The sequence below is a fragment of the Lepus europaeus genome, chromosome 2, assembly GCF_033115175.1.
Source record: "Lepus europaeus isolate LE1 chromosome 2, mLepTim1.pri, whole genome shotgun sequence".
Taxonomy (NCBI): Eukaryota; Metazoa; Chordata; class Mammalia; order Lagomorpha; family Leporidae; genus Lepus; species Lepus europaeus.
In genome coordinates this window covers 20,284,579-20,572,936 of record NC_084828.1, presented here as the reverse complement: position 1 = coordinate 20,572,936, position 288,358 = coordinate 20,284,579, and the positions used below count along the sequence as shown (strand labels likewise).

Below are 288,358 nucleotides of genomic sequence, written 5' to 3'. Positions count from 1 at the left end.
CCCACTCTCCTACCCTCTTCCTCCTCCCTCTCACATTCCCAAATTGATCTGTTTTCAATTAACTTCATAAGCAAAAGACCAACTCTATACTAAGTAAATAGTTCAACAATTTGCACGGAAAAAAAAAAAAACTGTTCATCAACAGTCGAGACAAGGGCTGTTCAAAGTCATTGCATCTTTTTTTTTATTTGACAGATAGAGTTAGACAGTGAGAAAGAGAGAGACAGAGAGAAAGGTTTTCCTTCCATTGGTTCACCCGCCAAATGGCTGCTACGGACAGAGCTACACCAATCCGAAGCCAGGAGCCAGGTGCTTCTTCCTGGTCTCCCACATGGGTGCAGGTGCCCAAGCACTTGGGCCATCCTTCACTACTTTTCCCAGGCCACAGCAGAGAGCTGGACTGGAAGAGGAGCAACCAGGACTAGAATCTAGCACCCATACTGGATGCCAGTGCCGCAGGTGGAGGATTAACCCAGAGAGCCACGACGCCAGCCCAAGTCATTGCATCTTGAAGTTATTTCACTTCTTTTGTTTTAGAAACCTAATTATTGTTAAGGAAGCACCAAAGAGTGGTGTATCTTTAGCAAGTACTTAGACATAATTATAATACAACTCTTTGAGGACAGAGGTCCTCATGGGAAGTTAGTATACAGTGATTCCTGCTGTTAATTTAACAATTAACACTCTTAATGTATGACATCAGTGATCACCCAAGACTCTTGAATGGGCTGCCTAAGCTATGGAAACCTTTGTAATCCACAAACTCCATCAGTGTTTAGAAAAGGCCATAAGCGAAGTGGAAGTTCTTTCCAACCTTCAGAGAAAAGTACCTCCTTCTTTGAAGACCCTTCTTTCCACTAGGGTCTCACCCTCTGAGGTCCCTCATGTAGGACATTTTTGCCAAAGTCTCTTAGCTTTCCATGCCTGAAATGCTCTCATGGGCTTTTCAGCCAAACCAGAATGTCTTAAGGGCTGATTCTGAGGTCAGAGTGCCATTTAAAGCATTCTATGAGTTTGCTGTGTGGACTGCTTCCCATGTTGGAGCATTCATTCTTTTTTAATTGTATCTATTATTATTACCAGACCCTTAATCCTATACATATTACTAATTTAACACTTAAGATGGTATTTTTACCTTTCAGCTTAAAGGGATTTGGGGTCACATGGCAAGGTTTTAAACTGTACCCTTAGAAGTTAAGTCCATAGGAATGTATGCAGAACTATATAGCTTTACAGTTACAAACATCATACACTTCAAATTACAACTGTAGGAACATAGTGATTCTTCCCATCGTGCCCACCTTCCCTCCCATACTCCCAACCCCTATTCTTCCTGCCTCTCTTATTCACACTTTTTTTTTTACCTGAAATCTATTTTCTTTTTTTTTTCTTTTTTATGTATTTATTTGAAAGAGAGTTACAGAGAGAGGTAGAGATAGAGAGGTCTTCCATTGGCTGGTTCACTCCCCAGATGGCCGCAAAAGCCAGAGCTGCACCAATCTGAAGCCAGGAGCCAGGTGCTTCTTCCTGGTCTCCCACATGGGTGCAGGCGCCCAAGCACTTGGGCCATCCTCCACTGCTTTCCCAGGCCACAGCAGAGAGCTGGATTGGAAGAGGAGCAGCTGAGACTAGAACTGGCACCTATAAGGCATGCCAGTGCCTCAGGCCATTTTATGGGCATTTGGGTTGATTCCATGTCTTAGCTATTGTGAATTGAGCTGCAATAAACATGGGGGTGCAATAACTCTTTCATATGCTGATTTCATTTCTCTTGGATAAATTCCAAGGAGTGGGATGGCTGGGTCATATGGTAAGTCTATACTGAGATTTCTGAGATGTCTCCATACTGTCTTCCATAGTGACTTCCCAGTTTACATTCCCACCAACAGTGGATTAGGTACCATTTCCCAATATCCTCTCCAGCATTTGTTGTTTGTTGATGTCTGTATAAAAGCCATTCAAACTAGGATGAGATAAATCCTCATTGTTGTTTTAATTAGCATTTCCCTGACAGCTAGTGATCCTGAAAATTTTTTCATGTCTCTGATGGCCATTTGGATTTCCTCTTTTGAAAAATGTCTATTGAGGTCTTTGGCCCATCTCTTAAATGGGTTGTTTGTTTTGTTGTTGTGGAGTTTCTTGATCTCTTTGTAGATTCAGGTTATTAATCCTTTATCAGTTACATAGTTTGAAAATAATTTCTTCCTTCTCCAATTCTGTCAATTACCTCTTCACTTTCCTGACTATTTCTTTTGCAGCACAGAAACTTCTCAATTTGATGTAATCCCACTTGTGAATTTTGGCTTTGATTTCTTGTGCCTCTGGGGTCTTTTCCAAGAAGTCTTTGCCTGTGCCAATGTCTTGCAGGGTTTCCCCAGTGTTCTCTAATAATTTGATGGTATCAGGTCATAGAGTTAGGTATTTAATCTATCTTGAGTGGATTTTTGTGTAAGGTGTAAGGTAGGGGTCATGCTTCACGCTTCTGCACGTGGAAATTCGGTTTTTTTCAGCACCATCTGTTAAGAGACTGTCCTTGCTCTAGGTATTGCTTTTAGCTCCTTGGTCAAATACAAGTTGATTGCAGATGTTTGGATTGATTTCTGGCATTTCTATTCTGAACCATTGGTCTATCCATCTGTTTTTGTACCAGTACCAGGCTGTTTTGATTATAACTGCCCTGTAGTATGTCTTGAAATCTGGTATTGTGATGCCTCTGGCTTTGTTTTTGTTGTATAATATTGCTTTAGCTATTCGGGGTCTCCTGTGTCTCCATATGAATTTTTCAACTTCATTTTTCTTTTTTTTTTTTCTTTTCTTTCTTTCTTTTTTTTTTTTTTTTTTTTTTTTTTTGACAGGCAGAGTGGATAGTGAGAGAGAGAGAGAAAGGTCTTCCTTTTTGCCATTGGTTCACCCTCCAATGGCCACTGCGGCCGGCGCATCACGCTGATCCGAAGCCAGGAGCCAGGTGCTTCTCCTGGTCTCCCATGCAGGTGCAGGGCCCAAGGACTTGGGCCGTCCTCCACTGCCTTCCCGGGCCATAGCAGAGAGCTGGCCTGGAAGAGGGGCAACCGGGATAGAATCCGGCGCCCCAACCGGGACTAGAACCCGGTGTGCCGGCGCCGCAAGGTGGAGGATTAGCCTGTTAAGCTATGGCGCCGGCCTCAACTTCATTTTTCTATATCTGAGAAAAATGTTCTTGGTTTTGATTGGCATTGCACTGAATCTGTAAATTGCTTTTGGAAGTATGGACATTTTGATATTGAGTCTTCCAATCCATGAACATGGAAGATTTTTCCATTTCTTTGTATCTACTTCTATTTCTTTCATTAATGCTTTGTAATTCTCATCGTAGAGATCTTTCACATCCTTTGTTAAAATTATCCAAGGTATTTGATTGTTTTTGTGGTTATTATGAATGGGATTTATCTTAGCAGTTCTTTCTCACAAACAAGCCTTTGGAATCTCCAAATTTACCTCCTTTGGAATCTCCAAATTTACCATGAGAATAGTAAGGGAGCTCTTCCTTAGCAGGTCAGACAGGATGGAGAATTGTAAATGAGGTCTTTTAATGGTTTTTGTCCCTGTCTGGTAACTTAATGCCAAGCTGAATTATCAGGAGTTTTTTCTTTCTTTCTTCAGAATTGTACTTAAAGCCTACTGCCACTAGTCCCATTGGGTCTTCCTCTCTTGGAACCCCCCTCTTTGCCACTCTGGCAGGAGGTTCCCAACCTAAATACTTTAAAAAAAAAAAAAAAAGTTCTTCCTCAGCATGTGTGGCATTGTCTGTGTATACAAAGGTGTTGATTTCTGTGTATTGATTTTATATCCTGCAACTTTACCAAACTCATCTATGAGTTCCAGTAGCCTCTTAGTGGAATATTTTAGTTCCCCTATACACATAGAATCACATCATCTGCAAACAGGGATAATTTGACTTCTTCCTTCCCAATTTATATCCCTTTGATTTCTTTTTCTTACCTAATGGCTCTGGCTAAAACATCCAGGACTATATTGAATAGCAATGGTGAGAGTGGGCATCCCTGTCTGCTTCCAGATCTCAGTGTGAATGTTTCCTACTTTTCTGCATTCAATAGGATGCTGTCTGTGGGTTTGTCATAAATTGCTTTGATTGTTCTGAGAAATGTTTCTTCTATATCAATTCATTTAGAGTTTTCATTATGAAAGAGGTGTTTTTTTTTATTAAACTTTTATTTAATGAATATACATTTCCAAAGTACAGCTTATGGGTTACAATGGCTTCTCCCTCCCAAAACTTCCCTCCCACCCACAAAGAGTTGTATTTTATCAACTGCTTTCTCTGCATCTATTGAGATAATCATGTGGCTTTGGCTCTTCAGTTTGTAATGTGATGTATCACATTGATTGATTTAGGAATGTTAAACCATCCCTGCATACCAGGGATAAATCCAATTTGGTCCAGGTGAATTATCTTTCTGTTGTGGGTTGAATTTGATTGGCTCGAATTTTGTTGAAGAGTTTTGTGTCTATGTTCATCAGGGAAAATGGTCTATAGTTATCTTTCGCAGTTGCATCTTTTTCAGGTTTAGGAATTAAGGTGATACTGGCTTCATAGAAAGAATTTGGGAGGATATTCTCCCTTTCAATTGTTTTGAATAGCTTGAGAAGAATTGAAATTAATTCTTCTTGAAATGTCTGGTAGAATTCAGCAGTGAAGTCATCCGTTCCTGGGCTTTTTTGTTGTTGTTGTTGTTGGGAGGGTCTTTATTACTGATTCAATTTCTGTCTTGGTTATGTATGGGCCTGTTTAGGTTTTCTGTCTTTATGGATAAATTTAGGTAGGCTCTATGGGTCCAAGAATCTATCCATTTCTTCTAGGTTTCCTAGTTGTTGGCATATAGCCTTTGTAGTAATTTCTGATTGTTATTTTATTTCTAAAAATCCTGGATGCTCCACTTCTGATCCAGCTCCCTACTAACATGCCTGGGAAAGCAGCAGAAGATGGCTCAAGTTCTTCGACCTCTTCATGCACATGGGAGACCCAGAAGATGTTCCTGGTTTCTTGTTTTGGCCTGGCACAGCCCTGGTCACTGTGGTCATTTTAGGAAGTGAACCAGCAGATGGAAGAGTTCTGTCTCCCTATCTCTCCCTTTCTCTCTCTCTCTCTTTCTCTGACTCTCTGTCTGTCTGTCTCTCTCTCTCTCTCTGTGACTCTTTGAAATAAATATGTAAATCTTTTTTTAAAAAAAAAGACAATTGCTAGAAAAATATCAATAAAAGTTTCAAATTATTCAGTTGAGAAAACCTCTAAAAAAAGTGAGATAAAAGAAAAACCTCCCTCCAAAAGATGAGAGATTACACACAGAGAAAATTAACCCAAGAGATTCAACTTCAGACAAATATACTAGAAAAAGATCAGAGATAATAAAATGGAAATAATTATAAAGTAAAAGACAATTTATTTGAGCTGAAAAATAAATCAAATTTTCAGACTAAAATATCCCTCCATATGTCAAAAAATTTGATAAGTAAAGGCCTACCTGAGCATATTACTGTGAAATTTTAGAAAACAAGAGTTAAGCTTTTCAAATATTCCCAGTCAGACAAAAAAAAGTTCAGAGAAAGAAAATCAGTATCATACCTACTAGTAAAATAACAAACAATATTCAAAGCAAATAACAGAATTTTTATGAAAAAATGGCAAAACCAAGTTATTACTCATCAATAATGTCCTTGAACATAAATGGACTAAATTCCTCAATTAAATGATACAGATTACTATGAGAAAAAAAGATACAGACTGGCTAAAGGGATTAAAAAACAAAACTCAAACATATGCTGCCTAAATCAAACACACTTCACCAGTAAAGACACAAACAGACTGAAAGTGAAAAGATGGAAAACAATATTCCATGCAAATGGAAATCAAAAGCAAGCAGGAAGAGGTATGCTAATATCAAAGAGACAAAGGAGGTCACAATTTAATGATCAAAGGATCAATTCAACAATATGACTATTGTAAAATGTTTATGCAATTATACAAAACAAATGTTAATGGATCTAAAGGGAGACATAAGCTCCAGTACAGTAGCACTGGGGAACTTCACCAACCCACTTTCATCATTGCACAGATCAACCAGATTAAAATATCAACAAAGAAACAACAGAGCTAATCTACACTGTAGACTAAATAGACCTAACAGATACCCACAGAACATTCCATACCACAGCTGCAGAACATGCATTCTTTTCATCACTGCATGGAATATTATCTAGGACCACATACTAGGTCATAAAACAAAGTCTCAACAAATTTTTTAAAAATTGAAATTAATATCATGTATCATTCCTGACCACAATGGAATAAAACTGGAAATTTACAGCAAAAGAAACTCTAGAAATTATACAAACACATGAAAACTGAGTAATATGTTCCTAAATGAATAGTGGATCATAGAAGAAATCAAAAAGAAAATTGAAAAAGTCCTTAAAACTAATGAAAATAAAAGCATATCAAAACTTATAGGATATAGCAAAAGCAATGCTAAGAGAAAAGTTTATAGCATAGAGGATCAAAGTGTTTGTGTGGAGCAAATATGAATAAGAACAACAAAGATTAATCCAGCAGTCTAAGATTAGACTTTCCATTACCAACACTAGATGTTAGAATACAAAAAAGTGCCACTAAAGTTCTATACATAAGATGAGCAGCCTACTGCCTTTGGGTCAAATACAGCCTGCTGATATATTGGAACACAACAACGGTTACCCACTTACCTTTTATTTGTTTCTTCTTTTAAACAGATGTGGATTTATTTGAAAGGCAGAGTTACAAATAAGGAGGTCTTCCATTCTCTGATTTACTCTCCAAATGACCGCAATGGTTGGTGCTCAGCCAACTGAACCCAGGAGCCAGGAACTCCATCCAAGTCTCCCATGTAGGTGGCAGGGAACCAAGCACTTGGGTCATCTTCTCCTGCTTTCCCAGGCACATTAGCAGGGAGCTGGAGCAGAACTGGAGCAGGATGTCAATGTTACATGCAGCTGCTTAAGCCAGCGGCCCCTATTTGTGGCTTCTTTTATGGTACAATGGCACGGTTGAGTAATTGTGACAAATACTATATTCTCTACAAAGCCTAAAACACTATCAGTCTCTCCAGAAGTTTGCTGACTCTTACTCTGAAGGAAAATGATTCTCAACCTTGATTCCTACAATCTTCTCAATCATCATGTAAATTTAGGGGCAAGATGCCTGAACAAATTTTTGAGAGTTAATAAAATGAACTAATTATAATGCACTCTTATAATGCACAGTGCCAGCACTGTGGCATAGTGAGTTAAGCAGCAGCCTGCAGTGCTGGCATCCCATATAGGTGCCAGTTCAGGTCCCAGCTGCTCCACTCCTGATCCAGCTCTCTGCTATGGCCTGGGAAAGAAGAAGATATTTTTAATAATGGGGATAATAAAAAATGATTGTATATATGAAATCAGGTTTGTATATACTGAACAGTGTTTTGACTGCAACTCATCACACAAGATCAGGTGTAGAATCTTCCAGCACATGACTTGTGGTGTCATGTCAGGAATCTTTGTATTAGCTTCACCTAACAAAATGAGGTCCAACTTTGCTATCATATGTAATAGAGGGGTATAATGATAGTCAATACAGAAATCAAATATGATGATTAAACTATACTGAGGCAAAAGAAAAGATGTAGAATGTGGTGTGAACTAAAATGTATAAATCTGATACAGTGACAGTGATATAAACATATAATTTATAAATATGGTTGAAATCGTTTGTAAAAACAGGTAAAAGTGTTTAAACAAAATTAAGAAGGGAAGACATACATGCAGCTTTTATATGTGCCTATGTTTTTTTTTAATTTTTAATTAATGAATATAAATTTCCAAAGTATAGCTTATGGATTACAATGGCTTTCTCCCCCCCCCCATAACTTCCCTCCCACCTGCAACCCTCCCCTTTCCCGCTCCCTCTCCCCTTCCATTCACATCAAGATTCATTTTCAATTCTCTTTATATATAGAAGATCAGTTTAGTATATATTAAGTAAAGATTTCAACAGTTTGCACCCACATAGAAACACAAAGTGAAAAATGCTGTTGGAGTACTAGTTATAGCATTAAATCACAATGTACAGCACATTAAGGACAGAGATCCTACATGAGGAGTAAGTGCACAGTGACTCCTGTTGTTGACTTAACAAATTGACACTCTTGTTTATGGCATCAGTAATCACCCTAGGCTCTTGTCATGAGTTGTCAAGGCTATGGAAGCCTTTTGAGTTCACCGACTCTGATCATATTTAGACGAGGTTGTTGTCAAAGTGGAAGTTCTCTCCGCCCTTCAGAGAAGGGTACCTCCTTCTCTGATGACCTGTTCTTTCCACTGGGATCTTACTCACAGAGATCTTTCATTTAGGTCTTTTTTTTTTTTTTTTTTTTTTTTTTTAACAGAGCATCTTGGCTTTCCATGCCTGAAATACTCTCATGGGCTTTTCAGCTGGATCCGAATGCCTTAAGGGCTGATTCTGAGGCCAGAGTGCTGTTTAGGACATCTGCCATTCTATGAGTCTGCTGTGTATCCCGCTTCCCATGTTGGATAGTTCTCTCCCTTTTTTATTCTATCGGTTAGTATTTGCATACACTAGTCTTGTTTATGTGATTCCTTTGACTCTTAGTCCTATCATTATGATCAATTGTGAACAGAAATTGATTACTTGTGCCTATGTATTTAACATTTCCTACAATCTTCATCTTTCCTGTGAGTTACCATCTGTTATCATTGCCTCTCTTTCTGGAGCATTTCTTTGCTTCCTTTAGCATTTCTTTTTTTAAGGTTTATTTTTGTTTATTTGAAGGGTAGAGTTACAGAAAGGGGGAAATAAAAGGGAAGAGAGAGAGAGGGAGAATCTACATCTGCTGGTTTACTCCCCAGATGGTCACAATGGCCAGGGTTGGGCCAGGCCAAAGCCAGGAGCCTGGAATTTCATCTGAGTCTCCCATATATGAACACAGGGGCCCAAGAACTTGGGCTATCCTCCTCTACTTTTCTCAGGCTGTTAGCAGGAGCTGAATTAAAACTTACACAATATTATAAATGTTCTGTGTGTAATGAGTTCAGTTCTTTTTTCTACCTACTTTCAAGAATTCTCTCTATCTTTGTCTAAGATATGCCTAACTGTGATTATGTTTATACTACTGTCTTAATCCATCTGTTCTACTATAACAAATTCCTGAGATTTTATAAAAAAACAGAAATTTATTTCCTAACGGCTCTGAAGGCTGGAAAGTCCAAGATCCAGGTGTCAGTTTTCTGCAAGTCCTCTCTTCTTCAAAAATGGTACCTTACTGGTGAATCCCAGGAAGGAGAGGAATGCTGTGTCCACACGAAAAAAGAAGAGAAAAAGGTTCAAATGTTGCATGAAACCTTTCCTATAAAGGCCTTTCTGTCATTCACAAGGAGGAAGTCCTTGCGGCTTCACTATCTCTTAAAGGCCTTATTTATTTATTTGTTTAGAAAGACACACAGAGAGACAGAAAAATCCCATTCACTGATTCACTCCCCAAATCCCACAGCAGCCAGGGATGGGCCAGACTGAAGCCTGAAGCCTGGAACTCCATCCAGGTTTCTCCTGTGGGAAGCAGGGATACAAGGACATGAGCCATCACCTGCTGCCTCCCAAGATGTGCATTAGCAGGAAACTGAAATCTCTACCGTTAAGACTCTCACATTAGCCGTTAAGTTTCAACACAGAATTTCAGAAATGAAGCATTCAAACCATAGCAACTACTTAGGATTTACAGGAGGTCTTCAAAACCTTCATGGAAAATACACCTGATGGAAAAACTCTTCATGGATCTCAAATTTCATAGCACCCAATAAGTTTATCTTTTCATTCCATTTTCCCACAAGTTGCTTGAAGGACTCCCAAATTGAGATTCTTAGATGTTTAACTAAAATTTTTTCATTAAATTTGCTAAGTTTTCATCATTATTTCTTCAAATTTTTTATGCTTTTTTATCTTTCTTTGCTCTTCTACAATTCCCATTGCACATATGTTGCTATAGATTTTTTTTTAACATATGATGCATTACATCCCACTAAGGCCATCTAAAGTTGAAAACACAGTTAAGTATAAAATACATTTAACACACTTAACCTACCAAACATCATATGTCAGCAACATGGTACACTGTGAAATATGCTGTTTACCCTTGTGATCATATAGCTGAGTGGGAGCTGTGGCTCACTTCGCTGCTCAGTATCAGACTGAAAATTGACAGTCCAGGAAAAGATCAAAAATTCAAAGAACAGTTTCCATTGGATGAGTAGTATTACTTTCATGTTATTGGAAAATCGAAAAATCCTAAGTGTGACCTCATGTCATTGGAAAATCGAAAAATCCTAAGTGTGACCATCATAAGTTGGGGACGACCTGTATACTTTATATTGTTCTGAGCTTTCCTTTTTTTAATCTTTATTCTTTGTATTATTCATATTCAATTATTTCTGTCAATGTTTCTTCAAGCTCTCTTTGTTGTTCCTCTACCATCTTAAATATGCTATTGAACCTGTATAGCAAATTTTTAATTTCAGTTATTATAGTTTTCAACTTTAGAATTTGCATTTAGTTCTTTTTTATACCTTCTACTTCTCTGTTGATATTTCTGTGTATAATGAGTTGAAGGTTCCCCCCCGCCACTTTCAAGATTTTTCTCTATCTTTGGCTATTATATATTTTTTAAGATTTATTTATTTATTTAAAAGGCAGAGTTACAGAGAGGTAGAGACAGAGAGAGAGAGAGAGAGAGGTCTTCCATACTCTGGTTCACTCCCCAGAAGGCCGCAAAAGCTGGAGCTACGTCAATCCGAAGCCAGGAGCTTCTCCTGGGTCTCCCACATGGGTCTGAGGACCTGGGCCATCTTCTGCTTTCCAAGGCCATAGAAGAGAGCTGAATTAGAAGTGGAGCAGCCAGGCTTCAAACCAGCGCCCATATGGGATGCCGACACTGCAGGCAGTGGCTTTACCTGCTACACCATAGCGCCAGCCCTGGCTATTATGTTCTAAATGTGGTAAGTAATTATCATCATATTTTCCTTTCAGTTTTTGACACTACAGTTTCCTTTAACTCTCAGGAAATATTTATAATGGCCTCTCTGAAGTCGTTCTTGGGCCCCTACATCCATATATGGGATTGAATTCATCTGAATTCAATCAGGGTAGTTTACCAGATTGTCTTGTTTTACTTAGCACAGATTGTATTTTCCTATTTATTTACAGTCTGGTAGGTTTTATTTTAAAATGGACATTTTTTGATAAATATACTCTAGTATTTTCAGATTTTGTTTTATTTTTCTTAGACTTGTAGGTTTTTTCAATTTAATCAAGAGGTGAGACAGAGATACAGACAGCTAGAGAGCCTATATGCGGGTTCACTACCCAAATGCCTGCAAAGGCCAAGACTGGGTTGCACCAAAACAAGGAGATGGGAACTTAATCTGGGTCTTCCATGTGAGTGGCAGGGACCCAACCATTTGAGCCATAACCTGCAACCTCCAAAGGTCTGCATTGACAGGAAACTGAAATTGGGAGCCAGAGCTGGATATCAAATCCAGATACTCTTCTATCAGAATCAGGCATCTTAACCAGTGTTTTAAGTGCTTGGCCAAATACCTGCCCAAAGGTTGTATTTTTCAACAATTCTTTCTAATAAATTACCTGATATTAAATCAGAGAATCACGGATGTCTCTGCTCAGTTTATTAATTCTTATTTTATTCCTTAGGCTTTTTCCTAAAGGATCCCTCCCTGATGTGCATAACTTGGTGGTGATCTAATGATCTGGGCATGCTCTCTCAAAATTCCCTTGTGATTGCATGCTTTTCCAGTTCACCAAGAATGTAGAGAGATTTTCTTAGTCTTTCTATGAATCTCTCATTTCCAGGACCTCTCCATTAAATTTCTGGTTGGTCCACTACTCACCATTACCAGGACCACATTGTCAGGCTTACCAAGATACAGCTTTTCCACATTTCTTCTCAACTGTGTCCTCCTTTCCTAAACAATAAGGCTAAATATTTTCACCCCATATCTAAATTGAGCTTATCCCCTCTGGCAGAAAAGCTATTGGTTTTTGTGATCATCCTCATGCAGAAAAATCTATCGTTCTTACCAAACAACTAGGAGGGTAGAGGATGGGTACAGTTCAGTCAAAATAAAGCCATGCTTCTCCTGTTCTTACTAAGATTCTAGCCCGTTTTCAAGAAGAAATATTTCTCAAATTCTTATTCACATTTGGCAGACTTCCAGTGCACAAATTCTTCAAATAAATTTGAAGTTTTCCTTCTCAAAGAAAGTTGAGAAAAAATTATATATAAAAGTAAAAGAACAGTTATAAAATGATTCACACATAAAAAGTTATCTTTAAGTAATATAGATTATCCTTATAAAAATATTTCATAAAGTACCTGAATAAAAAGAAATCTAAACTTTAATTATCAACTAATTAGAAATAAGAAAACCCAGATAACTCATATAAAATTTAAATATTACGAATGCAATACTCAAATAGATATTTTTAACTTTATGTTTGTTTATGAGAAAGAAAGAAAAAACTTATGGAAATATAAAAGATGAAAAATAAAACAAGCAAAGAATAAAGCTAAAAGAATAAATAAAGTAATGAAATATGGAAAAGATGAATCTTAGGAGATAAATCTAAGAAATAGTTCTTTTGGAAAAGCCATATTTCAGGCAATCTAATGAAAGAAAACAGCACTAGATTGTAAGCTCCACAAAAGACTTCTTTTGATGTTATATGATAATACCATAAATATTACAAAGCAATGCATTCCCCAAAGACTAAAAGGCAGATTTAAACACATGGAAATGCACATGTATTAATCATTTATAACAGCAATAATACCATGTGACAAATAAACCAATGCCTTAAAATAATAACTATGTATTTTATACATGTAGGTCTGCATATTAAGTGAAAATCTGCTGGACTGTTTTGAGTTCCAGCTTCTAGGCTTCAGACTATAAGCTGCAAGCTCCAGGCTAAAGTAGTGATTCAGGTGTATTCCATGTAATCCTGTCTTCACTTTAGACCTCAGACGATTCAACGCACGCTGTTCTCATAGCAGATCACAGAATCACAAGCAGTCACGCCAAATTAAGCTAGCATACTTAAGGCTAGTAAATGCCTCGTGCATTAACACACCATTGCCCAAAAGAAAACACTGGGACAGATACACCATACTAATTGACTCCATGATAATATTCCAGCAGGAAGTACTAATGAATTGAGAATAACTGAACCCACAACAAAGCCCAACTTCACACATAAAATACGTAAAACAGGACACCATTGTGGTAACATTTCTTACCTATCCAATTAAGGAAAACCTCAATGTATCTTCTTGGTGAAGCTATTAGGAAACAGGAATTCTCATATACTGATATTTGGCAAGCAAAATGATACAATCCTTCTGGGAAAGAATTTGGCAACCTCTAGAAACACTGTATGTATCCTTATTTTTTGACCAGCAATTCCACTTCAAGCAATGTATCCAAAAGGTACAATGGGTGTGACAGTTCTTTGTGCCAACTAGGCTACTGTCCTCAGTCACTCAGTCAGTCACTGGTATAGGTGCTGCCTTGAAGATATTTTGTAGATGCAATTAAAGTCTGCCATCAGTTTGTGTTATCTTGGATAATTTCACAAGCCAGATGCATTGCACTGAAAGGTCTTAGGAGACTGAGGCCTCCCTGTTCTGCAGATTTCAGTTCTATACAGCTGTCCCCCAAAATTACACAAACCAATTCCTAACAATAAGTATCAAACTAGTTCTGCTTCTCTGGTGCTACCCTAACTGATAAAACTACCAAAAATACAAAAGACATCCACAACAGTATTCATTAAAGCACTATCTGTATTATTCAAAAATTAAAAGCACTCAAATTTCTATCAGTATGAAAACCAGAATATAGACTATGCATCTATAGTAATTCATGAAGAGTGTCTCTATCTTCTGCTATGGTGTGACATATGACATAAAGTAAATGCGACATGGAAAAAAATGTAGATATTATACTGACATTACAGAAAAGGGAGATGGCCACAATTAGAATGCAGGGTTGAGTCTTAGCTTCTCCACTTCTGATCCAGCTTCCTGTTAATGTGTCTGGGAAGGCAACAGATGATGGATCAAGTACTCAGGTCCCTGACACACAATGTGGGAGACGTGGATAGAATTCCTGGCTAGCCGGCACCGCGGCTCACTAGGCTAATCCTCCGTCTGCAGCGCCGGCACTCCGGGTTCTAGTCCCGGTTGGGGCGCCGGATTCTGTCTTGGTTGCTCCTCTTCCAGTCCAGCTCTGTGCTGTGGCCCGGGAAGGCAGTGGAGGATGGCCCAAGTCCTTGGGCCCTGCACACGCATGGGAGACCAGGAAGAAGCATCTGGCTCCTGGCTTTGAATCGGTGCAGTGCCGGCCGTGGCAGCCATTTGGGGGGTGAACCAACGGAAAAGGAAGACCTTTCTCTCTGTCTCTCTCTCTCACTGTCTAATTCTGCCTGTCAAAAAACAGAAAAAAAAAAAAAAAAAGAATTCCTGGCTGTGGGCTTCAATCCACCCCAGTCTTGGCTGTTGCAGACATTTGGAGAGTGCACCAGTGGATTTCTCTCCCTCTCTCTCTGTTGCTCTGACCTTCAAACAATCTTAAAAAATAACAATTGATTTCTGTGTTGATAATGTATCCTGCAAGTTTGCTAATGTTTGGTAGCTTTTTTCTGTATTATCTCTTTACATAGATGATTATGTGATCTATGAATAAAACAGTTTCACTTCTTAAAAAGAAGGAAGATGGATAAATGTATTTTATATTCATATGTCAAAAACTGAACGATAAATTATTAAAAAACATTTTAAAGGAAGGAAAGAAGAAACCAGAAAAGGAGAAAAGATGTTGTCTAATATGCCTTGCTGTATAAATTTCACCCTGAAACATTACGAATGAGTTATGAACAGAACAAACATAACTCAAAAATAAATACTTAACTGAAAGGAGCAGCAAGCACTGTGGCACAACAGGTTAATGCCCTGGCCTGAAGCGCTGGCATCCCATATGGGCACAGGTTTGAGACCTGGCAGCTCCACTTCCGATCCAGCTCTCTGCTATGGCCTAGGAGAGCAGTAAAAGATAGCCCAAATCCTTGGGCCCCTGCACCCACATGGGAGACCGGGAAGAAGCTCCTGGCTCCTAGCTTTGGATCAGCACAGCTCCAACCATCGCAGTTAATTGGGGAGTGAACCATTGGATGGAAGACCTCTCTCTCTCTCTCTCGCTCTCTCTCACTCTTCTCTCTCTGTGTAACACTTTCAAATAAATAAATAAATCTAAAAAAAAAAAACTGAAAGCAAACAAATGAACAAATCTAATGAGGTTTCACCTCACCCCGGATAGAATGGCTCACATTCAGAAATCTACCAACAACAGATGCTGGAGAGGATGTAGGGGAAAAGGGACACTAACCCACTGTTGGTGGGAATGCAAACTGGTGAAGCTGCTATAGAAGTCAGTCTGGAGATTCCTCAGAAACCTGAATATAACTCTACCATACAACCCAGCCATCCCACTCCTTGGAATTTACTCAAAGGAAATTAAATTGGCAAACAAAAAAGCTGTCTGCACCTCAATGTTTATTGCAGCTCATTTCACAATAGCTAAGACCTGGAATCACCCTAAATGCCCATCAATAGTAGACTGGATAAAGAAGTTATGGGACATGTACTCTATAGAATACTATACAGCAGTAAAAAACAATGAAATCTGGTCTTTTGCAACAAAATGGAGGAATCTAGAAAACATTATGCTGAGTAAAATAAGCCAGTCCCAAAGGGACAAATATCATATGTTCTCCCTGATTGGTGACAACAAACCGAGCACCAAAAAGGAAACCTGTTGAAGTGAAATGGACACTACAAGAAACAGTACCTTGATCAGCCCTTGCCCTGAATGTTGATGAACAACTTATGCTTTATCGCTTTTAGTATTTTTTTGTTCTACTTAATACTATTGGTTGAACTCTATAGTTAATACACAATTATTCTTAAGTGTTGAAACTTAACTGAAAAGTGGTCCCTGTTAAATATAAGAGTGGGAATAAGAGAGGTTAGAGATGTACAATTTGGACATGCTCAATCTGACTTGCCTCAAATGGTAGAGTTAGAAACGTGCCAGGGGATTCTAATTCAATCCCATCAAGGTGGCATGTACCAATGCCATCTCACTAGTCCAAGTGACATTCTAAAGACATACTACAGGGCAGTTATAATCAAAACAGCATGGTACTGGTACAGAAACAGATGTATAGACCAATGGAACAGAATAGAAACACCAGAAATCAATCCAAACATCTACAGCCAACTTATATTTGATCAAGGATCTAAAACCAATTCCTGGAGCAAGGACAGTCTATTCAATAAATGGTGCTGGGAAAACTGGATTTCCACATGCAGAAGCATGAAGCAAGAACCCTATCTTACACCTTACAGAAAAATCCACTCAACATGGATTAAAGACCTAAATATATGTCCCAACATCATCAAATTATTAGAGAACATTGGAGAAACCCTGCAAGATACAGGCACTGGCAAAGAGTTCTTGGAAAACACCCCAGAAGCACATGCAGTCAAAGCCAAAATTAACAACTGGGATTGCATCAAATTGAGAAGTTTCTGTACTTCAAAAGAAACAGTCAGGAAAGTGAAGAGGCAACCGACAGAATGGGAAAAAATATTTGCAAACTACGCAACCGATAAAGGATCAATAACCAAAATCTACAAAGAGATCAAGAAACTCCACAACAATAAAACAAACAACCCATTTAGAGATGGGCCAAGGACCTCAATAGACATTTTTCAAAAGTGGAAATCCAAACAGCCAACAAATATATGAAAAAATGTTCAGGATCACTAGCAATCAGGGAAATGCAAATCAAAACCACAATGAGGTTTCACCTCACCCCAGTGAGAATGGCTCACATTCAGAAACCTACCAACAATAGATGCTGGAGAGGATGTGGGGAGAAAGGGACACTAACCCACTGTTGGTGGGAATGCAAACTGGTAAAGCTGCTACAGAAGTCAGTCTGGAGATTCCTCAGAAACCTGAACATAACCCTACCATACAACCCAGCCATCCCACTCCTTGGAATTTACCCAAAGGAAATTAAATTGGCAAATAAAAGAGCTGTCTGCACCTCAATGTTTATTGCAGCTCAATTCACAATAGCTAAGACCTGGAATCAACCTAAATGCCCATCAACAGAAAACTGGATAAAGAAAGTATGGCATATGTACTCTATAGAATACTATACAGCAGTAAAAAAAAAAAAATGAAATCCAGTCATTTGCAACATAATGGAGAAATCTGAAAAACATCATGCTGAGTGAATTAAGCCAGTCCCAAAGGGACAAATATCATATGTTCTCCCTGATTGGTGACAACTAACTGAGCACCTAAAAGTAAACCTGTTGAAGTTAAATGGACACTATGAGAAACAATGTCTTGATCAGCCTTTGTCCTGACTGTCAAGGAACAACTTACTCTTTTATTTCTTTCAGTTTTTTTTTTGTTCTACTTAATATTATTGGTTGAACAAAAAAAAAAAAAACCTTTCAAAAGAGACAAAGCAAATAAGATGTCAATGTCGATGTGTATGACCTTAATGCCAAAAAATCCAATTTTATTGGCTCTAAGGAAAGATAGTTCCAATACAGCAATAGTGGAGAACTTAAACACACGCTTCATCAATGGGCAGATCATCCAGACAAAAGTAATCAACTCTGAAACGCCAGAGTTAAACTACACTATTGATCAAATAGATCTGACATACACTTACAGAATATTCCGTACAACTGCAGACCACACATCATTTCATCAGCACATGGAACAGTCGACTTAGACCACAAAACAAATATTAACAAACTCCAAAAAATTGGAATTATATAACGTATCTGTGTTCTGACAACAGTAGAATGAAACTAGAAATCAACAAAGGAACTGTAGAAATTATACAAATACATAGAGACTGAAAAACACGGTCTGAATGAAAAAGAGCCAATGAAGAAATCAAGGGAGGAAAATTTTTAATTTCTTGAAACCAATGAATTTGCAAAAAGTAAAAACATAGCAAAACTTACGGGACACAACCAAAGCAATACGACAAGGGAATTTTGCAGTGATAGATACCTACATTAAAAAAATACTTTCCACTTTGGTTTTATTTGACTTATTGAATACTTCAATTCCTTTTTTTCTAATGTACAAGGCAATTTTTTTTTTTATATTCACAGAGTGGTGCAAACATCACCACTATCTAATTCGAGGTAGAAGGCAAGATTTCTTTATTTGAGATCTTTCTGCTGTAACATAGGTATCTACAATTTTAATTTTTATAAGCATTGTTTTAGCTACATCCTATACGTTTTGGTATTAATTGTTTTCATTTCATTCAATTCCAATCCAAGTACTAACCAGGCCCGCCCCTGCTCAGCTTCTGAGGTCAGACAAGAACAGGCACATTCAGAGCGGTAAGGCTGTACACATTCCATCCATCTCAGGTGTTTTCTAAGTTCCCTTATGATTTCTTCCTTCACCCATTGGTGACCTAGAAGCACATCATTTGTTTTTCACATGTTTGTGAAATTTCCAGTTTTCTTGTGTTATTTATTTCTAATTTAATTCCATTGTGTTCTGAGAACATGCTTTTTATGATTTCAATACTTTCCAATTTATTGAGGTTTGTTTTGTGGCCCAACATGTCACCAATTCTGGAGAGTGTCCCATGTGTGCTTGTAAAGAATGTGTATTTTCCTGTTGGTTTATACTGTTTTTAAAGTCTTTATATTCTCCTTGATCTCCTATCTACTTTTTCTATCTGTTATTGAAGGTAGTATATTGATGTCTTTAAATCAATATTGAATTATATACTTTTCATCTCAGTTCTGCCGGCACTGTGGTGTAGCAGGTAAAGCCACTGCCTGCAGTGGCAGCATCCTATATGGGCACCTGTTCAAGACTCAGCTGCCCTACTTCCAATCCAGCCTTCTGCTATGGCCTGACAAAACAGTGGAAGCTGGCCCAAGTCCTTGGGCTCCTGCACCTACGTGAAAGGCCCAGAAGAAGCTCCTGGCTCCTGGATTCAGATCAGCCCAGTTCCAGCCATTGCAGCCAATTGGGGAGTGAACCAATGGATGGAAGACTCTTTCTCTCTCTCTCTCTCTCTTTCTCTGCCTCTCTGTAACTCTGCCTTTCAGATAAATAAATAAATCTTAAAAAAAAAAATAACTGTACAAATGAAATACATGAAATGTGTTCCCTTTATATAAATAAAAAATTTAAGCATTTTATAAAATCATAAAAGCAGAAAGAAAGCTGTATTGAAATAAGAAAATGCTAAAGGGGCCAGTATTGTGGCATAACAGGTAAAACTGCTGCCTGCAATGCTGGCATCCCCTATGGGCACCTGTTCATGTCCTTGCTGCTCTACTTCTGGTGCAGCTCCCTTCTAATGGCCTGGGAAAGCAGCAGAAGATATTTGGGTGAAGAAGTGCTTGTGTCCCTGCTCCTTGCTCCTGGCTATGCCCTGACCCAGCCCCAACCACTGCAGTCTTCTAGGGAATGAATCAATAGATAAAAGATCTCATTCTCTCTCCCCTTCTCTCTGTAACTCTGAATTTTAAATAAATAAATATTTAAAAAAGAAAATGCTAGCAGGTTGTAATTTGAATGCACAGGAACAAATGATGAAAGCAAACCCTGTTAGCATATTTTTGCTGTCCTTTATTCTCTCTACCTTTTAGTAGACAAAAAAATGAAGTAATAGGTATACTAACGTTTATTGTATTTACAATATACATTACTGTAAAATGTACAATAATAAAAAGAAAGGAGCTATAAGGGAGTAAAGTTTATATCACACTGGAATAAATTTGTATAAATATGAAGAAAATTCTGAAAGTTAAGTGTACGTTGGAATCTTGGTGATTCCTCTATATACACAAGAGGTATATAATTTAATAAATTACTAAAAGAATGAAAATATTACATGAGAAAACACTAAACTAATGCAAAAGAAGATAACACAGGAAGAATAAAGGAATTAAAAAGGACACAAAGTAAACACCTAGTAAAATACCAAAAAATAAAACCAATCATAGCAAAATACCATTGATTGTGAGTGGATTAAGCACTCCAATCAAAAGACAGAAATTTTGGCTGTCACCGCGGCTCAACAGGCTAATCCTCCGCCTGCAGCGCCAGCACACCGGGTTCTAGTCCTGGTCAGGGTGCTGGATTCTGTCCCGGTTGCCCCTCTTCCAGTCCAGCTTTCTGCTGTGGCCCAGGAGTGCAGTGGAGGATGGCCCAAGTGCTAGGGCCTTGCAACTGCATGGGAGACCAGGAGAAACACCTAGCTCTCCCGGCTTCGGATCAGCGTAGTACGCTGGCCGCAGCAGCCATTGAAGGGTGAACCAACGGCAAAAGGAAGACCTTTCTCTCTGTCTCTCTTTCTCACTGTCCACTCTGCCTGCCAAAAAAAAAAAGACAGAAATTTTAAGCCCTGATAAAAACAAAACAAACCAAGGATTCAACTACATGTTATTTATAGGAAGCATTCCTTAGATTCAAAAATACAAATAGGATGAATGTAAAAATATGGAAATATATATGGCATGCAAAGAGCAACCACAAAACAACTGAAGAGTCTGCACTAATATTGAAAAATAGACTTTGAAGCAAAAATAATTGTCTAATGTGAAGTGATGCTATAACTAGTACTGAAACAGTATTTTTATACTTTGTGTTTCTGTGTGGGTACAAACTGATGAGGTCTTTACTAATTATATACTGAATTGATCTTATGTATATAAGGATAATTGGAAATGAAAAAAAACAACCTGGTGTTAAATTGGAAATGGCATAGAAAATTAATTAATTTTAAAAAAAATATTATGTAGGATCTCTGTCTTTAATGTGCTGTACATTGTTATTTAATGCTATAATTAGTACTCCAATGGTAGTTTTTTCACTTTATGTTGCTATATAGGGCAAACTGTTGAAATCTTTACCTAATAAATACTAAACTGATCTTCTGTATATAAAGAGAATTGAAAATGAATCTTGATGTGAATGGAAGGGGAGAGGGAGTGGGAAAGGGGAGGGTTGCGGGCAGGAGGGAAGTTACGGGGGGGGGGGGGGGCCATTGTAACCCATAAGCTGTACTTTGGAAATTTATATTCATTAAATAAAAGTTAAAAAAAAGAAAAAAAAAGAGATTAAGTGGGACACTTTATGATCATAAAAGGGTTAATATATCAGGAAGATGTTACAATTATATGCATATATTTACCTAACTACAGAGTCCCCAATAATAAGAATATTTCATTTCTAATATTTCTGTCTGATTTTTCTGCAATGTCTCTATCTCTTTGGAGAATTTTTCAGCCATATCATGTAGAGGTTTCCTTATTTCATGTAACTGTTTCTCTGTGTTCTTGAGTAAAATCATTCTTTTGAATTCCTTTTTAAGCATTTCATTAATCTCCCCTTCTTGATAGTCCAATACCACTGTATTAATTTGTTCCTTTTGGGGAGTTGTATTGCCTTCCTTGTTCATATTCCTTGTCATTTCACATTGGTTTTTATGCATTTGGTAGATCATTTGTTCTTATCCCCTCTGGAGGATTGGCTTTTTTTATTTTTTTTTTGTTTTTTTGTTTTGTTTTGTTTTTTGACAGGCAGAGTGGACAGTGAGAGAGAGAGACAGAGAGAAAGGTTTTCCTTTTCCATTGGTTCACCCCCAGTGGCCACTGTGGCCGGTGTGCTGCGGCCAGCGCGCTGCAGCCAGCACACCACGCTGATCCAAAGCCAGGAGCCAGGTGCTTCTCCTGGTCTCCCATGCAGGTGCAGGGCCCAAGCACTTGGGCCATCCTCCACTGCACTCCCGGGCCACAGCCGAGAGATGGATTGGAAGAGGAGCAACCAAGACAGAATCCAACGCCCCAACCAGGACTAGAATCCGGGGTGCTGGCACGGCAGACGGAGGATTAGCCTATTGAGCCGCGGAGCCGGCACTTTTTTTATTATTATTATTAACAGCTTTATTCCTGGAAAGTGTCCTTCTTGGTTAGTGGAGTGCCTGAGCTTTGCAATGCAGTTCCAGAGGTATGTTCTGGGTGGGACCAGGGATCTCTGGCCTCCATATGTGTCTGGGGCAAGATTCCAGAGTGACACCCATGTTGGATGTGGCAATGCACCTCTGGCTACAGTTATTAGGAGAGGGGATGTTGGAGCTGGCTTGTGTATTCACAATCCCAGCCCTTCTCTGTGTAATGTTGAATCAGCTGATCTACAGCCTAGAGTGAACTCATAGTGCCTACAAACCACACCCACTCAGGCAGGAGGTGAGACCAGATTGCAGCAAACCATGGATATAGCCAGAGGGAGCCCATAGCATGAGTCTGGACTCATGCCTGGGAGCTAGCAGCTGCTAGAAGTTGTCCTCGAATGTGGGGAAAAAGGGACACTAATCCACTGTTGGTGGGAATGCAAACTGGTAAAGCCACTATGGAAGACAGTTTGGAGAGTCCTCAGAAACCTGAATATAGCCCTACCACAGGACCCAGCCATCCCACTCCTTGGAATTTACCCAAATGGAATTAAAGGGGAGAAAAAAAAAGAGCCATTTGCACCTCAATATTTGTTGCAGCTCAATTCACAATAGCCAAGACATGGAATCAACCTAAATGTCCATCAACGGATGACTGGAGAAAGAAACTATGGGATATGTACTCTATGGAACACTATACAGCAGTAAAAAACAATGAAATCCGGGCATTTACAACAAAATGGAGGAAGCTGGAAAACATCATGCTGAGTGAAATAAGCCAGTCCAAAAGGGACAAATATCATATGTTCTCCCTGATCAATGGCAACTAAACGAGCATCCAAAATGATGCCCATTGAAGTGAAATGGACACTATGAGAGACAATGACAGGATCAGCCCTTGTCTAGACTGTTGAGGAACAACTTACTATTTTATTCCTTTTAGTATTTTTGTTGTTGTTGTTGTTGTTGTTGCTCTGTTTGTTCTACATAAGACCACTGGTTGAACTCTGTAATCAATGCACAATCATTCTTAGGCATTTAAAATTAACAGAAAAGTGATCTATGTTAAACATAGGAGTGGGAATAAGAGAGGGAGGAGATATATAGGTTAGCACATGCTCACTCGGACTTACCTCCAATGGTGGAACTAGAAATGTGCCAGGGGATTTCAAATCAGTTTTACCAAGGAGGCAGGTACCAATGCCAGCGCACTTGGTAAAGTGATAAGTATAAATACACAACTGATCAAAAAGATAGGGTATGTGTCGAAGAGATTTCACAAATAAGACCAGTGTAAGCAAATAATGAAGGATAGAATTAAAAGGGAGAGAATGATCCTGCGGGGGAAGCAGGGCACACAGCAGACTCATAGAATGGCAAACGCCCAAAACAGCACTCCTGCCTCAGAATCAACCCTTGGGACATTCGGATCTGGCTAAAAGGTCCATGAGAGTCTCACAGGCATGAGACACGGTGGCAAAAAAAAAAAAAAAAAAAAAAAAACCTAAATGAAAGATCCTGGTGAACAAGACCCCAGCAGAAGGTACAGGCTATCAAGGAGAGAGGCACCTTTCTCTGAAGGGAGGAAGGAACCTTCACTGTGATACGGCCTTGACTAAACAAGTTCAGAGTCAGTGAACTCAAGGGGCTTCCATAGCCTAGACAGCTCATAGCAAGAGTCTTGGGTGATTGCTGACGTCATAAATAAGAGTGCCAATTGTTAAATCAACAACGGGAGTCACTGGGTACATGCTCCCCATGTAGGATCTCTGTCCTTAATGTGTTTTACTATGAAACTTAAAAACACTACTAGTCGAACAATACCCTGTACCTTGTGGGGTTGTGTGAGGGCAGCCTGTTGAAATCCTTGCTTAGTATATACTAAATTGATCTTCAGTATATGAAGGTAATTGAAAATGAAATTCAATGAAGGGGGGAATGGGAGAGGGAGTGGGAGAGGGGAGGGCCACGGTAGGGAGGGAGGTTGGGGGGGGAGCCACAACAATACGAAAGTTGCACTTTGTAAATTCACATTTATTAAATAAAAAAAAATAACTATATAACAAACAAAAAAAAGAACTTAAAACTTTACCCTTTTAGTATTTTTTTATGTTCTACTTAAAACTATTGGTTGAACTTTGTAATTAATACATGATTATTCTTAGGTGTTTAATTAATGCTATAACTAGTACTCATATAGTATTTTACACTTTGTGTTTCTGTGTGGGTGCAAACTATTGAAATCTTTACTTAATATATGCTAAATTGATCTTCTGTATTTAAAGATAATTGAAAATTAATCTTGATGTGAATGGAAGAGGAGAGGGGGTGGGAGAGGGGAGTGTTGTGGGTGGGAGGGAAGTTATGGGGGGGGAAGCTATTGTAATCCATAAGCTGTACTTTGGAAATTTATGTTCATTAAATAAAATTTAAAAAAATTAAGTGGGTTGTTTGCTTTGATGTTGTGCAGTTTCTTGATTTCTTTGTAGATTCTGGTTATCAACCCTTTATCTGTTGCATAATTTGCAAATATTTTTTCCCATTCTGTCGGTTGCCTCTTTACTTGCCTGTTTCTTTTGAAGTACAGAAACTTCCCAATTTGATGCAATCCCAAATGTTAATTTTGGCTTTGACTGCCTGTGCTTCCGGGGTCTTTTCCAAGAAGTCTGTACCTATATCTTGCAGGGTTTCTCCAATGTTCTCTAATAATTTGATGGTGTCGAGTCATAGATTTAAGTCTTTAATCCATGTTGAGTGGATTTTTGTGTAAGGTGAGAGGTAGGGGTCTTGCTTCATGCTTCTGCACATGGAAATCCAATTTTCCCAGCACCATTTATTGAATAGACTGTCCTTACTCCAGGAATTGGTTTTGGATCCTTGATCAAATATGAGTTGGCTGTAATGTTTGGATTGATTTCTGGTGTTTTTATTCTGTTCCATTGGTCTATCCATCTGTTTCTGTACCAGTACCATGCTGTTTTGATAACAACTGCCCTGTAGTATGCCCTGAAATCTGGTATTGTGATGCCTCCGGCTTTGTTTTTGTTGTACAAGATTGCTTTAGCTATTTGAAGTCTCCTGTGTCTCCATATGGATTTCAGTATCATTTTTTCCAGATCTGAGAAGAATGTCTTTGCTATTTTGATTGGTATCGCATTGAATCTATAAATTGCTTTTGGGAGAATAGACATTTTGATGATATTGATTTTTTCAATCCATGAGCATGGAAGATTTTTCCATTTTTTGGTATCCTCTTCTATTTCTTTCTTTAAGGCTTTGTAATTTTCATCATAGAGATCTTTAACGTCCTTGGTTAAGTTTATTCCAAGGTATTTGATTGTTTTTGTAGCTATTTTGAATGGGATTGATCTTAGAAGTTCTTTCTCAGCCATGGCATTGCCTGCGTATACAAAGGCTGTTGATTGTTGTGCATTGATTTTATATCCTGCTACTTTGCCAAACTCTTCTATGAATTCCAATAGTCTCTTAGTAGAGTTCTTTGGATCCCTTAGGTGTTTAAATTTAACTGAAATGTGATCCCTGTTAAATATAAGAGTGGGAATAAGAGAGGGAGAAGATGTACAATTTGGGACATGTTATCAAGCTGACTTGCCCCAAATGGTGGAGTTAGAAATGTACCAGGGGATTCCAATACAATCCCATCAAGGTTGCATGTACCAATGCCATCTCACTAGTCCAAGTGATCAATTTCAGTTCACAACTGATCACACTGATAGGTCTAAGAGTCAAAGGGATCACATAAACAAGACTAGTGTCAGCTAATACTAACTGATAGAATAAAAAAGGGAGAGAACGGTCCAACATGGGAAGTGGGATACACAGCAGACTGTTAGAATGGCAGATGTCCTAAATAGCATTCTGGCCTCAGAATCAGCCCTTAAGGCATTTGGATCTGGCTGAAGAGTCCATGAGAGTATTTCAGGCATGGAAAGCCAAGACACTCTGGGGAAAAAAAAAAAAAAAAAAAAAAACCTAAATGAAAGATCTCTGTGAGTGAGATCCCAGTGGAAAGAACGGGACAATCAAAGAAGGAGGTATCTTTCTCCGAAGGGAGGAGAGAACTTCCACTTTGACTATGACCCTGTCAGAATAAGATCGAAGTCGGCGAACTCAAAAGGTTTCCATAGCCTTGGCAACTCATGACTAGAGCCTAGGGAGATTACTGACACCATAAACAGAGTGTCAAATTGTTAAGTCAACAACAGGAGTCACTGTGTACTTACTTCTCATGTGGGATCTGTCCTTAATGTGTTGTCCAATGTGAAGTAATGCTATAACTAGTACTGAAACAGTATTTTACACTGTGTTTCTGTGTGGGTGCAAACTGATGAAATCTTTACTTAATATATACTAAATCTATCTTCTGTATATAAAGGTCATTGAAAATTAATCTTGATGTGAATGGAATGGGAGAGGGAGCGGGAGATGGGAGGGTTGCAGGTGGGAGGGAAGTTATGGGGGGTGGAAATCCATTGTAATCCATAAACTGTACTTTGGAAATTTATATTTAGTAAATAAAAGTTTAAAAAAAAAAGAACCTACTTAAAGTTCTGGAAGTCAGAATTCCAATAGAGCCAGCAAAGCTACTGCACTGCTCAGTTTTTCATTATTTTAATTAAAATACCCAAAAAGAGCTTTTGGGGGAAAGGAAAGCTTTATCTCAGCTTATCGTTCGGAGGTTCGCAGTTCAAGATCATGTGGCCCCATTAGGCTGAGCTGGTGGCTGGCCACAGCAGAGCATGTACAGATTAATCACATACAGGGAACAGAGGGAGACGATTGGCCAAACTTGGCTTAAATAACCACCTCTCAAGAGAATGGCCCCCAGAGGACACACTGCCAATGAACTAAAGACCTCTCCACAGACCACCTCTCAGATGCTGTAGTTAGATGAAGTCTCCACATTTCGTCCAGCAACCCTTAGCATTAAAACTTCAGAGCTTAAACATCTGCAAAAGGTTGGAGAGCCAGTTCTGCTCACGTCATTAACAACTGTGTTCTGGAAGCTCTAGTGAAGAATCTATCTTCCTGTCACTTCCAACTGCTGTAGGCTACCCACATTCATTAGGTCATAGTATTCTTGTGTTAAAAGTCAACAAGGGCCTGTAGAGTCTTTCTCACATCATTTTACTCTGAAATTAACATTTTTTCCTCCCTCTTCCACATTTTCATAACATCTGTGATCACATTAGGCTCACTCAAATAGTCCAAGATAATATTCTATTTAAGATCATCCAATTAGGGGCTGACGCTGTGGCGTAGCGGGTTAAGCTATAGCCTGCAGTGCCGGCATCCCTATGGGCACTAGTTCCAGTTCCCGCTGCTCCACTTCTGATCTGGCTCCCTGCTAATGCGTCTAGGAAAGCAGCAGAGGATGGCCCATGTCCTTGGACCCCTGCACCCATGCGGAGGATCCAGAAGAAGCTCCAAGCTCCTGGCTTCAGTGTGGCACAGCACCAGCCATTGCAGCCATTTGGGGAATGAGCCAGTGGAAAAGACATATATCTCTCTCTCCCTCCCTCCCTCTCTCTCTCTCTTTCTTTTTCTCTCTCTGTCACTCTGCCTTTCAAATTAATAAATTTCTTTTTTCAAGAAATATTATCCAATTAGAAAACTTAATTCCATGTACATCCTTTTATTAAAAAAAAGGTTTTTTTTATTATTTGAAAGGCAGAGCTACAGAGAGAGGGAGAGAGATAGAGAACGAGATATCTTTCATTCACTGGTTCACTCCCTAAATGGTTGCAACATTTGGGGCTGAGTTAGGCCAAAACCAGGCACCAGGAACTCCATCCAGGTCTTCTACATAGAAGTAGGGGCCCAAATAATTGGACTAGAGTTGGATGGGAATTGGAGTGGCTGGGACATGGACTGTGCACAAATAGAATGCTGGCATTGCAGGCAGCAACTTAACTGACTACCCCACAAAGTTGGCCCCTATCTACATCTTTAATTCTGATGTTTCATATAATAGCATGCACAGGTTCAAGGAATTAGGACATTGATATGTCCATTATTTCACCAACTAAACCACCCTACTCAGAACATGCCAGAAAAGAGGTTTATGTCTCCCAACCTGTAAAGGTTAATATGGTGAGTTCTGTAACTACCTTGTCATATCATAGAACGGCAACCATAAAACTGAGACCCTGGCCTCTGGTCACTTCCCTAATCATGAAGCATAAAAGGCTCACAGCCCAGGGCTCAGTTCACTGGTCCAGAATCTAACATCCTTCCTTATCAGATTGTTGTGACCTGCCTCAGAGTTTACACCTGCTACTGTTCTTGTGTTCATGAATTTCTCTCACTGCACACTAATCCAGAAAATTTGGTCTATTATTTGCTCCATGGAAACCAATATAGCCCAGTGTTAAAAGTGATCAATCACGGTCAACCACAATTCTTGGACTTTGTTCCATTATTTGGAGGTGAGCAAATCAAAGAACTTAATATTCTGACAAATTTAACAATCAGTTTTATTATAGCAGGCAGTAACACAGTAATGGCAGAGGAACAACAAAACAATATAAAAACCCACACTGCATCCAGAACCCATGCTCAAACAACACAGAGAGACAGGACTAGTAAAGCTGAGTGTGTGATCACCTGCATCAAAGAAGCAGACATGTAACTTCTCTCATGTCGTCATGCAACTCCTATTGTACATGGGCTTCTTAGAGAAGTAGAACCAATAGAAGATGATACAAGGGCTGGTATTGTGGGGCAGGGGGTTAAGCCACCATGAGCAAAATCCACATCCCATATCTAAGTGCCAATTCAAGTTCCTGCTTGCTCAGCTTCTTATTCAATTTCCTATGAATGTCCCTGGAAAGGCAGCAGAAGGTGACCCAAGTGCTTGTGCCCCTGCCACCCATGTTGGAGACCAGGAAGGAGTTACTGCCTCCTGGCATCAGCCAAACCTCTACTGTTGTAGCCTAGACTGGTTGTAGATTATCTTTGCTATCCGAGTAGAATATACAAAAGATAAAGTCTATATTTTTTCATGTAGATAACAGGCTATCTAAGATCACTTTGTAGTTATTAGTCTTTTCTATGATTTTGAAGCTTATTTTGTTTATTATCAGTATATACATATATATATATATGTATACACACATACACAGAGTTACAGTATAATATTACATGATAATTTTCAAAGAAATAAACTCTTGATTTAAAATATGGAACTGCATGTTAGGGAAAGGAACTAGAAGATGTCCCCTGACAATCTGGGCTCAGCCTAGTAATCCTGCCTTCACTTCTCCCCAAGACCCCAAGCAGTAGCTTTCTCCAAGAAAAAGTTTCATACTCCTGAGTATGGTTATAAGACCTTGGAGTTTCTTGATATAACTGTAGACATCATGTTTTAGCCCTTGTAGCTTTCTGGCGACCTATCATGGAAAAGACAAACATCCTAGCCATTTGCATCAAGGCCAGGCCTTCACACTCAGAACTACTTCTTGGAGAAAAGAAAACTAGGTGGTATCCAGACCAGACCCTCCTTTTCACTTAATTGTGACCTGAGAAATATTTGTCCAAAGCTAATGCCATTGACTTGTGTGCTTGTGTGGGCTTTTAAAAAGTAAGCTGTGATGTTCCTAAAGTTGTAATTATGAAATGTATGAAGGTTGTAATTGTAAAGCTATATATTTCTGCATACATTTCTAAGGACTTATTTCTAAGGGTACAGTTTATTTTTTATTTTTTTAGAAATCTTTTATTTAATAAATATAAATTTCATAGGTACAGCTTTAGGAATATAGTTCTTCCCCACATACCTGCCCTCCCTTCCCCAACTCCCATCCCACCTCCGACTCCTTCTCCCATCCCATTCTTCATTAAGAGTCATTTTTAATTATCTTTCTATACAGAATACCAACTCTGTACTAAGTAAAGATTTCAACAGTTTGCAAGGGGTACAGTTTAAAAATTTGCCATGGGACCTCAAGTCCCCTTAATCTGGGTGGTAAAAATAGCATTTTAAGTGTTAAAGTGATCATATGAATAGGATTAAGTGTTAAAGTGATCATATAAATAGGATTAAATCCCTGACAAAAATAATAGAATTATGGTGTTTGTCACATTTCAGCATACTAATAGAATGAAAATCGCTTTAAGTAGCACTCTGACCTCAGAATCAGCCCTTATGGAATTCTGGTCTGGCTGAAAAGCCCATGAGAGCATTTCAGGCATGGAAAGTCAAAACACTGTGGCAAAAAGTAGGACTACATGAAGAACCTTGGAGGGTGAGACCCCAGTGGAAAAAAGTGGTCATCAAAGAAGGATGTACTTTTGTATGAAGGAAGGAGAGAATTTCCACTTTGCTTATGGCCCTTTCTAAATACTGAAGGAGTCTGAGGATTCAAAGGCTTCCATAGCCTAGGTACCTCATGTCAAGAGGCTCAGGTGATCACTGACATCATAAATAAGAATGTTAATTTTTAAATCAACAACAGGAATCATTGTGCACTAACTTCCTATGCAGGACCTCTTTCCTCAAAGAGTTGTATTATGAGAGTTAATAGTAAAACTTGTTCTCAAGTATTTCCTTTGTTTTAACGTATTAAGTGGAGGATATCCTTATGTCTACTAAATTATAGTTATGTCTAAGTGCTTGCAAAAGATGTATCATTCTTGGGTTTTTCTTTAAAGTTAATTAAGTTTCTCAAAAAAAAAAAAAGAATGCTAAAAAAAAAAGTTAAATCAACTTCAAGATGTGATGACTTTGAACAGCCCTTGTCTTGACTGTTGAGGAAGTTTTCTTTTCATACAATTTGTTGAACTCTTAGTATAGAGTTAATCTTCTGTGTATAAAGTTAACTGAAAATAGATCTTAGAAAAAACTAAGACTGTGAATAGGAGAGAGATGAGGAAGAGGGGTGGGAATATGGGAGGGAAGGCAAGTACAGTGAGAAGAATCACTATGTTCCTAAAGTTGTATTTATGAAATGTATGAAGTTTTTTATTCTTTAAATAAAAGGTTTCTTTAGGGAAAAAAGTAGGCTGTGAATACACTTAAATATGTATGTGTGTAGCAGGAGCCCTGCTGTAAAACTAGCACTCCAATACAACATAACTACATCATACTGTGACTCCCAGAAATGAGTTTGTGAGGGGTAGCACCTTCCCCAGTGAGCTATCCTACTGTGGATTTATCTCAGGGAGGCTGTTTCATTGCCATATCAAGATATTCTGGCCTTGGAGCCAGCACTGTGGCATAGCAAATAAACCAACCATCTGATACACCGGCATCCCATATGGGAGTAGGTTCTTGGCCCAGTTGCTCCACTTATGATCCAGGCCCCTGCTAAAGGCCTGAGAAAAGCAGCAGAAAATGGTCCAAGTATTTAGGCCCCTGCCACTCACATGGGAGACCCAAATGAAGCTCCTGGCTCCTGGCTTCAGTCCAGCTCAGCCCAGGCCGTTGCAGCCATCTAGGAAGTGAACCAGTGGATGGAAGATCTGTCTCTCTCTCTCTCTCTCTCTCTCTCTAACTCTGAGTTTCAAATAAATTAATCCTTTTAAAAAAATATTTTGGCTGGCTGGCTCCCCAGCTCACTAGGCTAATCCTCTGCCTGTGGTGCCAAACCCGAGTTCTAGTCCCGGTTGGGGCGCCGGATTCTGTCCCGGTTGCTCCTTTTCCAGTCCAGCTCTCTGCTGTGGCCCAGGAGTGCAGTGGAGGATGGCCCAGGTCCTTGGGCCCTGCACCCGCATGGAGACCAGGAGGAATCACCTGGCTCCTGGCTTCAGATCGGCGCAGCACACAGGCCACAACACGCCACCCGTAGCAGCCACTTGGGGGATGAACCAACAGAAAAAGGAAGACCTTTCTCTCTGTCTCTCACTGTCTAACTCTGCCATATATTGTTGGTGTTTGTTGTAGGATTGCCAAAAACTTCTCCTATGAGAATAATCCATAATCATACATGTGGGCACAAACCCACCAAGGTAGTTCTCCCATTGCCACCTTGGGAACTCACATTTGAATTGGGAGGTGAGAAGCAATGCCTGTCTTCTGGATCCAAACTCTGTTAGTTGGCATTAAGAGAAGGCTAACATTAGATCTATCTTGCCACTACAAGGAACTATTTTGCTACTCAGAGAACTGAACACTTTGAGCAACAAACTCTGAGGAAATGGTCACTTCATGAAAGCCATATTATCCTACCTGAGGCACAGTATCTGTAAACATCAAATATATTCCCGCTGTGTAAAACATGATAATTTCTAGAATGGAATGCCGGTGTTGGGAACAGCAATGATCTGGGTCCTAAGAACTGACCACACAGCACTAGTGGTATTTGCTCACTCTGCTTTGAGGAAGAAGGAATATGTGGTAGGTCAAGATCCTGTTCTCTATCTGGCTATATTTCTCAGATTTCTCGCATTACTCATCTTTGACTCCTATCACTCTGTCCTCACGAAGAAGTCAAATTATTTGTGCAGATTCGCTAATGTGCTGACATCACCGTTTGAGAGACGTCACATGGGTTTCTTGCCCAGCTTCCCACTGGGAGCAGTTCAGTTTTAAGGGAAGTGCTCCTGTAAAGGTTTAGAGTTAGCAAAAGTGCCCATCCCACAGTTCTGTTTGCTTACTTTTGCAAAAAATTCCCTCTTACTGGCCAGAGGGCGTAAAGTCAGAAGGCGCACAATGGCCATCATACTCTAAATTCTGAAAATGGAAACAGGCTTCCTAATTTTCAGGAATAAAAAGGCCATTGTGGTTGTAAGACAGTAAGCAGGGGAAATTATGAGACAAGGTCTAAGAGGTAAGTGGAACCCAGATACCAGAAGACTTTGCAGACCAAATTACAAGTTTGAAATTTATTCTGAGTGTAATGGCAAGCTATTACCAAGTTTTAAGTAAAGATCTGACATCTGAATTAGGCCTTTAAAGACCACCACAGCTATGTGAGCATTAAGTGGTGAAAAGAAGGAATGTAAGAGAGTTGATCAAACAGAAGAGGATAGCAGCTTGGACTAGGGTAGTAGCAGGAGAGATGAACAGAAGAGGATAGAGCCAGGCCATGGTGTAGAGGTAGAGTCTATAATTCTTAATGAACTGGCTATGTGGCGAAAGAAATCAGGGCTGCTTAAGTAATAAAGTAGATGGTGGCACCATCTTCAGATGGCCAAGATAAGAGAAAAATGAAGTTTACTGTATAAATCAAGAGTTCTGGCAACTGCCAACTTAAAAATCAATTTCTATTATTCTCCAAGTAAGGGCATTCATGAGTCAGTACAATTTTTTTTTAATCAATATATGCCAAAATATACTATGTGCTAAATGTTTTATTAGCATTCATAGACTCTCAATTTGTTGAGTCAAAATTGTATATATGTTTAGATGATTTTTGAATGCATATACTTGCTATCCTTCTGCTAGTCTCCTGTCTCCAAGCAAAATTAATTCAGAATTTGCTGATTAACTACCTTCTGCTTAACATCAATTACCATGTTACATATTAGAAGGACAGCAGTTTAGTAATTAAAACATTAATCCAATTCTTAAAGATGTTATACTTTTGTGAACAAGATGGTAATACACAAAAAAAAATAAAATCAAGTCATATTAAGGGAAAAATTTAATAAAGAAAACTGACCATCAATGCTATCAGAGTTTGGATGAAAATGTTTAGACTAAAGAGACTGGAGAAATCAGGAAAAACTTTTTGAAAGAATAAATGCATAGAACTCTAATAAAAAGGTAGGATACAAATCAGTTTGACCAAAGCTCTATCCTCTAATAATTTTTAAAGATGTTGATCACTTCCACAAAAGCAAGGATTTTACACAGTCCTAGGAGGCTTGAGTGAAAATGTGGGAAAAGTGGGGAAAACTAATTCTTCATTTTGTGTTTATCTAATAATAGAACTAGCCTGAAAGCACTTTGTTATTTTAGAGATAACTGGGCCTGGAACATATTTAGATGTGTATGTTTTCTGTTAAATATGGTAATGCTAAGTCACCTCTTAGGTATGTCCATATTATTTTTACAACCCATTTGTCTACACCAATGATAACCTTGCAGCTCTAGGCTGGCTCCAATTTCCATAGTTTTATCACTATTCTTGCTACTCCCTTGGATCCACTTTTTCCCTCTTCTTAGTCCAACACTGTTTTCAATCTTAAATGACACTCAACAGAATGAACACTGGGGTGCTGTTCTTAAAACAGGCCTGCAGATAAAGAAGAAGGTTCAAAACAGCACTGTAGACATTCAAATAATCTAAAAATACAATTCTGGAAACAGGAAACTGAAATTATTTTATTTATATAAATGAATACAAGAAGAGAAACAAACACCATTGGCACAGTCAGTGAGTGTGTTCCCCTCAAAATTCCAATTTTGAAGCCCTATCCCCCAATGTGATTGTATTTGGAGATAGAATTTTAGGAGGTATTTTAAATTAAATGAAGGCTTAAGAGCGGCCTTATAACCCAACAGGATTTGTGTTCCCATAAGAAAAGGAAGAACCTCCATTACTGTGAGAAATAAATTTCTGTCGTTTAAGCGACCCAGTCTGTGGTGTTTTGTTATGACAGCCCTAGAAAACTAATAAAGTGAGCAACATCAGAATAGTACTGAGTTCTCGGGGTGGTTCCAGGCACCCAGTTTACACTCATTGGTCTTCAGGCAGAAATAGAACAGAATAGACAGTGCTGGTGCTCAGACAAATCTCCCCAGTCATTTCATGGAGGAAGGAAAGAAAGGCACTGGAGAGTGATTTACTACAAGTGACTCATCAATTCACCAACTGCAGCTGAGAACACTGAGCCAGACCAGTTAAGATAAGAACATAGCTGAGGTCTGATACTGAGTGAAATGAATGCTATGGGTGGGTTGAGAGCAGCAGAATTTTCTCTATAGGGGATGCTGATAGACATGGAAGCACAATGGTCCCTTGCCAACACTGTTCATGAATCAAAATGATTTCAGAATATTGGTCCAGGCCCCCATAACCTAAATCTTCCTCAGGTATATGAATTTTTCCAACATTCTGTGATAATCCAGCTTCCCAAAACACACAATAGAAGAAATGGGCCAAAAGTATAAAATCTGTATTGCCAGAAAGTTTAAACATTAAGTTTATGAAAGAAGTTACCTACAGAAGGCAGCATATATGCAAAAAAAAAAAAAGAGATTCTTAGAAGATGTTTGATGGCTACAACTGATTAAACAACTAGACCAGTAAACACTAGTCTCTCACGCAGACCTTGATGTCATTCCACCATTCTGTGCAATGGACTGAATGGGAAAAACAAAGTTAAAAAGTTAATTCTTTATCATTTGAAAAATTTACCTATTTGTTGGTGGGGTAGACCAACTACTCCTTTATTCTCCAAAGGGAAAGACATTCTAGCATTTAAGAGGCACATAACATCTAAACCAGTAACCCATTTACAGAGGAAATGTGGGTTTAAAAAAATCATAGACTTCAAATTTTGGCTCCCAAAATGTTATAAACAGTGAAAGGAATAAAAATTAAATTATTACAGAAAAAAACCTTCTGAAGCTTTGTTTATGAAAAATAAAAATGAAACTCTTTATTAGGTCTGAACATCTTATGAAGGCCACATTTCTAGCCTTGGGCATTAATTACAGTTGCGCCACTAATGGGGTCCAGAGGAAGCCGATTCAGTCCGCTCCATCCTGAGGGACAGAGAGCATCCTCAAGTTCACAGGATAATTAATGATCTCCATTTTATTGTCCAATAGAGTAAACAGTGAACTGAAACCTTGTGCTTCATTAAATAAGCTGGTCAGGCCTGAAATGTGGGTCTGTTTCTTCACTCACCATGTAAAACGTATTATCGACTCTGAGAAATGTCTCTCTCTTGTAGTCTTCCAAAGGTCAGGGCTTCAAGATGAGCTTAGTGTTCATCGAACCTGAGTTTTAGCACTCAGTAAACTTCCAGCAATTATTTTGATCCTCTTCCAGCACTTACATTTTTTAGGAGAGAGATTAGAGGTTAGTTCCTTCTCATTCCCCGTGATTATTGTGGTTTCTGTAGAATTTCAAGAACCTATGATGTACTTAGCAAGACTTCTTGGCATGGAGCTGTGTTAGCCGCCACAATCTATTCATCACTGTCAATATAAAGGATGGCAACAACCGCCACTCTTATCGGGGAGGTCATTGGTGTGAAGTGCTCAGCCTCTGGTGCGGAGCAGCTGTCCTGAGAAGCCATAAGAACACCAGTGGACGCAGCCTCAGGGACACACCTGTATTATGATGTTCTATTATTAATTCACTATGCTTCTGTAACAGAGCACAGCAAAGGGGTTGGCTTAAACAGCAAATACTAACTTACAGTTCTGGAAGCTATAAACCCAAGATCAAGGTGAAAGCAAATTGGCTCCTTCCGAGAGCTATGAGGGAAGGCCCCATTCCAGGTCTCTCTCTTGGGCTTGTAGATGGCCAACTTCTCCCTGTGCATCTTCACAGCACCTCCCCTCCATGTGTGCCTTTCTCATCATGTTCCTTCTAGAAGAAGCCCTTTCATGTTGGATTCAGATGCCCACTCTACTCCAATATGGTCTCATCGCAATTTAATATTCTCAAGGACCCCATTTCCGGGCAGGATTATTCTGAAGTCCTGGGTGCTGGGACTTTAATATATGCTTAGAGGGGAGGCACAATTCAGCCTACAACATCATCCATGGGATAACACTTGTGCCAGAAAGTGGCCTTTACTTTTTCAAGCTATTATTTGGAGCAAGCACTTCACGCTCACCCCCTTATTTAATGATTATTTCTCTCTGTCCTGTAGGGTTGTCATAACAAAAAGCCATATCCGGGTGACTGAAACAATGAAAGCTTATTCCCTCACAATTCTAGAGGTTAGGACGTTCAAGATCAAGGTCCAGCAGGTTTGGTTTCTCATGAGGACTCTCTTCCTGGCTTATAGGCAACCACCATTTCTCTGTGTGCACTCAGATGAGTTCCTTGGGTGGAGAGGAGAGAACTCTGGTGATGCTTCCTACTTGTAAGAGTGCTAGCCCCATCCATATTAGGGTCCCACCCTTATGACCTCATTTAACCTTTATCACAGCCTCTTCACACAGGCTCAATCTCCAACTACAGCCACTGGAAGGGTTTAGGCTTCAACACATGACTTTTAAGAGGACATAACTTGGGGCCAGCACTGTGGGGTAGTGGGTTAAGCTACTGCATGCAACACTGACATACCTATTTGAGTCCCAGCTGCTGCACTTCTGATCCAGCTCCCTGCTAATGCACCTGGGAACGCAGCAGAGATGGCTCAAGTTCTTAGGCCCCTGCACCCACGTGGGAGACGAAGAAGCTCCTGATTCCTGGCTTCAGTCCAGACCAGCCCTGGCCATTATGGCCATTTGAGGAATGGATCTTTTTTTCCTCTCTCTCTCTTTCTCTCTCTCTCTCTCTCTTTATTTCTTTCTCTCTCTCTGCCTTTCAAATAAATACTTTCAAAAAACAGAAAAATTAATTGTAAGAAAGGATGTAAGTCAGTCCATAGCAACCCCTAAGGAAGACATTTTTATCCTCATTTCACAGATGAGGAAACTAAAACATAGAAAGGTTTACTCGCAGGTTCGCAGCTTGAACTAAGGTCAGAAACTCATTTCTGTCCATTCTGCTGGGCGCCCCGAAGTAGGATCCACAGCGGGAAGATGTGCACATGACCTGGAATTACTCCCTTCACTGGAACAAGGAACAGTTGAATCATATGAATCCTGCTTCTACCACACTGAGTTATTCAAAGTTGTCATTTGGGGGTAAAAGATCAAACATGGGCAATTTCATCTTGTTCAGCCCATAATTAGAAAAGAGAAATATGAAGGTACTTCAAAAAGTTCACGAAAATGGGATTAAAAGTAAGGTGTTTATAGAAATGTCTGGAAGGTTTCTGTAACCAGTGGAGGCGAATGGCCCACCTGGGTATGGGTCATGCTTCCTTGCCATAGGCAGACTGCTCACTACACTGCTCTTCCCCAATTCCTAAATGTCATGCGGATGTGGCAACCAGGGAGCCTGGACTATGGAGCCAGACCATGGGGGTCACAGCTGGGTTTGGATCTCAGCTTGACTATTTACTGTGACTTAAAGAATTTAATTAACCTCTCTTTGCCTCAGTTTCCTTACCTGCAAATACAAATAACAACATTCCTCCCTCATATGATGGTAATAAGAACACAAAGAACCCACAAGGATAAGGAGCCTCAGGATATGGTCTGGCACAAAGTGAATACTTTGTCCACATTATCATGGTCATTCTTTTTTGAATGACTTGGAAGAGGAAAAAATATAACCTTTAGAAAAAAAGGTTGAGAGGAGAGGATGGTTAATAGGTATAGAGTGCAGATGGATAGCAGTAATAACTTCTAGTGTTCTACAGCACAGGAATGTAACTCTGGTTGACAACAATTAATTGAATATTCAAAATAGCTAGTAAGAGGACTTCGAATGTACCTAACACAAACAAATGATAAATATCTTAGGTGATAGTTACAACAATTACCCTAATCTGAAGATTGCATGTTACATGTGTGTACCGAAATGTCACACTGTACTCCATAAAAATGTACAACTACAGTTAAAATTTAAAATGTACTGGAAAAGTTTTAAATGTACCCAAGCAAGCTCTTGAACCAAACTGGGCCCCCTCTGAGTTAGGAAGTATGTGATTTCCAGCTCTGATATGCACTCACGGGTTCCAAAAGCAAATTTTCGGACTTCGGTTTCATACAAATTATTCTAGAAGGTCTTGGGCCTTGGGATGGAAAGTCCAGGTACGGGACACCACACCGGACTCCAGCAGGGGCCTGTGCGAACAACCACACGAGTCACATGATGGTGAGGTTGGTCTGCTCCGCACACCCCCAGCCCCCTCCCCCTTCTTGCGGAGTTTACTGAACCGAAGCTTGCAGTATAAACTCGCCTGGCTTCGCATCTGTTCGTTCATCCCCACTCAGTGTATCAAGTGGCCTGCTTGCTCCAGGAGGAAGACCCACTTGGGGCAGAGGGGGAGGGTGGAGACGGGTGACGGAATCAAAAATTAAAAGCCACAGGTCTGTGTGGTCCAAGCATTTGTCCTTCGGCGAGGCCAAACCTAAAGAAGCTCCAGGCCCCAGTACCCTCGCCTCTCCAAGTAGAAACGCGGGAAATGGGCAAGGTACCAGCGGTTCAAACCCCAGTCATAAATTCCAAAGCCAAGGCCGACTCGGGGAGGGTGAAGCGCCTTGGGGGTCCTCCGTCCGGGGCAGGGGAGGAGCGGACACCCGCCGGCTTCTCCGGGCTCCCCCTTCGTTCCCGGCCAGGGGCGCGCACCCGACGGAGCCCCCAGCCTCCCGGGGCGAGCCGCAGCGACTCCGCAGCCCCACCCCCGGCCGGCGGGAGCTCGGGCGCCGTCGGGGCCGTCATTTGAATGCGTTTCCTTTTCGCGGAGCACAAAGGCTGCAGCCGGGCCCTGCGGAGCGGGGCAGGAGAAAACGCGCGCGCCCCGCAGCCCCCGCGAGAAAGGGAAAGGGGGGGAAACACCAGTCGGCCCGGCGCTGGGCTTTTTTTTTTCTCGACTTTTCCTTTAAAAAGAAAAAAAAAAAAAAGTTTTTCGAGCTGTAGGTTCCAAGAACAGGCAGGAGGGGGGCGAAGCGGGGGGTTTTACAGAAAAGGCGCCTGGTCGGTTATGACTCACAAGTGGGTTATAAAAGGGTCGCACGTTCGCAGGCGCGGGCTTCCTGTGCGCGGCCGAGCCCGGGGCGCAGCGCCACCGGCCCCCGCGGGCGGCGACCAGACCGCGCCGCGCCGCGCCGCGCCCCCACGGAGGCCGCGCGGGACAGGACGGAGACCGCGCCCGGGCCGCCAGGTACGCCGGCTTTGCCGTGGCCTCCCGGCCGCCGCCGCGCTAACGTGGCAGGGACGCCGCGGGCGCGGGCACGGGCGGGGCGCAGCGCACGTGGCCGCCCCGCGGCCGGCGGAGGTCAGCCTCCCCCAGGCCCGGAGGGTGGCCTGCTTGGGTTCCTGGAGGGAGAGGCGACGGGGCGGAAGGGTGTCGGGAACCTCCGAGTGGGGCGTCTTGGCTAAGTTTCCTTGGACGGGGGTGGGGTGGGGGGTGCACCTGAGGTCCGGCTTAGCTCGGGCTAGACCGGAGAGGACGCATGCCGGACGGGTGTGCGGGGTGGACTGGGTCGAAAGAGACTGTCTTGGAAGCAGGTGTGGTTCCTGATGACTTTCAGAAGTAACTGGGTAACAATACAGTATACGTCCGGGGTTAAAAGTTACAGTCCTCCTATTTTAGACGCCAACATCTTTATTAACTAAAAGACGCAGTAGACGTTCCGTGGGCTTTTGCGTTCCTGTGTTCCCACTGCGCCACTGTGTTCCCACTGTTGCCGAGCCTGTTGGTGGTCTTGATTCCCACCAAACCCTTGTGGGTGTCGGTCGCGATTTATAGCTCGGGGGAGGGGGGGGGGGGTTTTAAAACGTCTGAAACAGACATATTGGGGTTTGTAGGAGTAAAATTTAGCCTTGACGGACAAAAATGAGAATCTGAGCTATGTTAAAAATCAGAGAAATTTGAGCTCAGAAAGGTGAGGTTTCTTCTGCGACCTCACACAGCAGATCCAAGACTTTATGTGCCAGCGGTATCTACTGATGCTTTTAACTTAATTGATATTTTGTCCCAATAGGTTAGGTGAAGTTGGCATGTAGATATGTCAGAGCCAGAGTGACTGCTTAGTCTCTCCGTCCTGTTGAAAAAGTGCCTTTTATTAATTATTAATTCCTTTGAAAGGCAGAGAGCTAGAAAGAGGGAGCTCCCAGTAGCCAGTTCACTCCCCAACTGCCCATAACATTGAGGACTTGGTCAGGGCCAGAACTGGAGCCGGGAGGAGGAGGAGCCAGGAATCTGAACCCAGATGCTCAGATTTGACAACCAGGCATCTTAACCGCTAGGCTAAAAGGTCACTTGTATAGGACTCTAACATCATCCATGATCTAATTGAACCTAGAGCAGCCAAATTTTTAAAAAATCATAGCACTTATATCTCAAAAATGTATGTAAAGTAGTTCATTGCTTATCTGTGTGAACAGTAATAGAAGCTATAAGGTTTTCAAAGTAATTTCCTGCCTGTCATAAAATTTGATAGTGACAACGATAGGAAATCGACAGGGAAGACAGGACTGTCCCCTTTTTGCCCATGAGGACTTGTGTCTCAGAGAATTTGAGTTGTCTCCCCCCAGCAAGGTCACTTGTCCCTAGTGTAGAGTAGAGCCTGCTGTTGGTTACAGGTGGCAGCTGGGGAGTGCGGGGAGAAGTTGGTCCGGGAGTCTTTGACTTAGTTTGTTCTCAGTTGGGCGATACCTTGCTGCCTCCCTGAACTCAGGACCAAAGCGTGTTTAGTAATTACTTTTGCTGCACAAACTGCTCCTCCATAGGCTCTACTAAGTGAGTCCCCTCACACAGTGGGTCTGCTCACCCTGGCCACAGGACCCAGCTTTGTGACCGCACACATTTAAGAAAAAGAAACATTAGCCCTGGGGGAAACCTGCAGCCACTTCAGAAGGAGCAGTGGTGTTTGCACAAAGGACTGCTGGCTTTAACCTGGTCGTGGGTAGGAAGTGTAACTTGCTGATCTCCACCATCCCTAAGTGCTGTGTTCTCTTTCTGGAAAGGCTATCATCTCATTCTGCTGTGCCAGGCATGGTGCCAGAGGCTGGAGAGACAGGTGAGCGGGACAGACATGGCAGGACCCCCCATGGACCTAAAGAGTGCAAGGAAAAGCCAACAAGACTTGCAGTGCAATTTGATATGGTTTTGCAATTGCGATGACATAAATACAAGGCTTGGGTACTTCAAAAAGTTCATAGAAAAAAATGGGATTAAAAGGTATGTTTATATTGGTGCAAAAAAGAATTAAATCCATGCATAGTTTTGTTTTTATAGTATTCCTTTTTCATGGCCTTTTTGAAGATCCTTTGGACTTGAAATCTTTAGAATGTGGTAAGGATTTTGCCAATTTTTTTTTTTACTTTGCACGTGCGAACAGAGAATTTATAACCTTCACCTTTCTTCATCTCTCATCAAATTCATCTTCTGAGAATCAAAAATCCACCCAGAAAAGTCCTAGGTTTTAACCTCTGAAAAGTTTTCTCATCAGCTATTTTATGTCATAACCAAGACCTACCAATTTAAGTAGGGTTATTGTTTTCATTTTTAGAGTAATAGTTCTTAAATCCCTTTCTTCTTACTGCCTTGAGATTCTAATGCAAGATACGCATTCTTCCTGCAGAAGTTTAAAACTGCAAAGTATAAATCCTCGTACACGTTTGTGTTTGATCTCAACTGGGGGGAAAAGCTGCCTTGGATCTCAGCCTGTTTCATGATGCCTGTTGTAGACCTAGATACCAAATAGCTTTAACAGAGGGAAATGGTACAGAGACTGTAGCTTCTTCACCTGCACTGAGCATCTCCGTCCTTAGCTGACTGGGATCTGTCCATTTTTGTGGGTCCTTCGCTCTTGGCTAGCTGAAGCTGCTGATTTCCAGTGCTTTCTTGTTTCGATGTTCGCCTCCAGCCCACCTTGCAGGAGTGCCAGCCGGAGCGCCATGGCCCATTTCCAGCACCAACTCTGTGCACATTCCCATCCTTCCTTTTTCTCATCGCTAAAATGGGTGGCTGGGACTGAAGCATTTCTCAGATCCCTTAAACAGATAAAATTCTGCAGTGCTAGTATGAACACCAACTCACTTTCACATAGCTCTTGGGACACAGCCGGACTTAGTGGATTAATGTCCAAAGAAAGGCAGGAAATATACCACCAGAGTGTGTTTTTGTCTTTCACTGATCTTGCTGCATTCAAAACTGTCACACCTTCCCTGAAATAGAGTAAAAACTTGTGAAACACTTTTTAAGGAAAAATATTAGAATTGCAAAGGCTTCTTTTAGATTCCACCTATTCACTGACTCCAACTTTCTCATAGATGTATAAATTCACTTTATCTCAGATTCTTAAAAGTTCTTTTCATTTGATGCACTGCTGTGTCATTCTCACGTACCATTAAAGAATTAAGCTGTGCCCATCAATCGGTGATTTTGCTTTTGCAACATCCAGAGCCTGGAGCAGAAGTACATTATCCTCAAAGGGCACATCTATGTCTAAGTAGTTCCATAGCCTCACTCTTAACTCCAGGGCTCTCAGCAATGTACAAAAACACTTAATTCCTAAGTAACACCCTTACAATGACTCACTCACCAGCAAGTGAAGCTAATATCAGTCCACTTTCTGTAACTTAACATGTAATGTGAATATCTTTGCATTTTTATTTTTTTAATTTATTTTTATTTTATTTGAAGGGCAGAGAGACTCAGACGGGTAAGAGATCTCCCATGCACTGGTTCACCTCCCCAAGTGCCTGCAACAGACAGAGCTGAGCCAGGCTAGAGCCTGGAGCCCAGAACTCAAACTGGGTCTCCCGTGTGGCTGGCAGGGACTGTCTCTGAGGGTGCACATTAACAGGAAGCTGGAATTGGAAGTGGATCTGGGACATGTACCCAGGCACCTTCATATGGGTTACAGGCATGCCAAGCAGCAACGTAAGCCCAGTGCCAAATGCCTGCCTCTTTCTGTGCGAATTCTCATAGACAGAAACCACAGGTAGGTAGACAAGATTAGGGACTGACAGAAGGACATGTTACTGAAAAATATCAAACAATTGATTTAATGAAATTCTGAAGCAGATGTTTGGATAAGGTGAATTGTGAGTTTTTCCATTTCCCTATAGTTGAAAGTATTCTATAAAATGTAGAGGTTCTGACTGTTTTAATGAAATGCTGTAGTCCGTTAAATGTCCAGCCATTGTCAGGCGAGCTAGCCTAGTGGTTGGGAGCATGAGTACTGGTGCCAGATTACCCCTGTGTATATTCCAGCAGTACCCTTGGACAAGTTGCTTCTTGTGCCTTAGTGCACCCATGTATAAAGGAGGAGAGTGCTAGTTCTCATTCCTGAGGTGGTGATGGGAATTAGCAGGTCAGTATATGTCAAGCAGTCAGAGACTCACACCTGGCACAGTGGAGTCCTGCGTAAGAGATCACTGTTACTTTGAGTAAATGGATGATCTTGTCAGTTTCAAGAAATTTCAGTTTGGAAAGGGAGATACAACATGTATATGTACAAAGTGGTCTTTCAGAGTTCTTGACACAGTAGAAACTTATTTCGTTGTAAACAGTTTTTAAGTTTCAGAATGAATATTATGTATTTTCTTATTTATTCAGAGTGAGAAAGATACAGAGAGAGAGAGTGTTCCCATCCATTGAATCACTCCCCAAATGCCCCGGTTTATGCCAGGAGCCAGGAACTTAATCCAGGGCTTCAGGGACCCATCACTGGTGCCTCCCAAGGTTCACATTAGCAGAAAGCTAGACTCAGGGACTGGAGCTGATGACTGAACCCAGGCATTTTGATGTAGGATGTAAGCATCTTAACTAGTATCTTGATAGCTAAATTAAATGCCCACCCATGGAATGCATTTTTTTCATCCTAATCAAAAGAAAAACTAATAAAACACTTGAGAAAATTATTTCCAAAGAATCATTTTGATGTGACCTTTTAACAGTGACTTTGTGGGTTGGAGATTAGAACAAACCGAAGAAACTTAGCTTGTACTTGCTTTTAGATAACTTCTAATTTATATAATGATCCGATTAGACACACAGTAGTAAGTGTATCTGGACTTTGTGCTTTTAAAATGGCAAGTACCACATGTGCTAGATGTGTGGGCACTGACACGGCACACAGTCAGCACTCATGACTAATGTGTGAGCAGTGTGGCCAGCATCCATCAAGCCCTGCCTATGAGCCTGGCACTCAGCTCAATGCTCTACTTTCACTGTGTCATTTCATCTTCACAATGACTTTTTCGAAAGCAATACTTTATTTTTATTATTTACACCAATGTGCTACTCTTTCTCTTTTAATAATTTTTTTATTTATATAAGGTGAACAGATTTCACATATGTCATATATCCAGATTTAGGAGCATAGTGATACCTCCCGCCCTACCCTTCCTCCTGCCCGTGCTCCCACCCTCTCTCCTCCTACCTTTCTTATTCTTTCTTTTAACAATGACATGCTTTCCATTTACTTTATAATCATAAGCTTTACCCTCCAGTAAGTACAGAATTCAAAAAATTAAGAATTTAAAAAATCACTGTTCCTGAATAGTAGGGAAAAGAGCCACAAACAATAATCAAATCTCAAAATGTCAATTTCACATATATACATTATGTTTTTTATATTCTGTTACCACAGATCAGTGAAATAATGTGATACTTGTCTTTGGGGACTGTTGTATTTCACTGAGCATAATGTTTTCCAGTCGTATCCATTTTGTTGCAAAAGACAGGATTTCATTCATTTTTATGGCTGAGAAGTATTCCATGTGTATATAAACCACATTTTCTTTATCTAGTCATCTACTAATGGACATCTGGGTTGATTCCATATCTTAGCTATTGTGAATTGAGTTGCAATAAACATGGGAGTACAGATAACTCTTTCATGTGCTGATTTCCACGTAGCTAGTAACATTGGTGGAGTCCATTTTAGAACCCCACCAGTGCCAAAAACAAAATGGTAAACACTAGATTCACTTGTCTCTTTCAGTTAGATTCACTTCTTACCATTTGCCACACTTGCTTTATTTCTACCTATCCTTATCCATTCCTCTGTACCTAAAGCTATGTGCAGACCTGGCATTTCACCTCTAAATGGCTTTGGCACATATCTGCATAGAAGTATGGTCCTACAAAATGGGCGTGCATGATTATGGAGTCCAAGTGTGTTTTGAAAAAGCACGGATAAAAACTAGTTTTTGCCCATGAGCAAAACTATTATTTCTATTCATATTTTTCTGCTTTTCCTTATGATGATTATGCTTTGTGGATTGCATTCCAAGCATGGAATCCCCTAAAAGGGTTCATTACTAATCAAAATACCAACATATCTTACTAATATATTTTTGTATCTACAAGATTCTACTGCACTAATTCTCCAAGAACCTGTTACTAGTTAAATCCTACTGAAATGCTCCAATGTCAAATCTAAGCCTTGTGTGCAAATAAAAGGCCCTTTGGAGTCTTTGCCCTCAAATACAAAGAAGAGACACAAAGTAATCACTGTGTGGTGCGATGTGTGTGTGATGGTCTGATGTGAAGTCAGAGAGAGGACCAACCACCTCAAGAGGGACAGGAGAGGCACACCAGGAGATGAAGAGAGAGCTCAGAAAGAGGAATAAGGCAAGTGGGCAAGTCCATACTTGAGGAGCAGTTAGAAGTAGCTGTAGCTAGTACCTAAATGTGTAATGTCTTGAGATGATATCTCAGGCAGCACCAAACACTACCTTCATTTGATTCGTTAAGGCACTGGGCAAAATGCCATGAGTATAAGAATCAAGTGCTGTGGTCTCTGCCTTGTAACTCAGGGTATCCCCTACATGTAGCATCATCATAACACAACTAATTTTTAACAAGGCAAAACCAAACCTTTGTTCCAAGAACTTGCTCAGTTTGTCCAACAGAGTTCTTAGTGTACAAATTCTTTCTTGTTTGGAACCTTAATGATGTGTGAAAGTAGAGAAATATGAACTGTCACTTGCAGAACCAAAAAAGTGAATTTTTCCTATGACTCAGACAGATGGATATAACATATAATAAGTTCTGGAGGCTGGGGGCATTTTATGCAAATTCAGTGTTGAAAATAATCACTGAACTCAAGTGCTTAGGGGAAGCTTCACAAGAGGTAACTCTTTTTTTTTTTTTTTTTTTTTGACAGGCAGAGTGGACAGTGAGAGAGAGACAGAGAGAAAGGTCTTCCTTTTGCCGTTGGTTCACCCTCCAATGGCTGCCGCGGCCAGCGCGCTGCAGCCGGCGCACCGCGCTGATCCGATGGCAGGAGCCAGGTGCTTATCCTGGTGTGATAAAACACTGGGAGCTGATAACTACCATCATATTTGCTTTTTCCAGCGGGGGAAAATAAAAGGATATCTAAAGTAAATTATATATGAAAAAAAATTATTGTTAAAGTCCTTTATGGAAGTATGTAAGTTGTTATGCACATTTAAAACACTTATTCCTGAGAAAGAATGACCCTCATTGAAAGCAAGACCACTCTCCCCTCAGCTCTCCTCTTTCCATCCCTTGTGTTCATCCCCAGCTGTTTACAACCACTAGCCAGCGTGAGGGCAGGCTGTTGAAGAAGTCCCTCCCTGGAACACACTGGTCCAGGAAGTGGAGCCGCACTCAGGCTGGCCTGAGTACTACTTCTGCTTTCTCTCAGTACTTTCTATAGGGAGAAAATTCCTAACCTGTTTTTGTTCCACACCCTTATCTGAAAAGTGAAGGGATTAACCCACCGAGTATCATAAAACTATTGGGAAGGCTACTTAGCACAAAAATAAGTTCCAGAAGTCACTTCAGTACGAACTTCCTGATTTAAACTGGGGGGAAGCAGGATCATCGCCTAGGGCCAGCGTGGTCTGCAGGGCATTTATCATTAAGCATCCATTCAGTGCAATGTCTCCAGTAATCCTTCAGCATCCACATTGCCTTTCTTATGAGACAGCTCAAGAGTAGGTCAGATTTCGGGGGTTATGTCAGTATTATTATTAGCATAATCATTAGGAACATGTTTTTCTAAATTCTCAAGATACAGGAAGGTGTGTTGTATGCAAGCTGTTTCATGGGCAAACTCCTTTTAATAGTAGCTGTTTCAATAAAGAGTTCTTAATTAGAAGTCAGGAGGAAGGATGTTAAGTTTTTATGGAAGTCAGTGAAAGAAAATATCAGAGTTTATGGAAATAAATTAAATAAAATATACAGGCAATTTTTCTGAAATGTAAAGTTAATGATATGAAAAGCAGTCTTGTCATTCACCAAGAGTTCAGGATATAGGTTACTCCTATAGAACAATCGTTTTACCTCTGGAAAATACATTTATGTGTTTTAGATAATGAGTTGGCAACCAGCTCAGTAGTAGTTCAGGCCATTTATCGTATTTATTTATTTATTTTAATTTTATTTGAAAGGAGGAGACAGATATCTTCTGTCCTCTTGTTCACTCCCCAAATGCCCACAATAGCCAGGACTGGGTCAGGCTGGAGCCAGGAGCCCAGAACTCAATATAGGTCTCCCACATAGGTGACAGGGACCCAAATAGTTGGACCATCACCTGCTTCCCAGAGTACATTAGAAGGAAGCTGGAATCAGAGGTGGAGCAGGGACTTGAACCCAGACACCCCAATATGGAATGTGTGTGTCGTAAGGGGCATCTTAACTGCTGCAGCAAACACTCACTCTTCAATTCCTGTTTAAGGTGGACCTCATGTGAATTCAAGAGGAAACACAGTACTCTTTGCCCCATTTCCTGATCACAGAAAAGTAGATTTATCTTTAAAATCAGTTACTGAGATATTAACAAAATAATCATATTCTATGGAAAATTTGATAGACTCTACACGAATAAATGCACTTTAAAAAGCCAGTCATTTGAATTTTCGTATGTGAGATAACATTTCGGTCTTTGTTTAGAATTACTGAGAAGTTAAATATTTTTATATGATGCTTTTTATTCTATAGAGAGGTTGAAACATAGAAAACAGCTAAAACTCATATGATACTGTTTAAATACTTAACATGCACTTGTTTATGCTGTATACGAAATGTAGGCGCTCTTGAACTCTTTTTTGGGTATGCCCTAATCTTTCCTTTTAATCACTTTATTCCCATAAAACCTGCCTGCTCTGGGTCCTCTCTGTCCTTGGTTTCTTCTTTCAAAGATGACCAGCTAACCAACCTAATAAAGCAGTCTATGTTGATGTGTCAACCTCCACCCTACCCTTCTGCTCCATCCTCAGATAAGTTACTTGCATTGCAAGAAGAGCTTACCTGAGACCTTACTTGCCACCTTAATTCTCCCACTCCCAGGAGATGGCTCCAATGGTAAGAAATTCTGACACAGGAGATAGGAGGGGAAGCACTGGGACAGAGGCAGAAGTTTTAGAGGGGAGGGCCTTGGGACATCATGTTTGCAGCTACCTTCATCTTTTGACCCTAGCCCCAAAGGTAAGCAAAGCAGTTGCTACTTCTCCAAAGATTAACTAAGACAAGCCCGGTGTTTCTGAGGTACTTGATTTTTACATACCTGCATTAAGCTTCGCTGCTTCCTTCCATGACCAAAGCTGGAACAGCAGCTGCATAATATAGAGAACCAGAGGAAGTTCTGGTGGAAAATCAAGTACTGCTTCCACACATGCAGTTCTATGCTGATTGCTTTTAGTGACTGGCTCCAAATAGGAATCAACATTGAATTCCATTTTAATGATTATGTTTTTGACTGGTACACAAAAAGATTAATGTTGCAAATATTTAAAAGAAATTATCTGAACTAAATCATTTTAATTTTCAAAATCAGGATTACATTCCTTTTCAGCTATCAGATGGCTTTGGAGCTATAAGTTGGACTGCTACATCAGTATAGGATCAGCCTTTCCAGTAGAAATAGATGTACATTCACTTTGTAACAACAGAATAATAGTTTCCGAATATTTGTCTGTTTCAGAGTGGATAGTTAGGGCTGTCCCATGATGACCTCAATTGTGAAATTCAACTATTGCAGCTTTTTTTAAAAAAAATTTTTTTTATTTAATTGAAAGAGTTACAAAGAGGAGTAGAGACAGAGAGAGAGAGAGGTCTTCCACCTGCTGGTTGACTCCCCAAATGGCCACAATAGCCAGGACTCAGCCTGTCTGGAGCCAGGAGCTTCCTCCAGATCTCCCACATGGGTGCAGGGGCCCAAAGACTTGAGCTGGCCTCCACTTTGTTCCCAGGCACATTAGCAGGGACCTGGATCTGAAGCGGAGCAGCCGGGAATCAAACCGGAGCACATATGGGATGCCAGCACTGCAGACTGGGGCTCCAACCTGTACCACAGCGCTGGCCCCTGAAGCTCTGTTTAAAGAACACTTTGTAGCATGCAGTTCCTTTGGTATGCAGATATCAAATGGTTGGTGCTAAGAATAAGCATCAAAATAGAAAGTATAGACATAAATTGTGGGAGGATATAATTTATCATAATTCATATATAAAAAGTGATCCTTATAAGACAAAATCTTTATAGAGGTGGATGGTTGGTGATGGCTGCAGAACATTTTGAAGATATTGGGTAAACTTAAAAATGGTTGGAATGTAAATTTTATGTTTTTGGAAAAAAGATCAAATTTAGGACGCGTTCTCTGATAGTTTTTCCTGGCAAATTAACAAGGTAAGAATAAGAGTATATTTTGAAATTCTGTGCCTCCCTCCTTCCCTCAAAAAATAATCATCCCTCAGAAAAGCATTTGAGGAGAAATGTCCCAGAGTGCTGCGTTCAGTCCAGCTATCAGAGGAATAACGTGCTAGCTAGTGAAAGGCATTTGGTGTCATTATCAATCCTGTATGTACAGTGCTTCTTACTGGAAGATTTCTGTCCAAATGGCAAGCACTGGTTTTGCTTTCAAGAACAAGTTTTAACACGGGACCTTTGCTCAGCTTCCGAAAAGAACTGTGGGATAGTAAAGTTGATGTTGACTGAGTCTTTCATGAGTAGGCTTTAATTGTATCGTGGAGTGAGGGATTTTTGAAGGAAATCCGCAGACCTACCTAAGCAAGAGCCCAACCTAATTTATATTGTAGCATCTATATAAATTACTCTCGTACTGCCATGGAGTGCAAATTACCCTGGTTAGAGACTCATCACTTGGTTGGCACTGTCACTATTGATTGCTAGGTCTGTAATCGTGTATAATTCTTCCTCTACCACTCTACCAGCTGGGTACGATACTGATTCCAGAAGGAGCCACTTCATTTCTTATTACCACATGACACCATCATCTGCCCAGCGCCTTGGCAAATGTACTAGCCTTTGTTGTCTGTGATGGCTGATTCCCAGACTGGCACGTAGCAATTCTGTTGTTGATGAGTCCAGGCAAAAGCACTGAAAGTGAGCACAATGTCCACAGTGATGGATGAATGACCCGTCGTTCAGATGGCTACAGGCCTACTGAATGGATTGTACTGAGACTACTGTGGATATTTGCTCCATTATTCTGTGTATTGGAGTTAATGTTTTCATCTATCATGTGCTTTAGATGAGACTTAAGAGTATACTGTATATTCAGTCAAACTGCTCAGTTTTCTTAGTTTTGGGGTTTCATCAGGCATGTATCACAAAGCTCATGTTTGAGCATTGAAAACAAAAGCAGATGTATGTGACTCTATGTCAACAAGCCTTGAGAGTTTTAACTAATAAGAACATAAAACCTGATAGAATTTTCAATGTACTCTAAAACACCATCAAAAACACACATCATTTTCTGAGATAATTCAATTTTTGCACTAAATGTATTTATTTTAATACTTGTGCTCTGGATATCCCTTGTAAATAAGAGTAAAATTTATGGTTAGAATAGTATTACCTGAAATACAAATCACATGTATCTCTAATAAAATGGTGAATTATTATTGGATGGAGGCAAACTGATACTAGTATATTCATATGTGTTTATTGACCACTTACTGTGTCCAAAGCACTACGCAGGATGGGAAAGTCCTCATTTTATATTTTTACAAATCTTTACTTGATTGAAATTGTGTAAAAAACTAACATCCTGAATTGATACTATGTAATTCAATTTTTCATCATGAAACTAATTCATACCAGAAAATAGCAGAGTTTAAAAAAATACTATCAGTAAAAATGATATATTTCCTTGGTTTGGGAATTTCCAAACCACGATATTCTGCCCTGTCAAAATATATTCATTTGGGGGAATTTTTAGCTTGATGCATTTCTTTTGAACTTAGTCACATTTGTACATCTAGCTGGTTTCATTATTAAATAAAAGCAAAGGTGATTCCCCTCTTGTAGTGAAGACCACACACTTGAAGAATGATACTCCAACAACTTCTAGGTTCTGCTCTAGTAACACCGAAACCAGAAACTTGTGGGAGAAATGTCACTTCATCTGAGAGAGTAAAATCAGACTCTAACAGGAAGTAGCAAATTCATCTTTTTCTCTTTTTTCATCAACTCTTTGCTGAAGACAAGCAGTTTTGAGATGCAGGGCACTCTAAGTCATACTTCCTTTATGTCGATCAAAGCAAAAGCCACTGAGCAGTGCTTTCCCCCAAAGGAATCTCTAAATAGCAATGGGGACATTTTCAGATGGATTAATTTGTGGTCGAGACCTCCTTGCCTGTATCATAGTTCCTGAAAGAATAGACGTAAAACCCCGACTGTTGCCGAATGAAAATCTAACCCAAATTCTACCTTTGTAAAACAGGATAATTCAGTTTTAATTTGAATAAGTCATAAGGTACTATTTTGAATAGTTGGGTCTTTTACTTAAATGATCTAGCGCATAGATGAGATACAAATCTGAGAAGACTTTGGATTTGAGTGTTTGGGGACTTTAAAGAGTGGTTTTGTTTCTTTCTTCTAAAAAGATGATACATATATGCAGAAACCATTCAGAGCTATAGAATCAATCTTGAAACATTTTTTAATAATCTCCAAGTATGTTTAAAGGAATCATCTTTTAATTTCCAATTTCTCTACCTCTTGGAACAAATTACTTGCTAGGATGGAATGAACTCTTTCCTTTCAAAAGAAAATGGGACTGCTTGTCTTTCAGATTTGTGTTCTTCTACTCCAGCTCTAAAAGTGCATGTGCCTCACAGCCATTTCTTTCTCTCCTGCAGGTGGCACGGACCAGGACTGGGAAATCTACCGTTGAAATTCTTTCATGCCTCATCCTTTGAACGCTGGAGGTCTGCTCTAGGCTGTATGCTGTTAATGCTAATCGTGATAGGGGTTTTTACCTCCAACTGACTCCTACATGTTAGCATTAACAGGGTATGACGCCTCTTACTAGCTTTCACGTGGAACACAGTGCCGCCGTGGGAGGATGACACAGAAGTATGAGTCACTCTGCTGGATAAACTTAACCGTTTTTTAATTTGTTCATCAGAAACTGTCATTGAGATGGTATACATTAAGTTTTAAGAATAAGTTCATTTAAAAGATTTATCAGCAGTACCCTGAATCATTTTCTTGTTAATCTTAAAGTTTTTATCTTTAATAGAAAAATTCATTTGTATCACGTTTAATTCAAAGTTATGATTTGTTCATTGTAACTACTGATAAGCACTTTCAATGATTCAACTGGAAGAAATTTAGACTGACTATATTCTAAAGCAAATTCCTATATTAACTTCAAAGTTTAAAGTTATAAGAACTACTCTAGTTACATCACGGATTGTCTAACATTTTTTAAGACATTTGGGAACTGATATTTCCTCCTCCCCATGTAATGTTTTCTATTTAAACATCTTTAGTTTTAAATTAATACTCTTATTTGAATCTTAAGGGGATACTAAAAGGCTGTAATACTGAATTTGTATTTTTAAAAATGAAATATTGTTAATGATTAGCATGGTAAATGACATTGGAGAGCTGTCTTTCCCCTACAAGATAGAAAGTTTTAACTTAAAAACTTCATATCTGAAATGAAATCCAAATCTAAGGTTCAGATTAACAGCTGAGCCATGTAATATTGTGGAGTCAGAGCATCCACTTTTCCTTTCCAGGCACAGTTCTTCATCCATAGAATAGGGATAAAATGTTTTAAGGTTGATGTGAGGCTTAAATTCAGTAGAGAAATATTTTGTAAGATACTAAGGTGCTACATAAGTGTTATAGCAAAATTAGTCCAAGAACAGGCCCCCTACATTGTTAGAGAAAAACTGATGATTAGATCTGCAGAACTGTAAAGATCTGGATCTCCATGCAACTTTTCTCCATAAGTTAACAATGCCACTTAAAAAATATATAGCCAAATTGAAGAACTCTTCCCAACATGTGTCAAACAGCTATTCACTGTAACCAAATAAATCTCATGAATCTGTGGTGGATTTAAAGTAATTTTATTTCTGCTGTGGCCCTTTTTCTTCTGCAAAGTACAAATTGTAATTTCAGCAGGTATTTATACAGAAAAAGACATTGGGAAAAAAAGGAACTATGTGGATGCTAAGAGGAATGTCCTGCTGGGACCCAGTATTCTTTTGCTTTTTTTAAGACTTATTTACATACTACGATGGTTGCATAGTTCATCAGATTGCATTCTGAAGAGATGTATCATTGGTCTGATGTATCTGGAGGAAAAAAAAAAGACTTATTTATGTATTTGAAAGTTACAGTGAAAGAGAGAGAAAGAGATTTTCCATCTGTTGGCTTACTCCGCAAATGGCTGCAATGACTAGGGCTGGGCCAGGCCAAAGCCAGGAGCCAGAAGCTTCAGCTGGGTCTCCCACGTATGTGCAGGGGCCTAAGCTCTTGGGCCATCATCCTCTGCTTTCCCAGGCGCATTAGCAGGGAGCTTGATTGGAAGTAGAGCAGCTGGTACTTGAACTGGTACCCGTATGGGATGCCAGCATGCAGACAGCAGCTTAACCTACTGCGTGTGCCACAGTGCCAGCCCCAAGACACAATATTCTTGTGTGAGGGCATTTTGCCCCCCTTGCTGTTGAAGTTGTGTGTGCTACCAAGATAAGTTACTCCTCTTAACCCTTGGAATCAACTTGTACTATTGGAGCTTCACCTATAGGTGCATTGCATTCACGGGTGTTTCTTTGGACAGTTGCTGTTATCTGCCATTGCATAGCTTCAAGAGGACTCCTTGCTTTGAGTCTCACTTCTTCAAAATCCTGCCTGCTGCCTACAGGCACAGAGGCACAGAAAGAACGGAATAAATGAACTTTAAGAAAACTGTGCTATGAAATGCCGTATTTAAAGAGCACGACATGATGCTCAGGCAAGTTACTAATGTATCTTTACATCAGTTTCCTCATCAATAAAATAATGAATGGCTTTCATGAGGCTTAATTGAATGCATGTAAAGGGCACATTGTCCATCCTGCATTAAGCGTTCAATAACTGCAAACTGTGGAACTTCTACATTTCAGTCATCTAAATCGAATGATCTGCCTTAGCAGCTCTCCCCAAGGACACTCTAGCTCCAGTCACTTAATCCGATGGTATCCCCTAGATAACCTGCATACCACCAGGCCCGCTGAGTTTTCTCTACTACCCAACTCTCCTCGGCTTCTGGTTGCTGACCCCTGGTCCTAGATGGATTTCTCCTGAACAATATACCCAGCCATCCCCAAAATTCTTGAGTGTTTTGGGGTTGGAAGAAGGTTAAGTAGCAAGTGTGTATGTGTGTGTGTGTGTGTGTGATAGTGACAACCTCAGTGTAGCATAAGTGAAAGGGATTCTCTGGGGGTGGAGGGAGGTTATAAATAACCACCCAAACTTGTGCACGCAAGATTGAGCTGATTGACGCACGAATTGCAGAAAATCAAGAAGACTGTATAGGATCTGAACCACTTAGCCAGAAATTTGCTCAATCAGAGACCAAACCTTTCCTATTCACTGTCGGCATTAGATAGACCCTTAGAATATTTTTTAACTTATTTTTTTGAAAGGCTGAGTCACAGAGAGAGAGGGAGAGAAAGAGATCTTCCATCTACTGGTTCACTCCCAAACTGACTCAGCTGGGGCTGAACCAGGAGCCCACAGCTTTTTCTGAGTCTTCTAAGTGGGTGCAGGGACCCAATGCGCCATCCTCTGCTGCTTTCCCAGGTGCATTATCAGGGAACTGGGTCAGAAGTAGAACAGCCAGGACTTGAACTGGTGCACATACAGGATGCCAGCATTGCAGGGGGCAGTTTAACCCATTACACCACAATGTTGGCCCCCAAAATGAGTTGTTTTAACTGAAAAATAAGGAGGGAAGAAAAGTATATTCAGGCAATTCAACAATATGTTAAACAAAAATTGAAATATTCGTAATTCTCTGAAAATGGTTGGTCAGTACTTCAAACAAAATGGGGAAACTTAAAAAAAGGAGCCTGAAAAGAAGAAAGTGTCCATAAATGGAAGCATCCAAAAAAAAAAATCTGACCCAATATGTGGTTCTCTATTGATAATGACTGGAAAGCAATGAAACCAATGGATCAAACTTGCATGAAAGAATTCAGCTTTCAGGGCCGGCACTGTGGTATAGCAGGTAAAGCCACCACCTGCAGTGCCAGCATCCCATAGAGGTGCCGGTTCAAGGTCCAGCTGCTCCATTTCCGATCCAGCTCTTTGCTATGGCCTGGGAAAGCAGCAGAAGATGGCCCAAGTCCTTGAGCCCCTGCACCCATGTGGGAGACCTGGAAGAAGCTCCTGGCTCCTGGCTTTGGATCAGCCCAGCTCTGGTTGTTGTAGCTATTTGGGGTGTGAACCAGTGTATAGAAGGCCTCTCCCCATCTCCCTCTCCCTCCCTCCTTCCCTATTTCCCTCCCTCCCTCTCTCTCTCTCTCTCTCTCTCCCTCTCTTCTCTCTGCCTCCCTGTAACTCTGCCTTTCAAATAAATAAGTAAATATGTAAAAAAAAAAAAAAAAAGTTCAGCTTTCCATTTTGAGATTCAGATTCTCCCACAGCAACAATTCGGGTAAGGAAAATAATGTTCATTTAGGGATTCTCTTTTTCTTTTGTGTTAGTTGTTTTTTAACAATTTTAAGTGTTTCCATCTTAGTCTTTGGTCAGGCACATGTATTCCTGACCACCTAACTACTGGGTTTTCAAGGTGGAGTCCTCAGCTGTTATCAAAATAAAGTCTTCAGTCACTCCTGCCCTTCTTTGTAATGTTCATGGATTGTCCAGTTCACTAGCATTTAACTCACTGTATCAAAATTTGCTTTGGTGTGAATGACCATTTTACAGGAAGCAATACCATTGGGAGCTGAACCACCATCTCACGTACTCATATGCCACTCAAATGGGTACTGACTATGGTCACACTATTATTACTCCAAATCCAATACTAAAAACAGATGTGCATTTAAATACAGTAAAGATTTTACTTTATACTGCTAGGAGGTGATTTTTGGTAAATAAGCATTCATTATAGCAAGCAATTAGCTGAAAAGTTCTATATACAACTTGCCTTTTATAACTGAGAAGCTAGAGCAGTGTTTGTCACTTTGGAAGCTTGTCAAGGTGCAGGCTTCCAAGGCTCAAAACCCCCAGAGTCTGCATCTGTAATGGAACGGACTCCATTCCCAGGCTGACTGGGTGTCCCAGATGTAGGTGGCTCAGACACAATGCTATTGTTGATGTGGTAGCTAGGAAGGGTGCCCAGCAGAAAATTTGCAACTCATAGATCTGGTGTCTGTTTACACATTGTTCACTCTGTGTAATGAGAGATTCTGCAACATGGGCTGAGTGATGAGATGTCTTGTAGTTAAGCTCTTTGGAGATAAGCAGCAATTAAGTACCAAGTCTCACTTCAGCAAAATCCACTGGACTTGAAAGTCCCCCATAGAAACCATCTGCTCTGTGTTCTACCACCAGCTGCAAACAACCAATGACCTGGTACTATGTAGCCCCGAGCTGTCCGCTGCTGTTCAGAGTACCAGACTGGGAAACTCAACAAGAAGGGATCGGGTGCCAGTTTCTGCACTGCAGAGTGGTTTGATTGATGGAGCAGTCACAATGTCAACTGCCATCCCATCTCACTGTGTCACCTGCGCTGCCAATGACAAGCAGTCATTATAAGCAGCCTCTAGGCAGGGAAATCCTGGCCTACAGGAATTCCTGATCCCTTAACCCATGAAAACACAAAAGAACTCAAAATGGTCACCCCCAGAACATCTTTCTCCTCCTCCCTCCCCAAAGCACACTGTAGCTTCCCTAAAAGCCTTCACATTGTGCCCCACCTGTGGTTTACCTGTGTGCATGTTATCCTATCTGCAAGAGTGAGCTCTTGGAGGAAAGGGTTACTTTAAACTTCGCTGTATTCCTCCGGGCTCAGGCTCTTGCTGGCAGCTGCTTAAATTGCACAGGACTATCCAACTCTCCACTGACACTGGAAATTCCGTTTGTCCTGATGCTGGAGACTGTACCTGGCATTTGTTTGGCCCAATCTAAGGAACCAGTTTTTAGGTTGACTTGTATGGATTCATGGCAGATAGCTCAAGCATCAGTTTGCTTCTCCCTAAATTCTCTAGATCAGGGCGGTAGTCTCCATGTTCATTTTAGGAAAATATCACTAAAAAAAAGTATGAAAATTTCTTCTGTTTTTCAAGTCTGTGGGCAATCATGACATAAGAACACCTAACTTTAACATTCCTTGGAAATAACTTTGCAAAGTAGCTTCCCTAAAACAGTATTTTCCCTTTCTTTCCATATATTTAACCACATATGAAATATAAAAATCTAATTATCAGGTAAATGTATCTTTAAAAGGATGTTATCTGATTTTCTCAAAATTTACAATACACATCCTCTTTGGCCTGAAGTCATCTGTAAGAATTTATTGTACAGATCTAACATGTGTGGAATCGTACATGCACTGAATCAGCCATCAATAGAGTGGATAAAATAATGGCACACCTATAAGTAGATTATATATTGAAGAAACAAAGGAAAACTAGATTAATCCAATATATGGTGAGAAAGAAGAAAAAGAATTCAAAAAAAAAGATAAAGACAGATTTAAAACATTATGATTTAAAAAGGTTGAAGGAGGGGACCAGCATCGAAGTGCAGCAGATTAAGCCACAGCCAGCAAGGCCAGAATCCCCTATGGGTCCCAGTTCTATTTCTGGCCCCTCCACTTCTGACCCAGCTTCCTGCTAATGTGCCTGGGAAGTCTGCAGAAAATGACCAAAGTGCTTGGGCCCCTGCACTCATGTGGGAGACCTGGATGGAATTCCTAGCTCCTGGCTTCAGCTTGGCCCAGCCCCAGCCAGCTGTTGTGGCCATTTGGGGAGTGTTGGGGAGTGAACCAGTGGAGCGAAGATTCTCTATCTCCCTATAACTCATTCAAGTAGCTAAAAACAATAAATCTTTAAAAGGTTGAAAGCAAGCATCTACTAGGCAAATACTAACAAAATTCTAATTTAACAATAGAACTAGAAAAAAGAAAAATTAGATTGGGGCTGGCATTGTGACATAGCTGGTAAAGCACTGCCTGCAACACTGGCATTCCATACGGGAATGGGTTTGAGTCCTGGCTGCTACATGTCCAACCCAGCTCCCTTGCTGATGCGCTTGGGAAAGCAGCAGAGGATGGCCCAACTGCTTGGGTGGCTGCACCCACATGGGAGACCCAGAAGAAGCTCCTGGCTTCAGTCTGGCCCAGACCTGGTGGCTATTTGGGGAGTGAACCAGTGAATGGAAGATCTCTCTCTTTCTCTCTCTCTGTAACTCTGCCTTTCAAATAAATAAAAAATAAATCTTTAGATTAAGGAAACTAGAATCAGGGGAAAGATCACTGGTGATTGATAGGATTTTTTTTTTAGGATCATTATTTAAAGATTCAAAGAAACAGTTTACTCTCAAGTTATAAAAATACCAAACCAAAATACATAGTGCCAACAAGGCAATTTTTTAAAAGATTTAATTATTTGAAGGCTACCACCATTGTGATGGCCAACTAATAATATTCAGTAATGTTCATAATGAATGATCCACTTCTGTACATATCCTAGAGACCCTGTTGTGTACATGAAGAGACATGCACAGGATATTTTTGACAATAACATTCTCAATGCTCATCAGTAAGAGAATGGATTAATGATGAGCTTAATCATACAATGGAATACTATATAGCAGGTAAAATGAATGTACTAGCTCTATTTACATTTATCAACATGCCATACATAAAAATAATGTGCAAAATAAAAGCACATTGAAAAAAGACTATATCATGAAACCAATTATGTTCAGTTCTAAAACACAGAGGGTATTAGATACTTTGTAGTAAAAATATAAAATCATGAAGGGTAAGGATGGGTACAAACAGGATGGTCCTTTTGGAGAAGGTGGCAATGACATGAGGAAGGCCTTCAAGGATGTGTAGCTTTTTCTTTGTGTAAAAACAATCTGAGGTCAACAAGGAAAAAAGTTAATAATGGTCATGTGTCAACATTCCTGGCTGCAAACAACAGGATCTATCCTAGCTAGTTCTAGCAAAAAGCAATGGCTCCAATTCTCAGGCTGGAAGGTCAGGTTATAGGGCTCTGAAAAATGCCCATAATACATCCCAAGTAGCTGCAGGGGAAGATTTGCTTGGCCACAGCCCCTGTGCCCTGCACCACAATGTGGGACCTCTACCACGGCTGCCCCATGTCATTGTTCCCCTCAACAAAACAGATCTCATGTATCACTCTGCCTCTACTGTGCCTGGTTCCAAATTTGATATGGGTGTGTCTATTGGTGAGATCAGGTTATCTGAACTCCAGTTTCAAGGAAGGGCAGGAAATTGTTTCACTCTTCTACCTAGTGAGATAAAATACGTAAGATGGGAGATCACCAAACAGTGCTAGGCACTCAAAAGAAACATGAAAAATGTCCACTCACAGCTGACATGGAATATCAGGTTATGCCTCTGCCAGCAACACCAGCATCCCATACAGGCACCAGTTCCAGCTGCCCCACTTTTTTTTTTTTTTTTTTTAAGATTTTCTATTTATTTGAAAGGCACAGTTACAAAGAGAGAGGAAAAAAAGAGAGAGATCAACCATCTGCTGGTTCACTTCCCAAAAGGCCCAAAAGGCCACAAAGGCCAGGCTGGGCCAGGCCAAAGCCAGGAACCTACAGCTCAGCTTCTTCCAGGTGAAGAGGCACCCATATGGGATGCCAGCATTGCAGGTGGATGCTTAACCTGCCACACCACACTAGTCCCACAGCTGCTCCACTTCTAATCCAACTCCCTGCTAATGTGCCTGGGAAAGCAGCAGAGGATGACCTGGGTACTTGGGCCCCTGCACCCACCTGGGAGACCTGGACGACGCTCCTGGCTGCAGCCTGGCCCAGCCCTAGCTGTTGCAGTCATTTGTGGAGTGAGTTGAGAAGATGGAAGGTCTTTCTGTCTCCTCTCTCTAACTCTGCCTTTTGAATAAATAAATAAATCTTTAAAAGGAAAGAAAAATGTCCACTAAATTAGGGGACTGCTAAATCATTCTCTGTACTTTTCTGTGTGCTCAAACTACTTTATAGTTTTTTTTTAAAAAAATGTTAAAATTCACAAGAGAATGCGAGGAAATCAGCAGCAAGCAAGAAATTTTGATCAATTTCTAAAAGATGGACAGTGTAGCTTACTAATGAAACAGTAGAGGATGATGTCACCCCCTAGAATACATGTGGAGTCCCATCAGAGGCTGGGAAAAGTTCAGAGGTGGAAAACAGAGGGGCTTATAAGAATTAGATTAATTGGAGATCTGCAAATAAACCAGTTGACCTCTACTCCATATCCAGATACATGGGAGCATGAATTTTCATTGACCCCTGGCAAAATATTGGATCTTTTATAAAGTGAAAGAACTGTCTAAGGGGAACTTGGATAGTCAGAAATTTGTAGCCAATTCTAGTATTTAGCAAACTCCCATAATGATAGCAAATTTTACCTATTCATCGGTAGTGATGCCTACCAGAAGCCTAACCTTGCCCACCCCAGAGCTGCTACTCAACCTCCCAACATCCACATTTTTAACCTTAAAGTAACAGCCAAATCCTAGACATGCAAAAAAATCTGAAACATAAAAAGGAAAGACTAAGAAACAAATTTATCACCAGAGAAGAGGCTAAATCAGAGACCAGAAAATAAGTGACCGAATGAGTAACTATGTATCTTCAAAGAGATTCAGCTAGGTACAAGCTGAACAAGCAGAAGAGCTTTTTTTTTTTTTTTTTTAAAAAAAAGATTTTATTTATTTAAGAGGTAGAGTTACAGACAGAGAGGCAGAGACAGAGAGAAAGGTCTTCCATCTGCTGGTTCACTCCCCAAATGGCCACAATCGCTGGAGCTAAGCCAATCTGAAGTCAGGAGTCAGGAGGTTCTTCCAGGTCTCCCACACAGGTGTTGGGGTCCAAATATGTGGGCCATCTTCCACTGTTTTCCCGGATCACAGCAGACTGGACCACACCTTTTGTTAGCCTTATCAGATGCTAGAAGAAAACTGAGTTGATCTCAAAGTTTTCATAGAAAATTCTCTTTCAATACAGAATTTATCTCTTTGGTTAATCTAAACTATGTGCAAAACAAAGACATTATAGACATGCAAGTACTCAATTCTCTTTCTTCCTTAGGAAGGATCTTAAAGATGAACTCTAGAAAAATGAGAAAGTCAATCCAGATATAGGAAAATATGGACTCTACAGAAAAAAATAGTCCTATCCAGGAAAAATATAAATAAGGTCTTCACAGGAAGATTGTGCTCCTGTTCCGGAAAGCCTAGTCCATCTGGAACAAGAAGACATTTCTTAGGAAAAAAAAAAAATTTTTTTTCAGATTTATTTAAAAGGCAGAGCTGCAGAGATGAAGAAAAAGAGGGAGAGATATCTTCCATTTCCTGGTTCACTCCTCTAAGTGGTTGCAATAGCCAGGCCTGCACCAGGCCTGGGCCAGGAACCAGAAACTCTATCAGGGTTTCTATCTTGGGCCATCCATCTTATACCACCTTCCCAGGTACATTAGCAAGGAACTGGCAGTCTAATATGGGATGCTGGTGAATCCACTGTATCACAATGTCAACCCCAGCAAAATACTTTTAAAAATTACTTAGTTGAAAGTCAGCTACACAGATAGTGAGAGACCGACCTTCCATCTGCTGGTTCATTCTTCAGATGGCTGCAATGGCTAGGGCCTGAGCCAGCCCGAAACCAGGAGCTAGCAGGAGGTTCTTCCAAGTCTCCCAGGAGGCAAAACACTTGGGCCATCTTTCACTGCTTTCACAGGTCATTAGCAGGGAGCTGGATTGGAAGTGGAGCAGTCAAGACATGAACCAGCGCCCATATGGGATGCCAGTGTCGTGGGTGGTGGCTTCACCCACTAAGCCCTAATGTTGGCCCCCAGCAAATATTTTTAAAAGACCAATAATCAAGATTTGTTCAAGATGTGGGGAAACAGGCACTCAGTCATTGTGGTTGGAAGCAAGCGTCATTTGGCAAAACATTTTGGAAGCCAGATTCAGTAGCATTGGTCAATAATTCCATTGTCAAAAATCTATTCCAAAATTATTTACATATGAGACAAGGTAGAGAATAGGGACATAAGACCATGTTAGTGAAATTGCCTGGGCTCAAATTTCTAGTTAGTCACTTAGGCTCTCTTTAGTTGCCTCATTTATAAAATAGAAACACCTTGCTTGTGATGGCTGGATAAACAATAATCCAATCCCTGAAGATATGCCAAGCTATGGGGTTTATCCTTGGCTGAGACATAATGTTGACCTCAAATTGAAGGGTGTATTTGATCATAAGATTGTTACTAATAGCGGCCAAGATGTAGGCTGTGGGCTTCATTATTCATATCCCGCAAGAGGCATTCTGTTAGAAGTACAGAGATAAAATTTATTTTTTTAACTTTTATTTAATGAATATAAATTTCCAGTGTACAGCTTATGGATTACAATGGCTTCCCCCTCCCATAACTTCCCTCCCACCCACAAGCCTCCCCTCTCCCGCTCCCTCTCCTCTTCCTTTCACATCAAGATTCATTTTCAATTCTCTTTATATACAGAAGATCAATTTAGTATAAAGATTGCAACAGTTTGCACCCACATAGACACACAAAGTGAAACATACTGTTTGAGTACTAGTTATAGCATTAAATCAAAATGTACAGCACATTAAGGACAGAGATCCCACATGAGGAGCAAGTGCACAGTGGCTCTTGTTGTTGACCCAACAAATTGACACTCTAGTTTATGGCGCCAGTAACCATCCTAGGCTGTCGTCATGAGTTGCCAAGGCTATGGAAGCCTTCCAAGTTTGCCAACTCTGATCATATTTAGGCAAGGTCATAAAAGACAGAGTGAGGATAGTAACCAATGATCCTAAGAGTGGCATTTACCAGGTTTGAACAATTATACAGCATTAAGTGGGGAAGAGGATCATCAGTACACACAGGTTGGGAGTAGAGCCATTGGTGGTAGAGTAGAGGTTATGATTACAAAGGAATGAGGCCCAAGTGCACTGGACAGGGCCTAGAACAAAGGACAGAGTCATTATTAGATGTGCTAAGAAAGGTGCTGTCTAAGCTACAATTAAGTTTTCTGATTGAGAGGCAAATAGAACCTGATAGAAGGGGCTTGATAATAATCTGGTGGGCTTTAGGCCTTGTAAGTTAAGAGGCCCAGACCTATCTATCTCTTCACATGGGGTATATCCTAAGGGAGGTGTGAACCTCCTAGGGGAAGGCACTCTGTTGACTTTCATTACTTGGCTGGCCTGGGAGGAGAGCTGGCCAGGTAAAGGCAGGGGGCATCTCTAACAAGAAATTTACAGTTCTGCCTGCAATGTTGCTGACCCTACTTGACCATCCCCTCAGCTGCAGTGGTCACTTTGGAAGTTGGGCTGAGTGAAGGGCTTTTCAGCTTAGAGCCAATAAGATCTGTGGCTCTGACCTGGGCATCCTTCGACTCCAGGGCAGGTCCATTTCCAGTGATCCAACTCTTGGCAGAGCTGCCAGGGCTCTTCACAAGCTGACTTCTGCTGAAGCCCAGGCTTACCACTTTGAAAGCCACTGCAGTGGACTGGCCTGTTGGGTCTCCTTGAGGGCAGATCACTGTACAGATCAGCCAGTAATAGGCCTGCCACCCATTGCTTCTGATGCCTAGCTTAGAGATAAAATTTATTTATTTATTTATTTGAAAGGCAGAGTCGTAGAGAGGATGATCTTCCGTCTGCTGGTTTACTCCATAAACACCTACAACAACCAGATCTGGGCCAGAATTGGAAGCAGAGTAGCTGAGTCTTCAACTGGCCGTCCAATATGTGTTGCAGGATTTTTTTTTTTTTTTTTAAGATTTACTTGTTTATTTCAAATGCAGTTACAGAGAAGGAGGGAGGGAGAGAGAGAGGGAGAGGGAGATCTCTCATCTACTGGTTTACTCTCCAAATGGTCACAACGGCTGGGGCTGGGCTGATCTGGAGCCAGGGGCCAGGAATTTTTTCTGGGTCTCCAACATGGGAGCAGGGACCCAAGCACTTGGGCCATCGTCCACTGCTTTTCTGGGCACATAAGCAGGGAGCTGGATCACAAGTGGAGCAGCTGGGGCTTGAACAGGTGCCCATATGGGATGCTGGTGCTGAAGGTGGTAGCTTTTCCCACTCTGCCGCAGCTCTGGCCCCAGATGTAGGCTTCTTGAGAGGTGGCTTCACCTGATTTGCCACAATACCAGCCCCCTGTTAGACGTATTTTACCTGTTTTTTTTTTTTTCCCCTTATTAGAGCTACAAGAAAATTGAGAATAACATTAGTTGAAGGTACAAGGATATTAAGAATTATGTGTGTGACTTGGATGTCTACCTAGCAGTGCTGCTCTAGAGCCCTAAGCCATTAGAAAGGTGAACTATATGAAAAATAAAAAACAACAAAAAAAACCCTCAAATTTATTTTGGTGTTATAGAAGGCTTGAGAATACCTTTATCAAAAATAGTTCTCTATCCCCATCTCATATCCCTCTATGCTTGTGTCCCTTGTGGTACCTATGACCATGTGTAATTATCTTATTTGTGTACTTGCTTAATTGTTCTTCGAATCTAACTTACAAGTAATAGCAGTTTATTCAGCCTCTGGCTTCGGAGACTGGGAAGTCTGAGAGCATGGTGCCAGTGTCTGGTGACAGACTTTCTGGTGTGTTAAAACATGGCGGAGGAGGAAGTGAACACACATGACAGAGAAAAGGGGGCTGAACTTCCCATGATAACTAACCGCCTCCCTTGAGAGAGTTATTAATTTCTTTAGGTCAGGAGAGCCCTCATAGGCTAAACATGTCTTCATGGCCCCACCTCTTAATCCCATCACAGTGACAAGTAAACATCAATGTGTGTGTTTTGAGTGGCAAATTCAAACCATTGCAAGAAATTTGTTTTTATTGCCAGATCTTGATCATGACCCTAAACCCCAGAAAGTTTTAATTTAAATGGTCAGATAACATTTGTTGGGGGAGAGGGGGGGTTGAGTTTTAAATCAATCACTCCTACAGGGAGGCAGAGAAGAGGAAAGAGAGAATTGGTGACATCTTAGACTATGCTAGATCCTCCCTAAATGTCGGTTACTCCCCTTCTTCCTTCTCTCATCCCTAGGGGATCCTGGGATCTACAGACCATCAGCACCTGTCATGAGACCATTTCTGGAACCCAGGGACTTGAATGGGGGAAAATGCATTTACATTCATCTCTGATAGAACCTTAGCATTTTCTTTACTTATGAACACAGGCAACATATCCCAGTACTATTAGCAGTGCCTATGACTGTTACCCATAGGAACCATGCTTGTTTTTTCCATTTTATCACAGGTATCTTGAAATGCTCTGTGATCACTCTTTTAAAATTGCATTCATTTATTCATTAAAAAGAAAACAAATTACAGTAAAAAAAAATAAAATAAAATAGAAACACCTTCTCAATAGGCTGTTGAAAGGTTTAGGTAAGAGTCCACATGAAAGGCTTAGCACAATGTCCAACACACAGCAAATAAATACTCAGTTAATATCATTCTATCTACAAACACTTGCTCTTTTGCATAAGGAATGTTTACTGCACCACTGCTTAAAATGGTAAAAAATGCAAACAAGTATAATAAGATCCTATTTATATTTTTTAAAAAATTACATTTTTATTTTTATTTGTACATCTATGTTTATACATAAGAAAGATCAGAGGAAACCTGCCACAGTACTGCAGCATCTGTGGACAGATGGGGAGTTTGTTGTTTTTCTATGAAATTTTTATTGTGGGCAACATAAGTGGTTTTATTCATTAGACAAAGAAAAAGGAAAGATCACTATCAATGTTTGAGGAGAAAAAGCACACACAAACATTATATTAAAAACTTTTATTTTCACTTGCTGTACATATTTAAACTTCAGGAAGTTACTGGGTAGTCACATTTTCCTCTGTCCGTTTAGACTGATTTGCAGTTACCTGTAAAAACATGAACGGTTTTACTTTTCTAATAAACACTTTCAGTTTCATCCTTCACCCACCATTTTAAATCCTTCCACAGTTCTTATTAGCATGGCACTTTGTCTTTTCCCAGTAACTACTGTAAAAACTTAAGTAGAAAAAGACAGACTTAAAAGGCAAGTTACCAATATAAGTTATCAAGTAAAGTACAACAATTCCACTCTAAACAATAATCTGCCTTATAGCTACACTTCTTTTTCAGTGTCTTGGCTGTCCATGCCTGAAATGCTCTCATGGGCTTTTCAGCCAGACCAGAATACCCTAAGGGCTGATTCTGAGGTCAGAGTCCAGCCCAATTTCAACAATCCTTTAAAATCTGATTAAGAGACTCTAATTCCTGGATATCCTTGTTTTCTTTTTCATTAAAGATTTATTTATGCATTTCAAAGCCAGAGTTACAGAGAGTGAGCAAGAGAGAGAGAGAGGGAGAGAGAGAATCGATCTTCAATCCACTGATTCACTCCCCAGGTGGCCACAATGGTCAGCACTGGGCCAGGTCGAAGCCAGGAGCCAGGAACTTCATCTAGGTCACCCAAGTGAGTGACAGGGTCCCAAACACTTAGGCCATCTTCCACTGCTTTTTCCAGGCCCTTAGTAGGATCATCTATAGTGGAGCAGTTGGGCTCAGACTGATGCCTATATGGGATGCCGGTGTCACAGGTAGTAGTAGCTTTTACTCATTTTGCCACAATATCAATCCCCTGGATATCTTTCTTAACCAACTCTCCTAGCTTGTTTGGGTCCTTTTCTTCTGTATGCCAGAGATCCACATGTATACCTGGACAGTCTGCTTAGAAGTACAGTTACCCCATTAATTCCTTGAAGCAGTAGGTATGTTTTGTTCATTTTTGTATCTCTAGAATGTAACACCACGTGGCACATAATATTCTCTAATAATTATAGTTTAACCATTGAATCTTGTGTTTATTCCTTTTGGATAAGCAAAAAGGACACAAGAAAGCAATTCAACCAGGATAAATGTTTCAAAAACATCTACTGATCGATTTTAGCAGATATTCAATCACTGGGTCTACCATTTTTGTGCATTTGCCTTCAAAGGTTCAGTTATTGCTTCTGAGGCTCCCAAGCCATTTCTTAGTTGTTTCTTGGTGAGTTTCTTAATCTAAAATGATCATTGTGACCAACCAAAAAAGACAGTTATTCCACACATTCAAATACACTTTCTTCTCTTGGGAAAAAGCAAACAGCATAATCTTTATATAAGAACATATTGTTAAATCCCTAAACAATACCTATAAATGTACTACTAAATACTTCCCTTAAATATAATTATAAAAATTATCAATAAATATTTTTGAGAATCCCCTCTCCTCCAGTGATAATGTGTCCCAAATGTGGGCTTATCCAAATGTAACAAACCCTGAATGGGTTAACAGATTACTGGTAAATGTACTGGCAAAGAAAACAGTCACATAACAGGATGGAGAGGATACAGTGAAGCAAGAAATTATATTGAGAGATCACTGTTAGGAAGCTACTCTCGGAATGTTTCCTAAAGAAAGTGAAAAAGGTGCTAAAGAATGAGCAAGAGGTAAACAGACAGGAAGAATGAGAAACAGTATAGAAAAAAAAACTATCATAAAAAATAGGCAAACTGGAAAATAAATGTGATGTGTGCTGCTCAGAAAGCTTGCAAGTTTGACTAGCAAGTATGTGTCGTGTAGTGTAATGGGATGTAGCGTAACGGGATACCAGGGTAAGTAGGGAGGGCTCATGAAGCCAGACTGCACAGAACAGCTACAAGATAACATAACAAAAGAGGAACATTTAATCTATAAATAAAAAATGGAAGGGGCTTGCACTGTGGCACAGCAGGTTAAGCCATGGCCTGCAGTGCTGGCATCCCATCTAGGTGCTGGTTCAAGTCCCAGTTGCTCCACTTCCATCCTTCTCTCTACTAATGTGCCTGGGAAAGCAGTGGAAGATGGTCCAAGACCCTGGGCCCCTACACTCACATGGAAGACCTGGAAGAAGCTCCTGGCTCTTGGCTTTGGCCAGGTCCAGCCTTAGCCATTGTGGCCATTTGAGGAGTGAACCAGCAGATGGAAGATGTCTGTCTCTATTCCTCTCTTTCTTTGTAACTCTACCTTTCAAATAAATAAATAAATTTTTTTTTAAAAAGTGGAGATAGTTGTAGCTGAGAAATATAATCACTCCTACTTGTAAATTCTTAATCCTAATGACACAGAATAAACAGACACATAAATATTGCAATCTGATTTTTTAAGACATTTGCACATCACATAAGAGAGCTTTAAAATATATCTGACAGGCTGATGCTGTGGCACAATAGGTTGAACCACTGCTTTGGACTCTGGCACCCCATATCAGAGCACCAGTTCAAATCCTGGCTGCCTGTTTCCAATCTAGTTCCCTACCAATGTGCCTGGAAAAGCTGAATGGAATCCCAGGCTCCTGGCTTCAGCCTGCCCCACTCTGGTTAACTTGGACAATGAATCAACAATTGGAAAATCAATCTCTCTCTCTCTCTCTCTCTCTCTCTCTCTCTCTCTCTTCCTCCCTTCCTCCCTCCATCTGTCACTATCTTTCAAATAAATATATCTTAAAAAATAGATTTGACAAGTCAGACCTTTAAGTATTCATTAAGTTTACAAAAAATGATCATTAAGACCTAACACATTACAACTACTAGGAATTATTATATTATAGTAATATTCTTCAAGTTCTATATTCCATTATATTAACAAATAAAATCAAAACAGAAATGCCAAATTACAACTTTACTCTTGCCAAAATACCACTGGAGTGAACAATAGCAATACTGCTTTGGCTATGAAGACAACTTACTACTTTTATTTCTTTATTTCCTTTTTTTTTTTCCCTTTGGTTGTTGTTGCTTAATTTCAAAGAAAATTTCTTTACAAAATACTCATTAGTTGTCAAAAACACTTACCAATTTCCGAGATCGTTCCAATAACTTATCCCATATTGTAAAATGTGCCTGAAAAAAAGGACTTGCTATGAATTTAAGTAGTAAAGTCAAAATAAAAGGAACTAGGTCTTTACATATCATTTGTAGGAAATAAAAATTAACAAAATCAATTAATAAAAATCTTCACAGTACCAATATGTCTAAGTAGTTGCAAAAATGAACAAAGCAGGGGAAAATGGCAGTCTATAGAGCAGCTCTTTTGTTTCACTTTTGAGGAAAAAAAGACGGCAACCAGTCCTTCTTGTTGTTCCTCTTAATCATTTCTGTCGTAGAAAGAATTCTTTAATGGTAAGTAAAAATCTGCCCATTTTACCATAGATTGTGATTAGATATTACCTAAAATAGCCAATTTCGACAACCTAGAGGTTATTCTTCAAATCACAAGCAAGGCCCGCACCACAGCTCAATAGGCTAATCCTCCGCCTGCGGCACCGACATACCGAGTTCTAGTCCCGGTTGGGGTGCCGGTTCTGTCCCGGCTGCTCCTCTTCCAGTCCAGCTCTCTGCTGTGGCCTGGGAAGGCAGTGGAGGATGGCCGAAGTGCTTGGACTCTGCACCCGCATGGGAGACCAGGAGGAAGCACCTGGCTCCTGGCTTTGGATAAGCACAGCACACCAGCCGTGGTGGCCATTTGGGGGCTGAACCAACAGAAAAGGAAGACCTTTCTCTCTGTCTCTCTAACTCTGCCTGACAGGCAAACACAAGGAGAGATTCATTAGGAACTAACTGTGACATCTTCACAACAAAATGGCAGACTCAGAGGATTAACACACTTACCGTAAAAATAAGTAGAAACTAATGAAGACAATAATAAATTTATAGAACTAATTTCCTTAATCTTACAGAGCAGAGGATTATCAAAATGCATTATTGAAAAATGTACAAAATGCATAATGATCACATTAGGTTTTTAAAATTTTTTTAATGTACACATAATATTTATGCATATTTATGAAGTCCAGTGTGATGTTTTCACTCATGTTTACCTTCAAGATCAATTTAGGATAATTAGTATCTCCATCTCCTTCAACTTTCATCATTTCTTTAAGGTGAGTACATTCAAAATCCTCTCTTCTAAGTATTTTTCAGATATATAATGGATAATTGTTAATTAAATTCACCCTGCTGTGCCCTAGAGCACCAGAACTTATTCCTCCTTGATCAACCTCTTTCCAACCCCTTCCTCCTACTCTCTCCAGGGTCTGGTAACCACTATTCTACCCTCAACTTCTATGAGATCAGTTTGCTTAGATTTCACTTATGAGTGAGATCATAAAGTACTTTCTGTGCATAAAGTCTTTCTGTGCATGACTTATTTCACTTATAATAATGTCCTCCAGATCCATTCATGTTGTCAAAAACGACATGGTTTCATGCCTTTGTATGGCTAAAAGGTTTTCTACTATATATATATAAAACTGCATTTTCTTTATTCATTCATCTGTTGATGGACACAGGTTGATGTCATATCCTGATTATTATGAACAGTGCTGTAATAAATATAGGAATACAGCTATCTCTTTGACATATTGATTTCATTTCCTTTGGATATATACCCAGTAGTGGGATTGTTGGATCATAAGGTAGTTCGATTTTAGTTTTTTGAGGAGTATCTACAGTATTTTCCATAAAGGCTGTACTAATTTACATCTGCTCCAACAGTATATAAAAGTTTCTCTTTCTCTACAGCCCTGCCAGCACTTGCTGTTTTGTCTTTGTAATAATTAATAACCATTCAAACTGGAATGAAGTGGTATGTATCTCCAACAACTGATTTTAGAGCAATTTTATATCTATAAGCAAAGAAAAATGTATAAATCTCACATTTTATAAAAAAAAAATTAACTCAAGGTGGACCACAGATTTATGTGCCAAACTATATGTTAAAAAACAACAACAACAAAAAAAGACTTTGGGTTCTAGGACTAGGTAAAGAGTTCTAACTAGACACAAACAATATGATCTATAAAAGTTGGGGATCCAGCATTGTGGTACAGAGGGTTAAGTTACTGTCTACAATGCTGGCATCCCATATGCATGCTGTTTCAAGCTTTGCCTACTCCACTTTCAATCCAGCTCCCTGCTAAGAAGATAGTCCAAGTACTTGGACCCTGCCACCCACATGGGAGATGCAGATGGAGCTCCAGGCTCCAAGCTTTGACCTAGCCCATCCCAGCCACTGTGGCCATTTGGGAAGTGAACCAGTAAATATATCTCTTTCTCTCTCTCTCTCTCTCTCTCTCTCCCTCTCCCTCTCCCTCTCCCTCTCCCTCTCCCTCTCTCCCCAGCCCATCTGTAACTCTCTACCTTTCAAATAAATAAGGCTGAAGTCAGGAGCCAACAGCTTCAACTGGGTCTGCCATGTGGGTAGCAGCAGCCCAAAGCCTGGGCCATCTAATGCTGCCTTTGCCAGACAATAAGCAAGGAGTTGGATTGGAAGTTGGGCAGCCAGAACTCAAAGCAGTACCCATATGGGATGCCAGCATTGCAGGTGGCAGCTTTACCTGCTACAAAACACCAGCCCCAAATAAATAAATCTTTAAAAAAATTTTTTAAAGAAAAACATAAACTAGACTTCACAAAATTTAAAAACCTCTGCTCTCAAAAGGCCGTTAAAAGGACGGAAAGACAAGCTACAGAAAAACCACAACTACATATGCAAACCACATATGTAACAAAGGTTTTTGCAACATGTAAGAACTCTACAAGAACAAATGTAAAAAAAGTAAATAATCTAATTATAACACAAGCAAAAAGACATGAAAGACATTTCGGTATATGAAAAGATGTTCAGCACCACTGGCCACAAGGGAAATGCAAATTAAAGCTACAATGAGAAATCACGACAATCCTGTCCAAATGGCTAAAATGTAAAATAAGGACAACATCAAATGTTAGCGAAGATGTGAAAAACCAATTACTCATACATCACTGATGGAATTATATAATGGTACAATCTAGAACCCAGTCTGGAAGCTTCTTTAAAACCTAAACATACACCTGACTTATAACCCAGCAATCACATTCCTGGGCATTTAACCCAGAAAAATGGAAAAAAAATGTATATTCACAAAAACCTGTACTCAAATTCATAGCAGCTTTACTCTCAATAGCTAAGAACTGAAACAACCCAGATGTCCTTCATCTGGTGACAGGTAAATGAACTGTGGTAAAGTCATATTAAGGAATACTACTCAGCAATAAAAACGAATGAAACACTGATTCATGCAACAACCTGAATCCCCAGAAAACTATCCTGAGCAAAAAATGCCAGTTCCAAAAACGACACACTGTTTGATCCCATTCATCTATCATTCTCAAAATGACAAAATTATAGAAATAGAGGGAAACTGAGTGTTTGTCCTGTGTAATGAGGTGGGAGGGCAGTGCGCAGCAGAGGGCAGTGCAGTGAGTGTGGCTACAAAAGGCCAACATGAGGGATACCTGCGGCGAAAGCATTGTTCTCTGTCCTCACTGTGTCAGCGCCAACCCCCGGCTGCAATAGTGTTTTAATTTTGCAAGATGTTACCATCGGGGAAACTGGGTAAAGGTCCATGGGGGCCTGTATTACTTCTTAAAACTGCAATTATCTCAAAATCAAAGTTTAAATGAAAAAAGGATTAGCAACGGATGGGAGCACTTGGGCTCTGTGTCCATAAAGAGATCATTAAAATGAGGGAGAAGAGCCTGCCAAGTGCTAATCCAAAAAGCATTCCAGAAGGGGTTTGCCAATATGCTCTCCAATACTTGCTCACTGCACCCTCACTTAGGCTACTTTGAAAAAATTGTAACTACCATCTCAATTCAATTTAATTATTTCAACTAATGCTTCTTCTGTAAATTATCTGTTCAGCACCCCAGGAGAATCTGTTTTTAATCATAAACTCAAAGTTTTAAAACTATTAGTATCATAACAACATAAGGAAAATAAACATGATGGCCTTCAAACTGGTATAAAATCAAGCCCAGAATCATAGTCAGACCCAAACTGAAAGTCCTGGAACTTTATACTTTACTTACTCGTAAGTGAACAGGTAAAGAGAGACCCTGGAATCTTCGCACGAGACTTGGCTGGGTGGGGTGAAGGTTGTGAACCGCTGACACTTCATACTGGAAACAAATGCTGGTTCGTGGAATAAGAGGACCCTCACTCACATCAATGAAGTCACCTATTCTGATACGGTTTTAAAAATAAAAAAGGAAACCTCAACATCAAGTGATTAAAAGAGTTTGAAAAAGAAATCTATTTATTCTCTTTGTTGCCACATCTCCAACCAAAACATTCTATATGGCTGAATTCAGGCTCTAATAACCCTGGCCAGAGCATTCTCAAGTAAGATGCTAAACACACACACACACACAAAATGAAATAAAATGAATCTTTTTCTTATTTAGCACTGATATAAATTGAAAGGATTTTAAGAGTCACAAAATACATCATGTTATCAAGCAGATTCAGAAACTGATAACCTACAACTTTACAATAACCAATGGCAATAGAATTTAGAATTAAACATTGTGTCCAGAAACAGAACAATTGCTAAAAAAGTCAATTCCAAATCAAGGAAATGAGGGTCAGAAAAGCAACCCAGCCCATGCAGTGTCTTCCACACAACGCACTTTCTTGGGACTACTCTCCAGGGAAGAATGTCGACACAAGCAGTGCACCTTTCTCATTCACATACCATAAAGCACACTGCAGTTGTTAAGGTGTAACTAGTTAGCATTCCTGTTTCTGTACCCATATAACTGTCATCTTACTCAATTTCAAAATGAACTCTTAAAAATTGCATTTTTAGGGGCCAGCATTGTGGCGCAGTGGTTAAAGCCACTGATACCTGTGCTGGCATCCCTTATTACCACCAATTCAAGTGCCAGCTGCTCCACTTCCGATCCAGCTCCTTGCTAAGGTGCCTGGGAAACCAATGGAAGGTGGCCCAAGAGTTTGGGCCCCTGCCACCCATGGAGCCCAGCCCTGGCCACTGCAGTCATCTGGGGATTAAACTAGCAGATGTAAGATCTGTCTGTCTGTCTGTCTCTCTCTAACTCTGACTTTCAAATAAAATTTAAAAAATCTTTAAGAAATATGTATATATTATATTTTTAAAAGATTTATTTATTTATTTGAAAGGCAGAGTTACAGAGAAGAGGAAGAGAAAGAGAGAAAAAGAGAAAGAGATCGATCTTCTATCTACTGGTCACTCCCCAAATGGCCGCAATGGTCAGGGCTGGGCCAGGCCAAAGCCAGGAGCCAGGAGCTTCATCTGGGTCTTCCACGTGGGTGCAGGGGCCCAAGGACTAGGGTCATCTGCTGCTTTCTGAGGCGCATTAGCAGGCACCTGTATTGGAAGTGGAGCAGCCGGGACTCAAACCAGCACCCATATTGGATGCTGGTGCTGCAGATGGTAGCTTTACCTGCTACACCACAGTTCCCGCCCTATAATACTACATTTTTAAAAAATTATTTTGGGGGCCAGGGTTGTGGTATAGCAGGTTCCATGTTGCCCACATGGGCGGCAGGGGCCCAAACACTTGGGCCATCTTCCGCTGCTTTTCTCAAGCCATTAACAGGGGACTAGATCAGAAGTAGCACAGCGGGGACTCAAATCTGTGCCCATATGGATGCCCACATCACAGGGAGTGACTTTACTCACTATGCTAGCCCATAAATAAATCTTTAAAAAAAATGGTTTTGACTCTTAAAACAAAATAAACAAAATGAGAGACAGAAACCACAACTGTGTCTAAAGATAACTTCAAAGCCTCCATTCACCATATCAAAATAATAAACAATAAAAAACAAGGTAATAATAACAACAAAATGAGGTATACATTAATCTATTTCAACCATGCACACTTCATTCAAGTATCAATAAAGCTAAGCTTTACTCAAAATCAGTGTAGGCCGGCACCATGGCTCACTAGGCTCATCTTCCACCTGCGGCACCGGCACCCCACGTTCTAGTCCCAGTTGGGGTGCCGGTTCTGTCCCGGTTGCTCCTCTTCTGGTCTAGCTCTCTGCTGTGGCCCGGGAAGGCAGTGGAGGATGGCCCAAGTGCTTGGACCCTTCCCACATGGGAGACCAGGAGGAAGCACCTGGCTCCTGGCTTCGGATCGGCGCAGTGTGCCGGCCGTGGCGGCCATTTGGGGGCTGAACCAACGGAAGGAAGACCTTTCTGTTTCTCTCTAACTCTGCTTGTCCAAAAAAAAAAAAAAAAAAAAAAAAAAAAAAAAAAACAAACAGCATAGCAGCAAATTTTTGTATTTTCACTTACCTGTGTAGCTTGACTATTCTCTCAGGGTTCTGAGATGCCTTTTCTTCTATGAAATCTATTTTGTACCTGAAAAGCAGCAAAGAAAAAATTTTGAATTCCAAATATGCATAAAGATGTCTGAAGATACTTCCCTTTCTCTCCCTCATCAGCCATATTTTGAGTGTGGTTTATACTTTCAGCCTCACTTTCAATCAGGTCACAGCCCCCATGAATCCACCAAACTGGTCTCTCCAAAGCCACAGGTTCCTACCTGCTGGGTGCCAACCTAAGGACACTTTTCTGTGCTCCTTCGCTTCCTCTTCTAAAGTACTCTTTCCATGACTACAGTGGCAGTCCCTACTGCTCTGACTATTCTTGCCTTTCTCTGCCCTTCAAGCATTCTGTCCCAGACTCTCTTGTCACTCTAAGCCCCCTACCTAGACTAGCTCCTTGATTTTTTTTTTTTTTTTTGACAGGCAGAGTGGATAGTGAGAGAGAGAGAGACAGAGAGAAAGGTCTTCCTTTTTGCCATTGGTTCACCCTCCAATGGTCGCTGCGGCCGGCACATCTCGCTGATTCGAAGCCAGGAGCCAGGCGCTTCTCCTGGTCTCCCATGCAGGTGCAGGGCCCAAGGACTTAGGCCATCCTCCACTGCCTTCCCAGGCCATAGCAGAGAGCTGGCCTGGAAGAGGGGCAACCGGGATAGAATCTGGTGCCCCACCCGGGACTAGAACCCGGTGTGCCGGCGCCGCAAGGTGGAGGATTAGCCTGTTAAGCCACAGTGCCGGCCGAGCTCCTTGATTTGCAAGCTTAGTTACCATGTATGCAATTATATCTTCCACATCTCTGCTTCTAACCCACCTATCTCTTCTGAGCCCCAAAACTATATACCCAAGACCCTTTAGGACACCAAGATATTCAACATGCACGTTAAACCCCCAGTTTTCCAAACTGAATAAGTCACTCTTTTTCCCACCCAGACTTGTTCTTCCTCCTGAACTTCCTATCATAGTATGAGATCACCATTCATCCATGTATCTGAATGAAAAGCTGGAAGAATTCCTTGACTCCTCCTTCTACCACCATATCCCTTACAACCAATTCATTGCCAGGTCCTGTCAAGTCTCCTGCCTAAAGTTCTCTCAATTCTACCCAAGTCTGTCAGAAGAGCTAAAAGCACAGAAGGAATTGTACCACCTGGCTTCCAATCATGACTTTAGCACTTGCTATTAAGAGCTTTGTCTAAACAGATTTGTGCTAAGCAAATAGTAAGTGTGCACACTTAATGATGTAGCAAGGTTGGGAACCACTGGTTTATACAAAACCATCCACTGTCATATGCCTTCTGCCAGTGTCCCCTATCCCATACTGAGGGAGTCAATTCCCTTGAATACCTGTACCTCCTAACCTCTAAGAGATAGTTCTGCCCCTGCGATGGCAGACATTAAAAGTTCCTACATTCCATTTGCAGCAGAAAAGCCCAATCACCAAACCGCTTTCTTTCTTCCTTTCTCTTTCTTTCTTAGTCTCTCTCTTTCTTTCTTTCTTTTAAGATTTTATTTACTTACTTGAGAGGCAGAGTTAGAGAGAGAGGTGGAAGGAGAGATAGAGAGAGGTCCTCCATCCACTGGCTCACTCCCCAAATGGCCACCACAGCCAGAGCTGAGCCCATCTGAAGCCAAGAGCCAGGAGCTTCCTCCAGGTCCCCAACATGGGTACAGGGAACCAAGCACTTGAGCCATCCTCCACTGCTTTCTCAAGGCCACAGCAGAGAGCTGGATCGGGAGAAGAGCAGCTGGGACTCGAACCAGTGCCCATATGGGATGCTAGCACCACAGGCAGAGGCTTAGCCCACCATGCCACATTGCAGCCTCACTAAACCATTTTCAAAGATTCAACTCTCTTATCTTCTCAACCTTCCCCCCAACACACACTCAACTAAGTTACCAAGGTCCCTGAAGCCCTTCTCAGACTTTGACAGGTAAGTGGGGGAAAGGGAAATCTCAAAATACGTGGAATGGAAGAGTTACTGCCCAGTACCAGCTATGGAGCATATGAATAGAATACCAGATTTGGAAAGCTTAGTATGAAGAAAAATATAAAATACCATATTTATATGTTCTAATATTCATCTATGTTGAAATAACATTTTAGATATATTGTTTAAAAACTATTATTAAAATTAACTTGAAATGTTACTTTTTGTTTAAAAAGATTTTATTTATTTGAGAGGTAGAGTTACAGACAGTGAGAGGGAGAGACAGAAAGATCTTCCTTCTGTTGGTTCACTCCCCAAACCGCACAATGGTGCCAATCCAAACCCAGGAGCCAGGTGCTTCTTCCCAGTCTCCCATGCAGGTGCAGGGGTCCAAGCACTTGGGCCATCCTCCACTGCTTTCCCAGGTCATAGCAGAGAGCTAGATGGGAAGAGGAGCAGCCAGGACTAGAACCAGTGCCCATATAGGATGCCGGCGCCACAGGCGGAGGATTAACCTAGTGTACCACAGTGCAAGCCCTGAAATGTTACCTTATAATGCAGCTACCAAAAATTTTAAAATTATACAGATAGCTCCTATTATATTTTTATTGGACAGCAGATGCAACAGATCTTTGGCACAGAAGGTGACCTGATATATTCTGATAGAGTTCAAACCCCTATAACGTATCAGCAGGACCCAGCCTCTTGTCTGTCTCCCTTAGCCCAAGGTATCCTTGCCTGTCCTGTATCAAAAGGAATTCACTGAATTGAGGGAGAGACATAGCTAGCCCAAGGTTTTATGTATTTTTTTAAGACTTTTTTTTTTTCTTTTTTCAAACACTTAAGAGAGTTAGAGAGTCAGAAAGAGAAAGAAATCTTCCATCCATTGGTTCACTCCCCAAATGGTCGCAAGGATCAGAGCTGGGCCAGGCCAAAGCCACAAGTCAGGAGCTTCTTCTGGGTGTTTCATGTGGGTGCAGGGGCCCAAGCATTTGAGCCATTCTCGGCTACTTTCCCAGACACATTAGCAGGGCACTGGGTTGGTAGTGAAACAGCTAGTAATTGAACCGTAGTCCATGCAAGATGCCAGTGGTAGATTTACCCGCTACGCCACAATGCTCCCTGCCCCCCAAAAAGTTCTAATCACCAGACTCATGAAGTAGCTTCTCTAATAGATAAAACCCTGCTGGCCAGTACTATCTGAAGGGCTTTGTTTGGGGAATTCCAGGTCCTGGCAGGGAAATTCCAGGTCTGAAAGTAACTACCACCTATATGTAATCCCCACCTCCATCCCCAAGATGAACTGAATGAAGTCCATCTGGTCATCATAAATTCCTTAAAGAACTAATATCATTGGCCGGCGCTACGGCTCAATAGGCTAATCCTCTGCCTTGAGGCGCCAGCACACCGGATTCTGTCCCGGTTGCCCCTCTTCCAGGCCAGCTCTCTGCTGTGGCCAGGGAGTGCAGCGGAGGATGGCCCAAGTGCTTGGGCCCTGCACCCGCATGGGAGACCAGGAGAAGCACCTGGCTCCTGCCTTCGGATCAGCGCGGTGCGCCGGCCACAGCGCACCAGCCACAGCGGCCACTGGAGGGTGAACCAACGGCAAAAGGAAGACCTTTCTCTCTCTCTCTCACTGTCCACTCTGCCTGTCAAAAAAAAAAAAAAAAGAACTAATATCATCAACCAACCAAAGGAAGATCACAAGTACCACTGATCAACCGGAAATTCAGACACAAGCTGAACTTGCATCTCTCAGCCACAATTCCAATCTATAAGAACCTTCACCTCAGGACCCACGTTGTGGCATAGTGAGTAAAGCTGCTGCCTGCAACACCAGCATCCCACATGGGCACCAGCTTGAGTCCTGGATGTTCCACTTGCAATCCAACTCCCAGTTAATGGCCTGAAAAGAGCAGTGGGAGATGGCCCAAGCTCTTGGGCCCCTGCCACCCACATGAGAGACTTGGATGAAGGTCCTAGCTCCTGGCCCAGCCTTGGCCATTGCTGCCATCTGGGAAGTGAGCCAGCAGATGGAAGCACTCACTTTCTCTAACTCTTTCAAATAAATAAATAAATCTAAAAGAAAAAAAGAGAACCTTCACCCCTAACTCCTCAGGGAGCCCGGGAATTCAGCTATAGCTGCCTGGCTCCTTGCTCTGTGCTTTGCAATAAATATCTATTTTCTTCCACCACTCCAATGTCAGTGATTGGCTTTCTGCTTGTCAGGCAAGTGGACCCAGGTTTGGGGGTTCTATAGCAACACCTCCAACTAATTTGGGGTGTTGTTCCGCAAAAATAATCTAAGGAATTTTCTTATAGAATCAATGCTATAAAACTAGCTTGGTTCTACAGTACCATTTGCACTCTAATTAAAACTGGACATTACTACTCATTTCTAAGTACATTCGTTCCAGGATATAAGAATGCTTCAAGAAAAGGTTTCCATGGATCAATACATTGGAAAAATACTGTTTTCTATATCTACTTTAGAGATCCTAAATACAACTAGTAAATGTTCTATGTCACTGTTCTCCAAACTCAACTGAACACAGCTTGTCAGCATATTAATTAGTCTTCTAGAATATTACGAGATGTCACTCTGAGAAACGTCAAGCAAGAATATGGGTTGAGGAGACACTCATGAACTAATCCAAGTTTATCTATGATAAACTACTCATATTAGTTTGTGATTCCATTCCTATATACCTAAAATAATCCTAATCTGTAACCCTTAACAACGTGCAGGTGCAGATTCTTACATCCGTCTACAGTACCCATGTTATTTTTTGGCAGCACAGATTTCCCTTTCTAATTAATTCTATTTTCTATTGGATTAACATTAGCATTGACTTTATGTTCTCGTAAGTAGTAGATAAATGCAAACTGAAAGATCTCTCAGAGAGCAAGGGGATTGAGAAGCCAGGCAGGATTTAAAATGTGACAAAGAAAACCCATCCAATGGATAATTCACATGCAGAAGATGAAGCCCTGCTGTGTAAACATTATAGTTCAGCTGTCTGCACCCTTCCAAATGGCTTACTTTCTCAATCTTATCCTTTTCAGCTAGCATTCTCAATCTTATCCTTTTCATGTAAAGACTGAAGGGACGGCAGGGAAGGCTGCCAAGTACACAAAATAATTCAGTTGTTTAACAAATGTCATCACTCCACAGTGGAAAAAAAAGGGAAATGTATCACTATGCTGACAGAAAGAAAAGGGTTGGCTAAAGAAGAAAGAAACCAAAGTGATAAAATAAGCAAGGAACACTTTCCTCCATGAAATTAACAATGAGAAGAACAAAAGTCAATGGTGGGGCAGAAAATGAGATCTTTGAGTAGAAATTGAAGTGGTGTCACATGTATATTCAAAGCAAAATCCAGGGGCCAGCATCGTGGCACAGCAGGCTAAGCCTCTGCCTATAACCCCAGCATCCCAAATGGGCATCAGTTCAACACCCAGTTGCTCCACTTCCAATCCAGCTCCCTGTTAATGTGCCTGGGAAAGCAGAAGAGGATGGCTCAAGTGCTTGGGCCCCTGCACCCACGTGGGAGATCGGAAGCTACAGGCTCCCGGCTTCGGCCTGGCCCAGCTCTGGCAATTTTAGCTATTTGGAGAGTGAACCAGCAGATGGCTCTCAGATAACTCTTTCCCTCTCATTTTCTCTTTCTGTCTCTCCTCCTCTCTCTATAACTCTGCCTTTCAAATAACTAAAAAAAAAAATTTAAAAAACAGTAAAATTAAACAACAAAAATAATGAAATCCCAATATTTTCGGCAAAACGGATGGAACTGGGGTCATTGTGCTCAGTGAAACAAGCTCGAAACAAAAAGACAAACACATGTCTGAATTTAGAATAGCAATTATCAGAGGTTGGGAAAAGTTGAGGGACAGATCACAGAGAAAGGCTGTATCATGGGTAACAGAACACTGTCAGAGAGAAGTAGTAAGTTCACTGTGACTCCAGTTCACAATAATGGACTACATAGTACATGAGGAACTGGAAGGGAGGAGCTGGTAGCCTCCAAACAAAGAAGATAAGAAAATGGAAATGCTAATTCCCTGATTTGATCAGTTCACTCCATGTACATATGTTAAAATACATGCTAATCACAAAAACAAATAATTTAATTGTTTTTCCTATGAGTTGAATTGTCATCATTAACAACAATTTGAGGATCTTTACTCTTACTTTAAAGAAATCCAATACTTACTTGTTATGTTGAAATATTTCTAATGCAACTTTTGCTTCAACTTCTAGAGTTTCAAATGGAAGGTCTTTATAAATTAAAGCATGAACATCTTTTGTGAAGGAACGTAGGTTCTCCTTAAAAATTAAAATGTTAACCTTTAATAATAATTTACTCAAAAGCATCTCTCCATCGGTAGATAAAACTGTACACTTAGAATGATGAATCCCAAGTGAGACAAAAAGCAAAACCAAATGTTCAGAAATTATCAATTTTCAATAATTGATTATTTAGACGATAAACATTCTTCTAACTCTACAAATTATAAAACAGGCGATTAGCCTGTATTAATATAAAGAAATTTTAGCAAATATTTCATCTAGATGATATGGCCAAATAAATGTTTATTAAAGCTATGATGCAGTAAGTAGAAATGCTAATAAACAGCAATACATAAAAATATGTTAATGCTATGAATAAAACTTGTTTCTTAAATGCATGGGTAAAAATACTGTTTTCATACTGCAGAAAATTTCACTAAAAATGTCATCACTGGCCCTGTATGAAATACAGTATATGACCAATTTTTTAAATTTTTAATTAAAATGTCAATTTTACACAATTAAAATGACTGATTAACAACACATTAACTAAGTTTATGAGCTTTTTAATAAAAATTGTATTTGAACTCTCATGTCATGAATCACTACTAATATGGAAAAGATCAAGCATGACTATACGAAATAATTCTACAATAAAATTCTTGTACATTGCTATTTAATGCTATAATTAGTAATCCAATGGTAGTTTTTTCACTCGATGTTGCTATATGGGCAAAATGTTGAAACCTTTACCTAATATATACTAAATTGATCTTCTGTATACAAAGAGAATTGAAAATGAATCTTTACATGAATGGAAGGGGAAAGGGAGCGGGAGGGGGGAGGGTTGCGGGCGGGAGGGAAGTTATGGGAGGGGGGAAGCCATTGTAACCCACAAGCTATACTTTGGAAATTTATATTCATTAAATAAAAGTTAAAAAAAAAAAAAAAATTCTTTCCATAGACTTCCTATCAGGGTGTTTTTCATGAAACGACTTCTCTCCATTCTTAAAGGCCTGATTTACTATATAAAATAATTCATGTTAATGGTTAAAAATAACCATTCCTTCAACCTCACTCTTCCCTAGTTCCTCTAAACCATCCACCAAAACCCCTGAGCCTGTAATCAGCCAGTACATTTGTTTTTTTTTTTTAAGAAATTTAAATGAAATAATTTCATTTAAAAATGAAAACAAAAGGCAGCAAGTTTCAATGACAGAGTTAAATCTTGATCCATTAGATTTTACTTAACTTTCTCCAGTGAAGACTCTGATTAAAGTTGGGCACATTCCCAAAAAGGTAGCTACATTGACAAGAACACACAGATCACAAGAAAACCAATCCCTTCCCTGAACCTAGCCTCCTGCTCTCTTTTTCCTCTCCCTTTCTCTCATTCTTCCTTTCTGTTTCCTTCTTCTCTCCCTCTCAAAAATTAAGCAATATGGGCAGGATTAAATGAGTATAAGAAGTAATTTAGGGGCCAGTGCTGTGGTGTAGTAGGTTAAGCCTCTGCCTGAACTTCTGGCATCCCATATGAGAGCTGGTTAGAGGCCCAGCTGCTCCACTTCTGATCCAGCTCTCTGCTATGACCTAGGAAAGCAGCAGAGGATGGCCCAAGTGCTTGAGCCCCTGCACCCATGTGGGAGACCTGGAAGAAGCTCCTGGCTCCTGGCTTCAGACCAGCCCAGCTCTCGCCATTGTGGCCATTTGGGGAATGAACCAGCAGATGGAAGATCTCTCTGGCTCTCCCTATCTCTCTGTAACTCTGCCTTTTGAATAAAATAAATCTTTAAAAAATTTTAAAAAATAATAATAATTTAATGTTGAATCTTCCTCGACTCCAAAACCTTTGTTTCTAAGAATTACAGGATTTCACCAAATCTAAGATGCATCACTAAGTAAAAATACTACAACTGTTAGATGCCATCTATTCTAAGCTACATCTATTTTCAGAGATACTAAGATATAAAAAAATTGTACATAGTGGAACAGATAAAATGCTATGCTATATGGCCTCCCTTGGCTAATCTCCAGACTCTCAAACTCTACTACATATAGTCTTGTTTAATTAAGAATTAGACATTTGCCTGTTCCCATAACTAAGTCTCCAGGCTTGAGCTTTAGTTAATACCAGGACCCCCACTGACTGAGCACCTCTTCTAGAGCATACTTATTAGCTGGGCCCTCTTACTAACCAAGTCCCTCCCTCATTATGAAGGCCAACAAGTCACACAGAGCTTAGTTTGTTGCTGTTCAGTTTGCTGCTATTTGGGCTAGGTTTGTCAAAGCCTAATGCTTTAATTCACTCCTGTTCTCAATGTGACCCATGTGTATACAGGAATTGCACAATAAGCAACAATCTAAAATGGCTTAGGATGGTGGTTTTCAAATTGTGCTCTGGAGATCCAAACAAGTATGGCACTCTGCCTCCCCACAACAAAGATAACTAAAGGTTCTACATTTTAAATTCTGTACTCTTGAAAACCACTATCTTAAAGAATACATAGCACTTCAAGCAAACTCATGCAGGACATAAAGCTTTAAGATAACAAATCATGCTACCGTGAATACCCTCGTCCATAAGGCTATTTCTTGAATATACTGAAAAAACAACCAGAGAGGTTGGGAGAGAGGAGAACGGGGGGGAGAAGAGACTGAGATTCTGTGAAATGTTCTTAATATGCAATACCATTCAACAGCACTAACGTAGGGATCTATGTTTATGAATTATGAATTATAATTATTATGAATTATAATTATGAAACTCTTGCCACTATCCCAGCTGCCTGTTCCAATTCTATCAAAGTTTCCCACTCAAAAAACTAAAGTAGGGATCATTAAGAGTATATTTACTTTTGTTGGCATCCACTCATCAAGTTTCTTATCCAAGACGACATCATAGCAGAAGGCTCCAGCGATCACTGTAAATCCAACCAAAGTAAAAAGCAAAGTCAAATCAATTGGGACAAAAAATTACTAATATTCAACAATTAGATATTTACACCATCAAACAGAGGGTTAGCCAGCTCTCCCATCTCTACAAATTATGAAACTCTTGCCACTATCCCAGCGGCCTGTTCCAATTCTATCAGTTTCCCACTAAAAAAACTAACGTATGTTTTGTTAACTTGAAATCACCAATATTTTGCAAACATTCAAGTTTTCTTTAGGAATACTATCACTACAGAGATTTCAAATCGTTACTAGGTATAAGAATTCTAAAACAAGATATTAAGTAGAAGGATGACTAAAAGGACATGAAATGTTGAACTTTTTTATAGTATCTCCTAAATATCTTCATTTTTGTGTTTTGTTCTCAGAATCATCTCTTGAGCTTTCAATTATTTTTGGTGCATATACTTCTTTTTGTAAAAGAAAAAAAAAAAGAAAGAAAAGCATACAAAATCCTGCTATAAATAGTGTTTGCTTCAAAATCCTAGTTTCCACAAACTTATAAATCATCGACATCCTTCCACCTACCCAAAGCTGTGTCATTTTCCAGAATCATGGTCATTTCTGGCGAAATCACACCACCTAAACACAGCTGTCTCCAGCAGTGAATTTATTTATATTCCCATTTCCTTCTCCTCCACACATTTAATTTTGGAATAAAGGTTTAAAGTAGTACGAAATAAACACTGAGACAGTGTAACTCTATGAAGTCCATATTCAAGAGAAACTTTCCATTAATCCTATTATGTTAATTATTGACCTCCAGACTAATTTGTACTTCATAATAAAACAGATTGTTACCCATAATAAATGAAACATATGTATAACAGTGGTTTTTGTTGGATGAACCTCTGTACATCATCAAAAATAGATACTGAATATCCAAGGATCACAAAAAGCATAACATTCAAATGTGAACATTACCAGGAACTTCCGGAGCTCTCACCAGGCTGACCACATACTCATCTTTGAACGCCCTCTCTATTACACAGCCCATCATCATGGCACAAGATCGCCAATAAGCCTAAGGAAAATGAGCACACAAACATAATGCATACTGAGAGACATAAAAGGTTCTAGAATAGTAAAATGTCATTCAACATTTGACCTGGAAATATCTGTCAAATATCTGTCCATCTTTAGGACGTGACAACAGTTACCATTAGGCCATGATGTTACCTTTACCAAGTAAGAACCCAGGGAAGAATGAAGCTTCAGCTGTGACCAATGTTTCTGTGTGAGACATCAAGCACTTGAATGGTTACCAATCAGACAGTTATAAGATCTGATAGTAACTTTATTTTTTACCCAGGATAACATTAACTCATTAATAAACTTGTGATGAAGTGCAATAAACATTAAAATATACTTGTTTACATCATTTAAAAATAGACAGAAACTCAACTTTTAAGAATTACTCCCATCCTCTAGCTAACATCACTCAGGCCACTCATATTTACAGCAAAGCAGCCTCCCCACTAACTGGATTTTCATTTTATCCACATATTTTGAATCATGGACATGTCTACTTTAACATCCATGTAATGACTTCATCAGTCAAAAGGACACATGTCCTGTGCCATAACTGCCCATCAAATTCCCTTTATTGGCACTACTCTGATCGGGCACTTGACTTTCATATGTTCTCCACAGCTCAAGACTACAACACTGGGACATGTGGTCATGTATGGTAGAGACTGATTCAGAGTATATTTGATGCAACCATAAAACAAACAGTAAAAATAAGCACAGACACAAGTTTCGAAGGCAAATAGCAAAATGTACTTCTGCACCTACCCTACTTAAATGGTCTTAAAGTCTGCTGAACACAGAGGTTCAAACCTGGGCCCCACCACTTCCTAAAGCAATAAACTTGATCAAGCACTGAACCTTCCCTTGCCTCAGTTTATTCATCCGGCAATGAGGAAAGCAGCGTTTAACTTGTGGGGGTTTTATAAGGACTGAGTTAACACCAGAAAATGCCTAGAACTATGCCTGGTACATAATAAGCACTCAATGTTAGCTATTACTATTATCATGGCTATCATTTTCTTATTTTTTCACTTTCAACAAATATTTGCCAAACACTTGCTGTATATAATTCAAAGACTAGACCCAAAAAAGGGCATCTCACACAGCTGAAAATCTGTATCAGTTTCTGTTACAAATGTCTAAAGATACTAGGCACATGTCGCAAGACCTGAAAGAGGGACTCATTCTGCCAAAAAGGTTCCACAGAGCAGATGGCATTACAACTGAATCATAAGAGACAAACAGGATTTCAGGCATTTGGGGCAGTGATTAAGGTGCCATTTGGGATAACAGCATCCAGTATCAGAGAGCCTAAGTTGGAGTTTCAGCTCCACTCCTGACTCTAGTTTCCTGCTAATGAGCACCAGGGGAAACAGTAGGTGACAGCTCACACAGGTCCCTGGAACCCAAGACAGAGAGCTAGACGGAGAACTTGGCTTCTCAGCATTTGGGAAGTGAAGCAACAGATAGGAGGTCTCTTATCTCTCATTCCTTGCCTCTCAAGTGAAATACATAAATAATTGTTTTAATTCAAGAAAAGATTATTGAAATCATCTAGAAAAGATGGTCAAGAGCTGAATTTGAACAGCACTGGAAATTGAATCATGCACAATACAGAAAATTATCAACATGTGAAAGCTGAACAAAGATAGGAAAGTAAAAGACATGTTAAATAGTTTTCTCAATTTAAAACACAGAAAAACGGATGCCACTGGTACTTTTTTGGACTATGAAAATGCCTAATCTAACAAGTAAAACATTGACTGGTACGGTACAACACTTTACTTTGGGCTACCTTTCACTTCAGAGAAGATAGGTTTTAATAAAAAGAAAAAGGAAAGAATGGGGGGCGGAGTGCAATGAGTATGTAGAAGCAGAAATACCTTATTCACTTCTCCTGGGTCACGGTCTTTGAAAGTAAGAAATTCAATTTCACAGGACTTGGTCAAAGGCTTATACATGTCCCAAGGTTGTCCATCCACAAGAGCCAGAATGGACTTCCTGCAGTACCACTCACTCAAATCTAGGAATTTAAAATAGATTAATTATCTCAATCTAGCAAAACTCTAAGTGAAAAGCTACATGTTTAAGTGCTATCTTAAGAAATAAAACTGTGAGGGCAAGATTCTACAGATTACCTTCTGAGAGAAAAGAGTATTCCATATTACATCCACAACCAATAACAAAAAAAATACGTGGCCGCCGTAGTAGGCTAAGTCTCCACCTGTTTTGAGTCCTGGCTACTCCTCTTCCAATTCAGTTTTCTGCTGTGGCCTAGGAAGGCAGTGGAGGGTGTCCCAAGCACTTGGGCCCCTGTACCCACGTGGGAGACCCTGAATAAGCTCCTGGCTTTGGATTAGGCCAGTTCTAACCATCGCGGCCATTTGGGGAATGAACCAGCAGATGGAAGACCTCTCTCTCGTCTTTCCCTCTCTCTGTGGCTCTGCCTCTCAAACAAAAAATCAAATCTTCAAAACAAAGAATCAAAGTATTGATTACTAATAAAATTACTGAAACCACTTACTAAAATCATTAAGGCTAAATAGTTTTACATTAATTTATCAATTATTAATTACACAATTTTCTAAGAGTTACACTTAAATACAGCAGCATCATGGAGGCCAGAGGGTAAAGTAGCAGGTAAAGCCATCACCATATGGGCACCAGTTTGTGTCCTGGATGCTCCACTTCCCATCTAGTTCCCAGCAAAAGATGGCCCAAGTGTTTGGGCCCCTGCCACACACTTGGGAGACCCAGATGAAGCTCTTAGCTTCTGGCTACAGACTGACCCAGCTCTGGCAATTAACAGCTAGCTAGGGAATAACCCAATGGATAGAAGATGTTTCTCTCTGTCTCTCCCTCCCTCTGTTGCTCTTTCATTTCCCAAATGGCCACAACAGCTAGAGCTGGGCAGATCTGGGCAGATTCGAAGCCAGGAACCAGGAGCTTCATCCAGATCTCCCAGATGGGTTCAGGGGTGTCGTGGAATGAGAAGGTGAAAAGGTCATGCCAAGATGGTCACTGAGGTGAAAAGGTCATGCCAAGATGGCTGCTGAGGTGAGAAGGTCATGCCAAGATGGCCACTGACAACAGAAACTGCCTGGCAACAGGCCATGATTGGATGGCTTCAGAAACCACATGACAACAGAGCCTGACTGACAGCAGGCCGTGATTGGATGGTTTCAGGAACTGCCTGGCAACAGAGCCTGACTGGCAACAGGCTGTGATTGGACGGCTTTGGAAACGTCCTGGCAACAGGCTGTGATTGGTTAGGGCATAGACCACCCCTTGACCAGATTGGCTGCCTTGGCTATACAAGCAGCTGTAGCAACTGATGTGCCTAATGTGCCTGCTCACCTCAGGCCTGCTTTTACCCAACTCCTGGGGTCTGTGTGGTGACTCCATGTCTCTTGCCCTCACCATGCTCCTCCTCTCAGAACGAATCCTCTCAGAAGAAATCAACTTCAACACAGGGGCCCAAGCATTTGGGCCATCTTCCCTGTTTTCGCAGGCACATTAGCAGGGAACTGGATTGGAAGTGGAGCAGCCAGGACTTGAACCAGCACCCATGTGGGATACCGGCACTGCAGGATTTACCCACTACGCCACAAAGCCAGCCCTCATAAATAAATCTTTATAAAAAAAAAATAGAGCAGCATAATGGATATAGTTCAGATAGACATACACACAACTTAGAAGAAAATGGAAAACACAGTAATATATGCAAACATAAATTTGTTCCAGATTTTTTCCATTAATTAATTTTATTTTATTTGAAAAGCAGAGAGACTTTACTCCCCAACTGCCCACAACAGCCAAGGCTGTACCAGACCAAACACAGGAACCTGGAATTCCACTTGACGGTTCTACATGGGTGGGAGGGACCTAACTACTTAACCATTACCTACTGTCCCCCAGGGTACCCATCAGCAGGATGCTGGAATCATAAATGGAATTAGAACTCAAACCAGGCATTTCAATATGGGATGCAAGTGTCCCAAGCAGTAACTTAACCCCTTTGCTGAATGCCCAACCCAGATTGGTTTTCTGTCGTACCCCCAAACCACCTCTTACTTCCAAGACATGACTCTACAAGTTAAATACTGCTGTTACCAGTTTTTAATGATTAACACAAATTCACATATAAGGCAATTAATTCAGAATGCAACTCTAACCCTGATTAAATGCTTTGCAAGTACACACCTATCATAAAAGTAGTCAAACTACACGGTCTAAATTAAATGATCCAACTAAATTACACTGCCCACAAAGATAAGAAGATGCTGTCTGTTTTTGTTCACACAAAATGATGTTCAGAGTCTGACAACAGGCCTTGGACATAATAGATTCTCAATGAAAGGTTACTGAATGACTGATGGTATGAATAACAATAAGTCTTAGTGGTCATACTGAGTGTAGTTCAGAATCTCCATCACCACACGTGATGTATATAATGCTATGGAAGTGCCTGAGCCTTGTTTTAATGACAGTAGCTATCACAGCACAAAGCTTTAAGAAACAGTTGAAGGGTGGGCAATTGGCCCCACAGATAACATATCAGTTGGGACACCTGTTAACAGTGCCTTGGTTCAATGCCTGGCTCCACTTCCAGCTGGTGCAGATCCTGGGAGGCTGTAATGAGAACCTAATGAGGGCCCAAGTGATCCTGCTACCCCTGTAGAAAACCAGGAATAAATTCCCAGCTCTTGTCTTTGGCCTGGCCCACAGTTGGCTGCTGCAGACATTTGAGGAGAATGGGCCAGGCCAGTGGTTGGGAGTTGTTCTCTCTTTTTCTCTCTCTCACAAATAAATAATTTTTAAAAATTTGAAAAAACAATTATCTAAGTACTAATTCAAGGGCCAGGGTAAAGGAAGATTTTGAGTGTATACTCTTTAAACCAGCATGAGTTGCTATCTAAAGTTATTAATTACTTCAATGGAATCATTGCTGAGTTTTCCAAAAGTTTAAACAATGCAGCTAGTCACATTTTTATTTTATTTTGTTTTCTAAATTTAAATATTACCAGTCTATCAAAGTTGCTATCCAAGCATTTTGATCAAAAATAATATATAGGAGCAGGCATTTAGCCTAGCAGTTAGGATGCCCACTTTCCTCATCAGAGAGCCTTTGTCCAATTCCCAGCTTTGGCCCCTGACTCCAGCTTCCTGCCAATGTAGATCCTGGGAGACAGCAGGCATGGCTCGAGTAACTGGATTACCGCCACCCATGTGGGAGATCACAACTGAGTTCCCAGCTCCTGGCTCCAGCAAAGGACTGGCCTCAAGCCACTGTGGATATTGGGAGCGAACCAGCAGATGGGAGCTTTCTCTGTTTCTCAAATAAGTAAAAATTAAAATAATGATAATATAAAGGCTCTGTTTCCTTCGTTTCAATACCAAATCACACACAGGGCACAATTATTTCCCTTAAAACATAAACAAGTATGTTTACTGCAATCACATCCACCCCATACACATTTTCACTCACACACATACCACACGTGCACTGACACGTAAACAAAAACACAGCACACAGCAGGCAAGTGGCAAGCAACAACAAAAGTTCGGCTATAAAGAGTTGCCAAGGAAAAGGCCCAGAAAGCTGGTCATCTGAGGCCACAGCAAGTCCTTTACATCGAAATTCTTCAATGAGACCTGCACAGTGACTGCTTCTAATACATCTGAATACTGACTAAATGAAGTAAGAAAATAGTTAATATATTCTGCTCTGATCCTCTTCTGCCAGAAAACAAGTTTAGTAGCCTAAATACAGCCAGCTTCAAGCAAGCCTGAGGATAACCTGTGCAGCACCTTGAAATGCCCATGGTACCCAGGGGAGCTAAGGAGACAGCCAACAGGCCATCAGCAAGTTCAAGGGAGCAAATACAGCAGTTCTTCCACACCGCTCACGTAGCATCCTGATCATGCTACTTACGCATGGCGCAACTATAGGGCGTTGAAACGTTTTTATTCATCACGAAGATAGCGCCAGGGTCGGTTTTCCCAACATGCTTAACTTCAATCTTCTCTGTTCGGGGAGTTAGCGACAACTGCCTGTTTTTCTCTTTATTAAAGAGATCATTCCGCATTTCTGTCAATTCCGGGGGAGACAGCTGAGCAGCTGGAGATGTTGCTATCCATCCTGTGGGGAAGTTACGATAAGCAAGAAAGCCCGGGAAAGGGAATAATAGATTCCGGACAGCATACCCCACTCCACAACCACTAAGCCGTTCTAACAACAGGAGGCGACAGAATTGCAAACAGCCATTTGCCGAAAATGCACTCAGAGGTCACGTTAACCCACTTCCTAACATCAATCCAAAAAGATGCAAGGGAAGAGCTCACGTCTGTTTCCCACCAGTTTCCAGGGTCGTGCTCCCATATGCACTCACAGGCCGGGGCAATGAGGAACCAGGAAGCAGGGTCCGAGACCAGAGCCATGGGGCAGCGGGGTGGGGGGTAAAGACGGGGCCTGGGCGGCGAGCAGCAAGCCCCAGCACTCTGGACGTCCCGTGCCAGCACGCCCACGGGCAGGGCCGAAACCCCAAATCAAGAGATTTCGCGAGGCAAACACCGCTCCTCCGGGAGGTAACGACAGGTTTACACCAGACGCGAGCTCTTCCCAAAAGCGCCCCAAGTCCCGTGGCGGCCCCGGCCCCTGGTGACCCCCGCGACCCCAGATTTGTCCCCCCGAAGGTTGGAAGTAGGCGGCAGCCACGGCAGGGGACTGCAAAATCCTCCTCCTTCCGCTCTCCCACGACCCGCCTGAAGCGCCATCGGGGCAGCCACCACTCTCAGGGCCTCGCCCCCCAACCCCACGGCCGCTGAAACTCACTCCAGCCAGCCCCGCCGCCGGGGACGACCCGACAGAGCCGCAGCATCCGGACACCCACGGCCATGGCCTTCACAGCGGCCGTGGGAACCGCCGCGCGCCGGTCCTCTCCCGCCTTCCTCCCCCAGAAACTCGGCACGCGCACCGGAGGTTCCGCCAGGCAGTTCCGTTCCGGGCGTTCCGGCCGCGCGCGGCCATGAGAGGGCGCCTCTGCGCCTCGCTGTTGCAAGCCCCGCGTCCCCGCGCGTTCCAAGGGCGCGACGGGTGACCCAGAACTTCGCGGGCTGTGAGGGACACAGGGCGTCTCCCTGGCAGGGGCTGGGTGCCGCACGCGCCGCAGCCTCCGCTGTCCCCAGGTTCCCGGCGGCCGATGGCCTCCTCCGGCTCGTGGCTTCCCTCTCCTTTGTGCCGGGAGGCTCCTTACTCGGCCGGGCTTAGCCTTGCGCCTGGGCTCTCATGTCCTTCCTTTTGCCCTGGTAGCCTGGGCCTGCAAACGGGTCGTGTGGATACTGGGCCGCTGTGGGACGCGTGGCGCCCAGGACAATTATCCAGGTGAGCGTGGGTCCCATCTTTTTAGAGAGCGTAGGGAACGGCACCCGAGGCGGAACTTTCTCGGCCACTGAGGTGGGCGCCCAAGAGCCCCAAACGCTTAAAATACAAGGCACTTAAAATGGTCTGTAGGAGAAATTAACGGGAAGCTTCTCTGGGTGCGAACCTTTTTTGAAATTCGTGCCTACGGGGAATCTTCAAAAGCTTCGTGTAAAATGCCTGTTATGAAGAAACTACGCATGGATTGACTGGGTTGTTTTTTTTTTTTTTAACACCCCAATAAACGTATCTTTTAATTTCGTTACCCTCCTATATGTTGAATGGATGAAAGCCCTTACAAAAAAAAAAAAAAAAAAAAAGCTCCAGCACAGGGCTTCGTCCCATTGTCGTAGGAGGCTTCCCAGGGGTTAAAACACGGGCATGTTTTTGTTCGAAGTGTTTCAACGCTGGGGCTTTACTGGAGGCTGGGAGTTGACTGAGCCTGCGGCAGCCTCCCCCCTTGGACTTGCAATCGGATTAACCCGCCGCCAGGTGGAAGTGCCGACTCAGCTACAGATCCTGGGCGGCTCCACGCTAGAGCCCTGCTGCCCCTCCCAAGTGCGAGAATCTTCACTTACTATCTCCCAGGTCCTTCATTTGAAATATTGTAATTCATGACACCTTCAGAAGATTCTTTTGTTCTTGAATTTTTTTTTTTTTTTTAGAATGAGAAATGTAAGGATATGGCCGAGCTTGGTTTAAATCTAGTCTTCAGTTTCCCAGATGACTTCTCATTTTAAGATCCCAATTGGAACTACAGGATGTACCTATATACCAATAAGTGTGGGGTGTGTGCGTGTGTGTGTGTGTGGGTGTGGTGTGTGTGTGTGTTGCTTCCTCCTTGAATCTACATTCAATGATTCCCGTTTTAGAACAACGTTTAAACTAAGCTTCTGAACTCAAACTGAAACAAGTTTGATCATCAATACGTTGGAGGGGCCAGCATTGTGGCCTAGCCGGTAAACCTGCACCTGTGACACTGGCATCTGGGTGCTGGCTCCTATCCCTGCTGCTCCACTTCCCATCCAGCTCCCTACTAATAGCCTGGGAAAAGCAGCAGAAGACAGGCCAAGTGTTTGTGCCCCTGCTGCTCATGAGAGGAAGCTCCTGCCTCCTGGCTTTGGCCTGGACCAGCCCTGGCTGTTGCTGTTGGGGAGTGAACCAGCAGATGGAAGATTCTCTCTCTGTCTCTCTCTCTCTCTCTCTGAAACTTTGACTTTCAAAATAAAATTTAAAAAAAAACACATTGGAGACAGGTAACTGGAACTCTCTAGTAGCACAGTACTAGTTGTGAGACTATCACTAATGATAATGGACACCACATATTGAACTTGTGCAACTATAGGGCTCCAACCAGCCAAATCACTAAACATAATAATCCTCTTTTTCCAGCAGGAGAAATGCAGGTTTGGAGAGCTTGAGAGACTTTACTGGATGTAGACCTTTAGTCAAGAATCCTCCAATGTATTTCCTTATTGTAGATCCCCCTTTCTTGCTTTTTTTTTTTTTATCAACCTACTTCCAAAAATGTTTCCCTTTGTCAACCTCTCCCAAATATAAAGAATCCAGGCCTTTTTGATGAATATCGAAATTGAGCCTGAAACATTCTTGTCCCAGAAAGTAAGGGACCACTCCAAGACAGACAGACAGACAGACAGACAGAAACATGTTCAGAGGACATAGGATCCAGCCTGAGGGGTTCCCACTGCAACAGCTTTAATACAACAAAGAATAATGATAAGTATTATAACATATCTCATTCAGTAAACATCCATGAGGGGTGAGCATTTGGCAAAGCAAGCTGTCACTTGGACACCTGCATCCCATATCCGAATGCCGGAATCAGGAGTGATATAAACAGTGTCCTGTGAGAGAAACAATGTCACCTATGCAGCATTCCTACCAGAATATTTAACCAGAATTATGAGGAAAGCAATCAGAAAGCGAACATCCTGAATTCTTCAGAAAATATCAGTTTCATGAAAGATGGACCAAGAAAGTTCAAAGAACTGTTCTAAATCAAAGGAGACCAAAGAGACACACACCTGAGAGCACTGTATGTGCCTCCCTTGCTTCTTAGACCAAAGAAGAAATTTCAAAAGATATGATTGTGACGTGGAAATCTGAATAGGAGCTGTATTCTATCAGTGCTATATTACCTTGGATACAATAAAAAGTCCCAGCAAGTCCTGTGGCCAAGGCCAAAGCCAATCAAACAGGGGGTATGTACTGCCTGCAAAAAGCCAGTGGATGGATGATGTCGTGGGTTAAGCCTCTGCCTGGGGCGCCGGCATCCCCTGTGGGCTCTGATTCATGTCCTGGCTGCCCCCCTCTTCCAGTCCAGCTCTCTGCTGATAGCCTGGGAAAGCAGTGGAAGACAGCCCAAATGCTTGGGCCCCTGCTCCCATGTGGGAGACTCAGAAGAAGCTCCTGGCTCCTGGCTCCTGGCTCCTGGCTTCAGATCAGCCCAGGTCGGGCCACTGCGGCCATTTGGAGAGTAAACCAGCGGATGGAAAACCTTTCTCTCTGTCTCTTCCTCTCTCTGTCTGTAACTCTGCCTCAGAAAGGAAAAAACAAAGAAAGAGAGAGGGAGGGAGGGAAGGAGAGAGGGAGGAAAAGCCAGTGGATGAGGCTATAGAAGTGTCCTTGAAGCAGGAAAGCAAATCATCAAAATCGAGTATCCAATAACACAGAATATTTCCTAGGCCTACAAAGATGAGCTGGGATTCAAGCTCAGATCTGCCTGTCTCCAAAGCCTATATTTCTTTTCTTTCAAATTCACATCTCTTAATCCAAATACTTGATTTTATACTTTCAAAGTATAATAGATTTTGCTTATTTTGCAAAATCAAAAAGTAGTAAAAGGGGTACAGTGAAGTACCTTCCCCAGTTATTTTCCCCATTCACAAGTTCCTATCAAAACCTCACACAACAGCACTGTTTCCGATTTATTGACTATCCTTGAAAGTTTTCAGTCCCTGTCAGCTGACCCAAATATGCACTCTGACTTCACCCTTCTTGACCCGATACAACATACACACACACAATTTTGTGCTTTTTTTTTTTTTTTTTTTTTTTGACAGGCAGAGTGGATAGTGAGAGAGAGAGACAGAGAGAACAGTCTTCCTTTTTGCCGTTGGTTTACCCTCCAATGGCCGCTGCGGCCGGCGCACTGCGCTGATCCGAAGCCAGGAGCCAGGTGCTTCTCCTGTTCTCCCATGTGGGTGCAGGGCCCAAGCACTTGGGCCATCCTCCACTGCCTTCCCAGGCCATAGCAGAGAGCTGGCCTGGAAGAGGGGCAACCGGGATAGAATCCGGTGCCCCGACCGGGACTAGAACCCGGTGTGCCGGTGCTGCAAGGTGGAGGATTAGCCTGTTAAGCCACGTCGCCGGCCACAATTTTGTGCTTTTATTCTGTGTATGTTAGTCTCCCTCTTCCAAGGAACAGATACCCAAACAGAGCTCAGCACACAAGGATTATATTAGGGGAAATGACTGTGAGGGAGAAAGTCCTACCCTGCCTTACTCCTAATCCCTTGGCTATGACACCTGCCCCTCACCCCCACCGTCCAACCTTAGCCTACCCTAGGAAGAGCGCACAGAGGAGTCCTGATCCCCCAAAAGTTACTAACTTATGAAGTGGCAGCCACCTACAGATGACCCCCTATGAACTGAAAAAGGAAGGAAGAGTGGACAAACAGAAACACCCATGGGGTCAAGGCCAGCATGGGATCTTGAGCCAAAGTCCAACAAGAGAGGGCTCCCAGTTGCCCAGGAGAGAGCCCGCTTCAAGTATCCTCAGCGTGTTCAGTCTGGCTTGGAGCAAGCTGCGGGGAGGCTGAAAATGTTGGATCGCAGAGCTCAACAGCTGGAGGGGCTGGCCAGTTACACTCCCTGTAACTGGAGGTCTTTGCAGCACATGGAATCAGCTGTATTTCCAGAATCAAATCATTAAAGAAGCACCTGATATATAGTGTGCATGCCTGCATAATAAACACACACCCAATTATCGATTATCTCCTATCAGGACTTAGTACCCTGGCCTGACCTGTGAGGATGGACGTGCACATTGCTACAAAAAAGCAAGAGAGGAAAAAGCAAGGGTGATGCATGGCTTGGTATGTGATTCCCCAGAGCTGAATGGTGCCCTTCCCTTAACAGCATTCCTTAGCAACTCCTTTGTGGGCTAAGGTGGCAGGAGAGAGAGAGAGAGAGAGAGAGAGAGAGAGAGAGAGAGAGAGAGAGATAAAGAGAGAAAGAGAGTCTAGACAAATAAAAGGAAGTAGGATATAAAGTTGTACATACACTGTACTGCTTCAGCTACCGTTCCTCCTTAAATCATCCCTGTCTTTCTTACACCCCCAAAAAATCCGATCTGTTCTTTCCTAATAATAGAGAACTAAGTTTACAGATAACCAAACGATAGAAAATTTTTGTAGATGATACTTCGTATTTTACTTTATAAAAAAAAAGTGTGTACATGAATTGTGCTAAGAAAGTGATTTTTATGTTTCTAACCCCCATTAATAAATACCAAATAATGCTTATTTTCTGTTACTGAATATCGAGCATCAAAAATCACAAGTTGGAGGGATAGTGCAGATCACTCCTTCTACCTGCCCCCTGCCCTGGCCCCTTCTTTAGTAGATAGAGAGGATGAGTCACAGAAGAACTAGTATTTGGCTCAAGGTCATGGTCATGTAGCATCTGAGGCCGCTGGGAACACCAGGGCATGCAGACCATGCCAGGACTCTGGAAGCTGGCATGCCAGCCTTACAATGCACGGAATCATCCCACTCGGGCAGCAGCCGCACCAAACCCTGCACTTCACAGTTCTGTGAACACCACAAGAATCCTCCTCCCATTTCAAAGATGGGCTAATCCCTCCAGCACATGTTAATATGGATTTTCTTTGATGAAAAGGGACAAATACATTCCCCAGATGTAAGCTCATCCTCCAGACCACTCCCCTCGCCCCATTCTATTTCAGAGTGAGAGCCTGTCAGACTAACTCTAAACTCATTTAGGGTTCTTCAGGGTGGGAATTCACAACTCTTGGGGAGACAAGGTGAGAATTGGTTCAGGTGTTACTTTTTTGGAAAAACAAACTGCTTCTCTTCCAGAATCCCTTTCCCTTAATTATATAGAACTTATTTCCCAATGTTCATTGTTGTTGTAAATTCCTGACCTACCCTGCCTTACTCCTAATCCCTTGGCTATGACACCTGCCCCTCACCCCCACCGTCCAACCTTAGCCTACCCTAGGAAGAGCACACAGAGGAGTCCTGATCCCCCAAAAGTTACTAACTCGTGAAGTGGGAAAAACCTAGGTTAAAGCCTAACTCTCCACTTCTTAGCCCCACGACCTTGGGAAAGGGGGACAAACTCTCTCCCTCTGATGTACACTTACAGTATTTGAAGTATTTGGCTAGAGTGAGCATCTGTCTGCCATATCTATACACTAATTTGTTTCTCTCTTTTTTTTTTTAATTTTAAAGATTGATTTAAAAGGGAGAGAGAGAGAGAGAGAAGAGAGAGAGAGAGAGAGATCACTTCTAAGGGCCAACATCGTGGCAAAGCAGGTTAAGCCTCTGCCCGCATCCCATATGGGTGCTGGTTTGAGACCCGCTGCTCCCTTCCAATCCAGCTCCCTGCTAATGCAACTGGGAGGGCAGCTGAAGATGGGCCAAGTGTTTGGGCTCCTGCACCCACATGGGAGACCTGGATGTAGCTCCTGGGTCCTGGCTTCCATCTGGCCCAACCCTGGCCATTGTGGCTATTTAGGGAGTGAACCAATAGATAGAAGATTCTCTCTCTCTCTCTCCCTCCCTCCCTCCCTCCCTCTCCCTCTCTCTGTACCTCTCATAGATACCTAGATAGATAGACATATAATAGACTTTGCACAAGACTACACAAAACATGAAAATAATATATGTATATTATCTATATATAGAATATAGATAATATATATACGAGATCTTCCATCCACTGATTCACTCTTCAAATGCCCATAACAGGGCCGGCGCCGTGGCTTAACAGGCTAATCCTCCACCTTGCGGCGCCGGCACACCGGGTTCTAGTCCCGGTCGGGGTGCCGGATTCTATCCCGGTTGCCCCTCTTCCAGGCCAGCTCTCTGCTATGGCCTGGGAAGGCAGTGGAGGATGGCTGAAGTCCTTGGGCCCTGCACCCACATGGGAACCAGGAGAAGCACCTGGCTCCTGGCTTTGGATCAGCGCAGTGCGCCGGCCGCAGCGGCCATTGGAGGGTGAACCAACGGCAAAAAGGAAGACCTTTCTCTCTCTCTCTCTCTCTCTCACTATCCACTCTGCCTGTCAAAAAAAAAAAAAAAAAGAAAGAAAGAAAAAAGAAAAAAAAGCCCATAACAGCCAGGGCTAGGTCAGGTCAAAGCCAAGAGCCAGGATCTCCATCTGGGTCTCCCATACAGTTGCAGGAACTCAAATATTTGGGCCATATTCTCCTGCCCTCTAGGTGCATTAGCAGGGAACTCAATCAAAAGTACAAAGTGGTCCAAAATCAAGCCAGGCACTCTGGTGTGGGATGCGCCAGCCACGGCTTAACCCACTGTGGCACAACGTCCATTCCTAGTGTTTTTCCTTAGAAGAGGTTCCTGGTAGTGAGACTGCTGGTTCAATAGTACATGCATTTGAAATGTTGATAGATCCATCAAAGCCATTACAATACAAGGCAAGAAAATGTTTATTTCACATGATACTTGTGACTATGATCCTAGTGGTAAAAGGCTACACTACCATCCATCTTTGAATTGAAGAGTGAGGTCCAGGATCACACTTCTAATCCCTTTCCTGTTTCACAGACATGAACTGCTTAACTCTCACCTGGCACTTATCTATTGGGTTCATTACAGAAGACAAACTCAGAGCCAGTAATTTCAGTTTCTTGTCAATCTCTTGTTAAAAGGGCTGGATTTTATCTCTAAATCCTGTTATTGTCTCATAAATCACACAACTGCATACCTTTGATCAGAATGAGTTGGTCTAGCTGGGCCAGTTCTTAATATTTTTCCTCTTGGTTCCCTCTCCACTGCTTTTGCATTTTTTTTTCTTATTTTACATTGCGCAAACAATATCGTATTTCTACAAAACTCCATACCTTAAAACATATAGAAAATAAAGCAAAAGTCATCCTTCTCAATCTTGTTGCACTCTCTATAGTTATAGCTCAAGTATTATATTTTCAGTTAATTAATAGTAAACTACTTCATTAGAGTTATTCAAGTAAATCTTCAAGTAGAAGTGATAAGGCCATGAAATCTAAGGACAGCAAGAATAAAGAAACAGTAACTCCCCAAACAGTTCTCTCTGTGACAACTGTGGGAGTATTTTGATAACTGTTGGCAGCAAGACTTTGCATGTGATGCGGGGAAGGAAACCTTGGCATTCAAACAAGCAAGTGGTTTGGCGACAGTTTATGAAATTTCTGCTGTGCTTGCAGATGCCAGAAACAATTTCTCAGACTTAGGAACTGCTACACGTGACAAGTCTGAGAATGCTCCACAATTGTCACCAAATAGTTCATTCTTCAAAATTAAAAATTACTTTGAGTAATCATGGCTGCTAACACAAAAGTTCTCCTGGGGCTTTGATATTTAACTTCCGCATTTTTGGTGCTACCCTACCATAGAATCAGAGGCCCAGCAAAGCACCCATGTAGACTTGTATGTAATTCAGACTTACTAATAGGTTTCAAACAAACTATTAAACCTTTGGGTCAAAATAGCCTCTATTCCTCCTAAGTTTACAGCTGCAAATGCCAATATTTTAAAAGAATTCAAATCAATACCTTGCATTACAACTTAAGGAATTAGAATAAGAAGACTTCAAAGAAACAAACAAAAAAATAGTCCTCAAAGAAACAAACAACAACAACAAAAAAGAAGAACAAACCAAACCCAAAGCTAGCAGAAAAAAGACAAAAAAATGTTCTAGCACAAAACAATTAAATATAGACTGTAAAAAACAATGAAGTCAAAAATTAATTCTTTGAAAAGATAAACAAAACTGACAAGCCTTTAGCAGGACTGACAAAAAATACAAATTGTTAAAAATCATAAAATATAATGCATTAGTACAAACTTTAGAGAAAGTAAAAGGGTTATAAAGAAAACTGTATGGAAAATGGGAAAATTCCTAGAAAGACACAAACTGCCAAACCTAACTCAAGAAGAAATACAAGCATCTGGGGCCGGTGCAGTGGCACAGTAGGTTAATCCTCCGCCTGCGGTGCCGGCATCCCATATGGGTGCCAGTTCTAGTCCCAGATGCCCCTCTTCCAATCCAGCTCTCTACTATGGTCTGGGAAAGCAGTAGAAGATGGCCCAAGTCCTTGGGCCCCTATACCCACGTGGGAGACCCGGAAGAAGCTTCTGGCTCCTGGCTTCGAATCAGCACAGCTCCGGCTGTTGTGGCCATTTGGAGAGTGAACCAACAGACAGAAGACCTTTCTCTCTGTCTCTCCCTCTCACTGTCTGTAACTTTACCTCTCAAATAAATAAATAAAATCTTTTTTAAAAAATACAAGTATCTGAGTAGGTCTATAAGAAGTAAAGAGGTTGAATTAGTAATTTTAAAGTTTCCCACAAATAAAAGACCATGTCCACATGGCTTTACTGGTATAGTATGCTGAACATTGAAAAGAGAATTAATACCATTTTTTACAAACTCTTTTAAAAGATAGAAGAGGAGAAAATAAACTCTAATCTATTTTTTGATGCCAGAATTACTCTGACACCAAAACCAAACATATTACAACAAAACAAAACACAACAAAACTACAGACCAATATCCCTCAGGAACGTAGATGGAAAATTCCTCAACAAGATATCAGCTTACTAAATCTAGCAACATATAAAAAGAGTATTGAATTGTGACCAAAAGAGATTTATCTCAGAATTGAAAGGGTAGTTTAACATATGGATGATATATAAATATCATCAATGTAACACTCCATATAATAGAAAAAAGGACAGAAACCACATGATCTGCACAGGCATTTGGCCGAGTGGTTAAGATATGCATATCTTCATCTAGATCCCACATCACGGTGCCTGGGATTGATACCTGGCTCTGGCTCTTGACTCCGGTTTCCTGCTAATGCATACCCTGGGAGTCAGCTGTGATGGCTCAAGTAATACCTGATCTCAAACTTCCTACAAAATTATAGTAATCAATTCTGTAATGCACTGACATAAGAATAAACATAAAGAATGATAGAATAAATTGCAATTTCAAAAATTTTACATTTGCGATCAATTGAGTTTTGACAAATGTGCCAAGGCACAATGAGAAAAGAATAATTTCTTTCAACAAATAGTGCCTGATATCCACAACTGGATATCTACATGCAAATTGTTGTTTACTGAGACACAGTTCACACACCAGACAATAAACAAAAATACCAAAAATTATACACAATAGTCATAGAAGCTTTACTCATAATAGCCAAAAAAGTGGAGACTACTCAACTGATAGATAGGAAAGAAAACTCAGGGGCTGGCTCTGTGGTGTAGCAGGTAGAGCTGCTGCCTGCAGTGCCGGCCTCCCATGTAGGCACTGGTTCTAGTCCTGGCTGCTCCACTTCCCATACAGCTCTCTTCTATGTCCTGGGAAAGCAGTAGAAGATGGCCCAAATCCTTAGGCACCCATGTGGGAGACCCAGAAGAAGCTCCTGGCTCCTGGCTTCAGATTGCCACAGCTCCAGCCATTTTGGCCAACTGAGGAGTGAGCCAGCGGGTAGAAGACCTCTCTCTCTCTCTCTCTCTCTCTCTCTCTCTCTCTCTCTCTGCCTCTCCTTCTCTCTGTAACTCTGACTTTCAAATAAATAAATAAATCTTTAAAAAAGAAAATGCAGTATTTCCATACAATTTATTCATTAATAAAATAGAATGAAGTGCTGATATATGCTACAATATGGATGAATCTAGAACGCACGCTAAGTGAAAGAAGTCCATCTGGAAGGTCACATGCTGGGTGTGTTTAATAGATATTAAATGTACAAAATAGAAAATCTTTATAGGATGGAAGTGGATATCTGGTTGCTTAGGAATGGGGAAAAGGGATGAGAAATGGAGGATGGCTGCTAATGGGTACTGGGTTTCTTTCAGGCAGGACTAAAATATTCTAGAATTAGATGTGGTGATGGCTGTTTATCCCTATAAATACAGTCATGCACTGCAGTGACAGAGATACAATCTGAGTAGTGGGTCATTAGGTGACTCCTTTGTTGTGTGAACATTACAGAGGTATTTACACAAACTTGGATGAGACTAGTCAATCATTTGACATAGCCCCTGGGTGTATTCAACGGAGAAGATAAACACAATGTGTAGGAAGCTGCTGCAGATTTCACATGGTGTAGTCTATTATGGGTAGAAGGAGTATAAAAGTATGGTCATAATAGACACATAAATCAGTGACATAGTTACTTATTATCACTGTCAAGTATGATGTATTAATACCTAATTGCATTTGTGATATGTTTGCGTAACTGGTTCACAGCGAGTTTGTTACACCTGTGTCACAGGTGTGAGGAGAGAGTTGTGCTATTACATTACAATGGCTATGACATCACTAGGTAATAGGAAGTTTTCAGCTCCATTATAATTTTTTAAATATTTATTTATTTATTTGAAAAATTTCCTCCCTCTGTCTCTATTTGTCTCTTTGCCTTACACTGATTTTGCCTTACACTGATTCAGAGCAAATATAGCCTTCTAGGGAACCTTGCCACAGCCCTGCAAGGTATAGCCACCTAATTGGTGCTATAAATAAGTATTCAAAGGAGTACTGCTTTAGGAGAGTGAAGAACACAGTAATACCAGTAAAATCCAAAACCATGGGCCCATTGCCACACTTCTTTTGCTATGAAGTGAGTTCTTTGATCAGAGCAATACTGTGTTGAATACTGTAACTCTGCATAAGACATTCTTTAAGTCCATAGATAGTAGTGTTGGTAGAAGCATTGCATGAGGGAAAACAACTCTGTACCCAGAGTGTCAACTTCATTAAGAAAAGTAATTGCCCCTTCCATGATAGAAACAGTCCAAGATAATCAACCTGCCACCAAGTTACTGGCTGATCACCCTGGAAAATGGTAGATTCACTCTCGGTCTCTGCTTCTGGCAGGTTGGGCACTAAAGTAGTGGTTGTAGACAGGTCAGGCTTGGTAAGTCAAAGTCCGTATTGCTGAGTCCCTATACATCCTCCATCCTGCCATCCTCTCCAATGGTTGCTTTACTCATGGGCCCATTGAGCAATGACAGAGGTGGTATCCCAAAACAGATCAACCAATCCACTTGATTATTAAAATCCCCCTCTGCTGAGATCACCCTTCAATAAGCATTAGAGTGGAATAAACAAACCTTCCCAATTTGGCTCATTCAGAAGTCTTTCCACATACCTCTTCCCCAGATTTTCCTGGTCACCAGTTTTCCAATCATCTTTTTCCTTGTCCCTGATAATCTAACCAAACCAGTAGCCATAACCCATTAATCTGTAGGCAATTATGTATGTGGCCTTTTGTCCTTCCAAGTAAAATGAACAACCAGGTACACTATTCAAGGCTATGCTCAGTAGGATGATTTACCACTGTCCTTCAGAAATGTCTCAGAAAGGGGCTGTAGTGCTACACCTGTCCACTCTCGGGTGATTCCTGCGAGTCATGAAAAGCAATCTATAAACCAGGCTTGGTTCTTTTCTTTCTGTCAGCTAATCACAGGGATTTGTCCATGATACCATGGATGCAGGCTGGAAGATAGAAGGAAGTGTAGCAAGAGTAGATGCCATAGGCATTTGGACGACTTCTGCCAGTACCTTGCTTATGCCTTCAAAGCCTGTTTGGACCTAATCGCTTAGTGAGGCAACACTGCTGTGATGCCCAAATTGATGGCTTGCTGGGTCAGATCACCAGGTTCATGACGAGCAGCTCTAGTTGCATAGTAGCTTGGTGGCCTTCAGTTAAGCTTTCAGTCTGTACTAAGGTCCTGTAAAAGGCCAAGAGCTATAGCCATATAATTTTACCAAAAATACCTGAGACAAGCTACTTATGAAGAGAATAGGTCTGTTTAGCTCATAATTTTGGAGGCTAGAAACCCAAATGGTATGCTTTAGGCTTTAACAAAGGCCCCATGGTGGGTTATGGATCATGTGCAGAGGAAGAATCACGTGACAAGCCAAGAAACACACACACTCAGGTGCTCGGCCCAAACTTGGGTGTTTATAGTAACTTTCTCATGAGAATTACCTATCAAGGTCATGCCTTCAGTGACCTAATTATTTCCCACTAGACCCCAATTCCCAAGTACCATAATTGGGTCAATTTTCCACCTGCTTAGTACCACTAATGTATGACACTGAGATGTAAACTCCTGCATGACTTCAGAAGTCAAATCACATTAAAACCATATCATTTTCCCAAGGGAGAGTAGTTATCTGTGAATGATGACAGGGCTCTGCCCCCAAATCCTAAAGGCTTTCACTGCAATGTACCTATTGAAGATTGTCAATAGTTGTATATGGCATCCCTACCTGCCACCAGTGGATCTGCTGGATCCTATGGCCCACACAGCAGAAGGCTTGCACAGAACTTGGACCTGTCACAGAGCCTTCTTTTGTTCTAGGCCTCACTCAAAATTAGCAGCTTTTCGGGCCTCTTGGTAAATGGACCAGAATAACACATCCAAATTAATAATACGTTGCTCCCCCAATCTGAAAAGGCCCACTAAGCATTGCTCCTCTTTCTTCATTTTTAGGAAAGGCCAAATGTAACAGTACATCTTCCACTTTAGAACAACATATCTTGATAAGGACATTCCACTGGACCCATCAAAGTTTTGCTGAAATAGAAGACCCTTGAATTTTTCTCATATTTATTCCCCACCTTCTGTTATGTTAATTTCTTACTAATGAGTCTATAGTAGTTGCTACTTCTTGTTCACTAGGTCCAGTCTGCATAATATCAACATCATGCATCAGTGTGATATTTAGGGATGGAAAAGATGAGTGATATCTGCAAGCTAAATTATGACATGCTTCTGAAGGGTTGAAACACCCTTGAAGTAAGACAGGGAGGGTAAATTTCTGGCCTTCCCACCTGAAAGAAAATTGCTTTGGTGGCTTTTACTAATATTGAGAAATGTAAAAGTTGAGTATACAAGATTACAAGTCTTACCTACCAACTACTGACACTTTCCACATCCAATAAGCCACTGCCAGAGCTAATGAACTTTCTTTTTTTCTTTTTTTAAAGATTTATTTATTTAAAAGACAGAATTATAGAGAGACAGAAGGAGAGACAGAGAGAGAGATGTTCCATCTGCTTGTTCACTCCCCAGTGGCTACAACTGGGGCTAGGACAGGCCAAAGCCAGGAGTCAGGAGCTGCCTATGGGTCTCCCATGCAGGTGCAGGGGCCAAGCATTTGGGACATCCTGCATTGCCCTCCCAAGCATGTTAGCAGGGAGCTGAATCAGAAGCAGGGCAGCTGGGACTCAAACCAACACCCATAAGGGATGCTGGCGCTGCAGGTGGGGGCTTAACCTTCTACACCACAGCTACAGCCTCAGAACTTTCTTTCAGAATAATTTGTGGGGGTAAGCATTTGGTTAAGTTATTCTTAGGAGATACACATTGCATATGCGAGTGCCTGGTTCAAGTCTTTGCTACTTTGTTTCCAATACAGCTTCCTGACTATGTGCAATCTGGGAGGCAGCAGGGATGGCTCCCGTATGTGGATCCCTGCCACTCAGGTGGAGGCTCCTGGCTTTCATCTGCAAACAAGCAAGGCTGGTGAGCATTTGGGGAGTGAAACAGTGAATGGAAGATCTCTCTCTCTCTCTCTCTCTCTCTCTGCCTTTCAAATTAAAAAGTTATATAAAAATAAAACAATAAATATTTTTTTAAATATGGGGCCCATGTTGCAGTACAGCAGGTTAAGCTGCCACATACAGTGCTGGCATCCTATGTGGGCGCTGGTTCATATCTGGCTGATCCACTTCCAATCCAACTCCTTGCTAATGTGCCTGGGAAAGCAGTGGAGTTTGGCCTAAGCACCTGGGCCCCTGCACCTAAGTAGGAGAACCAGATGAAGCTCCTGGCTCCTGGCTTTGGCCTGGCCCAGTCAAAGCTGTTGCTGCCATTTGGGGAGTGAACCAGCAGATGAAAGGTCTCTCTCTCTCTGTCTCTCCCTCTCTCTTTGTAACTCTGCTTTTCAAATAAATGAAATAAATATTTTTAAAAAATGTTATAAAATCTCTTCTTTCCCTTGCAAAATCCTAATCCTCCCCTTTGTTCTATGGACCTAAGGGAGACCATCCTGTTGTGTGTGTGTGTGTGTGTGTTCCTAATTGCAATTCTTCTTTTTGTTTATAGTCCAAAATAAAGCCTTTGCATGAAGATTTGTTTCTAGTTAACAAATTTATTTCAAGTTGACAGAAAAAAAAAAGCATTTGCATTTACCAGGTACTAGGAGATGTGCTGATCTGCATCTGACATGACAGCTGCAATTTGAGTCACCACCTGGTTAAGTTTATGAAAATCCACTGCCATTCTCCAAGACTCATTTGCCTTCTGAACTGGCCAAATGGCTGAACTGAAAGAGAATGTGGTGAGAATCCCCACCCCTGTACCCTTCAAGTCTGTGATGATGATACTGTTCACTACAATCCCTCCAGGAATGTGGCAATGCTTTTAGTTCTCTATTGTCCATACAGATGCAGTTCTAGTAGCTTCCACCTGGCCTTTCCCACCGTAATAGCCCACACTTCACAGGTCAGGGAAGTAACGCAGAGATTTTGTCAGTGGCTGAGCATATCTATTCCAATTATGCGTTCTACACCTGCAGAAATAACCACAGAATGGGTTAGGGGACTCACTGGCCCACTGCGACAAAGACCATAGAACACCTCATCTCTGTAGACCTCTGCTTTGACTGGTGGACTCCAGAATTAGTGGCAGTTCAGAGCCAGTGTCCAGTGTCCAGTAGTTCTAAAAAGGTCGAATTATTTCCTTTTCCCCGATTCAAAGTTACACTGGCAAAAGGCCATAGGTCCTTTTGGGGAGGAATGGGAGAAAGGTTAAGAGTCTTAACTTTTTCGTGGCATACTTCAAAGGGGACCTGGGCTCTCCTTCATTAAAGGGCTTGTGACTGTAAACTGGCTCAAGACTGGCACTTGATTAAGGAGTGTGACTCCTTCAGTAACACATATTAGATGTTTGTTCACTTGACCTAGGCTTTTCCTGCTTATGTAGACAAAGTAAGAATTAAGCAGGCTTCCTACGTCATTTCTAGAAATGGGCCCTAAGGGGAATCAGCAATATCTTGCTGACATCAGTCTCAGGAAACCATGACAATTTCCCCAAGCAATGTAGAGTTAATCTCCTCAGATATGAACAGAAGGAAATGCACTCCAGGGCAAGTGAACATTATAGACTGGGAAAAATGCAATGTGTTTGCAACTCCAGTTTCCAACTTTTCATATGTATATAATCTGCCTGCTTTTTGTTTAATTTAGGTTAATCTCCCCATTGGTATAAATCATTACTAATACTCATGGTGTATTTTATTCTCTTTCCTTTCCTTTGCAATCCACTATATTTAGATGCTTGAAAAGATTGAAATTTCAACCCAGTGTCCTCTTACATAAATAAAATATTTCAATGATGTTGGTCAATGAGAATTTGGAAATCTAAGGGGTGATACACAGCAAATGTCCCAAATGCTGGTAACTGAGTATTATACTTAAGTTAGTTGGCTAATTTTCACTTGTCCCAACTTTATGAGATTTTTTAGTTTAGAGCAATTTTCAAGTTTTTCCCTTTATATTCCTCACCCAAGTAGTCTTTTTTTTTAAGATTTTTATTTATTTGTTTGACAGGAAGAGTTACAGACAGTGAGAGGGAGAGACAGAGAGAAAAGTCTTCCTTCTGTTGGTTCACTCCCCAAATGGCTGCAATGGCCGTAGCTGCGCCTATCCGAAGCCAGGTGCTTTCTCCTGGTCTCCCATGTGGGTGAAGGGTCCCAATCACTTGGGCCATCTTCTACTGCTATCCCAGGCCACAGCAGAGAGCTAGACTGGAAGAGGAGCAACTGGGACTAGAACCGGCGCCCATATGGGATGCCGGTGCCACAAACAAAGGATTAACCTAGTGCGCCACGGTGCCAGCCCCTCAAGTAGTCTTTTTAGCCATTTTCTAACCACTTCTGGGGCATTTTTTAAAAAAAGGATTTATTTATTTATTTATTTATTTAAAGGAAGAGTTACAGAGAGGCAGAGAGAGAGAGAGAGAGAGAGAGAGGTCTTCTATCTGTTGGTTCACTCTCCAAATGGCTGCAATGGCTGGAGCTGGGCTGATCTAAAGCCAAGAGCTTCTTCCAGGTCTCCCACATGGGTGCAGGGGCCCAAGGACTTGGGCCATCTTCTACTGCTTTCCCAGGCCATAGCAGGGAGCTGGAGCAGCCAGAACTTGAACTGGTGCCTATATGGAATGCTGGCACTGCAGCGCCACAGCGCCGGCACTCTGGGGCATTTTTAAGACCTTCTATCTTTTAAATGTTTACCTATTTATTTTTGCTTATTTGAAAGGCAGAGTGACAGAGTGAGAAACAGAGACAGAGATCTTTCATTTACTGGTTCAGTCCTCAAATGACTCCAACAGCTGAGCCTGAGCTCTGCCAAAGCCAGGCACCAGGAACTCTATCCGTGTCTCCCACGTGGGTACCAGTGACTCGGCCCTTGTGTCATCATCTGCTACCTCCCAGGGTGTACATCTGCAGGAAGCTGGATCTGAAGCCCAGACAGTACTTAAACCCAGGCACTCCAATATAGGATGTGGGTGTCCCAAGTAGTAGTTTAACATGCTGTGACATAACATCCATCCCCACAGTGAGAGTTTAATATCATACTGTCAATGTACTATATATCTGTTTATGTCCTGTATATGTGTCTCCCTTGGGAACAACATTTGCCCTGTTGAGAACACATGTCCCGGAATAAGTATTCAGATTTTATTCAATAACAAACTATAGGATGGCTCGTCTTCCTCAAATCTGGTTCTTCCTGCAGCTTATTTTCAACAGCAGAAAAGTATGCAGTTGTTCTATTCTCCACCCATAATGCCTTGCTGTTCTCTGTGTGGTCCATGGGTCAGCAGCTGCCCCTTTACCTGGAGATGGTCAGCTGTCTCTCTTGCCCCTTTCTTTCCCTGTGTTCTTCTCTTCCAGAAAGCTAGGGTGTTAGACCCAGTTGTAGATCCAGAATAAAACAATAAAGAACAGAAACTTCTCCCTCAAAGAGTTGGCCTTTCAACTCTTAGACAAGGTTGTTATAGAATCAAAGTTGTTTGGATAGAGACCATTTCTCTTGAATCAATGAACAAGGAGAATCAGGAACACAGCAAAGAGATGTCATCTATTTTACCATTTTATTTTTTATTTATTTTTTTGACAGGCAGAGTTAGTGAGAGAGAGAGACAGGGAGAAAGGGCTTCCTTCCGTTGGTTCACCCCCGAAATGGCCGCTACGGCCGGTGCGCTGCGCAGATCCGAAGCCAGGAGCCAGGTGCTTCCTCCTGGTCTCCCATGCGGGTGCAGGGCCCAAGCACTTGGGCCATCCTCCACTGCCCTCCCGGGCCACAGCTGAGAGCTGGACTGGAAGAGGAGCAACTGGGACAGAATCTGGCGCCCCGACTATGACTAGAACCTGGGGTGCCGGCGCAGCAGGCAGAGGATTAACCTATTGAGCCACAGCGCCGGCCTATTTTCCCATTTTAAAGAGCCAGCAAGTTAGCCTAGGAGAAGGCACAGAATTGATTCAATATATTTTAACTCTTTATTGATGAAATTGAGTTTTTTAAAAATATTTTTCTTATGTATGTGAAATTTTAAAACGTGTGGAACATTTCAAACACAGAGAGAAGAAAAACATGTATAACAAATGCTACACTTCCACCCCCAGTGCTATGGTCTGAATTTATGTGAACCTACAAATTTACATATTGTAACCTAATCCCCCATGTGATGGGATGACCTGATAGGATTAATGTTGTTATAAAACAGGTCTATGGGGCCGGTGCTGTGGCGCAGCAGGTTAACGCCCTGGCCTGAAGCGCCGGCATCCCATATGGGTGCCAGTTCTAGTCCTGGCTGCTCTTCTTCCATTCCAGCTCTCTGCTACGGCCTGGGATAGCAGTAGAAGATGGCCCAACTCCTTGGGCCCTGTACCAAGGACTGGAAGAAGTTCCTGGCTCCTGACTTTGGATCAGCATAGCTCCAGCCGTTGCGGCCATCTGGGGAGTGAACCAGCAGATGGAAAAAGACCTTTCTTTCTGTCTCTCCCTCTCACTGTCTGTAACTCTCTCAAATAAATAAATAAATCTTAAAAAAAAAAAAAAAAAGGCCGGCGCCGTGGCTCACTAGGCTAATCCTCCGCCTTGCGGCGCCGGCACACCGGGTTCTAGTACTGGTCAGGGCACCGATCCTGTCCCGGTTGCCCCTCTTCCAGGCCAGCTCTCTGCGTGGCCAGGGAGTGCAGGGGAGGATGGCCCAAGTCCTTGGGCCCTGCACCCCATGGGAGACCAGGAGAAGCACCTGGCTCCTGCCATCGGATCAGCGCGATGCGCAGGTCGCAGCGCCAGCAGCGGTGGCCATTGGAGGGTGAACCAATGGCAAAAGGAAGACCTTTCTCTCTGTCTCTCTCTCTCACTATCCACTCTGCCTGTCAAAAAAAAAAAAAAAAAAAAGTCTATGAGAGCTGCCCCGTCTCTGCCACCATGCGAATCAAGCAATGGACCCTCACTGGATACCCCATCTGCCAGCAGTGTCTTGGTCTTGGATTCACCAGTCTCCAGCGCCACGGGAAATAAGTTTCTGTTGTATGGTAAGGCACTCAGTCTATGGTATTTTTATTATAGCAGCCTGAATGGAGAAGACATCTAGGTTAACAGTTTGTCACATTTTGCTACTTCTTTATTTTTCAGAAGTATTTTAATTTAAATTACAAACAGTATGACATTTCACCCCTAATTCTCCACTGCATGTCTTTTTAAAGACTGTTTCCTTACATAAAATAAGAATTTGCTTAGCAAAATCTTTTGAGATTAAAACTGAAGACATTTCCAGTACCAAAAATTTCTCTTATTGTTCTCAACACTTTTTCTCCTATTAGCATGAGGTGAAGAAAAAAACCTTGGCTCTGTTAGAATTAAGGCCAGCTGAGATTTTATTTATTTTGGTGTTCCCAGAGGGGCCTTGACAGCCAAAAGCAAAGTTCTCATGAATCTCAAACTATTAGTGAAGACTGTGATCAAGTTAGGCCAAACACGAACGCGCCCTCTCCTCATTGAAAAACGCTGTGGAAAGATTTGACTAAAAACCAGAGGCTGCTACTGCTGCTTATTTAAACTGGGGGAGGGGAGAGGAGATAGAGAATATGAATCTCCTGTCTGCAAAAGCCTAAAAGGCTTGCAAAGTCCAGGGCTTGGTCAGGCCAAAGCCAGGAGCTGGGACCTTGGGACTTCCATATGGGTTTCCCATGTAGATGGCAAGGACCCAACTACCAAGTCTATCACCTGCTGTCTCCTAGGATGTGCACAGGCTGGAGTTGGAAGCACAGTGGGACTTGAACTCCAGGCATTGGATATGGGATGTGGGAATCCCAAGCAGCATCTTAACTAATAGGCCAAATGCCTGCCCCAAAAGCTCTTTCTTAATTAAGAATCTCAGTCAACACATTGGAGGGTTTTTTTTGTTTTTGTTTTGTTTTGTTTTTTGTTTTGTTTTGTTTTTTTTGACAGGCAGAGTTAGACAGTGAGAGAGCGAGACAGAAAGGTTTTCCTTCCGTTGGTTCACCCCCAAAATGGCTGCTACGGCTGGTGTGCTGTGCTGATCCGAAGCCAGGAGCCAGGTGCTTCCTCCTGGTCTCCCATGCGGGTGCAGGGCCCAAGCACTTGGGCCATCCTCCACTGCCTTCCCAGGCCACAGCAGAGAGCTGGACTGGAAGAGGAGCAACTGGGACAGAATCTGGCGCCCCAACTGGGACTAGAACCCGAGGTGCCGGTGCCACAGGCGGAGGATTAACCTAGTGAGCTGTGGCGCGGGCCAACATTGGAGGTTTTGAATGTTGAAAGAAGGGAAGTGGAGGTAGAAAATGCAAAAGTGGAAAGAGAAAGGACAGAAGAGAGAAGGAAAAAAACAGGGTTTTCTAAAATCTAACTTACATGTCACAACCTAGATTTCTCTTATTTTTCGATTTGCACATTGTAGACTTACTAGGAAAAAATTAAGAACACTTTAAACAGAGAAGGAGAGACAGGTGGGAGGGGAAAGAGAGAGAGAGAGAGAGAGTGTGTGTGTGTGTGTTTTCCAAGGCTGGGGACAGAAGAGAATATCTGAAACTAGTTGAGTGTAGGTTGAGTGTAGGTTGCTTATCTTACTGACAATTTTCCAGCAGTAATATGAGTGTAATACAGTTTTGCTATTAGAATTTGTTCATTTCCAAATTTGAAGACTCAAATGTAAGGGTGACTGGTTTTGCATTTGTGAATCTTTTTTTTAAAGGTTTTATTTTATTTATTTGAAAGAGTTACACAGAAAAGAGAGGCAGAGAAAAGAGAGAGGTCTTCCATCTGATGGTTCACTCCCCAGTTGGCCGCAACAGTCGGAACTGCACTGGTCTGAAGCCAGGAGCCAAGAGCTTCCTCCGGGTCTCTCATGCAGGTGCAGGGGCCCAAGGCCTTGGGCCATCTTTGGCTACTTTCCCAGGCCACAGCAGAGATCTGGATCGGAAGTGGAGCAGCCAGGTCTCTATCAGGCGCCCATATAGGATGCTGGCGCTTCAGGCCAGGGCGTTAACCCGTTGCGCCACAGCGCCGGCCCGCATTTGTAAGTATCTTTAAAATCACATACCTCAGCCTAATTTTCCATATATGATCAACCAAAATTCCAAAGGTGTGAGGTGGCATATCTAAGAGTGCCTCCAGGAAATGTTGCTTTTGGAATAGATGTTATATCTCTACCTTTGATTTTTAGTGCTCCAGGATATGTAGTTCCTGTCCTCAGAGTGAACGACAGGATGGTCCCTTTCCTGCCCCAGATTCTGTAGCCTCCTTGTTAAACATCATCCACGCTAAGGGGCACTTTCAAAGTCTTCGCTCTCCCCCGCCACTGTGTGTACTGGCACCCCGCCAGCACACAAGCATTTGAACTTTTGTCTCTGTGACAATCCGTAGCACTTCAGGGAATCAACAGTCTGGCCTTCTTCATAATGTTATCCTTCCAGGAAAAAAAAATATTTTTGAAAACTGCTCCAATTCCTAAGAGTACTGACATCTGTGAGGTATAAGGCAAGCATTAAAACATAGTGAAATTATCATAGGGTTTTAAAAGCTATGCTTTGAGAAAATATCACCTTACATGACTTCTCCAAAGGAACAAATTCTTGGCTGGTGGACACAACGGTGTTACTTAACAGTGCATCAGCTGTGAAACTAATTTTTCTGCTGCTCTTCTAGTCAGCTACATTTCATCAAGGCCAAAAAGGAGCATTTTGGAAAAACTAAAGCTATCCACCTGGAGTCATGGAACATATCGAGAACAGAGCAGAACCACTCAATCTTTGGGAGTGAAAAGGCATGCTTCTCTCCCCTATGCATGCAATTTCTGCAGAAGCAACACTGATAAAGTTTATCTGTGCTCTCTGACCCTTTCTCAAAGTTTTCAAAGATGAAAAAAGGCAGTTAAGATGCAAGCAAAGCAAAGTTACTATAGATATAGAATTCCACCAGGATTAAGCATTTAAAAATGCCAAAAAAAAGTTTATATAGATATTTTAGAAAAATTGTGTTCAGGATACATGATAAACACCAAATAAATCATAAGCCTCCTGTTTTTGCAACATGCACTCCTTATCTGCCTTAAGTTGGAGTACATACTAAATTCTATACTTCAAAGAATGCCTTAAGGGCTAAGTCCACAGAAAAAGGGCTACAGTGGATTTGATCTTTTTCTTTTCCTGTACTGTAAAACAAATGAACAAAAACGTAAAAGACATTTTTGAAGTCCTGGGTTTCTTTGTTGGCACATGCAGAAATACTCTTTGCATATACGCAGGGCAATAGAATCCACTACTACAGACTCAGGTATTACTATTGGCAACTTGGCCACATGAATTAAAAACTTTAAAAAGTGCCCCAATTTTTTCTTTTTTACTAGACACCCTGAGTAAATAATTAGACACAATACAAATACATAGGGATGTGAATTGCAGCTTTCTTCATAACGTTAAATAATAAAAAAAAAATCAATAAAATATGGGCTAGGCCTGATAAATAAGTTCTCTCTCTAAAGTCAGCACACTGGAACCATCAGAACTGGTGATTCAGCCTGGCCCAGCTTCTGTCATGGCCATTTGGGGAGTGAACCAGCAGGTAAAAGATTCTCTCTCTCTCTCTCTCTCTCTCTCTTTCTCTCTAACTCTGCCTTTAAAATAAAAAAAAATCTAAAAAAAAGTAAACAAGACTGGGTTGGATGGGTGGTTTTAAGTGTAGAAGTAATGTGGCAGAGTTGTTAAAGGCTCTAGATGGAGCTGAACCTGAAATCAGATTCTAAATGACTTGGACAACTTATCACAACCCACTGTGACCCACAGTGCCTTCATATCTGGAATCAAAGGAGATGACACAAATGGAAAACTTAGTGATAAGTTTGGCCTGTGGAGATATTGACATGGGGCTGGCATTATGGCACAGTGAGTTAAGCTGCCTCCTTTGACACCAACATCCCATATTAGAGTGCCAGTTCTAGTCCTGGTTGCTCTGCTTCTGGTCCAAGTCTCTGTTAAATGTGCCTGTGAAAGCAGCTTAAGATAATCCAAGTACTTAGGTCCCTACCAGTGACATGGGAAATCCGGATGGAGTTCTGAATACCTGGTTTCAGCTGACCACAGCTGAAATGTGGTAGGTGCTCATTTCACACTGGATAATGGAAGATTGAAGGGGTGGAAGACAAGGAGGAATGCAGCCTGGGTTTCCTGCATTGACTGGTCACCCTGAGAGCCCTGAACATTGTACAGAAATGAAATACCTCCATTCATTGGTATCTGGAGTTTCTTACACTCTTACTGATATCAGTTGTGGGTAGGACTGTTAAAATATGTGTAACCATACCTTTCCCAACTCCTTTGTTGGGTTGCTCTAGAGACTCAAGGGAAAGATGCAAGGGAAAGGATTTTCAAATAGCAAAATATCAAGTGTCAAACACATGGGAATGACACTATCAGTACAGAAATAAAGGGACAACATTGAGGGTGGCTTTTCCTGCTTCCTATATATAGGCAAGGAGAAATGCACTTCATTGGAGTCCATCTTTGTAGTGGCAAAGAACATAAGTCTTTAACAAACCTGAGTTTAAATGACTCAATTATTTCTTCATTGCCTGGTCCTGGGTCAAGGTCTTAACTTTTCCAAGCCTTTGTTTCCCCATTTGCAAGATGGAAATCAATTAATAATTAGCATCAATATTAACTTTAAGAATGCTTTGGAGAGCGAAGATCAAATGGAAGAATCAGTGTGTCTATCCAAATCTTTTCAGCATCCTCTCGTCTGGATTGTCACCCGACATCCTAGATGCTGATTTTTATTACAGTGCAACTCAATGGAGTTCACATCTTCCTCATTACTTTCACTATTAGGTGTAGCTACGCTAGGCAAGAGTAAATTAAGGTATATCTTGGGTTAAGTTATATACAGAGGGAAATCCCTTCCTGGCAAATATAGAGGGATACATGCTTATTCAGGGACTGCACAGCAAAGACAGACCTAGTGTCCTTCCCAGGAAAGTCTCCTTTCTCATCTTGCTGTATGAACTTGAGTAAGTCAGTCTCATTTTCCTTAAATATGAAGTGAGGGAGGGTAGAATGCTAAGGAAGTTGGGAATTATCTCCAAATTCTCCCTTTTTGTTACAATTCCATGCCAATACACTAATTGATGCCTGCCCACCCTTTGATACCTGTGTTCATTGAAAACTAGCTCCTTTCTCAAGGAAATTGTTAAAATGTTGATGTCACCTAATTCCCTGTGAAATTGTTACTTATTCAATGAAAAAAACAAACTGTAGAGTTGATAATATATGCTTTTTTAAAAGATGTATTTATTTTACTTGAAAGGTAGAGTTACAGTTGGCCCCAACAGCTGGAGCTGGGCCAATTCGAAGCCAGGAGCTTCTTCCGGGTCTCCCATGTGGATGCAGGGACCCAAGCACTTGGGCCATCTTCCACTGCTTTCCCAGGCACATCAGCAGGGAGGTGGATCAGAAATGGAGCAGCCAGGACTCTACCTGGCACCCACATGGGATACTTGGCACTGCAGGCACTATGCCACTGCACTGGCTGCAATATCTATGGATTTGTTAAAAAGCATTAATAACTACTTTACTGGCTGTTGGCGAACTTCACTTAATTGACAGAACTAAGTTGGTGATGTTAAGTAATTTAAGAGCAGAAGACATGGAAAAATGTTTCTACCTGTAGAAAATAGCACAAAGCGAGGGGGTTGTCTGCTTGTCCTCTTGGGAATAAATTGGGAGCACTGTTATTTATAATGCACCTGAAGAAAGGTATCACCTGGGAAGAGTAACATAAACTGCATGCTGGAGACATCATGGGTTCTCTGAACAGGTTTATTTGGCTTGAATAGAGGGTAGGGCTGGCACAGCTTGAGTGTATTGTGGGTAAATCAGGATGGAACGTGGAAATCAGGCTTATTCCAGAAAATGCTCTGAGGATATAATGGTAGGGGTAGGGAGAGTTAGGGAAAAAGGAACCCATTAAAGACCTTGAATTCTACACATATGAATTTAAGAATGGCTATGTGGAACAATTGGAAATTTATGTGGTTCTAGAAATAGAAGACTTTTTTTCTCTCTCTTTTCTCTAAATTGCAGTGTGTGGGCACACTTTCCAGCTCCTTCTCTACACCCATGAGGAAAAATAACTCATCCACTACAGAAATACCAAATCTGAGATGTTGTGAGGAGTTGCTTAATCTCAACCCAGCCCTTCCCTGCATTGCTTGTTTTAGGAAATGTGCCTTGACACCTCGCCAACATTACTTTGAATTCAGAATGAGAGTGGTGGAAAGAATAAAAACTGGTAGGATGTCCTAAAACACCCAAGCCCCATTTACTTTTCTTGTCAAAAGTACTCACGGTGTCCCAGTGGAAGTGCTGACGAAGGGGGCCACGCCATGTGATCAAGCAGGAAGAACAGAGGTTGGAGGGATGCCCCTAGTGTTTCTTCCCTATTCTTCCCTCCACGTTGCCCCAAAACTCCCTAGGACAGGATTCTGACAAGTAGAACAGTAATGAAACCTGTACCCAGCCAACCACTGATGGATGAAGCAGTATTAACTACTGCTATCCTTTTGCCATCCTGCTGCTGTTTAGTGTTTGTTCTTTTAAAAACCATTTCATTACTTGTTTTCATCTGACAAAGATGCTCTCCTTTGACCACACCTTTAGTCAGGCTCTTCTGAGTCCTCTGCTTGACTAGGCCCAACCTTGGGTTACTGTCCCTCTGCCCACATAGAAACCAGTTTGACCTTGCGGCGCCGGCACACCGGGTTCTAGTCCCGGTTGGGGCACCAGATTCTATCCCGGTTGCTCCTCTTCCAGGTCAGCTCTCTGCTATGGCCCAGGAAGGCAGTGGAGGATGGCCCAAGTCCTTGGGCCCTGCACCCACATGGGAGACCAGGAGATGCACCTGGCTCCTGGCTTCGGATCAGCGAGATGCGCTGGCCGTGGCAGTCATTGGAGGGTAAACCAATGGCAAAAAGGAAGACCTTTCTCTGTCTCTCTCTCTCACTGTCTACTCTGCCTGTCGAAAAAAAAAAAAAAAAAAAAGAAACCAGTTTGAGCAATTATCAGACTAAGCCAGCGCAGTAGAAATCTCCCACCTCTGATATCTGATAATCTTTGACATTTTATCACTCTGGCCTGTCTTTGACAATGATTCTACCCTGTCAGTTTAGCCAGAGCCCTTATCCTTGCTATCTCCTCTTTGTAATTTTCAATCTACTGACCCCCACCCACACCATCCCAACTCCATCCTTTGTCACAAACCCCACTGGTCCTTCTTGGAATGGGAGTTGAGCTCTCCCACTGCAAGACCCCGGGGCAGTGGCTCCCAGACCCGTCACCACAACCCCCTCATTGAGTAAAGTCAGCTTTACCATTTTTAATAGGTGTCAAGAACAATTTTTCCTTAAACAGATCTTATGCACTAGTCACTTTAGTAAGTATAGAGCACAAGTGTGCAAAGTTTTTCTACAAGTTTGTTGGAGGCTTTATTGATGATTCAAGTGGATAATGGTCTCCTTGTTATTAATTGCAATTCTCAACCCTTGGTTTAGCATTTGACACCATAAATACTTCTACCTTTGGCTCCGGATTCTCATGATTCCTCTTTTTTTTTTTTTTTTTTGGCAGCTCTTTCTTGTGTTCTTTCTCTGAATCTTTTTCCTACCCCTTAGTACAGCTGTTTCCTTAGATTTTCTTAGGTATTTAGTCATTTTTCTTCCTTCTTATTGATCTCATTTACTCCTGTGGCTTCCCCTGCCCTCTAAAGCCATTCTATGCCTTCAAACACCATTACATGAATTTGTTGCATCCGAATCAATCAGGCGGGTAGGTGTTGTGGTGGACTGGGTTAAGCCACCACTTGGGACAACCACACAACAGCTTCCTGCTAATGTGCAACCTGGGAGGCAGCAGTTGATGGCTCAAGTGCGTAAGTCTCTGTCACCCATGTGGGAAACCCATTTGCAGTTCCTGGTTTTTGGCTTTAGCCTGGCCCAGCCCAGCTGTTGTGGGCATTTGGGGAATGAATCAGCAGACAGATCGATCTCTCTCTCTCTCTCTCTCTGCCTTTCAAATAAATAAAAATAAACTTTAGCCTCAACCAGAATACTCGATATAAATAGAACTTTACTGGGCCGTATAAAGCTGTGGTGTACTAGGTTAAGCCTCCTCCTTAGGTACTGGCATCCCATATCGGTTCCAGTTGGAATTCCAGCTGCTCCTCTTCCAATCCAGCTCTCTGCTTATGGTCTGAGAAAGCAGTGGAAGATAGCCCAAGTGCTTAGGCCCTTACACCCTCATGGGAGATCAAGAAGAAACACATGGATCCTGGCTTTGAATTGGCCGAGCTCCAGCCACTGTGGCCATCTGAGGAGTGAACCAGCTGATGGAAGATCACTCTCCCTATCTACCCCCCCCTCCTCTCTGTAACTCTGCATCCGAATAAATAAATACATTTAAAAAAAAGAGAGAGAAATACAGCTTTACAGGTACCCCTGACCTTGAAAGTTCTAGAACTCAAAATTTCAACATAATTTTAGGAAGAGAATCATATATATCTCCAGAGGATTCTGAGCAGACAGCCTTGGTGATCACTGTTCTAGGAGATGCTGATGATATTTACATTTCTCTCTTTGGTCAATCTTGACAGTTTCCTGAGCTCTAGCTCCATCATTCTGCCAGACTGGCAGCAGCTCAGCTAGACAGCCCTCAGTCAACTCTTCCCAAACCTGATGAAACTTAGGATGCTCCCTTTGCTTCTCACTCAGTTAATAACACTATTCCTAACCATATAGACATAGCATATAGAATCGCCAAGGCTAGGAATCCCAGGGACCTATAACTTCTCTCCTTTCCCATCCCTGAATCTAATGGATGACAAAATCCTCCTAGCCAAGTTTGTGACATTATCTGAGTCTACCTGGTGTCTCACTAATAACTCTGTGACCACATCCATCATGTCTTCATCCTCTACTCAGGATATTGTAATAGTTTTACACTGGTCTAACATCCTCCTTTTCTTTTCTCTAATCCACTCTACATTTTCATAGATTTGTTGATCTAGGGCAGCACCTTTCTGGAGAATTTTCTGTGACAATGGAGATGCTGTATATCCTCACTGTCCAGTATAGTAGTTCCTACCTCCACCTGACTATTGAGAAGGTCAAATATGGCTATTCAAATAACTGAATTTTAAATATAATTGAATCAAAAATTTATATAATCACTTGGATCTAAAGGCTACCATATTGGATAGCATGGTCTTAAAATACTGGTCTTTCCATAATGTACCCCATTGCTTTCAGAAAGCTCATTACCTGAAAGATAATGTCCAGAAATGCTGGCATGACATTGCATGTCCTCCTTCTTCATTTGCTGCTACACCCCCACCCATGTGTACAGTAATGCTACAGAACCTTGTTTTTTCTACACAAGGCATAGTTTTTAGATCTCCCACCTTTTGATCCTGCCCTTTGCTCTATCTTCCTTCCTTTCAAAATTGGACACATTTTTCATGCCTTCATAAAGATAGTCTTGTTTCCGCATTGAACAGAAGGAACCACCTCTTATCCTTGATCTTGGACAAGTCATTCGGTGTCTCTTAGTCCAGTTTCCTTATCTGTAAAGTGACAATGATAACATTTCCTTCTTTACAGAGTTGTCAGACAAGATACTACATTACTCACAATCCACCCTGAGAAAGTACAATAGCAACAGTAATAGTCCGTGTACTACCTATGTGGTATTAGAGGTCTTTCCATATAGGACTCAGCTCAAGACTGTGACTCAATTTCTTCATCACTATCCTCCAGCATCTGGCACAGTAGAGTTATTTGACAAATGCCTCAATTGAGTGGCAAATAAATGAATGAGTCCATTACTCATATGGGATATCACAATATTTGTGTTTAAAAAAGCTGTTTACAAAAGCTCCTGTGGCCAGTGTTGTGGCACAGCAGGTTAAACCATAGCCCACAGTGCAGGCATCCCATGTGGGTGCTGGTTTGAGTCCTGGCTGCTCCATTTCCTAATAAGCTCCCTGCTAATGTGCCTGGGAAAGCTGTAGAAGATGGCCCAAGTGCTTGGGCCCCTGCCATTCATGTGGGAAACCTGGAGGAAGCGCCAGCTTCCTGGCTTCAGCCTGGTCCAGCCCTGGTGTTTGTGGCCATTTGGGAAGTGAATCAGCAGATGGAAGATCTCTGTCTCTCCTTCTCTCACTCTGTAACTCTGCATTAAAATAAATAAATGTAAATAAATCAATACAATTTTTATAAAAAAGGTATAATCCTTTAAACAAATTACGCATTTGAAAAGGCAGAGAGGCATCTGGAGTTAGGGAGAGCTCCTATCCATTGGTTCACTCCCCAAATGCCCACAATGGGAGGAACTAGGCTGAAAAAGCTTGGCTGAAGCCAAGAGCTCAGATCAAGTCTCCAGCACCGATGGCAAGAACCCAACTACTTGAGCCACCACGGCTGCCTCCCAGGGTCTGAATTACCAGGAAGCCGGAGCCAGGAGCCTGATGAAGGCAGGTGGGTGAGAGTCTTAACAGTGAGGTCGAATCCCTGCTCCTTAAAAAATTTGCCTTTTTGTGTGTGTGTTTTGTCTACAGAGGAGTAAAAGACGCACAGTTGGAGCAAGAATGAGAAAAAAAAAAAAAAAAGAGGTCACGGACAGCTTTTCTTTCAAAGTATTAAATCTTTCTTGTTACTGCCTGGAAAAACTGGCAGACGACTGTCCTTAAATCCGCACTCCTTCTCGCTGGACTGGAACTGGAGCTCTAACATTTAGCCATTTGCCACTTTCCCTCCTGGGCCCCCTGGGTCCTCCAGGCCCCGCCCTCCCCACGGGTACTAAGCTTTCGTCCCTGTCACCAAGGCAACGGTAGGGATGCCTCATTCCTCACAGCTCTGCATATCTAAACTCTGCTCGCCTTTGTCCACTGAGCTGGCTGAATTCTTTGTGTGTAGGCCACTAAATCAACTCTCTACACAGAACTTTATGCATTACGCTACCTTAGACAAAACTCTGATGTGCAACAATTTCTTCTCCCGGGAATGGCTCTTCCCGGGCCTATCCATCCTCTTGAACACATCAGACAGCTTCGGTCCCCAGGAACAAACACAAACATTGCCTGTCCAGCCTTTGTCAGTGCGTGCAGCGTAAGTGTGGGTCAATGTTAAAGCACGCAACAGCGCATTCATAACGGGTTTCCCTTTTAAAAGCACAGTAGGCCAAAAATAAACCTGACAAAGGGCAGCTGTAGAGTTTTAACATGTGGAAAACTCCACAGGCGGCAGTTATGTAACTGGAAAGCAACATGATAAATATTTCACACCGATAGAGGAACTTCCAACTCCGGTACAGGAAGAAGCAAGCAACACAAAACACCCTAAGCTCTCCAAGGACCGAACAGCGTACACTGAGAAGGGGCTGAGGCTGTTGCTAAAGTCTGAGACCTGACTTCCCGCACGAGTCTTGGCAGCCTTTTTTTTTTTTTTTTTAAGTCTTGAGTCCAAGGCGGAGCCCACGAACCCCATCTCCTCGGCGCGCCTCCCGCTCTGGGCAGAAATTCTCCAAAGACTCCACCCCCGGGCTGAAAAACCTCAAAAGAAGTTTCCTGGAGAGGCGGGGAAGACAGGAGTTGGAGCGAGGCAGGCGGGAACCCCTCCTCACTCTACCCCCTCCCCGAGCGCCCCGGGCTCCCGGCCCTGGGGACAGCTGGCTGCCCGCGCCGGACCCAACACAAAGCCGATCAATGCCGGCGGCGCGGCGCGGGGCGGGGGCGACCGGCCAGGGCTTTCTCTGCGCTGCTCGCCTCCTGCTGCCCCCTCACTAGGACCCCGCGGACACCTCGTCCCGCGTCCACGCCCTCCCCTGGCACCCCACCCGCCCCCCCAAAAAAAGAACGGCCCAGACCCCCCATTCCAAGGCTGGAAGACCAGCTTCTGGGCAGCCAGCCGAGAAGGCACCCTGGAGGGGGGAAACTGACGTCTCCTCCAGACCCGCCCCTCTCGCCCGCCCCCGCCTGGCCGCGCACTCTCCGGACGCCCGGACCCTAGCTGCCCACTCCGGCCCCGCGAAGATGGCGAGGCGGAGCCGCCACCGCCTTCTCCTGCTGCTGCTGCGGTACCTGGTGGTCGTCCTGGGCTGTAAGTCGCTCGGGAGCCTCCATCCTCCCACCTGGTCCTGCTTTGACCCACCCACCCCCGGACCCCAGACTCTGAGAGCGCGGACGGAGCGGGGCGGCCCTGGGCTGCGGGTCCACGCGGGGCTCGGACTTTGCACCCCGCGGACTGGGATCCGGGGCTGCGGGCAGTGTAGTGGCGGTGGCGGCGGCGGTGGGAAGCGAGGGGCGGTCTTGGGCTTCTCGTAAGTGCATGTGATTGTGTCAGTGCTAGTTCGAGAAAATTAAGGGCCCCCCACTACCAGGTGCAAAGTTGGGTTAAGTTTTCAAAGGCACAGGGACGTGATCGGAATGCAAAACTCACTAACGACTCGTGAGATGCTTAGAACCCCAGGAACATGGCATCACTGGGAGGCGGGCGCCGGCCACTCGTGCAGTCCCAGTGCTCCTGGCTTCTCCGTGCGGGTCCCATCCGTGCCCGGGATCCGCGGAGCGCTCGTGCGGCGGGGGCGGGGGCGGGCGGGGGCGTGCGCGGCTGCGGAGCCCGAATTCCCTAGATCGCCTGCACCTGTGCGGCTGCAGGGGCGCCGTCCCGGCCCACGACCCTGGACAGAGGCGGGGGTCCTCGGAGACGTCCCACGGGACGACTGGGAGGAAGATGCAGACGCTCCGCGGGACGCGTGTAAGCCGGATTTTCACGGATTCTGGGCGCACGAGATTGAAAACCCTGGGAACGTTTCCTTTTGTTTTCTTCGCGTGGACTTGTTAGGAAAATGCAGGAAATTACTAGATTTTACGCCATGAAGTCTTTTCCTTTTTCTTTCGTCCCCTCCCTACCCCTTCCTTTTTTCGTTTTTCCTACATCCTTCTTGCCTTACCTGTTTGTTTGTTTTTTCCCCCTTTCCTGGTAAAATGAGTTATCCTGGCTCATTCTGGTAATGTAATGCTTGCAGTACTTAAAATAGCCCTCCTGGTGAGTGTGTCATACCACGATACACTGAGTTTTTCCCCTCAGTCTCTGGTTGCCCAAGTGAATCTCGCTCAGCCCAACGTCCTCCTGTGTGTGAGCTGTGTCCCTTGGGACGGGGGTGGACTTGCAGATCTCCAAGGGAAGGGCCATGTGCTGACCTGTATTATAGAAAATCAAGCCGGGAAGGCCAAGTTTCACAGTAAGACCCTTAGCAGTTTCTGACCATCCATTGGTGTCCTGCTGAACGCGCAGGGAGACGTGCTCAGCAGAAAGGCAACAAAGAGGCGGGCTGCAGGGTTAGAAACAAAGCTGGGGAAGTTACGGTGGCCGCTGAAATCTTCCCTTTCAGATCTGAAAAGCCTGTGACTTTAGTTAAGGAAGGAGCAAAGCGTTTTCCTGTGATCCCTGTCCCATCATTAAGATAGAAGCAGGACATTAAGTTTGAAATTGTAGCTGACAATCAACCAAGAGGCAAACAAAGGCTTGGATGAATGGGCAGAATAACCCTGCTAACCATGGTGCCGAGACCTTTTCTGTGTTGTTGCTGGGATGGCCAAGGTCTGGCATTGCTAAAGTCTTTTCTTTGTTGTTGTTTTTTTTAATGAAAGTTTTGTTATTTTAGAACAGATAGATTTGAAGAGAATTTTCCAAGTTAGGATAGAGAGTTGCTGTGTAACCCACGGTCAGTTTTCCCTGTTGCTGACTTAGGTGAGCAGAGTGCACTGTGTTCAGATTCTCTTCATTTTTTTTTTTTTTGAAAGATTTATTTATTTATTTGAAAGGCAGAGTTACAGACAGGCAGAGGCAGAGAGAGAGAGAGAGAGAGAGAGAGAGAGAGAGAGAGAGAGAGAGAGAGAGAGAGAGGTCTTCCATCCTCTGGTTCTCTACACAAATGGCTGTAATGGCTGGAGCTGTGCCGATCCAAAGCCAGAAGCCAGGAGTTTCTTCTGGGTCTCCCGCGAGGGTCTAGGGTACCAAGAACTTGGGCCATTTTCTACTGCTTTCCCAGGCCACAGCAGAGAGCTGGATCAGAAGTGGAGCATCTGGGCCTCAAATAGTCGCCCGTATGTGATGCCAGCACTGCAGGTGATGGTGTTAACCTACTACGCTACAGTGCTGGCCCCTTTATCCATTCTGACCATTTGTCCTTCAGTGTTGCACGATTCTATGCAGGACAGGACATTGCATTTTATTTATTTTTTTAAGATTTATTTATTCTATTTGAAAAGCAGAGTTACAGAGGAGAGAGAGACAGGGAGAGAGAAAGAGAGGTCTTCCATCTGTTGATTCACTCCCCAGATGGCCACAGTGACCAGGGCTGTAGCCAGGAGTTTCATCCAGGTTTTCCATGTGGGTGCAGGAATCCAAGCACTAGGACCATCTTCTGCTGCTTTTTCCAAGAGCATTAGCAGGAAGCTGGACCAGAAATAGAGAAGTCAGGATTTGAACTGGCACCCATATGGGATGCCGGCGTAGTAAGCAGCAGTTTAAGGCACTGCACCACAGGGTTGGCCCTGAGACATTGCTTTTATAGTCATATTTCCCCAAGCTCCTCTTGGCTGGGGTAATTTCAGACTTCTTGTGGGTTTGTTTGTTTATTTATTTATTTTTTGCTACTTTAACAGTTGTGAACAGTAGTGCTTGAGAGTTTTATAGAGTATCCTTCCATTGGTGTATTTCTGCTGTTTTTCCCTTTATGGAGTATGAGATTTGGGGGACGGAAGATCACAGAGGTGAAATATCACTCGTATCACATCCTATCCAGGGCGCATACTGTAAGCATGGCTTGTGCACCAGGTCAGCCTTGATCACCTGGCCCAAGTGGGTATCAGGTTTCTCCACAGATTTTCTACCCTTTCTTCTTCATTTCCATGCTGTACTTTTTGTTAGGAATCCACTATGTGCAGCCCACCCTTTGGAAGAGAGTTATGCTGCACTACCATAAGGGTAGAGAATATTCGTACATTATTCACAATTTTCTGTGTGGGAGAGGTGTTGCTCCCCATCACCCATATATTTACTTTATCATTTTTGTATCCACATAGGCTTATAGATAATTTATAATTTAGGTTATAATCCAATTTTATTTATTAAAGACAGTGGATTTGTTATGCTTCAACTACATACTCTTCTTTTTAAAGTTTTATTTATTTATTTGAAAGGCAGAATGACAGAGAGGGAGAAAGAGAAGAGAGATCTTCCTTCTACTCATTCACTCCACAAGTGCCTGCAACAGCCAGGGCTGGGCCAGGCTGAAGTTGGGAGCCTGGAACTTCTTCCAGGTTTCACATGTGAGTGGCTGGAACTCAGCCAAGTACATGAGCCTTAGTGGGAAGCTGGGTAAGAAGTGGAAGGGACGAAACTGCTTCCTGAGAATGCACCTGGCACCCATGGGGGAGACCCAGAAGAAACTTCAGGCTCCTGGCTTTGGCCTGGCACAGCCCTGGTCACTGTGGCCATCTGGAGAGTGAACCAGCGAATGCCTTTCAAATAAATAAAAATGAATCTTTAAAAAAAAAAAAAGTCCAGAAGTTTGTCTGCAATATAAAGCATTCTTTAAAAAAGGTGGAAGTGAGACTTGCTTCCAAGCAGTATCTTATGGGATGTGGTTATCCCAATTGTCAGCCTAACCTGCTGCAATACAACACCTACCTCTGCATACTCACCTTAGAAATATTCAGCCCCAATATGACTGCACCACTCTTTCATCCCGATCCTATCATGGATAATATCAGGCTTACACCATTCTTCCCTTTTTGTTTCTTCCCTTTCGTTAACGTTCTTTGTGTTCTGTAGTAGTCTAGAGGATTGCTTGTTGTTAATTGCGCTATGATTTCAGTGTCCCTTTTGATATATGGACACTTTTTAGTCTGTTTGATTTAGTGAAGTTGTACTTTTTCCTTCCCACTCTGTGAAGGGAGGAATTTCTTGATGTTCATTCACCACTGTATGCCTACTGCGGAGCCAAGTGCCTGACTGATGGAAGGTATAAATATATAACTTTTGATCGGATGGTGTTCATTCAGGCTGCTAGGACAATGTATCATGAATTGGGTGGCTTGTTGACAGTTCTTTCTTTCTCACAGTTCTGGAGGCAAGCAAGGCTTTTTTTTTTTTTTTTTTTTTTAATAACCTGCAGTTGTTTTAGTTTTTTTGTTTGTTTCTTTGTTTGTTTTTAAGAGTTATTTATTTATCTGAGAGGGAGAATTACAGACAGAGAGACAGAGATCTTCCATCCACTGGTTCACTCCCCAAATGGCTGCAATGGCTAGAGCTGGGCTGATCTGAAGCTGGGAGCCAGGAGCTTCTTCCGGGTCTCCTACATGCGGGCAGGGGCTTAAACACTTGGACCGTCTTCCACTGCTTTCCCAGGCCACAAACAGGGAGCTGGATTGCAAGTCGAGCAGTCAGGACTCGAACTGGCACCCATATGGGATGGCAGCACTGCAGGTAGAGGCTTTACCTGCTATGCCACAGCCCTGGCCCTACAATCAAATCTTAAGATCAAAATGCTGCTAGCAGATGCAAGGTCTGGTGAGGGCATACTTTCTTCTTTGTAGAGTGTGTCTTTATTCCGTGTCTCTGTATGGTGGCTCTCTGGGACCTCTCTGTAAGGGACCAGTCCCACTCATGTTGGCTGTGTTCTCATGACCCAGACACTCTCCTCTGGCCCCACATCCTAATACTGTCACAATACTGTCACATTGGTGACTGGACTTCAACATAGAAGAGGGGCACAAAGACTCAGATCGTAACAGATGGGATGAATGATAAATAGTCAAATGACACTTGGTAGAAAAAAAAGTTCCCCAACCCTGAATTGTAAGGTAACTTATTTTAAGGTCTGTGGAGTAGGATGTGGACATCTTTGTGGAGTCATTATTCTGCCTGCCATACCAACCAAAGTAAGGATATGTATAGCAGCAGTGTAATCAGTACATGGCCAAGAATATTCTAGATCCACTGGAAAAAAACTGTAACTTTTATCTTTATGTTATAAATGATAGTGACATAGACCTGTGGTTTTTTATTCCTTACATTTCAAGTTGCATCTTGAGGTGGAGAACATGGATTCTGATGTTAAAATCTGTACTCACTAGCTGTATGACCTTGTAGGAGTTATTTAACTTGTGCGTGTGTCAGTTTGCTCATCTGTAACAGCGATAATCCCAGTAAGAATGCTTATCTCCTAGAGGTTTAGGAAGAGTTAAATGTGTTGACACGTATAGCACACACAGAAAACTAGAGAAGCTGGTGAAGGTTTTTAAATACACAATATTAGTCACATTTCGAAGGGAGTACTTTGGATGAAGTATAGAGAATGGGTAGGAGGGGACTGGTGGGGAGTTATAGTGGGGAGTTTGGTTAGAAGCTGCTGGAGTGATCAGGCAATTACTTTTATAAGTGCTTCTTTTGTTTGGCTTATTGAAATATACCTACACCCACAGAGAATTGTTTTACGTCAGAAATGTAGTTAATTAAATCTAATCAGGGATTTGAGGAGATTGCTCTTTGATGCTTGTTTTTAACTCAAGAGGCAGAAAAGGGAGGCAGGGGACCACTATGCAAAGAGAGAGGGAGAGCACAAGAGACGGTGCTCTCATCCACTTGTTCACCCCCTGAATGCCCACAACGGCCGGAACTTGGCCAGGATGAAGCCAGGAGCACGAAATTCAGTATGGTTTCCACATGAGGAGGAGGGCCATACCACTTGTGCCATTCCTGCTGCCTGCCTCTCCCTCTCTCTCATTCAACATCCAGATTTAATTTATTTTTTGGATTTTCTGTTTTATTTGTCAGAATTTCCCTCAGGGACAATTTAGGACAGATTTGTCTTAATTTGTCTATCAGATTGAGCCTCCCTAATCCAAAAATCCAAAATTGGAAATGTCACAGAATCTAAAACTCTTTTAAGTGCTGACCATGCACCACACGCAGAAATTTCCAGAACTTCTTCCAACTGCGGTGGATCTCAGTCAAAATGTAGGTGCACCATAATATTGTCCAAAATTACCTGCAGACTATTTGTATAAGGAGTATATAAAAAAACAACAACGGATTTCATGTTCAACATTTGAGTCCTGACCCCAAGATATCTCATATGTACATGCAAACATTCCAAAATCCAAAATCTAGAACACTTCCTGAGCATTTCAGATAAGGAATACTCAACCAGTGCTCAGAGAATATAAAGGTGTTACCTGCTCTCCTTTCTGCTGGGCTTTTTTGTTTGCTTATTTCCATTTTGTCAAGGAAATCACCTGCTCTCTTTAGTCTTGGTTTTCTTCACATTGTGAAAACTTGCTGCAAACTTTACAGTGAGCCAAAACCCAAGGTAAAAGTAAATAATTGTTAGATGCATTTACTTATGTATTTAACTAAAAATAATATCTGCATTTGGTAAGTTCAAACAGCACAAAACTGTTATAATTTAAAAATAAGTCTCTTCAGGCTCCTGACTCCTGTTGGACACTTCACAGGTAGTTCACTCTTAAGTTTCATAGAGTTCCAGGAAAATTGAAAAATGAATAGTTTCAGCATATATGAGTATACCTGTATAGCTTTTTTAAAAATAAAAGTCAAAATTTACTATGCTTATTATTCTACGATGTTCAGCAGATCAAATCATGTTTGTGTTTATGCCTTCCTACAAGAAAAATTAGTAATGAGTTTTGTTAGTAATGAGGCCATATCCCAAAGCCCCATCTCATACATGAGACTTTTAACATCCATGGAAACCTTTAGAACTATTGTGTCGAAATAGAGGAAGCACTACCTTCTATCTGAAGCCACCAAAATAAGTAGTGAGAGAAAGTGATGAACAGCATAGAGGAAAATAAGCAGGGACCAGATCTGAAAAGGGGGAAATCCCAACCCAGATCCAATGAAGTTCAAAGACCAAAAGAGAAAAGAGCTTATGTACCAAACCCAGGGAAGACAGAGACACAAGTGCCAGCTAAGATGGGCAGACAAGTGCGAATGGGTACTATTTTTAACGAAGCCCAAAGAAGAAGTGATGACCACAAATAAAAAGGGAACATGTTGAACTACTGGGAAAGTGCTCTAAATTTGAAAGGGGAGAATGGTATTTATGTTCTTAAAAAATGCTCTGGAGGCACTTTAAAACAGGAGTGGACTCTAATCAGAAGTAGAACTGACACATGGAAGAAATAATCACTGGTGTTTGTTCAGTGACCTAAGCACACAGCCATCTATGTCATAAAAAATATAAAACTTTACAGAAACGCATCAAGTTATGGAATCATTATGGTTTTGGCCCTTGTAATGCTTTTGGTCCCAGAACAAGTCAGTCCCTTTGTGTCTTGCTGTGTGTGTGTCTGTGTGTACACGTGTGCCATTTTACCTGAATGGTTCTTCTTCCCAACCTCTCTGTTGCTGTAATTTTAGTTGTTCCTGTCATCATTATTGTAATTTTTTCTCTATGTAGCCAAATACATTTTCTCCTTTGAAGGTCTACTTCCAAAATTCCTTATCGCCTAAGACTTTCTGGGGACCAGAGTTGTCAGGGTGAGACCTGGCTGTTCCACTTCCTATCCAGCACCCTGCTAAGGTATCTGAGAAAACAGTGGAAGATGGCCCAAATACTTGGGCCCCAGCACCCATGTGGAAGACCCCGATGGAGTTCCAGGCTCCTAGCTTTATCCTGGCCCAGCCCTGTTGGGAAATGAACCAGTGGGTGGGAGATCTCTCTCATTCTCTCTGCCTCCCTCTCTCTTTGTAACTGCCTGTGAAATAAGTAAATCTTTAAAACAAAACATAAATCTCGGACCCTGGTGCACTTAGTATATTCTTAGTTCTCCCATGGCACTTACGGACCAGACTGTTGGAATTTTTACCTGTGTATCTTTCTGGATTGTGGGTTTCTTGAGGCCAAAGACATATCTTTGTGTTCTTAGTACTTAGAGTGGTGCCTGGCACACAGTGGTTCTTCAATAATTAGTTAAATAGAAGTAAGAAACCTGGAGTTAAAGGTTTCTTAGCTTTATAAAATTTTAATAGTAAAATCCAAGGATACATGTAAAGTTGTTAATCCCAAATGAATACATCATTTTTGCTATTCCTTGAAATCATTCCTCTCCTTATTAACTATGACCTCCCTAGACTTACAAGGTAATATATTGACTAGTTTGCCTTATAGAGTTGAAGAAATGTTGCTGATTGCCCAACACTTCCTTAGATTGTAAAAGCAAAGAAAATCTTCTTGAATTAGTAAGCACTGATTAAAAACACAGATGAATCCAAAAGTACACCCCTGAGAAGTTGCCTGACATAAAACAGGACAAGGATGTAGTGCAAATACTCTTGGGAACAAGGGATTCTGAACTTTCCTGTCATGGCCAGATCTCTTTGCCATTCAACTGAGATCATAACAAACTATTCCTGTAATGGGCAAAAGTGTATTAAGAGAGATAAGAAGATAGAGCCAAAGTGATCTTTATTTCCAAACAAAAGATGGCTTTCCTAGCTGTTCTTTTTCTTTTCTTTTTTTTTTTTTTAAGATTTATTTATTTATTTGAAAATCAGACTTACAGAAGAGGAGGAAAGAGAGAGAGAGAGAGAGAGAGAGAGAGAGAAATCTTCTATAATTCACTATCTAGGTGGTCACAACAGCCAGGGCTGGGCCAGTCCAAAGCCAGGAGCCAGGAGCTTCTTCCAAGTCTCCCACGTGGGTAGCAGGGGCCCAAACACTTGGGCCAAGTTCTGCTTTTCCCAGGCCATTAGCAGGGAGCCGGATTGGAAGTGGAGCAGCCGAGACTTGAACCGGTGCCCATATGGGATACCAGCTTTGCAGGTAGCAGCATTACCCCTTATGCCATGATGCCAGCCCCCTTCCTCTAGCCTTTCTTTTCTAGTAGTCATCGCATCTTCTCGTGGGATCTTGACACCTGCTTATTAGCACAGAGAAAGTTTCCTCTGTGTTCAGGTGACTCATCATCTCCATCCAAGGGATTCATCAGGCTGTTCAGCATTAGGCAAGGTTAGATGCCAAGAATAGCTACATCCTCAGAATCTCTTCTACTCCCCCAGAAAAGCTGTCTGAGGGTGTTGGAATGTTTGAGAAACACTTATTTGGGGTGGTGAGCTTCATATTCTATCTTTTTAAAAGAGCATTTGCCCTGTGATGTTTTATCTAATATGGGAAAATTCAGGAAGGAATTTCCAGCAATTTCTAGCAGTTTTTATATATAAGAAAACACTGGCAGGAGGGAATAAAACTTCTACTTTTTAATTTTTAAAAAATTTAAAATCTTTATTTGTGAGCAAAGAGATGGAGACAGGCCAACAAAGTGCTCTCATTTGCTGGTTCACTCCCACAGTACACGCAACAGCCAAGGCTGGGTCAGGCTAAAACCAGGAGCTGGGAACTTAGTCCAGATTCGCCATGTGGATGGCAAGGACCCAGGTACTCAAGCCGCTGCCTCCTAAGGTGTGTGTTATTGGGAAGCTGGAGTCAGGAGCCAGAGCTGGGCTCTGAACCCAGATACTCAGCCTAACCGCCATCCTTAAGACTAGGCGAAACACCTGCCCTGAACACCTGAGTTTTAAATAGTTGACATTTTGTCAGATTAAAATGTCAAAAGATTTTGAAAAAGAAGTGTCAGCCTGCACATAAGCTGTTGGTCATAAATTATCTGAAAGTTTTTATCTATGAATGCTACATTAATTAAAAAGCAGCATGAAATACAAACATCAAAGGAAACTTTCAAACTCCAGAGGGTTTTCAGAGATGTAAATTGTTCTTCAAATATGAAGCCTTATTCTTTTTTACATTTTTTATTGCTTTTCATAAGATTATTTGAAAGGAACAGTTAGAGAGAGAGAGAGAGAGAGAGAGAGCGCTTCCATCAGCTGGTTCACTCCACAAATGGCCACAACTGCTGGAGCTGAGCCGATCCAAAGCCAGGAGCCAGGAGCTTCTTCTAGGTCTCCCACATGGGTGGCAGGGGCCAAGTACTTGGACCATCTTCTGCTGCTTCCCCAAGTACATTAGCAGGGATCTGGATTGGAAGTGGAGCAGCTGGGACTCAAACCTGCACCCATATCAGGTGCTGGCACTGCAGGTGGCGGCTTTACAACCCTATGCTGCTACCCCTGAAACCTTATTCTTGAAATGCAAAATACCTCATCACAAAGAGAGCATAACTTCCGTATCAGATTATCAGAAACATAAAAGTCATCAAAAGTCGTCACCATACTCTTTATTATCAAAACTGACCAGAAACAGGTGCTCTCACATGTTGCTGTTGGGGTCCTGTGATAATGTCACAGCAATGGCATTCAGCTCTGTGTAGAACAACCTGCTCTTTGACCTGTCAGCCCCAATATTGAGAGTCTGTTCCAAAGCTGTACTTGCAAAACTAGGACATGATTTATGTGGTATTAGTTACTTCAAAATTGTTTCTTACAAAAGAGATTGAAAACAATCAAATATTCATCCCTAGGGAATTGTCTGAGAGAATAACAAAAGAATACAATGTAGCCATATAAAGGAATGTGCATGAGCCCTCTGTACCACTATCTACAGATATACACTGGGGCTTAAAATGTTGATGGAAATGCATATTATGACAAAGCTATGCATGGATTTTAAAATGATTTGCATCAAAGTAAACTCATCTGTTAATTCCATTTTCCCATAAACTTTCTGAAGTATCCATGTGGTAAATGCAGAACAAGCAGCCAGATCACTGTTGTGCTGGGAGGTTAAAAGAAAATTGTTCACAGTGGACAGAATGGAACAGACTTGTCTTCCTTTAGCCTCCTGCATAAATTTGATTCTGAAAATGCGAATGCTTTATTTCAAAATGCTTTATTTTACCAAATCAGCATCTCTAAAAACTGGAAATGATTTTACTGTTTACCAAACTGTTTACCAAATCAATGATATGACCACACAGAGGGAAAAATTATTCCAGTTTTACCTTTTTTTTTTTTTTTAGATTTTATTTATTTATTTGAGAGGTAGAGTTACAGACAGTGAGAGGGAGACAGAGAGAAAGATCTTCTTCCATCTGCTGGTTCACTCCTCAAATGGTTGTGATAGCCATGTGGGTGCAGGGACCCAAGGACTTGGGCCATCTTCTACTGCTTTCCCATGCCATAGCAGAGAGCTGGATGGGAAGTGGAGCATCCAGGACTAGAACCGGCGCCCATATGGGATACCAGTGCTGCAGGCCGGGGTTTAACCTACTGGGCTTCAGCGCCGGCCCCTCTAGTTTGATCTTAAGAATGTACTATTCATTCAACAAGAGAATATATTTTAAGGAAAAGTAAGAGATATACGTGAAAATATATCTTAATCTTTAATAATTTAAAATGTTGGTTTTGATATTTTAAACCTGTTAGGTTACAAGATAACACAAATCAGTGATTATACTAATGTACATTGAAATCAAGTCTTTTAGTGTAGGGAAAAAGAAATGTATATATAAAGTTTTTAAAGTTAAGTAAAAAAGGGCTGGCGCCATGGCTCACTAGGCTAATCCTCTGCCTGCGGCACCGGCACACTGGGTTCTAGTCCCTGTCGGGGCGCCGGATTCTGTCCCAGTTGCTCCTCTTCCAGTCCAGCTGTCTGCTGTGGCCCGGGAGTGCAGTGGAGGATGGCCCAAGTCCTTGGGCCCTGCACCCGCATGGGAGACCAGGAGAAGCACTTGGCTCCTGGCTTCAGATCAGTGTAGTGCACCTGTGGCAGCACGCTGGCCGCAGCGGCCATTGGGGGGTGAACCAATGGAAATGGAAGACCTTTCTCTCTGTCTCTCTCTCTCACTGTCCATTCTGCCTGTCCAAAAAAAAAAAAAAGGTAAAAAGTCCTAGAATATTATATTTGAATTGAAAATATCTTTATGAGCTCATTACTTTATTTTTCTTTTCAAAGCTATATATTTCCAACCTGTATCTAGTGGAAAGGTCCAAGAAAAATCATAACCAGTGTCAGTCAGCTTGGATGAAGTAACAAAGAACCAGAATTATCAGTAGTTTGAAAGTATACATGTTTACTTTAAATTTTTTTTTATTTATTTGAGAAGCAGAGACTGGACCTGGGCTGATCTGAAACCAGGAGCCAGGAGCTTCTTCCAGGTCTCCCGTGCAGGTGCAAGGGTCTGAGCACATGGCCCATCTTCTACTGGTTTCTCCACTGGTTTCCTAGGCCATTAGCTGAGAGCGGGATCAGAAGAGGAGCAGCCGGATATGAACCGGCGCCCATGTGGGATGCTGGTACTGCAGCTGGAGGCTTAACCTACTATGCCACAGTGCCAGCCCCTTGTTCCAGTTTTTAAGAGACCGTTTTTAAGAGACCGGTTAGGACATCCACATCTCATACTGGAGTGCCTGCAGTGAAGTCTTGCTGTGCTGGCAATTCCAGCTAATGTCTCTAGGAGGCAGCATGTGCTGGTATAAGTACCTCAGTGCCTGCCGCTCAGGTGGAAAGCCTGAACTGTGTGTTCCAGTGTCCCAGTTTCAGATCAATCCATCTATTGGCGACATTTAGAGAGGGAACCAGCGAGTGGGAGCTCCTATTTCCTTTCTGTACCTCTGAGATTTCTTGTACATTCCACCTTAGGATCTGCTGGCTTAAAGAGAGAATAAGAAGACTAAAATGAGTACTAGGGTCTGAAGGTTTGTTTCCCTCCAAAATTACATGCTGACACCTAACCTGAGGTGCCATGGGAATAAGAAGTGAGGCTTTGGGGAGGTGGTTAGGTCATGAGAGCAGAGTCGTTATAGAAGAGACCTGAAGGAGCTTGTGGACACAGGGGAGGTGCCATCTCTCCCATCTCAGGGAGATGAGCCCTCACCAGACATCCGATCTGTCAGCCTGTTGATGTTGGACTTCCCACCTTCCCGACTAAGAAGCAAGAAATGTCAGTTGTTTATAAATGACCCACTCTAAGGTATTTTGTTATAGCAGCTCAAAGAGAATAAGACAGTGAGTCTGCTTGAATTATGTGAAATATCTGTTGTCTTAAACTCTATACCTTAACCAGGGTGGTCAGTATAAGAAATATACATTCTTTTTAAAAAGCTCCCTTCTTAATATATACTATTTCACACTAACCAATAGAAAAATAAAATTCCTTACAAAACCCCGAAAACCTAACACTGTCATTAATTAGGACTCTAAGGTCCCAGATTATACAGAAAAGTCCATTAGCAAATCCACTGTGTAACAGCTACACTTTTTTTCATGGTGTACATGGTGGACCTTTCAGTGCGTTTCTTTTAAAAGGGCTTTAATATTTTATCCCCTAAAATATAAAAATACCCATCAGATGAGTGCATGTCACATTCATAGTCTGCTGGCAAGAAGAGGTGAATATAAAAAAGACAGTTGATTACATTTTTAAAAATTAAAATTTCCCTCTTGCATTTTTTTAATGGAGAGTGGTTAAATCAACCTCTTGTCAACCTCTGGTTCTTATAAACTAAAGAGAATACTTAAATCTTTTAATAGGGTGAGGGCATCTCCAACTTTGACATATAAACTCTAGCATGTTTCAAAATTACTCATACCTTCTAAAATGAACGTTTAATATTCCAGTTGTTGACAAGATCAAGTTCCATATGTGCTCTTTATAGAACTTAATTTCTCATACTTTCTTTGTCCTTGAATATTCAACCCTGATCCTTGAAGATTATCTAGAGAAGTCACTGGTTGTTGGGAAAGAGTGGAAGTAGAGATATTCGGCTAACAGATGAGAGTCAACCTAGACTCTGTCTGCAGAGGATGAGTACCGTCATTCAGGCTGTCTGTGTCAGAAGCTATTTCCATACTGCATAACTTTCCCCAAATACACTATAAATTGATGAGCAGGGAAGGGAAAGTACACATTAATAAAGAAAGAAGATTTGCTTAACCTCCAACCTCCATTACCTCTTAGTTTTAGAGTAGAAGCAAGATTGCATCCCAGCCCTTTAAAAGAATCTGTATCCAGAGTTCTATTTATTTGCACGAATAGTCTTATCTCTTGCTAGTACTATTTTCTGTGCTCAACTATTTTTTTATGGTGAGATACCCAAATCTGCTAAGTGATGATGAGAGCAATCAAGACCACCCCTTTCTCATTACATAGGTTAGAATGTTTGAGGAAATTTATTTCTAATTATTAGAAAACAAAAGCAGGGGTGGTCATTTGGCATACAGTTAAGGCACTGCTTGGAATGCCTGCATCCCATATCAGAGTGCCTGGTTCAAGTCCCAGCTCATCTGCTTCCAAACTAGCTACCTGCCAAAGCATATCCCAGGAGGAAGCACATGGTGGCTCAAATACTTGGATCCCTGCCAACCATGTGGATTAAGCATGGCTGGAGTTCCAGCCTCCTGGCCTTGGCCTGGCCCTGCCCTGGCTATTGTGGGCACTTGGGGAGTGAAGATCTCTGTCTCTCTGCTTTTCAAATAAAGAATGGAAATAAATAATTTAAAATCTAAATGCTTAAGATATCAATTGCTTTTAAAAAAGCACAAATAATTTTGTAAGTGGGCCATAGAAACACTTCTTTTGGAGAACAAAGTTATCTCACTTATAGATACGGTGAATGTAAGCATTGTTTCTTCACAGTGGACTCCTGTTCTTTACCTGGAAGAATGTTAATCACACTGTTTGATGTGGCAACCTAGGGGCAGGGTCACATTGACGAATCACCTTCACTTTTAAAATTGATTAGTATTATTGATTATATCTCTAAAATCTCTTTGCCAGTGATACATTAGTGGATTCATATGTTATACATCCATGTGAAATATCTCTACTGACATTCAAAGGACTTCCTTGTATCTTCATCATCAAAGTCAAGTTTACTTACAGATACCGAGAAGGATATAAATAAAATGGAGCTAGGATTCCAAAGAACTAACTTGAGTCAGTTCTATTCTTGGTAATTAAGAAAATCTACTTTGTTATATTTCTTTTCCTTATTGGTAAAATGGAAGAGTTTCTTTTAAGGATTATTAGGTTTTTTTTTTCCCCCTAAAATGTTTTCTTTATTTTTTTTAACTTTTATTTAATGAATATAAATTTCCAGTGTACAGCTTATGGATTACAATGGCTTCCCCCTCCCATAACTTCCCTCCCACCCGCAACCCTCCCCTCTCCCGCTCCCTCTCCCGCTCCCTCTCCCCTTCCATTTGCATCAAGATTCATTTTCAATTCTCTTTATATACAGAAGATCAATTTAGTATAAAGATTTCAACAGTTTGCATCCACATAGAAACACAAAGTGAAACATACTGTTGGAGTACTAGTTATAGCATTAAATCACAATGTACAGCACATTAAGGACAGAGATCCCACATGAGGAGCGAGTGCACAGTGGCTCCTGTTGTTGACCCAACAAATTGACACTCTAGTTTATGGCGCCAGTAACCATCCTAGGCTGTTGTCATGAGTTGCCAAGGCTATGGAAGCCTTCCAAGTTTGCCGACTCTGATCATATTTAGACAAGGTCATAAAAGACAGAGTGAGGATAGTAACCAATGATCCTAAGAGTGGCATTTACCAGGTTTGAACAATTATACAGCATTAAGTGGGGAAGAGGACCATCAGTACACACAGGTTGGGAGTAGAGCCATTGGTGGTAGAGTAGAGGTTATGATTACAAAGGAATGAGGCCCAAGTGCACTAGACAGGGCCTAGAACAAAGGACAGAGTCATTATTAGATGTGCTAAGAAAGGTGCTGTCTAAGCTACAAGTAATTTTTCTGATTGAGAGGCAAATAGAACCTGATAGAAGGGGCTTGATAATAATCTGGTGGGCTTTAGGCCTTGTAAATTCAGAGGCCCAGACCTATCTATCTCTTCACATGGGGTGTATCCTAAGGGAGGTGTGAACCTCCTAGGGGAAGGCACTCTGTTGACTTTCATGACTTGGCTGGCCTGGGAGGAGAGCTGGCCAGGTAAAGGCAGGGGGCATCTCTAACAAGAAATGTACAGTTCTGCCTGCAATGTTGCTGACCCTACTTGACCATCCCCTCAGCTGCAGTGGTCACTTTGGAAGTTGGGCTGAGTGAAGGGCTTTTCTGCTTAGAGCCAATAAGATCTGTGGCTCTGACCTGGGCATCCTTCGACTCCAGGGCAGGTCCATTTCCAGTGATCCAACTCTTGGCAGAGCTGCCAGGGCTCTTCACAAGCTGACTTCTGCTGAAGCCCAGGCTTACCACATTGAAAGCCACTGCAGTGGACTGGCCTGTTGGGTCTCCTTGAGGGCAGATCACTGTACAGATCAGCCAGTAATAGGCCTGCCACCCATTGCTTCTGATGCCTAGCTTTCTTTTCCTCCTGGTTTTGTTAAAGCAGACCAGAGGATGCAAGTCAAGGGAGTGCCCAAGTCCCATCTCTAATCTTCGGTGGCCTGAACTACAAGTCTATAGTCACAGGCATGTTCTGTAGTAGTTTTTCTAAGGTAGACAATGCCCATGAGGAAAATTATATTCTCACTTTAAAACTTTCTTTCCCTTTGGTCTGAAAGGGAGGTTTTTTCTACTTACTGTATATTTCGCTGATGGCGAAGTGAATCTAGCTATGAGATTATTATTTAAGTTCTTATTTTGGCTATGCTATTACAGAAAAATGTTAGCCATCTCTTTTATAAGGTCTAAAGATTAAATTGTGCGTCCTACAGATTCCTTCATAATAGAATTAGTTTCCTACCTTGAAGAGAATAGAGAAATGAAAGAACAAGTTGGGCTTAGAATAAAGAAATGAGGGAGCAAGTCCTAGATCGCCTGCTGACAAGAGCAATATTACATGAATACTTAGCAAACCGTTTCAACCATTAGATAACAACTTAAGAAAACATTTACCAGAAGGTCCAATGCCTTCTATAAATTTTAAGAATCATGTATTTGAAAACACCTCTTAAATATCTAACATGGTGTAGTTTGTTTTACCAATAAACTTAAGCACAACCATCTGAAATGGTTTTAGTTTCTTTCTACCAACACGTTTAAAACATATGATACACAGATCCAGGTCACACAAATTAAAATGTATCTTTGATTGATTTTAGCAGCTTAAATTTATGGACAGTCTTATCTATAAGCCATTTAAAATAAAACTCTTAATAAAATTTCCCCATGTGGACATACAATATGTACACACATATAACATAGCATAATAGACCAATATATCAATTTTAATAATAGCTTTTAAAATCTTTAACTCTTTTTGTAGATTGCCAATTGATTTGAATCGCTTTTTCTTCTTAGTAACCTCAGTTAACCATACTTTCTCTCAGTTGGTACTGTTAATACATTATTGGCTTCATCTGTTTACAGAGCCATCCCAAAGTACTGAATACAATAAAAGTGGCTGGAAAAAGTCCATAGGAACCTATAGGAGGACAGCTAAACACAGAACCAACAACGCTTTAGTTTTATGAGCAGCACATCATATATAACTATGGATGACAAAAGACTTTAAGTCGCCATGTTTAAAATTATAAACTCATCAACCAACAAGAGGCACTTGCTTTCTTCACAGTATTTTGAAAGCACCTGTAGGATTTTACAAGTATTTAACCCTTTAGGCCTCTGTGGCTTTCTCATTAAGATAACTATCATGTCTAGTAACACAAGATCATTAGACTTTTTAATTCTCAAACATTTGTATTAATAGCATTTTCCATTATAGAAACTTAAAGTCTGGTACCACATCACCTCTTGACAGTCCTTCTAATATAATCCAAATAGCCTGATTAGTTGGTGTCTCTATAAGATGAGAGACATAGGTCCTTCGATTTTTTCAGTTGGGCCCAAACTGGAAAAACCAAACTCCAGGATTTACTGGAAATTTTAGAGACCAGATTGTTTGAAACTTTGATTTTTTGAATGCCTGTCAAGAATGCCAAGAAGGCTCAAAATCCAAAATATCTGGTTGAAATAAGATTCCTTAAAATCATGACATAACATAGACCAAATTTGATCATTGTTACAAGGCGATTATTGAAATATTTGAAAATAAGCAAATATTTAAATAACCCATAGCTCTTAATAAAAATTCAGCTGTTTTTGAACAATTAGAATTTAACAGTTAAAAATAATTTAACATTTGGGAAAAAATGTACCATACTTGGCCTATGATGACAAAATTATTTTGTATGTAGTTAAGAACATGTTTAAGCTTCTTTTAGAGTTCTTATTGGTTAGAATAGAGTTTGTTTTGGAAGGAAGTGAGAAATGGGCTCCAAAAACAACTTGGTTTCATGGAGTTGATTGGTTATTAAGCAAGAAAATTTCTGCTTGATGAAGTAGGCAGTGGGAATTTGGAGGTTTTGAAGAGTGACACAGAATGTCAAATGACAGTTGAAGTAAACAATCATTTTTACTCTAACATATGACAGTACTTCAAAAAGTTTATGGAAAAATGGAATTGAAAGGTAAGTTTGTGGTGAATGTTGTGGCATGGTAGGTTAAGCTGCCACTGAGGATGCCCTCATCCTGTGTCAGAGTGGCTGGTTTGAATCCTGGTAGCTTCCAGGGAGGCAATGTCATCAAATGGATGATGATGACATAAGTACTTGGGTTACTGCCACCCATGTGGAAGACCTGGATGGAATTCCTGGTTCCTTGCTTCATATTGGCCTAGCCTCAGCTATTGCAAACATTTGGGGAGTGAACCAGCAGATGGAAGATATCTGCCTCTCTCCCTGTCCCAACCCCTTCTCCCTCCCTGTCTCTTTCTGCCTTAAATAAATAAATCTTAAAAATAAATAAGTCACTCCATTCTTTTAAAAAAGATTAAGTTTATTTTGGTACAAATATTTTGAAGTCCATGCTTAGTTTTTTCATAATATGTATCTTCCATGAACTTTTTGAAGACCCCTGGTGTAAAATAGATTTGGAAGAAAAGGGTAACTGTTGTTGTCAAAATTGTTCAGAAAGAGTTAAATTCAGAAAACACTGAAAATTGGAACTAGAAAGATTAGTGATTGATTAAACATGGGAGACATTGAAGAAATCAAAATAGTAATTGCAAGGTCATGAACTTGTAGAACTAGAGAAATTGTGGTATTTTATTGAGAATATTATTTTATATTTCAGGAAGCAACAGTATAAATGACTGTGTTTGGCTTAAGTTGCCTATTGGGATGCTTGCATTTGGTATCAGAGTACTGGTTGGAGTCCAGACTACTCCATGCTTCATATCCAGCTCCCTGCTAATGCTAATACATTTGGAAAGGCAGCAGATGATAGCCCAAGTGCTTGGGGCCCTGCCATCCATGTGGAAAACTAGGATGGAGCTCTTTGCTCCTGGCTTCCACTTGGCCCACCTCTGCTTGTTGCAGGTGGATGGGGAGGTGAACCAGTGGATGGAAGATGGATCGCTCGCCCTCACTCTGCCATTCTGCCTTTTAAATAAACAAATACAAATTTTTTTTAAAAATGACTTTTTGACTTTTTAGACCATTGGAAAAAGGATGATGGAAAGTGTAAATCCTCTATGCCTATTCCCTGCATTTACGTGGTGGACATGAAAATAAGGAAGAAAACATAGAGAAGAGTAGAAGTAGGGCAAAAGACTGCACTCTGGAGCATGTGCTTGGTTAAAAGGACATAAAAGAGTGGAGATAATGAAGAGAAAGAGCCCAGAGAAATTCTAGCCAGCCAGCAGAACCAGTGTCCTAGAAGCCTGGAGGAATTTTGCAAAGTCAGTTTTTATCTGGAGGCCAGGAAAGATAAAGGGAAAAGATGGATAACCTGAGGGACGAAAAAGCAAGGAAAACACAAAATTAGCATTTGAAGAGGATTTGAAATTGATAAAGTGCTTTCACAGAATGATTTGATTTCATTCTCTTGCTGACATCCCTGTGAGGCCTGTAGACCTATTTTTATCACAGTTTCATAAATGAGAAACAGAGGCTTAGAATATTTTTAGGGATGCACAGAGGCAGCACTTGAAGTTAGAGCTGCTGACTCCAAATCCCACATTGTTTTCTAAACGAGACACAAGGATATGAGGTGTATTCTGGAAAGTGAAAAAAGGCCAAGGAGCTTTTGGGAGAAAGCTTTCCAGCTGCTCCCTTGCGCAATACACAGCACAGAGGGAGGGATCTTCCCTTACTCTGTGTGGTCATTGTCAGCCTGCGGTACCCTGCAGGGGTGCTGCAAGGATGGCCAGGGGTTTTGGTTTTTTTTTCTTCTGTCGTAATAAGAAAATCATTTGAATGCTCTGTTTAGAGTGTGGTTGAAGGTTGAATTATCTTAATGTGTCATTAAAATACTTCTTGGCATTTTAGTGTACTTGCAGCATAGCTGTCTCTGAACTTGCATAAATGCCTTCCACGTTCACAACTCTAATTGGACTTTTTTTAAAAAAGGCTTTTAGTTATTTATTTGAAAGATACATAGAATAAGTCCATTTTAAAAGGGAAATGTTATTATAGTTTTTGGAAAAAATATTTTTGTGTATCATGTACTTCCTAAATTTTCCTTAATTGGTATAGGTGTTCTTTTTCAAATTGCTGTATCTGATGGTGGGGTACAGGATGTGTTTTTCCTTTCTTTTGAAAGAAAGAACAATTCTTAGCTAATTTCTTTGGTATAATTTTGTAATATTGTTCCAGGAAAATGGTGGCAGAGAAATTATTGTTATCTCAATCCTTTGTCTCACATGGAAGAATTTCCAAGCAGATGGCAAAGAGATTTAAAAGTATGTATTAGAGTCAAAGGCCTCCAGCCAGAGTGGTGTCGAAGGGGACTTCCAAGAGAGGAATAAACCCAAAGGGACTCCTGACAGTGTGACAGTGGACTTTTTAAAGTACAACTTTGAATGAAAAAAAAGAAAACTTGACAAACTGATTGGCATTCAGTTAGCAGACAGGGACAAAACTCATGAAAATACCTCATTTACAATTCTCCATCCTGTCTGGCCTGCTAAGAGTGGGATAGGTAACTTGTTTTCACAATAAGCTGTGAGCTCAGGAAGAGCTCCCTTGCTATTCTCCTGGTAAATCTGAAGATTCTGAAGAAAAGAGGGTGTCCTGTTTGTTCTTGCTAAAGATAACATTTGGGGGAAGGACGTAAATATTTTATACCCCAAATTCCATTGGGATCCCCTGACTAATCTATTAACCCATCTGACTCTTCACAATATCATTTGTCTTTTCCTAGTTCCCAACTTTAGTTTCTGTGGAAATGAGATCAATCAGAAGATATTCAGGGCTCTGAAAATACTGAGTTCAGATTTTCTTATTAGGGTTCTTGCACATTTAGTTTAGTATGAGTCTGTGTTACATCTTTGAAGGTGGAGAAAAGTGGGCTATTATTTCAAGATTTATTTGCCTTTTTTAGCTCCTTTTTATTTTTTTTGTCAAAGATTTATTTTTATTTATCTGAAAGACAAGAGTTACAGAGAGAACTAGAGACACACAGAGAGGTCTTCCATCTGCTGGTTCACTCCCCAAATGGCTGCAACAGCTGGAGCAGAGCTGAACTGAAGTCAGGGCCATCTTCTACTGCTTTCCTAGGCCACGGCGGAGAGTCGGTTTGGAAGTGGAGCAGCCGGGACTCGAACCAGCACCCATATGGGATGTGGGCGCTTTGCTGTGCTGCAGTGCCAGCCCCTATTTGCCTTTAAGATTTTTATTAAAGATTTAGATCCAAGAACTTGAAGAGCATTTAAAGCTATGTTAGTATTTGTTTGAAAAAATATTTTTACTTACACTATTCTTGACTGATAAGGAGATAGTTATTATCTGATAAATGCTGAGAGTTAAGTTTTTCTTAGCTGAAAATGTGATCCTTTGGAATACAGCATGTTGTGAATAGGAAGAATGATGTTGGGCTTAGATTCACAGCAGTGAGTAGTAATTAAAAGTCCAGAGAGGTCAGATAGCAAAGAGCGGAACTGAAAAGCGTCAAGCAGTACGAAAAGTCCTTGAGTAAATCCTGTGCCTTCCCAATGCCTCTTTTACCATTGTATTGTGGGAACAAGTACAACCAATTCTGCTTAACATAGATCATAATTTTTACTTTAAAAAAAATTAACTTTATCGGTGCCAGTGCTATGGTGTAGCAGGAAAAGCCACTGTCTGTGGTGCCAGCATCTCATATGGGCGCCCGCTGAGTCCTGGCTACTTCCATTCTGATCCACATGGCCTGGGAAAGCAGTGGAAGATGGCCCAAGTCCTTGGCCCCTGTACCTGTGTGGGAGACCAGGAGGAAGCTCCTGGCTTTGGATTGGATCAGCTCTGGCCTTGTGGCTATTTGGGGGAGTGAAACAGCAGATGGAAGACCTCTCTCTCTGCCTCTGCCTCTCTGTAACTCAGCCTTTAAAATAAATAAATAAATCTTTAAAAAATTTTTTATCATCATGCTATATTTGCTGTATAAATGGAAAAAAAATTCTAGTTTGTTGAACACAGCTTTCAATTTTCTGTTAGCTGACATTGTTAGCTGACATTAAATTAGGAACTATCAACAGGAGGGAGGTTACTGCCCCAGGGAGAGTTGGGGATTTGGTGGAACCCATTTGATTGTCACAGTGGTGAGTGTGTGGCATCCACTCATCAGCTAAAATATAATATTGCAAAAACCAGTGACAGTCACACATGAATTTTATTGAAAATGAGAGGCAAGGCAACTGATCAGACCGACACTCCTTACCAGAGTGCAGCCCCCAACAGCGAGTTATGCAGCTTTTTTTTTTTTAAAGATTTATTTTATTTATTTGACAGGCAGAGTTAGAGAGAGGTAGAGACAGAGGGAGAGGTCTTCCATCCAATGGTTTACTCCTCAGATGGTCACAATGGCCGGAGCTGCACCAATCTGAAGCCAGGAGCTAGGAGCTTCTTCAAGGTCTCCCACGTGGGTGCAGAGGTGGCCCAAGCACTTGGGCCATCTTCTACTGCTATCCCAGGCCATAGCAGAGAGCTGGATTGGAAGAGGAGCAGCTGGGACTAGAACCAGTGCCCATATGGAATGCCGGCGCTTCAGGCCAGGGTGTTAACCCGCTGAGCCACAGCGCCCTACACAACTTTTTATAGTATTCTGTCCATTAGGGCTCACAATTTCGAACCAAACCCCTGGTATGAAACGAACAATAAAAAGAAAAAAAAAAAACCAATATGGTTGTAAGATAACAGTGAAGGACACATTTCTGTCAACCTAGTTCCTGGGAATTGGGGTCCACATAGTTTCACAAGATACACCCTTAGCCGTTGGCAAGCAAAGCTATTATGTACAGAAGCAAGAGATCTGCAATTAGCTTTTAGCCACACTCACTCCATTTTGATTTTTGACTTTAGAAGTGGTGGCGTTTTTTTATTTTAAGATTTATTTATTTATTTGAAAGAGTTGCAGAGAGAAAGAAGGAGAGGCAGAGAGAGAGAGAGAGACAGAGAGAGGTCTTTCATCTGCTGGCTCACTCCCCAATTGACTGCAACAGCCGGACTGGGCTGATCCAAAGCCAGAAGCCAGGAGCTTCTTCTGGGTCTCCCACGCGGCTGCAAGGGCCCAAGCACTTGGGCCATCTTCCACTGCTTTCCCAGGCCATAGCTGAGAGCTGGATCCGAAGTAGAGCAGCTGGGACTGGAATGGGTGCCCACATGCGACGCTGCCACTGTAGGCGGTGGCTTTACCCGCTACACCACAGCACAGGCCCCTAGTCTATTCTTGTTCAAGAGCATTTATAAATTAAAATATATATTGTTTCGCTTTCCTTTTATTTTTCTTTAAAATATATTACATTTAGTTTTCTGAAAAATTTTAAAAGATGTATTTATTTGAAAGGTTGAGTGATAGAGGGAGAGAAGGGAAGAGAGAGAAAAATCTTCCTTCCACTGGTTCATTCCACAAATAGCCACAACCACCAGGGGTGGGCTAGGCTGAAGCTAGGAGTCTGGAGACCATCCTGGTCTCCCATGTGGGTGCAGGGGCACAAGCACTTGGGCCATGTTCCACTGCTTTCCCAGACCATTAGCAGGGAGCTGGATAGGAAGTGAAACAGCCGGGACTTGAACCAGTGCCGTATGGAATGCTGGCTCTGCAAGCAGTGGCGACCCCAGTACTTTATTTTTACTTCAACTAGTTATCTACCTACTAGATCAGGTGTTGTGTTAGATTTTAAAAATGTGGTTGATGGGGCATGCATTTGGCTTAGCGGTTAAGAAGCCAAAGGGCACATGTGCATCCCATATCAGAGTGCATAGTCCTGTCTCTGTTTCAGATTCAAACTCTCTGCTAAGGTGCACCCTGGGAGGCAGCAGATGATGGCTTAGCTAGGTCAGTTCTCAGCTCTGTCCTGGCCCAGCTTAGCCCCAGCTGTTATGGGCACCTATGGAGTGAACCAGCATCTGGGAGCACTCACACTTTCTCTCTCTGCAAATAAATAAATAAATAAATAAATAAAAGAGTTTAAAAATATATAGTTGGTACTATATTTTACATGTAAATATTGTTTGTGGTATCTATAAAAGTAGAAGTCTATACATCCGAAGATAAAACGTGGTCAGTGTTGTTTACAAAATTTAGTTATCTCCTCCTATGGGTTAAGCGTGATGTAGGTACAAATTTGTATCAAATAGTTTCTAACATAATCATATTCCTAAAACTGATCATTTTTAATAAAAAACAATAAAAGTCTATGAAAAGTACCATGTCGGACAGAGAGGGATGGCTGTGCACACAGGAACAGAAGAGGCTGGAGAAGGGTTTTCCTCTTTTTTTTTTTTTTTTTAACCTTTCTTGACATTTGAGTGGCATGCTGTCTAACACGTCAAAGTGTTCACCACTTGGCAGGGACATATTGGAGGGAGGAGAGTCCAGCTAGAGAGAATGAGGACTGCATGAGGATATAGACATGGCTCTGAGGACGGTGCTAAAGTGTAACAGGGAGTGATTGACTACATAAGGTTCTAGGTCAGCATCCTTGGAACCAAATTGACTATGGAACATTTTTTGAATGACTATATCGCTAGGTCTCAAAAGGAACCCCTGAGATGTAAAGCATATTTGTGTAAAAGTAGAAACCTCCTCAAATTAATGTAACCATGATATATTGCAAGACTGTGTTAGGGTTCTTCAAAATATATCCAATAGGTTGTGTGTATATGTGTGCATGTGTGTTGTATGTATCTTTATATGTGCATGTATATTTTGTATATTTGCTTATGCATGTGTTGTATGTATGTGTGTGCTGTATATGTGCATGTGTGTCATGTGTTGTGTGGATGTGTATGTGTTGTGTGCATGTGTATGTACATGTGTTGTGTGTGTTTGTATGTGTTGTGTATGTTTGTATGTGGTATGGGCATATGTGTGTTATATGTATTATGTGTATATAAAGAGATTTATTTTAAGGAATTGGTTCCTGTGATTGAAGAGGAGTCCAGAATCAGCAGTACCAGCCAGTAGGCTGGAAGCCCAGGATTTGTTGATGTTGCAGTTCAAGTCCAAAGGCCAAGAATTCCCTCTTGCCTGAGGGAAATCTTTCTTTTGATCTATGTAGGTGATTGGATGAGACCCATTCCCATCATGGAGGACAATCTGCTTTACTCAGGCTACTGATTGAAAAGTTAATCTCACCCAGAAACACCATCACAGACACATCCAGAATAATTAACGTTTGACCTCAGTATATGTCCAGGGACCATGGCCAGGCCAAGTTAACAAAATTAACTATCACAGTGCCGTTTTCAGTTATATATTAAATCTGTGAAAACAATGATTTTATTTTTCTCAAAAACTTCTCACTTTGTGTTATTAAACTTAAGATTTTTTATTTTTAGAGTTGATGACAATTTTTTTTTAGATTTTTTATTATTTATTTGAGAAGTATTGTTACAGATGGAGAGAGGGAGAGACAGAGAGAAAGGTCTTCCACCTGTTGGTTCATTCCCAAAGTGACCGCAATAACTGGAACCGGTCCAATCCAAAACCAGGAGCCAGGAACTTCTTCCGGGTTTACCAAAGGGATCTTAACAAATGTCTTAATGACTAGGCTAGACACCCATCTGGAAAAACAAGCACATGTGGAAAATCTACTATGTACCAGGAACTATGCCAAACAATTATATACTTTAATTTTATCTTTACAGTTAATTAAGGCAGGCATTTTTAAAAAATTTATTTATTTTATTTATTATTAAGTCAGAGTTACACAGAGAGAGGAGAGGGCTTCTATCCACTGGTTCACTTCCTAGTTGGCTGCAACGGCTGGAGCTGCGCTGATCTGAAGCCAGGAGCCAGGAGCTTCTCCCAGGTCTCCCACGTGGGTGCAGGAGCCCAAGGACTTGGGCCATCTTCCACCGCTGTCCCAGGTCATAGCAGAGAGCTGGATGGGAAATGGAGCAGCCAGGTCTTGAACTGACGCCCATATGGGATGCCAGTGCTTCAGGCCAGGGTGTTAACCCGCTGCACCACAGCACTGGCCCCAATAAAGTGGGCATTTTTTAGCTTCATTTTGCCAAAAAGGAAATGAGGCTGTATCTTGCCATGGTGAAACCCAGCCGAGACCCATTTGTCTCTGTTGCTTATGCCCATCTGAAGATTAAGAATGATCCTATTTTCATCGCCAATAAAAACTTAGGTCACACTTACTACAGACTACCCTTCCCTCACCTAAGTAGACTTCAATTTTTTTTTATTTGATTTCAGATAAAATTTGGTTGAAAAGCCGAACTGTTGAATGTGAAGTCAATTCTGATACTGCCTCATTGAAACCTGAAGTATTAAAGCTCACTCTACATAATGACAAAATTTCTGGTTAATTCTCTCTTAATCCAGTCATCCTCAACTCTATACAGGTTATCAAACATTTCCCCTGAATTATATTATGACATTTAGGCTTTTTCATACCATATTTAGACACAAACTTTTGTCCCTTATTTATTTATTTATTTTTAAAGATTTATTCATTTATTTGAAAGGCAGAGTTAGAGAGAAGGAGAGATCTTCCATCCACTGGTTCACTCTCCCAAATGGTCGCAGCAGCCAGGGTTGAGCCAGGCTGAGGCCAGGAGCCAGGAGCCTCATCTGGGTCTCCATATGGGGCAGGGGCCCAAGTACTTGGCCAGCTTTCACTGCTTTCCCAGGCACATTAGCAGGGAGCTGGATCAGAAGTGGAAAAACTGGGACTTGAACTGGTGCCCATATGGGATGTCAGTGTCATAGGTGGCGGCTTAACCTGCTGCACCACAGTGCCGGTCTCTGTCTATCTTTTGAATACTTGATCTGAATGAGTTTCAAACATCAGGTCTTTTCCTAAGAGCATATACTGATTTCCTGGCCACTCCAGAAGGTGGCTTCAGATGTCCTGTGGACGTGAATGTATGCAGATGTTTGTTAGGCTAAAAGTGTGTTTTGGTATTAGCTTGTAGTTGGGTGGGCGGGGCCAGTTTTGAAATAGAATAAACAAGCCAGAGAACTGTCTTTACCAAATGAAAAGGGAAATTATAGTCTCTGGATTTGGAGCATCTGAGAAATCAGGGAGGCTAATTCTGGGCAGTCTTGTCTGACAGCTGTAAATATGACAGTTAAGCCATGCCAAACCATTGTTCCATGTTCTGCACGTCAAAATAAATGGTTCTTGTTCTTTTGGTTTCCTGGAGACTGATCAAAGGAAACATGAGACAACAATAAGCTGGGAGATTTTCCTTAGTTTTCAGATTTTTTCTGTAAGCATTTGTAACAATAGAATTTAATTAATAACACATGTATGAAATGTAAGGGCTAAGATTTTCATCTAGCAGGAGAGTGGAACAATAAGTCACACCACTCTTATATTTTAGGAATTGAAGTTTGATAGTAGAATTGAAGTGCATGCTAAGTCACTGTTCTTAAAGAATCTTTAGTATTTTGAAGATTGAACTATCAGATCCTGGTCTTTGGAGACCACTTTCTTTGTCTAAGCTTTGTGTGTGGTCAGAGCTGGGAAGCTGAATAAACAAATTGATAAGAAGGCCAGAATTGTGTGCAAGGGTGGATTAGCAGTGTCCCGTGTAGGAAAAAAATAATACAAGACGATCTTGTCTTTGCCTATTTTGCAAAATGTGCACACATTGTGAGGCCTTCCCCAGCCAACCTGATAGCCTTGGAAGGTGACCAGGCAAGAGAGGGCCTCAGAGTATAAATATGGTCAATCTGTTTTCCTATCTATGCCTATTCTTTGTTTTTTATAAATTTTCAATTTCAGGAAAATATTTAAAACATTAGAGGCATGACCTTTGTTGGATTAATACAATGATAAAATTTTATGATTCTAAATTTAATAGATTGGCGATATGAGAGAATCTTTTTGACACTTTTTTATGCTAATCTCTGCAAAATGCAGTTTATATTCAGAACTACTTTTAAAAAAAAGAAAACATTTGAAATACTAAACTCTTGTTAATTATTGCTGACATGTATTCAGTAAGGCAGAGAAGCACAACTTCAAAGAGACATGGAACACTGGAAACACAGTGCTAGATATCCATGTAGGGTGGGAGGGCAGACGAGCTTGGTAGAGAGTAGAATGTCAAGTTCTCACGTATGAGGGGGCTTTAGGAAGGTTATGGAAAAAATCAAATTGAAAAGTTAATGTGCAGGGGCCAGCACTGTGGCATAGCAGGTAAAGCCTGTGGCGCTGGCATCCCATATGGACACCAGTTTGAGTTTTGGCTGCTCCCCTTTTGATCCAGCTCTCTGCTATGGCCTGGGAAAGCAGTGGAAGATGGCCCAAGTACTTGGGACCCTGCACCCACGTGGGAGACCTGGAAGAAGCTCCTGGCTCCTGGCTTTGGATTGGCACAGCTCTGGCCATTGCAGCCAGTTGGGGAGTGAACCAGCGGATGGAAGACCTCTTTCGCTGTGTCTCCCTCTCTGTAACTCTGCCTCTCAAATAAATAAATAAACAAATAAATAAAGAAATCTTCTCATATGTTCTTTAAGATGTTAAAAATATCCAATATCTTTGGAGCAGCTGTTTCCCAGGGCCCTGACCAAAGCAGGCCCTGAATTATCTGGGTGTTTATCAGCTGTTAGTACACTTTGGGAAGACAGTCCTAGATTTTCAGACCTTTAGAACCTGAATTGGTGATTCAGAACCAGAGTTCAGAACTCAGGTTCAGACACTTGGGTTTGGCTGTTTCTCAGAGTTGACCAGAGTCTGGAGAAATGATTCACAAAGGAAACCTAAAGATGGCAGAATAGTGAGGGCACGCACCAATAGTCTGGGAAAAGATAGTTTAATAAAAGTGGATTTACTGTAGCCTCAGGAAAAGGCTCGGGGAAAAATTGCAGAGGAAACTCTCCCAGATCTAGTGGATGTGACACAAAGGACCTACGGGGAGAGGAAGGTCGCCCACCACATGGAAGCCCAGCCCCGCCGAGCCACCAAGGGAGCCCAGCCGCTGCGGGGAACCCAGCTGCCACGGGGAGCCCAGCCGTGGGAGCCCAGCTGCAGAGTCAGGAGCCCAGCTGCAGAATCCAGATGAAATAGAAGACCGAATATCAGAATTTGAAGACAAACTTCCAGAAATAATACAGTCAGTTCAAATGCAGGAAGAAGAAATTAAAAAATTAAAAAATATGGTCGGAGACCTACAAGATTCAATCAAACGGTGTAATGTTTGGATAATAGGAGTCCCTGAAGGGGTGGAAAGAGAGAATGGATTGGAAGGTGTTTTCAATGAAATAATATCAGAAAACTTCAAACAAAGGCAGCTGGATAACAACAGCCAAATTCAACAGATAGCCAGGACTCCATATAGGGTAGACCAGAAGAGAAATTCACCTCGACACACTGTGGCAACACTCAGCTCAGTGACACACAAAGAACAAATCCTAAAATGTGCCAGAGAAAAACGACAAATCACATTCAGGGGTAAGTTAATCTGACTCACCCCAGACTTCTCATCGCAAACACTACAGGCAAGGAGACAATGGCATGATATATTTCAAGTCTTAAAAGACAAACAATACCAACCTAGAATACTATACCCTGCAAAGCTATCATTTATGAATGAAGGGCAAATAAAGATCTTCCAAGACAAACAGAAACTGAAAGAATTTGTATCCACGCGTCAGATCAACCAGACAGAAATTCAACAAGGAAACAATAGAGCTAATTGACGCTATAGACCAAATAGACCTAATAGATGTCTTCAGAACCTTCCACCCCACAGCCACAGAGTTCACGTATTTCTCCCCAGTACATGGAATGTTCTCTAGGATTGACCATATGCTAGGCCATAAAGGGAGCTTCAACAAATTCAAAAAAATTGAAACTTTACCATGCAGCTTCTCAGACCATAGCACAGTGAAACTCAAAATCAACAACCCAAGAATCTCTACACCATATGCAAATATATGGAGAATGGACAACATGATCCTAAACGAACAGTGGGTCATTGAAGAAATTAAAAGAGAAATCAAAAGATTTCTAGAAACAAATGAAAATGATAACACAACCTATCAAAACCTGTGGGACACAGCAAAAGCAGTGCTAAGAGGAAAGTTTATAGCAATTGGTGCCTACATCAAGAAGCTGGAAAGGAACCAAACAAATGAACTCTCCATGCACCTCAGGGATTTAGAAAAACAGCAGCAAGTCAAGCCCAAATCCAGCAGGAGGAAAGAAATACTAAAGATCAGAGAAGAAATAAACAGAATTGAAACAAACAAACAAAAAATACAAAAGATCAACAAAACCAGGAGCTGGTTCTTTGAAAAAATAAACAAAATCGACACACCATTGGCCCAACTAATCAAAAAAAGGAGAGAGAAGACCCAAATCTGTAAGATCAAAGATAGTAATGGAAATGTAACAACAGACACAACAGAAATAAAAAGAATCATTAGAAACCACTACAAAGAGATGTATGCTAACAAATTGGGGAACCTGGAAGAAATGGATAGATTCCTGGACACATACAACCTTCCTAAACTGAGCCATGAAGATATAGAAAATCTAAACAGACCCATTACCATGGAAGAAATTGAATCAGTAATAAACGCACTACCAAAAAAGAAGAGCCCAGGACTGGATGGCTTCACTGCCGAATTTTATCAAACATCTAGAGAACAACTAACCCCAGTTCTTCTCAAATTATTCAAAACGATTGAAAGGGAGGGAACCCTCCCAAATTCTTTCTACAAAGCCAATATCACCTTAATTCCTAAGCCCGGAAAAGACACAACAGAGAAAGAAAACTACAGACCTATCTCCCTGATGAACATAGATGTAAAAATATTCAACAAAATTCTGGCATACCGAATCCAACTGCACATCAGAAAGATCATTCACCCGGACCAAGTGGGATTTATCCCTGGTATGCAGGGATGGTTCAGAATTCAAAAATCAATGTAATACATCACATTAATAAATTGAGAAACAAAAATCATATGATTATTTCAATAGATGCAGAGAAAGCATTCGACAAAATACTACACCCTTTCATGATGAAAACCCTAAGCAAATTGGGGTTAGAAGGAACATTCCTCAACATAATTAAGGCAGTATATGATAAACCAATGGCCAGCATCATATTGAATGGGGAAAAGTTGGAGGCATTTCCATTGAAAACTGGCACCAGACAGGGATGCCCACTCTCACTATTGGTGTTCAATATAGTCCTAAAAGTGTTAGCCAGGGCCATCAGGCAAGAAAAAGAAATTAAAGGGATACAAATGGGAAAGGAGGAAGTTAAACTATCCTTATTTGCAGATGACATGATACTATATATAGGGGACCCGATAAACTCCTATAAGAGATTATTGGAACTCATAGAAGAGTTTGGTAAAGTAGCAGGATACAAAGTCAACGCTCAGAAATCAACAGCCTTCATATACACAGATAATGCCAGGGCCGAGGAAGAACTTCTAAGATCAATCTCATTCACAATAGCCACAAAAACAATAATATATCTTGGAATAAATTTAACCAAGGAAGTCAAAGACCTCTATGATGAAAATTACAAAACACTAAAGAAAGAAATAGAAGATGACACCAAAAAAAATGGAAAAACCTGCCATGCTCATGGATTGGAAGGATCAATATCATCAAAATGTCCATTCTCCCAAAAGCAATTTACAAGTTCAGTGCAATACCAATCAAAATACCAAAGTCATTCTTCAAAGACCTAGAAAAAATGATGCTGAAATTCATATGGAGAAACAGGAGACCGAAAATAGCTAAAGCAATCCTTTACAATAAAAATAAGGCCGGAGGCATCACAATTCCAGACTTCAAGACATACTACAGGGCGGTTATAATCAAAACAGCCTGGTACTGGTACAAAAACAGATGGATAGCCCAATGGAACAGAATAGAAACACCGGAGATCAATCCAAACATCTATAACCAACTCATATTCGACAAAGGACCTAAAACCAACTCCTGGAACAAGGGCAGCCTCTTCAACAAATGGTGCTGGGAAAACTGGATGTCCACATGTCGAAGTATGAAGCAAGTCCCCTATCTTACACCTTATACAAAAATCCACTCAACATGGATCAAAGAATTAGGGATGCACCGCGACACCATGAAACTAATTGAGAGCGTAGGGGAAACTCTTCAAGATATTGGAACAGGTGAAGAATTCCTGGAGAAGACCCTGGAAGCACGGGTAATCAGAGATAAAATAAACAAATGGGATTACCTCAAATTGAATAGTTTCTTTACAGCAAAGGAAACAGTCAGGAAAGTGAAGAGGCAACCAACAGAATGGGAGACATTCGCAAATTACACAACAGATAAAGGATTAACAACTAGAATCTACAAAATGATCAAAAAACACCACAGAATCAAAACAAACAACCCAATAAAAAAATGGGCCAAGGACCTTAACAGACATTTTTCAAAAGAGGAAATCCAAATGGCCAACAGACACATGAAAAAATGCTCAGGATCCCTAGCCATCAGGGAAATGCAGATCAAAACCACAATGAGGTTTCACCTCACCCCGGTTAGATTGGCTTACATATAGAAATCAACCAACAACAGATGCTGGCGAGGATGTGGGGAAAAAGGGACACTAATCCACTGTTGGTGGGAATGCAAACTGGTAAAGCCACTATGGAAGACAGTTTGGAGAGTCCTCAGAAACCTGAATATAGCACTACCACAGGACCCAGCCATCCCACTCCTTGGAATTTACCCAAATGGAATTAAAGGGGAGAAAAAAAGAGCCATTTGCACCTCAATATTTGTTGCAGCTCAATTCACAATAGCTAAGACATGGAATCAACCTAAATGTCCATCAACGGATGACTGGATAAAGAAACTATGGGATATGTACTCTATGGAACACTATACAGCAGTAAAAAACAATGAAATCCGGGCATTTACAACAAAATGGAGGAAGCTGGAAAACATCGTGCTGAGTGAAATAAGCCAGTCCAAGAGGGACAAATATCATATGTTCTCCCTGATTGATGGCAACATAATGAGCATCTAAAATGATACCCATTGAAGTGAAATGGACACTATGAGAGACAATGACATGATCAGCCCTTGTCTTGACTGTTGAGGAACAACTTATTATTTTATTTCTTTTAGTATTTTTATTGTTGTTGTTGCTAAGTGAAATGGACACTATGAGAGACAATGACAGGATCAGCCCTTGTCTAGACTGTTGAGGAACAACTTACTATTTTATTCCTTTTAGTATTTTTGTTGTTGTGGTTGTTGTTGTTGCTCTGTTTGTTCTACATAAGACCACTGGTTGAACTCTGTAATCAATGCACAATCATTCTTAGGAGTTTAAAATTAACAGAAAAGTGATCTATGTTAAACATAGGAGTGTGAATAAGAGAGGGAGGAGATATATAGGTTGGCACATGCTCACTCGGACTTACCTCCAATGGTGGAACTAGAAATGTGCCAGGGGATTTCAAATCAATTTTACCAAGGAGGCAGGTACCAATGCCAGTGCACTTGGTAAGGTGATAAGTATAAATACACAACCAATCAAAAAGATAGGGTATGTGTCGAAGAGATTTCACAAATAAGACCAGTGTAAGCAAATAATGAAGGATAGAATTAAAAGGGAGAGAATGATCCTGCGGGGGAAGCAGGACACACAGCAGACTCATAGAATGGCAAATGCCCAAATCAGCACTCCTGCCTCAGAATCAACCCTTGGGACATTCGGATCTGGCTAAAAGGTCCATGAGAGTCTCACAGGCATGGAAAGCCATGACATGATGGCAAAAAACAATCTATAGCACTCTGGCCTCAGAATCAGCCCTTAAGGCATTTGGATCTGGCTGAAGAGCCTATGAGAGTATTTTAGGCATGGAAAGCCAAGACACTCTGGGGAAAAAAAAAAAGATGAAGAAGAAGAAGAAGACCTAAATGAAGGATCTCAGCGAGTGTGATCCCAGTGGAAAGAACGGGGCCATCAAAGTAGGAGGTACCTTTCTCTGAAGGGAGGAGAGAACTTCTACTTTGACTATGGCCCTGTCAGAATAGGATCGAAGTAGGCGAACCCTAAAGGCTTCCATAGCCTCAGCAACTCATGACTAGAGCCTAGGGAGATTACTGACACCATAAACAAGAGTGTCAAATTGTTAAATCAACATGAGGAGTCACTGTGTACTTACGTCCCATGTGGGATCTGTCCTTAATAGCTTGTCGAAGGTGAAGTAATGATATAGCTAGTACTGAAACAGTATTTTTACGCTTTGTGTTTCTGTGTGGGTGCAAACTGATGAAATCTTTACTTAGTATATACTGAAGTGATCTTCTGTATATAAAGATAATTGAAAAAAAAAAAAACCCTTGGTGTTAAATTGGACATTGCATAGAAAATTAATCAATTTTTAAAAAATATCATGTAGGATCTCTGTCATTAATGTGATGTACACTGTTATTTAATGCTATAACTAGTACTCCAACAGTATTTTTTCACTTTGTGTTGCTATGTGAGGGCAAACTGTTGAAATCTTTATATATGCTAAACTGATTTTCTGTATATAAAGAGAATTAAAAATGAATCTTGATGGGAATGGAAGAGGAGAGTGAGTGGGAAAGGGGAGGGTTGCAGGTGGGGGGGAAGCCTTTGTAATTCATAAGCTGTACTTTGGAAATTTATATTCATTAAATAAAAAAAAAATAAATAAATAAGTAAAATCTAAATGAAAGACCCTGGTGAACAAGATCCCAGCAGAAGGTACAGGCCATCAAGGAGAGAGGTGCCTTTCTCTGAAGGGAGGAAGGAACCTCCACTGTGACACGGCCTTGACTAAACAAGTTCAGAGTCGGTGAACTCAAGGGACTTCCATAGCCTAGACAGCTCATAGCAAGAGTCTCAGGTGATTGCTGATGTCATAAATAAGAGTGCCAACTGTTAAACCAACAACGGGAGTCACTGGGTACATGCTCCCCACGTAGGATCTCTGTCCTTAATGTGTTTTACTATGAAACTTAAAAACACTACTAGTCGAACAATACCCTATATCTTGTGCGGTTGTGTGAATGCAGCCTGTTGAAATCCTTGCTTAGTATATACTAAGTTGATCTTCAGTATATGAAGGTAATTGAAAATGAAACTCGATAAAGGGTGGGATGGGAGAGGGAGAGGGGAGGACCACGGGAGGGAGGGAGGTTGGTGGTGGGGAAGCCACAACAATACAAAAGTTGCACTTTGTAAATTCACATTTATGAAATAAAAAATTTAAAAAATTAAAAAAAAAACCAAGAATCCCTAAAAATAAAGTAGTTAAAAATGAAAAAAAAAAAAAGATTCACAAAACATGGTCTCAAAAATGATTGGGCAGTTATACCGGTAAATTTAATTCTCTCAGGAAATATAACTTCCGAATGCTGGCAGTGCTTCTGACCTTTTCCTTTTCAGAAGCCCCGTCCAGATCTGAGACTGAAGAACACTGGGTGATCATCTATGAAGATAAGCATAGCTCTCACATCCTGCATACCATCTCCACTGTCGCAATGTGCTTGTGACCCACCCCGTTCACGTGTCCTTAGGAAGGGAGAACACTCGGGCTTGGATTTCTTCCCCTCTTTGCCATCACACCATGAGTCTATCTTGATATTTGATCTCTTTAATGACTTCCTACTTCACATCAGTGAAGGTGTGGGACCATTATTTCCTGGCATCTTAATCTTCAGCAGAATCAGTTAGAACCTGGAATGGTCAACAGCCGTGGCCTTTACTGAGTAGAGTAGCCCCCTTTATCCAAAGTTATACTCTCTCTGCTTTCAGTACTCACAGTCAACTGTGATCTGAAAATATTGAATGGAAAATTCCAGAATTAAACAATTCGTAAGTTTTACCTATTGAATTGTTTTTATTTGAAAAAGAGATGGGGGGAGGGGTAAGAGAAAGAGAGAAAAATACATCTTCTGTCCACTGATTTGCTTCCTGAGTGCCCACAACAGCCAGGGCTGGGACAAGTTGAAGCCAAGAGCCTGAACCTAAATCCTAGGTCTCCCATGTGTGGGTGGTATGGACCCAACTTCTTGAGCCATCACTGCTCCCTCCTAGAGCGTGCATTAACAGAGTGGGAATGGGAAGCAGTGCTAGAATTCAAACCCAGGCATTCCCATATGAGATGCAGACAGCCCAAGTGGTGTAACCCAAATGGTGTTTCAACCACTATACCAAATGCCTGCCTCAATTTATAGGTTTTAAATTACATGCCATTCTGAATAGCATAATGATATCCCATTCTGTCCCACTCATGTCCTACCTGGGACATGGTTCACATTGTCCACTTGTATATACTCCCTGCCTGTTAGTCACTTATAAATTGTTGCAAGCTTACTGTGTTTGCATTCAGATAACCCTTGTTTTACTTAGTAATAGCTCCAAAGCATAGGAATAGTAATGTAAAGGAGGTTCCAGGGCATAAGACATGGAAAGATGGATTAATTCTCTTATGCTACATGGTATTACTACCGGGCATAGAAGAAGAAAAATTGAGTAGGTTTCAGTCCTGTCCACAGGTTCAGGTGTATGCTGGAGGTCTTAGAACATAACCTTTGTATATAAGAATGAACTACTGTATGTGATTTTTTAAACAAATATTCATTTATTGAAAGGGAGAGTTACTTATGGGAAGAGACAGAATCTGCCATCTATTGGTTCATTCACCCAAATAGCTGCAATGGCTGGCTGAACTTGGAATAAAACTAGAACCCTGGAACTCCATCTAGGTCTTCCATGTGGGTGGCAGGTACCCAAGCATTTTTGCCATCCTCCATTGCTTTCCTAGGCTCATTAGCAGGGAGCTGTATTAGAAGTGGAGTATCTGGAATTCAAACTGGCCCTCACATGGGATGATAGTATTGCGGGCAGCAGCTTAACCCATTTCACCACAATAATGGCCCTTGTTTATGATTCTTACTAGTATCAGTTTTATTTATCTTGTCTTAAGATTCTGCTGGATTTGACTATTAGCATTTATCTGCAATTTGTTGGTAATTTGCCAATTTCACCAGTGATGGAGATTGTCATTTGGGGAATAGCAAGAAAAATTATGGAATCCCTAAGTGACTTCTTTCATGTTCTGGTGGGGAGTGCTTGATGAGAAATCCAATCTCTGATGATGGCTTATCTATGCCAATGACCACCATTAAATATTTTAAGATAGGAGCCAGTATCATGGCACAGTGAGTTTGAGTTAAGCTACCACCAGTGATGTCATCATCCTATATGAGTACTGGGTTGAGTCCTGGCTGCTCCACTTTCGATCCAATTCCTTGCTAATGTGTTTGGAAAGCAGTGGAAGATGGCCCAAATGTTTGGGCCCCTTCCACACATGTGGAAAACCTGGATGGAGTTCCAGCTCCTGGCTTTGGCTGGTCCAGCCCTGGCGATGGTGGCAATGTGGAGAGTGATGGGGAGGGAGAGGATGGAAGAGCGTGCACTCTCTCTCTCTCTCTCTCTCTCTCTCTCTCTCACACCTACTCTTTCTCTGCAACTCTACCTTCCAAATGAATAAATCTTTAAAAAATTAAAGAAATTTGAATATATACTGAAGGATACATTTAAAAATTTTGAGAATCTGTTTTACTTTGAGAAATTAATTTATTTATGTCATTTCATTTTTTTTAATATTTTTTATTTATTTGAAAGAGTTACAGAGAGAGGTAGAGACAGAGAGAGAAGTCTTCCACCCACTGGTTCACTCCCCAGGTGGCCGCATCGGCCGGAGCTGTGCTGATCTGAAGCCAACAGCCAGGAGCTTCTTCCAGGTTTCCCACGCGGGTGCAGGAGGCCAAGAACTTGGGCCATCTTCTACTGCTTTCCCAGGCCATAGCAGAGAGCTGGATCAAAAATGGAGCAGCCGGCAATAGAACTGGAGCCCATATGTGATGCCGGTGCTTCAGGCCAGGGTGTTAACCCACTGCACCACAGTGCCGGCCCATATGTCATTTCTTTTTTTTTTTTTTTTGACAGGCAGAGTGGACAGTGAGAAAGAGAGACAGAAAGGTCTTCCTTTGCTGTTGGTTCACCCTCCAATGGCCGCTGCGGCTGGTGCACTGCCGCCGGCGCACCGTGCTGATCCGAAGCCAGGAGCCAGGTGCTTCTCCTGGTCTCCCATGCAGGTGCAAGGCCCAAGCACTTGGGCCATCCTCCACTGCACTCCCGGGCCACAGCAGAGAGCTGGCCTGGAAGAGGGGCAACTGGGACAGAATCCGGCCCTGACTGGGACTAGAACCCGGTGTGCCGGTGCCGCAGGCAGAGGATTAGCCTATTGAGCCGCGGTGCCGGCCGTCATTTCATTTTAATATCACCTGAAAATTTTCAGTTTAGCCACTGGAAGTCTCTGAAAGCTCTTCTAAATTTACTAATGCATATAACTTATATGAATAGAGCTTTATACTCAGTCCAGATACACCAGTAGTTCCTGCACTCAAGTTGTTAAAAAAGCAGAAAAGGAGATATACATAAAATTTTGTGTAGTATGTAATAAACATACACAGTTTACTGAGATTAGTTCATTTACTATAAACATTTACCTAAAATGACATTTTTATAATATTCTGAGTATTGTCTTTACAACCCTAAAATGTTTTATGTGTTTATTTTTTAAAAAAGATTTTTATTTATTTGACAGCTAGAGTTAACAGAGAGGGAGAGACAGAGAGAAAGGTCTTGCATCTGCTGGTTCACTCCACAAATGGCTGCAACTGCTGGAGCTGGGCCAATCTGAAGTCAGGAGCCTGGAGCTTCTTCTAGGTCTCCCATATAGGTGCAGGGGCCCAAGCATTTGGGCCATATGCCTCTGCTTTCCCAAGCCATAGCAGAGAGCTGGATCAGAAGAGGAGCAGCTAGGATATGAACCAGCGCCCATATGGGATGTGGGTGCTGCAGGCAGAGGATTAGCCTACTATACCATAGCGCTGGCCCCTACAAGCCTGAAGTTTGAAAATGGACAATGAAGCTATTTGCAGAGTGGCACTATCATATTTGGCACCATTTTCTCACACTACCAGAAAGAGAGAGAGAGATGACAAACTCCCTGGACTAACTAGATGCAGATGTAAACTCACCTGCTTTCCAAAACTTTGTGCCCTTGAACACTTTATTTAACCTGTCTCAATGGTCACAGCTATCAAATGTGGAGTTATCTGTTACTTAGATTCCTAGGGGGACATTCATTCATAGTCAAAATAACCCTTAAATTGTTTAGGTCACTGGTAGGGAACAACATGCTTTATGAGGCTCTTGAAATTATCTGGTCTGGCCATGCCAAGGCAATTGTGGGTGGGACTTAAAATTCAGTAAGTCTATCATGGGGTGATTTTTTTGTTTATTTTTTAAGGAATACAAATTTCATAAGTACAAATTTAGGGCCACAGTTATTCTTCCCACCATGCTCACCCTCCCACCCACACTACCATTCCTCTTCCTTCTCCCTCTCTTCTTCCAAGTCCCATTCTCCATTAAGATTCATTTTCAATTAACTTTGTACACAGAAGACCAACTATATACTAAGTAAAGATTTCAACAATTTGCACACACACACAAACACACACAAAAAAACCTGAGAACTAGTTTTACAGTTAATTCTCATAATATAACTCATTGAGGACAGAGGTCCTGCATGGGGAATTAGTGCAGAGTGACTCCTTTTGTTAATTTAACAATTAACACTCTTATGTATGCTATGGAAGCATTTTGAATCCACAAACTCCTTCTGTATTTAGACAAGGCCATAAGCAAAGTGGAAGTTCTCTCCTCCCTTCAGAGAAACATCATACATCCTTCTTTGATGACCACTTCTTTCCGCTGGGGTCTCACTCACAGAGATCCTTCATGTAGAACATTTTTTGCCACTGTCTTGGCTTTCCATGCCTGAAATGCTCTCACAGGATTTTCAGCCATACCTGGAAGATTTAAGGGCTGATTCTGAGGTCAGAGTGCTAATTAAAGTGATTGTCATTCTATGAGTCTGCTGTGTAGACTGCTTCCCATGTTGGAACATTCTTTCCTTTTTAATTCTATCAATTATTATTATCAGACACTTGATCCTATTTATATGATCACCTTAACACTTAATCCTATCTATGTGTTCACTTTAACACTTAATATGATCATTTTAACACTTAAGATGGCATTTTTACCAGCCAGCCTAATGGGATTAGGGGTCCCATGACAAGTTTTTAAACTGTACCCTTAGAATTAAGTTGATAAGAATGTATACAGAACTATACAGCTTTACAATTACAAACTTCCTCCTCCCTCTCTTATTACCACTCTTATTTTTTTTTACCAAGATTTAACTCAATTGACGTTATACACATATGACTAACTATGCTAAGTAAAGAGTTCAACAAATAGTATGAAGAAAAAAAACTAAAAAAAAAACAAAAAATATGAAACTGATCGACAGTCAACACAAGGGCAGCTCAAGTCATCCCTTCTCGAAGTGTCAATTTCACTTCCACAGATTTCCTTTTAGATGCTCTGTCAGTTCTCACAGATCAGGGAGAACGTAAGATATTTGTCCCTTTGGGACTGGCAGTTTCACTAAGTATGATGTTTGCCGGATATATTCATTTTGTTGCAAATGAACAGATTTCATTTTTTTTTTACTGCTGTGTAGTATTCCATAGTGTACATATCCCATAATTTCTTCATCCAGCCTTTGGTTGAGGGGCATTTAGGTTGATTCCATGTCATAGCTATTATGAATTGAGCTGCAATAAACAGGGGTGCAGATAACTCTTTTATTTACTGATTTCATTTCCCTTGGGTAAATTCCCAGGAGTGGGATGGCTGGGTCATATGGTAGGTCTATATTCAGATTTTTGAGATGTGTCAATACTGTCTTCCATAATGGCTTTGCCAGTTTTCTTTGCCACCAACAGAGGATTAGGGTACCTTTTCCCCCAAATCCTTACCAGCATTTGTTATTTGTTGATTTCTGTATGAAAGCCATTCTAATGGGGGTGAGGTGAAATCTCATTGTGGTTTTGATTTGTATTTCCCTGACAGCTATAGATCCTGAACATTTTTTTGTATGTTTGTTGGTCATTTGGATTTCCTCTTTTGAAAAATGTCTGTTTAAGTCCTTTACCAGAGGTACCTTTCTCTGAAAGGAGGAGAGAACTTCCACTTTGACTATGACCCTGTTAGAATAAGATCGAAGTTGGTGAACCCTAAAGGCTTCCATAGCCTCAGCAACTCATGGCTAGAGCCTAGGGAGATTACTGACGCCATAAACAAGAGTGTTAAATTGTTAAATCAACAGGAGTCACTGTGTACTTACATCTCATGTGGGATCTGTCTTTAATGTGTTGTCCAATGTGAAGTAATGCTATAACTAATACTGAAACAGTATTTCTACACTTTGTGTTTCTGTGTGGGTGCAAACTGAAGAAATCTTTACTTAGTATATACTGAATCGATCTTCTGTATATAAAGATAATTGAAAATGAAAAAAAAACCTTGGTTTTAAATTGGACATTGCATAGAAAATTAATCAATTTTTTAAAAATATCATGTAGGATCTCTGTCCTTAATGTGCTGTACATTGTGATTTAATGCTATAACTAGTACTTTTCACTTTGTGTTGCTATGTGGAGGCAAACTGTTGAAATCTTTACTTAATATATACTAAACTGATCTTCTATATATAAAGAGAATTAAAAATGAATCTTGATGTGAATGGAAGGAGAGAGGGAGCGGGAAAGGGGATGGTTGCGGGTGGGAGGGAAGTTATGGGGGGGGTGAAGCCATTGTAATCCATAAGCTGTACTTTGGAAATTTATATTCATTAAATAAAAGTTTTTTAAAAAAGTCCTTTACCCATTTCTTAACTGGGTTGTTTGTTTTGTTGTTGTGGAGTTTCTTGATCTCCTTGTAGATTCTGGTTATTAATCCTTTATAAATTGCATAGTTTGCAAATAATTTCTCCCATTCTGTCGGTTGCCTCTTCACTTTCCTAAGTGTTTCTTTTGCAGTACAGAAACTTCTTAATTTGTTGTATTTCCACTTGTTAATTTTGACTTTGATTACCTGTGCCTCTGGGGTCTTTTCCAAGAACTCTTTGTATGCACCAGTATCTTGCAGGGTTTTCCCAATGTTCTCTAATAATTTGATTGTGTTGGTTCGAAGATTTAGATTTTTAATCCATGTTGAGTAGATTTTTGTGTAAGGTGTAAGGTAGGGGTCTGGCTTCATACTCCTGCATGTAGAAATCCAGTTTTCCCAGCACCAACTGTTGAAGAGACTGTCTTTGCTCCAGGGATTGCTTTTAGCTCCTTGGTCAAATATAAGTTGGTTGCAGATGCTTGGATTGATTTCTGGCATTTCTATTCTGTTACATTGGTCCGTGCATATGTTTTTGTACCAGTAGAGGCTGTTTTGATTATAACTGCCTTGTAGTATATCTTTTTTTACTATTTATTTGACAGAGTTAGACAGTGAGAGAGACAGAGAGAAAGGTCTTCCTTCCATTGGTTCACCCCCCCAATTGGCCGCTACAGCTGGAGCTATGCCGATCCGAAGCCAGGAGCCAGGAGCCAGGTGCTTCCTCCTGGTCTCCCATGTGGGTGCAGGAGCCCAAGCACTTGGGCCATCCTCCACTGCCTTCCCGGGCCACAGCAGAGAGCTGAACTGAAGAGAAGCAACTGGGACTAGAACTCGGCATCCATAAGGGATGCTGGCACCACAGGCAGAGGGTTAACCAATTGAGCTGAGGTGCCTGCCCCGAAGAATGTCTTAAAATCTGGTATTGTGATGCCTCTGGCTTTGTTTTTGTTGCATAACGTTGCCTTCCTATTCAGGGTACCTGTGTTTCCATATGAATTTCAACACTGTTTTTTCTATATATGAGAAGAATATCTTTGGTATTTTGATTGGTATTGCAAAGAATATAAATTGGTTTCAGAAGAATGGAGATTTGAAAGAGTTACAGAGAGAGAAGGAGAGGCAGAGAGAGAGGTCTTACATGCGCTGGTTCACTCCTCAGTTGGCTGCAGCAGCCAGAACTGTGCCAGTCTGAAGCCAGGAGTTTCTTCTGGGTCTCTCCCACATGGGTGCAGGGGCCCAAGTTGGGCCATTTGCTGCTGCTTTCCCAGGCCATAGCAGAGAGCTGGGTCAGAAGTGGAGCAGCCAGGATGTGAACTGGCACCCATTGGGGTGCCAGCACTACAGGTGGTGGCTTTACCTGCTATGACAACCACTGGCCCCAGTGTTTTGTAATTCTAATTGTAGAGTTCTTTGACATCATTGGTTATATTTATTCCAAGATATTTTATTTTTTGGTTGCTATCGTGAATGGGATTGATCTTAGATGCTCATTCTCAGCCTTGTCATTGTCTGCATATAGAAAGGCTGTTGATTTTTGTGTATTGATTTTGTATCCTGCTACTTTATCAAAATCTTCTATAAGTTCCAACAGTCTCTTGGTAGAGTCTTTTGTATCACCTATATATAGGATCATATCATCTGCAAATAGGGATAGTTTGACTTCCTCCTTCCCAATTTGTATCCCTTTGATTTCTTTTTCTTCCCTAATGGCTCTGGCTCAAACTTCCATGACTATATTGAATAGCAATGGTGAGAGTGGGCATCCTTGTCTGGTACCGGATCTCAGTGGGAATGCTTCCAACTTTTCCTTATTCAGTAGGACAGTGGCTGTGGGTTCGTCATAAATTGCCTTCTATACCCAATTTGCTTAGAGTTTATATCCCTGCATATCTGGAGTAAGTCCCACTTGGTCTAGGTGGATGATCTTTCTGATGTTTTGTTAGATTTGATTGGCAAGCATTTTGTTGAGGATTTTTTACATTTATGTTCATCAGGGAAATTGGTCTGTAGTTCTCTTTCTCTGTTGCATCTTTTTCAGGTTTAGGAATGAAGGTGATGCTGGCTTCACAGAAAGAATTTGAGAGGATTCCCTCCCTTTTGATTGTTTTGAATAATTTGAGAAGATTTGGAGTTAGTTCTTTAAATGTCTGATAGAATTCATCAGTGAAGCCATCTGGTCCTGGTTTTTGTTGTTGGGAAGGTCCATTTCTGTCTTGGTTATGGGTCTGTTTAGGTTTTCTATGTCTTCATGGCTCAATTTAGGTAGGTTGTATGTGTCCAGAAATTTATCCATATCTTCTAGGTTTCTCAGTTTGTTGGCATACAACACTTTGTAGTAATTTCTGATTATTCTTTTTTATTTCTGTGGTGTTTGTTGTTACATTCCCTTTTTCATCTCTAATTTTATTGATTTGGGTCTTCTTTCTCCTTTTTTTTGGTTACAGTGTGTTGTGGTGAAGATCTTTTCTGGTCATGTCTATTAAGAGTTCTATGTGCTTCCTGTGCTTGGATGTCCCTTTCTTTCTCTAAATTATGGAAGTTTTCTGGTATTAATTCACTAAAAAGGTCTTCTAATCTTTTCTCTCTTTCCATGCCTTTAGGAACTCCTAGACCCTGTATGTTGGGTAATTTGATAGTACCCTGGAGATTCCTAACAGTGTTTTTTTGGTTTCTAATTTCCTCTTCTTGTTTTTGGTTTGACTGTATGATTTCCTGTGCTTTGTCTTCTAAGTCAAATGTCCTTTCTTCTGATTCATTGATTCTGTTGTTAAGGCTTTCTACTGCATTTTTATTTGTTCTGTTGAATTCTTCATTTTATTTTGATTTCTCTTTAAGATCTGAATTTTGTGGGAGTAATGTTCTTTCATTTCTTGTATAGATTTCAGTAGTTTGTGCATTTGCTTCTGATTACTTTCATGTAATCTTGTGATCAATTTTTTGAATTCTATTTCTTGTATTTCTTCAGTGTCATCATCTTCACAATCTAGTATTGAAGTGTTGTGTTCTTCTGGGGGGCATCATGTTGTCTTCCTTATTCTTGTTTCTTGAATTGCTGTGTTTGTTATTAGGCATTTCTGGAGATACTAGTGGGTTTCTTTTCTGTTGTTTTCCATTGTGGCAGCTTTTATCTTTGTACTATGCCTCTGTATTTAAGTGGAGTGTCTGCTTCCAGTGAATATCTAGAGGCATGTGGTGAGTGTGGCTAGGGAGCTCTGTTCAGTTTGCCAGGGTGAAGGGCATGTCTAAAGTGACACACTGAAGTTTGGCATGGTAAATCTTCTCTTCTCTTTTTTCTTTTCTTCTTCTTCTTCTTTTTTTTTTTTTATCAGAATGGAGGTTTATTCTGCTCAGTTGATCTCCTCTCCTCAGAGGAGACCAGTGCCATAGTGCTAGCCTTCGTGGATATAATATTCATCCACTCTGCCCCAAGGACCACTAAAAGGATCTGTGCAGTCTAACGTGTAAGCTCAGATTCCTCAGCAATGTCCCTCTCCAGGTAACCAGGAAGCCCTGAGCATGTGGAGTCTCCCACAGTGACTGCCCAAAGTTCCAGCCACACCATGAGTCCTCCCATATAGCCTCAGTTTTTTTTCCACAGTCGTGGCACATAAGCCTCCCACAGTCACGAGCACCCAGCTGCCTGTTAGTTCTCCCCACCAGAGTCAGGAGTCTCTGCTCAGCTCATTGCAGGGTGTGGATATGAGCTGGTTTGGCTGTTATGTATGTCCAAAATGGTGCCCACGCTATCAGCTTGTTACAGGACTCTGTTGTGAGGTGAGCGGGAAAAGAGAAATGTGTCCCTTCTCTTTTTTTTCTCCTCTAGTTTGGCAGGTACACTATTTCCCCCCACAAAGAGGGCTCTAAGCCAAATTCCCTCTAGGCTCTTCTTGCAGCTTTATCACCTGTGGCTTAGGCTGCTGCAGTCTGGGATCACCTCATTCTCCAATGCTTCTGCATAGGCACCCGACTGCTGTGGTCCTGAGTTGTGGACGTCCATGCCCTCTATGTATGTCTACTGTGTCCCTCTAATTTGTATAGAGTGTCCTCTGCTGTTTTCTCCCTAACTCTTCCCTGGGACTGCACTCTCCCCACTTTTTTAAACTATCTTCTCCTAGACTAGAACTGTAAGCTCCCTCTTTACTCTGCCAACTTGTAAGCATACTTGGGCTAATTTTTAAGTTGATAGTTTTGTATGTCCCATGAACGAGAATGAAGTTATAAATATCTAAATGGTCCTTGGCAGAAGAAATGTTCCCCACATGGGGGATGGCATTGTGGCATATCCACCTGTGATGCTGTCATCCCATGTGTGTGCCAATTTGACTCCCAGCTGCTCCATTTCTGATCCAGCTCCCTGCCAATGTGCCTGAAGAAACAAGGAGAAGATGGTCCAAGTACTGGGGTCCCTGCATCCACCTGTAAGACCCAGAAAAAACTCTCGGCTTCTGGTTTCCACCTGGCCCAGCTCCATTGATTTGTGGCCATTTGGGAGTGAATAAGCAGATGGAAGATATCTCTTTGTTTGTCTCTCCTCCTCTCTCTGCAACTGTCTTTCAAATAAATAAATATAAATAAAAACAGATTCTCACCCTTGGTTTAGGTCATCACTAGCTGGGCATAAGAATGGGTAGTTCTAAAGTCAAGCGCATCTTTCTTTCCCCTTATTCTTTGGGTAGCTTCCCATATCTGATTAAGAAGACAGACCAGGTTGTCAAGTTTGAAAGTCTAGAAGGACCTATTCTGTCTCATCGTCTTTCTTTTCCTTTCCTTCAACCCTAGATTCAGTGTGGGTGAATGATGGTTATGTAGATGAGTACACTACCTAACCGATAATTTTTACTTCAATGGGTTACTTTATATCCATATAAATATTTATCAATAATAAGTACTGCATAGTATTTTGTTACTGCTAAATCTGTATAGCTTTTTATATTTGTTAGTATAATGACTTGTATATAAGAGATTGTCAAAATTTCATGACTTTATTTTTTAAAGCTTAAGAAGTAATTTATATCCATATTTTTATAACTTTTAAAAGTGATACTGTTGGTGCTGTGCTTTTAAAAGAAACGGAAAGTTTTTATAACACTTTTCATCTTTCTGTATTGTGTTTTGCTTTAAAAATGTTAATAGAAAATTATAATGTTTACAAAACTGAAGTAATGTAAGCATTTATTGTTAGTCAAACCAGGTATCTTAGATGAGTAATAGAAAATACAAGAACTTTTAAAGTTGGGGGCAATAAAACACAGAATGTTTTGTTTGACTAATATCTATTTGACTTGGAGTCATTAGCAGTTATGGCAGTAATTGTCTCAGCTTCTGCCAGTGACTCTGGACCACATCCATGTCTATTAAGGATGTTTTGTAGCTAACTCTAAAACAATTCTTGACCTCAAACAGCGGGCCTCCATGACCTTTTTAATTTATTTTCCTATTAATTTATTATGGAAAAATGAAGAAAAATAGAAATCAGCTCAAGAAAACAGCCAATAGAGACAATTCCTAATATCTCATACTGAAATGTTGCTGTGACTAAATTATTGCTTTAATACAAAGATTTTTTAGTACAAGAAAAAATAAATTCCAAGAGTAAAAAGATTGAAACAAAGCAGAAATCTTTTTTTTAAAGATTTATTTATTTATTTGAAAGGCAGAGTTACAGAGAGGCAGAGGAAGAGAGACAGGGAGAGAGAGAGAGAGGGAGGGAGGGAGGGAGGGAGAGAGAGAGAGAGAGAGAGAGAGAGAGAGGTCTTCTATCTGCTGGTTCATTCCCCAGTTGGCTACAATGGCCGGAGCTGTGCCGATCCAAAGCCAGGAGCCAGGAGCTTCCTTCGGGTCTCTCACGTGGGTGCAGGGGCCCAAGGACTCGGGCCATCTTCTACTGCTTTCCCAGGCCATAGCAGAGAGCTGGATCAGAAGTGAAGCAGTGGGGACTCAAACCAGTGCCCATATGGGATGCTGGCATTGCCGGCAACGGCTTTACCCACTATGCCACAGTGCCAACCCCTCAAATATATACATTTAAAATTCAGGGGGAATTTCTGGAGTTAACAGTTATTATTTTCCATATAAATTTTTAAGATATTTCTGAAAATTTAAGAAATCTGTCTCAAGGGAAGTTTAAGTAGAAAACTAGAATTGAGAAAGATGGGAGAAATTATTCCTTTTCTCAACTCCTGAAACTCAACTCTTAGATCTTCTTGTCTCAGATTGTACAAAAAAATCACACCAAACGAAAGAAAGCCTGGACTTCCTGAAGAAAATAAACCCTCTCGGTAGGAAGTAGGTGTTTGAAAAGTTCAAAGAAATGATGATGTGGAGAGATCAAAGATTAGCTCTTCCTATTTTGCCCAGATTTTCCTCTCAAGTGGTTTCTAGGGAGTATGAGACTTCATTGTTTTGTCTAAAAAGTGTACTGTAAAAATGGAAAGAATTGTCCATCTTAATTAGAATTTCTCTGAGGCTCTAGTACATTGCTCAAGAAGAAAGAAATCTTTCTCAAAAAAGTCTCATAGAATGATCTCCAAGTGTACTTGGAAAGTCTCACAGAATAATGATTTGGAATCAGCATCCTTGGAAAAAATGTTGAGATTCTGTCATTGAATGTAGGATAGTGCAGCAAGACCATGGAAGGTCCCATCTACACCTCAGCTCATTTAAGAGATCTGGCTTGGCTGTCTTAGTCATGTCCCTTCCTTTGCTTCCTGAAGATCCAGACTGTCTTTGGGCACCATAAAATAAAATTGAGGTTGAAGAGGAGAAATTAGGCACAGTGGGTAAGCTGCTGCTTGGAATGCCTGTATCCTATATCAGTGTCTCAGTCCCAGCTATTTGGTTTCCCATAGTGCACACCCTTAGGAGGCAGCAGAAGATGGCTCAAATACTTGGGTCCCTAGCACCCGTGTCAGAGACCTAAATGGAGTTCTGGGTTCTTGACTTTGGTCTGGCTCAACTTAGCTGTTACCAGCAATTTGAGAGTAAACCAATGGTTGATCTCTTTCTGTTTCTCTCTCTCTCTGGCTTCCCCATGAAATGAAAAATTAATAAAAACATTTTTTAAAAGTTACAGGAGGAGAGGCAAAGCCAGGAAGGAAAAGCATTTCAGGGCATGGGGCTTGAGGGTTTCAGAGGAATACAGGAGAAGAGAAAAGAAAGAATGGCTGGTATTTGACAGTGTATAAAAAAATGGCGGGAGGAGAGAGGATACTTAAAAAGATTGCTTGGACCCATGTCGTGGTTCTTGAAATATACAGTCAAATGAGCTATTTTGAAATAGAGAGGCTTGATGCCTAACTAAGACGTAGCCACCTAGGTCACTGCTTTCTACAACTCTGTTGGTCAATAGAAAGGGTCAATTCAATTCCACCTTCCCATTCATGCAGGTTGGCCAGTTTCCTTGATGAAGACATTTGCAGTTTATAGAAATTTGAGTCCTGTAGGCTTGAGAGTTTTAATTTCACAATTACTTCGCTCTCCAGACTTCTAAAGGGAACAGAAAGCAAAAAAAAAAATTTTTTTTCTTCAGAATATCATGTTCTTTGTGAGTGATAAAGTCTAGGGTACTGGAAGACTGATTTGTATGTTGGTGTAGCAACTGAAGAATTAATCAAAAACAAGATGCCATGTCATTTGGAAGATTTTTCTGTCTTTCTCAGGGGTATGATAAATTATCTTTCATAGTTAGGAACTCCTAATTTTATAGGAACTTTGAAAATCATTGAACACATGGTTCTTTGTCCTCCTTTAGTCTGGTGATAAGTCTAGCCTAAGTTTAGAGCTGTGGTTTTCAACCAAGGGTGATTTTCCTGTCCCTAACGTCAGGGGACATTCTCAGTGTCTAGAAGGTGTTTATCATTGTCATGATTGGAATGGGGTTGCTGCTTGCATCTCATGGGTAGAAGATAGGGTTGCTGCCATGCATGGGACAGCCCCTTACACACAGAACCCTTGTCAGGGTCTTCTGAGGTTCCATTGGTGTTTCATCCCTCAGTCTCAGCCCCTTCACTTCCATGTTCCTCTGGAAATTTAGAGCAGGTCCAGCTTTCATTATAACCAGTTTCTCAACCTGTCTCATCTACATTAGATTAACACTCTGCAATCCTTCCTCAGAGTTCAGCTTGCAGGGAACATGGTGTGGTGGTAATTAACCACGAGGGCTTGGGTACAGACTGGCAGAGTTCAAATCCCAATTCCACCACTTAATATTTGTATAATGTTGGCCAAAGTTCTCACTCTCTCTGTGCCTCAGTTTTCCCACCTGAGAAAAAAGTGTGGATAAAAATGGCCCACTCCCACTGAGAACTGTTGTGAGAGTTAAATGAGTTACTACTTGAAAAGCACTAGGGATGTTACATGACACCTAAGTACTTAATAAACATTAACAAATAGTGTTCTTCCCCAAGAGCCCACCGAAGTCCATGTTTTCCAACTCTTTTCTTCCTCTCCACCCCAAATCTAAGAAGCAGATGTATTTTACCCATGATGGTCTCTTTTAAGTATTTGCATAAGCTGCAGTTTTTTCCCATTCCTCTAATGGCTAAGTTTTTAAGTGGAGAAAGGCCGAAGTGCTCTAATTTTTCTTGGCTATCCATATCCTGTCTCTGAAGCAGAGAGTCCTTGGTTGCTTCAAGGTGGGATTGGATATCAGTTTGGGTGCCCTCTGAAGATCTGTGTGCTCAAGATTTGGTTCCCAAAGTGTTATGTTGGTGGTATGGTGAGGGTGGAAATTTAATGCAGTTATGGTGCCAGAAGATGTGGCCTCTGGGAGATGAACAGGTTAGATTAGACCTTTAGGGTGGGCTCTGAGCCTGAATCATGGTGGGTTTGTAAGGAGTGACAGGCACATATGCTCCCCCCCTGCGATGTGATGCTCTGTGTCATTTTAGGACTTTGCCAGTAAGAATGGCCTCAACAGATGTCCAACCAATCGGATCACCTGATCTTGGACTGGGAACCCCCTAGAACTATGAGCCAAAATAAGCCTTTTGTGTTTATAAAGTTAACTTCCATCTAGAATATCATTGTAGTAATGAAAGGCTGATTAATAGAGTTGTAGGAAGGATGAGTATTTTTTTTTTTTTTTTGGACAGCCAGAGTGGACAGTGAGAGAGAGAGAGAGAAAGGTCTTCCTTTTCCGTTCATTCACCCCCCAATGGCTGCTGCAGCCAGCGTGCTGCGGCCGGCGCACCACGCTGATCCAAAGCCAGAAGCCAGGTGCTTTCTCCTGGTCTCCCATGTGGGTGCAGGGCCCAAGGACCTGGGCCGTCCTCCACTGCACTCCTGGGCCACAGCAGAGAGCTGGACTGGAAGAGGGGCAACCGGGACAGAATCTGGCGCTCTGACCAGGACTAGAACCCAGGGTGCCGGCGCTGCAGGCGGAGGATTAGCCTAGTGAGCTGCGGCACCGGCCCAGGATGAGTATTTTTAAATGTATATTAGACAACACACAATTTTCAGTCTGCAGGTGGCCACTGTCGAGTGAATGAATGAGGGGATGGCTGTATCATGGGCCACACCTAAGTTTCTGGCATGAGTGTAATAAATTATGGTGTCTTTTACCATGATATGGTTGTAAAAAAGGAACAAAGTTGTGGGGTCAGCCGATGAGGTCACTTTTGCCCATGAGATTTTTTTTGGTGCTCTGGGAAATGGAGATACAGATGTATAGCAGGAAAAGGGGCTCATGGACAGAGATCATAGCTGGAGATACAGGTTTATGACTTTTCGTCAAATAAATTAGTAAATTAAGTCAATGAGAGGATAAAAGACTATATAGAAGGGAGATATTTGAGTTGGAAAAGCAGTTTTTGCAAGGATGGATTGATGAATAGCTGGATGGATGGACGATTGCTAGATTGTATGTTGAGCTGAACTGAAGATGTAATTTCTTATTTACAATTGGGCTGGTGAGAGTGTATTGTTCATGGTGAGGCTCAAGCAGATATATGGGTTCTGCTTTGGGAAATTAAGCTTAAAGGCCAAAACCATAATACAGAAAATGGAAGAGACATGTATGGCTTGGTATGGTTTTCCATATCTTGAATTTTAAAAGCTATCATCCAAAAAGTTTTCTTTAATATTGCATCCTATTCAAACATTTGAAAATGTACTTTTTACATGATTTTAACTTTTTTGCTTGTTTTAATCTTTCAGATCATAAGGCCTATGGATTCTCTGCCCCAAAAGACCAACAAGTAGTCACAGCAGTTGAGTACCAAGGTATAGTCTCTTATTGATTCTCATGGGCTAATATTGCTTATTTGTTTTTATTTTTTGTTTTAAAGATTTATTTTATGTATCTTAAAAGCAGAGTTGCAGAGAGACAGAGAGGAAGAGACAGAGAGAAGTCTTCCATCTGCCGGTTCTTTCCCCACATGGCTGCAATGGTCAGGGCTGGGCCAGGCCACAGCAAGAGCTAGGAGCCAGGAGCTTCCTCCAGTCTCCCATGTGGGTGTAGGGGCCCAAGGATCTGGACCATACTCTGCTGCTTCCAGGCGCATTAGTAGGGAGCTAGATCTGAAGTGGACCATCGAGGACTTGCCCTGGGACCCTTATGGGATGCCAGCGCTGCAGGTGGCATATTTGCTATACCACAACTCTGGCCCAGGCTGTATTGTTTAAATAATTCACTTGGATGACACATGGGATGCTATCTCATTGTTAGAATCCTCTGCCTCACCTTACACCAGCTCCTCTGCCTGAAAGGCTGTTCCATGTTGTTTCCATGTTAGGAATGCTTTCTCTATCTTCAGTGAAAATTTTGGACATTTGATGAAAGACTGAATGTCCCAGGAAGTCTTCTAATCATGTGTGAAACAGAGATGGAGATTTTGAAAAGTTCCTAGCCAGCTAGATATGGTAAATAGAAATTAACACTCCAAACCTCACTCTATTTTTTTAAAAGATTTATTTATTTGTTTGAAAGGTAGTGTTGCAAAGAGGCAGAGGCAGAGACAGAGGGATCAGGCATCCCAAGCAGCGGCTTAACCTGCTGCACCAAAAATCCCCACTTCTTTTTTTTAAAGATCTATTTATTATTTATCTGAAAGAGTTACACAGAGAGAGGAGAGGCAGAGAGAGGGAGAGAGGTCTTCTATTCGCTGGTTCACCCCCCAAATGGCTGCAATGACTGGAGCTGGGCTGATCCGAAGCCAGGAGCTAGGAGCTTCTTCCAGATCTCCCACACTGGGGCAGGGGCCGAAGCACTTGGTCCATCTTCTACTGCTTTCCTAGGCCACAGCAGAGAGCTGGATCGGAAGTGGAGCATCTGGGCCTCAAACCGGTGCTCACATGGGATGCTGGCTCAGCAGAGGTGGCTTTACCTGTTACAACACAGCCCTAGCCCCCTCACTCTCTGTATTTAAGATCACATTAATGTGGCCTATTTTGGGGGTGCCATTTTCTTATTTCTTATAGCTACTAATAAGGAGAAATCGATTGAACGGTATATATTTTGGTTTTGCAAGATGAAAATGTTCTGGACACTGTTATATACACAACAGTGTGAATACATTGAACACTTATTAAATGGTAGAGTTAAAAATTATTAAAATGGAAAATTTTATGTTTTGCATATTTTACCAGTTAAAAAATTTTAAAAGGGCTAATCATAAAAAAGATTAACAAAAGCTTTATAAGTATACTTCAAATGTGGACCACCTGCTACTTTCCCAAAGGATGTAGAGCACAATAATATTAGGTAACTAGAAGAGTTACTATTTCTAAACTGAATGCTTGTTTAGGCCAGAGGTTGTAAACATTTAAGAAGCTGGGGGCAGATGTTTAATATAGTGGTTAAGATGCTGCTTGAGAGATTCCACCCCCGACCCCATCCCATAGCAGAGTGCCTCGGTTCAATTCCCAGCCACTCTTATTCCTGCTAATGTGCTACCTAGGAGGCAGAGGTCATGGTTCAAGTACCTGGGTTCCTGCCACCATGTGCAAGACTCACGTTGAGTTCTGGGCTCCTGACTAGTGAGGGCATTTGGGGAGTGAACCAGCAGATGGGAGATCTCTGTCCATCTGACTCTCTCTTTCTGTGTCTCTCTGCCTTTCAAATAACTAAAATAAATGCATAAAAGAAGCTGGTCATTTTAGATGAGATTCCTCATGTTGGTTTGGAGAGAAGTAGATCTGGAGGAAAGAGAAAAAGATAAAAGAAGAGGACTAGAAAGGGGTGGGGATGCAGATTAAATATTTATATAGCACAATAGTGCCTAGCACATAGTAAGTTACATGTGCTTGATAAGTAAAAATGTGCTGTATAAGAATCAGTGCATCATTCAAAAATAATGAATCACTTAGTAACAAACAGCTTAAGAATTTTTTTAGGTTAATTAGGTCCTCCTGAGTTCTCATTTTTACATGATTAAGCTAATAAGCTAATACAACAAATACTCTTTATTGTGAGTTAGTGTCCAGTGAGGAGAGGTGGGAGAGGGAATTAATGTTAGAGAGTAATTTGGACTATGCAGTAAGTACTTATTGGAGGATAAACAGGGCTGGGCGAGAAGCCAGGAGACTGGAAGGGCCAAGAGTGAGCACAGTGGGAGAGGGAAAAAATGGAGCAGGATGTCCCTAAGGGACAAAGGAAATCCTGTTCATTTCTCCTACCTCTCACTTTCCTGGAGGTGCTTACTGACAGGTGCAACTAGACACAGGATATGCAGCCCTGCTTCTCAGCCCTGTGCCACGGTATCTGAGCCAGGATGCCAAAATTATACTCTTCAATTTTGTATTATCTTAGAAGAGATTTTTTGAGGTGATGCTTACATAACATCATATCCATCATTTTAAAATGAACAGTTCAGTTGCTCTTAGAATATTCAGAGTGTTATACAACTACCACCTCTCTTGAGTTCCAAAATTTCCATCACTTCAAAATGAAACTTTGTACCCATGTATATGATTTTTAATGTATTATTTTTAACATAAACACCTCTTTATTAATTTGTTTTTTTAAAAGGTTTGTTTATTTTTATCTGAAAGAGTTACAGAGAGAGGGAGAGATAGATAGCACTTCCATCTGCTGGTTTACTCCCCAGATGGACACAGCTGCCAGTACTGGGCCAGGCCAAAGCTAGGAGTCAGGAACTTCCTCTGAGTCTCTTATGAGGGTAGCAGGGGCCCAAACACCTAGGCCATCTTCTGCTGTTTTCCCCAGACTGTTAGAGGGAGGTGAATCGGAAGTGGAGCAGTTGGGACACAAACTGGTGCCCACATGGGGTGCTGGAGTCCCAGGCAGTGGCTTTACCCGCTGTGCCATGATGCCGGCTCCAGTTTATTTAATCAAATGTTAGTTTCACTCCAAAACAAGTGTTTTCTATTTTCTACCCCTGCTCTTTTTTTTTTTAAGATTTATTTATTTATTTGAAAGGCAGAGTTACAGAGAGGCAGAAAGAGAGAGAGAGAGAGAGAGAGAGAGAGAGAGAGAGAGAGAGAGAATATCTTCCATTTGCTGGTTCACTCCCAAATTGGCCGCAACAGCTGGAGCTGGGCCAATCTGAAGCCAGGAGCCAGGAGCTTCTTCCAGGTCTCCCACATGGATACAGGGGCCCAAGCACTTGGACCATCTTCTACTGCTTTCCCTGGCCATAGCAGAGAGCTGGATCGGAAGTGGAGCAGCCGGGACTAGAACTAGTGTCCATATGGGATGTGAGCCCTGCAGGTGGCGGCATTACAGCTGTCACAGTGTCAGCCCCAACCTCTACTCTTTTTAATTAAAAATTGTATTTTAGATGTGGGGATGCTGGCACTGTGGCACAGCGGGTTAACATCCTGGCCTGAAGCGCCGGCATCCTATATGGGCGCCAGTTCGAGACCCAGCTGCTCCACTTCCGATCCAACTCTCTGCGATGGTCTGGGAAAGCAGTAGAAGGTGGTCCAAGTCCTTGGGCCCCTGCAACCACTTGGGAGACCCAGAAGACGCTCTGGCTCCTGGCTTTGGATCCACGCAGCTCCAGCCATTGCAGCCAATTGGGGAGTGAACCATCAGATGGAAGACCTCTCTCTCTCTCTGCCTCTCCTCTCTCTGTGTAACTCTGACTTTCAGATAAATAATAAATAAATCTTTAAAAAAAAAAAAAAAAGAAGTGGGGATTTTTGGTGCAGCAGGTTAAGCCACTGCTTGGGATGCCTGAATCCCATATCAGAGTGCTGGTTCAAGCCCTGGAACCTCTGCTTCAAATCCAGCTTTCTGCTAATGAGCTTAGAAGGCCACAGATCATGGCTCAGATACTTGGTTTACTGTCACCCACCCATATGGGAAACTTGGAGGGAGTCCCTGGTTCCTGACTTTGGTTTGGCCCAGCCCTCACTGTTGCAGGCATTTGGGGAACCAGCAAATTTGAGATCTCTGTCTTTCTGTGTTGTTCTTACCTTTCAAGTAGTTGAAAATAAATCAACACATATTTTTAAAAAGATTTACTTATTTATTTGAAAGGCAGCATTACAGAGAGAGGGAGAGACAGAGAGAGAGAGAGACCTTCCATCTGCTGGTTCACTCCCCAAATAGCCACAACAGCCAGGGCTGGGCCGGGCTGCAGTCAGGAACCTGCAGCTCCATCCAGGTCGGTCTCATGAGTGACATGGGCCCAAGTACATGGACCATGTTCTGTTGCTGTCCCAGGCACAGCAGCAGGGACCTGGACTGGATGTCAAGCAGTCAGGACTGGGGCTTGAACTACGCTCCGGGATGAGATGCTAACATGGCATGTCCCTAAATAAAACTTGTTTTAAAGAAATTGTATTTTAATTCTATTTGTATGTGCCACAGTTACTCCAATTTGACTCTCCATAAATCGACCATAAATATACCTTCTTCCACATCATGGTTTGGGGATATTGTATTGGGTACCTTGATTTTACTTAAAGCCTCTAGTATTTGATGATCTGTACCCGTGTGTCTGTGTGTTCCACTCCGTGTTTTGCCTCTGGTTTCTCAGATGTTGAGGGATGCCCCTCTCCAGGGCTTCCATTCTGTCTCACTTCCACGGGGCTGCCACAAGCAGAGTGAGACCAAGATCAGGGCAGCTTTGCCGACCTTGTGAGTTCTGCACGCAGCCTCGAGCCGAGTGCTCAGCCCTCTGACAGCTGTGCATCCATGTTTATTAGCAAACATTTCCCCACAGAAGCAATCTCCGCTAATTCCTCAGAACTACTTTTTAAATATTGCGTAAGATTTTGATGATTCTAAACTTGAGCACAGAGAATAGACACACAAGATAGCAGGACAGAATCCTAGTAAAAGTTCATAATGATTCTATCTGCAACAGGCCTTTCAATGAAACTTCATGGAAGATGAGTATTGTGGAAAAACCTATGCATGGATTTCAAAATATTTTTGTACCAAAAATTTTAATTCAACTTTTCCATGATCCTTTTGAAAACCTTGGTTTATGATTTCTACAAGTGATTATTTCACTGCAAGTTGTGACTAATGCTTTTTGTAAATAGCTACCTTTTCTTTATCCAAGTGAAACGGATATTTGGCAGTGAAATAATCACTTTAAAAGAAAAACAATGTCTAGATATTATATATATTTTCTATAAAATAAAAATAGGACATCTGTATATCATTTTCTTTGCTGTTCCAACCAGAGGTAGGTAACATTTTAGTTCATATGCGATTCATTCAGATAATCTTGTGATGGCATAGGATATGGATTTCTGTCCCATCAACTTGCCATTACAACTAAAAAGTTCTTCATGGGTGAAAATAATAATGATCATTTATAGAGCACATACTTTATGCAAGGTACTATGTGTACCAAATATGAGGAATCTTCAAAAATCTGTGAAAAATATATATCGAAAATTTTGTGTACCAAAATAAAATCGTATTTTTTATTCCATTTTCATGAACTTTTTGAAATATCCTTGTATATAATACATGGTCTCATTTAATTTTTTTTTTTGACAGGCAGAGTGGACAGTGAGAGAAAGAGACAGAGAGAAAGGTCTTCCTTTGCCGTTGGTTCACTCTCCAATGGCCGCTGCAGCCGGCACACTGCGGCCGGCGCACCGTGCTGATCTGAAGGCAGGAGCCAGGTGCTTCTCCTGGTCTCCCATGAAGTGCGGGGCCCAAGCACTTGGGCCACCCTCCACTGCACTCCTGGGCCACAGCAGAGAGCTGGCCTGGAAGAGGGGCAACCGGGACAGAATCCGGTGCCCCAACTGGGACTAGAACCCAGTGTGCCGGTGCCGCAAGGCGGAGGATTAGCCTATTGAGCCGCGGCGCTGGCCGGTCTCATTTAATTTTTTAAAATATTTCTTTTATTTATTTGAAAGGCAGAGTAACAGATAGGGAGAGACAGAGAAAGAGATCTTCTGTCCCCTGGTTCACTCCTCAAATGGCCGTGATGTTCGGAGCTGGGCTAATCTGAAGCCAGAAGCCAGGCGCTTCTTCCAGGTCCCGGCAGGGACCCAAAGACCTGAGCCATCTTCCTCTGCTTTCCCAGGCCCATGAGCAGGGAGCTGGATTGGAAGTGGAGCAGCCAGAACTCAAACTAGTGTCTACTTGGAATGTTGGTGCTGGTAGCTGTGGCTTCACTGGGTATACCAGAATGCTAGCTCCAAAAATTTGTTTTTAGTAGTAAATACAACTTAAATGTTTTAAAAAAAATTTGAGAATTGGGGGGTGGAGGGGCGCTAACAGAGATAGATGCAGAGAGAAATCTCTCATCTGCTTGTCTACTCCCCAAATGCCAACAACAGCCTAGACTGGTCCAGGCCAAAGCCTGGAGCTGGGGGCTTGATCTGGGTTTCCCATATGGTTAGAAGGAGCCAAACTACTTGGGTCATCCGTCAGCTGTTGCCTGCCAGGGTGCACGTTAGAATGCTGGAATTGGAAGTAGAGCCAGGACATGAACCCAGGTACCCCCATAAGGAATGTGGGCATCAAAAAGCAGTGTCTTTTTTTTTTTTTTTTTTAAGATTTGTTTATTTATTTGAAGGTGAGAGATAGAGAGAGAAAGAGATCTTCTATCCACTAGTTAACTCCCAAGATGGCCGCAACAGCCAGGGCTGGGCCAGGCCAAAGGGAAGAGCCAAGAGCTTCTTCCGGGTCTCCCACACAGGTGGCAGGGGCCCAAGCACTACAGCCATCTTCTGCTGCTTTTCCCAGGCCATTAGCAGGGAGCTACATTGCAAGTGGAGCAGCCAGGACTCAAATTGGTGCCTGTATGGGATGCCAGTGTCTCAGGCAGCAGCTCTGCCTGCTAGACTTGTGAGTGCCTGGGTTATAGAGAGGAAGTAAGCTTTTCCGTGCACTAGTTCACTCCCCAAATGGCTGCAAAAGCTGGAGCTGTGCCAAGACAAAACCATAAACCTGGAACCCCATCCTGGTCTTCCATGTGGGTGCAGGGGCCCAAGCATTTGGGCCATCTTCTGCTGCTTTCCCAGGTGCATTAGCAGGGAGCTGGATCTGAAGTAGAGCAACTGGCTGGGACTTGAACCACTGCTCCTATGGGATGTTGACATTTCAGGCAGTGGCTCAACCCATTGTGCTACAATGCTGGCTCCAACCAACAGTGTCTTGGCCATTATGCCAGTTTCCAACAGGTGCAGAAAAGTTTATATTCCATGCACAGTTGTTTTCATAAAGAACTCTTTTTTTTCCTTTACTTTCTTAAGATTATTTGAAAGGCAGAGTTACGGAGAGAGAGGGAGAGAGAGATATCTTCCATGCCCTTCTTCACTCTCAAATGGCCATAATATCCAGGGCTGGGCTAGGCTGAAGCCAGGAGCTTCATTCACGTCTCCTATGTGGGCACAGGATCCCAGCACTGGAGCCAACTTGCACTGGTTTCCCAAGAACATTAACAGGGAGCTGCACTGGAAGTGGAACAACCAAGACTCGAACCAGCGTTTTAATCGGATCTTAACCCCGCTTTCTTTCTGATCCTTTGGCAGCAGTTCCCAGCATCCTTACTGTGGGCAGAAAGACAACAAGGAGGCAGTGGGAAGTGATCTGCCCTTTAGGAGAAACTTTGCTTAATCACTTTCTCATGGCTCACAAGGAAAGCAGGGAACTCACTGAATCAGTTATATCCGTGTGATCTGTTGGGCTTGTTAACATTTGTACCCATCTGGGCAGCTTTCCATACTCCTCCTCTCTCTTCCTCCCTCCAGGGAAGGGGGAAAGAGACCCCAAGTTGAAATCCATAGCCCCGTTTCAGAGACTGTATTTCACAAGTGTCTTTGTAAGGGTAGCTCTGGTTCCCCTAAGTGGTCCCAGCCAGGAAGGTCGCGTCCAGGTTGGGTGAGGAGGCTGTGGGCACCAGCAGTCCTGCCTCACTCCTCCAGGATGATCAGGTCAGTCCTGGGATGCTGACGGTGGCCTGACCATCTTCTCTCCTTCCCCAACTCTGACACGGCCTCACTAGTGATGTGGCAATGAATATATCAGTTTTTGATCCAGAATACTGCCTCTCACAAAGACAGAAATATTCAGTGGAGACTGACAAGTGTGCAAATAGGAACAGAATTTACTTGGCAGTGAGGGAATAAACATACATTCACATGCAAGCGTGAGTCGCTCACACAGAGAAATACCCAACATGAGTGGGCCAAAGAATTGCTCATAAACAAGAAAGGAGAAAAAAAATCAAAAACAGTACCTCCAAGAAAAAGGGGACAGTTTGCGCTGAGACCAGTCCACGTTGGAAACAACGCGAATGAGAGATGTGTGTCTATGCAGGGTCCACGGCGGAGGCTCATAAAGAACTCTGAAGATTCCTCATACGTGGCAGAAGTCTAACTCCAAGCCTAGGCTATAAGCTAACATTTTATGGCGTAATAGCCCAGCAGCTCAATATAGAAAATTAGGCAGTTCATGTATGTTGACATATATTTAATTTTAGCTAATTAATTTTATTTTATTTGAGAAGGAGAGAGAGAGAGACAGAGAGAGAGAGACAGAGAGAGAGAGAGAATGCTCCCATCTTCTGGTTCACTCTGCAGATGCACCCAAACTGATGCTGGGCCAGGCTGAAGCCAGGAGCCTGGAACTCCATCTGAGCCTCCAGTGTGGGTGGCTGGTACCCAGGGACTTAGGTCATCACCTCCAGCCTTCCAGGCTGTACACTATTAGGATGATGGAATTGGGAGGGGAGCAGACTCCAACACAGGCACTCTGATAGGGGGTACGGTGTCCCAGGCAGCGTTTTAACCACTGTGCCAAAACCTGCCCGTGAGTGTTACATTTTAGCTACAGAATGAGAAGTCCAAGGAAATTAGTGTCTAAGTTCAGGTGGTTCTTTATTCTCAGATGTTGCCCCCATGATTCCAGTATTTTTCTGTGTATTCATTTCCTAGGTTGCCATAACAAAATACTGCAAGCCAGGTTTCTTAAAATAGCAGAAACTTTCTCTCAGTTCTGAAAGCTAAAAGTTCAAGATCAAAGTATTGACATCCTAGAGACTAGGCAATGGCTCTTCCTTGCTTGGGACACTTTTTCTTACATAACATCATGAATTCCCTCTTTTACATCTCTGTCCCCACACTCCTGTGTGTACTCTGCTGTCCCCAGCATTCAGCACCTCCTAACCTACTCTGTTTCCTGTTTGCCTGACTTCCCCTGCTAGACTGTAGGATCCCAAGCACAGGGGATCTTTGTTCTGTCCACTGATACAACTCAAGAACTATGCTGAGCACACAGTAAGTACTCACCATAGCTGGAGCAAATTAGATAGGACCATTTTCCACATCTTACATGTTAATGACGGAGAATCTGGAGTGTAATCACTGGCTTTGGGAGAATCATTGGTTACATTTTCTATTATTTCTGCAGAGTAGGGAGGACAGAAATCAGTAAGAGTTCACCAAGAGGGGTGTGTACAACTGTGTGTTTGACTAAATATATGAAACAATGTGACATCGAGTATAAAATTATACTTAAGACATAGACACGTTCATAAGACATGGGCTAAAATGAAGGTGGGTGTGTGTCTCATTGCTGGAAAACTCTACAAAATACGGGAAGGAAACCTATCTAAAGCTCAAGAGTCCGGAAGGTCGCCACCCATTCTCCTTAATCAACAGAACAGAACTGTTTCCTCAGACAGGTCCCATAGCACACATTTGTCTTTGTAGTTGCAAACACATCTATAAAATGGTGTCTCTTTATAGTGTAAAACCTGTTTTAAAAACTTTAGATATCCTTGAAAACAACTTTCAATTCTTTTGTTCCCTTACCTTTCTGTTCTCTGCCCTACTTTATGTTTTTTCACTACCTTTCATTATATTTCTTTAGCAATATGTGTAGAACTAAAAATAATTAGAAACCACATATAATAATAAGAAAAAAGCATAATTCTATCACATACAAATATCTGCTGGTTATAATTTGCATAATATTTGTATAGACCTTTTGTCTATGTCTATGGATGTATTTTTAATAAAGCCTGGGGTGAGGTAACTGCTACTCTATCTAATCTATACCAAATAATATCCTACATTCTTTAAAAATATGCCATTAAATTTGCTAATCATCAAAATCAGAGGTGTGAAAAAGAGTTTAACATCATTTCTAGCCAAAGATACTGTGCTTTTTTAGGTCAAACATATGCATATGGGAAAAGCAATATCTCAAAAATTTGAGATTTACATTCTAGAGACCCTGGTTGAAACAAACTTGAGAAATATTTATAACTGGAGTTTCTAGTTGGCAAATTAAAGCAGTTTGCAAACAAACACTGGATTTTTTCTGCCTACAGTCATTTTGTTTGGACAATCAAAAGAGGGGTTCCTTTGGAGGTTCCAGGAATTCTTTAATAATGTAACTGTAGTAAATTTCCTGTAACCGAGGGAACTTAGTTCATCAAGGCAGTTAAACTTGATGCTAAGATTACATTTTTATTTATTTTATATTATATTATTTTATTTTATTTTATTTTATTTTATTTTATTTTATTTTAATTTTTGATAGGCAGAGTGGACAGTGAGAGAGAGAGACAGAGAGACAGGTCTTCCTTTGCCATTGGTTCACCCTCCAATGGCCGCCGCAGTAGCGCGCTGCGGCCTGCGCACCGCGCTGATCTGATGGCAGGAGCCAGGTGCTTCTCCTGGTCTCCCATGGGGTGCAGGGCCCAAGCACTTGGGCCATCCTCCACTGCACTCCTGGGCCACAGCAGAGAGCTGGCCTGGAAGAGGGGCAACCGGGACAGGATCGGTGCCCCGACCGGGACTAGAACCCAGTGTGCCGGCCCCGCAAGGCGGAGGATTAGCCTAGTGAGCCGCGGTGCCGGCCTATTTTATTTTTTAAAGATTGATCTATTTATTTATTATTTGAAAGGCAGAGTTAGAGAGAGGCAGAGGCAGAGAGAGAGGTCTTCCATCCGCTGGTTCACTCCCCAAGTGGCTGCAATGGCCGAAGCTGCACTGATCGGAAGCCAGGAGCCAGGAGCCAGGAGCTTCTGCCGAGTCTCCTACACGGGTGCAGGGACCCAAGGACTTGGGCCATCTTCCTGCTTTTCCAGGCCATAGCAGAGAGCTGGATTGGAAGTGGAGCAGCCAGAACTCGAACCAGCGCCCATATAGGATGTCGACACTGCAGGCGGTGGCTTTACCCACTATGCCACAGTTCAGGCCCCCCCAAGATTACATTTTTGAAACACTTTGGATTGAGGCAGGGGTTATAGGCAGTTTTTTGGGGTAGGAATGCAGCGTGTATTAGAAGACCATATTGGTTTGTGTTAATGTGTTTGTATAAAATGTTGTCAAACAATCTGTGTGAGAATGCAGGCTGCTAATGGACCTTCTCTGGGTTTTACAAAAAAGTCTGAGCTGGCCAGTTCATCAGTGCTGGACTGAAGTGACACTATCTTATTTGCCTCTGTGACTGGAAATAATAAGATAAATAACTAACCATAGCTACCATTTGTTAAGTTCTTACTATATCCAGGCCTGTGTGTTTTGCATGTATTATTACGTTTGAAGATTCACAACTCTGTGAGGTACTATCCCATTGTTCAGATGGAAACCCAGTAACTAGAGGAAGCAACATAGTATCACCCACTTGTTGTGTGGAAGAATTAATATTTCCAGTTCATTTTGGGGTTAAGTCAATATGGTATCTGTTGATGTAATTTATGAATGAATAAACAGAAATATAAAGCAGCAGTGTAAGGATGTTTAAAAATGTTTGCTATGTAAGTAAAATACAAGTTCATATGAACAATTAAAAATAAATATTTTTGTTGTTCTTCCTAGAGGTTATCTTAGCCTGTAAAAACCCAAAGAAGACCACTTCTTCCAGATTAGAGTGGAAGAAACTGGGACGGAGCGTCTCCTTTGTATACTATCAACAGGCTCTCCAAGGTAAGAAGCTGTTGACTTGGTCAACTCAAAGCAAGAGAATTCCATGTACGGCCCAGATTCTTAAATTTACAAATGAGAACAGGACATGACTGATTACTGAAAATGTGTTTTTATACGTGTGAAGTGAACTCAACAGTGTCTGAGGCCTAAAACACAACAGCCACAAAAACTGAGGAGAAAATAGAATTAGGTGAACCCTATGGAGTCCCTGCATCCTCCTTTCTTGGCGCCATTCTAAAAGATGCAAAATGCGATTGTTCTTGGCCGGTGCCGTGGCGCACTAGGTTAATCCTCCACCTGTGGCACCAGCATCCCATATGGGCGCCAGTTCTAGTCCCGGTTGCTCCTCTTCCAGTCCAGCTCTCTGCTGTGGCCCGGGAGGGCAGTGGAGGATGGCCCAGGTCCTTGGGCCCTGCACCCACATTGGAGACCAGGAGAAGCACCTGGCTCCTGGCTTCGGATCAGCACAGCTCTGGCCGTTGCGGCCATTTGGGGAGTGAACCATCGGAAGGAAGACCTTTCTCTCTGTCTCTCTCTCTCAATGTCTATAACTCTACCTGTCAAATAAATAAATAAAATCTTAAAAAAAAAAAAAAAACCGCAATTGTCGGGGCCAGTGCCGTGGCTCACTTGGCTAATCCTCCGCCTGTGGTGCTGGCATCCCGTATGGGCACCAGGTTCTAGTCTCGGTTGCTCCTCTTCCAGTCTAGCTCTCTGCTGTGTAACTCTCACTGTCTGTAACTCTACCTGTCAAATAAATAAATAATCTTTAAAAAAAAAAAAACACCGCAATTGTCCTTGCTCACCTAGTAGGTTAACTCTTGAGAGAATGGGACGAAAAATGATATAAGGTTGGGACAGGAGTTGCAGCTCAGTATGAGTGTCTCCATAATATTTCCTTCCTTCCATCCAGAAAGCGAGGTCACTATTGAGAACGTTAGGAAGCTGGGCTTTCAGATGGGGAATTACAGGGACTAGGAACAGTGATTGTTCTTGTTTGTCTTTTTGGCTTTTTAACTGTTACACGTTTCTTTCCACTCTCTGTTCATCCTGTTGAATATGTGATGCACTTTTCAGCTAAAATGTTTGTAATGACAGTTCAAAATGTTAGCTGTCCAATGGTTAGGGGCATAGATGACATGATAGGGCATGGATTGTTATAACTGGATGACAGGTACATTGAGTTCTTTTGTTTTCTACGTGTGTATATGCTTCAGTTTTTCCGTTATAAATATATATATATATTTAAGATTTATTTTGTTTACTTGAAAGGCAGAGTTACAGAGCGAGAGAGAGATAGACAGACAGACAGGCAGACAGACAGAGAGGTCTTCCATCCATTGGTTTACTCTTCAAATGGCTGCTACAGCCAGGGCTGGGCCAGAGTAAACCAGGAGCCTCTTCCGGGTCTCACACATAGGTGCAGGGACCCAAGGGTTTGGGCCATCCTCCACTGCTTTCCCATGTGCATTAGCAGAGGGCTGGATTGGAAGTGGATCAGCCAGGACCCCATACAGGATGCTGGTGTTGCAGGCAGGGACTTAACCCACTACACCACAATGCCAGACCCTATTATAAATATTGTTTAAAGTTGGAAGTACAACTTTTATATATATATATATATTTATATATATATATATATAATAAGGTAATTGATTTTTTTATTGGCTTGAAGATTTCTTTTTTTTTTTTTAAGATTTATTTTTTTACTTGAAAGTCACAGTTATACAGAGAAAGGAGGCAGAGAGAGAGAGGTCTTCCCTCCACTGGTTCACTCCCCAATTGGCCGCAACAGCCGGAGCTGGGCCGATCTGAAGCCAGGAGCCAGAAGCTCTCACGTGGGTGCAGGGGCCCAAGGACTTGGGCCATCTTCTACGGCTTTCCCAGGCCATAGCAGAGAGCTGGATCGGAGGTAGAGCAGCAGGGTCTTGAACCAGCGCCCATATGGGATGCCAGCACCACAGGCAGCAGCTTTACCCACTACGCCACAGTTCCGGCAGTACAACTTTTTTTTTTAAAGATTTTATTTATTTTATTTGAGAGGTAGAGTTACAGTGAGAGGGAGAGACAGAAAGAAAGGTTTTCCTTCCATTGGTTCACTCCCCAAATGGCCGCAAAGGCCGGAGCTGCGCCAATCCAAAGCCAGGAGCCAGGCACTTCTTCCAGGTCTCCCACATAAGTGCAGGGGCCCAAGGACTTGGGCCATCCTCTCCTGCTTTCCCAGGCCACAGCAGAGAGCTGCATGGGAAGTGGAGCAGCCGGGACTAGAATCGGCACCCGCATGGGATGCTGGCACTGAAGGGGGAGGATTAACCCACTGAGTCATAGCACCAGCCCCAGGAAGTACAACTTAACACAGATAATATTTAAAAATACAATGTATTAAACTTTGAGAAGAAAAATTTAAAGGATTTAAATTATTAATTGGAAAAACTGTTTCAAGTTCATAGAAAATTTAAAATATCCCCTCTGTTCTTTATATTATCAAGGCATGTCTGCAGGCTAGCAACTGCTAAAATAGCACAACTGCCTTTATTTAAATTTTCTACAGTTGCCAATTCTGGCACCTACATGTTCTTCAAAATCGTATTTTCATTCTGTATTACAATTAAAAGATAACCAAAAGAATGTCTTTAAGACCGTCCTGCCTTTACCTTTTCTTCTGTGGCAGTATCAGGTGGGCCACCACAGGTACAGCATTGATCTTGGCCAGTTAAACCCAGCTCTCCATTGTTTTTGGAGATAGGATGATTTTTACAAACTAGAAAGGAGGTGAGGCAGACTTTGGGTTGAATTTTTAAAATACAGTATAAGCATATGAAACTATTGTTTTTTGAATAGTCTAAAAAGTCCTTATAAATTAAAAATAACAGCATACATGTATAATTCTGAAGTTTTAAAAGTGAGTTTAGGGGCTGATGTGGCATAGCAGATAAAGCCACTGCCTGCAAAGCCGGCTTTTGATATGGGCACTGTTTTAAGTCCTGGCTGCTCTACTGTGATCCAGCTCCCTGCGAATGGCCTGGGAAAGCAGCAGAAGATGGCCCAGGTCCTTGGGCCCCTGCACCCTCCATGGGAGACTCAGATGAAGCTCCTGACTCCTGGTTTCAGCCTGTCTCATCCCTGGCAATTGCAGCCATCTGGGGTATAAGCCAGCGGATGGAAGATCTCACTCTCTCTCTCTCTCTCTCTGCCTCTGCCTCTCTCTCTGTCTCTATAACTTTTTCAAATAAATAATGTTTTTTAAGGGACAAGTATGTTTAAATTGTAAAGAAAAAAGTAAGTTTATTAATAGGAACATCAATGCCTTTAGTTACCGAATGAGGTAACTTGAAGAGGGTATTACATAGAACATTCTTTGCATTGTTGCTAATATTGTTGTCTTCTTTTTGTAAAAGGTGAATTTAAAGATCGGGCTGAGATGATAGATTTCAGTATACGCATCAAAAACGTTACAAGAAATGACGCTGGGAAATATCGTTGTGAAGTTAGTGCCCCATCTGAGCAAGGCCAAAACCTGGAAGAGGATACAGTCACTCTGGAAGTACTAGGTGATGTGTATGTATTGTTACCTACAGTCCCCAACGTCTCTCCGTCTCTCTGTAACCACCTGCCCCCACCTCCATCCTTCCCTCCTTGTGCCCCTTTCCCCTGCCTCCGTCTCTCCCTCTCCATCCCCTTTCCCCTACCTCCATTCCTATTCCCACATCCCCTGGGAGCAACAAAACAGTCATGGGCCAGGAACACAGCAGCATCATAATTAGGATCCCCGGCCAGTAAAGTTTCAGAGTTCACCAGCACTACCTTCCCAATGAGGTCCTGGCTATTTTTTCCTGTCACCTCACTGGCTACTGAAATTTTACAGTTACTCATTTCGTTATCACAGAATCTCTCTTTGTATAAGATTGAGGTCATTCCTGATGCTCCTATTCTGTTCCTAGAAGCACTCTTCTCAAGACAATTGTTTGTCAATAGATCTTGGCATATGTACTGTTTCTCTGACCATCTAAAGTGGTATTCCATTAGATGGCAGAAAAAGCAATAAAGCAAAAAAGCAGATGAGAGGTAACACTAGAATTTATTTGGTAAAGAAGGAAGGTAGCATTTGTTGTTCAGTTAATGTATGTAAAGCACTGTCTAATTTTATTTCATCTTTACCAAAAATCTGATTTTTATAGATGAGGAAATAGAAGGTAGATAATTCTCCCAAGGCCATTTGGATTCAAAGGGTTTAAATCCAAAGCCAGTATGATTAGTTACTATGTGAATCACTGACAGATATCAAGACCTTGTAACCATAATTGGTAAAGAAACCTGATCTCGTCTCCTTCATTGGTGTTAGCATAATGTTGTGTTGGCCAGGCTTCTTCTGAAATATGAGTGATGTACTAATGTAGAAGAAATTTAATTCAGAACCTTGTAGCAGATTAGCCAGTGTCTGTGCTTGCTGTTGCCATGTAACGAATGCAGCAATCTAAAAGAGCTCTCATTTATTAGCTCATGGTTCAGAAGTCGACAACATGGCTGAGTTCTTTGCCAAGGGTATCACAAGGCTGAAATCCAGGTGTTACCTGGACTGAGTTCTTGTCTGCAGGCTCTAGGGAAAATCTGGTTCCGAGCTCATTCTCAATGTTGGCAGTTTCATTTCCTTTGGTTGTAAGATTGAAGTCGCCATCCCATGCTGCATGTCGGCTAGAGGCCACACGCGGTTACCAGAGAGCACCCTATTCCTTGACACTTGGCAGCTTCCATTGTCCGAGAAACAGAAGCATGACAAATCCTTTCTGTGCCTTGAATCTCTGACTTTCCCTTCTGGGACCAGAGAATACTTCTCAGCTTTTAAAGGGGCCATATGATTAAGTCAAACTCATGTACCAAATCTTCCCAACTTAAAGACAATGGATTTGGGCCTTAAATACATCTCCAAAATGCCTTCGCAATAGTACCTAAATAAATGTTGATTGAGTAACTTAAAGAAAGCATGTGTACACCAAGGACATAGGTCTTGGAGAACCATCTTAGAGTTCAGCCTGCCACAGCCAGTTCTGGGTTTTCCTGGATGTTAGGTCACCTAATAAACTCTTCTTTAATAATCCTAACTCTTAAATCAGATATTTTATACCTTGGCCGGTTCTAGGCAGAATGGGATTTTAATTGAGTACCAAGCCTGAGAAATATACTCAGGCTTGTTTTCTTTTAAGTATAGTCAGTAATAAAACATTAGAGCCCTGGATGGTGAGGGGCTGGCAATGGGACACTGCAGTTTAAGTCGACTCCTGCAGTGCTGCCATCCCATATGAAAACCAGTTCGAGTCTCAGCCGCTCCACTTCCAGTCCAGATCTCTGCTAATGTGCCTGAGAAAGCAGCAGAAGATGGCCCAAGTTCTTGGGCCCCTGGGAGACCCAGATGAAGCTCCTGGCTTTTGGCTTTGGCCTGGCCCAGCCCTGTCCATTGTGGCCGTTTGGAGAGTGAGGCCAGCAGATGGAAGATCTCTCTGTCTCTCTCTCTGTAATCTGCCTTTCAAATAAAGAAAGAAAGAAATCTTTTTAAAAAAATTAAGCCATAGGTGAGAAAAACAGAGATTGTTTAAAAAATAATGGCTAATACTTTAGTATTAACTAAAGTAATGATTGTTATGACAGTTAAGCCCTTGAACTCCCAGTGAATGGCTCAACATAACAGAAGTTTTTTTCTCACCTAAATAAAGCCTAGATAGTTTGGGCGGCCGTGGAGATATTACTCCATTAAGTCATTAGAGATGGGTAGCCTGATAGGGTCTTGTCTTCAACGTGTGGCTTTCTGTTGACACCCACTTGGGAGTGGGAGTGGGCAAGAGAGTGAATGAATGGAGCATCCTGCAGGAGGTTTTCACGCGTCAGGCCTGAAAATGCCATAGATTACTTTTCCCCAAATTCCATGAGCATATGACCCCCATCTGGCAACAAGGGGAATGGCATTGTGGTCTACCCTGTGCCCATGATGAAATCGATCTGTTGACCAAGTAGCCACTCCATTCCAGGAGGTTAAAGGAAATACATTTTTACTGGCTACTAAAACTCTTGTGTAGCTTATAAATAACCAGCAACATCTGACTTTTATTGTTCAGTGGCTCCCGCGGTTCCATCATGTGAAGTCCCCGCTTCTGCCCTGAGTGGGACGGTGGTAGAGCTACGATGTCAAGACAAAGAAGGAAAGCCGGCTCCTGAGTATACGTGGTTTAAGGATGGCGTCCGTTTGCTAGGGGATTCCAGACTTGACTCTCAAAGCACTAACAGCTCATACACAGTGAATACAAAATCTGGAACTCTGGTAAGATCATTTCAAGTGCTGGGCTAATCACTAACTCTTGCATGTGGAGGAAAAGATGATTAAATCACACAGGGATGGAGAGTGAAAGACCGACAGATTACTTGCCATGTAGAGAGAGAAGGAGACGCAGGAAGATGGCAGCGCCTTTACAAAGAAGTGTTAGAAAGGACCACCACAAGTGATGAGAAGACAGTACAGGAAACCCAGGAGCTGAGGACATGCGGTCATGTCAGTGACCTGAAGCAGGCCAAGCCCACCTCATGATAGTTGGTCAGGAAGACTTGACAACCAGCTTCCTGGTCTGGAAAATTACCGAGTGAAGTACCATATTTACAATACCAGGGAAGCTCATTTTGGGGATACCCTGACCCTAATGCCAACCATGTCAGAATAGTGACTGTCGTCAACCCATAGGAAGGTGTCAGGATCATTAAATTTTCCATGATTCTAAATCATTAGCATTTGATCCTAGGACTTGAGTAGGTATGACTTCAGATTTCATCTGGATTTTCTGATTGTTTCCCCCTTGAAAAATATTCTGATTGAGAGGCTTTTCTAGGAATACTGGTGGCAATCTATAAATAAGCTCTTTAAAATTCATGACATTTTAAGTTGCAGGCATTTTTGCACAATGCGTTAAACTCCACATCTTATATCAGAGTGCCTGGGTTTTAGCCATGGCTCTGCTTCCTGATTCCAGATTCCTGATGACAGGCACTCTGTTCGGCAGCAGGTGATGGTTCAGTGGTTGCGTCCTTATACCCATGTGGAAGACCCAAACTGAATTCCAGGCTCCTGGCTTTAATCTGGCCCAGCCCTATCTCTTGCAGGCATCTGAGGAATGACCCAGCAGATAGAAGATATCTCTGTCTCTGTCTTTCTCGATATCTCCCTCTCTCACTCTCTTTCAAATAATTAAAAATATAAGTTTAATGAGATTTTATTATAAAAAGTATTTCTCGTTTTTTTTCTGTGGCTTTTCAGGGTAGGGTTAGGAGTAAAAAATGATCATCATGTTTCAAGGTTTTTTCTTTCCAATCAAATTAATATTACATGTAAATGTGAAAATTCCTGACTTCCAGAATCACTAAACAGCCATCATCAAAAGAACCTTAGGGGCCAGCACCGTGGTGCAGTAGGTTAATCCTCCACCTGCGGCGTGGGTATCTCATGTGGGCGCCGGTTCTAGTCCTGGCTACTCCACTTCCCATCTCTCTGCTGTGGCCTGGGAAAGCAGTAGAAGATGGTGTAAGTCCTTGGGCCCCTGCACCTGCATAGGAGACCCAGAGGAGGCTCCTGGCTCTTGGCTTCGGATCGGCGCAGTTCCAGCTGTTGTGGCCATATGGGGAGTGAACCAACGGAAGGAAGACCTTTCTCTCTGTCTCTCCCTCTCACTGTCTGTAACTCTACCTCTCAAATAAATAAATAAAATCTTTAAAAAAAAAAGAACCTTAAAGGCATGATAATAATCACAATTTTAAAAGGAGGATATAATATGTTCTCTCATTTGTTCAATCTACAAATGTACAATAACATTTAGAACTAAATCGTCTGATAAATAATAAAGCAAACTTGTCAAGAGCCTGCATAATCCGGCATATCAAGATCTGCAGCAGCCCTCTGAGCGAGGCCGTGCTTTGGCCCTTTGAACAGTCAGCAGGCACAGTCAGCAGGTCCAGACGACTTTACACCGAGAAACTGGGCAGAAAATCTGCTGTCGCACTTGGCTATATTTACTTTTCAAATTTATTTTTTCTCAGAGCAGGTGATAAAAGCCCTAAGGCAAGTCTGAAATGATATAGATTCACTTTCCTCAGTTAACCTCTACCCTTGGAATATCCTGTGATGCCAAAGGAATGCACTTGGGTTTACTGGAATGGATTTTTTTTTATGTGTGTGTGTGTGTGTGTGAGAGAGAGAAATGAACACCAAAGTCTCCAGTGTACAAATACCAAAGACGTTCTTTTAATTACCAGTTTCAATGTCCTGGAACATCATTTGGGGTTTTAGCTTAGCTTATTATTCATACATAATCGTGGTTCATAGTTCATGGTGAATATTCAGAAGGCTTTTGGGGGCAGCGGGAGATAATTTCATGGAATGAAGACAAACCAGGAAAAGCTTTCTATCGCACTCGGTGAAAACAGGCCCAGAAAAGGGGGAATGTGGCTTGTAGGCAAAGATACCAGGAAGGGGAAAAGGAACTCATAGCCCAAAACCCTAGTTGTTGGTTTTTTTTTTGTTTTGTTTTTTGTTTTTTTTTTTGTTTTGTTTTGTTTTGTTTTTTTTGACAGGCAGAGTTAGAGAGAGAGAGACAGAGAGAAAGGTCTTCATTCTGTTGGTTCACCTCCCAAATGGCTGCTATGGCCGGCACTGCGCCGAACCAAAGCCAGGAGCCAGGTGCTTCCTCCTGGTCTCCCAGGCGGGTGCAGGGCCCAAGCACTTGGACCATCCTCCACTGCCTTCCCAGCCACAGCAGAGAGCTGGACTGGAAGAGGAGCAACCGGGATAGAACCGGCGCCCCAACCGGGACTTGAACCCGGAGTGCCGGTGCCGCAGGCAGAGGATTAGCCTAGTGAGCCACGGGCTGGCCTCTAGTTGTTTTTAGTAACATACATTGCGGTAGGAGCCAGGACAATAAGTCGCTGTTCCTCAGAGGTGCATGGCTCCCTGGAGGAGGTCAGCAGTGACCACTGCAGCACTGGGGATGTGACCCCTCGGCTCCTGAAAGTGACCTGAAAGCCCTCTCGGCTCTGCACTGGTCTTGTAGGGGTCTGTCAAGGTGTCCAGGAAGGCATTTACCTACCCGCTTATCTGTCTTCCTTCCTTTCTTTCTTTTTTCTATTTTTCTTCCTGTCTGCTTTCATTCCTTCCAGAAATTCTCTAAGGGGGATAAAACTACTGATAAAAGTCATCAAATCTATTGTATCAGTCTGACCTTTCAGTTGCTTTAGAAGCGACTAGAAGGAACAAGTGTTAGACATTTTCTTCTCAAAATTTTCAAAAATTTTAGAATTGATAGAATTTGCAATCCTATGCATGATGCAATTAAGATTTCCTAGGCCCTAAGCTACTTGCTGGCAATAACTCTGGCTCTACAGAGGAAGAAGTCATTGTTTGCTACTGCACTGAACCTCTGTGGCTTAGGAAAGTACATCCATCCTTTTACATGGGAGGCCTTCATTTATAAGTGTTTGCTGAGAACTAGAAATACCTAGACTCCTGAACACTACTGTGTGTGATGCACTTTTAAAAATGCCCTTTTTGGTGCGGGTGCTGTGGCATAGAAGGTTAAGCCTCCACCTACAGTGCTGGCACCTCCTGTGGGCTCTGGTTTGAGTCCCAGCTGCTCAGCTTCCTTCCAGCTCCCTGCTAATGGCCTGGGAAAGCAGAGGAAGATGGTTCGAGGGCTTGGGCCCCTGCATCCACGTGGGAGATCTTGATGAATCTCCTGGATCCTGGCTCCAGCCTGGCACAGCCCCAGCTGTTGCTGCCATTTGGGGAGTGAACCAGCGGATGGAAGATCTCTCTCTCTGTCTCTGTAACTCTGCCTTTCAAATAAATAAAATAAATTTTTAAAATAAAATAAATTTAAAATGCTCTTTACTGGGCCAGTGTTAGAGTATAGTGGGTAAAGCTGTTGCCTGTAACACCTGCATCGCATAGGGGTACCAATTCAAATCCCAATTGCTCCATTTCTGATCCAGCTCCATATTAATATACTTGGGAAAGCTGCAGAGGACGGCCCACATGTTTGGGCCCCTGACCCGTGTGGGAGACCTGGAGGAAGCTCTTGCCCCCTGGCTTCAGCCTGGCCCAGCCCAGGCTGTTTATGGCCATCTGGGAAGTGAAACAGTAGATGGAAGACTTCTCTCTCTGTTTCTCCCTATCTTCTTTGTAACTCTGCCATTCAAATAAATAAGGTAAATCTTTAAAAGAAAAAATTCCAAAGATGTAAACTATAATGTAGTTTTTTTTTTCCTTAAAAAAAAAAAAGCCCTTTGGCATCCTACTACATCTTGATACTACACAAGAGAAAAATAAAGAAAAGAAAAAAAGCTTTCTTGTATATATTTTCTCCTTGAAGTCATAGCAGAGTTTTGAAGATATGAAGTCCTGAGTCATTAAAAAGGAAAGACCAAGTTAATGATAAAATTCAAGGGTCATACCTAAAAAGACAAATACCATATGTTTTCCCTGATCTGTGGTAACTAATAGAGTACCTAAAATGTAATGTAATAGAATGAAATTGACATTTTGAGATCGATGATTGTAGCCCGTGTCTTGACTGTTGAGGAACAGTTATTTCCTTCATAGTATTTGTTGAGCTCTTTACTTAGTGTATGGTTAATCTTAGCGAGTATAAAGTTAACTGAAAATGGATCTTTGTTAAAGTTAAGAGTGGGAATAGGAGAGGGGGGAGGAAGAAGGATGGAAGCGTGGGCAGGAAGGAGGGTGGGGTGGGAAGTATCGCTATGTTTCTGAATCTCTATATATGAAGTGCATGACATTTGTAAACCTTAAATAAAATGTGAAAAAAATTCAAGAGACATAGTAGTTTGTTGCTTAAAAATATATATATTCATTTTTCCTTCCACAAATAGCAATTTAACACAGTTTCCAAACTGGACAGTGGAGAATATTCCTGTGAAGCCCGAAATTCTGTCGGATATCGCAGGTGTCCTGGAAAACGAATGCAAGTAGGTAAGCATGAAATACTGGGAGAATCAAATGATCTGCAGCTAAAGAGTGCAAATATTTGGGAATGGAAGGAGCAAGAGATAGAGAAGGTGGAGTGATTTGAAGAAGAGATAGGAGGGAATGTTTAAAATTAGCTTGACATATTACAAGGCAATAAAGATGCTGATTTTAATGTCTCCCAAGCAAGCCAGGAATATTTGGCATTATCTTTTTTTTTATAAAGATTTTATTTATTTATTTGGAAGACAGAGTTACAGAGAGAGGTACAGACAGAGAAGTCAGTCTTGCATCTGCTGGTTCACTCCTCAGATGGCTGCAACGGCCAGAGCTGCACTGATCCAAAGCCAGGACCCAGGAGCTTCTTCCAGGTCTCCCATGCAGGTGCAGGGGCCCAAGGACTTGCACCATCTTCTACTGCTTTCCCAGGCCACAGCAGAGAGCTGGATTGGAAGAGGTGCAGCCGGGACTAGAACTGGCACCCATATGGGATGCCAGCACTGCAGGCGAAGGATTAACCTACTGTGCCACGGTGCCAGCCCCTTGGCATTATCTTTAACAAATTTTCTAATTTTTCAAATAAGTGTTTGCTATATCCTCTCCTGAGTAATCTTTCAAACAAAAGCTAAGGGTCTTATAGTGCATAGATTGTGGAGGGCCCAGGAGTCTGTATATGGTTTCATTTCTAACTCTTCCATTTACTAGCTACATTCTCTAAGGCAAATCATTCAACCTATGCCTCAGTCTCTCCAAAATGCAAGTAGTAATATGTCTTTGTCTTTAAAAAAATTTTTTTAATTTATTTTGAAAGAATTACAGAGAGAGGAGGAGACAGAGAGAGAAAGAGAGACCTTCCATTCACTGGGTCACTCTCCAGATGGCTACAGTGGCCAGCGCTGGGCCTGGCTGAGCCAGGAGCCAGGAGCTTCATTCAGGTTTCCCACATGGGTTGCAGGGGCCCAAACACTCCAGCCATCTTCCACTGCTTTTCCCAGGCTAATAGCAGGAAGCTGGATTGGAAGTGGAGCAGCTGGGACACAAACCAGCACCAATATGGGATGCTGGTGTCACGGGCTGCAGCTTTACTTGCTATACTAAAATGCTAGCCCCATGTCTTTCTCTTAGATGATATGAAAATTAAAATAATATTTGAAATTATTAGAATAGCACTGGTATAATGTGAGCATTTGCTAAGTATTAGCTGTTTTAGTTATTAGTATCAAGCTGTTGATAATTTTTTTCAAGCCCCTGAAATACTAAGCTATACTTATTGCAGAGTGGTCTCCCAGAAAACATATCAAGAGCTGGGCATTAGGCCTAGCAGTTAAGATGCCTGTTAGGATGTCCACAGTGGAGTACATGGGTTTGATTCCTGGCTCTGGCTCCTGACTCCAGCTTCCTGCCAATGCAAACCCTGAGAGGTAGTAGGTGATGGCTCAAGTTGTTGGGTTCCTGCTACCAACATAAGAGAAGTAGGTTAAGTTCCCATTTCCCAGCTTCAGTCCCCTAGCCATTGCTGGTATCTGAGGAGTGAGGCAGCGTAAGCATCTTTCTGTTTGTCTCTGAAAATGAAATAAGATATATCAACTACTTACGGATCTAGCTTGCTATACAGCATAGCTGATATATATATATATATATATATATATATATATATATATCTCACAAAGTAAGCTTCTTGGAGTCAAAAAGAATTAATGTTAAAGAATCTTTTCTAGGTTATATGAATTTCAGAATATATTATTTATTATTCTTTCATTTTATTTTGAAAAATTTGGCTCCTTCTTCCCTGCATAAGAGCCATGTATTTTGAATATAATTGTATAATAGAGAGGTATGTGCTGGAGATGGTCCCTAAAGGTTACAGAGCACCCAGGAGGGCTGCCCCTGGCAGCAGAATACAGACTGCTCCTTGTTGCAGCAACTTATCTTCAGATTTTTGGGATCAGGAATTCATAAAATTCATTTTTCTCAAAGCCTTAGAGGTCTTCATATATAAATGGACAAATTTGCTTTGTCTATGTGCAGTTAAATGTCATCTTAATAGAATTCAGGATATCTTGATAGTCAATAGTATGAGTATATTGTCATTTCTTCTTATTCACTAATCTAAACATCTGCTCCTGGTTTGTTGTTGTTGTTGTTTGTTTTGTTTTTAATTTAGGAAGGCAAAGCATTGATATTACCCACCAAGCTCACTCAAGTGCTGGTATTTATGGTCCATCATAAGCAGTTATTTGAGCTATTAGAAATTATCCCTTTCAGTGCTACTTTGGAATTGTCATTTAAAACATTTATCTGAATGTGTTTAAAAATTAAAGCATTAATGAAGCATTTCCCTAATTAAATTCATTCAGGTACTAGCCTCATGATTTCTACCATAACCTTGTGCCATACGCATCATTTCTATTTATTTTTGCTTCCATTTAAATGATCATAAATGTTTTAAGGAATAATATCTATGAACTTGTGATTTTGATATACTAGTTACTTTTTCCCTAGCACCCAATAACTATATAACAAACAAAACTTAAAACTTTGTTTCCCAGGAGGACCACTTTAATTTGAAAATGATTCCTACTTATCTACTCTTGAGGTATAAGCTAGCTTAAAAGTTAAAATTAGTTTAGTACTCATCCATTAAGACTAGGTGTTTCATGACTTGGTTTGGCATTTCCATCTTTTGAAATCCAAAGAAACTTCAAAAAGGTTCTGGAAAATGGAATTGAAAGGTAAGCTTATTTCAGTGTAAAAGGAATTTGAAATCCATGTGTATTTTTCTCATCATATGCATTTCCATGAATTTTTTTGGTGACCTCTCATTATATGAATTTTTGAATTCATTTTCTTTGTGAATTATCACTAGTAACTTGTAAAGAAAACCGGACTCTGTTAACTGTTGTGAGGAAATTCTGTAGGACTTGCTGATGATTTCCAAGATGCCTCTTTGAACAAATTCAGCAGGTCCCACTCCTACTTTCTCTTTTACCAGTTTGGCTTCTTTCTTTTAATGTAGAATAATGGCATCTTCCTTTTAAAGTGGACTTTTCTCCCCCAAAGAAAGAACACAAAGCATTTTCAGACTTATTGTTACATTTTCTCTTTGCTGAAGCTTAATATAGTTGTATGACTTGCTCAGTACCTCACAGAAAATGACAAATGAATGCAACGTACCTCTAATTTACTCTTCTTCCATCTTCAATTTCCTTGAAGAAAACAACGTAAAATGTGTATCCTGACTTAGCACTTACTGGAAAAGAAATTTTTTGTCAGAATTTGCGTTTAGGGTAAAATATTCATGGATGTCAAATTCTTCTATCAAGTACAGGACATTTTTTTTTTTGGTCAAATAATTGCCCTTAGATTGGACATACTACTGTATATATCAAAATTATGCACTACTACTATAAAAAAGAGTATATTTTAGAATTATATTTTTTTGTTTAAAGATTTTATTTACTTGAAAAGCAGAGTTACAGAGCACTTCCTTCTGCTGATTTACCCACAGTGGCCATAATGGCCTAGGCTGGAGCAGGCTGAAGCCAGGAGCCTAGAACCCCTTCCAGGTCTCTCAGTTGGGTGGTGGGGAGCCAAGCATTTGGGTCCTCTTCTGCTGCTTTCCCAGGAGCATTAGCAGGGAGCTGGATTAGAAGTGGAGTGGTTGACACTCTCTGGGACTCATATGGGATGCCAGCATCCAGGCAGCAGCTTCACCTGCTGTGCTACCATGCTCACCCCAGAACTATATGCTTTTTTCTTTTTAAATATTTATTTATTGATTTGAAAGTCAGAGTTGTAGAGAGACATGGATCAACAGAAAGACAGAGATATCTTCCATCTGCAGGTTCATTCCCTGAATAGCTGCAATGGCTAGGGTTGGGCCAGGCCAGAGCAGGAGCTGGGCATTTCTTTCAGGTCCCCCAAATGGGTGTAGGGGCCCAAGTACCTGAGTCACCTTCCACGGCTTTTTCAGGTGCCTTAGCAGGGAGCTGGATTGGAAGTGGAGCAGCCGGGACTCAAACTGGTGTCCATATGGATGCCAGCGCTGCAGGCAACTGCTTACCCACAACGGGGCCAGCCCAAACAATATTCTTTTTAATTCTGCTTTTAACCAATATTAAATTCTGTGACTTATTTCATGCCCAAATTAATGTAAAAGAATACCAAATGAATACATTTTATTTCTGGATCATAGAACTTTTTTAAAATTTAAGATCCTTATAAAACTTTTTTCTATTAATATTGCAGTCAATTTTGAGCCATGTCCTGGAAGTGAATTAGCTGAACAAGCTACAAAAATATGAAACTTTGCTTTGTGATATAACTATAAAGCAGAAGCTTTTTCTGAACATTTTCCATTTCATGCTCCCTCTGTTCATCTATCTGAAATGGGTTAATGCATGATTTATTTCACATTCTAGATGACCTCAACATAAGTGGCATCATAGCAGCTGTAGTGGTTGTGGCCTTAGTGATTTCTATTTGTGGCCTTGGAGTGTGCTATGCTCAGAGGAAAGGCTACTTTTCAAGTAAGTGCACTTTCACAACTTCCGATGGATTTACAGTTTTATAACATGCTGTTTCTCCTAAGACTTTCTAGAAAACTCTGGAAAATTATTGTTGTTGATTTTCTACTACTGAAAATCTCTGTGATGACATGCAGGTGAGTTACAAAGCACCTTGGCAACCCTAGGAAGAAAAGACAGAGCTATCTCATTATAAAATTGCAGGGAACAACAGAGAATATATGAGACCCTGCCATAAGATAGATATATTCATTGTAGGCCAATATTTATAGCTTATTTACATGTGTTTAAGATTTTTCTAAGTTAGGAATTACATGTCTCAAGAGATAAACTGATTTCTTATTTTGTAAGCAGTTTCATTGTAATAAATGAAATATTTATAAGTACAGAATAGTGAATTATTGAATGTCAAATGCACAGATGTATTTAGATGAGAATTGTTCAGTCAAAACTAGGAACCTATTGTATTAGTGTTGTTTCTGTACAGGGATTTTCATTCTTCAAGTTTAGATTTCTAGAAGTTCAGATCACCATATGATAATGAAATAGGTTTGTTGTTAATGGATAAGATTTCAAAAATAATATTTTTTATTCTGAATGCTTTTCTTCACTCCTAGTCTTTAAAATTATCTGGACACTCAAAGCAGTAGAACTCTACCAGGAGATACATTGGTAATAATATATAAAATAGAATTTTTTAGTGGAATGATAAATAATATATAGCATGAATTCACTGTTTGACAGTAAACATTAATTTTGGAATTTAGGTTTTAAAAATTTTATACCAAAACAAAACTTAAATTGAAAAGGAATATTGAATAATACCTAATTAAATATTATATGTGATAAATTTTTTCTGTGAACATGGATCCAGAGATTTTCTATAACTAAGAATAACTGCTCTGTGAATTAATAATAATTATTCATGTTTATAGTATTCCAGTTCATTCTATTGTAATATAATTTTATGAATGAACTCCACCTGTGTCCCCCTGCTGGTTACCAGTGAAAGTACACACTAGTACGATGCCTGTACACATTCAAAATATATCATCTGAGTATTTTAATGAGGAGTTCCTAAGTAAAGTTTTCTTAAAATAGTGAATTAGTTAAAGAGCATACTTGGATACTAGGAGCTCATTTGCCAAGAATGTTGCTTCACATATAATCTGGCAGAAAACATAGTCAAGAGAGCCATACTACTTTGACTTGCGTTTAGAATAGGAGCTGGCAAACTATGACAAGAGGACCAAATCTGGCCCCCATCTGTTTGTCTATTGGCCCATGAGCTAAAAACAGCTTTTACAGATGAAAATTTGCAGTCTATATGATGATAGGGAGTACTAGCTTTCAACTGAAATTAAGGGAAAAATTCCTTTCTTCTAAACCTGTATTACAAGACTTTGATTATTATTCAGTTTTGAATGTCATCAATAGAAATTTTAGAAATGTGTTTTCTGTCTTGTTGTAAAAGTACCTGTATAGTATTGTTGATTTTTGCCTCCAGGTCCCCGAAGTTTAAAATATTACTATCTGGACTCTTTACAGTAAAAATTTGCCAATCCTTGATTTAGAAAGTACAAGTGTCAGCAAGTGAGAATCGAGATGTTTTAGAAATTAAGCTCTATGAGTCTGTATCATTCCGTGTTATCTCATGCATTAATGACACATACTTTTTTTTTTTTTTTGTAGAAGAAACCGCCTTCCAGTAAGTATACCTTCTTTAAGTTCATTCCTTTTCCCCTATATGAAGTAGTTTCCCATTAGTCATCCAAGGGAATGAGAGAGGAAGGAGGAGGGTGGGGTGGGAAGTATCACTATGTTACTAAATCTGTATGTATGAAATTTGTATACCTTAAATAACACTTTTTAAAAATGTTTAAAAAAGTGGAAAGTTGGGTAATTTATGTAGGTTTAATCTTATGGGAAGTACTAAATTTCATCAAGAAATGTATTCTACCTCATGTGTGCTTGTAAATGATCATTAGTTACCAAAAGAAAGAGAGCCACTTATTTGACTTTGTAGGCCAGAAGTGGGAGACATACGGCCTGTGAAATTATTGGGTATGCCAAAGCAAATGCAGGGCGTACTGGAAATTCAATAAATCTATACAGGCCATTTTTTTAAAAGATTTATTTATTTACTTACAAGGCAGAGTTACAGAGAGAGAGGGAGAGACAGAGAGAAAGAGAAATCTTCCATCTCCCCAAATGGCTGCAACAGCCAGGGCTAGGCTCATCTGAAACCAGGAGCCAGGAGCTTCCTCTGGACCTCCCACATGGGTGCAGGGGCCCAATCACTTGGGTCATCCTCTGCTGCTTTCCTAGGTGCATTAGCAGGGAGCTGTATTGGAAGTGGAGCAGCCAGGACTTGAACCAGTGCCCATAAGGGATGCCGGTATCTCAGGGAGCAATTTTACCTACTATGCCACAGTACCGCCCCCAGCAGGCCAATTTTTCAGTTGATCATTTTGTATAGCCCACGAGTGATGTTGTAAATAATCCAAATGACCCTTGGCAGGAAAACAGTTCCCCACGCCTATTGTAGACATTTTTAAGAACTACTATAAAAATATGCATTTAATATATTTTGTTAAATTGAAAATTTTAAGTAAAATTTTACTAAACAGTTTTTGTTTTTAAAGATGTATTTATTTGAAAGGCAGAATTACAGAGAGACAGTGGAAGAGCATGTGAGAGAGAGAGAGAGGGAGAGAGAGGTCTTCCATCTGCTGGTTCACTCCCCAAATGGCTACAACAGCCAGAGCTGGGCCAATTCAAAGCCAGCAGCTTCTGGGTCTCCCACATGGGTATAGGGGTCCAAGGACTTGGATCATCTTCTACTGCTTTCCCAGGCACATTATCAGGGAGCTGGATCAGGAATGGAGCAGTTGGGACTCGAACCAGCACCCATATGGGATGCTGGCACTGTGGGCAGTGGCTTTACCCATTATGCCACAGTTCTGGCCCCAACAGTTATTTTTTACATTTAATTGTACACTGATTTTATGCCTTATTCTTTCTGTGGGATTGGTAATACAGCCATGGATAAGACAGGACAAAAAATTCCACCAAACCCCAGCTTAAACTTCATTCTAGTAGAGAAAGGGGGAAAGTCTACACATGTATACTATACAGTATGTCAGACTAGAATAAATATTAGGAGAATAATAAAGCAGGTGAGTGAATAGGGAATACATAGCAGGAACAGAGATTGTCATTTCAAGTGGAGTGGTTAGGGAAGGCCTGATAAAGTGGTGCTTGAAAAAACCCAAGGAGTTAAGGATGCAAGTCATGCAGACTTCCACTAGAAAAATGTACAGGCATAGGATATAGTTAGAAGGTACTCCAGGCCAGGTGTGCTTAAAATGTCTAAGGGTCACCAAGAGGACCAGTATGGCTGGAACAGTGAGGGGAACAAGAGACGGGAGAGGAGTGCAGTAAAGTGGCAGGGGCCAGACTGTGTGGCATCCTTTCTAGGTAGCTGTGGGAAATTTGGCTTTGGTTCTGAGTAAGATGGGAAGTCACTGGAGGGCTTGGAGAGAATGAGTAGTAGCATCATCTTAATTCTTCAAAACTCAGCATAGCCAGTGCTAAACTATCAGGTGACAGAGGGTGGGAGCAAGCAGACCAGTTTGGAGACTATGGCAGTAATTCAAGAGAGAACTGTGACAGGTACCAAAGTGGTAGTGTTGGGAGATGTTGTAGAGATAACCAGGAAGTAACTGCATATATTTATCTGGAGTTGGGGAGCTATCCTAACTGGAAATAGAAATGTTGGAGTCTTTGGTGCATGAGATCACCAGAGCTGTAGTTTATGTGCTTTTGATTTCTGGCTCTTGTGTGTATGTACATAGCAGACCCAAGGTTAGTTGCGTAGGCATTCCCTTCCACACTCAGCTGCCATGGCCTCTTCTCCTAAATCCTTAGAAAACAGAGTACCAGTTCGAGTTCTGGCTGCTCCACTTCCAATCTAGCTCCCTGCTAATGCACCTGAGCAAGCAGCAGAAGATGGTCCAAGTGTTTGGGCCACTGCACTCACATGGGAGGCCCGGAAGAAGCTCCTGGCTTCTGATTTTGGCCTGGCATAGCACTGACCGTTATCCATTTGGGGAGTGAACCAGCAGATGGAAGATTCTTTCTCCCCCTCTCTCTGTAACTCTGACTTTTAAATAAATAAATCTTAAAAAAAAAAAAAAAAAAAAACTGGGGCCAGCACTGTGGCATAGTGGGTAAAGCCACCACTTGCAGTGCTGGCATCCTATATGGGCGCTGGTTCAAGTGCTGGCTGATCCACTTCCGATCCAGCTCCCTGCTGTGGCCTGGGAAAGCAGTAGAAGATGGCCCAAGGCCTTGGGTCCCTTTACCTGCATGGGAGACCGGGAAGAAGGTCCTGGCTCCTGGCTTTGGATTGGCCCAGCTCCAGCCATTGCAGCCATTTGGGGAGTAACCAGTGGATGGAAAACCTCTCTCTTTCTGCCTCTGCCTCTGCCTATCTGTGCCATAACTCTGCCTTTCTAACAAATAAGTAAATCTTTCAAAAAAAAAAAAAAAGAAGAAGAAGAAGAAGAAGACGACGACGACGACGACTGAGTTGCCACTGACTTCCTGCTGCTAGAAGCCTGGCTGAACCCTGGTCTTTCACTCTTTTTTGAAAGTCAGACACACACACGTATTGAGATATCTTTCAACTTCTGATTCACTCCCCAGATGGCCACAGTGGCCAAGCTGAATCTAGGAGCCAGCAGCGTTATCCAAGTCTCCCGCATAGGTGGCAGGGGCTCAAACACGTGGGCCATCCTCTGCTGTTTTTTGCAGGCCATTAGAAGGATGTTGGATCAGAAGTTGAGTGAGTAGCCAGGACACGAACCAGCACCCATATGGGATGCCAGTGTTGCAGGCGGCAGCTTTATCTGCTACCCCACAACAGCCGGCCCCCAGGTCTTTCAGTTTTATAATATCCCAGTACTAGGCCCAAATAAAATCCAAGTTACCAGAGTAGCAGTAGCCAAGGGACTGAGTTCAGAAGAGCAAAGCAGCCTGTATGAGTAGCCCTCACCCAAGCGATTACCAGGATTTCCTCTTTTATTGAGTGAGGCAGCAAGTAATTGACAGGTTTTCTGAGATAGATCATCTTAGACCAGCAGAGAGGCTCACCTTGCTGCAGTGGCTGAGGGGTTATTCTTCCTTCCATTAATTTGTATATGAAGCAAGATAATAATCCAGGAAGGAATATCTATTCCTAGACATATTTCCTCCCATTTGTGGATCTATGGCCTTTATGGTTTGTTGCATGATGAATCTGGTGACTGGAACCCTGAATACCATAACAGCCAAATTTCCATGTGGGGAGAAAGTGTTTTGAGATGATCATGAAGCTTTCAAATAGTAAACGTTAATATGTAAAAAGTCAGTCTCTTGTTGTGTATTCCAAAAATATCTTCAGTGTGTTAGCACTAGGCTACATTTTTATGTACATGAGTTTGCATGTCTTTCTCTGAATATTTTCCATGAATGTAAGAAATTCAGTTAGGATTGTTGGCTTTTTTCTACCTAGCTCGGATAAATATCTTCCTGTTGAGAAAATGTATGCAAGTTACATTAACTGAAAGAAACTGTGTGCTTCGGAGTTGGAAGCAATAATGTAGTAAATATTATTTTCTTTTTCCATATACAGGAAGAGTAGTTCCTCATCTAAAGCCACTACAATGAGTGAAACAGTGAGTATTTTTAAAAGCATATTTATAGAACAGACATGTTTAGGAATAAGGCAAGGGAAATGAAACAATCGTATGGAAGTTGTGAATTTTTACTTTCAATATGCTTTGTGTTTGTGACTTCCACTTGTATTTAGAGGAGCCAAATGAATGTTAGCTTTCTTCCCCTGTCTGGGATGGCGTGATAAAGGTGCCTGGCATACGTAGGCAGTTCCAGAAAGTGATCTTCATCCTGTCACTGTTTTTCACATGGTGTTTGCTATTATGAGTCTGCCTCTTTAATATCCCTAGGTCTGGTGTTACTGGTTCTACTTGCGAGATGATGAAATTGAGATGTGAGTTCTCAAGGGGTAACAATGGCTGAGCTGGAACCCTGACCCTTGCTTCATGGCAGCCAGACCAGCAGCAGATCTGTAGCTCTGGAACTTGCCATTGGCTATTCAAAGCACTTGGAAAATTGAGGGATACGAATTATCCCCTGCTATTGCTGAAGGGAACATTTCAGCAATACTGGAAAAAAAGGCACTAATTATCTAATTCAGATGATTTAGGAACACGAGATAGACATTTTGTACTTCCACATCATACATAATACAGTGAAGCAGTAAACAGCATCGTTGCTCACGTTTTGGTCTATTTTTGGCTGGATATTCAACCTTGCTTTTTGTTTCTTTAGGAATACAGTGGGGCAAGGGCAGTCTCCAGTATTTTTAGAGGCCTACACTTGAGAAATAGTGCATGGGTTCCCTGATTTCCCGAGTACGTTACGGCAGAGCTTCTCAGATTTCCTTTCAAGAGAGTGGAGTGGGGCGTGGACATCAGTATTTTAAACTATCCTAGCAGACGCGTGTGGTTAACAACCACTTACTGCTCCGTAGAGTTCTTGACATAAACATTTTATTTTGGAAAAGTTATCTACTCCACAATCTGTCGCAGAAGTCACCTTATGTTGCGATTTCACTATATCAAAGGCGTAGTATTTAATTAGAGGAAAAGCAATGTAGAACTCCATATTTATTCTTACAATTTGTGGGAAGTACTCCTGAGTGTGGCAGCAAGGAGTCCCTTCCCATCAGCCATAAGAGGCATTTTTTTGGTGTTTAAATTTAAAGAGCAAACGCCTTTTCCTTTGTCTTCCCAGTTGCGTTCCTCAGCTATGGGCTGGAATCTCCTTGAGTTTCATTTTGCATTACAGCAGGGTTTGTCAGCCCCAGCACTATTTACAGTTTGTGTCACATAAGTCTTCATTGTGAGGGGGCCATGCTGTGGGACATTTAGCAACAGCCTTGGCCCTTACGCCCTCAATGCAAGCAGCACTCCCCTAACCGGATTTCTCTTGCTCTAACTTCCAGTGCTACTCTCAGCTAAGTTTCAGAGCACCTTGTCTTCTAGTATATAATTTCCCCCTAAAATAGACTAATTACATATGCTGGTTTGTAAAGATTCTTATAGTGCATGTGTGTAGCTTGATATAAGATTTATATGCATCTTTAAATATGGATTAGTACATTATATTTAAACTTTTTTTTCTTTTTTTCCCCCTAGGATTTCAAGCACACAAAATCCTTTGTAATTTAAAAGAATTCCAGTGTTGAATACATCAAAACCACAGTGGTTGCACAAGTTATTAACTATTATAAAAGTTTTTGGTCTTACACTTGCAAAGGGTTACCTGAAGAAATGAAATTGGTGTTTTATTATAATTTGTATGACCATGAACTCACTGGAAATTGTTACTTTAAGCAAACAGTTCTGTCAGCATCTAAAATACAGTCTGGCCTTTGGTGTCTGGACTAGGGAGAAAGGGTCAAAATACTTTGTAGTACTCTGGGGCTTGTGAAATGTTAGCAGATGTCCTAACTTCTAGAGAAAGTTACTGGTGTGGAGTTAATCCGCAGAGCATGAGAATGTACATGCATGCAAGTGTCTGGTCTAGGGGTTCAGAGAAATACCCTGACAGATGCAAAAGGAACCTCTGGTCTCATTTCTACCAGAATCCTCTTTGCTCTCCTAATATAATCCTTATTCTGCTGCTCATTTATTATTAATTTCTCCACAGGAGGGAGGTAGTGGCATTAAGTCGTACAGATAAGTATTTGTATTTTGTGTTTACTTCCATTTCTGAGAACCAAAAGCATCATGAAGACCTAATGGCCAGCGCTCACGGGTGTGCACAGAACTCCACTGGTGTGTGCCCTTTGTGCAGCTCCGTGACCTTGACACCAGAACTCACCATGGGAGCGCATACCTTTCCTGCATGAGCAGTGACTTCACAGCCTTCTGCCTCTGAAAAGCATGTGGTAAAGGTTCAGGTGAGGTTGAGCTAGGGGGCTGCTGGTCTCGCTGGTGGGAAGGCGGCAATACACAGGACAGGAGTAGTTGTCTGACAAGTAAATGGGATGGGAGAGCTGTCTGCAGCTCCCTGCATCAGGCGCCCTTGGAGAACACAGGAGAAACAGTGGCCGGAATGAGAAATGAGTCTAAGCCTTTTGCCTCTCAACTGATGAACCAGAAAGCCCTCCACAGCTGCTGTTACAACTTGAAAACTGCAACAATTTACTTAACAGTGAGAGCAACTGGGCTGTGTCCAAAAGCTTAATTGTTTATAATTTATTTTGAATACTCAGTTCATACTAGAAACAAAATAGGGTTAAGGGCATGTCCTATTCTGGGAAAGCCTGGATGAAAAGGTTACTACCACCTTTGACAAACTTGGAACACGGCTAAGTAGCTTTCAAAGGAGTCTGCTTTTTCTATCCGGTGGGCAAAGCAGATCTGGAACCAGCAAATGGATTAAGCACTCAGTGAGTGCCTGCCCTGCCCGGACACCGGGTCGGTGGGAAGATGCCTCTGTCAGGCCATTTCCCTTGTCTTGTCTGTGGCACTGGATGCTATCAACAGACCCCTCTGCAGGAGACTGGGCCTCTGTAGCATGACTTCGTCCCCAAAATCAGATCATCACTTTAGTCATGGGTCAGCCAGCGTAGTCTGTAAAGGGCCACATAGCAGATCTTTGCCATCACAGGGTCCCTGTTGCAATCACTGGACTCCGCCATTGGAGCAGAAAAGCAGCCATAGGCAGCAAGCAAATGAATGTGTCTGTTCCAATCAAACTTCACGTATAGACAGACAGGTTTTAGCCCACAAACCTAATTTCCTAACTGGCTTTTCTGTCAGCTTTTGTGAAATGTTGCTTATGCTCTGATTAGAAGGTTGGCTTTGGTTTAAGGAATGCTTTCCTCAGGCACTACAGGGCCACGGGGATAAAGACTCTCAAAGATGGCCTCTTCGGGGTACCTACCATCACACAAGACCAACTGCTTCGATTTAAATGACACACATCCACATTGCAGGGGAAAATTAAGTAGTGCCTTAGCTTCACTAATAGATAAAAAGCTCCTTTCAAAAGCTAGAGGATTCATTTTATGCAATGTGAACATCTAACACTTTCTTTGTGTCAATACGTATTACACCTTATCTTAAAATATTATATATAGCTAAGAAAAAATCATGTAAAAATGCCTTCTCCCACACAAAGGACATGGTATTGAGCACTAATTTTCTAATTATAAAAGTTTATTTGTAGGTCGCTGCCATCTAAACTTGTGTTTCCATTTGCTTTTGAGGGACTTAAACATTAACAGTTGGTAAAATCTCATTGTAATTCTTACAGCATTTCAATTTTATTTTCCTGCAGTGAAATTGTGTTGTATAAAGATTAGAGCTCTAGCTTCTTTAATAGTAAGTTTTGTTTTGATATTTTTGCTGTTGTACTAGATTTAATTTATTTTTAGTTGAGGGTTTAACCTGACTAAATCTGGAACGATTGTTTTTCAATACAACTTTGCCAAGAACTTCCTTCATCTCACAGGTGGCTTTTTTTGATTAAAGTCTACATTAATAAAAACAGCTGAATTTGTAAAACTTTTTAGCTCCATTTAATGGTGCAGGGGACGAGTCATCCACCTATTGTTGTTCATTAAAACCCAGGAAACTGCACCCTCTACCATCTGCAGCTACAGGGCTAGCTCTTTAGCTGCTTAAGATTAGAATCTCATCATCTGTTTGGATACCTGCCAACTTCTCAGATGCCAAAAAAACATGTTCTGAAAATAAAAGGCAAAGAGTATTTATTGAATACTTCTTAAGTCAGAGGTGGTGGGTGGATGAGGTTGAGGGTATGGATGACATTGAGGGTGTTTAAAATCTCATTGGTCAATGATGCTACAAGGTGGGCAATGGACGGTGAGAAAACAACCGAATTTAGTGACTTGCCAAGTTCACAGAGGTGAAGAGTTGGGGTCTGTGTGACCCAGGTCCATCTGATCCAGGATGTTTCACACCTCATGCTTTTTCTCTATACCCCCGCTCTTTCCTTCTAAATGTTTATGTTCTTCTCACATTCTCCCCTCATCCTCAGGAGTTTCTGTCCCATCTATCCCTCCCAAGATTCACAACCTGTGATACCCTTCTATCTTCCCTTTTCCCTATAGTCAGCCTAAACGCCATACTGGGCTAACTCATTCTTATCCATTCTCCCCTCACCACAGACACCCAAATCTTTCACCTGTTTTGATTTCATTTTATTTGAAAGGAAGGGAGGGAGGGAGGGAGGGAGAGAGGAGGGGTCATGAGAGAGCACTTCCTTGAGAGAGAGATTGCGAAAGAGAGAGAGGTTGCAAGAGAGCACTTCCTTTGGTTCACTCCCCAAATACCTGCAATAGCCAGGGCTAGACCTGCTAACATCAGGAGCCTAGAACTCTGTCCGGTCTCCACAGTGGATGGCAGGGACCCAAGTCCTTGGGTCATCATGTGCAGGATGCACATAGCAGGAAATTGGATTGGAAGCAGACACTCTGTTATGGGATGCAAACAATCCATATTTTTTTAAAATACTGAAGCTAACCAGGAAGAATGCCTTTACATTATTTTTTTAAGGTTTATTTTTATTTATTTGAAAAGCAGAGTTACAGAGGGAGAGAGAGAGAAAGAGAGGGAGAGAGAGAGAGGTGTCTTCCATCCACTGGTTCACTTCCCAGATGGCCCCAATGGCCAGAACTGTGCTCAGAAGCCAGGAGCCAGGTGCTCCTTCCAGGTCTCCCATGTGGGTGCAGGGGCCCAAGTGTCTGGGCCACCTTCTACTGCTTTCCCAAGCCATAGCAGAGAGCTGGATCGGAAGTGGAGCATTCAGGACTCAAACCGGCACCCATATGAGATGCTGGCACTGCAGGCGGCGGCCTTAACTGCTACACCACAGGGCCGGCCCCGAGAATGCCTTTAAATTCTATCACCACCACCACTATGCCCCCTACTGATATCTCTACATCTCCCCATTTATTCATTGACTTATTTAATCCTCAGTCACTATCTTTTTTCTAAGAAAAAATTTTAAATTTATTTGAGAGAGTTAGAGAGAGAGGGAGAGAGAGGGAAAGGTATTCCATCCGCTGGTTACTCCTTCCAAATGGCCACAATGGCCAGAGCTGGGCCTATCCAAAGCCAGGATCCAGGAGATTCTTCTGGGTCTCCCACATGGATGCAGGGGCCCAAGCACTTGGGCCATCTTCCAATGCTTTCCCAGGCCATAACAGAGTGCTGAATTGGAAGAGGAGCAGTAGGGAAACTCACCAGTGCCCATAGGGGATGCTAGTGCCACAGGCAGAGGCTTAGCCCACTATGCCACAGTGCTGGCCCAAGTCGCTAATCTTTTTATCTCAGGCTTGTTACTTTTTTTTTTTTTTTTGGCTTGCTGGTTAAGAAACTTTTTGGGACACTACATCCCATACTGCTGTGGTCTGCATCTCAATTCTGTTGATTCCATCTTTCGGCTGATAGACCCTGGGAGACAGCAAGTGCTGCTTCAAGTTCTTGGGTTCTTTTTTTTAAAGATTTATTTATTTATTTGAAAGTCAGAGTTACACAGAGAGAGGAGCGGCAGAGGGAGAGAGAGAGAGGAAGATCTTCCATCTGATGGTTCACTGCTCAATTGGCCGCAATGGCCGGAGCTGCGCCAATCCAAAGCCAGGAGCCAAGAGCTTCTTCCGGGTCTCCTACATGGGTGCAGGGGCCCAAGGACTTGGACCTTCTTCCACTGCTTTCCCAGGCCATAGCAGAGAGCTGGATCGGAAGTGGAGCAGCTGGGTCTCGAACCAGCACCCATATGGGATGCCAGCGCTTCAGGCCAGGGCGTTAACCTGCTGCGCCATAGCACCGGCCCCAAGCATTCATTTTCTTTTTTTCTTTCTTTCTTTCTTTCTTTCTTTCTTTCTTTCTTTCTTTCTTTCTTTCTTTCTTTCTTTCTTTCTTTTTTTTTTTTTTTGACAGGCAGAGTGGATAGTGAGAGAGAGAAACAGAGAGGAAGGTCTTCCTTTTTGCCGTTGGTTCACCCTCCAATGGCCGCTGCAGCCGGCGCATCGTGCTGATCCGAAGCCAGGAGCCAGGGGCTTCTCCTGGTCTCCCATGTGGGTGCAGGGCCCAAGGATTTGGGCCATCCTCCACTGCCTTCCCGGGCCATAGCAGAGAGCTGGCCTGGAAGAGGGGCAACCGGGATAGAATCTGGCGCCCCAACTGGGACTAGAACCCGGTGTGCTGGCGCCACAAGGCGAAGGATTAGCCTGTTAAGCCACGGCGCCGGCCCATTTTCAATTATTAACAAATTTTTGTTTTCCAACTTTGAAATTTAAAAATTTTTAATCTTATTTACTTATTACCCAGATTTCCCATGAGGATAGCAGGGGCTCAAAGAGGCCCAACTACTTGGACCACCATTCGCTGCCTTCCAAAGTACATTAGCGTGGAGCTGGATTGGAAGGGAGTGGTTGGGCCACGAATTGATGCTCTAATATGGGAAACTAGCATTCCAAGCAGTGGCTTAACCAGCTACACCATGACACCAGTCCCAAGACATTTTCCTGTATTTTAGTATAATACACAGGAAAGAGAAAGAAAAAAAAATTTGGAAGATGTATTCATGTAACAGAATGCAAATTGGAACTTTCTCTGTTGTCCAAGGAATCAAGTACCCCATGTTCCAAAGAAAGAGTACTAATGCCCTTTGCTGTTTGTGAAGATAAGGTGCCTTGAGTTACCCCAGTCCATCACTGCCCTTTACCATACAAACTGTCCATATAAGCTGAAGACTGAATAGATTCGAGATGTGAAAGAATGAAGAAACAATGTATGAATCGTCCAAGTTATTTGACAGAGAATACATTTGTCAAAATTATGAGGGGTATGGTCCCCAACTTCCCCCAAAGCAAAAAAAGAAAATTTTGAAGAAAATCATTTGCAAAAACTGAAGACACCTGCCGAAGAGTAGCAGCTTTGTGAGGAGGGTGAGGATTGGAAAAAAGTTTCATGGGGCAGATGGGGAATGATGAAAACACTCGTTTCCCCATGATTTCTAAGGTCAAAGATGTATGAGGGACTTCAAAGTTTTTTTTTTTTTTTTTTTTTTTAAAGATTTTATTTATTTGAGAGGTAGTTACAGACAGTGAGAGGGAGAAAAAGAAAGAAAGGTCTTCCTTCCATTGGTTCACTCCCCAGATGGCCACAATGGCCGGAGCTGCGCCAATTCGAAGCCAGGAGCCAGATGCTTCTTCCTGGTCTCCCATATGGGCCCAGGGGCCCAAGCACTTGGGCCATCTTTACTGCTTTCCCAGGCCATAGCAGAGAGCTGGATTGGAAGAGGGGGAGCCGGGACTAGAACCGGCACCCATATGGGATGCTGGCGCTGCAGGTGGAGAATTAACCTACTGCACCACAGTACCGGCCCCCACATTATCTTTGAATTCCTTTTTTCCATGAACTTTCTGAGGTCACCATCACTGGAAGTAGCTGGCTTTCAGCCTTGTCAAGTGTAACACCAAGAACAAGTGGGAACTGAGGGGAGTCTGGAAGAGGCAATCGGAGTGGGCCTCCCATTTAAGGGAATCTATAGAAGTTGGAACACCTCCTCGTCCACAGGGCCACCCAGGAACTCACACATGTACCTTACCAGAGAACCAGCATTTGGAAGCCTGCATTACCAAAAGCAGTAACCACCAGAGAAACAGTGGTGGTCAAACAACTCTACACCTTATATGAGCACCAGCTGAGTCGCCACTTCTGAACCAGCTCCCTGCTTATGGCACCCATATGGGATGCTGGCACTGCAGGTGGTGGCTTTACCCGCTATGCCACAGCACTGGCCCCAAATTTCCTTTTAAGGATACCAATCAGACTGGATTAGGGCCCACCCAAAACATCTCATTTTTAACTATCACTTTTAAGGTCCTTACTACCAAATAAAGTCATATTCTGGAGGTATTGGAGGTTAAGCTTCAACATACTGATTTTAAGGGAAACAATGCAGTCCATATACCAAGTATGGAAAACCATTTTAAAGGCCCCAAGTCCAGGTCCTGCATGGTAAGTGAAGATCAAGGAATTCATTGCAAGGGTAAAGTGCACACCATGACTTGCAGCACCACTACAGAGGTTCAGCTGGCACATTGCCAGATGCACTCACCTGACCTCAACTAAATGAATAGCCCTATCATGAACAGTATGGGAGTGGGTGCTTCTACAGACAGACTCCTTTGTCAGTAATGGAGATTAGGCTGGGAGGACAGATAAAAAACTTATGCGTCAAAAAGGTGTCAGAAAATAGAGTAAAGGGCCGGCGCCGCGGCTCACTAGGCTAATCCTCCGCCTTGTGGCACCGGCACACCGGGTTCTAGTCCCGGTCGGGGCACCGATCCTGTCCGTTGCCCCTCTTCCAGGCCAGCTCTCTGCTGTGGCCAGGGAGTGCAGTGGAGGATGGCCCAAGTGCTTGGGCCCTGCACCCCATGGGAGATCAGGAGAAGCACCTGGCTCCTGCCATTGGATCAGCGCGGTGCGCCAGCCGCAGCGCGCTACCGCGGCGGCCATTGGAGGGTGAACCAACGGTAAAAGGAAGACCTTTCTCTCTGTCTCTCTCACTGTCCACTCTGCCTGTCAAAAAAAAAAAAAAAAAAGAAAATAGAGTAAAATTCAACTACACTCTGAGTGGAGATGAAGTCAATTGGCTGTTCTGTATGTTGACTGGCAATTGTTTTAGGGTAGGTTAGAGAGGCTCTGAGCAACCAGCTACCTCAACTATCTTTAAACTGTACCACAATTTAAATGTGATTCGGTTCCAATGCCTACAATTTGTGGTGCTTTCTAAAAAGATATTCCTCGGAAGGTCTGACTTAAGTTGCAGCATATCATTGTATAAATCCTCTTTAAAGTGAGTTCAATCTTTTCAAGGTTTTTTTTAAAAATTTCATAAAGAAAATCAGCTTAAGACCCATGTTCACGGATGTTAGAAACATTATCAGACATAAAAAGGCATGGCAGGGGCCAGTGCTGTGGTGTAGCAGGTTAATGCCCTGGCCTGAAGCACCGGCATCCCACATGGGCACCAGTTCGAGACCCAGCTGCTCCTCTTCCAATCCAGCTCTCTGCTATGGCCCGGGAAAGCAACAGAAGATGGCCCAAATCCTTGGGCCCCTGCACCCGCGTGGGAGACCCAGAAGAAGCTCCTGGCTCCTGGCTTTGGATTGGTGCAGCTCCGGCTGTTGTAGCCAATTGGGAGTGAACCATCGGATGGAAGACTTCTCTCTCTCTCTGCCTCTCTTCTCTCTGTGTGTAATTCTGACTTTCAAATAAAAAAAGGTCCTGACCTGAAGCGCCAGCATCCCATTTGGGCGCCAGTTCGAGACCTGGATGCTCCACTTCTGATCCAGCTCTCTGCTATGGCCTGTAGAAGATGGTCCAAGTCCTTGGGCCCCTGTACCTGCGTGGGAGACCTGTAAGAAGCTCCTGGCTTCAGATCGGTGCAGCTCTGGCCATTGCGGCCAATTGGGGAGTGAACCATCGAATGGAAGACCTCTCTGCTTCTCCTCTCTCTCTGTAACTCTTTCAAATAAATAAATAAATCTTAAAAAAAAAAAAAAAAAGGCATGGCAGTCTTTCCTTTTTGAAAAATCGCTTCTGGAGAACCACTTGCACTTAATAGTACCGGCTACACCACATATCCAGGATATATCCACTAGATCTTTCATAGTATTTCCTTTATAGAATCCTCCTGTTCTCCTTTCCCTTCTCAATCCATACAGAGCTGTAGAGACTGTGATTTACAGGTGAAGATGAGGAACCTCGTAGAACTGGGATAAAAGCATTTAACATTTGAGGTGACAGAGGCTAAAAAATAGATGTTCCTATGCATATTAAAAACTACATTTGAGGGTGGGCATTTGGCCCAGTGGTTGAGTTGCAGGTTGGGAAGTGCACATTCTGGAATGAAGTGGCTGGTTAAGTTCTGGCTACTTCTGATCCAGCTTCCTGATAATGCACAATCTGGGAGACAGTGCTGGTAGCAACTACTTGGTTTCTTGCCACCCACACTGGAGACCTGGAGAGAGTTCTGGGTTCCTGATTTTGGCTTGACCCAGCCTTGGCTGTGGAGGGCATTTAGTGAGTGAATCAGCAGATGGAAGCTCGCTCTCTGCCTTTCAAATTACATATGTAAAAAAGAATGCATTATAAAAAAAATTACATTTAAGTCTCCTGAGAAAGCTGCAGCAAGTGTTTTATGAATCCTTTCTTCATGTTATGGGAAAGGACACAAAATCCATCTATAGCAAACATTCCCACAGGTAATGGTAGCTCACTGCAGGCGGTTACATTTCTACTCCTGCAAGGATTCCCCAGCACACTGGGAAGAGTCTGCGGGAATATGGGCAAGCAGTCCCCAGTTTACTCAATGTCTGTTACCTGTTTCACTGTAACTAAGTGAAAGGATTTACGCACAACCCTAAAACACAGAATTCAATGTTCTGAAGCATATACTCATCACCAAATAACTGGGAATCAAAAATGAAAAGAACATTTGATAATTGTGAAATGTGTTTATTGTGATACTTCTGATGAACTGTACAAGTAATCCATGACAAATTACCAGATTAATTTTCCATTATTTCTTCAGGACTGGGGTTTTTCGATGGCTTCAAATTTGGGATCTAAGAGGGGAAGAAAAAAAAAAAAAAAAAAGGTTCAAACTTAGCCAAACTGCAATAAAGTGCACTATCTAGAATGCTTCATGATTTAACTCACTGATCTTCGGATCTTTTTTTCTTTTTTAGAGAAAATCTACTGTATTAGACATCTTCATAGAAGACCAACAATAGCTAAGCTTTTATTTAACACTTTGTATGGGACAGGTTCTCTCTTAATTGATTTACATATTTTTTATCTTATTTAAATACAACTACTACATGAGGAGGGTATTATAGTTCTTCTCAAGTGCCATAAGAAGAAATAGGCACCAGTAAATTACCCAAGATCACCAGCCAGTAAGTGACATTCAGGATTCAAAAGTCTGATTTCAATTCCCTAGCATTTCTCCTATACCAAAGAACTTCCCATGCACATGTCACAGTCCTCATAAATTCATATTTAACTGCCACTTAATCTTCTAAACAATCTAAGTTAACTAAAAATATCTTAAGATAATCTGCCCAAAGAATGAATCTGTGATTAAATAGATTTACCTTCAAATTTGAAGGTAGGGAACGTATTCATATCTGCTTTACCAAACATTTGCTTCAGCTTAAAAAGCTCTTTCTCCAGATCTTGCTGGTATGCTGGGCCTGCATCAACAGGTCCTCCTGATGCCCTGTTGCATAAAGGAGCACATAAAAATCAATGTTTTATTCTAGGTTACAAAAACAAAATTACTTCCACTGTCAAATTTCTAAAGACCTTTTAAAAATAATCATGTAGGAAAAAAATAAACTCTTCAGAAAGAAAAAAACGCATTTCCGCATGCATTTCAATTCAAATTTATTTTAGTAAAAGGAGGTTTCACATAAATGAGACAATTTTTCAAATAAATCTCCAACATTCAAAGTTTGTTGATGTCCAGAATACTTAGTAAATCCGAAACTCTTTAAGTCCAAGTTGCATTAAGGTACAATGGTTGAGTTCATGGGCTCTGGATTCAATGACTGGTTCTGTTTGAACATGAGCTCTACCATTTAGTAACTGCATAAACCAAGAAAAGGCACAAGCCACTTAGGATCCACATGTAAAAAAATGCATGCACTATTGAATGGGGGTGTTGAAGAAATTAAAGAGAGAATGCACACAGAAAGCATTCAGTAAATACTACCTACTATCATCTGCTTTAAATCAGCCATACCCAAGTGGCTTTTTTTTTTTTTTTTCGACAGGCAGAGTGGATAGTGAGAGAGAGAGACAGAGAGAAAGGTCTTCCTTTTTGCCATTGGTTCACCCTCCAATGGCCGCCGTGGCCGGCGCACCGCGCTGATACAAAGGCAGGAGCCAGGTGCTTATCCAGGTCTCCCATCTAGAGGAAGCTATCTTCCTCTAGACTAGAGCAGTAAGCTCCTTCCCTATTCTGCCATCTTGGAAGCCAGCGACATTTTTTTTTTTTTAATTTATTTTTCATTTACCTGAAAGGCAGTGTTAGAAAAGAGAACCTTCCACCTGCTGGTTCATTCCCCAAATGACTGCAACAGCCAGCGCTGGGCCAGGCCAAAGCCGGGAGCCCAGAGTTTCTCCCAGGTCTCCCAGATGGGAGCAGAGACCCAAGGACTTGGGCCATATCAGATGGCTCTTCCAGGCTCTTTAGCAGGGAGCTGGATCAGAAATAGAGCAGCCAAGTTTTCAGCTGGTGCTCATATGGACTGCTGGCATCGCAGGCATTGGCTTAACCTGCTATGCCACAACACTGTCCTCATCAATATTTTCTAACCTTAAATCATACTGCTGGTAATCTAGTAGGAGGTAAAGACTTAAATATTTCCTAAGGTCCTTGATCTGAGATTAGAGATGGTTATTTGTTTACGCAGATATCAAGCAGATATGTTCAACTGAAAGAGGAATTCTTAAACAGTAGAAAATCCTGTGTGATAGTTCTTTCCATCTCGCTCGCTCTCTTTCTCTGGATTTACCCTGTGCCTGTGATTTGTTACTTTCTGATGGAGACAGGGGTGTGTGTTGCTGTTGCTGCTTCTGATGTGTAAGAAGTTGTTCTCTAGTGATTAGGAGCTAAAAACTACACACATGGGTAGAAATCATGTGAAACCAAATTTTCTTATGTGGAGGTGGAGCTTGTCTATGAAGGTGGAATTCAGCCCAGACCATGTTGTATCTCCTGTTTGTGGGGTCATAGGTATTTACTTATTTACTTATTTCAGTTTTGGCCTGACTTAGCTCTGGCCGTTGTGAGGCAGATGGAAGATCTCTCTTTCTGTGTCCCTCTAATTCTGACTATCAAATAAGTAAAGAAATATTTAAAAAATATATCTTGGGAACTGTAAGTCTCTGTAATAGAGGGTCTATCACAGAGGTAAATTATTTCCTACCCTCAGAGATTTTGCAATTTATTAGAGAAAAATTACATGCTAACAAATATTTCTATTTTAAAGGAGTTATGTGATAAGGTTTAAAAACGTAGTTCAGGGCCGGCGCTGTGGCTCAACAGGCTAATCCTCCGCCTTGCGGCACTGGCACACTGGGTTCTAGTCCTGGTCGGGGCACCGGATTCTGTCCCGGTTGCCCCTCTTCCAGGCCAGCTCTCTGCTATGGCCCGGGAGTACAGTGGAGGATGGCCCAAGTGCTTGGGCCCTGCACCCCATGGGAGACCAGGAGAAGCACCTGGCTCCTGCCATTGGATCAGCGTGGTGCGCCGGTCGCAGCGCGCCGGCCATTGGAGGGTGAACCAATTGCAAAGGAAGACTTTTCTCTCTGTCTCTCTCTCTCACTGTCCACTCTGCCTGTCAAAACAACAACAACAACAACAAAAACGTAGTTCAACAAAAAACCATTCAAGGAGAGATTACTTCTGTTGAGCTAATGAGGGAAAATTCCATCTTAAAAAGATGGCATTTGAAGCCAGATTTTAGTTTGAAGCATTTTAAGGTGAAAAGCAAGGACTTGGAGGTGATGAAGCACTGGCTGTATGGAGGAAAACACTAAGTCAAGGTGGACAAACCAGCAGAACTTATAGATCTTTGGAAGCCTTCAATGTTAAAACCTGGGAGTTTGTATATTTGCTATGCAATAAAATGACAAAAATTAAACTGTGCTTTAGAAAGATAAATACAGCATCATGGACCAATAGTGTGGCCAAACAGGTCTCATTAATTGTTTGAACAAATTCTTCTGTCATAAAAATTACTGCCTATCGAGGCTGGCACTGTGGCGCAGCAGATTAAAGCCATGGCCTGAAGCACCGGCATCCCATATGGGCACCCATTTGAGTCCTGGCTGCTCCTCTTCCCATCTAGCTCTCTGCAATGGCCTGGGAAAGCAGTAGAGGATGGCCCAAATTCTTGGGCCCCTGCACCCATGTAGGAGACACAGAAGCAGCTAGCTCCTACTTCAGATTGGCACAGCTCCAGCCATTGCGGCCATCTGGGGCGTAAACAGGCAGGTAGAAGATCTCTCTCTCTGTCTCTACTTCTCTCTGTAACTCTGACTTTCAAATAAATAAAATAAATATTTAAAAGAAATTACTGTTTATCAATATTGTAAGTTTAAATAATTTATAAGTTAAAATTCCTTCAAAGCAAGTATTTTCAATGTGCCTATGACCAAGGCAAAGATTTCCACAAAAAATAGCTCCAATTTAAGAATTTGTGAAAGATGTTTCTTTTAGATCAACAATGTCCTCTTAAATTTTCTGTGTTGACAGAAATGTTCCGTACATGTATAGTCTAATATAGTAGCCATTAGCCAGATACGGGTATTCAGCACTAGTAGTATGGCTAAGGCCACCGAAAAACTGAATTTTCATTTTGATTTATATGTAATTATTTAGAATTTGAGTAGCTCCATGTGGATAATGGAGAACACAATTCTAAATAGATACCTGAAGGCTAGCAATATGGCGCAGTGGGTTAAAGCCCCAGCCTGCAGTGCTAGCATCCCATATGGGGGCCAATACCAAGTATCGGCTGCTCCACTTGTGATCCAGCTCCCTGCTGTGGCATGGGAAAGCAGTAGAACATGGCAAAAGTGCTTGGGCACCTGTACCCGCGTGAGAGACCTAGAAGAAGCTCCTGGCTCCTGGCTTCGGATCAGCTCAGCTTTGGTTGTTGTGGCCATTTGGGGAGTGAGCCAGCGGATGGAAGACCTCTCATTCTCTCTCTCTGGCTCTACCTCTCTAGGTAACTCTTTCAAATAAATAAATCTTTTTTTCTTTTTAAGATTTTATTTATTTATTTGAGAGGAAGAGTTACAGACAGTGAGAGGGAGAGTCAGAGAGGTCTTCCATCCACTGGTTCACTCCCCAGATGGCCACAACAGCCAGATCTGCGCCGATCCGAAGCCAGAAGCCAGGAGCTTCCTCTGGGTCTCCCACGTGGGTGCAGGGACCCAAGGACTTGGGCCATCCTCCACTGCTTTCCCAGGCCATAGAAGAGAGCTGGATGAGAAGAGGAGCAGCTGGGACAAGAACCAATGCCCACACGGGATGCTGGCACTGCAGGTGGAGGATTAACCTAATGTGCCACAGCGCCAGCCCCAAATAAATAAATCTTAAAAAAAAAAAAATAAAATAAATAGACCCCTCAATCGGATTCTCTAATGATTGTCTGCCAACACTGTGATCCACAAAATTTTAGCAACTGCTTTGAGGAGATCCAGTCAGTCTTAACAGCATACATTCTGGTTACTGATAGATCATGGCTATTATTTATAATTTCACTATGCGCTCTTAGGATAAAAAGGGGCCCTCCTCAACTGAACAAAACTGTCACAGCCCATCTTGTTTATTGTTATATTCCTAGGCCCCAGCACTTAACTGGGACAAAGCAGGCACTAACAAAATACCTGTTAATTATACATAACAAATTCTAGACATATTAATTTACTGATTTAATCTTCATGACATTCTGTGAAATAGGCACTGTTACTATCATCCTTGTTTTACATATGAAGAAACTACTATAGATGGGGTTGAATACTCTATCCAAGGTCACGGAGCTAGTAAGTGGCAATTGGATTCCCGCCCAGGGTCCATGCTCAGAACACTTCTCCATTCCATTGTTTCTACAAATGAATGAATGACCCACAGACTCCTTTTATCCAATATAAAACTGAGAAGTAATTTCTTACTGAAGGGGTTTTTAAGGACAGCTAAAATGTTAACAGTATCACTACTCTGATGCCATAACACGTCTGGAGAAGACACTCAAATTCCCAGTGCAGTCCTACATACCTGCCTACTGTACAGCGGGATTTCTGGAAAAGTCTAACTTCTCAGCATTGGCTTCTCATATTTAAAACTGTATATAGGGTTTTGGGAGCTTCTTACAATAGCTAAAGAGCAAGTGGTACTTTAGATACATTTTTGTCCCTTCACTTTTTCTACTCTTAGCTTTGGTAACAGCAACATCTTTTGGTTAGTTAACCACTCTCGAAAGTCTTTTTTCCTTGATTGTTCACTCTGCTCTGCTTCTCTACTAGGTCACTAACATCAGTTCTGTGCCTCTTGACTTTTATATTCTCACTGCCATAAAATTGAGGTTCATATTAATTCATTCTAGCCCCATTCCATTCTTATTGATCACTATACTTATTTTCCTATGCACTATGGAATCAGTATTAACACAATTCCTAAAAATATTTTGTGCTTTCTACTTTTCATGCCTTAGTTTACACCATTCTTTTCTACTAAATGATACCCCCCCCCCCCATGTCCAACTTCATACCATTGTCCTTAACTTGGGATAAGCCCCTGAGCAAGGTTCTTTTTTTTTTTTTTTTTTTTTTTTTTTGGACAGGCAGAATAAGACAGTGAGAGAGAGAGAAACAGAGAGAAAGGTCTTCCTTTTTCCGTTGGTTCACCCCTTAAGTGGCCGCCACGGCCGACGCGTTGTGGCTGGCGCACTGCACGGATCCAAAGCCAGGAGCCAGGTGCTTCCTCCTGGTTTCCCATGCGGGTGCAGGGCCCAACGACTTGGGCCATCCTCCACTGCACTCCTGGGCCACAGCAGAGAGCTGGACTGGAAGAGGAGCAACTGGGACAGAATCCGGTGCTCCAACCGGGACTAGAACCCAGGGTGCCAATGCTGCAGGTGGAGGATTAGCCTAGTGAGCCGAGGCGCCGGCCTGAGTTAGGGTTTTTATTATAGCCTTCTGCAGGTTTGAGAACCCCTTCTTAGCTATAATCAAAATCATGTAACAAACTTCTTAAACTGGGAAGATGATCCACAGTTGTCTGTAAGATTCTCAAGAAGGATGAATGTCTCCAAAAACTGCCTTCAGAACTATGATTTTATATTAACTCTTTCAGGCCAGCACTGTGGCGCAGCATTTGCAATGGCAGGATCCCAATATCACAGCACTGGTTGAGTACCAGGTGCTTCACTGTTCTGCTTCTGATCCACTTCTCTGCTACTGAGCCTAGAAAAGCCCACCCTGGCCCACCCCTGGACAGTTGTATTCATTTGGGGAGTGAATCAGCAAGCAGATGGAAGCTCTCGCTCTATCTCTCTGCCTTTCAAATAAATAAAATCTTTAAAAAATAGTAACTCTTCCAAGAAGCTTTCTAAAATACCTTCAGCTAGAAAAGAGTATTCTTTCCAATGAACTTCCCAAACAATGAATGTGTCACTATCTTAGCACCTAACTCATTTTACGCTATTTTATATTTATTTGCATCAAAGCTTCTACCCCGATCAGATTTAAAGCACTGTGAAAATGTGATGTGGTCAACCACAGTTAACATCCCAGTGCCTGAACAGAATAGACAATTAAATGGAAGAAAACAGAACTATGAATTGATGTATATTACTTTTCCTAACATTTGTGGTTTGGACCTGGTGATGGTCCACTCATTTCTAAAACTGTGGTTCAGTAGTCATGTTTTTCCTGGACTAACTTTATGCCATTGAAGAGTATCTTATCTTTTTGATATTCCCAGAGATATATAACTAAGAAATAACCTTAAAGAAAGTATGCTGTTCATTCATTAACTCAAAATCATGATGTCATGGAAAGGGCACTAAATTGAGAATTAGAATATTCTCATTGTATATTTTTCCTTAATTAGTTTTATAACCTTAGGCTAGTTGATGGCTAAGGGACTTACTTTTCTGAAATACAGCTGCTAAACAGTTTCCAGCAATGAGTTGATTTAGTTTATAATATAAACATTATAGTAAAGATCATTTAAAATGACAACAAATTTAATGGGATTTTCCCCTGATATCCTTATAAAATAAACTGTGGGACTGCAGGTTAGGGATCAGCTCAATGAAGGTCTTGGACACGTTTAAACAACAAGTAATTTTTAAATTACCATTTGAAACTATATATGACTATTTATAACACGGTTGATTATACACTTACTGTCGCTTAGATTTGTATTCTCTAATCTTGTCCACGAAGAGTTTCTGTACAGGATCAAGCTCCTTATTAAATGCCACTGCTGTTACACCAATGTTCCTCCGCAGATGGACTGCAACTGCTGAGCGGAGGACAGAGGAGAACCTGAAGAGCTTCTGCAGGATCATGGCTGCCTTTATGTTACTGAAAACAAGCACTAGAATGTTAACACACACACATACATACACAATTGTAAATCACCTCCAAGTACATCACATAGTTAAAACCTAACTCCACCAATTGTTACAGAACAAAATCATACTAGAACTCAATCCATACTTGATCAGTCCCTTACCCTCTTCATTCCCCACTGCAAATGTTCTTGCTTCTTAACCAAAAGGCTCTGAGACCTAGGAGTAGCTAGGAACAACCCGGTACTGAGGCTTCTCTAGGGTTAGGGCAGAAAGCAAACAAAATCTGGGATGGGGTTCCTTCTCTCAAGAACTTAGTCCTGGACCAGAAGACATAACAGACGTAGGCTGTTAGAATACCACCTACTCCAGCAGGAAAGACAAAAACAACTGGCTCACAAATTAATGTTCCCTCAAAAGGCCAACAGAGACTGGAGACAGTTGCCATAGCCAAGAATGATGGCCTAAAAAAGGAGGAGAAAGTGACTTGCTTGTACAACTGAAGGATTTCAGCCATTCAAGAATACTGTTAACAACCAAATCAAAATCCAAAATGTCCAGCAAAGCAAAATAGCAACCAGCCCAAATGAGCCCTGCAATGAGAAAGGAGAATATCTAGTAGTACAACCTAATCAGTGAAATAGAATTTGTGATGGAATGAAAGCCCTAATAAGGATTTAAAGACTTTGAAGCCCTCAGACTTCCTGAAGCTAACACATTCAGTAGAAAGACAGGCTGATCCCTGATTTAGTGACTTAAAGATCAAATGTGGGGCCGGCATTACAGTAGCTAATGACACCGCCTGTGAAGCCAGTATCCCATAAGTCCTGGCTCCACTTCAGATCCAGCTCCCTGCTAATGGCCTGGGAAAAGTAGCAGAGGAAGGCTTCAAGTGTCTGGGCCCTGCTACCCAAGTGGGAGACCTGTCTGGAGCTCCTGGCTTTTGCTTGGCCCCAGACCAGCAGATGGAAGATCTCTGTTCCTCCCTCTCTAAAACTCTGCCTTTCAAAGAAAATAATCTTTAAAAAGAAAAAATGATTTATTTCTCTGAGAGAGACAGAGACAGAGACAGAGAGAGATATCTTCCATCTGCTGGTTCACTCCCCAAATGGCTGCAGTGGACAGAGCTGGGTTGATGCGAAACCAGAAGCCAGGGGCTTCCTAAAGGGGCCCAAAGACTTGGGCCGGGGCCCGTGCTGTGGTGCAGCAGGTTAAAACCCCAGCTTGCAGCACCCGCATCCCATATGGGCACCCACTCGAATCCCAGCTGCTCTTCTTGCGATTCAGCTCTCTGCTGTGGCCTGGGAAAGCAGTAGAAGATGACCCAACTCCTTGGGCCCCTGCACCTGCCTGGGAGACCTGGAAGAAGCTCCTGGCTCCTGATCAGCTCAACTCTGGCCGCTGCAGTCATTTGGGGAGTGAACCAGCAGATGGAAGACCTCTCACTCTCTCTCTGGCTCTACTTCTCTCTGTAACTCTGTTTTTCAAATAAATAATTCTTTAAAAAAAAAAAAAGACTTGGGCCACCTTCTGCTGCTTTCCCAGGCGCATTAGCAGGCAGCTGGATTTGAAGTGGAACAGTCAGGACTAGAACCAGTACCCATATGGGATGCTGGCACTGCAGGTGGCGGCTTTACCCACTCTACGCCACAGCACTGGCTCCAGATAAATAAATCTTTAAAGATCCAATGCAAAAAACATCTCCAAATTATAACAATCATATGCAAACAGAATTTCAGATAGGACTAGATAAGGAGGCCATAAATAATTAGTATAAAAAAGTTCTCTCAGATTAAGACTGAGTCTATAAACTCAAAGGGCTTATCAAATTCTATGTTCAGATGGTGGTAAGATTCATACCTCCATATACCTTGATAAAATTTCTGAATCTTAGAGTGAAAGCTGTATACTAACATACTTTCCATGCCTTCTCCCAAATTTTCCTTTAGAGAAAAACACTTTAGAACAAGACTACAAACAAATGACCCCTGAAGTTGCCACTTACTATCATTCTCATTTTTACACATACAGAAACTGAGGCTTAGATGCCAAGTGTCTGGTCCAAGGTTACACAGTAGAATCCAACTGAATACATCTACATTTAAAAAAATCCTGCAACTCAACACCTGTTTTTCCTTTTGGCAAACTAAGGACATGCATGTTCAGCAACTGATCTTTGTTCAGACCTAGATACTGTGCACATTACTTCCATATTCATTCTTCCCTGGCACTCTTACTGTGATATCCTTAAAGAGTTACTAGTGCCTTATCCTGCTTTACAGATGATAAAATTATGTTCAAGAAAAGTTATCAATCACTCATATTCCCATAACTAAGGTTGACTGCAAAGATGTGATTCCTACTGCAACACGGGTGGAATCTATTTTCATTTTTTTCATTATCTATCACGTAGCTGCCAATGATTTCCAAATCACATCTCTAATTCTAGTCTTTTTCCTGGACCCCAAACCCATATATTCAAAAGCTCTCATGCCCTTACAAGTTCTACAAACTCATCGAAATAATGAACAGATACGCTCATATAAAACTTGTTTCTTTTTTCTTTATTCCCTTTTCCCCCTCATTGAGTACGTGTGGATTGCCCACGATGTCACGCGTAAGACACACATAATTACACAAAGAGATTTAAAATGCCATTTGTGACAAATTCTCTATTCGAGTACCATCGGATGCCACAAGAGCCTAGGAAAGGGATTTCAAGTAGGATTGGGAACCTCACCACGAGGGGTTACAGCCTGCACGCAGGCCCCGTGGCGGGAGGGGGCCTGGTTCTATTTATAGTGGTGACTGACCAGCCAAAGGTTACCCAGCTCGCTGCCTCCTTCAGTATAAGTTCCAAAAGCCAATCACAAACATTTCAAGTAGGGCTTTTAAGATGACCACTACCCTGTCCCCTCTTAGGGTGCAGGTCCTGCCCCGCGCGTTGGAGCCGGGGAATCTCACGCGCGCCTCCACCAGGCAGGCGGGGCCGCGACCCCATCCCGCACATCTGACCTTGGGCTGTCCCTGGCATGCCGCGGGCCCCAAGACCCCTCGGCCTCCCGCACCTCCCCGGCTTGCCCAGAGAGGAGGCACTATCCCTCATTTACTGGGTCTGCGGCACTCTTCGAAGAGCAGAAGCGCCGAGGTCAGCTGTGACCCCGGGCCAGGCCCTGCAGGTGCTAGGGACACAGGACTGCGCTGCCCTCCCAGTAAGGCAGAGGTGACGGGCAGCCCAGGCCGTGTGAAGAAACCCAGAATCGCAGTCCCAAGAGACCGAGCTGGTCTAGTCACCCTCCCAGTCACCTTGCACTCAGTCCCGAGCTGCCAGCGCCGCCGCCGCCGCCGCCACCGTTCCACTTCCGGCCCTGGCTCCGCCCCCACACGCCTACCCGCCATCGAAATGCATTATGGGCCGCCGTTTCAGTCGGTCGGCACTCACCGGACAGGAAGCGTCTCGGAGGCAGTCTGCGACCGGACGGCTCTAGGTGAGACAGAAGGCAAACAGGAGGAGGAAGTGGAGGGTAAGTGCTTCCGGGTCCTCTAGCGAAGCCTCCGCCATCTTTCCTTCGCCTAATTTGACCCGTTCGCTCTTTCCCTTCTGGAAACCTTACTCTACGCATGCGCACTTCGGCTGGCCTGTCCCGAGTTCAAGCTCCCCCCCCCTCCTAGGCAGCGTCCTGTTCTTTAGGGGTTGTTGGGGTGTATGTGAATGTGCAGGGAAAGTGAGAGTGTGCGAAACCACGCGGACTGGGACGTGGTGCCTCGTGTCCCGCACCCTGCTGGGAGTTGTAGTCCTGGACCCGGGGGTGCCTGGGAGGCGGGAGGGGGTTCGGGGCTTCTCGGCGCCGATTCCGCGGGAAGGGCCCAGGGGCCTCACACTTGGAGTCCTGGGAGCTGCAGGGCTCGGCCCGGAGGGACGCTGCACGTGGAGCCCGCGCCTCTGCCGTTCGCAGCCGGCCCCGGAGCGCGGGCGAGAGCGCCAGGGCCGATTCCGGAGCGGGTGAGTGCGGCCGCGGGGGCGGAAGGGCGCGCGGGCCCGCGCGGGCCGGCCTGGTTCCGGCCTCGATCCGGCCTCGTTCCGGGGCCTTCCCCCCACAGCGGCCCCCCCGCGGCCGCCTCTGTGTTTTGTTTCCGCTGGTCCCCGGCTCCGCGACTCCCATTTCCGTTCGTGGAGACTTGAGGGAGCGGGGAGGGGCGGGGGGCGCGCGGCGCGGGGCCCGGGAGCGGCGCGCCTGCTGCCTCCCCCCGCCCGCCTCCCGGTCTCCCCGCCTGTTTGTGCGCGGGGGCCGCTGTCGCCGTGGTCGCGGTGTGGGTCGGACGGCCCGGGGTTTCGGAGGAACTTGCAGACCCAGTCGGCTCGCCGGACTCAGCGATTCACTCGCTTCAGATCCGCTTATGTCTCCGTTCTGTCTGTCACATTTGCTCCACACCCGTGCTGTTGACGATAATAGCTGCTTGGGGTTTTTGTTTAAAAACGAGGAAATGAGCTAGCGAAGAGCTCAGGTACCTTGCCAACTTTTTTGGTGTTTCGTGCAGTACAAGATGATAAGCCCCGTGATCACGTTTGGATTCAGGGCTCCGAGTTTGGCGCGGATAACGACAGAGCAGACAGTGTCTTAATTCTGCATAGCAAAGCGATGAGTAGTAATTTAGAAATGAAATTCAGGTCACAAGTAGTTCTCGCGGTAGAAATACACCTGACTCGAAGATAGCAAAGATTAGCAAGAGTTCCCAGGAACCGCGTGGAACGGAGCAGTGAGAACATTCTTAGGTCATGCATTGCCTTAAGCTGAAGAATAAATTGGTCCACTCTTCAGCAACAACTTTAAAGGACCCGTTCTCACTCAGGGTTTGATCCAGGCTTTCGGAACTTGTTTGTTTTCAGATAAATCCTGTCACTGCATAAACAAGTCCATCATACCTGCATTCTATGTAACGTGAGTTTATAATCACATAGTCATAAAGCACCTAATTAAGCCAGTTAAGTTGGAAGCAAGTCATGAGAACATGGAGAGGCCGAATACTAAATTTAAACTTTACTATACTCTCCCCCAACTCATTATTTATAAAGCCCGGGGTTGGCGCTGTAGTGTAGCGGTTTAAAGCCCTGGTCTGCAGTGCCGGTATCCCTTATGGACACCGCTCTGAGTCCTGGCTGCTCCACTTGCTATCCAGCTCCCTGCTATAGCCTGGGAAAGCAATGGAAGATGGCCCAAGTCCTTGGGCCCCTGCATCCACATGGGAGACTTGGAAGAATCTCTTGGCTCCTGGCTTTGGATCTGCCCAGCTCCGGCTGTTGTGGCCATTTGGGAAGTGAATCAATGGATGGAAGACCTTGCTCTCTCTTTGCCTCTGCCTCTCTGTAACTCAGCCTTTCAAATAAATAAATAATTCTTTAAAAAACAGAAACAAATCTTTAAGCCTGTAATAAAATTGAACCATACAGTGAACACCCATATACCCTTTACCCTCGCCTGGGGTTTTGCTTTTTCCTTTACATGGGCACATGCCTGTATGCACACACAAAAACACACAGACTTTGTTTTTCTTAATGTTTTATTATTTTTATTTTTTATTTTTTTGACAGGAAGAGTGGATAGAGAGAGAGAAAGAGAAAGGTCTTCCTTTTTGCTGTTGGTTCACCCTCCAATGGCCGCTGCGGCTGGCGCATTGTGCTGATCCGAAGCCAGGAGCCAGGTGCTTCTCCTGGTCTCCCATGCGGGTGCAGGGCCCAAGCACTTGGGCCATCCTCCACTGCCTTCCTGGGCCATAGCAGAGAGCTGGCCTGGAAGAGGGGCAACCGGGATAGAATCCGGTGCCCTAACCGGGACTAGAACTCGGTGTGCTGGCGCCGTAAGGCGGAGGATTAGCCTGTTAAGCCACGATGCTGCCTCTTAATGTTTTAAATGTGTTAAAAATATTTGTAAGCTTGGAAAAATGAGCAGTTGACCATGCAGGTACTCATCTAGACTGCACTTAAATTTCTTTTTCCTGCATTAGGAAGAATGGTCCTAAGCTCTGTAAACTAATAATGTGAAGGACAGTCCTGAAGTTTGTGTTTCAAGAGGGAATTACATGTATATTTTAAAGGACACTAGCCTTTTTCAAAATTTCTAGTTAAATTTTCAAGGTTAGTCTTGTATCCATTTTGTGATATTAATGAAAGTACCAAGGGTTTATTGTTTCTTGTTTTGTTTAAGATTTATTTATTTGAAAGAGTTAATACGGAGAGAGGAGAGGCAGAGAGGTCTTCCATCCGCTGGTTCACTCCCCAATTGGCTGCAATGGCCAGAGCTGAACCCAGGAGCCAGGCGCTTCTTCCGGGTCTCCCATGAGGGTGTAGGGGCCCAAGGACTTGGGCCATCTTCTGCTTTCCCAGGCCATAGCAGAGTGCTGGATGGGAAATGGAGCAGCCATGTCTTGAACTGGCGCCCATATGGGTTGTGGGTGCTTCAGGCTAGGGCGTTAACCTGCCGCCCCACAGCGCCAGCCTGTTATTTGTTTTTTAAGATTGATTTATTTGGGCCAGTGCCACGCCTCACTAGGCTAATCATCTGCCTGCGGCACTGGTATCCCGGGTTCTAGTCCTGGTTGGGGCGCCGGTTCTGTCCTGGTTGCTCCTCTTCCAGTCCAGCTCTCTGCTGTGGCCCGGGAGGGCAGTGGATGATGGCCCAAGCACCTGGCTCCTGGCTTCGGATCTGCACAGCGCGCCAGCCGTGGCAGCCATTTGGGGGCGTGAACCAACAGAAGGAAGACCTCTCTCTGTCTCTCACTATCTAACTCTGCCTGCCAAAAAAAAAAAAAAGGAATATCATTGTGTTCTTAGAATTTTCCTACAAATCACATTGGACCTGTTTAAAACTAATTAAAAAAAAAAAAAAGAGTGATTTATTTGAAAGGCAGCATGGCAGAGAAAGATTTTCCATCAGCTGGTTCCCTCCCCAAATGGCTGCAGCTGCCAGGGCTGGGCAAGGGCAAAGCCAGAAGTCTGGAACTCCTTCCAGATTTCCCATGTGGGTGTCGGGGCCCCAAGCACTACGGTCATTTTCTGCTGCTTTCCCAGACATATTAGCAGGGAGCTGGATTGGAAGTGGACTAGCTGGGACTCAAACTCACGTTCGTATGGGATACCCATGTTGTAGGCCGTAGCTTAACCCCTCTGCACCACAACTCTGGCCCCTCCAATTGTTAAATATACAGGCAAAAATCCCTGTAGATGCGCTGTTGGTGCCACAAAAGTGCTAAGACTCTCAAGCATTGATGTAAGTAATCTGGATAATTTCTGAAATATCTCCATTTCTTCCCTACGCTAAGTTTAAAGAGCTGAGAAGGAGAATGATCCGAAACTACAGGTTATGTGATTTTTCTCTGTAAATCATTGGGGGTTAATTTTTTCCCCTATATTTGGCACCTTCTAGGCATTTTGATCTATCACTGTTATGGAAGATTACAACTTCCTGGTTTATAGTTTATAATAAGGGGACCCCCAGGTTGTCCTGCTGATAAGCCGTTAGAACTATTTCTCAGCTTCTGATTACTTAGTCTGCTTTTCTGTTTTTTATTTTTCAGTTAGTTTGTGTAGACATTATTTCCTTGTTTCTAACAAGTGATTAGCAGGGAGCTGGATCAGAACTGGTGCATCTGGGACACAAATTGGCACCCATGTGAGATGCCGGCTTTCCAGGTGTAGAAAATTCTACATGTTTACACATAGCACCAGTTAAGGAATAGGCTTTAGTAGGGAAAGGGAAGACTTACTAATCTAACATTAGCAAGAAAAGAAAACTTAAGGTCCTACGTTGTTTCATCATTCCAAAGAGAGGCCAGCTGGAATGTAGGCAGTATGTTGGATGTGCACAATCTGTGTCTATTTAAGTGAAAAACTACTCCTGTATTCTTCCATCTTACAGGGCATGTGTGAGAGCAACCCTAATAACCATTTTTATATTTGGCCACTAGATTGGGATGCCAGCTGTTAACAATTGAGTAAGTGGTCAGACAGCCAGCTACCCAGCATTTGGAGGTATTGAGATCTGAGGGGAGTTAGAGTTCTTTCTAAAATGGGGAGGGAGACAACATTCCTAGTGCTAACTGTAGCAAAATACTGCATGTTTAATGGTATTTAAACACCACGACTTTATTATCTTACAGTTCTGAATGTTAGAAGTCTGAAATAGGTCTGTAGGCTAAAATCAGGTGTTAATAGAACTGCATTTTTTTCTATCCCTTTATTTTTCTGACTTTTAGAAGCTACCTCCGTTCCTTGGTTGATGGCTGCTTTCCTGCTTCAGAGCCAGTCAGAACTGACCTGTCAAGTCCTCTTATTGAGTTGGTCTGGCTCTCACTTCAAGTTCCTTCTTCTGCTTTTAAGGACTATGTTGTGATTTCATTGGGCTCACATAGATAACCCAGGATTTTAATTGCCTCTGCAGTCTTAATTCCCCTTTGCCATGTAATTTACATATTTACAAGTCTGGGTCACTATTGTACCTGGCACAGAACCCTTCATCCTTTGAGAAGTAGAGACCTGGTGAGGCCCCCTGCCACTTGAAGAGGGTAAACGAAACCCTAAATCCAAAGAAACACTTTAAATTCCTGTGACCACTTTTGGGCAGATTTGCTCTTTGTATTTTCATGAAGATTTAATAGGGGAAGAATGAGAATAAGTATATAAATTCATGACAGATTATTGGAGAGGAAAAGAGATAAAGGAGAGACAGATTATAGAATTGAGTGTGGTTGATAAGGGTAAACCAACAGTCATCTAGGGAGTGACCCACCAGATGGAAGATTCTTACTCCCCCCTCCCCTTTTTCTCCCTCCCTCCTCCCCTCCCCCTCTCCCTCTCTTTCCCTTACCCTCCCCCTGTCTTTCCCTCGCTCCCTCCCACCCCCCTCCCTCTCCCTTTCTGTAACTCTTTAAAATAAATAAATAAATGAAAGACTGACATGGACCGCAGACAATTTAGCCTTGTTTACCTCTTGTGGGTCTTATGAAAGTGGACTTGAAATAAGATTGTTCTGTGTAGTGTTTGAATTCAGTACCAAGCACTCAATAAATAATGATTACTGTTAACAGGAATGAATATTTGAATTCTTTTATGAAATCTTGTTAGTGGGAGCAGACTCACAAATGTTAGAATACCAGATTTAGGGGAATGATCCTTCTAAGTCTTTGGTGTGTTTTTGAGATAAAAAACTGGTAAACTTAGAAAACTGCTCTGAACATGATATGAACTCCACTCATGGAGTCCAAAGATGAAAACATTAACCTACAGGGAGGTAGCTAGTAATGGGATGTGCAGCTTTTTCAGAAATGACCACAAAGAAATAACTGTATATGGCTGTTATACTTACTTTATGCATTATTTACCTTTTTTATTTTTTTAAAGATTTATTCATTTATTTGAAAGGCAGAATTACAGAGAGAGAAAGAGAGAGGTCCTCTATCCATTGGTTCACTCCCCAAATGACTGCATCTGCTGGCTTGGCCTATCTGAAGCCAGGAGCATCTTCTGGATCTCCCACGTAGGTGCAGGGGCCCAAGCACTTGGAACATCTTCTGCTTTCCCAAGCCATAGCGGAGAGTGGGATAGGCAGTAGAGCAGCCAGGACCCGAACTGGCACCCATATGGGATGCTGGCACAGCAGGTGGCGGCTTTACCCACTGTGCCGCAGTGCTGGCCCCTGTTTACCTTTTCAAAATGTTTTTGTATCTATGGTTGTTTAAGCAATAGGTACTAACTTTACCTGAGATGATGAAAAACTGAACCAGTGGTTTGTTTAAAATAACAGGAAGCTAGAATCAAAGTGGAGCCAGGACTTGAACCCAGACACCAATATGGGATATGTACATACCAAATGTCACAATGCTGCAGTTATGCCCACTCCATAATTGTAATTTGTAACATAAATCCTGTGGTTAGTTTGGTATCTCTCTTACCAGTATATTGCTTTGCAGTAAATTTTAGTAAGGTACAACTTTTAGATAAGCACTTGTAATTTCTCTCCATGTTAAGCATCAGATTTGAATCTGTTAATGACACTATGAGTTGCTTTAATAGAGCTAACATAACCTTCATTTAATTTTGAGGTAACTTGCGCTAACCTATTAACTGGATCAAAAAAATCCCAATAAATCCAATAGGATGATGACATCATGTCAGGCTAATAAAAACACCAGTTAAATAAAAACTGATTTATAGATGCCATTTGTGGTTTCTTTTTTATAAGTGAAGGTTACTTTCCCTTCTTCCACTTGGGTTTCTATTTCTTGTGTATCATTTCTGTTTGTACAGATGGTTTTGAAACCTTCAAAATTCTTACAGGACTGATCTTTTGAAATACTTCAACCATGACTAAGAGAGAAGCAGAAGAGCTGATAGAAATTGAGATTGACGGAACAGAGAAATCAGAGTGTACAGAAGAAAGGTTGGTGTTTCCTAAATTTATCATTTGTTTTTAGATTGTCAGTATACATAATTAAAGTGGCTTTTTTGTTTAAAAGATTTTATTTAATGATTTGAAAGAGTTACGGGGGTAGGTGGTCTTCTGTCCACTGGCTCACTTCTCAAATGGCTGCAACTGCTGCAGATGAGCTGACTTGAAACCAGGATCCAGGAGCTTTTTCTGGGTCTCCCACATGGGTAATAGGGGCCCAAGGACTTAGGCCATCTGCTGCTGCTTTCCCAGGCCATAGCAAAGAGCTGGATCAGAAGTGGAGCAGCCGGTTCTTGAACTGGCACCCATAAGGGATGCCAGCACTACAGGCAGCAGATTTACCCACTATGCCTCAGCACCAGCCCCAAAAAAGGTTCTTAAGAAGGAATACAGGGGCTGGCGCCATGGCTCACTTGGTTAATCCTTCTCCTGCTGTGCCGGCATCCCATATGGGCACCAGGTTCTAGTCCCAGTTGCTCTTCTTCCAGTCCAGCTCTCTGCTGTGGCCCGGGAGGGCAGTGGAGGATGGCTCAAGTGCTTGGGCACCTGCACCCGCATGGGAGACCAGGAGGAAGCTCCTGGCTCCTGGCTTCAGATCGGCATAGCTCCGGCCGTGGCGGCCATTTGGGGGGTGAACCAACAGAAGGAAGACCTTTCTTATACTCTCTCTCGCTCTCGCTCTTGCTCTTGCTGTCTATAACTCTACCTGTCAAATAAAAAAAAAAAAAAGAAGGAATACAAGTCTTACTCTTTTTTATGTGGAACTATGTTGATTATAACCAGTAGTATTTAAATGAAATGGAAATATTTTATTTAACTTATGTTTTCATATCTTATCCACTTATACTTAAGTTGTTTTTACATTGGGTAGGGAAATTGACTATTAGAGATGGCATACATATATATATATATTTAAAATATTTTTGAAAGGCAGAGAAAGAGACACACAGATAAGAGATGTCCCATCTGCTGGTTCACTCCCCAAATGTCTGCAGCAGTCAGGGCTGGACTATACTGAAGCCGTGAGCTGGGAATTCAGTGCAGGTCTCCCACCTCGGTGGCAGAGACCCAAGTACTTGAAGTATCTATCACCTGCTGTCTCCCAGAATGTGGATTAGCTGGAAGCTGGAATAGAGAGCAGAGCCAGAACAGAAACCCAAGCATTCTATGTGGGATGCAAGTGTCCCAAGTGAGGCCTTAACTGGAAAAGCACACCTCTGGTATATCTACTTTGAAGAGACACTGTATTGTCCTTTCTGGCTCTAAAATTGTTCAAAACAACTTATAACTGTAATACAGATGTGAGCATTTCCCTTTGATTATTATATATGCAATATTTATATGTGTAAGCAGATTGAAGAATATTTTCAAGGATGCTTTAAATCTCAAACTAACATTTCACAGTAAAATTCAGTGATCAGTTTGGTGACACTAATTGATGATGAACTTACCACAATATCCATGAAGAAATGAGTTTTCAAACACCAGAAATGTGTTTTTGGTATCGAATAGTGTTACTTTATTTTTAAAGATTTATTTATTTATTTAAAAGAGTTACAGTGAGAGAGATCTTCCACCCACTGGTTCACTCCCCAAATGGCCGCAATGGCCAGAGCTGTGCCTGGCTGAAGCCAAAAGCCTGAAACTCCAACCAGGTCTCCTGCATGAGTGGTAGGGGCCTAACTGAGCCATCTGCTGCTGCTTTCCCAGGCATATTGGTAGTGAGCTGGATAGGAAGTGGAACAGCTGTAACTAACGTGTCCTAGGTCTCTGCTTAACCCACTGCACCACAGTGCCGTCTCTGAGGGTATTAGTACTATCATATCCAGGGCAAAAATGTAATTGTTAACCCTATATCCTTTAACATTTAGCATTGTAGAACAAACCTACACCCCAGCTGAATGTGTAAGCCAGGCCATAGACATCAATGAACCAATAGGCAATTTAAAGAAACTGCTAGAACCAAGACTGCAGTGTTCATTGGATGCTCATGAGATTTGTCTGCAAGATATCCAGGTAATTTTTATTTTGTTTTGTTTTTCAGTATTTCAATCAGCATACTAATATATTTTTTAAAGATTTATTTTATTTATTTGAATGCAGAGTTACAGAGACAGAGAGGGGGAGAGACACAGAGAGAAGAGAGATCTTCCATCCACTGGTTCACTTCCCAAATGGCTGCAGTGGCTGGGGCTGAGCCAGGCTGGGGGCTGGGCCAGGCTGAAGCCTAGAACCGGAAGCTTCATCAGGGTCTTCCACATAGAAGCAGGGACCCAAGGACTTGGGCCCTCTTCTGCTGCTTTTCCCTGGCGCATTACTGGGGAGCTAGATTGGAAGTGGAGCAGCCGGGATTTGAACTGGAGCCCATAAGGAATGCTGGCATTGCAGGTAGCCAATGCTGGCCCCTTATAGTACCATTTTTTGTTAGTCTTTTATCTGTATAGCTATAGCCTTTACCTGTATAAGTAGATTTTGTTAACAAAATGTGAGCATATGAAATAAAAAAATTCTTTCAGCAAAATTTCCTCCATTTAAAATTATATTTTAAAAGCAATATTAAATTTAAAAGGTTGAACAGCAAATTAAACATTTTGCCTTTTACTTCAATGTAAAATGATAAGTTTACATAAATCAGAATCAGGGCTTTTTTTTCTTTTTTTTTTTAAGGGCTTACTTGAAAATCAGTGTTACACAGAAAAAAGGAGACAGAAACAGAGAATTTCCATCCCTTGGCTTACTCCCTAGATGGCCGCAGAGGCCTGGACTGTGCCATGTTGAAGCCAGGAGTTTCTTTGGGGTCTTCCACATTGGTGAAAGGGACCCAACTACTTAGACCATCTTCTGCTGCTTTTCCTAGGCTATTAGTAGGGAGCTGGGTTGGAAGTAGAACAGCCATGACATGAACTCGTGCTCATATCGGGTGCCAGTGTTGCATGTCACAGCTTTACCTGCTGTGCCACAGTGCCAGCCCCACCTAAGCCAGTGAGTTTTGGATAGGAATTAAAATATCAACAGATTTTAGTTGGAATTTTATTTCAATAAGGTTTTATCCATGGTAGTGTTATAATAATGTATTGTAGCATATTCATAGTTAACGTTTTATGATACTCTTTGAAGAAGTACTTTGGTATATGAAAGGTAGTGTCCTAAATAGAGTTGCTCAAATAGTTTCTCTATGATCTTCCTTAAAGATATGAATAAGTACTAGGATTTTATTTATACTAATATATATTTTTTCATTTTTCATAATATTTGGTTTTATTCTTTTCCCCCATATGCTTTGAGATATACTTTATTATTAGTTTTGCCTTAATTTTTAAAAAATTCACATCATTGTATAATACTACTATTTTAAAATAGTATAAAATTGTACAAAATATTGTACAATTAATTCAAATGTAATGAAGTTTGTGTGTTTTAGCTACCATTTAATCCTATTTTAATCTTTTTTTTTAATCTCTGTCTAGTAATGGTAAAACTAGGACATATAGGTGAGTCTAGAACTGTTAACGATTCTAGTGATTTAAGATTTTTCTTAAGAGTGAGATTAGCAAAGTCTTTTGGAAGGCAATCAAGCATTGAATATCTTGATGTTAAAAGTGAAATGTGTAACAGTTCCACCTCAATGAATTGTTTCCAGAGAAAACACTCACCAGGCTGGGAAAAGGTATATGTATGAGGATGTTCATTCATGGTTTTGCAAAAACTGAAAGCAACCCAAGCATTCCAAAACCAGGAGATTCAATGAATTCCATACAGTGTAATTCAAAGTAGCCATGAAAAATTACTGAACTAAAGCTGTATAGGCAGGATATGTTGAGTGAAAAGATACTTGGAAAGCATTCTTAAATTATCTAATTTATTTTATTTTATTTTATTTTATTTTTGACAGGCAGAGTGGACAGTGAGAGAGAGAGAAAGGTCTTCCTTTGCCGTTGGTTCACCCTCCAATGGCCGCCGCGGCTGACGCGCTGCGGCCAGCGTACTGCGCTGATCCGATGGCAGGAGCCAGGTGCTTCTCCTGGTCTCCCATGGGGTTTAGGGCCCAAGGACTTGGGCCATCCTCCACTGCACTCCCTGGCCACAGCAGAGAGCTGGCCTGGAAGAGGGGCAACCGGGACTAGAACCTGGTGTGCCGGCACCGCAAGGTGGAGGATTAGCCTAGTGAGCCGCGGAGCCGGCCAAATTATCTAATTTTTTAAATCAGTCTTTGAAGTCAGTGTAATTACTTATCCTTTTTGAGTAGATGTAGAAACAGATTTAAAGAGGTTAAATAATTTGCCCAATGTGTAGCTACAAAGGGATTTGAAGCCAGGCCTGTGTGGCTCTAAAACTGTTCATTTGTTTGAGGCAGACATTTTAAAGAAGGTTTATAGTGAGTAACTCAGTGTTACTGGACTTTACCTGATTTTTCTCATTTGTACAGTAAAAGCAGTCTGTACTTAGTTGTCTTTCATAATAGGACTTTTCATAATAACTGACCTATCCACAGTGAAAGTATAGTTTGCAAAGTGCACAATAAATATTAGTTGAATGAATGGAAATATGGTCAAGTACAGTGGCTTGTCAGGATTCAGAGTTAGTCTTGGAGGTAAGGTCACTTTTTTTTGGTGGCTTTTTTTTTTTTAAGTTATACAAGTTTCATGTATTTCATATATACAGATTTAGGGACATAGTGATAATTTCCCCTACCATCCCTCCCACCCATGTCCCAACTGTTCTTGCATTCTACCCTGTATCCTGAAAATGAATGTGAGGACGACAGTGTATGTTGTGTGTGTCAGTGAGTGCTGACATAGGTTTGGAGTCTAAAAGCTTGCTGCTGTGTTAATGCTTTTACAGTTTCAGATGTATGCTAACTTGAATGCTGATGGAACAACAGCTGATGGAATAACAGCTGAGTTGTACTTTGAAGAATATTTTAGAAAATTAACATTGTGCTTCAGTTTTGTTCTTGTGCTAGGTCTTAACAACTGGCTAGTATATTCAGTACCTTAGTGCTTACTTTCAGAGTACACATTTCATAGATTCAATTGATTAAAACTAATATCTGTTAAAGAGAAAAATGTTTTGTTGTTAGGAGAATTTTTAGCAAGATGTCAGATAGAGACTGTATATTAAGGAGTGAAACTGCCAAGTTTATCCTTATCTCTATGGGGTTACACAGTTTGTCTTATCCCTCTTCAGTTAGATGAATAATCACTTAAGTTATGGGTTTACATATGACATTCTTAATATTAGAAAATGTGTTTGATACTATGTATCAGTTGAATTCTTTAGAATTAGAGTGAGGAAGCTTGTACCTTCAGCTACATGATGGACAGACTTACACAGGTATTATTAAGGCAATTATAATAGAATCCTGCTTGCAAGGTAACAAAGTATCTAGAAGTTAGAATTATTACAATTTTTTTTAATCATCAGCTTATCACTCTGAAATACATTTCACCTTTAGGAGAAAGGAAGGGGAAAAACACTACTAATGAAATCATGTAGAATTATGACAAGATATTCATAAGTCAGTAAAATAGTAAGGTCATAAATCCTTCAGTTTTAATAACTTGGTGATCAGAGATGTGGCATTTATTACAAGGGAAATATGATCGTACTGTGTTAATAGATTCAGAGGAATGGTCACTACTAATTAACTACTTATTCATAGCAGGTACTACATTATATTCAACTTTAAATGTATTTATAGAATAAATAATTGCCTTTGGCATTATTTAAGATCCTAAACTAGACTCCAGAGCTAGGGAAAACTGCTACATAAAATTAATATATGGTTTACATTATCCTTAATGACTCCATCAGTGGTTGAAATATTTTCAGTTTTCACAAATAGTTACATAATATGGGAAATTGTGTAATTAAATATGTTCTTATAATTCAGTTGCTATGTTAAGTATTTTAAGTCCTATTTGGTTATGCCCATTTAAACCAGAAGCAGGTGCCTTCGTCTAATGATTGAGTATCTTCTTCATTTTATCCATGTTTAGCTGGATCCAGAACGAAGTTTATTTGACCAAGGAGTAAAGACAGATGGAACTGTACAGCTTAGTGTACAGGTAATTTCTTACCAAGGTAAGTTTAGCTCATGACTTTCTGATATATTAACTCAAATTTTATGTTTTAGATAGTTGTCTAAATGATAGTGTGGTGTTATAGCCGTACGCTCATGCTCTTGGTTTAGTTGTTTTATCTGTCGGAGTGAAGCACGTAATATAGCACCGTTCCACCTAGTTTAATCCTTAAGGGGGATGTATTATACTAAAGCAAACGGCGGAATCACAAAGAGGCCTAGAAGGTTCTAGCTCACTTCCTAATAATGTCTCAGTAACATTGGACTGCCAAGGAAGCTGCAGCCCTACTCTATGGAAAATACTACAAATGGAAGCAGCTACTGTGGCTGTCAGCTTAGAACCATCCTGCCCTTTCAGCGATCTACACTAGTCAGCATTTGGATGCCATGTGCCTCCTTGTCCTCTTAACTCATTTCCAAAGAAGGTTTACACTGATGAATATAGAGCCAAAATCAGCCTGGAGTTATGGCTGCAATTGTCTCTACAGTATAGCACTGAGAGAAGAATGTGAGAAGCATGGGAAGTGACCTAGTCAGCCATAGCCATCACAGAATTTTACTAATCATGTATAAGTACACACATTAGAACATTGGGAAACCATTTGTAGTAGCTTGAAATTTAGTTTTTAAAAATATTGTTTGTTGGGATATCTGATATGAGTTTTAGAATAATTTAGTTTCTGAACATATTTGCCCACAATTTTTTGTTTCATAATACATCAAATTGAGAAATTAATATTCAGACAATTCTGTTATTACAGAAGTTCTGTTGAATTGTCTTTATTAATAGTGAACTGTTAAATTCTGTAGATACATTATGCATTCTTTTTTTGGGAGGGGTATATTTTGTGTTTTAATAAGCCAAAGTTTTCTTCAAATTCTGAAATTGGTAGTTATGTACTTCTAATCCCTAATCCCCATAGGATTAACTGTTGAAGAAATTCACTGTTTTTGTCTTTATAAACCTAGTGACCTCTTTTTTTTTTTTTTTTTTTTTTTTTTCAAATTTTGAGTTATACAAATTTCATACATTTGATATATACAGGTTTGGAACGTAGTGACACTTCCACCACCCTCACTCCTGCCTATGCTCTGACCCTGCCTTGGCCTCCCTCTTACTTTTCATAAGGATCTATTTTCAGTATACTTAATGATCATATAGTTTACTTAAAAAAAAGAGTTCAGCTAATAGTATGAAGAGAAAAAGAAAAAGAAGACCACTTTTCCTCAGTGGAAGAGAAAAAGACTATAAACAATTATTGAATCTCAAAATGTCTATTTCACTCCAATGCATTACTTTTCAGGTACTCTATTAGTTATCTTAGATCAGGGAAGATGTATGATATCTTTTTGGGACTGGCTTATTTCACTAAGTATGATGGTTTCCGGTTGCATCCATTTTGTGGCAAAAGATAGGATTTCTTTTTCTTTTTCTTTCTTTTCTTTTTTTTTACAGCTGAGTAATACTCCACAGTGTTTATACACCGTAATTTCTTTATGCAGTCAACAGTTGATGGACATATCTTAGCTATTGTGAATTGAGCTGCAGTGAACATGGGAGTACAGATAACTCTTTCATATACTGATTACTTTTTGTTTGGGTAAACTCCCAGGAGTGGGATGGCTGAATCCCATGGTAGGTCTATATTCAGATTTCTGAGGTATCTCCATATTGTCTTCCACAGTAGCTGTACCAGTTTATGTTCCCACCAACAGTGGATGAGGATACCTTTTTCCACACATCCTCACCAGTACTTGTCATTTATTGATTCCTGTATAAGAGCCATTATAACTGGAGTGAGATGAAATCTCATTGAGGTTTTAATTTGCATTTCCTCGACAGCTAGTGATCCTGAGCATTTTCTCAAGTGTCTGTTGGCCGTTTGAATTTCCTCTCTTGAAAAATGCCAGTTCGAGTCCTGTGCCCATTTCTTAACTGGATTGTTTTGTTGTTGATTTTCTTGAGCTCTTTATAGATTCTGGATGTTAACCCTGTATCAGTTGCATAGTTTGCAAATATTTTCTCCCATTCTGTCACTTTCCTCTTCACGTTGCTGAGTGTTTCTTTTGCAGTGCAGAAGCTTCTCAGCTTGATGTAATCCCACTTGTCAATTTTGTCTTTGATTGCCTGTGCTTCTGGGATCTTTTCCAAGAAGTCTTGTCCTATGCCAATATATAGCAGAGTTGCCCCAGTGTGAACTAATAATTTGATGGTATCACTTGTAGATTTGGGTCTTTGATCAATTTTGAGTGGATTTATGTATAAGGTGAAAGGTAGGGGTCTAATTTCATACTAATGCATGTGGAGATCTAGTTTCTTCAGCACCATTTGTTAAAGAGACTCTTTGTTCCAGGGATTGATTTTAGCTTCTTTGTCAAAGATAAGTTGCTTGTAGATGCATGTATTGATTTCTGGAGTTTCTATTACTGGTCTACAAGTCTGTTTTTGTGCCAGTACCAAGCTGTTTTATTACAACTGCCCTGTAACATGGCTTGAAATCAGGTATCGTTAAGCCTGCAGCTTTGTTTTTGTCGTATAAGATGGTTTTAGCTCTTTAGGGTCTCTTGTGTTTCCATATGAATTTTAGCATCTTTTTTTTCCTAGATCTACAAGAATTTTATTGGTATTTTGATTGGGATCACCTTGAATTTATAAATTGCTTTTGGTAATATGGACATTGATGATGTTGATTCTTTGAATCCATGGACATGGAAGATTTTTCCATTTTTTAATATCTTCTATTTATTTATTTATTTTTCATCATAGAGGTCTTTGACATTTTGGTTAAATGCATTACAAGGTATTTGATTCTTTTTGGAGCTATTGTGAATGTGATTGATCTTAAAAGCTCCTTCTCAGCCATGACATTATTTGTGTATACAAAGGCTCTTGATTTTTCCCTGTTGATTTTTAAATCCTTCCACTTTACCAATCTCTGTTTTGAGTTCCAATAGTCTCTCAGTGGAGTCTTTTGGATCCCCTGTGTATAGGATCTTATATAAAATAGGGATAGTTTGATTTCCTCTTTTCCAATTCGTATCTCATTCCTTTTTATTGCCTAATGGCTCTGGCTTAAACTTTTTTTTTCTTAAGATTTATCTGTTTATTTGAAAGAGTTACACAGAGAGAGAGAGGGAGAGAGAGGTCTTCTATCCGATGATTCACTCCCTAGTTGGCCTCAATGGCTGGAGCTACACCAATCAGAGCTGGGAGCTTCTTCCCGGTCTCCTACGCGGATGCAGGGGCCCAAGGACTTGAGCCATCTTCTACTGCTTTCTCAGGCCAAAACAGAGAGCTGGATTGGAAATGGAGCAGCCAGGACTTGAACCGGTGCCCATAAGGGATTGCTGGCACTGCAGGTGGTGGCTTTACCTGCTATGGCACAGTGCCGGCCCCCCTTACTAAAACTTACAGTACTATATTAAGTAGCAATGGTGAGAGTGGGCATACATATCTGGTTCTGTATCCTGGAGCAGTGCTTCCAGCTTTTCCCCGTTCAATAGGATGCTGACTGTGGTTTTGTCATAAATTGTCTTAATTGTGTTGAGGAATGTTCTTCTGTACCCAGTTTGCTTAAAGTTTTCATCATGAAAGGATGTTGTATTTTGTCAAATGGTTTTTCTGCATCTATTGAGAGAACTGTGGTTTTTGTTCTTCAGTTTGTTAGTATGATGTATCACATTGATTTGCAAATGTTGAACCATCCCACATATGAGGGATAAATCCCACTTGGTTCAGGTGAATGATGTGTTGTTGAATTCAATTAACTAATATTTTGTTGAGGATTTTTGTGTCTGTGTTAATCAGGAATATTGGTCTGTAGTTCTCTTTGTCTGTTGCATCTTTTCCTGTCTTAGAAATTAGGATGATGTATGCTTCACAGAAGGAGTTTGGGAGGATTCCCTCCCTTTAGTTGTTTGGAATAGCTTGAGAATTGGAATTAGTTCTTCTTTAAATGTCTGGGTAGAATTTAGCAGTGAAGTCATCTGGTCCTGGACTTTTCCTTGTTGGGAGGGTCTATGTTACTAATTTAATCTATGTCTTGGTTATTGGTCTGTTGAGGTTTTCTGTCTTCATGACTCAATTTTGGTAGATTGTATATGTCTAGGAATCTATCTATTTCCTCTAGATTTCCCAATTAGTTTGCATACAAATTGTAGTAATTTTTAGTAGTAATTTTGCAGTAATTCTTGATGATTCTTTTTATTTCTGTGGTATCTGTTGTTACATTTCCTTTTTCATCTCTGATTTTATTGATTTGGATCTTCTCTTTTTTTTTTTTTTTTTGTTGTGCCAGTATTGTATCATTTTTGTTTGTTTTTTCAAAAATAAAGTTTCTCATTTCAGTGATATTTTGGGTTTTATTTTGTTGTTTCAATTTTGTTTATTTTCTAATTTTAATTATTTCTTTCCTCCTAATTTTGGGTTTGGTTGTTTTTTTAGGTCCTTGAGATGCATTGATAGCTCATTTATTTGGTGGCATTCCAATTTCTTTATGTAGGCACTGATTCCTATAAACTTACCTTTTAACACTGCTTTTGCTGTATCATAAGTTTTGATATGATGTATTGTCTTCGTTTCCAGAAATTTTTTGATGTATCTTTTGATTTCTTCTATGACCCGCTGGTCATTCAGGACCATGTTGTTCAGTCTGTGTGTTTGCGTATCTAGAGGTTCTTGAGCTGTTGATTCCAGCTTTATCCCATTTTGGTCAGTGATGATACATGGTATGATTTTGATTTTTTTGAATTTGCTGAAACTTGCTTTATAGCCTAGTGTGTGGTCTACCCTAGAGAAAGTTCCATGCACCGATGAGAAGAATGTGTATTCTGCCACTGTAGGGTGAAAAGTTCTGTAGATACCGCTTAGGTCCCTTTGGTTTATAGTGTCAATTAACTCAGTTGTTTCCTTGCTGATTTTCTGTTTGGTTGATCCGTCTATTACTGAAAGTGGGGTATTGATGTTACTATTGTGTTTGAGTCTGTGTCTCCCTTCAGATGCATGAACATTTTTTTTTTAAGAATTATTTTATTTATTTGAAAGACAAAGGAGTTATAGAGAGAAGTAGAGCCAGAGAGAGAGAAGTCTTCCATTCCACTGGTTGACTCCCCAAATGACTGCAATGGCCAGAGCTGAGGTGAGCTGAAGCCAGGAGCCAGGAGCTTCTTCCAGGTCTCTTACACCGATGCAGTGGCCCAAGAAGTTGGGCCATCTTCTGCTGCCCTCCCAGGCCATAGCAGAGAGCTGGATCAGAAGTGGAGCAGCCCGGATGCCGGCACTGCAAGCTGGGGCTTTAAGCCACTGCACCACAGCGCCGGCCCCTCCATTAACATTTCTTTTAAATAGCCAGGTACCATGTAGTTGGTTGCTTATGTATTTATTATAGTTACATCCTCCATTGAATTGATCGCTGAATCATTACATAATGCCCTTAGTATGTAATTAGAGGATTAGGCACTAGACATCAGGAAAATGCGAATTAGAACCACAGGGAGAGAATTATCTCACCCCTACCTGAATGGCTGTTATCTGAAAGAACAAATGCTGGTGATGATGTGGAGAAAGGGGAATGGTTGGTGGAAATATCAGTTAGTATACCTACTGTGGGAAACAGTATGGACATTTCTTTAGTAACTAGAAACAAACTGGTCATATCATCCACCAGTCCCATTAGTGGGTATATACCCAAAAAGCATGAACACACTGTGTTAGAAATACCTGCACCATCATGTTTATAGTACGCTATTCACAATAAACAAAGTATGGAGTCAACCAAAATGTCCATGATCAGATGAATGGATAAAGAAAATGTAGTATATGTGTGTGTGTATATAATGGGATACTATTCGGATATAAAAAATGAAATTCTATCATTTGCATCACAGTGGTTGCAACTGGAATTTATTATGTTGAGTGAAATAAGCCAGACACAGAAAGACACATACTACGTGTTTTTCCTTATATGTGGGAGCTAAAATTAAGAAACAAAAAAAGAAATGCCTGTGTATGTCAGTTTTGTTGCGAATAACAGTGTCTTGTCAAACTTTGTTTTAAGTCATTGTCAAACAGATTATTAAGAATTATACACTGTAGTAGTTTTAATCATGTGACTATTAAAATTTACTATGTAGTTGTGAAATAGACATCTTTCTGCTTGAAAAAAAATTAAGTACACAACACCAAACAGGAAAAACAATAATAGGATTAGGGAATATATCTTAGTAAAGCTTTTTTTTTAAATTCTGATTTTTTTTTCAGTTGTACTTGAAAAAGTAGCTCCCCCTTATGCCCTCTAATGAATGGTTGTGTGTCCATTTTCTTGTAATACTAATTTTCACAGGAGACTGAAATTGAATTTTACTTTCTGCTTCAGATGTACTTGATTAAATTTTGACATATATTGTGACATTTAATAAGCAAACAATAGCTATTCAGTAGTTTTATAGTTTATTATAGCTATCAGTTTAACATAAGTATCATAAAGGGCTAGTTATTCTGTTTTGAATAGATAATCATAGTATATCTTACAGACAATTGTATAGATATGACTAAATACTTGTTTTATGGCATAATTTCTTAATTATAATTTTTGAAACATAGGTTTAAATTTTTTTTTTTTTTTGACAGGCAGAGTGGATACAGAGAGAGAGAGACAGAGAGAAAGGTCTTCTTTTTTGCCGTTGGTTCACCCTCCAATGGCCGCTGTGGCCGGCGCATCTCGCTGATCAGGAGCCAGGTGCTTCTCCTGGTCTCCCATGCGGGTGCAGGGCCCAGGGACTTGGGCCATCCTCCACTGCCTTCCCGGGCCATAGCAGAGAGCTGGCCTGGAAGAGGGGCAACCGGGATAGAATCCGGCGCCCCAACCGGGACTAGAACCCAGTGTGCCAGCGCCACAAGGCAGAGGATTAGCCTGTTAAGCCATGGCGCCGGCCTAAATATTTTCATCCTGCATCAAGCATTGAGGAGTCTCTGTATTGATAAATCATTTGCCTCATTTTAATTTTTTTTATTTCCATAGGAATTATAGTTTTTAACACCTTCATACAATGGCTTAAATATCCTCAGGATTTGATGTGACTTTAATAAATTCTGCATCATTCTTAACACAGTTTGTCCTATAAAAAGAGAAGAAATTAGTAATTAATTTTTATTTGCCTAGAAAGTTATTATTTTTTTCTTAATATGTTATTTGAAAGGCCGAGTTAGAGTAAGTGAGCTCTTCCAACTACAGCTTCACTCTCCCAATGGTCACGATAGCCAGGGCTGGACCAGGTTGAAGCCAGGAGCCAGGAACACCATCTGGATATCTTCTGTTGCTTTCTCAGGCACTTTAGCAGGAAGCCAAATCAGAGGTGGAGCAGGTGGTACTTAAACCAGCTCTCATAGGAGAAGCTGGTTCTGCGAGGGGCAGCTTAACCCACTGTACCACAACGCCATCCCCAGATTTTCTTTTTCAAATCCTGAGAATGGCTCACTACTTAGTTGGATTTATTTATTATTAATAGTGATGTTAACTTCTGTAGAACCATTACTAAAAACATTTAAAATCATATATTTAGAGAACACATACTTTTTAAAAAATCTTCTGTGATTCAATTTAGATTCATAACTTTTGCTTTTAATTTGTTAAGGAATCGAGCCCAAACTGAACATCCTTGAGATTGTTAAAACTGCGGAAACTGTTGAAGTGGTCATTGATCCAGATGCCCATCATGCTGAAGCAGAAGCACACCTTGTTGAGGAAGCTCAAGTGATAACCCTTGATGGCACAAAACATATCACGACCATTTCAGATGAAACCTCAGAGCAAGTGACAAGATGGGCTGCTGCACTGGAAGGTTACAGGAAAGAACAAGAACGCCTTGGGATACCCTATGGTAATAAAATCCACAATTATCTGTCAGATAGAATAAGAATTAAGGTTGACACTGAAGTTAGTAAGTTATAATCTATTTTAAATGTAGAATTTTTATGAAGAATGCTGATTTTCGATTTCTCATTTTTTAATTGAAATACACGTTTAAGTACACGTGATAGACAGATACCACCCTAAGTGTTGAGAATGCATTAAAAAATTACTGCCCTTAGGGTGTGCACAGTGTAGAAGAGAGAAGATTAATAAAAAGAAATAATTACCCTAAAGGTAGTGTGTTTTTACTCTGTCAGTAACTCGTGTTAAAGCAACATGCTATTAGAATATCAAAGGTGGCATGGTGGTCTGGAAGAAAATTGAGGAAAAGTTTATTATAAACAAGGAACTATTGGGCAGAGGAGGATATTCTTGACAGGAAGTATATTTGAGTAGTGAGAAAATTTAGTGCATATAGAGTTATTCTGTAGCATTATAGAAATGATGTTTTTGATTGATGAAATGATAAAGATGTTGCAGTGGTATATGGCATTTGTTGGAGCAGACAGAGACTAAGTAAAGAAAGCAGGATGTAATGTAATTTTTACAGGGGAGCTAATGTCTAGGTTGTTAGACTAATTGTTTTGAGAGTGGAAAGTAAGAGGTAGATGAAAACAGTGATAGTACTGAGCAGATTGACAGATTGTATGAAGGTAGAGAAAGCAGATTAAAATATTGATCTAACTTCACAAGCTTGGGTGACTAAGACAATACAATAATCTTGATAAAAATTGGTTGCCTTTCTTTACTTGTACAGTGAACACTATCATATGCCAGCACTGTGTTAAATACTGGGTTTATTGTGATATAAAGAAACGACAACTTGCCTTAAAAGCCTCATTGAAAAAGTGGAGAAGTCTGATATGCCACAGACTTTTATATGCAAGTTGTTGTTAGCACTTGATTTTGAAGTCAAAGTAGTTTCAGGTACATGAGATTTGCACTGGAGACAAAGTTGTTGTATGGCACTCATATACATTAAATTTGTATTTGAAGCCATGAAGTTATGGGTAGCCTCTGATCAAGAGAAACAAAAAGAACAACACAGTGTTAAACACTGGAGACAAGAAGTAGCTGTAGAGGTAGAGTGAAAAAAAGGAACTATCTTAGTGACTCTAAAATTGAAGGAGAGGCTTTTGTTTTTGTTTTTTTAATTGAGACACAGAAACAAAGATCTAATAGAAAGCTTCCATCTGATGAATCGCTCCTAAATGCTGGTCCTGAGCCAGGGTGGAAGTCAAGATCCAGAAACTCAATCCAGGTCTCCTACATGGGTGACACGAATGCAATTACTTGAACCATCACCACTGCCTCCCAACATCTTAATTGGCAGGAAGCTGGAGTCAGGATCCAGAGCTGTGATTCAAATCCAGGTTCTCCGTTGTGGGATGTGAGTGTCTTAATCACAAGGCTAGCCAGCGTCTCCCAAGGGAGAGTGTTCTGTGGTCAAGACGCTCAGACCCTGCTGAGAAAGTCAGGTAACGACCAAGTACTACTTGCTTTGGCATTCAAAGGGGTCATTGCTAGATTTAAACAAAACTAATTATAGAATTTGAGAGACAAAAGTAAATTACATGAAATAGACATTTAAGGCCGGCGCCCCAGCTCACTAGGTTAATCCTCCGCCTTGCTGCGCCGGCACACCAGGTTCTAGTCCCGGTCGGGGCACCGGATTCTGTCCCGGTTGCTCCTCTTCCAGACCAGCTCTCTGCTGTGGCTAGGGAGTGCAGTGGAGGATGGCCCAAGTGCTTGGGCCCTGCACCTGCATGGGAGACCAGGAGAAGCACCTGGCTCCTGCCATCGGATCAGCGTGGTGCGCCGGCCGCAGCGCGCTGGCCGCGGTGGCCATTGGAGGGTAAACCAACGGCAAAGGAAGACCTTTCTCTCTGTCTCTCTCTCTCTCTCACTGTCCACTCTGCCTGTCAAAAAAAAAAAACAAAGCCCACAGCTGTAATAAAGAACTAATTTCCAAAAAAAAAAAAAAAAAAGAAAGAAATAGACATTTAAGAAAGAGGAGAAGTTGAATATAAACTTTTTGGGGAGGCAGGTGGAGAAAAGTGCTAGGGAGCACTTGTATAATGTTTACAGTTATTGGTGGCCCGAGTTATTTGTAGATGGACCAATAACTGTTTATTGGGTTGTTAATTTGAGGCATATTAGCAGAGAGTTGGGTTGGAAGCGGAGCAGCCAGGATTCGAACTAGCTCCTATATAGGATGCTGGCGTTGCAGAGGGTGGCTTGACCTGCTGCATCACAATACCAACCCCCTATTTTTATTTTTTTTCCAGTTTTTTGAATGATTATTTTAGAAAAGACACAAACTCATATTTTGTCCCTTAGAATTGTCAGATACTAACATTTAAAAACATATATTCTTGCAAAAAAGAAAGTTGCAGATACAGTTGACTTATATCTTCCAAACTATCCACTTCCATAGCTGTCCCCTGAGGTTCATGGGTAAGCTTTATCATATATTGTGTATAACAGCTATTTAGAAGGTCATAGAAAATGCATATTATAAAAAAAGTATACATTTCAGTTTTTTGCACCAAAATAAACTTAATTTTATAAGGTAACTGCAAATCTTAGGAAAAACAGTAGTGTTTTTAGCCTCGGTTTTGTCCCCCAGGTGAAACAACTTTTTTTTTTTGTAACTTTTAACCATTACTGACTTTCTATTATAATAGATGAGGTTTAACTCTTCTGTCCCCTGCAGAATCAAATAAAACTTTGTTTTCCCTTATTTTGTAATACTATGTGATTTTAAACCATTAGTCATTATGTGCCTTATAAGTATGTATGTAATAACTTAATGTATGATCATAGTTAATATCTGTGTAACTTTTAGTTTTCCTAAAGTTCAAAGTTGACATTTTTTTTAAACTTACTTAGGTTTCTGTAAATACCAAGACTTAACTTTTTCCCATTTCCATTTATCTGTTTTGTGCCTGTCATTGTTTTTCACAAATTTTTAATTATATTTAAATTGAGCCTTCTAGATCAGCTGTGGAGCTGTGATCCTATCCTTTACTTCTCTGTAGTGCTAGGTCACCTATTTTCCTACATTTCGTATTTTCGTTTTTCCTACTTTTATTCTTTTATTTACTCATTTTCTTATTTTCTCTTATAGGTTCTCTAGAAAGGATGCCTAAGAAATAGATGTTTTTTGAGCTGTATACATCTTAAAATGTCTTCTCTCTCTCTTTGATAGTGTTTGGATATAGAATATTCAGTGGAAAAATCATTTTTCCTCAAAATTTTGATGACCTTATTGCATTGTAAGATGTTTGGGGCATTTTAACTCTGTTCCTTTGTATATCCTGTCTTATTTCTTTTTGGAGGCTTTTGTACTCGGTTCATTTCTGATCTTTATATTGGTTTAATGTGAATTTTTTTCATTCATTGTATAGTTATGGTTTATAGAGTTTCATTCTGTTCCCACACTGTCCACTGCAATAGCCAGTAGTCACATGTGAGCCCTTGAAAATGCCTGTTCATGATTGAGATGTGCTGTAAGTATAGACTACCCAATGCAAAAGAGGAAAGTAAAATATTTTTTTTTTTTTTGGTGTTGATTACATGTTGAAGTAACATTTGGATATATAAAGTTAAAATTTATTATTAAAAGAATTTCATCTTTATTAATGTAGTTATTAGGAAATTTTAAATTACAGAGTAATTACAGTTTAAAAAATTTTTTTAAAGATTTATTTATTTATTTGAAAACAGAGTTGGAGAGATTGAGATCTCCTATCCCCTGGTTCATTCCCAAATGGCTGCAATAGCTGGCGCTGGGCTAGGCCTAAACCAGGAGACTGGAACTGCAGCTGGATCTCCCTTGTGGTTGGCAAAGGCACAAGCACTTGGGCCATCCTGCTGCTGCTTTCTCATGCACATTAGCAGGGAGCTGAATCAGAAGTGGAGCACCCAGGATTCAAATCGCAGCTCATGTAGGATGCGTGTTGTCGGCAGTGGCTTCATCGGCTGTACCACAATGCCAGCCCCTACATTATTTTTATTTTTATAGTTTTAAATTTTATTCAAAAGGCAGAGGGAGACAGATGGATAGAAGTCTCCCATCTACTTCTTTACTCACCAGATACCCACAATAGCTGGGCCAGGCTGAAGCCAGGAGCTGGGAACTCAGCCCCAGTCTCTCACATGGATGGCAGTGACCTATCTACCTGAATCATCACCTGTTGTCTCCCAGGGTGTGCATTAGCAGGAAGCTGGAATCAGGAGTGGGGCACTCTCATGAGGTGCAGGTGTCCTATATAGCACCTTAACCTCTAGACCCAAACTCCTGCTGCATGCTCTGTATTTCTCTCAGACAGATAGATATACTAGACAGTGGTAACCTTCCATTCTGGAAGTTTTTGTTGCATTATTATTTTGATAAATACCTTCTGTATTTCTGTAATTTTTTTGATATTCATGTTGAATATCTCGGGTTGATCCTCTGTGTTTTTCCTTTTCATCTTTTTGCTATTTGTACTACTTTTTACCAGATTTTATTGTCTGTATATTACAACTTTAATTTACTTAGACAAGTTTTTTATTTTTGTTTCTTCTTTTCTAGAGCATTCGGATCCTATATTTTAGATATGTTTTCTATTACCCCTTGAGTATATTGATTATGGTAATTTTTTTAACTCAAAAAATCCTGTTACTGCATATGTGTTTCCTCTTGATTCTGTTTTTCTGTTTTTTTTGTTTAATGCTTTGCCTTTGGTCTCTCTAAAATATCTTGGTTATTTTCTATCCACATTGAAGAATGAATATCAGAGTGGGTGTTGTAGCAGTGGCTAAGCCACCACTTGGGACACCTGCACCCCTTATCGGATCCCACCTGCTTCTGATTGGGCTTCCTGCTAATGCACACCCTGGAAAGCAGCTGGTGATGGCTTAAGTATTTGGACCACTGCCACCCATTCAGAAGACTTGGATGGAGAGTCCCTGGTTTTGGTCTGGCCCAGCCCTGGCTGTGGGCATTTGGGGAATGAACCAACAGATAGAAGATCTTATGTATATAATCTCTCTCTGCCCTGCCTTTCCTTGCCTTTCCTTTTTTTTTTTTTAAGATTCATTTATTTATTTGAAAGAGTTACACGGAGAGGGAAGGAGAGTCAGAGAGAGAGAGATCTTCTATCTGCTGGTTCGCTCCCCAGATGGCCGCAACAGCCAGAGCTGTGCTGATCCATACCAGGAGCTTCTTCTGGGTCTCCCATGCAGGTGTAGGGGCCCAAGGAGTTAGGCCATGTTCTGCTTTCCCAGGCCATGGCAGAGAGCTGGATCGGAAGTGGAGCAACCGGGACTCAAACCAGCGCCCCTGTGGGATGCTGGCACTACAGGTGGCGGGTTTACCCTCTGCGCCACAGCGCCAGCCCCTCTCTCTGCCATTCAACAAATTTTTTTGCATAAAAGATTTCCTTAAAAATTAATTTTAGAGCTAATGAGTTCTGAAAGATTTATTGACTATACACCAGTAAAATGGAGTATTGGCTTTTTCATGAAATGATTTTTGGATGTCTTAGCTTGTGTAGATCTTTTTGTTGGTGTCTTCAACTTCTCTAGACAATTGGCCAAGCACCCTCAGGAGTAGAAGACTGAGGTTAACCATTTGGAATTGATAGGTCTTGAAAAGGAAGTGACGCAGCGAAGAGATAAGGTGTCACTCTTCAGTTTGTAGACTTTTACCATTGAAAGCTGTTCTCCTAATATCCACTTCATGTCTTCCATCTGAAATGTTCTGGTATTTATGTGTATGGATGCTCCCATTCAGCAGACCCCTGAGAATGAAGGGGAGAGGCTGTAGAGATTCTAACCACGCTCTCTACTTGAAATGATTCCCCTAGGTTTTAGATTTATGCCTCTCATACTACCTAGAACCACCACATTATAAGTCATTAAAACAGGTTCTGTAGGCAGAAATTCTCTCTCCTTAGTAGATACTTTAAGTCAGTTTCCTTTTCTCTGCTAAATTGGTTTTCATTTTGCTTATTGTCTTTAAAAAATTAGTTGAAATCTCCCATCTGTGGCTCTCATTTTGTACTCCTGTTGCTATGATTTTACATCTTTTTGAAATTCCTTTACCCTTCATTTTATTAGAGTCTTAGGAAAAGTAAGTACAACATAGCTAATTAGGTACATAAAATTTCTGATACTATTTGAGAAAGCAAATCAGCTATATTTCCCCTAGTCGTTCTTGATCTTGAAAGATTTTTGTTCATGAGCATTCATGGACTTTTAAAGGGAGGCGTGGTTCCAGATAGCATTTCTGAATTAAGAGAACCCCATCTTCTGTTGTTTTCCTATTTCCTTATTCCAGTTTTATCTATGCCTTCCTTTTAGCTTCCTTGGTGTTCGTGCACTAATTTTTGTTTTCTGTTCCTGCCCATTTCCAAGTGATCCTTGGCTAAGTTTGAAAGCTCTTAAGTGCTGTGCTGCTCCAGTTCTTTAAACCTTACCCTGGACCCTTGCTCTCACCTGTTATTGAGTTGTGCAAAACTACTTTACTTTTTAAATGTTGCTTTCAGTTTGGCCTGTTGTGTTTTCAGTGAATATTTCTTGGCTGTGTTCAGGTTTTCTTGTGTTCAGGTTCTGAATGGCTGTGTGGTCCCTTTGCTTTGTCTTGCACAGATGCTGAGACTGTTGAGGTCTTGTGGCTACTGCTGCTTTGTCTTTACCTGTTCTTATTTTAGGGACCATGGGTATGTCTTGTCACATGGTTTTATTGTAAATGGCCATGGGGTTTTGGTTTTCTCTAGTTGATTCTTCTGTTTTTATGTGTGCATTCAGAGAAGTTACCAAAAGGAAAAAACAAAAATCAAACCTTGCCATTGTCTTCCTAGAATCCTGCTTCCTTAACTTCTTTGAAAAAAATTTACATTTTCTGTGGCTATCTAATCTATATTCTTATACTTGATTCATTCTCATAGTAAATTGACTCTTGTTGGTTTTTTCCATTTACTAGTGACTATTATTCACTTATTGATTATGTAACCTATGCTATTTAAATAGATCATCTTAAAGCACGAATACCAGTATCAAATTTAACTCAGCCAATACTTCTTAGGAAAAGGGAGAAAAGACTACAACTGTTCTTCTTGAGAGTAAGGCTAGCTTCTTAGAATCCCCTTAATAATTATTTTCAATGCACCGAATCAGATACTGCTGCAAAATATATCAACTTGGATAATTTACTCCATTCTCTCCAGGACAATCACTATATTTTTTTCTTTCATTTGACTAAATAGAGAACAAGTCTTTATTTTGTTTTTCTTGGTAAAAGAAGACTCAGTGACACCAACGGAAATTTAGATTGAAAAGAGTTGAAGAAAATATATAGAATAATTTTTTTTTTTTTTTACTTTATATAATGCATTTACTTAGAGAAAATCTGCATGGGTTTTATCTATGTGTGCATGTATGTATATTGACAAGTTAATGTAAATTCATGTAATATCTAAGATGGAACTAGGCTAAAGATAATATTTTTCTTTCTAGATCCTATACAGTGGTCCACAGACCAAGTCCTGCATTGGGTGGTTTGGGTAATGAAGGAATTCAGCATGACTGATATAGACCTCACCACACTCAACATTTCAGGAAGAGAATTATGTAGTCTCAACCAAGAAGATTTTTTTCAGCGGGTCCCTCGGGGAGAGATTCTTTGGAGTCATCTGGAGCTTCTTCGAAAATGTATAAAATTGGAGTTATTATCTATTTATATTGTACATTAAGCTTGATTTTATTTTTATAAATGGTTTGTTTATTGATAGCAGTAGTAAGCACATAATTATGCAGTTTTTTTTAGCTGTAAGGCAGTACTGAGAGCTCTTTATCATTCTTTTTTTTTTCCCCCAAGATTTACTTATGTGTTTATTCAGAAGGCAGTGACAGAGGAGAAGAGAGGGAGAGATATCTTCATCTGATGGTCCACTCCCCAAATGCCTACAACAGCCAAGGCTGGGCCAGGAGCCAGGAAATCCACCCTGGTCTCTCACAAGAGCGGCAGGGACCTAAGTACTGGGGCAATCTTTCACTGCTCTCCCAGGAGCATAGCAGGAAGCTGGAACAGAAATGGAGCAGCCAGGACTCAAACTGGCACTCCAAAGTGGGATGCCGTCATTGTAAGCAGTAATTAAACCTACTGCGCAGGAATTCCAGCCCCACATTATATCACGTACTCCATATAATAATGGCGTGGGTGATTTTCTTTATATTTTAGATAGCAAAGTGAGGCTTTCAGAGCCCTACAAGGTCACAGAGCTGGGATTTGCAGAGCCAGGATTTAACCCGTCTAACATTAGAATCCCAAATTCTAAAATTTGATGCTATGCCCTAGACTTAGTCCTCTACATACATTATTCTAGTCAGTTCTGCTCATCTTCTAGAAGTTCAAAATCACTTGCTCACAAGTGCTTTCTTCCCCATTATTTAGTGTTTGTAAACTACTTTAATATTAATTGAAGAGGGTCTTAAGAAAAGGAAACTGTAAGTATATGACTCACTGTTGTGAATTGGAGACACTGGTTATAAGTATTTCCAGTTAGAACCCCAGAATGTTCCACAGACATTATTATTAGGTAACTATGTATAGAAATTAGAAACTGCTTGGCTGTCCAACAAAAAGCTCAAATAAATTTAAATGATGTTATTTGAATTTTAATCCAAGTTATATTCAGTGACCATCTAGATACATCTAGATGTTAAGGCATCTGAGCAGCAACCCATCCCTGACATTGCTTTGTATATCAGAAATGCTAGGCAGATCCATGTATTTTTTAGATTGCATAAATAAGAAAGACATTGACAGTGCTTTTGTAATGGTTATGGGTGAAAATGTAACCCATTGCATTTTGTTCTACCATATGCCCAATCAAGGAAATGTTTCCTAGTAAATGGGATTTTCCACAGTGATTTAATCCCTAGTGTTTTCATCTGAGGTGGTTTCTCTGGTGGTGAATAAGAAATGAGCTGTGGAGAGAGGCTTTCTTCGTTGTGTATATATGTATGGATTTTTGTGTGTTTTTTAAAAGTATCCCTGACACTAATAGACTTACTACATTGATTGCATTTGCCTGGTTTATTTCTAGTTTCAGTTGTTAGTAGATAAGTTCACTGTCTCAGTTGAAGGTTGTCCTTAGTTTTTTAGGTTTTATCCTCTGCAGACCTTTTCAGATGAAAAAAGTAAATCATAGATTTTTTTCGGGTTTTTGTCACGTGAGTTATCTTTACTGAAACTTAGAGTTATTCTCAAGCACAGAAGGATAGTGCTTTGACAATGGTCTTTCTTAAATTCATGTTTCCCCAATGTCTCCTAGGTCAGTTTTTTGTTGGGGTATCTTTTTCAGGTTCTCCTAGTGCTTTTCAAACCTAGACTTTTCCTATATGGAAGCAAAAGAGTCTTGTGTATCTTTCCATTTCTGTGCAGTATAATGGACTTTCCTCTGAAAGGTTCTGCTCTGGAATCATTGGTTTGTTTTCAAAAACAGCCACGCCTCCATGGCCTAGATAATTGTTTCATGGAATTCTTTGCTTGTCCAACCATGGTTCTTCTCTCTGCCCTCATAGGGAAATCCCATTTGGTTTGAGAGTCTAATGTTCAGTTTGGAATTAGGGGGATATGCAGAATGAAGCATAACTCTGTTTGCCATAGACTCTATGTAAAGAAGTCTCATTTCTCAGAACAGAGTCTTTTGAGCAGTCTGATTATGTAGCCCCTCTTGTAGAGAGAAATCTGCAGCAAATATCTGAAAATTGTTTTCTGGGATAGGAAATTTTTGTTGCTAATAAATTGTTATTTATTAACACTACATGTTGTCTGCATCCAGTGTTAAAGAGACTGAGCTCCCTTCAGATGTTTGTGTCAGATCACCTACCTGAGCCACCACCTTCCTGCAGTTCCCCTTAAGTTGAAACTTCATCTGAGTTTTATATGTGGGGTGGATAATTAGGAAATATTCCATACTACTAGTTGTGTGACGTACCTTTGATGTGTCTGTCATCAAAGGGATGGGTTGTGGTTTTCTGAGGGGTTTCTTTAGGGAAATAAATTGCTTTCTACCTTTAGAGTCTTAATTTTTCTTCATAAAATGGCAACATAACCCCCGAGCTTTGTCTCTTAGGACTCAGCTGCTTTTGTGTTGGCCAAGATTTGGAGGCTTAGTACAGAGTATGATCATCACAGTGCCTACATAGATATGTGCTAAGCTTTCAAAGCTTCTCTCTTGCTGTATTCTTGATGGTTCCCAGGAAAAAGATCAAAATGCAGTCCAAGAATTAGGACTTGGATGCTGAGTTTACAGGTTGCTTACTCCTGTTCAGTATGATGGGTTACTTTCTCTCTGTCCCTTTTGGGACTGAGGTATTCCAGTCGTTTAGTCATACATTGAATGATTTCAATTTCAATAGCACTTTGCCTCTCGAGGTTTTTTTAAATGAAATTCTAAGGAAAATCTACCACAAACAAGACATGGATTTTTCTTCCGTAGAAACAACAGTTCTAGGAAAGAATGCGCAGAACCAAAAGTCCTAATCAGGCAGTAACTACTTGAAAATGTTTTTTCTTTAATCTTCACAACAACCTCTTGAGGTGGTAACTGGAGGTTTCTCATTTTAACATGAGGAAATTAATGTTTAAAGAGGTTGAAAATTTTACCATAGTCTGTCCATATCACCAAGAGCTAAGATCTAAACAGAGATCTGTTTGAAATTATCCCGTAGTTGTGGAAGCCCTTGAACTCAGGGCCTTCAAAGAAAGCTCCTGTTGACAGAACTTAGATTGCTTCTTTTGTTCCTTGGCCTTTTCCAGCTCTGTTTGTCTAGACCTGTATCCTGGCCTGAAGAGTCTTGTAAGGGGCCCAAGCCCCAGGACTCATTGATTATCCAGAATGATTGCTGGTGGGTGCAGTTTCAGTTTCAAGAGAGAAGCATGTAGTTTATGACAGGTACTAAACAGGCAGAATAGAAATTGGAAGGTGCAGTTATTGTTTGAGAGGCAAAGGATAGCATTTAAACAGCAACAGGAGAGTAATGAGTGGTTCTATAGAACCTGAGTTATGTTAGGAACTTTCAAATGGAATGCTTATGTTGAGAGTTGTATTTGCATTAAATAATTTAATTGTGATATTTAGGATTATTATAATTTTGTTGAAAATTTAACATTGTAAAGTTAAAGCAGTTTTATCAGGAGTGGGTGTTATAACAGTTTTAAGGGAGTCTTTGTTGATATATATGTATATAAGTGATTTCAGTTTGGTATATATTCTGATCCTGGAGATTTCCATATTTTTATATGATTTTATATAGATAAAGATTGAAATGCAAATATTTATATTTAGAGAACCATGGTTCTTTGAATAACTTTCCAGAACACAAAAAGAAATTGGAGTTTTTCATAGTTTATTTCTCTTCTTTTCATGGTTAATTTCTCTTGACAGTCAAATATTTTTTAGTTTTTTATGATAATAAGTTCCAAATGTTAATATTTTACTTTTTTCTTCAATTTGATTTACTGGCTTTGGTTTTAATTGTAGAGTTCCTTTTAAAATAGGGGTGGGGAACTTCCAGCCCATGGGCCATATAAAGCCTGTGAAAGCATTTGGCTGATCTTGCCAAGGAACTGTGTGGCTCGAAATTCAGTAAATCTGTAGCAGGCTAGTTTTTCACTTGGTAATTTTGTATGGCCTGCGGGTGATGTTATAAATATCCAAATAACTTTTGGTGGAACAGAGGTTCCCCACCCCTGCTTTAAAAGGATATTGCTTATAAAGTTAGAGATTCACTGGATCGGGGTTTTTATTTATAATTTTAAATGAAAATGAAAATTAAAAATTTTAATGTGTTCTTCAGATGTGTTGGCAAGCCAAGAACAACAGATGAATGAGATAGTTACAATTGATCAACGTGAGTATTGTTGAATGCCCATAGTACTTACCTATTTATCAGTAAGGTGTTTTCTTTACTTGATATTGCAAGGTAGTAAAAAGGAGAACTTTTTGTGCACATGTTTATGAAGGATTTTAGATAAAAAAGAAAGTATAAGTAACACCTATATACACCAGATAAAAAGTTTACCTACTGTAGATTCCATTTTTCTCTCTGACCAGAGTAATGACTATCCTGAATTGAATGTTTATATTTTTACCAATTATTTAACAATAGGTACTTTATAGTATTGCTTTGCCTATGTTAAAACATTTTGTCTAAAATGGTGATATATATATATATACACTGTGCATATTCATTTATAACATGCTCTTTTGTTTAACATTTCTGAGACTTAGAAGTTTTGATATTTGTAGGTAGATTCAGTCATTTTCACTGTTGAATAGTATTTCTAAAGTGCTATGAACATCATTGAATGAGTATGTCTAAGAACATGTGTCTCTGTTTTTAGTATCACAGGGTTTCTACTTTGTCAGCAAGTATAGGTATTCTTACATTTTTTTTTCAAAATGGTATGAGTTTGTACTATCAACAGTAGTGGAATGTGAGTTCTCATTTGTCTGTATTTTCTCCAACATGTGATAAACCATTTCTATGAACAGATGTTTTAAAAACATGTTTTTATATTTTAAGTGTTCGTCTAATGTTTAAGCATCATTAGGTTATTGTTTCATACAAGGAGATCAACTCTTAAGTTTCAGATTCATAAACCATCATAGTGCATCCTGTGAACTCTTGTATGTTGGAAACTGTTTGAGTAAGGCTATTGTAATGAAGTCTTTTTGAGCTAGTAGAAGGGCATTTGTTACACCAATTACATTTAATGTCTTTCAGTAATTGTTTTCAGTGCTTCTGTTACAAGAAAAAAAAAAAAATTCTCCCCTTGTCATCTTTGCAGCTGTGCAGATTATTCCAGCATCAGTGCAGTCTGCTACACCAACTGCCATTAAAGTTCTAAACAGCAGTGCAAAGGCAGCTAAAGTACAGAGAGCTCCAAGGATTTCAGGAGAAGATAGGAGCTCACCTGGGAACAGAACAGGTATTTTACATTAACTATATTTCACTTCATTTCACTACATGAAAATGTGAATTTAGATAACTCTCCTGACAGTATTTAGACAGCACTGGTTTAAAAAAGAAAACTGTTTCTTCTTTTTGCCCTGTGTTAATTGGTAACACTATAGCCAATGCTTGCTCCTATTGTCAATTCAGGAAACAATGGACAAATCCAACTGTGGCAGTTTTTACTAGAACTCCTTACTGACAAGGATGCTCGAGACTGTATTTCTTGGGTTGGTGATGAAGGTGAATTTAAACTAAATCAGCCTGAACTGGTTGCACAAAAGTGGGGACAACGTAAAAATAAGCCTACAATGAACTATGAGAAGCTAAGTCGTGCATTAAGGTAAGCATTTTTTATTATTTTTCCCTAATATCAAGCTTTTCTAAAAATAGCGTTTTATTGTAGGTGTAAACTTTGCTATGTAGTAGTAAAAGTACATGTTCATAAAATGTTATTTTCTTTATGAAATAATGATAAAATTTACACACGTATTATATTAATAGCCTTTTAAAACATGTCTTAATAGCTTTGTGGTTTATAAAAAAGTCATATTCTAAGATCATTTATTTTAACTGATTTAGAAACAAATAATACTCTTTTCAGAACAAAAATGTTTTAATCTTTGAAATTTTTATTGTTTGCATAACAGAAGATGATATCATTTGCTTGTATGAATTCATTTCAGTTTTAGCAAATACATAGATATTGTATTCTGTTTTTATAAGTGGATACAAAATATTGATCCATTTCTGGTTTTTTCTCCTTTGACTATCTGCCTAAATTTGAGTTTTATAGAATTAGAATAGAGTAAAATTATTTTTAATTCCTTATGAATAGTATGAAATTTTTTGATATAACTTAGTCTCAGAAATTACAATTAGTGATAGAAATTCATAATGTACATTTGAAGTATTTGAAAAGAAGGATATGTAGGAATATCACAGGATTATGCATCTATTTTGGAGAAAGTAAATATAGTAAAGTAGTCCTACAGTTTACTCTGTAGTTTATATGCTTTACCTTTTTTTTTTTTTTAAATATTTATTTATTTGAGAGCATTACAGATAGTGAGAGGGAGAGATAAAACGAAAGGTCTTCTTCCATCTGCCGCTTCACTCCCCAAATGGCCACAACGGCCAGAGCTGAGACCAGGAGCTTCTTCCAGGTCTCCTACGCAGGTGCAGGGGCCAAAGCATCTGGGCTACCTTCTACTGCTTTCCCAGGCCATAGCAGAGAGCTGGATCAGAAGAGGAACAGGCAGGACTAGAACCAACCACCCACATGGGATGCTGGCACCTCAGGCGGAGGATTAACCCAATGTACCACAGCACCAGCCCCAACATGCCTTTACTTTTTACTGCTTTAGGCTTCACTTTGCCATTGTCTGCAGATTTACACTGAGAGCGTTGATTTTGTTTTCATCATACCAGCCTCCTCCCTCTTTCCCCCACCCTACAACATGCACACCCTTTCCACCTGCTGTTCCCAGCATAATTATATGGAACTTTTAGTTAAATCAGTGTTCATTATTATAGGATCATGATCATTTAAGTACTTCTAAATAGTTTACCATGATTTTTTTTTTTTTTTTCTTAAATGATCCTTTGTATCCCTTGGAATCCATAAGTAACCAAGATGCTTACTTTCCAGTATGTTTATCACTTACTCAGCCTCAGAAACACTTTGCCAATTGTGGAAATATCCTTTCTATGTAATCAGAATTAAAACTGCCATTTTTGACAGTTGATGCAGATTGCATACATACACGTCTCCTAAAATTAGATGCAAATTGTTAGAAGTAATAGCTAAGATGTTTGGGCAGGTATCTGCTTTTAAAACCCTACTTGGATACCCACAGACTTTATAAGAGTATCTGGGTTCGAATCCTGGCTCTGTTTCTGATTCCAGGTAATGCAAACCACTGGAGGTAGCAAGTGAGACTCAGAAATACTGGAGTCTTGTCACCCACATGTGAAACTCAGATTCAGTGTCGCCCATCACTGACTGTTGGGGCCTTTTGAAGAGTAAACCAACAGATGGAAATCTGTCTCTGTCTCTCTGCCTTTCAGATAAATAGACATCTTAAAGTGTCTGATATTCCCAGATTGATCAATGCAGCAACCACAGAATCTAAAGTTTTTTCTTTTCATAGACTTTACAAGATAATTGTTGAAAATATGTAGGAATGTAAAGTACTGTGTTAGGGCACCTGAAGAAGTTTACAAAATAGAAAAACTTCTCAGGATATTGAGACTTACTCTAAAGATATAATATATGACAGATGCTGTTTGTTTAATGATAAATAGGCAATAGAGTTGAATAGATAGAACCAAGAATATATTAATGTTTGACTTAAAGAAATAGTGGGAGAATAAAAGACCTGCTTTTCATTCAGCAGTGCTGGGAACTTGACTCTCTACTCACCATACCAGAATCAATTCTGTCGCTTACAGCTCTAAATTTAAAAAATAATAGAGGGTAACATCAGGATTATAGCGGTTTTTCACTGACTACTGGCAGTGAAAAAAGAGTCAAGTTTGGATTTGACCAATTGATTACATCTCCAGGTGGACTTCAGCCTGTCCCAGCTCTGGCCGTTGTGGCCATTTAGGGAGTGAAACAGCAGATTGCAGGTTTCTCTTTTTCTCTCTCGCCCTCTTTCTCTATTAACTCTTTCAAAAAAATATTTTTTTTTAAAAAGTATATACACACATGCTCAAAGCAGCTTCTTTATAGCATCCTCAAACCAGAAACCATCCAAAAATCTATCAATAGTAAATGAGTAAATCAGTTGTGATAAATTCAGACAATACCATAAGTGTATCAAAGAAAATTATTTACTGATGCAGATAATGATTTTGATGGACCTCACAAAACAATGTTCAGAGAAGGAATCCAGACCCAAAAAGATGCATACTGTATGAATATGTACCATATGAGTGCATTTATTTACTAGAGTTTAAGAAACAGGAAATGTTACAGCATTTAGGGATGCATATTTAAGTGATAAAAGTAAAAAATCTCAACATGAAAAATAAAAAGAAAACAATGAAAATAGATGAAACAGGCTATGTTTACCTCTTAAGCAGAGGTAAAGAGATGACTGGGAGAGGCCTGGAGGTCGTGTTAGATGCTCACAGTGTTCTGCTTCTTGACCTGATAGTTAACAGGTGAATGCTTACTTTGAAATGAACTGCTGAGCTGTTTACTTTTGTATCTTGTTTGTGTTATATATTTCACAGTTTAAAAAGGTTTAAACTTAGAAAAGGGATGAAAAGAAATCGTATCCATGAAAATGTAGGTACTGTATACCTTTTTACTTCATAATAGGGAAGAAATGTAATGAGTACTATTATGCAGTTCTGTGATACTCCTGCTAGATGAAAGGAAAAGGTAAATAGAATTAAAATGTGTGTGTCTTTTTCTATTTTATCACCACTTACCAAGAAACATGCAAGATTATAACCAAGTCTGTTTTCCTTTTAGAAATATAAAACCACTTTCCTTTTGTTTTCCTTTTTCCTCTAATGTGTTATTTTTTTTGTAACCTTACAAATTAATGTAGAAGTTTGTTTTGTTTTGTTTTGTTTTACAAAACACTGTATTTTCAGCAAAACTAATACTTAGGCCTTTCTGGTTTTTCTTTTTAGATTAATTAATAAAACTTTTTTAGCTCCCACATATAATGGAGAATATACAGTATTTATCTTTTCTGGCTTATTTCACTCAACATGGTGTCATCCAGTTACAACCATTTTGATGTAAATGATAGAATTTCATTCTTTTTTATAGCTGAATAATATTCCATTATAATATATATACATACAATCATATATATCCGTTCATTTGATTATGGACACCTTGGTTGATTACATATTTTGACTGTTATGAACATTCCTTCTATATAAACATATTGCAGATATCTCTTTGATTTAATGTGCTCATTCCTTTTGGGTATATACGTAGTACTGAGATTACTGGATCATATGGCAGGTCCATTTCTGCTTTTATAATAAATCCATGTTCTGTATTCCACAGTGGCCTCACTAGTTGACATTTCCACCAATAGCGTATAAGAGTTCCCCTTTCCACATCCTCACCAACATGTGCTGCTCTCTGTCTTTGGATAAGTCTTTCTAGAGGGGTGACATGATACCTCATTCTGGTTTTGATTTGCATTCTGATGGCTAGTGATACTGAACATTTGTTCATATATTTGTTGGCTACTTGTATTTCTTCTCTAGAGAACTGTCTGTTGAGATCCTTTGCCCATATAGTAACTGGATTGGTTGTTTTCTTACTGAATTTTTGGAGTTGTTGATATATTCTGGATAATAGTCGTTTTTTTGTGTAAGTAGGTTGCAAATATTTTTTCCTAATTTGTCAGATGTTAGAATAGAGAACCCAAAAATTAATCCACTTAGATACAGCCAACTGTTCCCAAAGAAACATTTTATTTAAGGAATACAAATTTCATAAGTACAAACTAGAAGAAAATGTAGGAAAAACACTTCATTACATTTGTGTTGATGATGACTTCTTGGAGTGCTACTTAAAGCAATTGTCGTTGTATGAGTCTGCTGTGTGGACTACTTCCTATGTTGGAACATTCTCTCCTTTATAATTCTATCTATTATTATTACCAGACACTTGATCCTATTTATATGATCACTTTAACACTTAATCCTATCTGTATGTTCACTTTAATACTTAATATGATCATTTTAACACTTAAGATGACATTTTTACCACTCAGCTTAATGGGATTAGGGGACCCATGGCAAGTATTTAAACTGTACCCTTAGAAGTATGTCCATAGGAATATATGCAGAACTATACAGCTTTACAGTTACAAACTTTCTCCTCCCTCTCTTATTTCCACTCTTATTTTTTACTAAGATATATTTTCTTTTTTAAAGATGTATTTTATTTATTTGAAAGACAGAGTTATAGACAAAGATACAGAGAGAGAGGTCTTCCATCCTCTGGTTCACTCCCCAGATGGCCGCAACAGCCGGAGCTGCGCCAATCTGGTGGGTGCAGGGGCCCAAAGACTTGGGCCATCTTCTGTGCTTTCCCAGGCCTAAGCAGAGAGCTGGATCAAAAGAGTAACTGCTGGGAGTTTCAGGCCAGGGCTTTAACCCGCTGCACCACAGCGCTGGCCCCTGAGATGTATGTTCAATTAACTTTATATAGATATGATTAGCTCTATGTTAAGTGAGGAGTTCAACAAATAGTATGAAGGAAAAAAAAAACCTGTCTGGAGACAGTCAACAAGGGCTGTTCAAGTCATTGCTTCTCGAAGTGTCAATTTCACTTCTACAGGTTTCCTTTTAGGTGCTCTATTAGTTATCACAGGTCAGGGAGAGCATTTGGTATTTGTCCCTTTGGGACTGGCTTATTTCCCTAAGTATAATGTTTCCAGATTCATCCATTTTGGTGCAAATGACCAGATTTCCTTTTTTTACTGCTAAGTAGCATTCTATGGTGTACATATCCCATAATTTCTTCATCCAGTCTTCGAATGACGGGCACTTAAGTTGATTCCATGCCTTAGCTATTGTGAATTGAGCTGCAATAAACATGGGGGTACAGGTAACTCTTTCATAAGCTAATTTCATTTCCCTTGGGTAAATTCCCAGGAGTAGGGATGGCTGAGTCATATTGTAGGTCTATATTCAGATTTCTGAGGTATCTCCAAACTGTCTTCCATAGTGGCTTTACCAGTTTACATTCCTACCAACAGTGGATTAGGGTACTTTTTTTCCCTACATCCTCACCAGCAGTTGTTGTTTGTTGGTTTATGTTTGAAAGTCATTCTAGCAGGGATGAGGTAAAATTTCATTGAGGTAAAATTTCGTTTGCATTTCCCTGACGGCGGTGATCCTGAGCATTTTTCATGTGTCTTTCGGCCATTTAAATTTCCTCTTGAAAAATGTCTGTTTAAGTCCTTTATGCTTTTTTTAACTGGGTTGTTTGTTTTGTTGTTGTGAAGTTTCTCGATCTCTTTATATATTCTGGTTATTAATCCTTTATCAGTTGCATAGTTTGCAAATAATTTCTCCTATTCTGTTGGTTGCGTCTTCACTTTCCTGAGTGTTTCTTTTGCAGTAGAACCTTCTCAGTTTGTCATAATTCCATTTATTTTCAACAAAAGTGCACATTATATTGGAGAAAGGATAATCTCTTCAGTAAATGGTGCTGACAAAATTGGATTTATATTTGTAGGAGAATGTAATTAGATCCCTCTTACTCACCATAGACAAAAATCAACCAAAGGTGAATCAACAACCAACATTTAAGATCTGAGACTATGAAGTTACTAGAAGAAAATGTAGGGAAAACCCTTTCTTACGTTGGTGTTGGTGATGACTTCTTGGATAAGGCAACAAAAGCAAAACCAGACAAATGGAATTATACTCAGAAGCTCCTGCAGGTAAAAGGAAATAATAGAGTGAAGAGACATCCAACAGAATGGGAAAAAATATTTGTAAGCTTCTTATCTGAAATTTTCTTAAGAAATTGAAAAGCCTACAGCATTTTTTTTTTTTTTAATTTTTATTTTTTGACAGGCAGAGTGGATAGTGAGAGAGAGAGACAGAGAGAAAGGTCTTCCTTTTTGCCGTTGGTTCACCCTCCAATGGCCACTGCGGCCAGCACATCGCACTGATCCGAAGCCAGGAGCCAGGTGCTTCACCTGGTCTCCCATGTGGGTGCAGGGCCCAAGGACTTGGGCCATCCTCCACTGCCTTCCCGGGCCATAGCAGAGAGCTGGCCTGGAAGAGGGGCAACCGGGATAGAATCCGGCACCCCGACCGGGACTAGAACCCGGTGTGCCGGCGCCGCAAGGCAGAGGATTAGCCTGTTAAGCCACGGCGCCGGCCGCCTACAGCATTTTTTTTAGAAAACTTATTTAATAAATATTGGCCGGTGCCGTGGCTTAACAGGCTAATCCTCCACCTTGCGGCACCGGCACACCGGGTTCTATCCCAGTTGCCCCTCTTCCAGGCCAGCTCTCTGCTATGGCCCGGGAAGGCAGTGGAGGATGGCCCAAGTGCTTGGGCCCTGCACCCCATGGGAGACCAGGAGAAGCACCTGGCTCCTGGCTTTGGATCAGCGAGATGCGCCGGCCGCGGCGGCCATTGGAGGGTGAACCTACGGCAAAAAGGAAGACCTTTCTCTCTCTCTCTCACTGTCCACTCTGCCTGTCAAAAAATAAAAAAAAAAAAAAAGTAAATTAAAAAACTTATAAATATTGAAAGTACAACTTTTGGATTATAGTGGTTTTTCCCCATAACTACCCTCCCACCCGCACACCATCCCATCTCCTACTCCCTCTCCTATCCCATTCTTCATTAAGATTAATTTTTAATTATCTTTATATACAGATGATCAGCTTAGTATATACTAAGTAAAGATTTCAACAGATCGCAATCACACAGACACACAAAGTGTAAAGTACTGTTTGAAGACTAGTTTTACTGTTAATTCGCATAGTACAGCACATTAAGGACTGAGATCCTACATGGGGAGTAAGTGCACAGTGACTCCTGTTGTTGATTTAACAATTGACACTCTTATTTATGAAGTCAGTAATCACTCGAGGCTCTTGTCATGAGCTGCCAAGGCTATGGAAGCCTCTTAAGTTCACAAACTCCGACCTTATTTAGACAAGGCCAAAGCCTACAGCATTTTAACCCAGATGATATACAGTTGGTGGTTTGTGGACTGAGATCCAAATTTATGTTAATGTAATTTACAGAAAAGGAAACACTGGACTGCCCGTTGTTTACCTTTCAAAAAAAAAAAAAAAGAGTTACAGACAGAGGGAGAGACAGAGAGAAAGGTCTTCCACCTGCTGGTTCACTCCCCAAATGACTGTAGTGGCCAGAGCTGAGCTGATCAGGAGCCAGGAGCTTCTTCCAGGTCTCCCGCGTGGTGCAGGGGCCCAAGCTGTCTTCTTTCCCAGGCCATAGCAGAGAGTGCATTGGAAGAGGAGCAGCCAGGACTAGAACCCGCGCCTATATGGGATGCCGGTGCCACTAGTGGAGGATTAACCTACTGTGCCACAGTGTTGGCCCCTGCACGTTGTGTGTGTGTGTGTGTGTGTGTGAGAGAAAGGGAGAAAGATCAAACATAAATATCATATGTTTACTATTCCAGAACTCGGCAAAAATGACATATCTTCTAGGTCAGGCTTTTCATTAATGGACTCTTGATTAAGCCGAGTAACTGCTAGAATAAAATCTTGCTAAATGCGGTAGTTTATATCAGGTCAAATAGTTCTTCTGTACAGCTAAGTCTATGGGCAGTGCAGACTGCTTCACAGTCTGCCAGACCAGAAAAGAATTTGATTAACTTATTTTTCCTGTTGTTGGCGTTGGCAGTACAAAGTGATAAAGTCTGTTTTCCAGTGTAAATGCTAAATCCAACTTGTCTGTTTCTGTTTCCCTTGAAAGCGTTGTAAACTAGATTTTTGGTGTAATTTTTCTGAAATCTGCTTTATGTAGGTTTAGAAACATTGTTGTGTAATATACTTTTACTGTTTTTCTCTGTCTTCTGTTTCTTCTAGCTGCTTTGCTTAAACATTTGAAGCTCCCTACTGGGCTTGGATAATTTCTCTGATACTTGGAAAAGCCTTCATGTAGTAAAATGATAAAGAGGAAATCATGCCTATACCATTTGAGATTTTATAGATGACAGAAAAGTGGACAGACATTCCAGTGACCCATGGAATATTAAACATTTTTTATTCTGTGGATTCTTATTAACATGGTGTATATTTTTATAAAAAGCTGTCAGTCAGTGTGCTAAGAGCTTAAAGATTACCTTTGAATCCTTAGCAATTCTGAGTTTTTCACCTCATTTTATAGATTAAGAATATAAAGGCTTAGAGAGGAAATGTTTCGTTCCTGTGGTCACAGAGGTAGTAAGTTGAGATGGAAAGTTTTGAATTTTGATTTTCTGACTCTAAAACCCTTGTTCTTAGGTTCTGCTGCCACTCCCAAGAGTGTTTGTTTAATAATTATGTTTATTTTTAAAAATCAGTGTTTCATCATAATTGTTGAAAAAATGTGTTTGAAAAATTTAATATATGAGGTCTTATACTGCTGAATATTCATTCAGATTTTACTGAGTAAGATTTTTAAGTTTCCTTGGGTAGTTCATTAAATAGTCTGTATAACTTCAATGTTTATTGTCACTATGGATGCATTACTTTACCAGGTTTCTGCTTGTGGAATAGTGTGTGAAATATTATTAAAAAAGGTCATATTTATTTTTTATATGGTTCTAATGTACTTTTCTCTTTTAAAGGTATTATTATGATGGGGACATGATTTGTAAAGTTCAAGGCAAGAGATTTGTATACAAGTTTGTCTGTGACTTGAAGACTCTTATTGGATACAGTGCAGCAGAGTTGAACCGTTTGGTCACGGAATGTGAACAGAAGAAACTTGCAAAGATGCAGCTTCATGGGATTGCCCAGCCAGTCACAGCGGTAGCCCTGGCTACTGCTTCTCTACAAACAGAAAAGGATAACTGAGGCCCAGTACCTTCTGGGAGTCCGAGATCTTTCTTAAATATTTAGAGCAAGTATTGCTCTTATCTTTATTACTGAATTTGGATCTTCTCTTATTTCTAGACTGTACAATCCAGTGCATGATTTTTTTATAAATATTTCATACTCTTGTGAATTTGGATCTTTTTACTTTGAGCATATATTTTAGAATATATGTATGTTAAAGGATCACCACAATATCTGCCGTGTGAAAGCGGGTCCATTGTGGGATAGTTTGTTAACAGTTAGGAAAGCTAAAGTGGTCAGTATTAATGTCTAGCCCTACCAAAAATAGCCAGTAGCATCTGAAGATGAAAAATAAATAAGTATCTCCAGGAAACAGTATGGCTTAACTATTTTTGAAAATATAACTTTCCCCTCTCTGCTGCTTTAGATGTAGCTTTACATAGAACCAGAAAACGGAGTTTCTTAGCTAGAGCATTTGTGCCTGTTTCATCTAATCAAGCAGAGCTAAAATGTTCATATCAAATAAAATTATAATATTAATAAATTACTAAACTAAATATCAGGTTATTAAAGTAATTTATATATTTGCAAGCAAAGTTGACTGGCAAAGAGCAGTTCTGATGGAGATCCAGGTTTAAATGTGGCTTAACTCAGCCAGTGACAGATTTTTCTGTATAGATTATTCGTATTGTCAAGCCAAGAATTTAAATTATTTTGAAAGAGACATTTACTAATAAAGCAGCCATTCAAAAATTCTAAAATGATCTCTGTTTTTCTATCAGAGATTTAAAAAACTGAAAAGATATATACCTCAGCCAGAAAATACATTTGGTTTGGTTTAGCATGGCTTCCTTTTTCTTTCTTTTTTTTTTTTTTAATTACTCTACAGTAGCAGCTTATTAGGCAGAACAGCTTATATATTCCGTGTTTCTGATAAAGTGAAGACTTTAAATCAGTCAGTAGTACTTTACCTTTCAAGATACTAGTAATTACAATAGGAAAATTGGACCTCCATTATAGGTAGTCTTCTCTTTACAACTTCCCATTTATTTTTTTTCTTTTGAGTATTACATATGTTTGTACAATTATCTATGTACATGTGCAGTTTGCCACTTTGTATGTGCACTTAAACACATTTATATGAAGACATGATACCCAAAAAGAAAATCATTAAATCATTTTGAAAACTCTTTAACTAGCTCCTATATATATGAAGTTCCTTACCATGAGCTAACATACTAAACAAAAAAGCTAGAAAATTTTTTTTCTTTTCGTTTCTTTTTACTATTGTGTGTTTGTTTCCAGGTATTAATACAAATAAAGACAAGAAAGACTGCAAATAACTTTTAATCCTCTTACAAAGAAGATTGATTCTCAAATATTACTTTATGCATCTTCATCATTTCCTTTACATCCATAGCCCAGGACAGCTTTAGAGAAGCTTAGTTAATGCTTTTCACTAATTAGGAGGAAATGGTGATAATGTTGTTAGAAGTTGCTGCTACCAATACTAGGCAGAGAGCTCTGATCTTTTCTGCTAATCTTAAATCATAATTTTAAGTGCTGTGTTATTGGACTGCGGTTATATTGTCCATTTATATTGCTATCTTAAATTCAAGATTCTGCAGCAGTTCTAAAAAGAGTAAAATTTGTAATTTCCATTGTTACTTCTTTATAAGCACATAAGAATAGACTGACAAATTGTTAGTAAAATTGGGCACTTTGGTTGCAAGAATATCTCAATAGAATAATATTAAATAATATATTGAAGCCCCAGCTTCAGATAACAAATAGCTAAACAGGATCTGCTTATGTCCTATGGAGTTGATTAATCAATTTAAAAACATAATAAAGTATACTCTTTTGGTATATTATCAGGAGTATAAGAATATTGACTTTTAGATTTAAAATGTTTTTGGAAAGACATATTAAAATTTTAGCCAAGATAACAAACTTCCTTTATGTCTCACTTACATGTATTTAGGTTTTTAAGGCAAAGGATAACAGATTTCTTTAAGATCTCCAAAATCAAACTGTTGTTTCTTTTTCTCCTTTGGCCATTACTCAAATGCTTTTTTTTTTTTTTTTCTCTTTTTTCCTTTGGCAGTTTTTGTTTCATTCCTCATAATATGAACAGAGACTTTCACACATTATCAGATGCTGTTTCTTTTCTTCACCTCTGTCATGCTATCATCTTCCGCACCCTGACATGAGTAATGTGACTAATTGACTAAAGACACTGTCAGTACTTTGTGTCAAGTATTTCCATTGTCCTTATTGAGGTTACAGTTATCAGAAAGCCAGGTAGTCTTCTATTAAAAGATAACGTGTTGTAAGAAAATAAAATTCATGCTATTCCAAAGGAAAAAAGATAAAATCATTGATCGGCCTTTGTATCTTACAAGAATAATGAAATTTTCACTTCTGTGTTAGAACTGTTTTTCCCTGTGAGGTTTTCTTTGAGCCAATTTTCAAATATACCTTGCTAGCCTAAATTCTGAAATGTGAGTTGGTATCAGAAAATCAAGCTAATTAGGCAGAATTTCTGAGTGTGGTTGATCTTCACATGGATCAACTGATAACATTAATTTTTTTATCATCCACATCATTTAATTAGGAAAAATTGATTGTTTTCTCCCAAGACTAAAGGTGATACAAAGTATATTTCTTCAAAAGGTTCTGCTTTGATAGTGAGTGAGGTCTGTTTTCCTTGTTCATCATTTTATGCTACTGCCTCTTAAAAAGGACTAATGTATATGTACCTTTGGGATAGCACAAAAACATTTTAAAGTTCACAATTAAAAAAGAAACCTGTGAATAAGTTAATGTCTTCAGACCTAGAGAGTGTAAAGAATACTAAAACTTCAATATCTCAGTTGCCAGGAAAAAACATTCTCAGTCTTTTGTAAAAGGGAGAAAAATTTTTGCATACATTTTTACTCTTTAAATAAAGACACTTATACTGTCATAATAACAATTATGTATTTCTTTGTGGTTTTTATTTTTACTGTAATTTTACATAAAACAGTTATTTTCTATTTTTACTCAGATAAAAGTATTTGTGCATAAAATGTAAAAAATAGTAAAATGAGAAAAAATAAAATATACACTATGTTTCCATGTTGTTTAAAGGGTTTTTTTCCTGGAAACAAATTCCCAGAATGTTTGGTTGGATGAAACTTGACAGTCCATTTGTGGTGTATTATTTCTTTGTATTTCTTTACTTAAAAATAATCAGTTCGGGAAGAACAGATCTGTTGAACTGAAATTGTTGGCACAGAGTAGTCCCATTTTCAGAAAATCAATGAGGCCCCCTCTACAAAGCCAAACAGTTTTAGAATAGTGGCAGGTAAATTGGAAAGACTAAGTACTTGTCAAAAGGCAAGCTGATGATTGTTGACCGTAAATGCTATGTCTAATCTTTTTAAAATATAACTTAAACAAACCTGTTCATGTTGGCTGCAGTTCAGAAAGAGCCAGAGTACAGAGGATGGAAGGGGTGAGGAAAAATATGACGGTGCCTTTGTGTGTGGTTAAGCAGTGATTAAACGTTGACATGCTTAAATAAGAAATTATAGTTTGAGTGAAATGAATTGCTTTAAAAATAGTTCAGTTTTATGTAGTTTGAAGTGATGAAAGCCATCAGGACCTTAGTGAGATTTATGAGGGACTTCAAAATGTTTATGGAAATGGAATTAAACGGTAAGTTTATTTTGATGGAAGATATTAATTTGCAAATCAAACACCTGTTTTAACATGCTTTTTGTGGTGAACTGACTGCTTTACAGTACTTATTTTATTTTTGACAGGCAGAGTGGACAGTGAGAGAGACAGAAAGAAAGGTCTTCCTTTTGCCGTTGGTTCACCCTCCAGTGGCCTCCGCGGCCGGTGTACCTACCGCGCTGATCCGAAGCCAGGAGCCAGGTGCTTCTCCTGGTCTCCCATGCAGGTGCAGGGCCCAAGAACTTGGGCCATCCTCCACTGCACTCCCAGGCCACAGCAGAGAGCTGGACAGGAAGAGGGGCAACCGGGACAGAATCCGGTGCCCTGACCGGGACTAGAACCTGGTGTGCCAGCACCGCAGGCGGAGGATTAGCCTATTGAGCCGCGGCGCTGGCCTACAATACTACTTTTAAAACTTTCTGTGGGGGCCTGCGCTGTAATGTAGCAGATTTAGCTGCCATATGAGCACTGGTTCAAGTCCTCACACTTCTGATCCAGCTCCCTGCTAATTACCTGGGAGAGCAGTGGAAAAAGGCACAAGTACTTGGGCCCCTGCACCCACATGGGAGACCCAGATGAAGCTCCTGGATCCTGGCCTTGGTCTGGCCCATCTCTGGCCTTTGGGGCCATTTGGGGAGTGAACCAGTAGATGGAAGACTCTCGCCCTCCCTCTCCATATCTCTTGCCTTTCAAATAAAATTAATAAACTCTTAAACAAATTGGTAAAAACCATGTTTTTGCTTTCCGATTTTCACAGAAACTTGTGAAAAAATAGGTAGTGGGGAGGGAGAAATGAGTTATTTGTTAATGAGTATAGTTTTAGTTCTGTAAGATGAAAAATTAGATTGGTTTGCACAATGAAAATACCTAGCAGTACCAAACTGCTTTAAAATGTTTCAGATGGTAAATTCTGTATTATGTATAGGAGTATTTTACTACAATTGAATGTTTTAAATGAATTCCTAGAATTTTAAAAGTCATTATAATTTACCAAATTAACTATAAACGGGTATCAGGGACATGGTCACCTCATAATCTCATGATATAAAGCAGACTAGAATTAGAAAAGACCTTGTAAACCTAATGAAAGATACCTAAGCAGAATGGATTGTGCCTGTTCCCACTCAGTCCTGCTAAGATTTAGGAAAAGGGAAAGAGATCTGCTGTCACCATTTAACACTGTGTGAAATAAGGCAAAAAAAAAAAAAAATGAAAAGCACACATATTGGAAGAAGTACAACTGTAGAAGGCATCCTCATAATGTCAGAAATGCTAAAGAATTAATGGTTACTATGATTAAATCCATTAAGCCAGGTAATTACTTATAATTACACTATAGGTAGTAATACACGAGGTCCCCATACAAAATTCAACTTCATTTCTACATGCTGCTATTTCAGTTGGAAGTTGAAATTCTAAATTCTCTGTTTACATACTATTAACATGAAATGGAAACAGCAAAATTTATGTTAAGACCTATCCAGTGAAAACCACAGAAACTTGCTATGAAATTAAAGAAAATCTAAGTGGGAAGAAATATAATTGTGGAAAGGAAGATTCAATTTGTAAATTTATGTTTTACATTCCAAAATGTAAATTCTGTACGGGCTAATTGCCCCTAACTTGACCAAAGGGTAATTGCAATCAAAACTCTGGCAGTCTTATTTTGCTGATTATAAAATTTATATGTAATCCAGAATAGCCAAAACATTTTTAAAAATTGGTAAATTTGCACTTTGTAACACTTGCTATATAAAGCTAAAGTAATCAAGATTGGAATTGAGCTAAGAATAGATACATAGGGGACCAGCGTTGTAGCACAGCTGGTTAGGCTGCTACTTGTGATGCCATTTGGGTTAAAGCATCAAATACTGGCTGCTCTGCCTCCAGTCCAGCTCCTGGCTTCAGCCTGGCCACCCATTTGGGGAATGAACCAGTAGATGGAAGATATTTCTCCCTCTGCCTTTCAAATAAATTTTAAAAAGAAAAAATAGACCTATAGAGATACAGCTAATTGATTTTTCACAAAGGTAGTAGAAAGGGAAAGGATGGTCATTTCAACCAATGTTAGATACATATCGATGATAGATATGGAGAAAATTAAACTTAAATCCTTATCCCATGCCACTTCAAAATAGATTATTGGCCTAAACCTGAAAGTTCAAACTAAAAGTTCATAGATAAAATCAGGAGAAGTGTGTTGTGACCTTGGTGGGTAGACAAAGATTTCTTAGGTAAAACTTTAAATAAATAAATATATATATATATATATATATATATATATATATATATATATATATATATTTGAAAGCCAGAGTTACACGAGAGAAAAGGAGAGGCAGAGAGAGGTCTTCCATCCGCTGTTTCACTCCCCAGATGGCAACAATGGCCGGAGATGCGCCAATCAGAAGCCAGCCCAGGAGCTTCTTAGGGATCTCCCATGTGGGTGCAGGGGCCCAAGGATTTGGGCCATCCTCCACTGCTCTCCCAGGTCATAGCAGGGAGCTGGATTAGAAGTGGAGCATCCAGGACTCGAACTGGCACCCATATGGGATGCTTGCACTACAGGCAATACCCATTATGGCACAGCGTCAATCCCTAGGTAAAACATTAACAAAGCAAAACCAGGGAGTGAGTGTTTAGGCTAGTGGTTAAGATGCCCACCTACATATCAGAGTACCTGGGTTAAATTCCCAGCTCCAGCTCCGTGCCAGTTAAGACCTTGAGAGGCAGTAGTGATGGCTCAGGTAGAGACCTGAACTGCATTCCCTCCTGGCTTCAGCCAGGCCAGCGCCAGCATTGCAGGCATTTAGGGAATGAACCAGTACATGGGTGCTTTCTGTGTTTCTCCCTGTCAAACAAAACAAGACCCCCCAAAAAAAAAAGTACCAATTTTATCAAAAAAGTTTAAAAACCTTTGTTCTTTGAAAGATCCTATTAAAATGAAAGGGCAAGACACAGATTGGGAGAAAATGTTTGAATATGCATATCTTATAAAAATGTCTTTCAATATCCAGTAATGTGGATTTCAACAGACTTAATAAAAAAAGATGCACTTGTACTTAAAAATGTTGCTGTGGATTCGTTCTGAAAGGAGGAGCGTGGTGGGGGCAAGAGGCGTGGAGTCACCACACAGACCCCGGGAGCTGGGTGAAAGCGGGCCAGAGGCGAGCAGCCCGCAGACTCGTTTATTTCAGTTGGTACAGCTCCCAGTTCAGTGAAGGACAGAGTGAAAAGACTGAAGTCCTACAAAGCATAAACCACATGTCCTGGGCTAATGATGTAAAGAGCGCTTCTCAGAGGAAGAGGTATAAAAAGTGAGGTCTGGGTAAGGAGAGGAGCCAGCTCCATCCTTTTGCACTACGCTACGGAAATTGGGCTTGTGTTCTGAGGACAGCGAGAAGCCATGAAAGCATTTTAGAAAGTAGTTTGGTGGGGTCCAGTTTCCACAATAGTGAACTGTGTTGCTTTGTGGTAATTTGGTACTATTATTTCTTGAGAAGTAGTTGCAAGTCTGGAGTTCAGACATATATTCGTTATTGTTGTTTCCACTTACAAAGTATTTTTCAGGAATGCTTCTCCTCTGTAGACTGTAGTATAAATACAAACCTCTTTTCTTCTCTAGTGTTTAAGAAAAATGCATCTTTTTTCTTATTTATATACTACCGTAGTATTCATGATACTGTGATTATTTTAAATTTTACTCTATGAGTGAAGTTGAACATCTTTTAATTTGTTGTTTATAGCCTCTGCCTATTTCCCTGCTGGACTATAGTGTTCTTTCACTTCTTATTTACTGAGCTTCTTATTTGGTAGAGCCATTAAGCCTTTGACTATAATGTAAATTTAAAATGTTATCTCAAAAATAAACTAATAAGTTGGGGCCGGTGCTGCGGCTCACTAGGCTAATCCTCCGCCTGTGACGCTGGCACACCGGGTTCTAGTCCCGGTTGGGGTGCGGGTTCTGTCCCGGTTGCTCCTCTTCCAGTCCAGCTCTCTGCTGTGGCCCGGGAGTGCAGTGGAGGATGGCCCAAGTGCTTAGGCCCTGCACTCACATGGAGACCAGGAGGAAGCACCTGGCTCCTGGCTTCGGATAGGTGCAGCGCACCAGCTGTAGCAGCCATTTGGGGGGTGAACCAATGGAAGAAAGACCTCCCCCCCCCCCCTCTCTCTCACTAACACTGCCTGTCAAAAAAAAAAAAAAAACTAATAAGTTAAAAAATTAAAATAAACAATCATGCCCCTTTTAATTTTTTTTTTTTTAATTTAAAACTGCAGGGCTGGCATTGTGGTACAGTGGGTTAAGCCACTGCCTACAACACTGGTATCCCAGATGAGTGCTGGGTAGAGTTCTGGCTGCTCCACTTCCTATTCAGCTCCCAGCAAAATCACTGGGGAAAGCAGTAGAAAGTAGTCCAAGAGCTTGTGCCCCTGTCACTCAAAAGTGAGACTCAGACGGCGCTCCAGGCTCCTGGCTTCAGCCTGGCCCAGCCCTGGTTGTTGCTGGGGTTGAATCAGCAAATGGAAGATATCTCTATCTCTCCTTCTCTCTCTGTGACTGCTTTTCAAACAAATAAAAATAAATCTTTTAAAAAAGTTTTTAAATGTAAGTTTAAAAAACAGTATATAAAATATTGCAAACAACTTTCTGAATAGTACATAAAATATTGCTAACAATCATATTTATAATTTATTTATGTACAATTTTGCTGAAACACATCCATTAAATAAAGAGGACAGAAATCGGCCGGCGCCGCGGCCCACTAGGCTAATCCTCCGCCTTGCGGTGCCGCACACCGGGTTCTAGTCCCGGTCGGGGCACCGATCCTGTCCCGGTTGCCCCTCTTCCAGGCCAGCTCTCTGCTGTGGCCAGAGAGTGCAGTGGAGGATGGCCCAAGTGCTTGGGCCCTACACCCCATGGGAGACCAGGAGAAGCACCTGGCTCCTGCCATCGGAACAGCGCGGTGGCCATTGGAGGGTGAACCAACGGCAAAAGGAAGACCTTTCTGTCTGTCTGTCTCTCTCTCACTGTCCACTCTGCCTGTCAAAAAAAAAAAAAAAAAAAAGGACAGAAATCAGTATTCTTTACTTAGTGACATAATTTCTTTTTTTTTAAAAGATTTATTTCCTTACTTAGAGTTACACAGAGAGAAGGAGAGGCAGAGAGAGAGGTCTTCCATCCGCTTGTTCACTCCCCAATTGACAGCAACGGCTGGAGCTGCGCTGATTCGAAGCCAGAAGCTTCTTCCGGGTCTCCCACGTGGGTACAGGAGGTCAAGCACTTGGGCCATCTACTGCTTTCCCAGGCCATAGCAGAGAGTCAGATTGGAAGTGGAGCAGCCGGGACTTGAACTGGTGCCCATATGGGATGCCCGCACTGCAGGCAGTGGCTTTACCCACTATACCACAGCGCCGCCCCCCCCAGTGGCATAATTTCAAAAACCTGATATGCTTTGTAGATGACGTTGCTACATCTGAATGTTTTTAAAAATTTATTTTATGGAAAACTTAACACATACTCAATTCTGAGAACAGTACAATGAACCTCCATGTATCCATCACCCAGTTTCACCAGTTTTCAATATATGACCTTTTTTTTCCCTAGTCCATCCACTACAATATTCTGAAGCAAATATTAAATATCACATTATTTAATCTTTAACTATTTCAACAGACCTGTCTAAAAGACAAAATCCATCCCTTCTTTTCTCCCCTCCCTATAACCACACTATTGCCAAAGATCCCTTAATATTTTCAAATATCCCATGTTCAGATTTCCCTGATTGTCTGAGTCTCTCTTATAGTTTATGTAGTTATTGTATTCAGGATCCAAGTAAGATCATACATTGCATTTGGTTAACAAGACTCTTAAATCTTTTTGATTTGTGTATTTAAAAGTAGGAGTTACAAAGCCAGTGCTGTGGCATAGCAGGTAAGCTGCTGTCTGCAGCGCTGGCATCCCATATGGGCACCGGTTCAAGTCCTGGCTGCTCCACTTCTGATCCAGCTCTCTGATATGGCCTGAGGAAGCAGTAGAAGATGGCCCAAGTGTTTGTTTGGGCCCCTGCACCAGCACAGGAGACCTAGAAGAAGCCCCTGGCTTCTGGTTCCATACTGGTCCAGCTCTGGCTGTTGCAACCAATTGGGGAGTGAACCAGCTAATGGAAGACCTCTCTCTCTCTCTGCCTCTCCTCTGCTAACTCTGATTTTCAAGTAAATAAATCTTTTAAAAAATAATAATCTTGTCTGAAATTTGCTAATTTTTAAAATTGGGTATGTACTTTTTACATGTAATTTTTAAATAATTAATCTCTAACTTTATTGAGGTATAGTTTACATAAACTCATCCATTCATGTTAAATGTACGTTTAGATGTGTTTCAGTAAATCTGTCCACCATTGTAATCGACAAAGTGTAATGTAGGGCATGTTCAACGCCTCCCAAGATTTTCTTGTGCCCAATCTGGAAAATCATCTCACCCCCAGCCGTTGATCGGCTTTCTGCTTTTACAGATCAGATACGCCTTTCCTGGGGTTGCTGGTGCAGCAGTGGTTTATTCGTACTATATCTTCCGTATGAGTAGTCAGAATTTGTCTATGTAGTCACCTTGGGCAGTTAGATGGTTTACAACATGAGGCTACTATAAATAAAGCTGCTATGAACATCAGTAGCAGAGTGCCCTTCTGTGTTTTCACTAGCAGTGGGTGCTGAGTGTAATTTGTTAATGCTTCAACGTGCCAAATGTCAGTCTGCAGCTCAGCTGTGGGACAGCCGTGGCGAGCAGATGGTGGTACCCGTACGTTCAAGAGGGACCTGAGCCATCCTAGGGTCCACCTGCAGCCCAGGTGGTTTGGAAAGTTGGCAGGCTTTATTCTTTACTCATCCTTCTTGACCCAAGGGAGGCTCAAAATTCATCTTTCTATAAATCCTAGGGGAAGCCAAGGCCACAGATGGGTATTATAGGTTCCATCTGGGGCTGGCCGCCATATTCCCGGCCTGAGTTCCTCAGGAAGTTGCCAGCCAGTCATGACCTGTAGGACCACAATGTCTTGACAGTGATGCACAGGGTTCCACCCCATTTCTCCAGTGCTACTTGGCCAGGTGTTTTTTTTTTTTTTTTTTTTTTTTTTTTTTAAGTTTTAAGGATTTTATTCAGTGAGAGAAATGCATGAGAAAATGAGGGATTTATCTAGGGTAGAAAGAGAAGTCTAGAGGCTAAGTTGGGGTCCATACTAAGAAGAGAGCAGGCCAGGAGCGAGCCACGTGTGGCAAGCATGCAGGCAGGAAAGCAGGGAGTGGGCGGCCTGAAGGCCACGCACCCCGAAGGCATGGGCAGCAAAAAGGAGGGGCCCACCATGCTCCAGGCCTTTTATCCACTTCCAAAGGGGTGGCCAGGTATCTTAAGAATGGTTTCTCTGTTCCCAACACAGTAGTGGGGGTGGGGGGGTGCCTCCTGGCTCAAATGTCCTATAGTAGGGGTCAGCCAGATGTACTCATATTTAGAAATAGCTATCTTTATTTATTTTTTCTATTGGTAACACAGTAGGAATGCACAACTTTGATTCTTCCAACTAGGGTTTAGGTATTGATTGAGCTGCCTTAAGTCTGAACTAAGAAGTTCTTACTATGCCGTGGCCATTGAGGCTATCATTGGTAGGTCATGCAGTGACTTCGTCAGGGAAACATCCCCCAGTGAGGGGGTTGTCATTTTGAGGATCACATTTTAATGATTGTAGTCAACCCCTTTTCCTCCCTTGCAGGGGGGAACCCCCACTAGGGCAAGCCTGAGAGTGCTCGATAGTGACAGTAACCCACAAATTCAGCAGGAGTCCCTGTATAAGCTAGGGCCTGTACATAGCTGGGCCCAGTCTAGGCAAAGGTTTCTTTCTTTCCCAACCCCCACATGGGGCCCATGAATCTCCACAGAAAAGCACAGGATTGCTAGTACCTTATGCGTCAAGGAACTTGGGTCCCTTCTCGTGTCACTGCTTCTTTTCTTTAGTTTGCACTTCAGTCCGGGTCCTGGCCCACGACACTACAGTTCTCTGGGAAGTTGTTTCCTCAGCAGGTGGGGGCCGGGGAGTCTGCAGCTGGGGCTGGTTCCACCTTCACACGGGTGTGGTAGATCAGA

At 41.2% G+C, this 288,358-nt stretch overlaps 4 protein-coding genes and 1 non-coding gene across 8 annotated transcripts; 3 read left to right on the top strand and 2 right to left on the bottom strand.

The window, feature by feature from the left end:
* Window positions 1-54,361: 54,361 nt before the first annotated feature.
* On the top strand, window positions 54,362-54,429 carry LOC133753025 (small nucleolar RNA SNORD77). Its single transcript, XR_009865018.1, has one exon. It is a non-coding gene; the product is annotated as a small nucleolar RNA SNORD77 (small nucleolar RNA).
* A 12,526-nt stretch (window positions 54,430-66,955) lies between these two features.
* On the bottom strand, window positions 66,956-93,809 carry MRPL39 (mitochondrial ribosomal protein L39). The gene is made up of 11 exons (XM_062180084.1): window positions 93,774-93,809; window positions 93,615-93,726; window positions 92,715-92,921; window positions 88,663-88,802; window positions 86,672-86,771; window positions 85,649-85,716; window positions 82,719-82,831; window positions 76,548-76,613; window positions 74,293-74,446; window positions 70,234-70,281; window positions 66,956-67,256 (listed from the first exon to the last, which is right to left on the bottom strand). The coding sequence occupies exons 1-11, from the start codon at window positions 93,807-93,809 to the stop codon at window positions 67,206-67,208; spliced, it is 1,095 nt and encodes a 364-aa protein (XP_062036068.1). The 3' UTR covers window positions 66,956-67,205.
* Window positions 93,810-125,021: 31,212 nt separating this feature from the next.
* JAM2 (junctional adhesion molecule 2) lies at window positions 125,022-215,085 on the top strand. Its single transcript, XM_062206516.1, has 10 exons — window positions 125,022-125,233; window positions 177,560-177,625; window positions 189,617-189,724; window positions 193,123-193,275; window positions 195,832-196,034; window positions 200,639-200,738; window positions 205,154-205,261; window positions 206,951-206,966; window positions 210,936-210,978; window positions 212,521-215,085. Exons 1-10 carry the CDS (start codon window positions 125,167-125,169, stop codon window positions 212,551-212,553), a joined length of 897 nt encoding a protein of 298 aa, XP_062062500.1. The 5' UTR covers window positions 125,022-125,166; the 3' UTR covers window positions 212,554-215,085.
* Window positions 215,086-221,868: 6,783 nt separating this feature from the next.
* ATP5PF (ATP synthase peripheral stalk subunit F6) lies at window positions 221,869-233,077 on the bottom strand. 2 transcript variants are annotated; one of them, XM_062206502.1, is made up of 4 exons: window positions 232,972-233,077; window positions 229,363-229,542; window positions 222,531-222,655; window positions 221,869-221,999 (listed from the first exon to the last, which is right to left on the bottom strand). In XM_062206502.1, exons 2-4 carry the CDS (start codon window positions 229,524-229,526, stop codon window positions 221,962-221,964), a joined length of 327 nt encoding a protein of 108 aa, XP_062062486.1. In that variant the 5' UTR covers window positions 229,527-229,542; window positions 232,972-233,077; the 3' UTR covers window positions 221,869-221,961. The 2 variants fall into 2 exon arrangements, with proteins under 2 accessions (XP_062062486.1, XP_062062479.1); XM_062206495.1 differs by lacking the exon at window positions 232,972-233,077 and adding an exon at window positions 232,836-232,926.
* GABPA (GA binding protein transcription factor subunit alpha) lies at window positions 232,953-279,622 on the top strand. Of its 3 annotated transcripts, none has more exons than XM_062206461.1 (10): window positions 232,953-233,053; window positions 239,860-239,962; window positions 241,843-241,987; window positions 245,971-246,055; window positions 253,686-253,931; window positions 261,470-261,664; window positions 265,820-265,873; window positions 266,814-266,954; window positions 267,128-267,320; window positions 276,294-279,622. In XM_062206461.1, exons 2-10 carry the CDS (start codon window positions 239,886-239,888, stop codon window positions 276,520-276,522), a joined length of 1,365 nt encoding a protein of 454 aa, XP_062062445.1. In that variant the 5' UTR covers window positions 232,953-233,053; window positions 239,860-239,885; the 3' UTR covers window positions 276,523-279,622. The 3 variants fall into 3 exon arrangements, with proteins under 3 accessions (XP_062062445.1, XP_062062463.1, XP_062062454.1); XM_062206479.1 differs by having other exon boundaries at window positions 232,964-233,053; window positions 239,830-239,962; XM_062206470.1 differs by lacking the exon at window positions 232,953-233,053 and adding an exon at window positions 233,118-233,532.
* Window positions 279,623-288,358: the final 8,736 nt, after the last annotated feature.

Excerpts from the sequence above, each read along its gene's own strand:
- MRPL39 (XM_062180084.1), bottom strand. The coding sequence starts at position 93,809 with ATGGCCGCGCGCGGCCGGAACGCCCGGAACGGAACT. Across the intron at positions 88,803-92,714 it reads GCCCTATAGTTGCGCCATGC|ATTTGAGTGAGTGGTACTGC; the intron begins GTAAGTAGCATG and ends TTAAATTCCTAG. Across the intron at positions 70,282-74,292 it reads CTTTACCTGTTCACTTACGA|GCACATTTTACAATATGGGA; the intron begins GTAAGTAAAGTA and ends CCTTTTTTTCAG.
- JAM2 (XM_062206516.1), top strand. The coding sequence starts at position 125,167 with ATGGCGAGGCGGAGCCGCCACCGCCTTCTCCTGCTGCTGCTGCGGTAC. Across the intron at positions 189,725-193,122 it reads CTATCAACAGGCTCTCCAAG|GTGAATTTAAAGATCGGGCT; the intron begins GTAAGAAGCTGT and ends TTTTTGTAAAAG. Across the intron at positions 193,276-195,831 it reads AGTCACTCTGGAAGTACTAG|TGGCTCCCGCGGTTCCATCA; the intron begins GTGATGTGTATG and ends TTTATTGTTCAG.
- GABPA (XM_062206461.1), top strand. The coding sequence starts at position 239,886 with ATGACTAAGAGAGAAGCAGAAGAGCTGATAGAAATTGAGATTGACGGA. Across the intron at positions 246,056-253,685 it reads ACAGGTAATTTCTTACCAAG|GAATCGAGCCCAAACTGAAC; the intron begins GTAAGTTTAGCT and ends TAATTTGTTAAG. Across the intron at positions 261,665-265,819 it reads TCTGGAGCTTCTTCGAAAAT|ATGTGTTGGCAAGCCAAGAA; the intron begins GTATAAAATTGG and ends TGTGTTCTTCAG.
- ATP5PF (XM_062206502.1), bottom strand. The coding sequence starts at position 229,526 with ATGATCCTGCAGAAGCTCTTCAGGTTCTCCTCTGTCCTCCGCTCAGCA. Across the intron at positions 222,656-229,362 it reads GAATACAAATCTAAGCGACA|GGCATCAGGAGGACCTGTTG; the intron begins GTAAGTGTATAA and ends TTTATGCAACAG. Across the intron at positions 222,000-222,530 it reads CCCTACCTTCAAATTTGAAG|ATCCCAAATTTGAAGCCATC; the intron begins GTAAATCTATTT and ends TTCCCCTCTTAG.